Below are 288358 nucleotides of genomic sequence, written 5' to 3' on the forward strand. Positions count from 1 at the left end.
GCTGATCATAAATGTTTCATCTTCATCTGTGACACTGATTTGACAGAATTGCTTTCTAGTGGAAGCAGGTGACATCTTTTTAGTTCCTGGCTAAAAGCAGTATCTTGAGATGTGGCTTGTGCTTTATTTTGAAAGCTACATTTTCAACTTGAAATTCTAAATATAATGAGAAAGAATGTAAGCTATAGGCTACAGTGCCTATATCGGGGGGGTGGGAGTGTTGTATTTTGAAATGTGGTGATTTTGAAGAAATCTTTTAGCTGTAGCGGTATAAAGGTATAGCAAACCAAGAATCCTAAGGAGTGGGAGTTTTTCTCCCCCAATACTTTTCTTGCCCTCCAGCCCTCAACACTTGGGTAGGTCTAAAGAAAACAGTACTGTTTTTCCCATAAAATTTGCCTCAACTATCACCTTGAAAAGGCTTTGGAGATGATTCTGCATAAATAACTATCAGAAATTAATTATGTTTTACCAAAAAAGATCACTTCTGTCTGAGCTCACATAATGTGTAAGAAAAAAACAGCTTGGAAAAGTGGCTTGGTTTTTCTGGCCAAAATATTTTCAAATGGACCCTAAAAGGAGGAGGGAAAGCAGGATTCTAACAGATTAGTAGCAAACTCAAAACACAAGCTGGATTTTATCCCAGTAGGGAGAGATGAGAACATTATAATTGTGAATGTTAAATGTGCTCCCCCACCTGTGCATGAGCAAAGTATTTCAAGGATGTTTTTTGTGCAAAATAAAAGTACCTGATTTTTTTTTTTTTTTCCGTCAGCTTGACTTCTTTATGGCTTTCTTATTTTAATTGCAGAGGTATGAAAGGGTAAGAATCTTGGGATATTAGCATAGCTTTCAGTATATCCCCGGTTAGTTTCAGCCACGCATCATTCCTTATAACTTGTCTTAAACTATATCAGCTTTGGAGTTTGTGGTTTGTTTTTTTTTTTTTTTCTAACCCAGACTTTTGTTTGCAAAATACTCTGTTGAAGACTGCAGTCTTGCTGCTTGTTTTCAGAGCAGACTCTGTTACTCTTTTTTCAAACTATTTTTTTTCACCACTAACGGGATTGTGCCAAAACCACTCTCATCCTTTCAGATGTAATGACATCTTTAGTATAGTCAAATGAAGTGCAGTTGACCTACTTTTGACCTTCAGTGTGCATATATATAACATTCGGAAAATTGTTTTTATGGCAATTTTTTTCTTTAGCGTGAAGATTATTGCAATTATTTTTGTGTGAAATGCCTGTGCAATTACATCTATTTACATAGGATAAATGCATGTATGTTTGCGTGGTCTGAAAGAGGGTTATCTGAAATAGCGAGGTAATATGGAGAGAGAATAAATAATTGAAAATAGCGCTTTGAATTACAAATGATATTGATTTGCCCATTTGCTTCCATAGGTCAAAACCCCTTTCTGAATGTGGATATCGGTGAGCTGGTGTTTTAAAGTGCCTTTTAGTGATAACTATTTTAAGAAAATACATAGCTGGGTGTATTTGGTTTACACTTTCTAGTTTTTGTTTTCATTTTGAGTTCAGTTTTGTAAACAAAATGTTATTGGATTTGAAAACAGCAAGCGTTTAATTTGGCTAAGTCTATTTCAATAACAAATCCGAAACAAAGACTATCATTAAATCGCAAAAATTAAAAAAAAAAAAAAAAAGTAACACAAGAAATGTGTGTGGACGTGCGGCTCTGTCAAGGTAGAAACGCTTTTCCTTTGCTAGTGGTACCAAATGAGGCAGAACTGCGCGGCGGGCGAGCCCTCTGGCTGTCTGGCACAGAAGATACCGGTGAATCCCAAGAGAGCCGGGATGCTGCTTTACAAGTGCCGGAGCTGGCAGGATTTAATGCCAAGGTAAAGAAAAACCCTTCCTAGCTGGCGGCAGAGAAACGGTTTGGAGTAGCAAAAGAAGGCAGGCAGTCTTTTCCCCAAATGACCTGGCTTCCTGATTTTTCCAAAGACTCACTCCCCTTTCTCCTAGGAATCCTGCTGCAGGGTCCCCACGGACAGGGCTCATCTTGTGTCCTGTTGTACCAGTGTCTGAGGATTTGTACAGACCTTTCCCATCAGAGGAACAACAGCTGACTCCAGATGGGCTGTCTGGATTCAACAGGTAATATATTGCGGGAAACATGGTGTTCTGGGGAGTGCTGCATTCTTAAAAAGGATGTATCGCAGAATTCACCTTGTGGAAATTATGCTTGTAGATTTTGTTCTGTCTTTGGTTGCCTTTTTTTTCAGAAAACTCAAATTTTTGCAGGATGGAAGCTCTTCTGAGCTTACCTTGTTCGAGCTTTTAACAAAGACAAAGCATGAATGCTGGGAATAATATTTCTGACATACTGTTTTTTGTGGACTGAATTTGTCAGTCTGATTTTAATAAGGTTTGGTCTGAAAACATTAACGCGGCTTGTAAAAAAATTCCATGTAAGTGTAGGGAGCTGACAAATGGGTTGGTGTGATGATGCTACTGATGTTAGAAATTGGTTAGCTAAAGAAGAAATATATTCACATCACAGGCACTTCTGCACACATCACTTAAGCTGGTTTTAAGAGGGGGCAGAGGGAAAGTGGACCTCTTCCTAATTTTAGCAGATCAAGTTGCTGTTAATGTTTATTCAGAATATTTTTTGGCTTTCATTTTCTATCATAAATCATTAAACAGCTTTGTAATTTCTCTCTGAGGTTGCTGTGTATATGTTGCCATGTAGCTTAAATAACTTTAGATAATAGGTGGAAAATGTAAAGTACTTCATCAAATAGGGCATGGAGTTTCTTCTGTAGTAGAGAAAGGAGACATAACGACAATCTGGAAAGAGGAAACTGAGAGAGAACAGAGGATAAAGACAAAAGAAGTTAGCCAGCCTTGTAAAAAACAAAACTAAAACAAACCACCAAAATTCAAAGAGAGTGCAAATATACTTAGTTGTCCAGAGATAAGTGTATGTAAGAAATAAAAAAGACTTTTTTTTTTTTTCCCTGGACTTTTCATGGGAAGGTGCATCTTCCAGTGTGTCAGCCATGCCTTCTATTTGCCTTTTACCAAAATATACTTCTTGCTGGTTTATACTGAGATATCATTGCTGGATTTAGTTGGAATTCTGTAGCTGGCTAAAAAAGAAGTGATCTGTTGTTTCCACAGCTCCCTCTAGGCAGCAGTAGTAACCCATGTATGATTTAGGGAATTCTTTCGCTACAGTCAAACTGAAACCAGTATTGTGCATCCAGCACAAACACAACCTTCAGGCTGCTTGCTATTTCAGAGCCGTTGTGCACATGTCAGTCAGCCACGAGCCACGGGGGTGACAGACATTCAGACGGTGCCTCAGAATTTGCATTGTGAAGTTTTTTGTTAAAACTCATGTTGCTGCTTTGATTTGCTTTGTTGCAGCTTTGCCTTCACAAAAGACAAGGAGAGCTGTCATTTTTCTTCACTTTTCAAAGCAAAGTCGCTGTCATTTCAACTGAAGCTGTTCAGCTGTAAGACAGCCAGCAAGCGTTTCCCGGTCTGGCGAGTTACGTCAGTCTCAGCGTTCACAACCGGGAGGTTCTTCTTGGCAGCAAAGTAGGTCCTACAAAAAGTATCACCGTGTATATGCAAGTAACAATCCAGCCATCCCAGTCGCTTTGTAATGACTGTTCAGCAAGCCCTTAGATATGTGTTATGAATGGAGTTGATGTTCACAACAGATTTTGTTCCTTAAAAGGGACAAGAAAAATAGAGAACCCAGAGGACACTCCTCATCGCAGCTGCAGAGTGAATAACTCAGAACCAAAATGAGTGTGCTCCTCCTGCTCCATGAGCTTCAACTGAACTGCACAGATAGGTAAGGATTTGGCTTCAGATGGGTTGGCATTGCATGTCATCAGGACAGCACAATGTCGTGATTTACCCCCTGCTAGTGATCATAACTGTGATACCTGCTCGTTCACTCCCCACCCCCAAATAGGGGAGGGAATCAAAAGGAAGGAGATACACTTGTGAATTGAGATAAAACCAGTTTAATAAAATAACAAAATAATACTAATATACTACTAATATATATACAAAGTGGAAATAGAGTTTTAAATAAAAGATACTCAGTGCAATTCCTCACAAACTCCATCCATGCTGAGCAGCCAGTCGTGGGAAGAGAGAGCACCCTGGTTGCAAACAGCTGATCCAGGAGAGAAAGAAAGTCCCAGAGGCCACTGCAAACCAGCCGGATGGCAGAAGGCCGAACTAAAGGAGCTCCCGAACGGAACTCCACCCAAATGGAACAGAACTGGAACGAGTCTCCCAAGCCAGAAAACCCAACTCTCATCAGATACGAAGTGTGATGCTAATGGCATGGAATAGTCTCATTGATCAGCCTTGGATGTCATTCATGGTCTACCCCAGCTCTGCCCCTCTTCCCAGCTGCCGCAGACCTGCAGATGGAAAGCCCAGAAAGACCTTTGCTCCCAGACAACAACTAAGATAACAGCAAGTTCTTACATTCTCTTCATTCTGACTCAAAAGCACTGGAAGGTTACTTGAAGAAAAGCATTCATTATCTCCCAGAGTGTAATAATCTTGTTCTCAAACTAAATCCAAATGACTGTGCTAGCTGTGAAAAAAAGTTTCTAACCACATGAAGAAAGTTAACTTGCTTTTGGTCAAACCAGCGCACACAGAAATCATCTACCCAAAAAGTAGGAGTAAGGTTCAAGTCGATTCATATTAATCCTGCAGAAGTTAAGCTCTTGAAAGGAGTAAGTTCAGGATGGCCCCAATGAGGTCCAAGTCCTGTGTTACAGTTGATGAGGCTTTACCATGTTCTGGAATAGTTACTCAATGTTTTCAGGGTGGAAAATAAGGAGAGGCAGTTACCAAAATTAGGAATTTCCACAGCATTGGTGTCCTCCCTAATCTGAGAACCTGGTAATTTGAGGTACTGTGGCAATTCATACCAATGTGTGTGCATGGGACGGTAGGTATGGGATGGGGATAGAAAGTTAGGACTGACGGGTTCTGCTGATGAGACACTGCGTATTGACCTCATAGAGCCTCCATTTGTTCACTTTCATGTCACGATTTATAGTTGCAGAAAAATAAGTTGGGTCAGATGGAAGTGACTAAAGAGATTAAAAGTATTTCAGCTTTGTGCAGGTGTATCATTAAACCAGTGTGAATTCTAGGTTGACTATGCTGTCAGAATCTCTCGGTGTGCGTCACTAAGACCTCTTAACCATCTTCTGTTCCAGGGCATGATGATGGCCCTTCAACACCTTGTGCCTTAGCCCGCAAAGCCTACATCAAAGTGCAGTATAATGCCATATGTTTTCAGATTCCCTACCAAGCAGGAGTGGAGTGCATAATGGAAAGGCATGATATCCAACTAATTTTGAGCCTCACCCTGTCCAATTTTAACTGCAACCCAGAGACCATTTGATTGCCGAGTGGTTTTAGAGTGAGGATGCCTGGCATGTGTTAGAAAAACAATACAGATTATGCTGCTGTTACTCATCAGCCTGTCCAAACAGCCTGGAAGGGAGGGTTCGCTTCATTTTAACACATAATCATAGGAGGTCTGCTCAAATCAAACTTCCCTTTTTAAGGAGTTTTTTTAGTACAGATTTTCCAAAGATTGTGTTGTGAGCATTAATATTTAAATTATCCAGCAAGAAAGGAAACAAAAGTGCATTTTGTTTATCTTAAACCAAACTGCTATGGTAGTGATTTGAAATTTACCTTTTATTACTTGTGCTATTTTCAGATTCCAGGATCCCATAGCAGGATGTGCTTTACTTTGCCTGTAGCTGACCTGTTGCAGATGGTGTCATCTGGAACAGATGCCTACTCGATCAGGAAATGACATCTCTATAGGTGAAGAGAAAGGAGTCTAGCAGAGATCAGCGGTAGCCAGTTTCAATTGATTTGCTCAGACAAAGTTCCAAGTCCTCATAACTAAGGCTCCAGCTTAATTTCACAACTTTTTCCTGCAGTGTCTGAGAATGAAGAAACCATTCATAGTGTATGTATTACCACCAAATAGAATCATAGAAGCTTATGTAGAGATTCTATGCCACCCGGAAACAGGATTATCTGTTCTCCAATCTGAAATCTCAGAGCCAGCTGAAGTCCTGAAAAGTGGTAACATTGGCTTTTCTCATTTCTGTGCAGGGTTTGAGAGAAGGCAGGTAGCCTCGGCCCTTCCACTTGAGCCAAGAGGTCAAAGCCATTGAGGCAGTGCTGTGAACAGGGCATGTGCTCTTTTTCACTCTGCTGTTCTGTTTTGTTTTTAATCTACGTGGGCTCGGTGGTCAGGCATACTGCAGGAAGATGCAGTTAAAACTGCCTTTGCAGTCTGAAAAGGGGAACTGCTTGAAGACAGGAAAAGTGGCTGCTGTGGAACAGACCAAAAGTCCATCTGTGCCAGAATCCTGACTGTGATAGCTGCTAACGGTGTGCGGTGAGTGAAGCATAAAGACTAGGCAAGCACGCAGGATATACTCCCCAAGTACTCTCTCCCGTCTGCCAGGTATTTGCAGCTCAGAAGCATACTGCGACATATGGTATTTTGTCTTTTTAGTATCTTTTCACAGATTCCTCTTCCATGAATTTTCAGTCTCTGTGAACTCATGTAAACTTTATTACCCACAGCAACCTTTGGCAAGAAGTTCAGTAACTCAGCTACTCCTGCCTGCTCATCACTTCATCAAGCTTTGTCATCCCCCTTCTAGTCTGAGGGGTCCTACGTAGTGATTTCTTAGCTGCAACTCCAAGCCTTTCATTCTCCTTGCTTGCCTACTCTGAAACTTTTCTAGTTCTATTATATTGGTTTTCTGTTGCAGAGATAAGAGCTACATTATTAGAATTGTTTAGGTTGGAAAAGATCCTTACGATGCTTGAGTACAATTGTTAACCGAGCACTGCTAAGACCACCACTAAATCATGTACCAAAGCACCACATCTATATGTCTTTTAAACACCTCCAGGGATGGCGATTCAACTGCATCCCTGGGCAGCCTGTTCCAATGCTTGTTAACCCTTCAGTGAAGAAATTTTTCCGAATATCCAATCTGAACCTCCCCTGGCGCAACTTGAGGCCATTTCCTCTTGTCCTATCACTTGTTACTTGGGAGAAGAGACCAACACCCTTCTCACTACAACCTCCTTTCAGGTTGTTGTGGAGAGTGATAAGGTCTCCCCTCAGCCTCCTTTTCTCCAGGCTAAACAACCCCAGGAATCCAAGGTGCAGATTTATATAGTAATGTAATAATTACTGTTTTTATGTTCTGCTCTTTTCCCAATAATATAATTTGCTTTGCTCTTTTTGACATCTGGGAAGCGTAAGCTGGTATTTTTAAGGACTTATCTGCTATAGCCCTGCGATCTTGTTCCTGAATTGGGGTTGCCAGAGCACGTCATTAAAGATGTTGATTTGTCTGTTTTTAACACTTGTATTGCTTTCTATTTCTCAACACTGAATCCCTCTTTCCAGTCATTGAGTCTTAAGGAGTCTTCCTACAGTTCTTTGTAGCCATCTGTTTTTCTTATTGCTCTGGATATCGTAATATTACAGGAAACTTTGTCATCTTATTGTTCACTTGTTTTCCAGGTCCCTTATGCACTTACCGAACAGCACAGGCCTCCTAAAAAGAGCTATTTTTATCTTGTCACTTGTTGGCCCATTGGATTTTCTTCTTGCCAATAAGCTTAATTATCCTAGCTGATGCCAGTCAGCACCTACAACTGGGAAAAAGCTTTCCTTGCACCCGAAAGCTTTGTGTAGGAGGGAAGTACAATTACAGGCGGTGGCAACGTGCACAGATTCTGAAGTCAGCTGGGGTTTATTGGGACAAGGAGAGTATGTAAAGAGTTAAGTTTTATTTGAGCACTTTGACAGTTTTTCAGCAGCGTGAATCGTCCCTCATGTTTTTGTCCAGGTAATGCAAGGATCTATATAGCAAAAATAATCCTTTTTTTTTTTTCCCTCTCCTCACTGATGAGAATTACTGAACATAAAATTTGGCAGCATAAATTTTGTCAAATATGGGACAAGGGATATTTGCTGTGAGGGAAGACCTAGTGGGAGGGATCTTCTGTAATGTTGCATTTGGAGAGGTTCGTTTAGTTATTCTGAGAATTCCTGCAGTAGAGTCTCTCCACTACACAAAGTTCTTACTATGCAAGTGTTTCCTTATGAAGTATCCAATCCTTAGTCACTGTGGCTGTCACGTACACTTTAGGTTTAGAAAGAAGAATGGAAAAGATGAGATTCCAGATTTAGTCTTTTGAAGGCGACCTTGTGGCTGTTAGGTGGTTCTTCTGATGATCTTGGATGTATTTAATGATGGTGTTGGAACCCCAGAGCTCAGCAGTATTCCTACTGCTCCTTTCCATCCCTGCTGCACTGTCTGAGATGGCCATTTAGGACATCCCTTTCCCAGCTAGTGGTGGGGACAAACACAAACCCCCTGTCAAATAGTGTGTCACGTCGTCAGTCTTCTTGGCTGTAGGCCAGCCAAGGAGAACAATGAAGTTGAGGGCAAAAGAAACAGTATTAGCTTCTTTTATAGGAAAAAGATTTTTAAAACCTTCAGAAGAAACTTGCTGAGCCTCTTACAATTTCAAACAAAACATTTTATTCTAATGCTCGGCATTATTTCTAGAGTATCCCAGAGCAAATACGTACTGAATTCTAGAAATAATACATCTGACTAAGACAGATTTTAAATAGCAAGTATTAGGTAAGGTTACACGCAACACCAAAAATAGCTGAAGGGCCTATCAGAGCAGAAATGGAAGAGAATATCTATAGGATACAAACATTTACATTACATTACTGGCAAATAAATTATTTAAAGTCTATTTTCTGGATCTTTCCAATAGCTTTTAAAATAGTTTTTACCAAGTTAAACACAAGAAGGAATATGCAAGACATAAACCAGAAATATCAAACTTTGTTCAAAAAGGCAATATCACAGAATTATTTTAATAGACAAATATATGTGATGATGGGAGACAAAGTTCACTACTGTGTAAATATATCCGTCATCCACTAGTAACAGCAAACAGCTGTATTAATTAAAAAGCATACTGCAATCAGTCCAACATACTGCATCTTTCCAATGTCCTACTAGTTTCCATGGAACAAATATTCTGGTTTGCTTTAAGGTAAAAAGCGCTTTGAAATAAGTGATCCATGTTACTTTTAAAATAAATGTTGATGTAGTCTTTCCTCTCTTTCTGAAAAAGAATATGATTCATGCTTGGATTTTCTTTTCCATGGGTACACTGGTATCTAGGAAGTCTTGTAGCATAAATGTACAGTTTGTACAGTTTGTCCATTAGAACTTGATTTTCTTAGCGCTGCTGAGATACTAAATAAAGGGTCTCAGGAAAATCTTTCTCCCTTTAATGATTATCCCAGTATCAGAATGGTGACAGAACCCAGGGGCAGGGGTTGCATCTCAACATGACACATTTTGTGTGCGAGTCTCAGATGTGGCCAGGGTGTTCCAAAAGCAGCTGTTTCAAGAGCAGGAAATGTTGCTGATCTGCACACTTACGAAGCTGATCAACACTGGGTGAGTCCAGATCACAGAAGAGGAGGTCATAAATTATTATTTGCATTGTTTTCGGCAGTTTTGCTTTCAGAGTTTGCTGAGAATCAACCCAAAAGGGAAGCATGCCCCTACCCAAAATAAGCAGCTAAATTAATCTGTAATGCACAGAATGGTTGGGGTTGGAAGGGACCTCTGGAGACATCTAGGCCAAGCCACCTGCTAAAGCAGGTTCACCAGAGCAGATCACACAGGAACGTGTCCAAGTGAGTTTTGAATGTCTCCAGAGAAGGAGACTCCACAACCTCTGTGGGCAGCCTGTTCCAGTGCTCTGGCACCCTCAAAGTAAAGAAGTTTCTCCTCATGTTTAAATAGAACCTCTTATGCTTCAGTCTGTGCCCGTTGCCCCTCATCCTGCTGTTGGGCACCACTGAAAGGAGTCTGGTCACATCCTCTTGACACCCACCCTTGAGATATTTATAAACATTGATAAGATCCCCTCTCAGCCTTCTCTTCTCCAGGCTGAACAGACCCAGCTCTCTCAGTCTCTCCTCATAAGAAAGATGCTCCGGCCCCCTAATCATCTTTGTAACCCACTGCTGGACTCCCTCCAGTAATTCCTTGTCCTTCTTAAACTGGGGAGCCCAGAACTGGCCTCAGTACTCCAGATGTGGCCTCACCAGGGCAGAGTAGAGGGGGAGGAGAACCTCCCTCAGCCTGCTGGTCACACTTTTCCTAATGTACCCCAGGATACCATTGGCCTTCTTGGCCACAAGGGCACGTTGTTGGATCATGGTCAACCTGTTGTTGACCAGAACTCCCAAGTCCTTCTCTGCAATGCTGCTTTCTAGCAGGTCCACCCCTAACCAGTACTGGTGCCTGGGGTTATTCTTCCCCAGGTGCAGGACTCTATACTTGCCCTTGTTGAAATTCATTAGGTGGTTCTCTGCCCAGTCCTCCAGCCTGTCCAGGTCCCACTGAATGGCAGCACAGCCTTCGGGTGTGTCAGCCCTTCCTCCCAGTTCGGTATCATCAGCAAACTTGCTGAGGGTGCACTCAGTCTCTTCATCAAGGTCACTGATGAACATGTTAAACAAGATTGGACCCAGTACTGGCGCCCGGGTAACAGATCTCGCTGCAACATGGAGCGATGTTCCTAAAACATGTTGGAGGAGCTAGCAGTTAGTCTTCAATGCAGTGACTGAAGGGCACAAAGTAACCTGAAGGTATGATCCACTCTCTTTGTCCAAGCGTAGATTTGAGGCAGCTCAGCTTGGCAAGTGCTAGAAGGAAAGTCATTCTAGCCCTGTGAGAGAGGGGTTAGTGAGGATAGCACTAGTGGTGAGAAAGCAGCAGTTACAGGGTGTTCCAATAAACGTGCTCAGATTAAACAGTACTGGGGACAGATAGAGAATGGATAATTGGGAGAAAATTTAGCACCATCTTAAGTTCAGCCACCAGAAAATACAAACATCATTAACTTGACTGGGTAGATTAGTCTTCAAAACAAATTCAACTTAAACCATCTCCTAAGTAGGTTTATCAAAAAGTGAGAGAGTGATAATAAGGGAATTTCTGCAGCACACAAAGACAAATGCACTGGTTTTTACCTATTATGAACAGGCTCAAAATCAATGACATCTGGATTTCACCACTATAAAGGCAATATGAAGAGGCTTCTTTTCCCACCTCACCCAACTAAACCAAGAACTGCAAACAGAAGACTAGCTTCGTTTTATGTCATTGTGGCAAAGGTGGAAGGAATCTGTTCCATTTTAGGCCCTGGTGGAAGTTTTAGAAATTCGCTATTAGAAAACTAATTGAACCTTTTGACACATCAGCAGTTGGCATTTGAGAACTTCAACCTTTTTTCTTTTTTAATCTCATTTTAATTGTGAAAGTTTATGTCCTTTTTTCAGTCATACAAGTACCCCTAGGTTTTATACTTGGTTTCCTGCTTCCTTAAATTTTTAAGATGAGGGTATATGTCATATTTGCTGATTTTATATATATTACATTTCCTATTTAGACAGAGCATTCACATCTACTTCCAGTATTATCACCAGAATAGTATCTTTTGACCTGCGCTAATAAGAGTGTGACACAAGAGTGACTTGTCTAAAAGTAGACCACTCTGAAGGTACTTTGAGACATCACACAGGATAGGCTAGAGGAAAAGGATATGGAGAATATGCTCTGTTCTCACTGGGTTCACTGTATGCACAACAACCTCTTCACCAGACTGTGGCTGTGGTACTTTGTGGTGTTATAGCTCAGTTTGCTTGCATTCTTCCAAAAGAATTTTGTTCTGCCTTGTCACAGCAGGAAGGTAATCATTGACTGGGTCTTGAATGCTTGTAAGAATCTGACCTATCCCTCGGCTGATTCTCTGCCCGTAAGAGCCGCTGCTGTTTTTGGCTGAGATTGTCTGACCTCTGTAGATTTGAGCCTGATGCTCACATATACCAAACTTGCTTAGCAGGATAAACACATCTCTTCGGAAAGCCTTGGTGAAAATAGCATAAAGAAAGGGATTGGCACAAGAATTGAGTGGGTAGAAGAGAACCAGCAAAATCTTGGAATTGGAGACAGTTATCAGTGGTTTGTTCATAATGGCAGACAAAGCATGGAAAGAGATGGGAGCCATGCAAAGAAAGTCAGTGAAAATCAGCACAGCCATTCGCTTGGCGATTTTGGTGTCTTTGTCCCCTGACTTGTACTGAGGGTTTCGCACAGTTACATAGATTTTTACATAGCAGGCACAAATGATGACAAAAGCAGTAATGTTACATATTAAAATGAAGACAACATAGGCTTCTGCCACCGGTGTTTCGGTGTCCATAGGCAAGCAGATGCTGACTTTGCTGTAGCTGCTGATGCCAACCAGCGGCAAAAGGGCAAGAAGAAAGCAGGAGAGCCACCCGCCCAGCATGATCACCAGGGCATGTCGGAGGCGAATCTTCCGATCCGGGCGCATAGCAAAGGTGATGGCGTACCAGCGCTCCAGGGTGATCACAGTCAGGGTATATACAGAAAGTTCACTAGCAAAGACTGTGAAAAAGCCAGCTGTGTTGCAACCAGGCCCAGTCTGCCAGTCTATAGCGTGGTTATAGTACTCTGACCTGGTGTAGAGATCCACTGAAGCGATCAAGAGGAGATACAATCCCATGCAAAAATCGGCAAAGGCCAAGTTACACATCAGAAAGCGTGGTACAGTCAGTTTATAATGGCTGGTGAGAAGGATGAAAAGGACAAAAATGTTACCTAGGATGGCCAGCAGGTTCACAAACCACACCACAATCCTCAGAAATTGATATCCCATTATATCCTCACAGGGATTAAACTCATCAGGCTCTGGAGTGCATATTACGTCTTCATTGCCTTCGCAGACAGGGTAGTCATAATGACTGTCAAAGGTCTGGACGTCTTCCATTTGAGGGTTCTTGAGCTCTTGGCCAAACCCAAGATTTCCTTCTCCATGGTCTTCCAAAAAAAAGTAATAATGGGAATTTTCATGAAAATTTGTGAACTTGGTGTTTTCGTTATACACGCTATCGGTGTGGTCTATGTATTCTTCTGCAAAATCTTTGTAAAATGGACCTCTCAGAGCTTCGACTGATCTTCTCTTACGAAAGCTGTGACTGCTGCTCTGGTTACATATCAGGTACTCCAGGATTCTGAAAGAATAGAGGGGAAATCACTGCCAGCATTTACAGTCTGACTGGAGTACAGCGAGATAACAAAGGGAACACTTCAAAAGCAAATCACTGTGAATGAAAACATAGCTTTAAGGACATGATCAGATATATTTCTGTTAACAGAATATGTAGTGAACAATAAGCTGGAGTGTTTCTGGTTTTTTGTTGTTTGTTTTTGGTTTTTTGGGTTTGTTTGTTTGGTTGTTGTTGTTTTAAACTATATTTTTCCTTTGTCTGTGGCTATCAGCTATCCCCAGTAGTAATTTCACTTGTTCAGCATCCATAATCACTCTTCTTTCCTGGGATCTACATTCTTAGTAGGTAACAAGACTTTTATCTACTGTTTATAACTTCTTAGATAATACACACAGTATTACTTTTCATTTCTGCTCACAAATCAATTTCTCCCAGAACTTCCATCATTTTAATTTCTCTTCTGTGTATTTTCTGTAGGTGCTTTACAGCTAACTAGCAAAGAAGTGGCTGGGAATCCTGTACCTCATGGCGTAATGTGCTTGTATTTGTAGTTGAAAATTGTCCATGTTTTTTACTGTGGAAAAAAAAAAGCTATTTGGCCTCAATTTTTTGGTCACTGTGATCCACTGTCGCATAGCCTTTAGCATTTCTCATTTCCAGATTGCTTGCAATTTGAGATTAGATACAATTTAGTCTGAGAAATTTTCATCTCTACTAACGGACATGGAAATACTTGATTCTTTCAGTCATTAGATTGTGCTGGGTCCTTTCTGCACGTTCTTCATGTCCATGTTTTAAATCTCTCCAGTCCTCTGTTTTATTTCTGTCCTCACTTTCCCAGTCCATTGTAATTGTGAATGTTATTGTTTTCTAGTTTATTACTGAACAATTCATATACTTACCATAGCGCATTTTTAATATACTATGCATTCCAACCACAGATACTAAAATACTGAAGACTGGGGCTCCATTCCTAAATCAGGGGCTGACCTGGATAAGAATTCTCTAAACCTTATTAAACTTTAGGGGAAATTTACAATGGATTTGGATTCTGCAGTAAAATTCTGCTGCTAATCACAGTAAGTCATCCCCCCTCCCTCATTCCCCCAAGCAGATGTGTCACTGTATTGCATCAGGACATCAATAAATGTACGTTTTTCTTTCCAAAAGCTATCCACACCCATTCTGAGGAGAGGCTGGAAATCCTGCCAAAATGGAATTTGAAATTATCGGTCTATAAGGTTATTACAGGATCATTTATTCTGAGCTTTTCAGTTAGAAAACACATGAGACATGAAGCTATAACCTCTCCAAAACCATTTTTTCCAGGCCTTCCTACAGCACATTCTGTGTTATAGCACATTACCCTTTATTTTCCCTTTAATCTGGGCTCAACAAAAGGAAGAGTTGTTGCCAAAGGTCCTACAAATTGTGATATCAAAAATTCTTTCCTCTGTCAGTTTGAAACGGTAATCTCTGTTTCAAAGAATGTCCTCTATACCTAGAAAAATGGTCACAAAGTTACCAATAGATGTAATTTTATATTAATACTAAAAAACTTGTCTTCACTTACATACTTTAAAATTGAATTAAAGTTAGTGAAACTCACCCGCTGGTTTTTTTCCAGCTCTTGAAAGCACAGCAGTGACTTGGATATGATAGGTCAGCTCGCATTAGCTGAAGAAATATCTTTACAGCTGGTAATTTCTTTAAAGTCCATGTATTTTTGGCCATTAGTTCTTTAAGGCTTTCCAGTCCTTTGGCTGGAAGGTTAGCAACAGCTGTTCTGGAGACATCCCTAGGCAAAGGAAGAAGTCGAACATCAGAATATCCAGAGAATGGATCAGATTTTTTTCAGATTCTCACAGTAATGTAGGAGTTTCAAAGAATTCTACAGCAAAAATCAAATCCAGAGGAGGTGGGAATTTCATATCGCCTTGCTAGGTTCTGATACCATTCAAATACAAATAGGATATGAATTTCTCCTGTGACTTTCTCTGTGTTTTAAAGCTCTTGTCTTTAATGTCTCATAGGGCAGAATACAGACGATAAATATCAGGACTTTTAAAATTACACTTTTAAAGCCAAACATAGACAAATGCATATGCAAACCCAAAGTTTTAAAAATTCTTTAAAGATATCACATCTTCCATTGGAAAAGCTGTTTTCCTGTAGACCTTTTTAGACTCACTTTAACCTATTGGGATACTTCAATAGAAAGCATTGTCATTACTAGAACATTGTTCTTCATAAACTGAAATTAAAATGTTCTCTCTCAGTCCAGCCTGAAACTCTCAGAAAATTTAGCAGTATGTTTGCTGCTTTCTATTTCTGTGGTACTGAATCCCCCTCAGCAGATACCCCGTTTCCCTGAAAATAAGACCTACCCCACTACCACAATTTTTCAGGATTCTCAAGGATGCTTGAAATATAAGCTCTACTCCAAAACCAAGCCCTAATTACAGTTCATTAAAAAAGTAAATTTAAATAGTGTCCAGGCAGCTATACATGTAAAAAAGTAAGCATCTTTTGGAGCAAAAATCATAAAAGACCCTGTCTTATTTTCAGGGAAACAGGGTATGTTGCACAGTTCATGGGGGAGGTGGATTTTCTTTAGAACTCAAGTGAATGTCATCTGGTCCTGCTAATGTTTTCTGCTCATTTTTTGCCTTGTCCCCAAACCTCTTCTACTGATGCTTGAAGTCACAATGTTTTCTCAGAGTTATACTTTGTAAAGAAGTAAACCTGTAAAAAAGGTTCTAGCGTAGGAACATGGAGCACTTTCATCACAAACACACTAATAATAAATAATTCAGCTTTTTTGTATGCATCGTCTCCCAAGAGTGCTGTTCTTATCCCTCTAGAAGTCTCGCCCACTGGCTGGTTTCTTGCACCTAAAAGAAAATTATTACTAATTTTATGCTTTAAACAAATTGCTTCTAAAACACTTGGGTTTGATCTGCTTCAGTGTTTTCTTTTGATTTGCTTGTATTTGTTTTTAAATTGAGTTAGAAATTGCTTCCCTGTTCTGTAGGAGGGCTATTTTACTTCTAATAGTTTCTTTGCCATCATACATATTTGAGTATGTCACAACTAGTTGATTTCAACCACATAAACTTATTTTTTTTTCTTCTGGAGTCCTTTTCAGTAGCTAGTATATGTTTCTACTGGGCCTCTGAATTGGGTCTTAGAAGAGTCTGAATGCTACCTGCTATCATTTTATCTTTTAAAGAGTCACAGAATAGTTGGGCTTCTAGATCATCCAGTTTGACCTCCCTGCTCAAAGCAGGATCACCTAGATAGAGAGGCTGAGCAGAGATTTGTCCCGTCAACTTCTCAATATCTCCAGGATCAGAGACTCCACAGCCTCTCTAGACAACATGTTCCAGCATTTGACCGCCCTCACAGTAAAGAAGTTTTTTTCTTATGTTGAAATGGACCTAGCTGTATTTCAGTTGGTGTCTGTTGCCTCTTGTCATGTCACTGGACACCACTGAGGAGACCCTGGCTCCATCTTCCTAGTTCTCTGCCCACCCTACCGCTCCGGCCCCCCTTTCAAGTATTTATAGACATTGATAAGACTCCCTTGACTCTTCTCCAGACTAGCCAACTCCAGCTCTCTCAGCCTATCACTGTATGACAGATGTGCCAGCCCTTAATTGACTTAGTGGCTTGCTCCTTTTTTTTTTTTTTTTACTAGTTTCCTCATTTTATAGAACTATTCTTCTGGAATGAGAGTAGCTGCAACAAAGCTTGCTTCTGACATGAAGTAATACAAGGCAGTGAAAGCTGAAGCTGATTGTCTAAAGAGGCAGAAGGATCCTACAGTACTAAATGTCTGAGCAGTAAAATAATTGACATAATTCAATATTGAAGAATGTAAAGTGCATTTAGGAAAAAGCAATTTTAACTACGTGGATGACAATGGAGTTTAATTTACCTAGCACTCTGGAAAGATCTTGGAGTCCTCTCTGCAAGCATCAGGTCAGTGCTATTCAGTAATGTTGGAAGACAATAGAATTCTAAGAATTTTTAGGAAAGAAATAGAAAATAGCCCAGGAAAACTTGGCTTTGTAAATCTAATATGACTGCATCTTAAATACTATATGCAGTGCTATAAATACTATATGCAGTTTACAATAAGAGCACAGAAAGCCACAGCAATGATGATTAAATGTATCAAATTGTTTATAAATTAAGTAATAAGGGGCAGATAAGGACTTTTCCTTTGGGAAAAACTAAGACCGGAAGCAGTAGGAGACTAGAGATGCCATGCATTGTGTAAAGAAGGTGATGGGGAATGATTATTTGCTTTTGTGAGACAAATTTTGAGGCACCTAAGAATGTGAAGCAAGAGACTTAAAAATGAGAAAAGGTATAATCTTTTCACAAAATTGCAGCATTCAATTGTGAATGTCAGTGCCACGGTTCATTGTGCAGGCCAAATAGTGAGGCAACAAGGACAATATCCCTCTTTGTTCTGGTTCTGTTCAGGGTTGTGTCAGGTTCCCATCAGAAATGACTGGGTCAGGAGGAACATCCTGGGGCACAAGGGCTTGTGCCTTGGAAGCAGCCGCAGCGAGGAGCCTCTGTGGGGGCCGGGGTGCGCGGAGGAGGGAGCTGCAGCTCCCGAGAGCTGCGAGCAGAAGGGAGCGGACAGCCCAGGGCTCAGCTGGTGGGAACCATTTCCCAGGGAGCAGAGGGGAAAGTGCAAACTCTGTGGCAACTCAAGAGTCTTACCGAGTGACGTTAAAAAGTCTGAAAGAAAAATCTGTTCAGTGAGAAGAAAGGGCTTGGACAAATTAGTTATAAGACCACATCATTTCGGTTCTATCTTACCGAATGCTTTGAGGTCTCTTAAGTATCTGTTTATGGGTGTGTATTTAAGATGTTAGATATTGCAGTATTTGTTTTCAAAAACTCTGCTCGTTTTAAACTCGGGGGCTTGGGGAGAAGATGCAGGCACATCTGCCTTGACTCAGGTTTAATCACGTTGCAGGGCTAACAACAGATGGTTGGTCCCATCTACGGGCCATATTGAGCACAATGGCTCAGAAGTTTGGAAGTTTCAAAAATTCTCAGTTTGGAAAGTCCTTAACCTGATGGTATGGGGTCTGCCACCGAGAGGTCTTGTCACCTCTCTGTACCACTGCTATTGCAAATGGAAAAGCCTCCTGGGAGTCTGGTGATAATTTGTCTCCCAGCGAAAGATAACTTCTTGGTTACCCTACCTAGGCTCACACTTTGTCAGCAACAAAGTGTGTGTCAACTGGCCAGAGGAAAGTGTGGGATTGACAGATATTTTTTACCTTACAAATCCAGTCTTGACAACCATCTATTCAGATTCACAATCTACTGCAAGCAGCATAGCAGCTGTCTTCAAACTAGAAAGCATAGGATTGAAAAGATTTTAAATAATAATTACTAATCTTCAGAGCAATGTGAATCCAGGCAGTTGGAGTTTGCTAGACTATAGTATCTGTATCTGCATTCATACAGAAGACATTTTCCTAAATTTTTTTTTGTTCTGTGTCATTGTATGATCAGTCTGGATTTTGGGCTGCTCAGAAAAATGGGAACTGACTGCACTTACATCAGCCTCGTTAATATCTAACAATATTGGTAACACAGCAACGTTTACATTGCATGGAAGAGTGTCTTGCTACTATTAAGTTATAGCTGCGTCGCCTAAAGAAACACAAGAGAATGAGCAAGACGTCTGGTAGACTTGTCAAGAGGATCTGTCTCAAATAAAAACATCCAGAGAGGTGGTAGATGCCTCATCCCTGGAAACATTCAAGGCCAGGCTGGACGGGACTCTGAGCAACCTGATCTAGTTGAAGGTGTCCCTGCTTGTTGCAGGGGAGTTGGACTAGATGACCTTTGAAGGTCCCTTCCAACCCAAACTATTATATGATTCTATGAAGTGGCTGTAAAAGAGGTTGCTCGAAGATTTGCTTGTGCTCAGTGGCAGGAAGAGAACAGAACCGAACCCTATAAGATAGGACCTTTTCCTAGATTGGGAAATGATGCTTTAAAGAGTACTTCTGCTTTCTAAAGATAATTACACGTATCTTGTGCAACAGTTAGTAATGTTTTGAATTTGGATTGTGTGTTTTGCAAAAGCTAATTGAGCAATAAGCCTGATTATATTTCTCTTGTATCTGATGAACTTGTGCTCCACTGAGTCACCGAATTCTAGCCAAGATTTCATTTTCAGGTGAAGAGAAGTGTACTGTCATTACACTGTTAAAATAGTTTTCTAAAGGGAGCAATCTAGACAGTGTGAGGTTAATGGTTGGACTCGAAGATCCTAATGGTGTTTTCCAAAGAAAATGAGTCTGTAATTCTGTGATCTAGGTATACATCAATATACATGTGAATATACAGCCGTGACAAAGGAATCGGAGCATCTGCTCTCATCTATTTAGTGATCACACTCCCTGCTTCGTCTGCTATTGTAAATCACAAATTAAAAAAAAAAAATTGCCTAACCTTTTAATGCCTACTTAAATATACCATCTAACTAGGTGGTCTAAGAGCATGGCCAAAATCACACAACATAAATATGGCCAGGCACAATTCTTTGTAGTTAAATCTTTCTCATTGGTTTTCTTTAAAGCCAAAATGAAAGAAAATTACCCCATTAGGGTGGATCAGTGATTTCAACCCCATTAGGTATTTCAACCCTTAAGTTGCAGTTGTTGCTGAAATCCTAATCGGAAAAAAAACCCCAAACCAGTAAATGATAGATCTGTGGGGCAGACATTCCATCAACCATAAATTCTCACGTCACATCTAGAGTGCATAAAGAGAACTTCAGAGACCACGGGTTCTGCCGGCTTGGTGGGGAGGCAGCAAGACAGAGTCTGTTTTTTGAGATCCATAAATGTTCTTTTTTTTTTTTTTTTCTTTTTTTTTCTTTTTTTCATACCGCTCCCACCATAAGCAATGCAATTCATTGCCCCAGAAAAATGAATATTCATCTTCTGGCAATCAGTTTCCATAGAGTTAATTTTTAGTATTGTAAGTGGAACTTTCTTTTTGGGGAAGATCCAGTGCCCACAGATTCCCATGCCAGCTAACAACAGCTTGATGCCTGAACCAAAAATAACAACAAATACTTTATTAAAATAAGCCAAGTCATTTACACTGCCCAAGGGAGATATGGAAGGGCTATATTGGTCAAACTGCTTAGGCTATTATGCAAGTTAAGAAATTTCTGGTCTCTCTGTAATTAACTCCTTAATATTAGACTTGATGGTACAGAGCGGGGCTGTAATAAAGCACTAATTGCAAGCACATTTCTGCCTCCTGTGGGAGATACTGGCCATTGACATTATACAACAACAAATACTAGAGTTCCACTCAATTTTCATTAATTTTGACTTCAGCCTTCTTAAGGCAGTGGATATGTGGGAGTTTCAGAAACTATTTTGTTCTTGTCAAAATAGTTCTAGTTCCTGAAGATCAACTAAGAGATCTGTTCAGGTGGAAGGATTCTGCTCTAAGTTGTCACTGGAAGATATCTTGCTTTATAACAAACCCTTCCTACGTTACACACGCAGAATAATTCCTGGTTATCCATGGGTAACAGAAGACCCTGAAGCTGCTATTAAAATTACATTAACAACTAATAATATGTAGCACCCTTCTGTACTGATTTCAACTGGCATAGAGTTAAGTTTCTTCATAGTAGCTAGTATAGGCTTATGTTCTGGACTAGTGGATGGTGTTGACAGTACAGGGATATTTCAGTTACTGCTGAGCAGTGCTTACACAGAGCCAAGGCCTTTTCTCCTTCTCACCTTGCCCTGCCAACGAGCAGGCTGGGGTGTGCAAGAAGTTGGGAGGGGACATGGCTGGGACAGCTGACCCCAACTGAGCCAAAGGCATATTCCAGACAATACAATGTCATGCTCAGCAATAAAAACTGAGTGGAAGTTTGCCAGGGCTGCTGTCACTCAGGGACTGGCTAGGTATTGGTCAGTTGGTGGTGAGCAATTGTTTTTGTTGCATCACTTGTTTTTCTTGGATTTCCTTCCTTCCTTCCTTCCTTCCTTCCTTCCTTCCTTCCTTCCTTCCTTCCTTCCTTCCTTCCTCCCTTCCTCCCTTCCTCCCTCCCTCCCTCCCTCCCTCCCTCCCTCCCTCCCTCCCTCCCCTCCCTCCCTCCCTCCCCTCCCTCCCCTCCCTCCCTTCCCTCCCTTCCCTCCCCTCCCTCCCCTCCCTCCCCTCCCTCCCCTCCCTCCCCTCCCTCCCTTCCCTCCCTTCCCTCCCTCCTTCCTTCCCTTTTACTCTTCCAGTTCTCTCCTCCTTCCCACTGCGTGGGGGAGTGAACAAGCAGCTGTGTGGACCTGAGCCGCAGGTTAGAGTCAAACCATTGCACCTTCCTAAGATCTTTAGTTTAGGACTAGAAAATCAAAGGATCATGATGTGAAATAATCAGACTTTTTACATCACTGTTGATTTACTGTTGCTTACATGCCATCCTGAGATCGAGGAACATTGCCAGCTGGGCTAGCACAGTAACTTTAGAAGATTAGAAAAATTTCAAATCATTTGAGAAATCTAATTTGAAAACACAGAGTGAGAAGGAAGTTCTTTACAGTGACACATGCATGTCCTAGGAAGTCATCTCTAGTCCCTAAACCAAGAGGTTTTGCGTAGCTCACACAACTCAAAGCTAGCCCTTGCAGAGTGAGCTTAGCTGGCAATGTCATCATAGCATATGATTACCAAACAGCCCTTGGCAGCGTGTCATTACTCGTTCACCTGTCTAGCATAACAGCAACACCGGTGCTATAAATATCTACAATAACTCCAAGAGTCAAAATCAGTGCTGACACAAGCTCTCACCTCCCTTAGACTTAAGATTCCAAGTGTTTTGTCTTCTGCCATCCCTAGGAAGGGCCTTTTCATCCCATTGTGCCACCTGTAGCCCCAGAGGAAAGATGTGCAGTACAAGACTCCAAACATAACAGAAGAGTGTACCTTGCTTTGGGACTGTGTATTATTTCTGACAAAGTAGTATCAAAACGGAAAGATGGTGTCCAGGTAAAGTTACGTCAACTGAAAAATGTCTTTCTGGCCAGGTACAAAATGAAAAAGGCCTTCTCTGGTGCTGTGTCCAATATTAAGAAAAAAGCCTCATCAGCCAAATACTAATGGGAAAAAAAAAGGTTACTCAGCACCAACACAGCCTCCGTCACAGTACTGCTACCATGACCATCTCAGTCAGGGGTGGGTGGCCTGAGCTCTCCTGAAAGCAGGAGTAGTGGAAACGAAGGCAATCTACCCATCGGGGAGGAATGGCTCTTTCTGAGGGACAAACACCACAAAGGGTTCCTCAGCAGGAGGTTTAACAGCCCCTTCGTGAGATTTTTCAAGCTTCCCTCCTGATCTGTTACCTTCTGCTTCCAGAACATCTTCTTTTGCTCTGCCTAGATGGCCAGTTCTCCTCCTGATGGTGGACTGGGGCCTTCATTGTGCTTTTCTTAACCAGAATGTATAACTTTAAAGACATAGTCAGAAAACACTACCTTCTCACTGCTGTCTCAGGATCTGGCCACCTGTGGCATAACTGAAGTTTATTCCTCAGGTGATTCAGTGACAGGAAAAATAAAGAGTAGGCATATTAGTCCTTGACAGTGCCTTGAGGGACACAGTGCAGTGTGTTACTGCCTTTACATATTCCTCTCATACACAGCTGCATCCCAGTGACTTTGCAACTCCAACTGAAGAGACCTGGACTAGTTTCCTCTCTTTGAAAACCCCCTGGAGAAAAGAGAAACACTGGGTGGGATGGCCCACCAGCTGGCAGCCAGAGCTGCTAGGCTTGAGGTGAGAAGGTAGCATGACATTATCGTTACTGATCTATGTAGTCCTGCAGCAGCTTTTTGCAGAGGGAAAGGGAATGAAAGCAGTGAGTGAAGGGAAGAGGTCCCCTGCATGTCCTTGTGAGGATGACTGCATTGCTACTTCCCAATTCTGTCTTTTGGAGCTGCTCCAAAAGGGAGTAGCTGGTGATGCATTGGATGCCACTGAAAAATTGAGGATGACTTTAGGAAACAAAGAAAATGTCACCCCAGTGTGACAGGAGTGGTTTGGCACGATTTGCTCTTGGAATGACTGATTATTATGGACTGCCTCTCCAATTTCTGATTATTTCAGGTATCTACTTCCCAAGTATTACTCCATGAATGGTCTGTGCTTCTCTCTACTCTCAAGCTGGTGAAAAGAAAACCTGAAACTCCCCAGAACATGTCTCGAACCCTGTTGCCAAGGACTCTGCTAATAACTCCAGTGGACCTTGAGGTAGAAAGTGATGTGGAGGAATGATGGGGCCCTGAAGGGTGGGCCCTCAGCCGGATCTTTCTCTTCACCCCACAAGACAAAGTAATTTAGATGACTGCAGCAGAAGACAGGCTACCATTCACACACAGCCTTTGAGATGCAGGGGACAGAGAGAACCAGAGATTTGATGATGACCTCGCCATCACAGGTTTGTTGCAGCTTTGCACAGCAGGAATACACCTTCACCTATTCTTAGCATAAGTGGTTATGACCAATACGACTTCAATGGTAGGTTGCTATGTTGGAACTGGGGAGATTCTGGTAGAAAAAGAATGTCTTCTGTGCCTTTTTGTTATTTAGCTACCTACTAGAATTCCTTTTGTGAACAATACACCATTATTCTGATATAAATATGCTGGTTTTGAGAGGAGCAGAAAGTAAAACTGATTCTTATGATTCTTAAATGGACTGAGCACTGCCAGCAACATCTGGTTTTGCAGTAGAGGAGGGAATCCCACTTTCAGCACTTCAGTTCTCCCTGTCATTAGTCCTATGCACTACGTTACTTGCTAGATGATTTGAGTCAGGGAATATGATTCTTCAGGTTCTAAAACTTAAAGTTTTTTTGTTCCATCCTATATTGTGATTCCCAATTTTAGTGAAGAGTTCTTTGGAAGACCAAAATCAGACTGGAAGCCAAATTACATGAGAAAGATTAAAAGACAGCACTAGAAGTAACTTTATTGTCTAAAATCATTCTTTCATCTGTTTCAATTTCGTTTACATGGGTGCTACTAGAGTCCTTAGTTTGTATTACAATTGTAACACAATTGTACAGTCATAATACAGATTGTAGTACAGAATCTTTCAGAAAATAAATTGGTAGGAACAGTAGTTCTAATGTAAGATGCAAGAATTTCTTTGACCAGTTCCCTAAAGCACAACTTTTGTTGCTGAAATTCTTTTTGTAACCATGCCATTCCCATCTCTGCTGCTAACAATGGTTGCAAAGAAAGTGCAACCTAAAATAGTATTATTTTTAAAGCTTTTGCTACTTCATTTTCTCCTACTTACAGTAGAGTTGGTCCGCTGTAGACTCCCAGAAATGCATCATCATTGATAACTTCCAGGTATTTGTTCTTGTGCAGATAGCTGCAGAAACAAACAAAACACAGTGATTTGCAAATAGTTATCCATAGGTTAAAGAAGATGATCTTTCGTTTACTTGCCTAAACAGATTTATAAAAGCAATGTGTATAATGGCCATCCTATCCCAACAACATATTGAGGTATAATCAATTACTTCATTTTCTGTGTAACCAAGGAACGAAATACAGGTTTGCCATCTTGAAAATAAATTAAATTCCTCAACAAATAATAAATAAATTAGCAAAATAAATTATCTCTGCTCCAAATTATTTTTCTCTCTCTGTCATACACATAAAGACACAGGCATACACACTGTATCTTCACATAAATACATGTGACGATGAGGTGAAACAGATTGTTTTGCTTTCATCAGAATGAGGTATGGGGAGTTACATGATACTTACAGGAAACAAACAAACATGATTCGATAATAAAAGTTTTAAATGCTGTAAGATCTCCATAGCCAAGTGGAGGCTCCCATATGCAGGTCAACAGCTAAGAACAAAGTTTTGTTATAAGAAGAGCAAGAGAGGGAGTGAGGAGGAGGATAAATCTGAAGGAAAAAAATAATATAAAAGCTTACATAAAAAAAAAAAAAATCCAAAGTCTTGGGAAAACTGCTAACAATTTCCTGAGTAGCCAACACTTTCCTGAACTATGGAATGCTGCAAATTTCTCCTGTCATTACATGATTGATGTAATCAAGGACCAACAATAATTCTCATCACTTGGGAAACCGACCTATAGAAAAGTGTGGATTGAGGAAGTAGGGAATTTACGGAGTTGAGTTAAAGACGCATGATTAATGACAGGCAATGCAAGGCTATGGAACACTCAAAAAAATAACATAACCCAAGTGGAACAATCAATGCTACATTCAGTTTTGTGGTTTTAGATTTAAAAGTGACTGAGTTCCTCTTTACCATGGTCTGAAACTGTCATTTGAGAAACAAAGAGAAAGCATAAATTAAAAAAAGCTGCAGGAGCAGCAGAAGCACAGCCATCCTGCTTTTCTTCCAGAGTCACAGTGGACATATGGCCCTGAGCACGTTTTATGACATTCTGTGAAGTGCAGATATACACAGAAGGTGATTAAATGGAAACATGAGTGTTGGTTTTATGCATACTGTGCCAGCTTGTGTGTATTAATTGGGCAGATTTGACACAGAGATTAAAAATGTGATTTGGGAACTACTGTCCAGCTAAAAACTATGCTTCACAAAATGCAACAGGCAGGTTGATTTCCTTGCTGAGATGGTTCCTCCTGGTTAGCCAGGTGGGAGGAGAACTGCAGGCAGAAGCAGCTAGATCTCCTAAACACACAGACAGGAATATGCTGAATTAGCTGAGCAGTGAAAAGAGACTGAAGATTAGGCTGCAATATATACATATGTACATATATGTGTGTGTGTATATATACAAATGTACATGTGGATACTTCTGTGATAATTCTTTCCTTAAGCCAGCAATTAAACTCTAGGTGGTGTTTTTACTTAGTTCAATCGACTTCTGTTACCAGATTTACAAGAGAAACAGCTTGCAGACATCAAACATGGTCATGCTTTTTAACTTAATTTAGATGGAAATTGAAATCTTGTGATGGGATTAAGAATAATTTCCCAAATATAGTAGTCTGTAGAGGAGGCTGGAGGAACATCTAGCTCTCTTGGTTGAGGGTTACTACATAAGCAAGGAGAAAAAACAGTCCAAGTGTTTTGTTTCTGCACTATGATGTGAAAGGACCTCTGAGAGAAGTTTGAACCAAGGCAGCGAAGGGGATGGTACAGCTGCAGGACTGTGCTTTGGAGCAGAAATGCAATACAAGCCATTAAGTAGGAGAAGACAGAAAATTGCCAAGGAAAGTCGTGAAGGGGAATGTATGTTCCCCTTGATGAAATGATGGCAAAATGATAAATGCTGTAAAGGCCCTGAAGGACTACGGTGCCTAGGCAGAAAAGACTCAGCACTTGTGACTATCTCATTTATAAATTTTATCAATTTTCTGTATAGTGGAAAAGGCAACTTCTAATGGCTCCAGTACTAACCACATATTAAAGCATGAGGCTGCAGTCTAGGAGCAACAACAGGGTCCACAGACGGCAATATTATAGGTAGCTCAAGTCCAGCAGAAGCCCAAAGAGGAACTCATAGTGATGTAAGTACAACAACAGCGAGTGACCCTGGCCCAACAACTATAAGTGTCAAGATTGCTTGACATTTCACCAAAAAGGGCACAGGGCCGGTAAAGGCCTTGTAATGCAAGAATGCAGAAAAAGAAGATGACTGCAGATGATGACCATAAAGCATTGCTCAGGAGAAGATGATGTGGCTCTTGATCCACTTAAAGGACAGAAACTTTGCAAGAATTGCAGACAGACTGCCTTATGAAGGTCATGTTTCACAGGATAGATAAAAGCAGAGAAAATTCCCAATTATGAGATCAGCAGCAAAAGAGAGAAATAGGAGAAAACCAACAATATTGCCCAAGTGAAGCCAGGTGACGTTGCTCAGAATTTAAACATAATTATCTTAAAACCAGGAATTTCATAAAATTTCAGAGTACAGTTGGCACAGGAATGATAACATGCCCAGATCAGATCTATTAAAGAAATTAAATGAGATGGAAGGAGAAAGAAACTGATTCTACTGATGCAGGTAGTAATACCTCAAACAGAGGGATGTTTGGTACTGTAACTGTTACGAACACTTTAAAGTTAGCTTCTGATGTAGCTAGGAAGGCAAAAAATACAATAGAAAAGTTGTCACAAAAGATTTCAGAGGGTGTTCATGAAGTTGCTGTGAGCTGTGCCGATTGTGCCAGTCAGTGACAAAGATACAGAGGTGAAACCTTTTGTTATCTGTAACAAAAACACCATTTGAGATGGTGGCTGTAGAGATAATTGAATTGACTCAGGAAAGTGCAAAGGCCACTATTTCATCTTTGTGCAGGAAGAGTCTTTCAAATTCAGATAGTGGAACTGGGGTTTAACTGTAAAAATAATAAAGTCAGAACAATTGTTTCTTGCTGTGGAAAAAAGTCAAGTAAAGATACAAATCCTCTCCTGGTTGAAGTCAGTGGCAAATTTCCCATAACATTTGCTGAATATAAGCTTATATTGATCACCATAGTGAGAAATGAGAAGTATATGGACTATATGTCTGGGCTGCACAACACAAAGTCTCAGGGAGCCAAGCCAGAGTAGCACTTCTGGCATGTCATTCATTGGACATCACGCATGCCTAAAGCCTTGTTTCTTACAGAGGAAAACAGCTTCATTCATCTGCTCAGCTATTGTTGTTTGAAATAAGCTTTCACTCTTTAGAAATATGTGGCATTCTAGTACCACCTGGCATTTGTGTTTTCTGAGAACTGGCTTTCATATTCTGTATATGACAACCTAGTGACTTTTGTTGTGTGCTTTTGCTTCAGCTTGCAAATTTCCTCATCTGTCTGCAAATCTTATAAAAAAATTAAAACCAGAGCAAGAGCTAAGAATTAATCCAAGATTCCAACAGCTAGGTTGTAATTTTGAAGGACACAAAAACGTGCCTGACCTAATAAAACCTGTCTGCTTTAGTAAACAGGTAATTGTTTGTCTAATTTTGAAATATTTTCCCCTGATATTTGAGCACTATAGTGAGTGGTAAAGCTGAAATGTAATAGTTTACATGCATGATAAAAATCTCCAAATTTACAAATAGAAATGACCAGCTAGAGACTTTGGGGAAGATCATAACCAGGTGTTACCAAGGAGGGGCTGCAGTGTTAGCTGCCAGTTTTCACACAGATGAGTCAGGCTCATCAGAATGTACAATTTCCTGATGCTAATTGATTTCAGTTGTTTAAACTCTTTTATTTTGATATGTACCTCTTTAAATAGAGAGAGTAAGGCTTTGGTAAATATTAATTTGGCAGAGAAAGTTTATATATAGCAAATACAGCTCCTTCTGATAATGCCCTTAATCCTGTTGCTACTGATAAATAAGTGGTATAGGATGTCATTTAAATACACTGCAGAAAAGAAAATCAACAGTGTTACCCACATGTCTAGACAAAAGTTGGAAGTCTTAGAAATCGCATGGGGGAAGTGGAATATCTGTCCCCAGGGGGACACTAGAATAATAGTCTTTTTGGGAAGCTGGTGGAAGACAATCAGATAGACATGAATACCGCGGTGCAAAGTATGCAGGAAATCTGGAGTAGTAAATACTGAATCTGGAGTAGGATGTGCTGATGGTTTCATAGTGCTATAAGTTAAAGAAGGCTTTTTTTTTTTTTTTTTTTTTTTTTAAATAAAATCAGAGCAGTAAGCTAACTATGTCATTGACTAATACAGAGCCTCTAGAGACTCAAGATCCAGGGGTAAGTGGGTAAAATATTGCATTAAGTGTCAGCTCCACCAGAAAACAACATGACTGCAGTATGCTGAGCAGGATCTTCTGAGGCCATGAAATGGTAACAGGGCATTTCAGCTGCTATGTAAAACAGGACAATGTTGTGTCAGGGCATGAGAGACATACTGAGTATTCAGACATTAGCAACGCATGCTTCATAAAGCAGCAGGTTAGAGAGTTCACAGAAGAAAAAGCAGTTTTTTATTCCAGCTCGAGTGGCATGCATGTGCTGTTTCAAAACGTTACAGTCAAAAGTCTGTTTCATAAGAGCAACCACTGGTTACTGATATTCAGCAACTCTATAGGGTTGAAAAAGCTGAAGAGTACACTACAGCTATAGTCTTCAAAAAGGAGAAATACATTAGGATGAGAAAACTTGCTTAAAAATGAACAAAAGGATGAAAGTTAAATTATTGAGGGCATTCTGGGAGCTCTTTAGGGACACCATTTTGGAGACAGAGAGCAAATGTGAAAAGCATGAGGTGGCAAAAGAAAACCATAATCCTGAATATTCAAAATATTAAAAATCTTCAACTGATATGAAAAACAGAAAACTGTGGAAAGATCTGAAGATATTTTTACCAAAAGTGTATTTTGTCTTTGGGATAAAGGATATGAATGAAAAATGTTGACCAGCTACTTCAACTAGCATGTAGTTCCACTTACCTCTCTTTTTTCAGTGTAAAAGATTTCTATTTCCCTTCTTCCATAGTTCAAGGTCATTCATGCCATCCCCTATATTGTAGATGGACACACCTTTCTTCGTGTGTGTGGTTTTCATCTTTCTTTATTGTTGTTGTTGTTGTTGTTGTTTTTTAAGATGGATTATTTAACTGATAAGATATTACTGCAGTCCCACAACCAATTTTATCAGCCCAGGGAGTGATGGAATAAGAATGAACAGCCAGATTAAGCAAAAAGGGAGGTTTTGGAAAATTTTCTTCCAAAGGATCACTTAGATAAAACCAAGTAAAGTTACTGAAGTTTCTAGTTGGGGTACCTCACTGCCTTATGGAATTATGCATTATTTGATAGTATCTGCTTTCAGCTTCTGATTTTAAAATACAGCAGCAGAGCTTAACACACAAGGAGAAAAATAATACATTGGCCACACATTTAAGTATCACCACTAGAGTATTAAATGGGCTCTGGACATGTAACATGTTAGTGTATCTGTGCATCCTGTTGGGTTACAAAATGGAGGTTAAAAAAGGGAGAGCAGGCAAAAGAGATGCACTGCTAGATGAACAGTATTAAAAGATTCATCGTATGTTTTTTCTACACCACTGTTTATCTTGACTCTGAGCTGAGTCAAGTGTTGCAAGTGATACCTGAGAATATATATAGAAGTAAGTATATTCTTTTGGAGTTTATTTTTGTAATTAGACTTTGAGACTGCATGCTTTCCATCTCAGTAATTTAGACAGTTCTGTAAAAGCTCATCATAAATATATTCTGCCATTCACTGGAAATATGTGTTAAAAAATATTTCCTTACCAATTTATTTACAGAAATAAACATTGGTGCAGGAATACCACTTTGCAGAAATCTGCTAAAAAACATTCAAACCCCATTAAAATTTGTTTCTCTCACCCTTTTTCTCTTAATTTCTTTTAGCTCCTAGTTTCATCAAGTCCCAAGGACCTTAGATCAAACCCAAAGGAAACAGGTACTTTCTTCACTGTACAGTGGTAGATAAACAGGAGTTCAAATTAGAAATGTCAGAATACAGAAAATTAAATATTTGGCTTTTGCATTAACTTAATGCTGCTGCTAGAAACAACAAATCTCCAAGCTTGCACTTAACAAAATTATACTTTATGTTGGTATATGGTAATCAAACCACCTCGGAAAATTAATTTAGAAATTTCCATGTAGTTTATCAAAGGCTTTACCACTGATGTTCAGCTCCCCGGTTTGCCTTGTAAATCTGGAGTAGTGCTTTGCTCCAAGTAAATGTCATATGATTTAACTAAGGAGAAAACTGTTGTAATAAACCTTTTTTACTGCTGGTAGATAAAGTCCTGAAAGTAGCATTAGTTTTACTTTGTGTGTGGTTTTGTGTTTTCTTTTTTGTTGTTTTGTTTTGTGTATGTGTTTGTTTGTTTTTGTTTGGTGTTTGTTTATTTGTTTGTTTTAATTTGATTTACTAATGCATCATAGCCAGTCTCTGGAAAGATTCACTTAGAATAATCGTAACACACAATATCTGAGGTTGGAAGGGACCCATGAGGATCATTGTGTCCAACTCTGTGATCCTTGCAGGGCTACCTAAAACTGAACCATATGACTAAGAGCGTTGTCCAGACACTCCTTCAACTCTGCCAAGCTTGGTGCCGTGACTGCTTTGCTGGGGAGCCTGTTCCAGTGACCGACCACCCTCTCAGCAAAGAACCTTTTCTGATGCGTTGCGACCTTTCAGTACTTAAAGCGGGTCTATAAAAAAGATGGGGGTAGACTTTTTAGCAGGGCTTCTTGCAATAAGACAAGGGGTAATGGTTTTACACTAAAGGAGAGGAGGGGAGATTCAGGCTAGATGTGAGGAAGAAATTTTTTACCATGAGGGTGGTGAAACACTGGAGCAGGTTCCCCAGAGAGCTCGTGGGTTCCCCATTGTAAGATACTAAAAGGGTAATGTCTCAAACATTGTGGCAAAACCAGTTCTGCAACATCCAGCCACAGGAGCCTAACGGTGGGGCCTGCCTGCCTGCCTGCCTGCCTGCCTGCCTGCCTGCCTTCCTTCCTTCCTTCCTTCCTTCCTTCCTTCCTTCCTTCCTTCCTTCCTTCCCTCCCTCCCTCCCTCCTTCCTTCCCTCCTTCCCTCCTTAGTTCCTTTACCTTTTTGATGATTAATATTGTAACGTAAAGGTTTACAGCCCCCCATGTGCCACAAAATTCTTTTATGTAAATCCCTTTGCAGTTAAACTGTTCATCAATTGAGCTTAAGTGACATAAATCCTTCTGCTGCTGAATCATCACTAATTGGGCCAAGCTGCAAAATGAAAGTTTTTTGTTTGTGGACCTTAAGTATCATGTATACTCTTTTCCAATCAAGGGGACCAACGGATCTGAGTCACCTCTTTCCCCCATATCTCTGGGCAGGACATGACACCCATCCCTGGAAACATTCAAGGCCAGGCTGGACGAGGGTCTGAGCAACCTGATCTAGTTGAAGATGTCCCTGCTCATTGCAGGTGGGTTGGACTAGATGACCTTTGAAGGCCCCTTCCAACCCAAATTATTCTACGATTCTATGATGTCCAATCTGAACTTCCCCTGATGCAGCTTCATTCCATTTCCTCATCTTCTATCGCTGGTCACCAGAGAGAGGAGATCAGATCCTCCCCCTCCACTGCCCCCCTTGAGGACCCCCTTGAGGTCCCCACTCAGCCTTCTTTTCTCCAAGCTGAACAAACCAAGTGACCTCAGCCACTCTTCAAAAGTCTTCCCCTCAAGGCCTTTCACCATCTTGGTCACCCTTCTGTGGACACACTCTACTAGTTTGGCGTCCTTCTTATACTGAGGCACCCAAAACTGCACACAGTACTTGAGGTGGGGCCGCACGAGTGTAGTGCAGGGTGGGGCAATCACCTCCTTGACCAGCTGGCAATGCTGTGCTGGATGCACCTCAGAACATGTTTGGCTCTTTTGGCTGCCAGGGCACACATTTGACTCATATTCAGTTTAACATCAAGCCAACCCCTCTCTCTTTCTGCAGGGCAGCTCTCCAGTCTCTTGTCCCCCAGTTTGTATGTAAAACCAGGATTACCCTGTCCCAGGTGAAGAATCCAGCACTTGCTCCTGTTAAATTTCATAAGGTTGGTGGTTGCCCAGCTCTCAAGTCTATCCATATCTCTCTGTAAGGCTCTCTAAACTCAAGGCTTTAAAGAATACTGAAACACCCTTAAAGAATACTAATTATAAACTTTTTCTGAGAGTAAGCAAGCAGCATCTGCTGAACCTAGTATGTGTTTTCTGCTTCTCTACTTCTACCCAGTCCAATAAAGCAGATGTTTAGGACTTCAGATCATCTTAAAATACATTTTCACTTGATTCTTTAATAAGGGAAATTCCAAAGAGGCCAGAAGCCATAGCACTTGAACACTATCAGAGAAACAAAAAGTCCTACAAAATCATCTCCAACCTGTGTTTCATCAAAATGTAAGCAATGGAAGAGGAAACACAGTTCGTATGTTGGCTAAGGCTTAGAAAGCTTTCAAGTATTGCATATACAGCTTAGAGGGATTCAGTCAAGACATTGGGTTCATTTTACCATATTTTACATCTTGCGATTCTTGTGGGCACTAGTTCAAACACTAAGTATCATGAAAAACTTCGTTTCTTATACAGAAGTTTAAAGCAACTGAACTAATGTGAGTAAAACAAGACCTATCCCAGGTCTTTAGTTTAACTCAAACCTTTTCAAAATCTAAGAAGTCTAGCTAGCTGTTAAGGAAATAGGGCAACTGGGAAAGATTAAGGCCACGTGAAGGATGCTCTTATAGAATTCAAGCCCAATTTAAAATAAAGTATTGAATATAATCATATCTATCCTCATGTGTCTCTGATTAATGCGTCTCTTTACTCATGAGATTGCCAGCCAGGCTCTTCAGTCAAGCCTCTGTAAGATCAGAGTAAGCTTTGCCAAAGTGAATGGAGCCTCTGGAATTCAGGTTTGTCCTGTGGTAATGATTGAGGCAGATTATTTAGGGTATGGTGTAAAAAGGATATTCACTCAGTTTTCCATAAACTACAATGACAAGGTGAAGGAAAGCTGAAATGGTTGCTTCATGCTCTTGAGATGTCCATCTCTTAGTTCTCGTGCAAGTGACTGGTTCCTCTGAATTGCTTCCAACACCTTACACCACTCTCTCTTTTGCAGATACGAGATTTCTATGAAAGGGCTGCTACCATTCTTAGTGTTATACTTACTAAAATAAAATGTCTTGTAAGTAAAACAGCACCATTATCTTCCAAATTGTCTTAGGAATGTTACTTATCAAAAGAAATTTTAATGTAGCTTCAAACCATAACAAAATTCACACTGGAATTAGCTGCCATGATTTTATTTCTGAGATATAAATATACATACCAAATGAAAGCACACTGCAAAAGATATTAAGTGCCCATGATTTTACTGCTGACTGAAATACATATCCTCTCTTTGCTTCTTAAAAATAATTAGAATAAGATACGTATTTGAAAGCCTCCAAAGAGCGTATTGATTATATAAAATTTTTATGAAATAAGAGAATGATCTGGTACTTACATAGCATCCAGATTTGTCCCATTAAACGCATGGCCTTGGATGGTGGTAAAACCATTGTTGTAGAGTTTGCTGCAAGAAAAAAAAATGTGTATTTTGGGTTGCTTCAACACCTGAATACCTTACATTTACATATATTTTTTCTTGGTGGCAGCACATTTATGGATGTCTAATTTTAGTCTCTTGAAGAAGCATCAGCTATAGCGCAAGGTCAAACAAAGAGCCAGCAGCATTCTTGAGTGTAGCTGAATCAAGAATACCATGTAGCAGGCATGCCATCTTTTACTTCTTTTTATAGCAAGATAGAAGTAAACTAAATCACTTTGCTATAGCTTTGACACCTTCAAACTAAAATCAAGGAAACAATGTTCTGCTAGGACTGATTAAGGAAGGCTAAAGGAATGAAGTAATGCATAGCAAAATAGGTATGATTTTACTATCAGGCCTGCCTGAATTTTCAGAATTCATTCTTTTGCTCCCTTAGAGCTAAAGGAGTTTTGGGGTTTTTTTTAGAATTTCTTTAGAATTCATTCTTTTGCATTCTAGTGCTCTTCCACCTAGTTCAGGTCATAACTCATTACAGTAAGTTTCATTCCCCTCAGCCCTTTCTCGTGGCTCACATTGAGTATGATTTGCATTACTCAACTTTATTTAACAATTTGCCTCTTCTGCCATTTGCCACACATTAATTTTCACTGTATGTGCCACTTAGGTTGCAAAATGTTAGACACAGTTCTAACCATGCTTTAATTGTACAGGAAGAGAACTCTGCAAACCTTTCCCTTTGATGTTCTCTGATAAAACCATTCATTGGCATTAGGGTCATACAAAAGCAAAACCACTTTGGTAAAGCCAGTTTAAAGAATAGCAGCAGGCCTGATTCAAATCACTGTCAAAGTAAAGGATTTATGCAAACTGGATTAGGGATATTACCTGTCTATGGTGTTTCTCTGTTACAAACTGCTAAAGAGCAGGACAGAGATTTTTTTTTTTAACATTTTATCATATGTTTGAGAGATGTAATTGCCTCATGATTTAAACTGGAAGAACTTACAGAGTTAGAGATTCATTACAGATCCCATGGAAAGCATTCGCAGGCACTGAGGTCAGGAAAGTATTGTCTGCAATTTCGCTGAGAAGGAAGAGAAAACATCACAATCGAACAACTACTAAATAGAGCTTCTCCAGAACAGTTTTATTATTAATTTTTCTCTGCCTTAATAAAAAATAAAAGTGTAGAATAACTTGTTTAGTTGTATCTATGGCCAGAAGATACATGTGGGATGATTAAGAATCCAGCGTGTTCCAGCGTCCAGCAAGTGAGCTCCTGACATAGGTGGGTTCTATATTCCTGGTGAGGTGTGCCAGCCTGGGTGGTTATAGTGGTAAACAGCACAGACAGGACTTTTGTCTCATAAGGCAGAGAATTAGAAAAGCAGATAATGCCGCATTGTCAACTCTGCCAGCCCAAGTGACTTTAGAGCTGAGATCCTGCTCTTTAGCTAAGCAGAGCTCTAAGCTAAGCCCCCTAGCTAGATATCAGACAACACATTATTCAGGACAGAGGCATTCCACTTCAAGAACTGCCTCTAGCACAAATGAAATAACTTCTTATGTGACCTAACCTAAAGATTCTTCTCAACTCCTGTCCAAAGAGCATTTCACTGTCTGTCATTTCTTAAATACCTTTTTACTCCCACTCTGCAGTCTTAATAAATACCATGTATCTTCAGACCAAAACTCTGCTGTGACAAAAAGGACAAAGAAAAACTAAAGAGTTTTACTATGACTAAATTGGAGAAAAGAAAGAGGACAAAACTGGTAGAAACAAAAGACAAAGCAAGGCGTCTTATTGTCCTTTTTCTGCTTTTCCTGAATCATATTAGAGTCTGGAAACCAAAATATTCTACAAATTTTTCTTTTCTTTGGCTTATGGATTAGATGTGGTCTAATAAGGCCAGACCATAATGTCCATGGGCCAAGATGTCCTAACAGTTGCCAAGGTGAAAGTAACAATTTAATTCATTTTCTGTGTTATATATGTGCTAACACTGAACCATACTACATTGTAATTTCAAGTATTTTTCACTGTTAGGTGGTTTCCACCACAAGTTACTTTGGTTTGACATTTTTCAGATTGGGTCACTTTTATAAACAAATGTTTACTTGTATGTTGCTTGACCTCAGAGGCCAATGGTGATATAACCAATGCTTTTTCCCCAGCTATACCTTATTCCTAATTTAGAAACTTATTATTCTTTAAGAGCAGATTTTTTTTCTTGATGAAAGCAACAAAAAGGCTTTCTTTCATTGAATAGCAATGTTTAGAAATATCTCCGTTGAAAGTACAGGTCTACTCTTTCAAAAGTCCTTAGTATATAAGACCTATGTTTATTTTTTGTTAGTGATCTTTATGAAAAATTTTTGAGGTAGAAGTAAAATAATGTTTTGCTATCTGCCACTTAGAAACTGACTGAATTGGTTGGAAGCAAGGACACAGATGGTTGTATAAACTGATTCTGTTTCATCTAGTCTGTTTAATTCTTGGTTCTCTCTACTTAGTAATTGTAGTGTTTAATTTACAATCTACTAGAGCTTAATCTAAGCTAAAGCCATTTTGGTCTTTGAGGAACTCCCTAATACCTCTTAAGATGCAGGTGTATTCCACTCAGAGCTCTGGGTGACTCAGATTTCAATCTCAGAGGCCTACAGCACAAGATTTACCTCTAGTCTCAGAAGATCCTTGGAAGATCTCATTGCTCACTACAGGTCTAGACTCTTCAGCAAAACAACCAACGTTTCTACATTGCTCTGAGGTTTATCTTGCCAATGGTAGACCATGAATTCAGTGGTGACTGACCATACTTGACTAAGAATGCCACTTAGCAGTACTGAAACAACACCTGGGGTAGATCATTAATCATGGCTTTGTAAGTCACTTTCTAGCTTAATACTAATTTTTAATAGCCTTTTATGCAGCCTGTCCAGCAGTCAAGCCTCTTCCAACTGAACACTGCTACAAGATTGATAACTCCTCTTTAGGAATAATTAATGACCAACGTACTTTTGCCTGTGTCAGACTGCAAGTCTTCCCCTCTTGGCTTGATTACAATCCAGAGTTTGAACTTAAGCTGCAGGTTAGGGCATGAAGATGGATGTCATCTTTGCTTTCTGAATACCAAGAAACACTTTCTTTTTTTACAAGAGAAACCTTTGTTTCTGAAATACCTCTAATGATAATAATGGGAGATCTCCCACTCCCCATTTGTGTTCCCATTCTTTTTCTCCAAGAAATTGTTCTGCAATTGCTTCAAGCCACAGTAAAAAAAAAAAAAAAAGGAGGGGGGGATGTCTTTAAATCAGTTAAAGTAAATGGGTTTCAAGATGTGAGAAAGGAGGAAGGTTTTAGTGTTATGTAGGAGTGCCTCATGTGTACAAACCCAACTAAATTAGCAAAGCTTGCTAGGAGGAAAATTCTTTCCAGCTGAGGACCATAGTTAATGCGAGATGGCTCCACCTAGGAAGTCTAGCTTAAAAGTAGGCAATTGTCAGTCCTGGTCCTTTGGTCCTTCAGTGTGACTATGGACTTGTACTTGAAATGTGACTCTACAAGTAAGGTTGGACAAGGGTATTTAGCGAAAGTGTGTGTTCACAGAAGCTTATGCTGTCAATCTAAAAGAATATGCATCTAATTCAACTGCTATGAAAAAGGGTGAGTAACAGAAGGGAGAATGGTAGTCCTCTTTCTTAAAGACATGCTGTGCCAGTCTGAACTGACTTCACTGCTAAGGCGGTCATGAAACCAAGGTGCTGATCCAGTGACTTAAAAGCTCTACTTTATTTCTCAGCCTTAGGGTTTTGCTCTTTAAGCTCATTTTCTGTTTTCTTTATTAAAACATTAATTGTATGAAGCAACATATTTTGGATAAAATAAGTCTTCATCAAAATCTTCCTAAAAATGTGAGCTCAGCCAACACTGAGGTGTAATGATAAACAATTGCTCTCAAGCCTGTCCAGTTCTCCTTCTCTTGGGTCTCCTGTGCTCAGGGTGAAGTCAGAAGAAAGAAGGCAGATAGCTAGTGAAGGTTATGATTCAACAATGTAGGAGCTCAATGAAGAGCAGTATCAGAAGATGTGCAATATGAGCTCACCATGCCAACCCAAATTTGTTAGAAGAATGTTGACAGGGTGACTTCATGTTAGCAGGCTGTATGTCAGATCAGGTCCTGTGTGTCACACTATTCTGACCTCAGACTAATTTAGGTAGTGCACAGCCATTACAAATACAAAATAAAAGCAAAAGGCCTGGAGAAGTTGTGTATGGTGCTTTGGCTAATTCAAGAGAAATACACTTGTCTCTCCGTGTCACTCATCTAGGTCAAAAGTATAGTGCTAGGCAACCTGACATTTTCCAGATTTGGTACTAACTGTCAGTGAAATTTAGCTTGAGAGAAAGTGCTTTGTCAGACTTATTTGATATTTTTCTCCAAAACAGAAACCTTCCTTATAGTTTTTTTTGGTGTCTGAGGATGGCAGTATTCTAACCATCTGTGAGGACAGATACTTACAGTAAAAAGTTCACATCAGATGAGTAGATTTTTGTGAGGTCTGGAAAAGCTTTGAGTCCAGTATTAAAAATACCACTGAAAGAGAAACAGAAAGAATTACTTGTACTGAATCACTGAACAGCAACAAAAAATGTATTTAAAACATTCAACAGTACAGAACAGTTATTTTATCCTCTCTATTGTCAATCAATTGACTTATCAACTGTCCAAAATATAAGGATGCAAAAGCAATTGAAAAAGATGGGAAGACAGAATAATAAGACAACTAAGCAGACCTGCAGAGGGAAGTGGCCTGTGAGGTGGATAGGGAGAAAAAAACCTAGAATGCTGGATTGACTTGAGAGATTAGGGCTACTTCAGGCAATAGTCTGGACCCCCAAATCTTCTGTCTTTCATTGAAACTAAGAGCTGTTCAAATAGCTTTAAAAAGAGAAACTGTCTTCAAACATGAATACAGTTAATGCCCCTTATTTCTGAACTCCGGTAGAGTGGAAATAACTTAAGAATATATAGTTCTCAATTTTAAAAACTATTCTCCTGAAATGATTTTGACTATTTTTATTGCTTTCAGATCTATAGGAAAAATCTGAAAAAATCTTTCCTCCTTGCTGCTACTCCACCATGCACAAACACACAGCCTTTTCTAGAGTCTTCCAAACATTGCTCAAAATCACAGAAGTTATTATCTTTTTCATTTCTCTTTCCTGTGCCATAAGTTTGGAATTTCATTGTTTGGTTACTCTGTGTCACTCTTTAGAAACTTCATGGGGATATGGAGAATTCTTCAGGATTTCTTTCTGCCATAAAAGTCATGTGAAATCAGGTGCCTATAGGTGGACTTGTCATAATTAGCTGACAGGTATGCTTTAAAACCTTGTGTAAATATCTACTAAATATAAAAGATATGTATATTTCTGTTGTGTCCCTTCTTCCCACTATTCCCTACAGCACTTCATAAGAAGAAAGCTAGCTGTGGAATTTTGCCAAGAAAATATTAGTGTGTTCCAGACATTTAATGGATAAGAAGAATAGCAAAATCACTATTGGATTTGTGAACGTGTTTTCCTTTCTTGCAAAAGTAGTCAAAGTTCCAACCCCTACCCTGGCTGGCTTTCTGACATTAAAATAAAGCAACAGGGCAAAACATTACAATCAGTTCCAAAATGAAATACAAAGAAAAAAAACCTGCTATAGTATGAAGAGGCATTTGTGGGGCTTAAGTGCGGACTTGTTACAGGTGCTAAATACTTACAGGTATTTCAAAAGTGGGAGGTTCTTAAAGGCATTTGGATCTATGTAATCCAAGTTTCTAAGATTTCGAATTTCACTGTAAAAAAAAGGAGGACTGTTACCACATTGATCATTAATACTTAATTATCATAACAGCAATCAGCCATGTTAAAATGGCATTTCATGGACCTAATTCCTCTGATGAGCTTTTGTGCTGGCCAGCACCACAATGTGTTCTGAGCTATCATTCTTCTGGATGGGTGCAGTCCTGGAGACTGGCTTGTTAAGCAAGGGAGGAAGAAGCATCTGAGATTTGATTATGGTTCCTTTGTGTGGGCCTAAGATCAAAGTAACAGCCTGTGGTAATGGCTACTTCTTTGAACACGGTGGGAGTGTTGTGTCTGCAAAGGTGAGTAAAAAGAGAAGTTAAGCAAAAATTTCAGTGTTGATGTAGAGTAATCCTATGAATTACAGCCATCTATTTTGCTTATTTTATGCCCTTTCTCGTTACTTCCTTCATGTTTCTAACAGTATTCCACACCATTTTTCCTGTCTCTTCTACAGAACTCATCAGTGGATCCAAAAGATGGCTCAGGTGACTTAAATTAAGTTCATTCTGAGGCTTGAAATGGTCACACCATTCACTGTATAACCACGTATAAAGGATAGTGTATCTCTTTGCTTTATACTGTTGCAAAATATAACATACACTTAATTCCTTACATCTGGCCTTGAAACCCTGCTGGAACAACTCTCAGCCTTCCTTAATATGGAAACCATATAGAAGGAATGGTGTCATTCTTCCTCCTGACCCTAGCTGTGGAACAGTGGGCTGAGAGAAACACTTCTTGCAACTTATATAGAGAAATTTGATGAAGACAACAGGTATAGATGACATAGTGGTGGAGGTTGTGTGGGTGATGTTCTGGTTTTATGTCAGTCCAAGAAGTGATGCTACTGGGCAGAGACTCAACAGGCAGAAACCAGTAGCAGGTAATTTATTAACTAACATTGCCAAGTAACCTACATGATATAGGCATCAGGAAGTTGGGGTTTAAGGATACCTCTGCCACTGGGATGACTTACAGGATAAAATCAACCCAGCCAAGTTGTCTGAGAAATAAAAGTGTAAAAAGAGACCGAAGACAGTAGATAAATCAGGATGTAGATACAGGTACAAGGCTTCAGCCTCTCTAGATACTGTTTACTGACTAAACAGTTCTGCTTCACCTTTCAAGTCTTCAGTTTTTACTCCGTTTGCTCCAATAGTGCAGAGAGACGAGGATTTACCTTTTACTTGCATGTTAAACTAATGTAATTAATAGCTATACTACTGCTGTTACAGAGCTGTATTCAAATATTCATGTCTGTTAGCTACTTTGAACAGTACTGTTTCTGTATTTAAAATCTTCTCAGTGTCAGTCTCGTTTCTCCAAATTATTTTATTAGTTAGGTAGCTGTTGTACTCCCCACAGTGGAATTTGCTCCATAAACTTTAACCGACATGTTTTTTCCATCACTGACTACATTTAAAATGCCGGACTCATGAGCTTCCTGGCCAGATATTCCTTTGTTGTGAATGAAACATATTCCAGGGAAAGACAGTCTTCAGATCAACCTTCACTCTAGAAATGGATAATCCATTGGAGTACCATAGAGTCATCAGGTTTTGACTTGTTGCTATTCATAATGTTCTTTGTAAATGATTTGGATGAGGGTACTGAAAGTAAGAATCCAAAATCTACAGGTAGTACTAAAATTGGAAGCACAAAATAATGAGATTCTATCAGATTTTGGTTTATTAACTGGGCCACAAGAGGGCATGTGCTGTTTAACAAAGCCCAATGAAAAACTAATTAATCTGGGAAAAAGATTTAAAACTGCCAGATGAGACAGTTGGCACAATAATGAGGGAAAAGCTTAAATAATATGAGGAAATCAATATGATTCAACTGAATATTGATGAAATCTTTATGTCCCTGCTGTTCAATTTCCTTGAATTGGTAATGTTGGGATTAGGAAAGATAATCTGCTTTAAAATATTTACTGTATTTATATTTTCATTTCATCCTACACTTTGTATTACAGAGGTTTCTTAAAGCCCCAAAGGAACAAAAGGGCCCATTGTGGTAGGCTCTACAGAAATCAACAGCAGACAGACAGTTGCTCAGAAGTCTCTAGTCAACATAGATGAGAGAGGTATAAACAGGTAAAAGGGGATTTGACCAAAGTGAATGCTATGCGTAAGAGTAAAATTAGGAGAAAAATCCAATTTTCCCTTCTAGTCCAGTCAAATGTGCTTCTTGCACTTGACTGGCTGAAGATGTGGCTCCTAATTTCATATGCATCAAAAAGAGAAAGATCTTCAAATTCAGTTCCATTCATGAACTGTGCTGCTCTCCTTGTTTTGCACACTCAAACATCATTCATCTCAGGGTACTGGAAGGAATCCTCCCCCTAAAATCACAGATTTAAAGAATATTTATAGCTCCATCAATATTGGAGCCTATGAAGTTAAGCCCACAAGGCAAAAAGATATTTGAATATGTCTGATCTCACCAGTTAACAGGATAGTGATATGTGCACTGGATTTCACAATTTCTTTTACATTAGTCATATGTAATATACTCAAAGGTGCCTAAATGTTATGTGATAATAATTTTCAAATTGTAGTCAAAAAACTGCTGTGGAGTAAGGATTACTTCCAAAGGATCAAAAAAATTAAGAAAAGCAAATTGATTACTGGTAGATTCATTAGACAAAGTTTGCACTTTTATCAGTGGGCTTTTCTGAATTGGTGAATTGAAAAGGTTGAAACCTGCTGATTTAGAAAGTTAAGGTTCCTTTGAAAAGCAGCACTAGGAGAACTACTAGTAGTTTTAGCTGCCTAAAATGCCAAAGTGTATATTTAAAAATGTCTAGTAGGCTGGTTCCAAAGTATCTAATTGTCTATGAGAGATTATTTTAAGTGACTTTTGAAATGGAACTTTGACACACTCTATAAATTCAGCTTAGTCTTAGCACACAGTGCTTAAGTACAGCATCCAACAGCAATGTAATAGTTCTGAGTCCTTCTGGGAATGAAGTGCTTTAAAGATATAAAAAACTCCAAGATGGCTAATAGGTGTCTTTGACCATTGATGCAGAGAGGCAAAAGGTGCCCTGAACAAACGTTTCACTTTTGCAGTCTCAACTAAAATTACTCAGAAATGCTCACAAGAAACACGGAGGCTGTTACCTACCTGCAAGATAAAATTATTTGTGCAATATTTACAAAATTATTTAAAGTTACTCTACAAACTGAAAAGAATTGGCTTATTTGTGCTCTAAAGACAATCAATGTTTTAAGTTTTATTTCCGGCACTCAGACTAGTAATTAAAAATGTACTAGGTTCACAGGCAAACCACCACCTGACTGTCCATGAACAACAACTCAGTTTTGCTTTTTAAAGAAAATACTTAAAAAACTTCAACACATCAAGAATAGATGTGTAGAGAAAGTCACTTGATATAAAATCCTGTGTCAAGTCTTATAAATAACTGTGAATTTATGTTCAATTACAAAGATATAAATAATTAGTTCCAAATCCAAATGAATCTAAAAATGAAACTAATAATAAAAACTATTCAAATTTTAGCCTAATGAATTAATCAGTGAGACATAAATTCACCAGATAACTTCTAGAAAAGTTACTAAGCTACTTAACATCCAATATGAATTTGGTAACATTTAAAAAAAGCAAAAATATTTACAAATGTAAGTGGCTGCTACATTTCATTTACCAGACATGTATTTCATACCTCACTTGCAATATTGACGTATTCTTGAATTTGTTCAAGACTAGAATCCTGAAACTGCAAATCTGGCCATGGTGTCTCAATATAATCACATTATGCTGCGATACTTACAAAGATTAAAGATATCCAGGTCAGCAGTTCTGAAATGTTTTACATCAGCTTTTTTTTTTTTTTTTTTTGTAAAAACTTGGGATCCCTCTCTACTTTCTAGGACTGACTTTGTCCATAGTTTCCTTGGCTTCTCTCACTTGTATATGTACTCCCATGTTTTGATCTCCTACAGCCAAACTATCCATGTTATTTTGTCTGCATGCACCTGTCAAGCCTTTGCACCTCTAGCACTAGAAAACTGGCTCGGGCTCCCAACAGTCTATTCCCTACCTCCAGGGTGCAGCTTTTAACAACATTTTTCTGCCCTGCACTTGTTCCGGTGCCCTGAAATTCACTGCAGGTATACAGCAATCCCCAACAATCTCTTCAGTCTCACTCTCCAGTTGCGTCTCAGATATTTCCATAAAATCACCCCTCCTTTCTGCAGCACCGTACCCCCCGACCTGGCTCCGTGAGCTGTCCAAGAGGAGAAGTGCAGCCCTGGCCTGGAGGCTGGTGGAGCTGCCCCAGCCCTTGGCTCCAGCTCACCACAGCTCACTGCGGAGATGGAGAGCGGTGCCCCACCAGCTACCCAAATGACGTTGCATGTACGAGGGCAAGTCACTTGAACCATAACCTTTGGCCCCGTTCCCAAATGCTGAGAGGGTTTTTCATGTGGCTGCATAAGAGCAGAGAGCTTTTGGAGTGAGGAGGAGAAGGCAGTAGGGAGAGATCAGAGGAGAGACACAGAGAAGGGGAAAAGAAAGAGTGATTTTTTTCTGGGGTTCCTTCCACAGGAATGTTTTCCTGAGAAACAATGACCTAATTGTGAAAGCTTTCTATTTAGTGTAACGCTACCAAGCTGCAGCTCTATTAGTAAGACAACTACACAGAGACGTTGACTGCTAATCAGACTCAATTATAGCCAGAGAAAATAAATACTTATGCCATTATATGGGAGAGACAGTTCTGAATTTGTAAATATGTTAAGTTTGTCTCACAGACATACTTAGAAAAGGTAAGGACAGGAAGAAGGGACAAGAAACAATTGTGAAACTAATTTAACACAATTAGGGGAAAAAAAACCTCACAAAGCCTTGGCCCTGGTTTTCATCTTCATAGAGTGGGAACTTTGCCATTAATTACAACCAAAATTAGATCTGGTCCATTAAAATACAGTGGGTGATGAGTATCCTTAGTTTGTAGAAGTTGCTCAGCACTTGATAGGTTCATAAAAATATGACCTATGCTTAAAGAGAGCTGATGCAGCTGGATGCAGGTATCCTACCACTTTGGTAACTGCCCTAGTGCATCATTTGGTGAGGACCAGTCAGAACAAAAATGTATAAAAACACTTCCCAGAAGCCTTTGTCCGTAACATTCCCATTCCATTTAATAACCAGATAAACACTCTTCATTTTACTCGTGCATTTCCAGAATTATTACATGTTATTCTTCATGGCTACAGCAAGTGTCATTTTTCTCTGTGCTTTGGCCCTTCCGATTTTATTTCTGGTGCTTATACTACTGTTTTACACTTACCTTCAGTAATCTGACAGAAGTAATTCTTAGTTGCCAGCTCATTTCAACTTGCCTTTAAGCTCATAATGTAGTCCCACGTATTTTTCACTACACTTTCTTACACTTCTGTGGGAGGACACAGAAGAGCAAGGGAACCGAAAAGATGTAGGGAAAAAAACACAAGTCAAAAAAGAGACTGACTCCACATTATGAAGAAAGGAAATGAGAAAAGGAATATTTAGCTATAAAAGAGACAAGAATGACAACTCAAACATGGGCATGTACGTTATTTCCACACATCTCCAAATTTATTTTATCACAGTATTCATTGATTTAATTACAGTACTTACATATGAGTGACTTTACTTAAACTGTTGAAGGAATGGGCCTCCAGACTCTGAAGTGTTTCATCTATGGAGATGTAGCTAAACATCAGCAAACAGAAAAAGAAATGAGTCTCAGACCTTGTCAAGCCATGGCTAGGGCTCATCATGCCACTTTATTTTTTCTTTCATTCTTTTTCTCATCCAACTGCCACGACACTGCCAGACACATGGACAGTGTCTGAGGGAGGAACTTTTAACAGGATTTTGGTTTTGACTGATGCCTTAGATTCACTGTACAGCAGAATACAGACAAATAAAAAAACCCACAAGAGTGCTATTAATAATCAAAAGCAAATATCCATATTTCATATTTCAGAATCATATTTCTTCTCTTTTCCCCACTTAAGATCACCTTGGAGTTCTCTAGGGGGATCTAGCCTTTGGGCAAATTGGCATATTTTTCTATACTGAAGAATTAAAAAGGAAGGAAAGAATCAAAGATGGTCCTTGGGCCATCACTGCAACAACTGTTGCAATTTCTCTAGAGAGAAATAGATGATCAGAGCCATTGATGCTTTGATATTGCTGAGGAAAAAAATCACTGCAGTGATACAGTGAAAGGATGTAAGGAGTAATGTGGCTCAGAAGCAAAACCAGACAGCAAGCTTAAGCCGTATTTATTTGCACACCATTTAGAATGAGCAGAATTTCTACTGCTAGTGATCTACTGAACATGATGAGAAAATAGCTCTACGGAGTTTCTCCACTGTCATTAGGAGGACGGTCATGCTGGAACTACTGTTAAAGGCTTTGAAGTCTGAATAAAGTTGCAATACAACTAACTAGTGCTGATTTTCAGAGTAAATGACATTAATATTTGGGTTAAACTATCCGATTCTGTCTTTCAAAATATCCCTTAGTTTTAAGTAAATGTCAGTCTTAAAAGAAAATTAATTATTCTGTTTTAACAGAGCCTACATTTTAGCATACCAAAAGATAGGTTCTTTCAATGGCACATTTAAAAAAAAAAAAAAGTTATTCTGTGTAGCAAACAGTTATATATAAATCAGCTTGACAGAAAATGAAATTAAAAATGGATAAATAACAAACATTGCATCCTCATGTTTGGGCTAGGAATTACCGAGTAGTTTTCATGTGCTCCATGATCAAAAATGGGTCACCTTACATCAGACAGGCAAGTACTTTTCTCTCACATCTGAGAAGAGGCAGCAGAGCGGCAATGGGGATTCCTCCTCCCCTTCCTCGCCTCTCCAGCAACCACAGCCTTTCCCACCACACTGCATGTCACATTTTTACTATTCTGCCTGGCTTGGAGCTGGATGAGTTACAGGGAATTGCTAAGTTTCTTTGCGTGTTAATGTCCACTCTTCTGCTCCATAAGCAGACGTATTCATGTACATTAATTAAACCACATAATCATTGATGACAGGGAAATGAGACATTTTATTTTCTTTACTGTCATCTAGATAAACATCTAATAATCACACAAACACAATCAAAATCACCTCTGAGACAGAAAGGTCAAACAGAAACCTGTGTAAATGGTGTATAAATATTTAATTCCAAGTGTTCAGAATGTCTTCAAAAACCTTTGGGCCCTGACTAATGCACACATAACACAACATGTTAAATGTAAGAAATAAAAATCACAGCAATCAGAACTGGAAGCAGTTGCATCAGAAGAAGAGGGGAAGTGTGTTTAAATTCCCATTTTGAAGGCATGCTACAATTCAGCATCTCCTCTCCTTACCAGCTGTGTTTAATTCGCAGGATTTCAAAATGCATTCAACACCCGTTGCGAATACAGTCGTAGCTTAAACACCAAATGCACAGCTTCAGAGAAAGTCTGTTTGCAGATAACACTTTAATCACCATTGCCCATTCAGAAAGAGCCTGAGAACGTGGGATTTAAAGCAGATCAGCACGTGGCAGTAACCACAAGGCCCTCTCCATTTATTTTCTTCTCCCTCTCGCCATTTTTCTTCACTTTTTTCCAGCCTCAGCATCTTCCAAATTGCTGCCCACTGGCTGCCCCTGTGCTCCCCTGCTGCTGATGGAGGGTGGCTCGGTGACACGTGGGGTACGTCACCAGAGGACAACCAGGAGCAGGTAAGGCAATCGAAGCCCTGAGTTGGTGCTGTGCTGTAGGGGCTGGTACTGGGGAGCAGGGAAGTGTGGGACCACAGGCGTGCAGAAGCACACAGGGATGGGGAGCCGTGCGGTGACACTGGCTGTGGGACAGAGCAGGCACGGGGCGTGAAGAGGCATGGAGGAAAAAAGCGCACAGGGGAAATGTTGTGCTCTGCATGGAGCTGCTGGCAGAGCACTGTGCAAAGCGGGGAGGCTACTTTGCATGGAGAAAGTGTGGAAAAAACTGTTCAGGGAACTACAAGTCAGGTGTCTGTTAGGTACTCGTGGATGTGAACCCGAAGCATCATCCTGAGCCCAGGAAAAAGGTTCCTTATCCTTGACTTTAAAAATACCAAACGTTCAATCTCCCAAGTCAGTAAGAAATACCAGGTGAAGCCCTTCTACCAAGATTTAGTGTATCAGAAACTTTAAGGATGTAAACCAGAAATTCCTCTTGCATCTGAATACCTTAAAAACTTTTTTTTTTTTTTTTGGGTGCACTGATGTGTTTGTGACAGGAATTAGCTTTGCACTTGAGCACTCCATTGAAATGTGTTTTGTTTCATTCCTGTGGCAAAGTAGCACAGGGAAATAATCTCTGCTTCTGGCTATCGAGAGTACATAGACATGCATTGATTTCAGAGAAAGGGTAGCTCAAAAATTTGTATTTAAACAAGGTTCATAAAGAAGACATCTAAACTTTCTGTTGAGTACAGAGGAAAAAAAGGTTTATTTGTGGAAATGATATAATAGAAACCATATAGCAAAACAGAGTGCTATATTTGGAACAGTAAACACGGTATCTATCACCTTACTGAAACTTCGGAATATTTTCTAGATGAGTTTACAAAACAAGGATTGATCTGGTAATTTTCATTGCTGATGGAAATTATGGGTTGAGAGTGGCAAATGAGACATATGGTACATTAAAGGCCAAGTATACACACAAGAGCTACAGTTAAAGTAGAGGTACTGGTTCCTTAACGTAAAATTTTTATCAAGAAGTTGGGAGTTTGTAGTAGTAGAAATGCTATAAGAAAAATCTAGCAGGGCATTGACACTATTCAAATTTAAACCACTGTCTATTCTTCATAGGCTTTTTAAAATTAACAAGAGAAAGAGAAATGTGGTAATCCTGAAGGCATCTCTTACAGCAGGAGAGAATGTAATGCTACCACATCAGGTCATGATTTTAGGTAGGTTACTGCTATATTCAGCTGTATCTATGCTATTTTCCAACACATAAATGTGGAGTAGAAGGAAGGTAAAATTCCATATTCAGATACTCTCTGTAAAGAATAACTCAGGGAAAATATTGATTCTTTTATTTTTTCTTTTTTTCCAGGTAGCCTTGAAATCATGAACCAAATGAACCGACATGGATGCCAACATATCATCTTAAAATGTCTAAAAAGCACTAGTCATCTCATTTAAGGCCATAATGTCTTTGTAATTTTGACTTTCCTCTTCAACTGAAATGTGATCAAAGCATCAAAGCATGCGACAGAGTGGTTATCTGTTACCATATTATTACCAAACAGTACAGGCTGAGCGCCCTTAGCCTACAAGGTCGTTGAGTGAGGTAGGGACAGGCAGTGAATATTCCTTCCTCACCTCCCACACCATGAAGGTTGGGAAGATTTAGTGTAACAGCATTTTGGCCACTGGAAGTTTCTGGAGGCTAGGCATTGTTAGAGAAGAGTTCACTGAATTCGTCAGATGAACACCTGTGCTTTACAAATTCATAAATATTACAATTTGAGAATTTTAAAATCTGAAAAGCATCTAAGCAATGGACTATGTGTCACTGAAAGCTGAAGATTTTACATTCTTCTACATTTAATAAAATTCTGTTTTGAACAAGTTTTATCAGGTTTATATATACTATATATCATATGAGGGACTTCCCGCCCCCAAAAAAACTCCAAACAATACAACATCTATCTGTTTAAACAGAGATAGTAAATGAGGCTGCAGACATTAAAGAACAATTACTTATAAGGATTTTAGAAAGTCATTATTTCAATATACCTGGATGAAATTATAAAATGTAAGTAGGCAGACCTCCATGCACTCCAGTGTCCTGTTTCATTAATTCTTAAATAGTAGTCCATCTCAGCCATTCAGCCAAAGCTCAGCTGGAGTTGAGACTTGCAAAGGATGTCAAGGACAACAAGAAGAGCTCCTGTTGCTACATTTGTAATAAAAGGCTGAATGGGCCTCTTGCTGAATGAGGTGTTTTGTTTACTTAAGAGTGGACATGGATGAAGCTAAGTACCAGACTGGATAAAGCCCTGAACAATCTCATTGGATATTATAGTTGGCCCAACTTTGAGCAGGTGGTGGACTAGAGGCCTCCTGAGCTCCCTTCTAAATTACATGACACTCTGATTCCAGGGAGTAAATTGGGAGATGGCAGAGAAGTTCCCTGCATCAAATAGCCAAGCACAGGATGATAGATTATGGGCCAGTCACCAAGAAAGAAAAACAAAGGTAGGACAACTTTGTCTCAAGACTGCTGACATCAAGAAGCAGTGCAGTGCAAGGGTAGCCACTTTCAATGGGACAGGTGTTGACACAAGGCAAATAGGTAGAGGCTGCTGGTTGTACATTTACAGATTGTATCCATGCATATGTTTACATACAAAGAATGTGACACAATGGAAGTCCTTCTCATATCACTCAAATACTAATGTTTTGGTGAAAGTCCATCCTAGTCTAGAAAGGCCACAGGATCTCCAATGCAATGAGTTACAAATCATGCTGGGAGCTGGAAACAAATTTTTAGCTAGGACCAGCAACATAATACGTTCATTTGTTATGAATGAAACCATTTCTCATATTTTGTGAACTGTAAAAAAAAAAAAAAAAGTTTTATAGCCTTATTTATCACATCTACTTCCATAAAGGTATGCTCTTGTCCAAAAATGCCTAGTATGTCTTCCTGTAGCTGGTTTAGGTTACAAACAATGGGATTATTACCTGCAGTTCTAAAATAAAAGTGGTGAGGTAGCAAAGGTTTAATAGTATTTTCATTTCAGAAGATTTTATACACAAAGACAGAATTTTGGAGAAGGAGGGTGATTTTTAATAAAAGAGCTAAAAAAATAATATCAGAAGCAAAACTTACATCCTAGAGATGTTGGGGAGACTGGAAAAAGCGTCACTTGGAATTGTTCTTAGATGAGTCTCCATAAACCTCCTATAGAAATAAAAGTTTGGCAGTTAATATCCTTCAGTAAGTACAATTTAACATTAAAAAGTCCTACACAACTCCAGCCCTGGTCCAATATTTCTGTTCTTGTCTTCCCTTTTCCCAATGTTTCCATTGTTTCCCAATGTTTCCATTGTTTCCCAATGTTTTCCAATGCTTTGGAAAATCAGCCTAAAATGTCTGTTAAGCTTACAGTTACAACCTGTTGTTGCTGGATGAGGTAATCTTTGGTTTTCCAGTACATCTGGAAATAAATTTACATAATTTCTAGTAATTGAATTGTCTGAAGTATAATCAAGAAGAAATGATAAACTTTTCCCATATCTGCTGTTTAAGAACAGTTCAGTAGAAAACAAATAAACAAATTTGGCTGATTTCCTAATTCTGTTTTCTGTTTCATACTGTGAAGTATCTGATTATAATAATTATATTTCATTTATATAGACAAAAATATTATCGTCTAAAGATTTATCAGGCTTCTGGAAATTGCATACAAGAAATAAAAAAATCAGTAGAAATTCTTAGAGCTTCCATCTTGAGTAAAAATATAAATTTAAAGAATGTACAGTCCTACCACCCCAGAAGGCTTTGTCTACTTTTCAGGTATACCTCCCCTACTCCATATACTTGTAACAAGAATGAGCAAGGAGAACTTAAAGACTTTAAGTTTATCCAACAGCGGATTGATGTTTCCCCGACTTCAATCCACCCAGCTCCCACCAAGCCCCCGACCAAAGGAATTTCAGTTGGTCCCCTGCACCCATAGCACCTTGACACCCATACCAGTGCTCTCCCATCCTTTGCCTTTCTCCACTTCATACTACTGCTTCCTTCTATTATCACAGTCCTAGACAAAATATTTGTAAAACATAGCTGCTTAGTCCAGCATGGTCTGCTGACCTAGCTGTTGTGCTTCAACATCTGTCTGTATTTCCAGGACTTTGAGGAGGCTGACAGTGATGACTGAGGAAGTTCTGGTTTCAGACAGGTTTTAACAAGTCTTAAAGCAGGACAGAGTGAATGAGGGAGCTTGACAGGCTGGAGAAATGGGCCAACAGGACCCTTACAAAGTTCATTAAGGAGAAAGCGCAGAGTTCTGCACCTGGGGAGGAACAACCCCATGCACCAGTATGTGCTGGGGGCCAACTGTCTGGAAAGCAGCTTTGCAGGAAGGATCTATAGAGATCCTGGTGGAGACCAAGTTGAACATGAGCCAGCAATGTGCCCTTGCTGCAAAGGCGACTAATGATATCTTGGGCTGCATTAGGTGGAGAAAGCAGTCCTAAGGCTTCTCCCTGAGACTATTAGAACTCAAAAGCCAAGAAAAACACAATTTAAGCCACTTCTGACTATCCAAGCTTGCTTTCAACCCCTCTTATATCCCTCTGGTCTGTCTGTTCACCTACAAAATCCTGACTCACACAATAGTTAATTCCCTTCACCAGTCATTACAGAAACCAGTACTTAACCTATCACTTACACATAATCCCACGTGCCAGAAATGCAAGAATTTAAACACCATCCTAAGTCTCTTCTTGACCTACTGCTCTTATGTCAGACATTCATCCCTCTCTGTTTTTGTCAGGTAATGAATGAAGTCAAACCCATCATTCATGAGCTACCCATGGGCTAAGTGAGCTCACATTAGTCTTGTATTGACGTACTTGAAATTTACACATCGCATCAGAAAAGCCTGGAAATTCTCGATAATATTTATTAATCGGTTAGACCAAAGTTGCTGTATTATGAAATCACAGAATCACAGAATGTTAGGGATTGGAAGGGACCTCGAAAGATCATCTAGTCCAATCCCCCTGCCAGAGCAGGAACACCTAGGTGAGGTTACACAGGAAGGCGTCCAGGCAGGTTTTGAATGTCTCCAGAGAAGGAGACTCCACAGCCTCCCTGAGCAGCCTGTTTCAGTGTTCCGTCACCCTCACTGAGAAGAAGTTTCTTCTCAAATTTAAGTGGAACCTCTTGTGTTGCAGCTTGAACCCATTACCCCTTGTCTTACTGTTCGTTGTCACCGAGAAGAGCCTGGCTCCATCCTTGTGACACTCACCCTTCATATATTTATAAACATTAATGAGGTCACCCCTCAGTCTCCTCCAAGCTAAAGAGCCCCAGCTCCCTCAGCCTTTCCTCATAAGGGAGATGCTCCACTCCCTTAATCATCTTTGTGGCCCTGCGCTGGACTCTCTCCAGCAGTTCCCTGTCCTTCTCGAACTGAGGGGCCCAGAACTGGACACAACATTCCAGATGAGGTCTCACCAGGGCAGAGGGGAAGGAGAACCTCTCTCGACCTACTAACCACCCCCCTTCTAATCCACCCCAGGATGCCATTGGCCTTCCTGGCCGCAAGGGCACAGTGCTGGCTCATGGTCATCCTGCTGTCCACCAGGACCACCAGCTCCCTTTGCATTTATACATTTCTAGACAAGGTTCCTAATATGTGAAGAATAAACACAATGAAGAAATGTAGCCTTAAAGGCTATATTGTGACTGAATGCCTGGAAGTTGGAGTATCATATTTCTTCCTATCTATCTGCTGGAGTTTAAAGATTCACCAACATTCTGCAAATATGACAAAAAACTATATGGGGTGCAGGTTGTGTTTATAAACAGACTTATAAAGAAGAGAAATAGTGAAGTATAAATAGAGAGAAATCTTAGGCAAAGATGAGAAGAAATAACCCATTTCATGACAAAAACTTAGTTGTGAGGCAAAACAGTAGCAGCAATTGTCAGCAAAGCTAAAAGACTCCAAGTTCATGTAATGCAGATACTACATAAACAACACGCTAAATGATAGTGTTTAGCATATAGAAGTAATTGGTGTTTTCTAGCTGCCATTCTTCTACTAGTTGCTGTCTTAACAGATTGCTGACTGAGTTCAAAGAACCAGCGACTATGCAGACCATGAAATGGAGTCGATGCAACAGGACTGGGGCCAGGCCCAAACTTTGAAGCCAGCCTTTACGTACAACCACCTGCAAAGCTACGCATCCCTCTGAGTTTTAAAAACCTGTGGGCTGATACATTATAGCTGATTTTAAGCCACCTCCTAAAGCAATTCAAAACTTTGCAGGAATACAGTGGTGCTTCAGTCCCTGTTTCTCAAGTGTGAGTCTGTGGATAATTACTGGTTGGGGACCAAGAGCCACCAGTTGTGTGTGCAAAGCTGTGGGATGGACAGTAATTTTTGGGAGCAGGAAGAAGACGGGCTGAGAAAATTCTCAACCAGAAAAGTCTATGATGGATTAAAAATGAGAATAATTTAAATAGATTAGCTTTAGTTTAGCCCAGTCTAACTGCATCTAGAGATCACAAGTGTACCAACTGTGTTAACACACTCTTCAGGCTGGGAAAGCAGTAAGTTTTGGAAACAAGAAAGGCAAGACAGGTCAGAGCTTCGAGCCTGCCAGCTGCTGGCGCCAACCATAACTTACAGTGTGAACATATGATGAATAATTGAGAATTCATTACATTAATGGACTGATTCTTCCTGTCTTGCATGAATTAGAAATTTTGTTAAACCTACCTGCTTCAATCTGAAATTTAGCAAGTGATTCCAGTATCCAGCCAGCCACAGTATCTTCACAAAGAAAGTAAGCTTTTTCAGAATAAAGGAAAAACTTTACTGGGGAAATGTGCATTAGTTTTCCAAGTGAGAAAAACTGTAACTATAAGCACTTACAGACTTAATAAGCTCACTTAATAGCCTTTCTATATTAAGGCAAAACAACATGTATGACAATGTTCAATGCTACAGGGTGTTTCAAAAAGATGGACCAAATTTACCCAATATACTGCTTTGAAATTGGGTCAATCTTTTTGAAATGTCCTGTATTTAATGAAAAAAATTGTTTCTGTGCTAAACGGAGCACTACTGCTTATTTTTACCTTTATAGCCTCATTCAGACTGAAAGACCCAATAAATGCAGATAAAATCTTCGTTCTTTATTCCATAAAATCTTTCAAAAAGAAGAACCCAAAGTCTGAGGTCATTTTCATTACAAACATGCTACACCATTTGCAAAGATACAAAAGCATACAAATCACATTTTTGCTAAATTAGTTGTTTTAGAAGTAGCAACAAAATGTTTCAGAAAAACATTTAAAGTTTTATAGGATGACATTTAGTTTGCATTTCTTAGTTTCATAGGTCAGAAAGTCAGTTTGAAGTTTTTAGAATTTTCTTTCTGCTTTGATATTTACACTTAAAGTTTAGCTTGTATGTTTCTGAAACTCTATATTGTATACATCAAGAAACCGAAACATGAACAACTGATAAGAAACATATTAGACCACTTGTGCAGAACTTTGCATTTTTGCCTTCCTCTGCCCCAAACATCTGTCAACCTGGAATGTAAGAGTTTCTTGGTCAAAAATCAAGTACAAACAATCTTCAGCAAAGACTCTGTTTCTCAAAATTAGCTGTTATTTTCATTAACAAGAAAAAGCTTTTTTTAAAAAAAAAAAATAAATAAGACCACATAGACTTCAACATATTTTATATCTGCATAGAAGCAACTCTTTTTTCTTTTAGTAACTTAGAAATACAAGTATACATAAGTGAAGTATTCAAACTTAAATCTAGTTGCTGTGGGGTTTTTGAGGGTTTGTTTGCTTCCCAAGCATGAGATTCTGTTCATCAAGACAGGGCAGCAGAAGAAGGGTGTCCTTCCTATCCATCACCTGTGAGAGACTGGCAGGAGGGACCATTCCTTCTTCGAACAACACTGACCATGACTTCTTCCCACTATTCTTTGATACCATAAACCAAGCCCAGATCAGGCTGAACACCCATGTCTGTCACCTGAGGTCACAGAGCAGAAAAAACCATACCAAGCAGAGTGGTAAATAAAGAAGCTAAACACTTAGCTGCAGAGTAAGAGACAGGAGCAATTGCATGAGGACTCTGATGCACTTTAGCAGGTAGATTTAACTGAGATAGTCAAAACTTGTTCCTCTGCTAGATTTTGGCAGAAGTGGCTGGACAGTTTAGGTGTTCACTTCTCAGTTCTCCCTCCTCTGATTTCATCTATACTGTCTTTTCATTAAGATTCGTACCATATATAAATACGACCTTCATATTATATCTAAATATTTTATCTCAGCAAAACCTAATAAAACTTCAGCTGTGATTACACATAATAGATAATGTGATGACTATAGTAGTAGGAGGAAGGTAGGACAGTCTGCAGTGATCAGGAGCAGAGCTTGGTCAAATGTATTGACAAGCTCCATTTCACATATAACTGAGCCCTTTTATACCCCTTTCTGTCTATTCCTCCTTTGCTCCCCCTGATCCCCTTCCCTTGCACAGTGTCTTATCAGTTTGCATAGTTTCACCACTGTCCCCCCCAACTCCGCCATCACAATGTCCAGGACCCTAGATTTGTATCCTTATCACTCGCAAAGGCCAGGTTGGCCTGTCTTTGAAGTGATGCCTCCAGTTTCTTGATAGCCCACCATTTAGCATCACTCTTGTTATTGTTTCTCTGTGAGGTCAGTGTCTCTGTATGTTTTGTTTATTGATGCACTTTCCCCTAGCATTGCATTTGACAAGGTCCTTGATCAGGTAACCTTAGGGGAGCAGACACTCTCTCTTTCCAAGTACCCTTACAGATAACTTGCATGATTACTCTGCATAATATAATGACACAGAATGATTTTAATACTCTTAAATTTTGCATGTCTGAATCCCTCAAAACAAAACCAAACCCCTGGTTTTCAACCTCCTTCATTCAATCAAGTAATGAAAACTCATCAAATGCCCCCTAACCCCCCATGAGAAAATATGTGTTGTTATGCAAATGGCAGCATTTCCTTATATTTCCTTATATTAAACTGTTCACTTAAACTATTTATTTCAATGTCAGATTAATTCAACATTCACATCACATTAGATTTTCCAAATCTGCCCTGGGAAGAAAGCTGTACAAAGTACGTAGCACTTAGTTTGAAGTACCATTTATTATACACACTAGATTTTACCTGAGAGTCTCACTCTTTTTCTTCACATTTGATCGTTTCAGTGCACAACAGCCTACTAAAGTACTCAACCTAATATACAAATCTGGAAAACAAGTCTCTTCTCTTGGACGAGTACAAGGTTTGATGATTCTTTCTTCCCCTTTACTGTCTCTTGGACTTTGAACTTACTCGCTCAATCCTAATGGTTCTACCCTCCCTTCTCATGGACCACTGCTGCCCCCAGACTCACAGAAATCGCTGGTCACAAGGGACCTGACCTCATGCTCCCGTAAGTGGCAGGTAAGGAAACTCTTCTTGCTCACTCACAGCTCGCTTGCTCACTCTGCAGCAATCACTGCAGCTACTTCACAGCCCTAAATAAAGAAGCAAAAAGCATCTAGAAGGCCACGCAAATGCTGAGAGGACATTATCTTTTAGCAGGAGCTGGAGGCTAATAGTGAAAAATCCGAGTGAAACCAAAATTCTCCTCAAATATAAATTGTTTCACATTTTTCTATATTAAGAAATATATAAATATATGTCTAACCATATATACATGATTTAACAACATCCTCAGCAGTATTTATGATGTTACTTCAGTAAAATATATTAGGGAAGTAAACATATATTTTACATACTTAGCCTCTTCACTCTAAAACATTTTTTAAATGTCTGTCTACAAAACATAATAAAAAAAATGGGGATCACCCAAAGAATTTCAGATTAAAATGATGTGATTTATAATTTGAATCATGGCAACAATAGCTACAAGTATTTTAATGAACTGTTATCCACAAAGACAAGGAAAAAATGACCATATGTGAAACCAAGTAAGACATTTTACATATTAATTTCATCTTTCTAAGAAAATTATGATAAGCAATGACCTTCTAGCTTTTATGTAGGGAAAATAATCACAACAGCTAAGATACTGACTAGGTAAACAATTATTGACACATTAACTTCTAGGTTTTTATTTTGAACTAAACCTGACACAAACTAAACAAACATAAAAGTATTGCTTTTTTTTCTAATGCCGAAATAAATGCATCATAGTCTTTCAGTGGTGCAAAAATAGCTATAAAAAGGCATTTCACATCGCGAAATGCATGCTGTGCTTACCAGAAGACGATTACCAACTAGTGTCTAATGCTAGTATTATCAACGTGGCAGAAGTGACGGAAAGACTCACACAGCAAAGTAACTCTAAAAGTAGGAAATCACTTCTTAATATGCTAGAAGACTATATGGCTACTTTCCTACAATTAACTAGCAGTGCAAAACAATAACATAAAGTATACGTCAAAACTTGCCCAGCCCTAAGAAATTATAGAAATGCTAGATCCTTTCAAATTGAAAGTGTGCAGGTCAGTATTTGGGACAATTCTGTATTGAAAGCAAGGTCTTTCATATACTCTTCCTAAAAACTGAGGTGCATATGGACACTGACAGACTGACAGGCAAGAATTCAGGCTGGTTATTTGCTAATTTATAGCAAAGAGAAAACACCAATCCGCAATGCCGGAACTTATGCTTGCCCAATTTGTGATCACCCATTGCTTCTTGCTGGATTTAAGTAAAACATGAAGATGTTACAGGAAGTAGTAGCCCTACGGAATGTTACCTTCCATTTACAGTAAAACAGTAGGTTGCTAATGTCATTTAATAGATTTCCAAACTGTCAGAGCTGACGAAAGCATGCCATTTTAATACCTACAAGGCAGGAGTATCTAATCCTAAATAGCTGTGATGGCTTCCACCTCATGGCTTGGACAGGTGTACTCTTCACTGGCTTAAAAACTGGCTGCATGGCTAGGCCCAAAGAACTGTGGTGAGTGGAGTTAAATGCAGGTGGTGACCAGTCACAAGCGGTGTTCCCCAGGGCACAGTATTGAGACCAGTTCTGTTTAATACCTTCATCAATCGTCTGGACAAGGAGATCAAATGGACCCTCAGTAAGTTTCCAGATGACACCAAGTTGGGTGCGAGGGATCTAGACCAGCTGGATCGTTGGGCTGAGGCCAATTGTAAGAGATTTAACAACAATCCCAGGTATTGCTACAGGCTTGGGGAAGAGTGGCTGGAAGGCTGGCTGGCGGAAAAGGACCTGGGGGTGTTGGTTGACAGCAGCTGAACATGAGCCAGCAGTGAGCCCAGGTGGCCAAGACGGCCAACAGCATCCTGGCTTGTGTCAGACATAGTGTGACCAGCAGGATAAGGGAAGTGATGGTCCCCTTGTACTCAGCGCTGGTGAGGCCCCATCTTGAATCTTGTGTTCAGTTTTGGGCTCCTCACTACAGGAAAGATACTGAGGTGCTGGAGAGAGTTCAGAGAAGAGCAATGAAGCTGGTGAGTCTGGAGCACAAATCTTATGAAGATCAGCTGAGGGAGCTAAAGCACTTTATCAAAACCAGATCAATTCCTTCCTACTTCTTCCAGTCATCCAAAGAAGACAGATCTACCACCATTTAGTTCCTAAGGAATTCCTTAAAGCACTTCTTTTGAAGAATTATGCTACACTTGTGACCTTCCATGCCTCTGTCACCGTGGCTGATTTAAATGGTAAGTTTCATACTACAGTAGGTAATGAAGCAATTTCACATTTTAATATCTTTGGAACTCTTATACAAGCATTACTTGGCTCAGGGGGGTTAATTCTATTCAATTTTTCAATTTGTTTCAAACAAGCTTCATACTAACAGTTCAGTTTGACAGAAGTTTTTCAGACTCACCCTTTTTTGTGTTTTAAAGACTGTACTGAGTTTTTATGATACAACAAGCTTCCCTTAAAAATATTTTGTACTGTATTACTTGAAGTGTTGAAAGATTTCCTCATTTGGGCATGACTTCCATTTTCTGAAAGATGCCCTAATAGCCTTTTTCAGTTGTCTGTTGAACCATGTCAGTGTTTTTCCTGTTCTTTTAGACTCTTGGTACTTCGTCATTAAAATAGGGATAATAATTATGTGTTTATGTTGCAAGGCTATTATGAAGATGTACTTATGAGGCTACATACTTAATTCTGGAGTATTGAAGTCTATGGAAAGGCCACGACAGAGTTACCTGAAGTCAGAATATGTCTGAATTTTAGACAATTCCTAAGACTAGGATTTTGGGGAACATATTTTAAATCCATTTAATTTATTTTCAATATAAAGTAGAGACATCTCCTTCAGTTTCACTTGTAGCTTCGGTGAACTCAAAGTGCTGTAAACTACTCATTAAGCATATAAAAGACGTGGATGCCAGTGATGCAGTTATTACAGGTAAAACTTTTAAAGTTCCTATGTATTTTGTTCCCAGTTCAAAAAAACATTTTTATCAGTAAGTATTAATACTTTACATATTGTTGCTAGTTCTAAATATCACATTGTATATGTGTAAAATACATTACACAGTTTCCATATCTCTTTCATCAAAAGCTGACAACAGCATGGGGAACTAAACAGACCAGCTGACTCATTAAATCTCATTATCAAGTAAATATACATTCATCAGGCCACCTTGCCCCTGAAGGGTGAGCTACCTTGCATTTATCAAAAAGCGATATCCTACCTATAGCAAATATCCTGGAGCAGTTACAGAATTGTAGCGTGTACCTGATATAAACAATGTATTCTTAAAGATTGTACTGGTTTTGTGTCTATTTATTTGTCAGTTCCACTGTCCTCCCCTAACTCCCTTTAGTCCAATTTCAACCAAATATGATCATAGTGATGTGAAAATAGCATCTGGGTACAGGATAGAAATGTTATTAGCATCGCTTCGGAAAAAAAAAAAAAAAGGCAGGGAGGGCTGAGAGAACTGGGGCTGTTTAGCCTGGAGAACAGAAGGATGAGGAGAGACCTAATTGCTCTCTACAACTACCCGAAAGGAGGTTGTAGTGGAGTGGGTGTCTTGCTTCCATTATTTCTTCTAGTAAGTAAGAATGATACAACAAGAGGAAATTGCCTCAAGTTGTGCCAGGGGAGGTTTAGATTGGATATTAGGGAAAACTCCTTCACCAAAAGGCTTGTCAAGAACTGGAACAGGCTGCCCAGGGAAGTGGCAGGACTCACCATCCCTAGAGGTGTTTAAGAGATGGGTAGGTTTAGCACTTAGGGACCTGGTTTAGCGGCAGACTTGGCAGTGTTAGTTTTATGGTTGGACTTGATCTTAAAGGTCTTTTCCAATCTAAATGATTCTATGATTATAAGATTATATTAGATACTGAGAATTGCAAAAAACACAGGAAGGACGAATTCAGTCAGGAACTGCACTGACACAGAGAACTGTTGAATGAGGCTGGCCCAGCAGGGAAAAACATAATCAGGACCACTAAAATCTGAAAAAAACCCCAAACCAAACCCAAATAGGAGACTAGATAGTAGCTTAATGTTTTCCTCAGTATACATTTCAATGCTAAAGGAAGGTAGACATACAAAATGTAAACAATAGAGAAGTATTTCTTGGGTGTCACAGTAAGATAGTCACAGTGAAGATAGCACTTAGTTATGCATTTGAAAATTTCTGTGGAAGATTTAATTAAAATAATACGCTTGCAATGACACACTTGTATATCCTAAGAAATGGGAAGAGATAACTGCTAATTTTAAAGTAGCATTTTAAATATGTGACTCAGTAAAATCCTGAACTTAATATATCATGAAATCTCTTGTGCTCACTTTTCCAAATTTGTTTTTCAAATATAAAATATTTTCTCAGAAAAAGCAGCAAAGGCCAATAGATTTTAAAGGACTTAAAGGAAAATACTGGGGTTTCAAATGGTGACAAGTCATGTTTTGACTTATGCCCCATTAAAACTGGTCTTTCAGGTAAAGATTTAAATAATTTCATTTACATGCTGCAACTTAAAATGCTTACAAAGTACTGCATTTTACAAAAATCTGTACTTTTAAAATTCCCTTTCAAATTTTATGCATGTTCTTGAATGCACTTGCATATTTTGCTTGAAAAGGCAAGATATTGCTTCTGTAATCCTGCTGTTGACATACAATAGGTCCAAAAAATTAGTGTGTATAGAATATCAGTAGCATTTCTTGTACATTTGGAACATTTAAATTTCCTGTGTCATGGCACAGAAACCCAGCAAGTGCTGGGAACTGTATAAGCACAAACCAAAAAGCCATTCCCATTCCCAGTAGAAACAAGCACTACTTCAGCATGCTTAAACTATACACATAGCTTGCTCAACAGAAAAGCAGAGGGACTGCAAATAGTTCTTTTGTAGATGATAAGAAGAGGTTCACTTAAATGAAAATAACACACATAAAAGACACAAAAGTCACTGGTGATATGGCAGTAGAAACTCATTTTTATCTTTTCCTTGTCTGTGGAAATGACTAGTTTTGATCAACTTAATAGCAAAAAAAGTGGTTTACACCATAGTTAAAAAACTCTATTTTTGGAGAAGATTTCAACAGTGGTTTAACCTACTGATTCTGTAAGTGTTACACTCTACTGAATCTTGAATTGCTACTGCAGTCAGATTTCATTACGTTGTTTTCTTTTGACATTAAATTTCCAACCCGCTACACTTCAGAAGCACACAACAGCCTTCTCTTGAACTGAGAAACAGAGCTTATTGATCTAACTGTAAAAGGAAAGAAAAAGCTTGATTTTCACAAAATACTGTAACTACTTAGACATTGTTTATAGGGTATTTTGCAAAAAGCTAATAATAGTGTGTTTTCTGTTAGTGTCAGTTAAGAAGGCAACTTTTCACAAATCTAGTTCATACAGACTTTTTACATATTTGCAAAATCAATAAATGTTTTACATTTTCCATAACCTGTTTATAGAACCTCAAAACAGTCTACGGACTCAAGTAGAAGCACTGATAGTACCTACAGTAAATTCATTGCAATTTAAACCCGAACATAGATAATGAGCTGCTGACACACGTTAAAATAAGACTAATTGTCTCTTGCCATTGACAGTGACTGTGATCTGTCTGGATCTAAAGAAAGCGTCATAGAGTAATTTTATGGAAAACTTTTGAACTTGTTTTGAAATAAAAATGAAGCTACTAAAGTATGCAGCAATTACCTTTAGTATATATCCGTTTAATGAAAAACAACATTTTAAATTGAAATCTTTAAGAAGAAAGGTTGAGTCACACAACACAGAAAGTTTAAGCTATTTTTTCTCATGAATAGGGAGATACTTAAATATAAAGGCTGAAGAGCCAGTAAAGGTAATTGAAATCTAACATTATAACTTAGCATAGAATCATAGAATCCTAAAATCATAGAATAGTTTGAGCAGGAAGGTACCTTTAAAGGTCATCTAGTCCAGCCCCCCCGCAATGAGCAGGGACATCTACAAATAGATCAGGTTGCTCAGAGCCCCATCCAGCCTGGCCTTGAATGTTTCCAAGGATGGGACATCTACCACCTCTCTGGGCAACATGTTCCAGTGTTTCACCACCCTCACTGTAAAAAATTTCTTCCTTATATCTAGTCTAATTCTACCCTCTTTTAGTTTAAAAGCATTACCCCTTGTCCTATCACAACAGGCCCCTCTACAAATTTGACCCCCTCTTTCTTATAAGCCATCTTTAAGTACTGAAAGGCTGCAATAAGGTCTCCCCAGAGCTTTCTCTTCTCCAGGCTAGCAACCCCAACTCTCTCAGCCTTTCCTTGTAGGAGAGGTGTTCCAGACCTCTGATGATTTCTTCTAGGAGGATCAGTTCCATGATCTCCGCAGGCACAGAGGTGAGGCTGCCAGGTCAGTGGTTCCCAGGGTTCTCCTTTCTACCTTTTTAAAAATGAGTGCAATGTTTCCTTTTTATGATCACTGGGGACTTCACCTGACTGCCATGACTTTTCAAATATCATGGAGATTGGCTTGGCAACTACATCAGCCAATTCCCTCAGGACTCTGGGATGAATCTCGTCAGTTCCCAAATGGTCTCAAACCTGATCTTCATTTACAGTGGAAGGGACTTCGCCCCCCCCCAGCCCTTGTCTTGTAGTTCATCCACTTGAGAGGTGTGGGAAGAGTGGTTGCCAGTGAAGACTGAAGCAAAAAAGTTAGTGAGCACCTCAGCCTTCTCTTTGTCTGTTGTTATCAGTTTGCCAGTCATGTTCATTGGGCGATACACTTTCTCTGACCTCCCTTTTCTGGCTGACGCACCTGTAGAAGCCCTTCTTGTTATTCTTTGCATCCTTTGCCAAGTTCAGCTCCAGCTACTCCTTGGCCTTCTTGACCCCATCCCTACACAACTGGCCAGTCTCCCTGTACCTTCCTGTACTCAGGATACCTGTCCCTGCTTCCACTGCCTGTCTCCTCCTTGCTCTTTAGTTTGACCAGCAGGTCTTGACTCAGCGATGCTGATCTCTTGCTTTCCTTTCCAGATTTCTCAAACCTGGGGATTGAGAGCTCTCATGCTTTACAGAAAGTGTCCTTAAAGATCTGCCAGCTCTGTTCTGCTCCCTTGACCCTGACGGCAGTTTCCCAAAGGGTCCTATTGACTAACTCCTTGAACAGCTGATCATTTGCTTTCCTAAAATTTGGGGTCCTGACTTTACTCTTCACATGTAACGCAACAGCATTACCTTTTTTTCTGATGGTCAAGAAGAAAAATTGCTACCATAGATCCACAAGAGGAGAATCTTCACCCTTTCCACCAAAATGATGTCTTCATTTTCTACCTAGCCTTCCTTTCTTACCATTTGCATATGATTACAGCATTTTTTCAACTTTTTTTTTTGTTCATTTTCTTGATTTCTGTATGAGTCAGATATATGGATTAAAAAGTTGTTGCAGTACAGAGGCTATTCTCTTAGACTGTGAAAATGTTTCAGTAGGTCCTATTTGTACTGTAGACCACTCGAACCATGTCCCTTTAAAGAAATCTTTGTATGTTTATTTGGGAATAAGGAGGGAATTTGATTGGAATCTCATTATCTGAGCAGGGATTATAGAACAGCATGCTTTAGTTGATAATTTTCTTTACATTTCAAATGTAAATTAAGAAAACTGTTGCTATTCCATTTGAACAGAAAAGCAGCATCTGGTTTTATGAGACAAAGACAGTCTGAGATCATATGTGACAGAAAGGAAACAGGCTTTAAAAACATCAGAGGCCTTTATAAACAGTTACTTTAAGAAAGATCTCTGAAACCTAATTTTTTGTACATGTGATGAACATTAAAAGCACATAAGGAAATGTAAAGAAACATTAATCATAACACTCTTAAGATTCACCAAAGGACTTTTAGAAATAAAACTACCCAGGAAGTTACTTCAAAACTGCTTGAATTTCTACTGAAAGCACACACAAACAGTAATTTTGGTTTCATATTTGCTTATCTTAAATGTCTTTCATTTATAAATTACCGTAGTGGCAGATCTCAGGGAAAAAAAACACAACCCTATTCCAGAAACGGGCATATATTATATATGTAAATATACAGCTTTCTACTGCCATACAAATGCCCATATTTGTCTATATCTATCTGCAGTCCTACATTACTTTTTGAGGCAGGAACCATCTATGTCCTCTCTTTGTACAATGCCCACAGTTATAGGGTTTTGGTTCACAAACTACAGTAACACAGATAATGAATGAAATAATGAATGCAATTTGCTTCGTTTTTCTTATTTGAGGAATGTAAGGAATGAGCTGGAGTTGATTTGTGGTGACGATAATGCAAGTTAAATACAGGTAAGTATGAGAAGTGCAACTGGTATGCGAATGGACTTTCAAAGTGTAACCTCTTTTAAAAAGCAATCCAGAACAGTACTAAAAATCCAGCAGCAGCCTTTCAAAGACTTTTTTTCTGCCTGTCAGATTGTCTGAAATCCTCAGTTAAGGACAAGGGAAACTAATGAATGCTGGTACAGAAACCTGGTCAGCATTCATGACATTTTTATTAACAGTTAGAAGAGCAATGGTGTACCATCTATATTTCAGACTGTACAACAGATAAACTGCCAAAGACAGTGAACATGGCACTGCAGTACTGTGATAAGGCTGATAATATACAAGTAAATAGATCTGAATTTTGAGGTTGATCAAAGAGAGCACATTCAGCAGTTTCTAAGGTAATATATTTATTTGTATCTTTACTTAGATCTTGTGGCAGTTGCACATCCCCCTGAGATCTGGAGCCTTCAATGGGGCAGTTGATGGCTCTTTTAGCACCTTTTGTGCCCCACTGTGCCTGTCCCCACCTACACACCTAGGGTGGTACCAAGGTGTTGATAGTCACATCCTCCCCTACCACAGGCCAGGGTGACTTCACCTCCAGTAGCTGGTGGGGCAGGAGGGGTGGGACCCTCAGTCAATTGACCGGGTCCTCAACGGGACCCTGAGTCAATTGACAGGGTCATTAGCAGAGGAGGTGCCCAGAGTAGCTGCAAAGCTTCTGGACCATGTTGTAATGTCCACAGCCAGATCTGACCAGACTATAAAACGGGGTTCCCACCAAAGGCCCCCTTTGGAGTGGTCTTCTCGGAGCAGCGGGTCTGTGAACTGGAGCCCTCCCCTTAGACTGGGATGCCATCTAAGGAGACTTCCCAGGATTGAGAGTGCCTCACCTCCTCGTTTGGGTGAGTGGTTATTTACTGGATATATCCTTGAATGAGTCCTTGCCGCAACAGGCGAGTGTAAGTCCTTGCTTAACCCAGGTGAGTGATTATTTCTTGTGGGTACCCTGGAGTCAGAGGGCTCTGGTTTTGTTTCTTGTGAGTGTATGCGTGCACACTCTGTATCTTCATTATTCTTATTTTGCTGTACCCAAATAATGTCCTCAACTGATATCCGAACATGTATTTTATGTTGTTGGAGTGCTAACTAATTATATAAATTTTGTTTCTGGTCGGTTTATTGGCTGCACTTTTCTGGCCAGAATAATGTCTGTTTTGGAACTTGTTGTCCACCTAGAACTGACTTTGGGGTGCCTTCATGACAGATGTTCCTTAAGAAATAGTTTTCACTGTTATTTTCTAGCATATATAAAAGTTTAGGTAAGTATTTTACATATTTAAAAATAAGTTTATGCAATTATCACCTCCCGAGGGAGACACTGCAATATAAAAGGAAAATTTAGTTCTTCCTTAGGGAAAAAGTCTAGCTCATGTCCAAGATTGTGACAGTTTGGATAAATACACGCAAAATAAATTATTAGTTAAAAATAGGAAACAAGGGAGAAGAGTAAATGAAGTTCCACAGGGATCAGGGTAAGAACTTAAGCTGTTTAATATATATTCATAAATGACCTGGGAAAAGGGGTGAACAGTAAGGTAGTGATATTTATTCATGCTAAGAAGTTATTAAGGTAGTAATGTTAAGAGCTGACTGTGAAGAATTTCAGAAAGCTCTTGTAGGACTGAGTGGCTGGAAAAGAAAATGGTAAATGAAATTTTATGTCAATAGATATAAGTGATACACGGGGAAAACCATACATAGATACGTATACTAAAAATGACAGGTTCTAAGCTTATCTTTTTCACTCAGGAGCAGATCTAGGCATTGTGTTAGGTCTTGGCATTAGTTCCTTGAAAACATTAAATTAGTACTTAGGAACAGTAACAAAAAAACCCAGAACAAATATTAGAAAATACTGGGAGAGGAATAGATAACATATTTCTGCCACTGTACAAATTTAGGGTATATCTGTACCTTGAATACCTTGTAGAGCACTGGTATGGTCACTTGGAGTAGAATACTTAGAAATTGAAGAAATATAAAGAAAGCAAGAAGGATGATCAAAGGTATGGAATGGTTTCCACAGAAGATACTGGGTAGCCTGGGACCCTTCACTCTGGCTGAGGAATGGCTGAACTGAGACATAATAGAGGTCTACACATCAGGAAGGGCAGGGAGAAGATGGGTTTGACTGTTTATTCCTATAGAAACAAGAACAAAATGCAATATATGTGAAGCTAGAAGGAGACAGGTTGAGGAAGTTAAAAACCAACCAACCAAAAACCCCCCACAAAGCCACAAAAAACAAAAGGGAAGTGTTTCTTCATGCAATAGGAAGCAGGCCTGTGAAATTCCTTGTCAAAAGACATTGTGGATACAATAAGCTGATATAAGATCAAGGCAAAATTGGATGTGCAACTGAAAGAGAGATCCACTGAGAATTAAAAAATAGGCAAAACAATGCATTAATGACCAGGCTCAGGAAATTCCTTCAACTGAAAAAGGAGGGAAGCTGGGAAAGTATTAAGGGAGTATCACATTCTTAGCCTCTTCTTACCATTCCAGTCTGTCCATGGTCCCTCTCATATATAGACTACTTGGCAAAAAGGGTCCTTCATGTCAATCAGCACAGATATGTTCTTAATGTCACTTCTGTAGCCTAGTAAAATAATTGTTTCTTATTCAGATGAAAACTCACTTCACTCGTATACCTCAATTAAATGTACTGAATTAAGTGGCATAATTTTTGTTAATTCCATTCTTCAGCAACTAGAAATAGTTTGTTTTTTTCAGGGAAAAAAAATCTTCTCCTGACCTCCCCACATGTGCCATTTTACATTTAGGAACACCAATTCTACTTGTGGTACCTAGTCAGCACTGATATTGATGCATTTTGGAAGAGCACATCTCAGGAAAATTCTGGATTAGTTGGCAAGAATCCAAAGACAAGCATCACCAAGAGAGTGAAGCTGTGGAAAAGTCTGCTGAAGGGAGCTTGTGAACACTTCATCTCTGAAAGCTTTAAAACCAAAACATCTTTCAGAAGCAACATGAAAATAGTTGATTCTGCATAGGGACAAGAAGAACATCTAGCTCATTAACCCCCTCCTGGTTAAAGGTTAGGAGAATATTAGAGGAAAGTACAACATTCACTTCCCTTTTTCTTGCACTCTTCTCTCAGCACCTGCTCAGGGACTCTACCAGAAACACGATAGTGGCCTAGGAGGACCTTTGATCTGACCAAGTACAACTATTTCCCTGCTTTTAATAGGATTTCCTTTTGAGGTACTTTTTGATAATATTTTCCCATGTGTTAATGATGTCATAGGCTACTTTTAAAATAATTCAGTTATGAGAGGAAGGTGCACCAGGAAACAAGAAAATCCGGGGAAAAATATATGGGAAAATTGCTATACTGTGATCAACTGTTAAATGAAAATGCCTTTCAGTGACCATGTCATTATACTGATCTTCTGGTTTTGCAATGAGGGGAATAGTTACCTTTGCAAGATCAAAAATGTACTCCAAAGATAGGAAGATCTCAAAGTTCGAGCAAACTTGGTCCTTCATTGATTATTAGATCTTTATGTGAAAGATTCTATTTTAAAAAGAATGTTCAGATTTAGACTCTGATGTTTAAGTCCAGAAATGAATTATTAAATTGATGAAAGAAATCTTTCAGCTGAGTTGTTTGCACTGCAACAATCTGAGGGAAAAAGAAGAAATAAATTGCTTACAATCCTTATACAAACAAAAAACACTGACAGATTTTAAAAAAAAAAAAAGAAAAAAGAAAAAAGAAAAAAAAGAATAGACTTTCTGATGAGGAGACTGATAAAGGTGATGAATTACTGTCCTGGTTTTGGCTGGGATAAAGTTAATTATCTTCCTAGTAGCTGGTATAGTGCAGTGTTTTGAATTTAGGGTGAGAATAATGTTGATAACACACTGATGTTTTAGTTGTCAATAAGCAATGTTTACACCAACTCAAGGACTTTTCAGCTTCTCATACTGACCTGCAGTGAGGAAGCTGGTGGTGCACAAGAAGTTGGAAGGGGACACAGCAAGGACAGCTGACCCAAACTGGTCAAAGGGATAGTCCATGCCATATGACATAATGATCAATATATAAACTTGGGGGAAGCTGGCCAAGGAACGCTTCCTGGGGACTGGCTGGGCATTGGTCAGTGGGTAGTGAGCAATCACATTGTGCATCTCTTGTTTTGTATATTCTTTTATCATTATTACTATTATTGTTGTTATTTTATCTTCTTTTGCTGTCTTATTAAACTGTCTTTATCTCTACCCACAAATTTAACTTTTTTTCTGATTTTTCCTCGATCCCACTGGAGGAATGGGGGCAGTGAACAAGGGGCTGCCTGTGGTGTTCAGCTCCCTGTCAGGTTAAACCACGACAATTACGTGACTCAAGCAGAGAACATTGTGAGAACTGTAAATAGTGAAGAACACAAGTCACTGATAAACAGAGAGCTGGAACATTTGGTAAATTGAGTAAAGCAGACGATGTCCATTGAAATAGATGAGCAGAAAAAAAGTGTTTGTAAGAACAGTAAACTACAAATTTTTTTTACAGGTTGGGCAGACACTATTCTCAAAACCAAAGCCTTTCAAAATGACTTAAGGGTTATGCTAAGTGGATAACTGACTGGAGCTCTATGCCCAAAAATGTTTAATAAAGCATATGGGTAGTTCAGTACTAATGCTCATTGTTTAAGAAGGAGACAGTTCAGGAAGGAACCACAGATTTAAATAAGTATTGAAAAATATGCCTTACAGTGGAAGACAGCATGATCATAAGTTGTTTAGTTTGTCAAAACAAAAAGGAGCAATTTGATCATGTTAACCATGAGAGTGCAGGGCTCTTTCGTCCGATGGGTACAGTCTCCACAAAATCTAGTGCCATAAAGCTATAGTTGCCCAGATTTCATCTTGGGAGAGAAAGGATTTATCCCAGCCATTCACTCCAGTATAGTTCTGGCACTTTTCCTATGTGTGGTTCAGAGGATCAAAATTAGAAGCCTGAATTTCTTGGAGTCAATGCAGAGAGTGGCAATTCACGCCAGAGTGGCAATTCAAAATGTGTAAACTCAATGCCTAAATAAATTTCCCTACTTTGTATGGCACAGCAGTAGCCACAAACACAGACAAAAAGCAAGGAAGATTGAGCATTTGAACAAATTGTTACTAGTTATATGGCATTCTTTTTAATACGTTTATTTTTAATACTATGTTAAAACCAATAATACATTATTTTTCCATCTCCCCCCACCGCCCCCCCCAAAGAAAGGAGAAGGAGCTCTAATTAACCATACCTATTGCAAAGTTTTATGCTTTTTGTCATCCAGAAAGTCAGACTAGATGTTCCCATGAGCCCTCTTATCTTAAAGTCTATGCCTTTACAAGTCACTAAGAAGGGAAAACAAGTGAAGTTCACAAACAAGCACATAGCGTTTTCTTATATTTTACTGTATGACTCTTCTTGAATGGTGAGTTTTACTTCAACAGATGTTAGAAAGCAAACACGTTCTTGCTACAGTTAAATTGCAGTAGATCATAAGCCATTCACAACCCAAATATTTTTTTACAATGTAATTGAGATTACATCTTACTGAAATCTTATTAAGCCAGTTTTTAAAAGATGCAGGGGGGTACCTGCGTTATCAACCTTTATGAAACTAAACCAGTAAACAATAGGTTTTAATCTCCCTGCAGTGGATCTATGTAATACCTGCTCACCCGAAGCACAATTAGCCTCACTCAAAAGGAACAGTAAGATTTTTGTCTTTTCAGCCACCAATAATAGCTGGTGGCAGGCTATTGAAGAGAAAGAGCAGGGTATCAGAATGGCATGTATTGTTGGCAGCTACTCATCAAGATCACAGCATATCTATGTGCAGCTTCCTACAACACTCAAATTAAAAGAAACTAGGAACAGCCTAAACAAGGAGCAGACTACACCCAGACTATTTGATGTCATAGTTGCAGATAAAGGTCCTTTGATGAATTCCCTGTATTCTGGAAATTAAGAGTTTGTTATCAACTCTTTTTTCTCCTTACTTAAACCTGCTGTTAATCCCTAAAACAGCTTTCTTTCCTAAGTCTAATAGCTAATTTGTCCCAAGTTTTTCCTAAGGTCCTTGCTGATTTTTTTAAATGTGACTTCAAAAAAGCAACGTATTCACATTTCTGATTCCTTTGAAGAACTAGCATATATATAATAATTGTGAGGTGAGCTTTCCCTTTATCAAAACCAGATCAATTCCTTCCTACTTTTTCCAGTCATCCAAAGAAGACAGATCTACCAGCATTTACACAGAATCACAGAATGTTAGGGATCAGAAGGGACCTTGAAAGATCATCTAGTCCAATCCCCCCGCCGGAGCAGGAACACCTAGGTGAGGTTACACAGGAAGGCGTCCAGGCAGGTTTTGAATGTCTTCAGAGAAGGAGAATCCACAACACCCCTGGGCAGCCTGTTCCAGTGTTCCATCACCCTCACTGTGAAGAAGTTTCTTCTCAAATTTAAATGGGACCTCCTGTGTTCCAGTTTATACCCATTGCCCCTTGTCCTATCACTGGTTGTCACCGAGAAGAGCCTGACTCCATCCTCGTGACACTCACCCTTCATATATTTATAAACATCAATAAGGTCGCTCCTCAGTCTCCTCTTCTCTAAGCTAAAGAGACCCAGCTCCTTCAGCCTTTCCTCATAAGGGAGATGCTCCACTCCCTTAATCATCTTTGTTGCCCTGCGCTGGACTCTCTCCAGCAGTTCCCTGTCCTTCTTGAACTGAGGGGCCCAGAACTGGACACAATGTTCCAGATGAGGTCTCACCAGGGCAGAGTAGAGGGGAAGGAGAACCTCTCTCGACCTACTAACCACCCCCCTTCTAATCCACCCCAGGATGCCATTGGCCTTCCTGGTCACAAGGGCACAGTGCTGGCTCATGGTCATCCTGCTGTCCACCAGGACCTCCAGGTCCCTTTCCCCTACACTGCTCTCCAACAGATTGTTCCCCAACTTATACTGTTTTCTGGGGTTGTTCCTGCCCAGATGCAAGACTCTACACTTGCCCTTGTAATATTTCATTAAATTTTTCCCTGCCCAACTCTGCAGCCTGTCCAGGTCTCGCTGGATGGCAGCACAGCCTTCTGGTGTGTCAGCCACTCCTCCCAGCTTGGTGTCATCAGCAAACCTGCTGACAGTGCACTCTAGTCCCTCATCCAAGTCATTGATGAATATATTGAATAGTACTGGTCCCAGTACCGACCCTTGAGGGACTCCACTAGATACAGGCCTCCAACCAGACTCTGCCGCATTGACCACGACTCTCTGGCTTCTTTCCTTCAGCCAGTTCACAGTCCACCTCACTACCCAATCATCCAGTCCACACTTCCTCAGTTTAGCAGAGAGGATGCTGTGGGAGACGGTGTCAAATGCTTTACTGAAATCAAGATAGACCACATCCACTGCTTTGCCATCACCTAGCCACCTCGTTATGTCCTTATAAAAGTCTATGAGGTTGGTCTAGCATGACTTCCCCTCGGTGAAGCCATGCTGACTGCCCCTAATGACCCTCTTATCCTTGATATGCCTTGAGATGGCACCAAGGATAAGGTGTTTCACCATCTTCCCAGGGATGGGGGTGAGGCTAACGGGTCTATAGTTACCCAGGTCATCCTTCTTGCCCTTTTTGAAGACTAGAGTGACATTTGCTTTCCTCCAGTCCTCAGGCACCTCTCCCGTTTCCCAAGACTTGGCAAAGATGATGGAGAGCGGTCCAGCAATGACTTCAGCCAGCTCCCTCAGCACCCGCGGGTGCATCCCATCTGGACCCATGGATTTATGGAGGTCCTAAGGTATTCCTTAAAGCACTTCTTTTAAAGAATTAAGCTACACTTTTGACCTTCCATGCCTCTGTCACCGTGGCTGATTTAAATGGTAAGTTTCATACTACAGTAGGTAATGAAGCAATTTTGCATTTTAATATCTTTGGAACTCTTATACAAGCATTACTTGGCTCAGGGGGGTTAATTCTATTCAATTTTTCAATTTGTTTCAAACAAGCTTCATACTAACAGTTCAGTTTGACAGAAGTTTTTCAGACTCACCCTTTTTTGTGTTTTAAAGACTGTACTGAGTTTTTATGATACAACAAGCTTCCCTTAAAAATATTTTGTACTGTATTACTTGAAGTGTTGAAAGATTTCCTCATTTGGGCATGACTTCCATTTTCTGAAAGACACCCTAATAACCTCTTTCAGTTGTCTGTTCAACCATGTCAGTGTTTTTCCTGTTCTTTTAGACTCTCAGTATTTCATCATTAAAATAGGGGTAATTATTATGTGCTTATGTTGTTTATGAGGCTCCATACTTAATTCTGAAGTATTGAAGTCTATGAAAAGGTCATGATAGAGTTACCTGAAGTCAGAACATCTCTGAATTTTAGACAATTCCTAAGACTAGGATTTGGGGGAAAATATTTTAAATCCATTTAATTTATTTTCAATATAAAGTAGAGACATCTCCTTCAGTTTCACTTGTAGCTTCTGTGAACTCAAAGTGCTCTAAACTACTCATTAAGCATACAAAAATGTGGATGCCAGTGATGCAGTTATTAAAACTGCAGTTAGTAAAACTTTTAAGTCCCTATGTATCTTGTTCTCCAGTTCAAAAATCCATTTTTATCAATGAGTTTTTATGAACATTTGACATATCGTTGCTAGTCCTAAATATCACATTGTATATGTGTAAAATACATTACACAGTTCCCATATCTCTTTCATCAAAAGCTGACAACAGCATGGGGAACTAAACAGACCAGCTGACTCATTACATCTAATTATCAAGTAAGCATACATTTGGCAGGCCTCCTTGCTCCTGAAGGGTGAGCTACCTTGCATTTATCAAAAAGTGATATCCTACCTACAGCCAATATCCTGGAGCAGACGCAGAATGGTAGTTTGTACCTCATGTAAACAGTGTATTCTTAAAGACTGTATCGTTTTTGTGTTTATTTATCTGCCAGTTCCACTGTCCTCCCTTGACTCCGTCTCGTCCAATTCCAAACAAATTTGATTATAGTGATGTGAAAATAGCACCTGGCAACAGGATAGAAACCTTTTTAGCACCCCTTCATGGGATGCTGGAGAGGAGAGGAGAGGAGAGGAGAGGAGAGGAGAGGAGAGGAGAGGAGAGGAGAGGAGAGGAGAGGAGAGGAGAGGAGAGGAGAGGAGAGGAGAGGAAAGGAGAAAGGGAAAAGAAAGGGAAAAGAAAGGTAACTGGGAGGGCTCAACCCTTATCCATTCTGTAGGGAATAATCATTCAGCACTCACACAGTTCTGATGCTGCCTTCTGTGCAGTCATATATATAGATGTTTGGTTTAGGCAGCAGAAGAGACTCCTTTGAGCAGCATTTATGGGAGGAAACACAGGACACTACTGTTGACTTGCAATAGAAGGTATAGGGAGGAGATGAGAATATTGCCAGCAAGCTTAAGGGACATAACATTGATCTGAAAATGTTGTGTATTCAGCTGCTGATGGTAGGACAATGTGGTATTTTCAACAACAATGACAACAAAAATAGTTCTTGCAACTTCTATGAAACTTGTGGAACTCATTGTCGAAGGACATTATGGATGTTGAAATGGGCTCAAGAGACAACTGAATGAGGCACAGACACAAAACTCAAGAAACACAGAACAGCAATCCTTTGAAGGTTACTACAACAACAAAACCACACAGAGGTTAGAAAGTTCCTTCAGGTAAAAATAATTGAAAGCTGAGACACAATTCATGGAGAGTACCATATACGACTTCTATATGCAGATACCTAAGGAAAATTAAGAGAAGGGAAATCCTGGAGACAGGATGCTGCATTAGATGAGAGCCATTGGACTGATTTGCTACGGCTGTTCTTTAATGGTGGAAAACTTAGGCAAGGGTATTGAGGATATTTGGGATGGGAAAGGGAGCTGAAGTTATTTTAGTAAGCAAATGCAGGTGATGTAGATCACAAATAAATAGGAAGCAAAACTTTATTAGTTTTATTGCCAAATTAAAAAAAAAATAAAGCAACTAATAATAGATTCTTAAAATGAAAAGCATGATGTAATTGTATCTTTGGACAAATGTTCAGTGTAATTTTGGTGATTTGTAAGTAATTCTTTGCAGTCATTAACCCCCACTTCCTAGTGGATCTGCTGGCACTGAAAGGCCAGAATCTACCCCAGTACATTCCACCAAAGATGGAGAGGTTATAGTCCCAACCAGCACTGTGCTGTGGAAAGAGAAAAGCGCTGCCAGCCGAGGGGCTGGGACAGTGCCCTGCACATGGTGTCACTGCCACAGCATGAAGGAGGAGTGGAGCCAGGGACAGGCAGAGGCAGAAGCAAAGGAGGCCCAGGTAGGGGTAAAATGGCAGCAGATCAGGCCAAGGTGTCAGCTGTGCAGAGAGAGGCATGAAAAATATTATAGATATGACAAAATTATTGATACCTAATTTAGTATTTTTAGTACTGTATTTCAATACCATTTAGAACTGCTTTCCTACCATAGTATATGAGTATATAATTCTTAACTTCAGGCAACACAACAAGATTTGCCTGTAATACACAAAGCCTTTTTCTTTCTACTTATTTTATTTACTCCACAGAAAAAGAAAAAAAAGAGAAAAATCTCATACTGAAAAAAAAAGCACCTCCAAGAACAATATCTGTGCACTCAGGCATTCTGGATAAGCGTGTCCATTAACTATATTTGGACAAATACATTAAAAATGGTTTAAAACAAACACACTTTGCTGGCTGAAGTTTATGACACTTTTTCACTAAGAGAGTTCAGAAATAAAAATTTTCTGCAATTTCTTATAAGCATGGCTTGTTTAAAAAGGCTTACACCACTCAAAGGAGGGTAGAGATATGAGAACACTCCTGGCTGAATAATCGCAATGAAACTTTAATTGGAGTTTCAAGATCCTGTGCACTGAAAAGAGCTCATTATCTCCAAAAGCTGAAAATTTTTTCCTAGACTCACCAGCCTCTTAGCTGTACAAACCCTACAAAACCAAATAGCCACATAAGAAAGTTTTTAAATCGGCAAACTTGAAGTTCACATATAACCACCAAGAAGCAAAGTTACTTTACCTAAAGTAACAAAGTTGCTGGATTTGAGGATATATAATGTGCAGATGTGCACAGTTGCATACTTCACTTCTAAGAGGTGTTCACTTGTTCTTAAGGTTAACAGAAACTTCAATTATCGGAATCTTTTGTCTTTAATTCAGAACTGTTGCCAGTTGTAAGGCAGAAGGATGTAAAATATGATGGAAGTAGGGGCACACACCTTACAATCTCTCAGGAAAACTGTTTCTGTTATTTTATTCTTTGTGTGCAAGTAAGTCAGTCTAAACCATCTGAAAGCACTCTTAATGAAAACCAGATACAAGTAAGTGTTATGATTCCCATTTAACATATGGAGAGAAAGAAAGATCTAGTCATTTGCCAAGAACAAGGGAATATAGAATTAGATACAGTCCACCAGACTTCAGCAATCCATGTAACAACACAGAAGGAAAATATACACACCTTATCCATAAAGGAAACTACAAACTGAAGTAAAAAATACCTTTTTTTTTTTTTGTGAAAGAGCTCTGTTTTCCTTATTTCCTTAGAGAATTTTCCCATTTATTTTCTAATCAAACAGACTATATTGCGCATGTTCTAGCTTTTCTACCATATACTATAAAATAAAAATTGTCATTACCTGGAATTTTTTCTTGTCTTATAATGACTATGGTAGGGAGTACACTTCTTGAGAAGTTTGCAATGGTCACCCCAGATGATTAAAATACACGCAAAATAAACAGAAAAAATATTTTGCAATTGTTTTTGTTAATTACTTATTCCACGGAAATAAGATTTTCACTAGGTGTTTTTGTCTTTTAAAAACAGTAGAACAGGTGTTTAAAACACTAGAACTCCAGGAGCCAAAGTGCACTATTTGTGAAGCTGTATGTAGAGGTACTTCTCAGCCGTCATACCAGCATTTTTCAAGTAAAGTATCCAATTCCATTATGTGATCTCATTGTTTATATTAACTATTCTAAATGCCTATTTGAAGGCATATTTCTCCTATAAATTGAAACTGCTTTATTTTCTAGCTTGTCATGGTAGATTTCAAAGAACACACTACGTCGCATGCAATAACATTACGACAATTTCAAACTAAATAGAACGCATATACAAAAGTATAATAACCAAACCAAAACTCATATAATTTAAAAACCTTATCAACTCAAATACTGCAGTCTAATAATAAAAAATATTAAAGGTATGCATAAATAATGGAATAACATAAATAGTTTTTTCTCTGTCTTTTCAGGTAAGTGATCTCTTTGCTAAGCCTTTACTTTCAGGTGTTAAAAAATCTTGAGAAGTCCACTCAGATAAGTTCAAATAACTACATGGCTCAGATTTTCGAATAAAGTCCTGAGAATCATTATCAAGACATAAACAAATCAACCTGTTATCATTTTATCTTGCCACTACAACAGCTGAGGCTGAGTTTGTTTACTTTATCAGGATGTAATCTACTTACAAACGAACCTTCCCTTGGAGATTAGAAACATTTTGTGCTTTATGAGACAAAGTGAAAGCCAAGAGTGATTCAGCTGCTTAGTTATAGTTGACTGGTGCCATTTCGGTTTCCCCAGGGTATTTATCTGATGTATGTCTATAGGCTGACAAATACAACATAGGACACTCTTCTGGACTGCCAGCAGGAACTCAGATAAGATTTTCTATGTTGCCTGTAATAATACTAAACACTTAGGTTTAGGTACTTGAATAGCTCTGTCACTTTGGCAAGCTCCAAATTTGCTGCTTTATCCCATATCCACACTTTTGTTAATCTGAAGTACTTAGTCTCCCAGACAGTATATTGGCATTCTCAGTTCCCATCATTCTTTTTGTCAGGCTTTGGCAAAGAAGCTGAAAGTGCACAGAAGCTTTTGTGGAGCTGTTTGTGAGGTGGTACCTCTCATTGCTATTCTTTTTTTTTAAACACAAAACTGTGTTTGATCTATCCTTCCCCTCACCACCTAGGCACATGCCACGCAGAATCCAGCCTTCCACTCAGTTTTCCAACAAACGGCCAAGAAACTAATTTTCCCATATCCTTCCTAGAACTTTTAAGGCGCAATCATCTCTTCACATCTGTAAGGCCTGAGAGTCACTTATCCTATGCGTCCCTGACACACACACAGTCCGACCACTGTATGCTGTATTGCCCTGCTGTGCTGTATTGCCCACTCTTCCCCTCACCACTTCCCTCCCTCATCTCATAGGGCATTAGCTCAGAGCATGTCCTGCTTGCAGGATATGAATACTTAAAACGGCCTAGTGTCTGCCCTAAACCACCCCTATGTACTCACAGGGTCTGGGTGTCCTCCGGAAGGCTGGGAATGAAGTGGATGTCCCTGCAAGTGATTTTGTGGTCATCCCAGTCGGAACACTCGCAGAAGGCTGAAGGACACCTCTCTGTGCCCTGGCTGCACAGCACCAGCACCAGCAGTAACTGAAAGGCTACCGGGAGGCACAGCATCTTCTGCTCTGCCCCTCGCTTCTCCGGGGGAAAGAGAGGAGGCACCAGAGCTGCAGGGGCAGACGAGGCTGCCGCGCCGGGAGAAGCTGCTCGGGAAAGGCAGCACCTTTGCTGGACAACGCCACCTCCTCCCTCAGTGGGGACAAAAAAGGTCTCAGCAAACCCTGCGCGCCCTCTCCTCCGGGCAACGCTCCCTCTCCTCGCCCCGGCCCCCGCACCCACCTCTCCCGTTATCCCTCCCTGCCTCCCCCCGCCCCACAGGAACCTGCCCTCTTGCTCCTCCGCACCCCTCCCGCGGGGACCCCCGGGCCTGTCCCCGGCAGCGCCCGTGCCCCGGCGCTCACTGGGGCAGCGCCCAGCCCGGCCCCGCCGCCCGGGACCGCGCCACCGGGGCAGCGCCGCTCCCCGCGCTCCCGTCCGCAGCCGGCAGGTCCCAGCGCAGCCGAGGGCAGCCGGGGCTACCTGCCGAGGGCGGCCGGGGCTGCGCGGGGCGAGCGGTCCCCCAGCCCAGCCCAACCCAGCCGGGGCGGGCGGCCAGGCCAGAGCTGCCAGGTACGGGACGAGCCCGCCGAGCCGTTGTCAAACGCGGCGGCCCGACGTCTTACCGCCAAGGTTTCTTCTAGTTTCCTTGCAGAAGGGAGGAGAGAGGGGACTGTGCAAGCGCAATACTAACTCACCTGTAAAAGCAGTGAAGTTAAAGTAGATCTATACAGCGGGTAAAAATTCACTAACTGCAAAGGCAATACATGCTAAATGTAAAAGCAGTTTAAAATAGCACTGAAAATTCAAAACGGCGATTTTGAAAATCGCATGATAAAAGAGAGCAAAATGAATCGGAGAGAGTAACATTCTCCACATTAACATAAAAACCAAAATCCTTTCACCAAAGAAAAAATAGAGAAAAAAAAATAACCTTGAAAGAAATTAGGTGAAATAATTGTCACTTGAAGTAGCAACCTACTCTGGTCACTGTTAGGGACACAGGTTTAGAATGGATATAGGACAGAGGTTCCGGCACTGAAGCAATCCTATCTGTGCCTGACAGACATACTAAAAGCTGAAAAATTCTGGTTAATACTAATTTGATTCTGGGTTTCTACATAAACAAGAGATGCTTTCTCTAAAAACAAATGTTTAAAAGTAATGTGAGAAAGAAAAAGAGATATTATTGTTTAATTCAATGAGGCAGTAAAGAAAGGTCTTTAATGCTTTGCCTCAATTCCGTTAACTTTTTTTTTTCCCAACTAAATGCCAGTGTTTTCTCCTTCATGTAGTTTTTGTGCATGTGTAGGTACACAACAAGAAAAATATCAACAAAACGTCAACAAAAATAAAACACGATCTTCTTGGATAAACAGATCCCCTCCACATAATCAGAATTATCAAATAGTTAAGAGTACAACACATCAGATATTATTTTGATATAATGCTTTAAAAGTAATTTAAGTCAGTTCATTAGTATGTGTTTCCTTAATATAATTAATGCCCTCAACATATCTTTCTAAGGTGAGAAAATAGTACTGTGCCCATAAAGAAATACAGTATAAATCCTGATCTTGCTTATGTTAGTGTTTAGATCTTGTGTGAGGAATCCCATCAGACACATTTATCCAGTTTAGGATAGGGGTAACCTTAGGGGGGTCCCAGTGAGGGGACAAGCTGAAGCACCCACCACAGAGTGCCCTAGACAACTTCACACTGTATTGCATGGAATTCCCTTGGAAATGCTGGCTGTCCCATGTCCCACTCAGTCATGTCCTTGCACACTGCTCATACCTATAACTCACCCTGCAGCCCTAAGAGCCACCACCCACCACCACTTTTTGGTGTCCATACCAGTCTGACTCAATGAAAATGAAGCCACAGGCAGATCACTGAATTTCAAGGCCAGTGCCCAAGGGAGCAGCGCACTCACTGAGGCACAGGCAAGGGAAAAGGTGTGACTCTGTGTTGTCAAGTCAGACATGCAGCTCTGTAACTGTTTACATCTTTGGTCAGTGCTGATCGAGATGCCAGTACAGTTCCAACCAGCCCAAGCTGCTGGAGGGTGCTCCACTGCTCCCAGTGTGTTCAGGCTTGCTATCTCTCAGTGGTGGGATCATGCTCTCTCCCAGCCAAGGGCTAATGACACATTTCATGAAGAAGAAAGCCAGAAGCTAGTACAGGTTCGAAGGGTGGAAGCACATCTATTTCTGGGCTGCTATCCCTTCCCGGCCTGTCCAATCCCAACCTGTCCCCAGTGGAAGACAGCCATACTGCATCCTGTGTGGTACAGTAATTCAGGGTCAGCAAGTGCAACATTACCACAGTTGCTACAATCTGCAAAACAGCCTACTGAGTCTATCCCCTCATTGTTGTCCAAGACATCCAGGGTAACATTGCCTGGCATTCACAGGGCATGGCCTGTTTTAGGGACCATAGACAAGACACACATTCTCATCCGTCCATCATATTAGTTGTGGGATACAATTGTATCATTTTATAACTCTCCAAAGTCTTACTAATCTCTGAGGACAACTCATAAGAATGGGGGCTAAGGTTGTGGTGCAAGCTCAGGGTTCCTTACTGTGTGCTCCATATAATCCCTCTGATCCTTCCCAGATCTGGAAACAATACCTCAGTGCCCACCCATCCTGCAGGGAGGCACTTGCCAGGATCTTCAGGACTTGACTCCTTATTTTCTCTCACGCTGTTGTGGTTTCCATGATTTATACTGATGTAGCCACATGGCCATAATGTTAAAAATGAAATGCAGTTACATCAGAGACCAAACAAAACTAAAAGGTTACTGCAGTTAGGCGTACCATGGGTCCTCTATCCCAAGGGCGTAATCAGCCACTTAATGAACTTCATGCATGTCCTGGTTTTGTTTAAAATGAGATCAATTCTCTTTTAGTGATTTTTCCTTTCAGTTAAGTTCTTCTAAGTAACTGCATCTTTCTGAAGTTGGATGCGTGTTTTTCAGACAATGTTTGCTCCGGAGCTGATAATGGCTGATATTTACAGTTTTACTGAGCTAACGGTAGGAATGGCATGTAGAAAAGGCCCAGGTTTATCCTTATTGCTATGGCAGCCAAGGTCACTGATAAATTTTGTACGTACCATAACAGAGAGGGGCATACTCACAGGGAGGAGCAGACAGAACAGGTGACCAAAATTGACCAACTAGGTATTCCATGCCATCCACTCATACACTGTGTAAAACTGGGAGATCACAAGGGTCTCACTCTTTTCATCCATGGCCAGCATCTGAAGAGGATGCTGCCTGTTCTGCCTGCGATCCTGATCGTGGTTCCAGCCTGTGCATCTCTGAATCCAGTTCCTGTCTACTGCTTCCTATTGTCATTGACACTCCTTGCCACCCTTAAGGTCTGTGTCCTCAGGCTCCCTATACATTTATTTATATATATAGTAATGTAAAGGCTCATAATAATGTTTTCTTTTTTAAAAAGCAATTATCTTTCTTAAGTGTATGACTCAAGGGCATAATAGCAGTAATAAAGCAGCAGTAGCCTTAAATAGTAAGACCATGCTGGCCTCTCTAAATGAAAGCACTGTCAAGTGATTGTCCCAACACAGCACTTCAGATAACAGAATGCTGGGATATGTGTATTTCTTATTTCATATAATAACATGAAAGATAACTTACAGAAATATGAAGATACTTGTTAAAAATGCTAGAGGCAGACAAGGGAGTTACCTTGCTTGCCTCATGGTGCATCGTTAAGGACACCAAACTGCAAGTGCATACCTAGTAAATAAGGCTTCAGGAAGTGCATAAGAAAGGCAGCATTGTTAACACTAGGATAACGTCAGTTATTAAAAACAAGAAATTATCCTTCAAAACCTTAATGTCTTGTTTTAGGGTAGAACAAAAAGTTTTCTTTCAAATGCTAGCAAGCTAAGTGTAAAATACAGCAAAAGAATGTTAAAAGCAGTTGAGGAACAGCTTGTGACAAACAAAAAGTATTAATCCCTTTTGAAATACAACAAACCAAAGAATGCTGCCAGAGTCTATAGGACTGGTAGATGAATTAGCATGTAAAAGGTGCATATAGAGGAGATAAAGCCATAGCTCAAAACTGAATGATCTTTTGTTTCTATGCTTACTGCGGAAGAGCTCAGAGAGATTTTCAGACAAATATTTCTCTATGGACAGAGAAATCCAATGTGAGAAAAATAACCAGTGAAAATCGTATTTACTTGGTGATTGAAATAGCGGAACTAGTGACTGTAGTGTACTTCTCAATTAACTCCCTTTTTGTACCAGAACACTAATTAATATTATGCTAATATTTAATGGAGATTCTAGGGAAAATAAAGGAATTTCAGAGTCAGAGAATACTGATTACAGAATCCAGAACACAGAATGACAGAATCCAGAATCAAAAAATACAGTTTAAACTCTGATAACTGTAGTGGCTACATTAGCAGAAACTATGATAAAGAATAAAATTAGTGGATGCATGTATACATAAGATCTTTGGAGGAAGAATCAAAACAGCTTTTTTGAAAGACGGACATTCTTTATATATTTGGGAAATCTTCTGAAGCTGTCAACAGAACTTTAGATACAGTTTACTTAAATTTTCAAACAGCCTTTAGCACAGCCTTCAGCAAAGGCCCTTAAATTATGCAGCCATAGAGTAGAAAGAAAGCACTTTTCCACACACCCAGAAGCAAACTTCCAGATATCATTGCCAGGAAGCTGGAGAGGCAGATAGGATTATACAAATTTAAGGGCTACACGCCTGTAAACAGATACCAAAGGAAATAGTTCTCTTACAAATGTCCTCTGACATGAACAATGTGGATGCTGGAGGAAACTACAGAGAGGATTAGTTCACAGAAAGTAAGCAGATTCATGTGCTCTCTTTAAACAGCATCTCCTGCTGTCACTGTCAAATACAGTATTCTGGGCCAAATGGACCAGCAGGGCATTTTTCATGTTTCTGTCTGGACATGGTGTCAAATACATGCACATGAATCTTAGCTTTCTCCCTACTCTAAAGAAAGGTGCAAGAAAAAACCCCTGGTGCATCCATCTACTCTGGAAATCAACAGGCACAGGTACCAGGAACAGACTTGGTAAGCTGACATTTCATCACATAGATAAATTAGCAACCCTTGTCAACAATCCTATCACACTTACCTGTTCCCTCTCTCATTCCTTGAATTTTGAAAGGAACAGAGGACACCAGAAGTTTGCACTAAGTATGTTGTGCAAAAGCCACAGTGAGCTTCAAGCAGTTTGTTGCTTTAATCAGCTGAGACTGAAAACATTGCTGCTTTCTTTTCTGATGAGACTGGTGAGATTTCGATGGTTTGTATGTTTTTCAGCAAAGATATGCACAGTCTAGGATTCTTGGCATACATGCCTACTTACATGTTTTCTGTAACAGTCATTGGCATTTCGCTTTTTATACCAAGCCTCAACTTGATGAGGATGGGAAAACTACATGTTAGTCAGTGACATAAGCCTCATTTCATATGCATATATGAAAGAGTTACAATGTTTGTGGTAATCTTGCAGCTCACAATACAGGTGTGTCCAAAAATAGCTGAAGCACTGGAAGCATCTGCTCTCTTCTGTTACAACATTAGACCAATATATACATAGATAGCAAGTGCTGTTTGCTGACTGGCTACTTTCACAATTGATACGTGCATGGTTAGCACGGTCTTTAGGACCAGTGGTTATGCCTGGTTTGGCAGTCTCAGTCGTTGGCATCAGCTTCCACTGGAACATTGTGTTGATGAAAAGAATCTGCTCATGGATGAATTTTGAGAGTCTATGCCCACTGCCAGGTGCAAAACTGACAGGAGAGGAAATCCCTCAGAGAGCTCAGGAAGATTCATGGCCTGTCTTGCAGAGACCGCCATAAGCAGCCTTATGAGATGCAACTGAGCAGAAGCCCTGACTCTTACTCTGCATTTAGACCTGCCAGCACAACCTGACCATGCTGCAGTTTGCAGAGGGAAGGCCAGAGCAACGGTCATGCACTGGGAGCCAGGGAAGATTTATTTCTTCACTAATTATTCACTAATGCTTCAAGTCACAGTGACGTAAATTATATAATTACATCCCTGTTCTGTGCCTCACCTGCCTTCAGCTCGGATGAGGATAATGCCTCTTGAACATGATCACAAACCAAAGACACAGCAGCAGGGGCCAGCAGCCATTGCCTGGTCTTTTGGTGGGTGCTGCCAGTGTGGGGGGCCTGGCTCAATCCTGAGGTGTGTTGCATGAGAGACTATGGGTAAGTGAAACAGTCCTGTGGGACAGGCCAAAGGTGGGCAGTATGGCTTGTGAGCCGTGCTTTATTACTGTGCTCAAAGGCCAATGGTCACTCCCTGGAATGGATCCCAGAGGCAATACAGACATATCTGCCTTAAAATAAACCCAACAGTGCGTTTACCTCAAATGCTCATCTACAGGTGATTTGCAGCCAAATATTCCAGCAATTTTAAGACTCCTGCAAGTTCTGCCCAAGTTTCAGAGGCCCAGGTGCTGTTTCCCATGATCACTCCCAGCACCCTTCATCCCTTTGTCTCAAAGCCAGTGAGTGTTGGAGTCTGTTAACACTTGGTCGTTTTTACTGCACACAAGGGTAATAGATACAACATTTGTGAAAAGGGAGATGCCTGGCTTTATAGAAACAAGAAAAAGTCGAGGGATAGGAATGGAGATAGAAATAGCTGCTTTAAGCAGCTCACGGGCTCCTTTTTCCTGTCCCATGAGGTAGGTGCCCCGTCTCCCCACAGGCGGAACAGACACACCTACTTTGCCAGGGCAACAGCTGTTGTTTCCGCTCTTCAACCAATGTGTGGTTTGTAAAGGTGTACCGTTTCAAAAACTTCTACAAACACCAGCACACGAATGCGACCGCCCCGCCCCGCCCCGCTCCCCTCCCTCCTCAGGGCCAACGGCTTCCCCGGGGGCGGGGCCTGGCCTGACGTTACCGCTTCTGTGGGCGCGCGCGACTCGGCTACGCCGGCGTCTCCGTCGCAAGGCCTCTTGGGAGTTGAAGTCCATCGTGTCGTCTTTCCCGTGGCGGGCTTGCCGCTCATGGACTACCCGTCCCACAGTGCATTGCAGAGCTGAGGCGGGGCTGGCGCCCGGAAGGCGGCTCCGGCAGCTGGTGGCAGGGCGGCTAGTTCAAGTTGCCATAGCGGCGAGGCGAGTCGGCGTGTGGGGCTGCTGGGCGTGCCCGGGGAAGGGGTCGGCTTCGCCTCGGGAGGTGCGGCGTCCTCCGGCGGCTGCTGTGCGGTGAGTGCTGGGGCTCGGGAAGGGCGGAGTCGGGGGCTGCGGCCAGCGGGGCGTGTGGGAAGGGGCGCGCCGCCGCTCGGGGCCGGCTGGGTGCGGAGGGCCGCGGGAGGGCGGGCGCTCGGGTGAACGGCGCCGGGTGGCGCAGGGCGCGGCGGCCGCGGGGTTACTCAGGAGCTGCGGCGGCAGCCGGGGCAGCCCCCGGGCCTGGCGGGGGCCCGGCCGTCGGCGTTCCCGGAGCCGTTCTGGGGTTGTCCCGCAGCCGCCGGGGCTTTCGTGGTCCTGTCCGGGGCAAAATCCCGGACGCCCTCGGAGAAGAGATCAGGTGCTAGTGAAGTTGGGTACATGCACGGCGGGAGGAGGATTTGCAGAGGGCTGTAGTTGAGCTAGCTTACTCTGAATGGTACGGAGGGACTGCCTTATGTGTCGTGGTACCGCAGAGCGTGGGGAACGTGGTTTCATAAGCTGACAATAAAATGTACCGGTGCCTGAAGGCGTGATGTTCAAATGTCACCATGTTGGGTCACCTTCCTGGCTTTTCGAGAACTTCTCCTGGCTCATTTAAAAGCGCTGAAAGAAGGGGCCTTCCGGGTGTCCTGTTGTCCCTTTCTGGAATGGCGTTTTTTTTTTTTTTTTAATGCTCATTCTTAACTATAAGGCTTCAAACATGCTTTATGCGCCGTTAGTTACCTAGTGATAGATTAGTCTGTGTGTAGCTAAACAAATATAAACACTTGAGAAGTAATCAAGTTGTGTATTCAGAGTTTACTTGAGGTGAAGAACTTGCTGTTGAGACTGTCAGCTGTACTTCATGTTTGCTTTATCCTGCAGATGTCTTAACGAGAGAGTCCTCAGTGAAACCGAAGTGCCCTGTTTACTACAGGAAAGGAAAATACTGAGTATTGATGTTTTTCCTCAGTGCAAGAAACATTATAATCTGTTTGGGTAGACTGAAAACTGGTAAAAGACAAATGGTTCTCACTGTCAAGTAGGTTTTATGATCATGTGCTGAAATCAGTCTAGGTTTTTGGAAAAAGTGATAATAGGCTTTTTAAAAAAATCATAGGCAACTGTGCATGTAGAATATTTGTACAAATTTCTTCTTTATGATATTATTTTTAATCTAAAATGAAACTTCTTTAATTCCTTTAAAAATGAGGATGTTGCTTTGTATGCAACAGAACTTCAACTTAAAAGTACTTATGGTTCCTCTTAGGTTGCTCATGAGAACAAAGAGGAATACTACTTGACTATAAATAGACAGCTTTCTTCAGATAAAATGTCCTGCTGTGTCTAGCATTTTCTTTTATGTTTACCTTTTTTACTAGCCTTTCTTCACTGCTTTGGCCAGTAAGTATCTTAATGAGCCTATTCTTGGACAGCTGAAGACAAACTTATTAGTCTTTTCTACTGTAAATGTTTATTTCCCTTTTGTTTTCCCCAGTGTCAAAGCTTTTCAGTAGTTAGGGCTCTCATGGTTGAGAGGCTTCTCAGAAGGATGTTTTCAGCAGATAAGTGAATGGCTGTTTTTCATTAATTTCTATTAGTGCCTCTCTTCTGATATTAAAAGTTGCCATACTTGTCTAACCAGATGTATTTGTAGGGCCATGTTAGAGGCTCACTCTTAGAAGAGTTTCAGAAATTTTAAAAAATTTAGTTACCATCAGCTGAGATACAATAACTCACCTTTGGAATTCTGCTGCCTTATACCATTTCACTTGGAAATGAGATAAAACACTGTCTGTAATTTGGATGTTCTTACATGTCTTATTGTTCTTAACTTCTGTGTCTACTCGGGTATTCTTAAAAATCCCTCTTTCACTAATGTGAAACTGATAATGTCCTAAGTGATGTTATTTTTGTGCTCTCAGCTTCTAGAAAGCAATGTGACATGGTGGAATTAAGAGTTAAGCCTAATCTTTCACTTGAAACTGTTTGAGTTGCAGACAAGCTGTATGAATTGCATCATGTAAGGTTAGTTTTCTAACTCTTATGGAATAGTTCTGTGCAGTATTCTACACACAGAGTAAATCCAACCTATGTTTTTCTGCCCAGATCGGGGGGAAAAGAGAATTTGCTTCATGTGAAACTGTGAATGGAGTCCTGAAGAATCTAAGTTGCCAAAACAACATTTAATATGACTTTGTAGTTGAGATAATATATGACAGATACGGACCATCAACCATTTGCTATGATCATTAAAATTAAATGTGTTGTGACTGTAAGAATGAGAACTGTCAGGGAAAATACGCTCCTGCATAGGTCCATGAGTAGATGAAGACTAGACTCCTGTGGATTAATGTCTCAGGGTTGAGTTTCTGATGCCTAATAAGGCTGATCTTGTGCTTAATTCTTAATATGTCTCCTCATTACTTGGTATCTTAGATATTCTCACAAAATGCTTTGAAACTGAAAACCTTTGTTAAGCTTGGAGGAAATGGATCACTGAATCAGTTGCTTATTGTGTTTGGAGTGATCGTGCTGCTTGCCATGCTTGGTAAGATCGAAAAGAGATGGTTTAGCCCAAAGAACTGATACTGCAGTTACAGAAGGAATTCAAAATTACTCTAGGACAGGTGATGCAAAACGTGTTTGAGAGAAGTCTCATTTCATGCTCATCGGTGATACCTCTGGTCTTTGTGCTAGAATATGGATCTTGCTGATGTCTGTATGAGGTTCTAGTAAAGATAGAGGTGAAAAACTACAGCTTGATGTATTAATGTGCAGGACAGAATAAGGGGGGTGTGTGTGGTTGGTTGTGTGTGTTTTTTTTTTTTTTTTTCTCTCCCCTCAATTACAGTAAAAATGAATATTATTCCAAGTTGTTATTTCTACTGGTGTTTTATTTCTTTTTCTCTGTCTTTGAAAATATCCCATATTTCTTGTTTCCCACTGCTCAGTGTTTATGCTTTCCCAGCCCCATTTAGACTTCATTTCAGCTGACTAGAATGAGGGGCACTGGAACAGTGATTTCTGATACTGGCAATAAAAGTGTGCTCTAGTGAGATAAACGGAGGGAAGATGAAATAAATTAATCACTCCAGAAAACGTGAGGAATATTGGTGTACTTAAGCATGGACTGAGTAAATTTATTCACTCTCATTTCATGTTTTAGAGGTTTCTATCCAAGTCTGGGGGGCAAAAATTTACAACCTTTTAAAAATGAAATATAAGGCTCTGGAAAAACATCAGGCCGCCTCTCTATAAAATACAATTTAGGAATTGAATCTCATCCATGATTTGTTTGGTAAATTTCAGCTCTAATAGCCATAAGAATGGCACCTTTACTGTGGCATTTTATGTGTACTGCAGGACCAAAGGGAGTTTGAGGGTTGTCCAATCTATTTCTTCTTCCCCAAAGCTGGCTCAGACTGTTTCTCCCAACAGTGGCTGTTAACACAGATCTTAGGATAGTGATTCTGTGACCTTTAGGCAAACTGCTGCAGTGCATAATAGTTTAAGAAAAAAATTCTTTCATCTAACCTACCTTTTGATGGTTACAATTTTAATCAGTTACTATGTGACTTTACCAGTCATAGCTGTCTTTAGCGTTTAATAATTTATTATTCCCATGTCTGATGATTGCTGTTGTATTTTCCCCTCGTCTACATTGCCATTCTTAAGACTCAGCAATCCACATTCTTTCCTCTGTATCTCTTCTGCCTCAATTCTTGAATTCTAGTCAAGTGAATTGACCCAGCATCAACATAGTAATCTGGGTTATGTTGAATTAACGTTGGATAAAAAAAAAAAAAATTCACAATGTACAAAACTACCCTTATTTTTACATCTTGTGTGGTGTTGGCTTTTTCTTTCTAGAACATGACTTTGCTGATGTTCAACTTGAAAAACGAAAGCTCTTGAATAGCCTTTTTTTTTTCCACCTGTTTCTCCTATCAACTTCTGTTTTCACTACTGTATTTGTCCAGTTGGACAAATAGTGTCAGCTGCAAACTTATAAAACATACGCTATTATATTATCAGCTCATTTAGTGACAATATGTAGTGGATTCACTCAAGGTTCTCACTTGATACCTCTCTTCAATTGACACTTAATTTTTGTTAACTGTTCCATGAGTTCTCATATTCACCCACTTTAGTTTCCATTTTGGGAAAGCTTAATTTAGTTGATGTTTCTTTAGCTTTTGTGAACATGACGTGTCCAAGGTTTAAAAAAAAAATGACCTCTGTGGCTTCTTCCCTGCTTAACAAATGTAGTTACTCAACTGATTTGGTATCAATGGATGCATTGCATTTTTTCTTTCTTTTTTTTTTGAGAACAGATCTTTTGTTGGAAACTTAAAATAGTCTATTTTAATTTTTGAAACACGTTGATTAGTCTATAACTTCTTGGCCATAGGTTTCCTTTCCCTTCTTTTGAAGACACAGTATTTGCCTTCTTCCATAATATCTCCAATTTTCCTTGAGTCATTAAGGTGCTAGTTCTTAGATTTGCTTCAGGCAGTTACTTGGAGTTATTTGTCTTAGTTGGCCCTAGCCAGTCTGAATATAGCTTAGCAAGTAGTGTGAGGCGAAGGGGAATGGTTCTGCAGAGCAGAACAATTGATAAAGCCCTGATGTCTCCACTGTATATTTTGGGGGGGAGAATTTCCATTGGGCTTTGGTCTTATCCTGGGTACTGATTGGTTAGAAGTAGTGAGAGTGCATCATTTGATTTAGTTCTCTCCAAATGGGCTCTGCCTCTTGCATCTTGGCACTGCTTCATGGGTTGAACAAACGTAACTGAGGAGCAGCTGGAAGATCTGCTTCAAGAGTACATCCTGCTAACCTCAACCAGAAAGGCTGATGTTAAGTGTAGTCTGAGTTTATGGAGTTGCTTTGGGAATACTGTGCAGGTCAGAGACTGTTCAGTTACAATCAGGATTTAACATTCATTACTTTATCTGTTCTTCCTGCCTAGGTTTCAAGATACTAATGGCAGATTCATCCAGTGATTCAGATAACTTTCTTAGGGGTCGAATAGGAAGGCGGCCGCCTTTGCGAGCATCCCACAACAGAACTCGGAACTGTGGTGCTGAAGAAGTTACAGAGAAGATCCATACTTTAGCAAGCACTTTACAGGTTGTTTACAAAATACGTTTTTAAAGTATTTATAAAGTCTGCATTTCTGCAACATAGAGTTAAATTTTCATTTCTGAAGTTGTGGAAAATACTGTACTGATGGGAAATGGGGCTTTCTGTGCAAAGCAAAAAGGCTTTGGGAAATGGATCATATTGCTTTTGAGCTGAAAGTATGTGGTTTGTTAGACTTTTATACAGCTGTTACTTCAGACAGTAATAGAATGTTGTTAGAAATGATGTGTTTGGTAAACTGTTTGTAAAGTTAGCAAACTGAATAATGCCAAATAAACTTCATCAGATTCTCACAAGAGGCATTACATTTTGCAGCAGAAAGTTCCAGCCCCATCTTTGCTCTCTTGTACTGTGTAAAATTTCCTAATTCCTGATAAATATGTAGGCAGTTCAAATATTTTCTAGATGTGAAATAGCACAGTGAAAAGCAGTATTTGTAAACTTGTAAGAGATCCATCCCTGAGTAGGAAAAAGTGTTTGCCTAATTCCTGCTTCTTCAGTGGAGGAAATCTCTGAATCTGTTTTGCAATTGGAAAGAGACATTTAGCTATCTTGACACCATTTATTGCTTGAGAAGTCATTCCCATTTTTCTCTAGCTGACAGTTCTGAATACCTAGAGTGGGTGAGCTTACATATTATCACTCGTGTTGAAGTATTGTTTGGCTGGCAATATTTTTTTTAAAATTTCTTTTTAATGTGAGATGAGAGAAAAATCTATATAGAATGCTGAATTTAACTTTCAAAACTTCTTAGCTGGAAAATAATAATCGAGCTAGAAAAGAGATAGGTTATTAAGAATGTCATCTGACTGTTTTTTTTTTTTAAAAGAGACTCTTTGGTATTGTCCTTTTTCTATCTAACCTCTTTCTCACTGCTCTGCTGAAATTCTAAGTTAGTTGCTTTTTGTGGACTGCTTTTCAGCAAATCTGCTGTCTGATGCAGCTCTTAATCTGATCAGGGAGCGTTCATGTGGAGACCTTATGCAGGGACCTTACCTAATGTAGTCGATCTTCAAAAATTTTTGTCAGTTCTTTTTTATAGGCAGGTAATGTTAAGATCTTTGGATTAAAACAGTTTTTCTACAGAGTAGCTGAAATGTATAAAACTTTCATTTGAAACCAAGGCCTTACTGTTGTACCATAATTGATAGTGTTTGTGTTTTTTCTCTCTCTCCCTTCCCTTTAGCCATGCTATATGTCTTCAGATTCTGGTTACTTGAATAGAATTTTGAATGCTCAGACGCTTTAAAAAGCACTTGTGTTATCAGTTTCCTCTTATAAAACAAGAATGATAAAGACAACAGTAATGTTTGATTAGAGGAGGTTTCTGTTTTGACTTTTCTTCCTCAAACTTTTTTTTAGGATACCAACAGAAATCTAAAACATGTCGACCATTTGCTAGGACAATACAGAGAATACAACAAGGAACAAACCCAAGCAATAGCAACGGTGAGCAACTTCCAGTTTATCTTAACTTGTATCTTTTCTGCTAATAGCATTCATGGCTGAAAACTTGTGGTAATAGTAATGGACAGAATAGATCTAGAGTTGAGTAGATGTAAACAAACTTTTCATATTATATAATGTTATGTAATGAAACTCTGGCAGGTTTTATAGCTTCATTACTTCTCTGATTTAGAAGTACCAAATAGATTGTTATGCTATGATACTATGCCAAGTACAAGGTGTTTTTGATTATGGCTCAAGTGGAGGAGAAATCTAGAGACTCTGACCATCTCCTGCATGAGCTTTAAATAATAGAGTAAAACTAGTCTTATGAGTAAAGACAGCATGTTTTTCCGGAGTTCTTGTTTCCTTTCTGAAGCAGAAGTTTTCACCTTCATAGAATAGATGTTGTATGAATTTGGTATATGGGAAGAAACAGCTGGGATCAGGAGGCAGTGAATCTGTTTTACTTCTATAATAAATATTTAAGAAATACTTGAATAAATTTCTCATTCGGATTGTGACGTGGTGGGCTTTTTTTCACAATGATAGTTGGCCAAGTGTTTCTACCATGTTAGACAAGATTGTTTATCTAAGAATATTTTGCTCCAAATGGGATATGTCTTTAGGTTCTCTCAGTTATGCTGAATATTGTAATGTCTGACTCTTGAATTCTTTGTGATCTTTCCCTTAAAGACTTTCTGCAGACCATTGTATAGCATATTTGCATTTGTGAATTTGTGACTGTTGTGCTGCTGAGGAGCTATTTTCCATTCTAATTTATACGTTAGTCTCACTGTTCCACTTTGAGGTGCACAGTGTCTGCCAGTTAATCAGTGCAAAACTTGATATGTAACTCAATTTTTAAATAATTTTTGGCCATTGTTCTGTTCTAAAGAAACAGACTGAATCAGTAAGGTTATTAATTGTGGACAATGTCATGGTTCTTTGTTTAAAAAAATAAAAATAATCTAGCTGTCTGGTTTTATGTAGAAATGATGTAAATGAGTCCTGTTAAGTTAAAGCATGCAAACTGAGCATCTCTAGCTTAATTCAGAGTTTTTATTGCCCTATTAAAGATGCAAGATAAGTCTTTCACAGAGACAAGTTAGATTTGAAAATTGAGTTATTGCTGTTCTTTCTTTGATCCTCTGGCTTTTTCATTCCACGCCCCCCCCAACAAGTTTTAGCTTTTTGAATACAAACCCAATCTTTTGTTACATAAATGGATTGTTATATTTTTTTCCCTCAAGCAGCCTCTGTCTTTTTGAGAAAGCATTAGAAAATCCTTAAGGTTTTTGGTTTGGGATTTTCTTAGTTATAATGAAGTTGTTTTAATAATACCATATAACAAAAACATAATACTTGAAAAAGAACCTAAACAAGCATTGGAAGACTAGGAAAAGATTTAAAGTAGTGTTTTATGCTTTGGGAAGAAAGTGCCACCTAGAGAGAGATCCATCACAGTGCGTATAATTCTGCAAGAATAAAGCAGCAATTTAACCATTGTGTACAAATCTCTTTTAGGGAGAGGAAAGGTGAACCTTCAGAAATTGATGTTTTGTGGATTGTCAAATAAAGGTGTGACAAAAGCAAGTAGTTAAGAACCACAGTTATCAAATGTGATCTTAAAAAATAAGATGCAAGTTTGAAAAATGAGGAACTTAGCAATATAGTTAGTTCTGAACTCCTAAGTTGGGAATGGCTGCTGTTTTCTGGAAGTGTGACTACTAAAAGTAGGGCTTGATGTAAAACTGCATATTGAAATTTGATAGCCATATGTCAGACTGATTCCAGGTAGGGCTGGTAGAAAAATTCCAATTCAAAATATTAATTTGAATTTGTTTTCTGGATTTTGCAGGGCTGTTATTGAGCATTGCTGACAAATAGGTCTTATTTTGGTTGTGACATACCTTTCTTTTGAGTCTTCCAGGTGTGTTGCCCACTATTTTAAGAAACTTGATATTTGAAGCTGCTAATGTTGGAAATATGTTTTGCTATACTTATGGGAATATGACATGCAATATATTAAAGGAAAGCTTGGCTTTAAAAATAGTTTTGATTCCCTTACTGGCTTTTTTTGAAAAATAATATTTTACGTTCATTTTTTAAAAATCAACCTATGCTCATATTTCAGTAAATTGTAATTTCTCTGCAGTTAAAAGAAACACTGGAACAGTCTATAGGTCAATTAAGGAGCCAACGATTAACCCGAAACTCTGGAATGAGAAGTGCTTCTCTCTCAAGCTTATACCCTAGTGATATGGATGGAGAAGGAATGTCAGGTAACATATGTATGACATACAACATAAGGTGCTTGAGTATACTTAAATTATGTCATATAACTATTGTATGGAAAGAGGAAATTGAAAAGTCATCACTGATTACTTCAAATAAATTCAGTTTAGGAATTTGGGAGACCTGCCTTAAGTTATACAGTTGTTTATTTGGTAAATTCTGACAGCTTTCTATTACATAGTCTTTTCTGCTCGTATTCTGAGAGATCTAAATGAAACATTGGTTCTTTCAGCAGAGAAAATTTCTTGTCCACTGCATGAGTTGTAGGTATGTACAAGTTAAAGCTGAATCTAAAAGATATTGCAGCCTCTGAAGGTTACTTCACAGCAAAAAGGATAGTTAAATTTTAAATGCATAAGATTATGGATGTGTGGATGAAATTATGTAGGGCTCAGTGCAAAAGGAAAAACTGAACCAATGTGTAACCTGCAGAAAAGTATTTTTTTCTTTTCCGTCAATCTGAAAATTCATTATATTTCAGGGAAGAGTGTATTTGGGAGGAGTATTCCTTCTATAAGTAGCACTTAATATATTTTAGTAGAAACCTCTAAACCTTCAATTTTTTCTAATGTAAAAGCTGTCAATTACTGCAGTTTGAAGCTATAATAGATCTGAGTGGAGGAAAAGATGTTGCTTTGGCAAGTAAAATTTGAGGAAAAAGCTACCTATTCCTTGGAGGAAGAAAGAAAATATCTTTCTTACCAGTCACATACTTGTATTGCAGAAATATTTAAATTGAAGAAGAATCCTGGAAAGACCTAAACAAGAAGTATGAATGTGCATGTGATGTAACTTTAGTAGTTGTTTTGTCTGTAATGTAGCCTATAAGGATATTGGCAAGATGAAGCACAACATTTTTGGTCACCAAAGTGAAAAATTTCCTGTACGGAGTTTTGTTATCCTGCTTATTTTTTTTAATCTTTTATTTTATAAAGGAAACCGCCACTTCGTGCCTACTTCTCCTCTCAGGGATTATGGAGACTCACAGGGCAATAAACATCGAAGGTCTAGATCTGCAAATGTTCGATTTGTCAATGAGGCAGATAATTTGGACCAGGTACAGAGCACTAATGCAAGTTGCTTTCCCAAATAGGCAACATGTTGTCACCAGGCTCTTTGGTTTTACATTGAATTAGGTTATTCCGATGATGCAGCTGAGAATGTGTCAGCTATGAAGTGTGCTTTCAATATTACGTGCTATTCTTTGTTAGGCAGTCACCTGTATATGTCAGTGTCATGCAAATCTGTCATTCTATAGAAAAAGGTGCATATGCTAGTGATATCAAAAGGCATTTATGAAAATAATCTCTGTATTTTTTAGGTCATGTATGAGAAAAAATAATATCTGAATATGTGATTAACATTCACTTACATGCTGAAATACAGTGTGACTATAAAGGCGATTCTTCTGCTGTAGTTAATAGCACAGGATCTTAGTGCTTTTGCTGCTTACCTCAGTGTAGGCTGGAGTGTGGTGTTGTTGTTGTTTGTGGTGTTTTTTTTTTTTTTTTTGAGCTGGTTAGTTCTCCATCTTAATTCTAGGTCTGACCTGTGATTGCGATAATTTGACCCCATACTTCAGGTAGATGGTGCGAGGAGGAGAGGATATATATGGCACTGGTAATTTTCATACTCCTCGACTTGTGTTTACTTGTAGACTCTTCAGAAAAAAATAAATTAATGGATAAGATTATAGGCCTACAGATATATCCTACAGATAGAGAGGAGATTTCAGTAGTTGTTTTTGCTCTTTCAGACAGAGTGCTTTAGTGAATCCCTCTGTATGGACTAATTTGTCCAGGAGAAATGTATTATGACTAATATTAAAGGAGCTGACTGTAACACATTCATGTTGACTTTACTAAATCAGCCTCAACTTCCAAATAATTAGTTTTAATACATATTTTTAATACTTTCTCCTATTTGACTTTTTGGGAAGTCTGAGTGCCACAGAAATTTCTGGACTTCTGTTTAACCCTGTTTCATTGTCCTTTCATTCTACTCTCTCCCAATTCCTTCCACCCCCAAGGTTCGTGTGAAACCTAATCCTAGGAAGGAAATAATGTTTTATGGAAATCTTTCCTCCTAAGCTTCCAAAAAGCTCAGAACTATTTTAGGCTACTTCTAAATATTCTATAAATAACTTAGAATTTTTATTTAAGGTAGTTCCTGCAGTGCATACAAAATGTCTAGCTCATATTAAGTAACTGTGTAAGCAAGTAGCTTTTTTCTTATTTTGATGATAACTGCTGGTTTATTCCTTATTCTTGCTTTTCAGTGAGTGAATATGGATTTACTTCATCATTAACTATTTTGTAAGAGAAGTATTGTGCTTTGAGGAATGATGAACTAGAAGTAGTCATTGATCATGACCATAGTTAGAAACTGGGGCAGAGGTAAAGCAATTCTGCTTAACTAAAGCTGTGGCTTTTTCTTCTTTCTGTAACCACAGTCTCTTTATTCCCATTTTGGCTGCTTCTAGCTGAAGTGATTTTCTAGGTGGATGGGCTTTTAACACATTTGAGTCTCTCTCCTTCTTAGGCTGATACATTCTGAAAATATGCTGTGTTTTTCAAAGTCTGTTGGGTCAGGCTGAGATTTCTGGTTAGTCACACAGAGGAGATGGTCGTGCTTCCATCTGAATGTTGAGGGCAGTCAGCTGGGCTGTGGAAGTTCCAGGTTTTAAGTCTTGGACACAGAACAAGTGGATATTATAAACCAGGGTTTTTCATAATGATGGTCCTGGCTACTGAGCTGTTGACACCAGTAGGCTGGACTTGGATGGATTAACTGTCACTTTTTATCCCATGAAGGATGGAGTAATTTATTACTTTTTTAATTTGCTCCCTTAAAAACTCCGACTGTAAACTGGGGACCTGCTGAATGGGGCAAATGGGAGGTTTTACAGAGGAAAATAGATATGTGTGTGGTGGTGTGTGTGTGTTGTTTTGTTTGTGGGTGGTTTTTTTTTTTTTATTTACCACCCCAAACTCTGGAAAAAGGCATTCTAGTAGAGTATGTGAAGCCTTGGGCAAGATAAAATACCTTTCTTCAGTAATTCCTGAATACATCATAGTGTTCTTCTTTGTCACTTTGAATTTTGTATGCCATCTTTTTATAGTAATATATAGATATACATATAGCTGGGCAGAACTTTGTTTCACTTTACTAGCATTTATTAGCAGGAAGTGTCTCTCTTGACTTTATCTGTTCACATCTTTCAACTTGCTTTGCATTAAGTTAGGAAGGTGATCCAGTGTGAGGTAACTGAAATGATCCAGCTCTGAACCATAGGAAAAAAAAAGCTGGAATACTTGATTTAGCAAACAATGTATTGAAAATTAAACTTCAGTGAGCAAGGGTTGATTGAAAGAGGAGCATGCAAGCCTCATCCACTCATCCAGGCTCATCTGCAATTAATGGAATTTTGTAATTTTTGTAGGTTATTTTTATCTGTTTTATTTTACGAAGTATGTATATATGTATCTTGGAATATCACAGAAAAACAGGTTCCAAAGCCTTGGCTTAATTCGTGTACTTTAATTCACAGCTGCACTTTTTCCACCAGTCTCTTCGAGATCTCAGTAGTGAACAAGCTCGCCTAGGAGACGACATCAGTCGGGAGCTTTCAAGAAGAAACCGGTATAAACAGAATATAAGTCTATGTGAAGAACAGTGTGGAAAATAATTGCTATGCTTTTAAATAATTCTTAAACTTCTTTGTTCTTTTGTATTTAAAAAAATTTGGAGAGCATGGGTGATTGCACATCATGTAGATGAGAGCAGTATTATGAACTGCTTGTTTCATGTCATCTTGTGCAGTATTTATAAATGTAAATAACACCCATCAATTCTGATTTGTATAGTACATGTGACTTCCCCCCCTTTTAAATATATGGACAAAATGACAAGGAACTTGGGAATTTCTTTTATTACAACTTTTCTACTTATTTGTTCTTGGTACTGGAGTCTCTTGAGGACAAGCTCTCATGCAGGCCATAATGCTTTTTTAAAGTATGTACTGTCTTCATATATGATGCTTTGTCTAATAGCAATAACAGGAATTAGTCTGCTAATTCCTAGTAGGAACTAGTACAGTTCAAAAGGACTGCATAGATGTGTCCATAATTTTGTAATTGTTGACCTGATACATAGCCTTTCAAACTAGATGTTCCATTATCTTCACTTGAGGAATGGAAATGCTTTTTATCATGAATTTTCCACTTGAGGCTGGTCTCTAATTGTTCTAGGAATTTAGAGGATGTAGAACAAATTGAAGTAGCAAAAAAGTCTATGCTGCTTAAAATCATCACAGTTGATATTTAGTTTTTGCACAGTACAATATTGTCTTATTGGTATTTTTCTTTGAAGGACTGATGCTGAATTAAGAAGGACTCTAGGAGAATTGTCTGAAAAGCTCACTGAGTCCCAAAGGCAAGAAACGGTGAGTGTGACTGACATGAAAAGATGATTTATATTTAGTATTCTAAGGAGGATGTGGGTTTGTAGTTTAATGTGTATGTTGGTAATCAGTACCACATATTAGTAGGTATATCTGAACATGATCTTATCTAGGCTACTATAGGCTTTTAAAATGTTACCCTTCCATAATGAAATCAGCAAGACAAGTTTTGTGTTTCAAGTACTTGTTTAAAGTAAAAGTGAGTGTTTTACAAGTGTACGTAGTGAATTTTGGTTTCAAAATTCATGATCTTGGGGAAAGCTTCTTTTTAACTTTGAACATTGCTTAGAACACTATCACACCTGAACATACCTTTTGAAAGGTACAAGCTTTCCCATGTTATGATGATGATGAATATTGTTTCCTCTTCCCCCCACTCTGTCCTTTACAATTCTTATCATCTGTGCAGCATAATGGGAAGAATCTCTTTGGGCTGCACTCTTCTCTGAAGGCTTTGCGACAAACTTAACCAAGGAGGCAGGACAGCCATGACAGTCTCTTCTTTTTTGCCTCCTATATCTGCTGGAAGCAGACTAACTGAAGTCTATATCACCTAAATATGAAAGAGATCTGCTGCTGAGATGGAAGTCAGACAGTATATTGCTGTAGGAACAAGAGAAGTTGAGAATCTCCCCAGTACTTAGGTGGTGACGATACTGTAGGTAGTTCTTGATGCATAAGACTTGAGTGTATGCTTTAAGTATTAAGGTGGTATCAGGAGCAAGTGTTGTTTGTCCTTATTTTCCCATAGGTGATTCATCTTGCCCTAAAATTGCATGAATTGGTACTAAGTGCCCTATAAAGACCTTTAGGGATGTTTGTTGCTGATCGTAATATTATTGGTACAGGCCACTTGTTGGCACCAGGACTTAACAATTGTACTGGTGTAAGTTCCTGACTCTAGATGAAGTTGGACAGGGATTCAAGAGACTATAATCTACCAGTACCAGTTACATACTTCATATGAAAGAAACCATCATTGGAGGAAGACTTGCCTTGTCAGCCTTCTGAGAAAAATATAACAGGCTGTCTTTGTTAGAATGTTAACTCTGCTTTCTCCTAATAGCCTGGTAGGATAAAATAACTTTCTATGGTAAGGAATTCTTGATACTTCCAAAACTCTGGGTTTTTCTTGTTCTGGCCTACTTCTCAATATTTTTTTTTTCTCTTTCATGTACCAGGAAATTAGCAAACTCCGCAAGTTTTAACCAAGATGGTCCTCAAGAAAGTAGCTGCTACGGCTGGCTACATTACAGTTGTTCAGTATCTTTAAATGAGAGAAACAAGCCTTCCTCCTCAGTCCTCTGGAATGATGGCAGATATTTCTTTCATTATTGAAAAGAAAGTAACTAGCTCTTTGTGACCTCCTATAGTAGGATTTCAAGATTTGCAATTAAATGTTACAACTTTTGATCTGAGAGAAGCAAAAATGAGAGATGTGAAGTATAACAAGGAAGCCTTCTGTAGTTTGTTAATGGTAAGGAGAATACCAGAAGAGTAAGTCTCTTAGTTGGGAGGGAACATTATCATCCAAAAAGCTATGAAAGCTGAAGTGTTTAATGACATTCTTTTAGTGAAGACACAAATACTGCAGTAAGCTGCAGTGAGATGGCTTTCATGTGTAGGACTAGAAAGATTGAAGCTGGAATATTCTGCTCATTGCTGATTATTATCTTTAGGAAGAATGTTGACCAAATGGAGAGAAGACTGGAAAGAGAGGAGGAGAAAACGAAAAGGGGAAAACCCAAAAAAAGGCCACTCATTCAAAGACTTCCTTGAAAAGATGAAAAAATTGCTGGGGTTCAATTTGCAGGAGGAGTATGTAGTTAGGAAAGACCTAACCATGTACAATGAATGGTCAAAAAGTGAATGTTTAGTGAATGATGTTAAAATAGAAAGGCATCTAATGATAATTCTGCACAATACTAGTGTAATCACTTGTGACTTGGTAGCTTCGTTGTCTGGAATTGATTTCTGTACTTAATATTCCCTCTGTGGATTTTTTTTTTTCCTGGAACTTGTTCAGTGTTTGTTATAACTTGCATACCCTTATCTTACTTGTCCTATAGCAAGGAGCTCTTCAGATAGATTACATATTGAGAGAGGAGCTGCCACTTTTGTGGTGGCTTGTTTGTTTTTTTTGGTTGTTTTGTGTCTATGTTTGGGATGTTTTGGTTGGTATGTTTGGGGTTTTTTGTTGTTGTTGGCTGCTTTGTGGGGTTTTTTCATTTGTTCGTTTTGTTTTGGTGTTCTTTTTTGTTTGTTTTTTAATCTAGCTGCTTTTTCATCCCTAATTTTCATGTTTTTATCACTTTACGTTGGAGTGTTTATCACCTCCAACATTGCCATCCTTTTATTTGTATTCGACTGTGTGATTCTTGGTGTTAAATTGTCAACTTAATCTTGACAATTTGACAGGATGAGTTCATGGTAGCTCATGGTTTTCAGTTCAGTATCCTTAAGTCTTCATTTCTGTGGGCACACATATCTAAATTCTCACAGCTGTACTGGTTGGTATATTCAGTACTGTTTGAAAATTGCTTGTATATGGATGTGTGGTGATAAAGGTCTCCTCACTATAGTCGTTCTGAGTCACTAGTTCAGATTTTATTTTTATTAGAGGTTATGATCCTTAGAGTCTTTTTGATGCTGAATTGGAATACTTTTTTTAAGACCCACACAACACAATCAATGCACATTTTTACCCTTAAAGAGAGGCTTTTCCACCCTAGTATGAAAACCAGGGGGCATCTGAGGTGGTGACACAGGCATAGTTGGATGCCTGTTTAAAATCAAGTACTCTCCAAGGCCTTGTACTTGAGAATCCAGGTGCAGTTTTGTTATAAAGACTGCAGGTTCTACAGCTCTATATCAAAATCTCCTGTCTTGTCTAGACATATTGTGAGATTCATCTTTTCTTGAAAAGAGTTCAGATGTTTGCTAGAGTAATGTCCATACAGACCTATAAATAATTGGGACAATATTTACTTACTTTATGGTGTTATAAGATAGCCCTCTTGGATATTTGGTTGTAATCTCCTGGTATAGAAGCACATCCCAAATAGCACAGGAAACTGATCATTGTGCATAAAAAGCAACTGCATTGAAGCAGAGATTTGTTCAAATTAGGTAGATGCTTAATTGAGATGGTGCCATTAGAAGGCTAGTGTAGGCTGTGTCTGTTGAAAAAGACGGCAATGTCAAGTGAAATGGCTCTTGCATGGAGTTAATGTGGTTACGGTATCTCCAGGAGCCAGGATTATTGTCGGAGAAGGAACTGTCCCTCAGAAGATCTGATTCAGGGATTTTTGGCACTGCACAGGTGACTTGTAAAGTGGATATCACACATTATCATTTGCCGTGAGGGAAAAATTTAACAATATTTAAAGTGACATTGTGAAAGAAGTTTGCTGTTTTTATGATTTTAATACTTCTGTTTCAAGTCTGCATTGCTGATAAAATAGGCCATAACAAGAAAGGCAACAAGAATCTGTTGAAATAGATTTCAGTTAGCAGGACTTGTGCACTAGAAAAAACAGTGGAAAGCTGAAAAACAGGAGAGAAATTCAGGAAGCAGGATGCTGCTTTTTGTAGATTAAGCATCCAGCATCTTCCAAGAGATTATATTTAGCTGCATGACTACAATGTCACCTTGGTTTTTTAAACCAGACATTCTGTTCTTTGCGCTTAATTGGTGATGGGGGAACTTTTTGATAGCCTAATCTATTTTCATAGGTTTTGTGGCTACCTGAAAGCCTGATGCAGAGACACAGCTCTTAATGTCACGATTATCATTCAGGTAGTCTGTGTTGCTAAAAATGCATCTTTGAAATCACATTCTAATATGTTGTGAATGCAATAATTTAGTACTAGCATTTCATGTCATTATGTGGAACCTCCATGTTGTTCTTACTCTTCTTCAGTGAATCACTTGTCTACACTAAGGCTTTTGATAAGATCCAGAGGACAAGATACATACTCTTGTGGTAGAAATGTTGTCCTGAGTCAGGGTCATTTGGGACAAAGGAAGAGAAGTGAGTTTGAGTTTCTTCTGCATGTACTAATTAATGAGTTAACACTTAACTGCTTCTAATTTTTTTTTATCCCTATTGTTATGTGTCACAGGCTCTGTGACAAACTAAGGTAAGTCAGGCTACAAAAACAGGGAGCGTAATTCTTGTGGGATATGTCTACAGCACTGTAGACTGGGTAGATGTTATGTTGGGGGAACTACATTTTTAAGTGGTGCATTAACTGCTTTGTGGAGCAAATAAGCAGAAATATTCCAGAAGAAAAACAAAAAAACCCCAAACAGTTATTTGTTATAAAGAAGAGTCCTGTGCATGACTTTTAATCTGTGAAATATTCACCTTCTAACAATGACAAAAACAAACTTATATTTGGCACCCCTACTGGAGAAAAAAGTTAAATCCTCTTAGAATAATGTTTGGTTTCCAAAAGAGAGTTGCACAAAAATAAAGAAGCTTCTTAGAAAACTGTTGGAGAATGAAGAGGGTAGAATCATAGAATAGTTTGGGTTGGAAGGGACCTTCAAAGGTCATCTAGTCCAACCCCCTGCAATGAGCAGGGACATCTCCAACTAGATCAGGTTGCTCAAAGCCCCGTCCAGCCTGGCCTTGAATGTTTCCAAGAACAGGGCATCTACTACCTCTCTGGGCAACCTGGGCCAGTGTTTCACCACCCTCATTGTAAAAAATGTCTTCCTCATGGCCTGAATCTCCCCTCCTTTAGTTTAAAACTATTACTCCTTGTCCTGTCGTAACAGGCCCTGATAAAAGTCCGTCCCCTTCTTATAGGCCCCTTTTAAGGACTGAAAGGCTGCAATTAGTTCTCCCTGGAGCCTTCTCTGAACAACCCCAACTCTCTCAGCCTGTCCGCATAGGAGAGCTGTTCCATCCCTCTGATCATTTTTGTGGCCTCTTCTGGACCCTCTCCAACAGGTCCATGTCTTTCCTGTGCTGAGGACTCCAGAGCTGGACGCAGTACTCCAGGTGGGGTCTCACCAGAGCGGAGCAGAGGGGCAGAAACACCTCCCTCGACCTTCTGGCCACATTCCTTTTGATGTAGCCCAAGAATATTTTCAGACAATGTGGAAGCGATCTGAATACACTACAGTAGTGATTTCAAATAAATGCATTAAAAGATATGAAGGAGATCAAAAGATAGCTGATGTAACTGTAGAAGGTAAAAAGGAGTCCTTCCAAAAGTTATTGCCCGATGATAGAAATAGATAAACTTCAGCAGTTAAATATAAAAATGCAGTAAGGAAGGCTTAAAAAAAAAAAGTGACAAAAAGGTTGCAAAATTGTATACACCGTTAAACCCTGTTTTATGCTGTAAATGTCATAAATGGCAATTAATTTGTAAAATGTGGTGTTAAGTGACTCAGTTTATGATAGTGTGTGATACTAAATTTTCCAAAAAGGAGAAGGAACGTTTACTGCATTCCAGGAAGTCTTATTGCTAAACACTGCTAGGACATGAATGTGACATAGCAGCTTTTCCAGATAATGCAGTGGAAGCCACAAGTGATGGTATTTTGTTATTTTGCACTGGTGCAAGGTACAACATAATAAAGCCTATTTGCTATGGACTTGCATGCTCTTTGCCTTCTTTTCCCTGTCTCCTCCCTTACAACTTGAACACTTTTGTGTTTGTGTCACTCCATAAAAACTTATTTTGTATCTAAATCCTTGTACAAGAACTTTGCTCTTCACATATTATGCGTCCTCACCATGATACACTTCCAAAGTCCCATGATCCTTTCTTTGCATCATTCTGACTTCACTGCTAGCTTTATTTTCTTCCAACCTAGTATTTCTTTACAATGCTAAATAGGCTAATACTTAATTTTAGACAAAATGCATGTACTTTGCTGACAGCCAAAACAAAGGAATAAAGGCTGAGGTCTCCTTGGTCTCCTTGAGGTCTCACCTCTACCTAGGATCTTACTTTCCTGAAATGTATCACAAAGTCTAAATATATTTGAGAGCTCTGTACCACCGAATGTTTGAATCTATTGGCCAATTTTGGCTGAGTTTTGGGGAGACTAGGGAACGAAGAGCACAAATGAAAGACTGTAATCTCCTAAATTTTGTTCTTTATAAAGTAGGCTAAAAGTAGCGTTTATGAGGCTGCCTTTGTTTAATCCTCTTTTTTTCAGAACTAATGCTAATTTAATGCTTCATAGTAAGCATTTTGTCTACCAGAAAATACTTTTCCTTCTGAAGAAATCTTAACTAATGTGGTATATGTTCCTTTATCCTTAAACATCTTTCTTTAACTAGAGCTGTATGCCAAGCTCTATCTTACAAATAAAAAAATCAACAAAAATTTGATGGAAAAAGTTATTGCTTTAAGGAATCAATTTGCTCATAGTCTAAGGTTTGTTCTTTGTTTGCTATGTCTTTTGTTATTTCTTACATGTTTGGAATAGTTTGTGAGGTTGCAAATTTAAATTTACTAAATGACTGATTACATGCAGAAAAATCTTCAGTCTTTGGAGGAAATGAGAGTTGGGCAAATATTCAAGCATATTCTATGCAAATCCTCTTAAAATAGGAGGAGTTGACAACAAAGAAATACGGCTATGTATCTATTTGGCTGAATTAGAAGCTCTGCATTTACTTCAGACCCAAAGAGACAGAGCGCAGAAAGTGGAAACTAAATTAGATTAATGATAACAGTCATAAAAAATAGTGTGAATGTATGAGAGTGGAAAGGCCATGGTGGTAGATAATAGGATGCACCAACTGAGGGACATCAAGAGTGATGGTGATTCACTTTTGAATCCATCGCCATTTCTCAGGGAGACCAAAGCAATCGATTTGTTCCTTGCGGAAAAGGGGACACTATTGACACAGTGTACCAAGAAAGTTGATTCCTGTTTAACACCTTTTTAACGTTGATATTTGTCAGCAAGCTGTAAGATAGTGACAGCAATGGGGGTGTAAGACCTCAGCATAAATTACTGGAGGAGAAATGAAGGCATGTAAAATACTTTGTAATAACCTGGTGCAGATTTGCGAAGAAACTTAAATAACTGTCTGAAGTTATCTTAAAACCACTAATGGCTATTTTGGAGTATTGATAGACAGCTGCGGGAGTGAGTTGGAAAAATGTTTTTGGAATATTAAAAAAAGGGCAAATCTTGAAAAAGGAGAAAATAGCTTGATTGTTTTTCCAGAACTTGATTTGTAAACATTCAAGAGCAAACAGAAACTTAGGTACCAGACAACACAGATTTGTAAAAAAAATTGCACTTGTTTCATAGAAGGAATTAACAAGGATGAAGCAGTAGTTTACTTTATCTTAATGCAAATTTTTGAGCCTTTTTTTGGACAGAATTTCATATACTGTTCTAATAAGCTTTTCACGAAAATATGGTAAAACTGAATATAGTCTAGAATAAACACGGAATTGTCCAGTTACCTGTGTAGCTACTAAACTGTTCATGGTTAAAATTAGAGGAGTTAGTGAAGTGAGTGTTTTGTTATTCTTGATCTGTTTTTTCTCTGAAGTTTTTGTTAATAGTCTAGATGATGCAATATAGAGATGCTTGTTACATTGGCAGGTGTACTTCAGGTATGTTGGAAAACAGAACTGAAATCCACTATCCAATCTTGGATGTGCCTTAGGACGATGTTAATAGGCATAAAATCCAGCAAGGAAGCCTGAAATATCTTGATAGAGGTTTTTTTTCCAATGAGCTATAAATAGCTTCACTTTTTTTTTAAGAGGATTATTTCTAACTTTGAAATTTCTGTGTACCTGAAAAATATAATGAAGGCATCCTTTTTCAGTACCTTGTTAGAGATAACAGTTGTTTTCTGGAGAGAGTTGAAAGAAGTCAGAGGGAAGGCAAATTGCTGTATCTTGTGAGGAAAAAGTTACTTCCTTACTCATTCTGCATTAGTGATACTTTGCAGTGAAATCTGAAGTTTGCAGGAATCTGAAGCTTGCTTAGTGCTGCCTTATAGCATGTAATCTGCGGTGCATGCGGTAACCTAGACCTGTGTCATTACTTTTAGTAATTAATTACTCTGGATTATGATTGCAAAGTATTCATAACTTGCATGAAAGAGTGTGGTTTGATGTAATATGTTTTCTGAACAACTCCTGATGGTTTTAAGAGAAAATACAAAATTCCAAATTGTAAACCGACTATTCTGGCCGTGCACATAAGAAATGTTTTCAAACCGATGTATTAAGTTTTAAAGCAAAAGGCTGCTTCATTCTTTAGACCTGGTGTACTTGTGAAGCCCAGAATATAATAATGTAATCATAATTGTTTCTGTTACTACACAACTGTGTTGCTCCTGTTAAAATTTTCTATCCGTGCATATACCTAGTGGTAGTAGGAGCATGCTTAATGGTAAAAGTACATAGGGAAACTTGTTGCCCTCCACATACATCAGAAACTAGTAATTGAATGGTATTTTAAGTCTTTCTCTTTTTATCTAAATAGCATTCAGTAATAGATATATTGCTTTCTAGTAATTGTTTAAAATAATTAGTTTTAAGGCAGGGAGGAAATAATGCGTAATTATTTTCCTTGCTAATCTTCAACTTTAACAATATAAATTTAATTTGCTGCCCACGAGAGGGTGCTGTCTACTAGTGGCTTGAAAAGCAAAAATAAAGTAGTTCTGGTATCGTAGTTTAGGGTTAAATTATTGTGTTTATAATCCAGATTGCTTTTGCAAATAACTAGTGTTATTTATATTAGTTCATACATAGATTCACTAAATATTGAGAAAAAGTCTTAAAGTGATGTAATTATTTTGTGCTATTACATTAATTCTCATGTACTTAGCTCTCGTTTACTACTTTTCACTCACAGATTTCTGAGTATGAAAGAGGCAAACCTTGGTCTGTTTTACAAACTGGAGATGTGAAAGAGATGACTCTCCAGAGTTTAATCAGGCCTGTGGCAGAGAAGCTAAGATTTTTGTATTGCAGCTTCAGATTAAGCTGCACCAAGCTTGATATTGAGATATTTGGCACTTGAGTAGAGCCACCACAGTAGAGGAAAATATGCATAAACCTAAAGGAGGATATTGCTAGCAAGATAGCAGGTCAGTTCCCTGCTTAAGTACTTCCGTAGTACTCACTGCTGTAACACTAGTTATTTTCTATACCATTCTGAATCTTAATAAAAGTTGTGTTCTGCTTTCTGCCCCATACTGTATTTACATTTTTTGCCATTGTTATCTTAATATGTGGTAAAAGATGCACTAATTTCCCGCAGGGTGGTTTTTTTCCTTTCGAAGGTATCGGAACGTGTAGAGAGAAGACTTCAGGAGATAGAACAAGAAATGCGCACTGAAAGACAGCTTGTAGAGAAGCGCCAGGATCAGCTGGGACATATGTCTCTTCAGTTACAAGAGGTATGCAAATGAAAACTTCCTGTGTATTCTGGATTAAGTTAGGAACGTGCTGCATTTGTGAGCCTGTATCTGTCAAACTGTCAAAAGTGCTCGTATCTTAGGTAGATTGTTTTAACTGTATCAGTCCAGCTATGCTTGTTTTGACCAGATGATAACAACTATAGTCTCTGTTCTTCATGATACTCTCTTGTCTATGTTTAGACTTCTTTGGTAACTGGCACAAACATTCTATAGAAGAACCCACCCCCTGTGCCCTCCCTCAAACCCCAAACAAAAAATAGCAAGTCATTAGCTGGGTTGCCTCAATTAAAACACTTTGTTTTCTAAAATACAAAGTTTGCTTGCAGTGAGCAGTTTAATTTATTTCAAAAAGCAATCAAATGTACTGTAGCAGTCACACAGCTTTTCATTGCTTTTCAAACACTTTCATTCAACGGTATCTGAAGAAGTATAAAATATTCTTTAGGAGACAAATACAAATGTTTATATTATGAATTAAAATTGGAGACAGCTAGTAGCTTTTTTCTGCTTGTTTTAAGAAATGTAAGAAAAATACACCTCACTGTTCCTTATTTTACTGCTATTTGGAAAAATCTGTGTCTTAACGTAGTGTAACTTTTTTTTCACTCTCCTTAGGATATGATTTGCAATGTTATCTCTGTATGCAATAGAATAGAAGAAATGTGCAATTCCTTGTTTTTCACTTTAATATTAAACAACAGTATGCATGCTTTTTGGAAGGCAATTGTTTGATACTGTGCAGTGGTGTTGAGGAACCTTAATTTAGATTGATGCTTTATATTTCATGTAAGGCTAGAAACTCTTCAAAGAGGTCATATTTAAGAAGATAAGATGCTCTTTTGGTATAGATAAAAAGTAATGCTTATCAAAATGTTTGTAGTGCTTCTGCTAGTATTCAGAAAGAGTTACTATTTCATCTTTTCCCCCCTATTGAAGTCTTAGTGGCTGAAAAGAACTAGTGCACTTTATTACAGTTTTCATTGCTCTTTAATATGCCTACGTCCATTTCTAGGTTCTTTGGTTGTACCTTCAGTCCAGTAGAGGGATGCTTAATGAAATGAGTTGGTGTCATTTTATAGTGTTATCTGCAGATTGGAACAATCATTTTTATCCTTTTAGAGGGATAATGACTTGTATCTGTAAAGGTACATCGACACCGCCATCGTTTAGAAGGAAAACTTGAATTCAAGTTAATAAATTAAAATGTATTTCAGAGACTTTCATATGACTGGCTATGTGACAATGAGCCCTCAGACTAGACACCTTTTTTCCTAGTAGCTCATCTTTTGAATTTCATGCCAAATGAATATGAAATATTAAGTACATTCCCGACCTTCCATTCCCCTAAGCTCTCCCGCTGTAGATGACGACATTTTAATCCTTTCTCCTGCAAATCCTGTTTTGTTCCATGCATATTTTTGTAAATTATTTTTCGTGAGGAGCTCCTTTCTATTTAAAAGATTTTTTTAAATTTTTTTTTTTACACCACTGTTCAATACTTGGATGTATCATCCTCATTCTTAGTTTACAGGAAAGCTCAACACCCATTAGTCTGCTTGGTAAACTTTTAATATTAGGAATTTGCCCAGGCCGAGATTCAGACCCAATCCCAACTGGAACAGGCTTCTTCCGCATACTCTACATTCATAGCTGCCGCTACTTGGAGGAGAACCACACTCTTGGTGGTTATCTTCACTCTCTCAAGCAGGGGCTCATATCTCCAAATCATCCTTCTGGGTGTCTGACCTTAGTCATGATTCTGTGTTTCTTGGGCTGGACTCTTGTTACTGTGTTTGGGAATCCTAATAAAATAGATTATTCCTGTTGTAATGAATTACGGACTTTTCAGGAACTTATAACCTTTAACATGCAAAATAAAACATGGTGGTGTCAGTTGACAAGTGAGGGAAGGAACTTCTTCCAATAGATATTAGTCAGTCTTTCTTTGACAGATTACAGAGGAATATGGAGACAGTATCCATCGCTCTTGAAATGCAGACTTCCATTACACTCCCAGTAGCAGCAAAAAGTATGTTCTCTTCCTGCTATGTCTTCTAATAGCTGTCTTAGCAGCTTGGAGAAGATCTTTGTGACAGAGTTGCAACTTCCTACATCCCAACTGTCTTCAGACTCCAATATTACTAAGGCCCTTAAATTTCAGACCGTTACTATAGGCTTCCATCCAGCTGTCCCATCTTCCTTCCACAATGAACATTCATGTAAATGTGCCCTTCTCTAGGTAGAAAATGGTCTCACTTCTGGATGGTGTTTATATTTATCAGGAATTGTTCAACATGTCTTGAACAGTTGGCTGAGATCTTTAGCTCTCACATTGGCAAACTGGACTGCCTTGTGAAAAACACTTGTTTTTGAGAGCAAAATACTCTGGATCCTGTACATGCTGCTTCTCTCTGTACTATCGTACTGAGAGGCTGCTGTGTGGGAAAGCTTTGTAAAGAAAATTACTTTGTTATGGAATAGAAACTATAGAAGAAATAGGAATATGAGAATGACTAAGGGTGCAAAAAGTTTAGAACTGATTTAATTTCAAATTAAAAACAAACAGGAAAGAATTCCAACACCAAAACCGTCTGAGCATTGAGTGTAGCAGATTTGAGCTTTTGAGCTTCTGGTTTTTAATTTTTTGAATTTTTTTTCTTTGCATGTGATCTTACAGATAAATAGATTCAGTATGGCAAACCAAGTAGAATGACTAATGTAATTTATGACTATGAAATATCTAAAATTTTTAAATATGAGTCATTTAAAAAGATTGTTATTCAACAGTGTATTTTCAAGCTGAGTAGTGATTGGCTTCTTGTTGATTTGTTCATTACTTGTATCAGTGTAATTTTGTTTTGCTAAGGTATTTTTTATTTTTCTGTACAATAGGCAAAATTTGACTTTAAACATCTCTCAGCAAAGCTGTTAGAAAAACTCGATAGTTTCCACCATTTTTAATGATTTTTTAAAAAATAACCTATTTTTTAAGTAGGCAATTTCAGCAAAGCCTACAAGATAATTATTTAAAAAGAAAAAAATAAAATAATAAAACTCCTGATGAGAATAATTAGATTTTGTGTAAAATATCTGATATTATTTAACTTTTTTCTTACTAGTCACGCATCATTTGACGGTAGCATTTGCCACAAGAATTGCTTGATAGGTGAGAGGATTTTAAAGAATAAAGATTCTCAGACTCCAGTGTGGAAGCTTATTTATATCTTCACTGCCTTACAGTTGATGTGTGACTACATTGTACATTAAGAATAGCAGCTTCTTAACACAATATATGACATTACTGGTTTTTGTCCTTATTGTGAAATATGTTCTTTCACACTGCTTTGATACTCAGCTATTACAGATGCTATTCACAAGTCTGCAACAGTCTCATCAGTGCACTCCTTTGATCTCTCATGGGGTATACAGAATGATGCTGAGGACTGGCTACTGAAAAAGGTGGATCTCTGCATTCAGTACATCCATACAAGTGTGTATGCACCCAAAGGTTCTTAAGGGACTTCGTAGATGAAGCTACTCTTAATGAACACAATCAACATAGGGAGAGGCTAGTTGCCTTTTTCTGCAGCTTCACTTCTTAATCCCCTGTTCTTCTTGTGATGGCTTAAATTTGGTTTAAACTATCAGTTCTATCAGATGAAGCAGCCGAGCTGCTTTCCAGTGAATGAGATGTCCTCCACTGGTGAAACATGAATACATTTAGCCGTAAAACCTGAGCCAGTAAATTCTAATGAATATCTGTGCTTGGAGATGACAGTAGCAATTTAGGTTTCATTTTTCAAATTTTGTTTAGTGACACTTATCTGCAATAATAATACTAATCTGGATAGTGTTGGTCTTGGAATTTTTTGGTTCCTACTCCATTTGGAGTGGAGGGGTTGGATTCACCTGTATAAATATTTGTATGGGCACTCCCTTAAGAACAGTGTTGCTGATCGCTAACCTGAATTTTTTTGAGAAGTGATAGCCATTTGCCTGGTTGCCCCTTGTCTTCTGTTGCTCATCATCTTCTGTTGCACCCTTCTTTTAATATCTTTTGGACCAAGGACTATGAGGGCGCGGTCCTCCATTTATACAAATATACCATGTTGAAGGAGAGGGGAGGGTAGACATGCCTCCTGCAGATGAGGAACTGGCTGGGTGGTTGCACCCAGAGAGTAGTGGTCAATGGCACAATGTCTATATGGACATCAGTAACAAGTGCGTCCCCCAGGGGTCTGTACTGGGACCAGTACTGTTTCATGTCTTCATCAATGACATAGACAGTGGGATTGAGTGCACCTTCAGCAAGTTTGCAGATGACACCAAGCTGAGTGGCGCAGTTAGCGTGCCTGAGGGATGGGATGCCATCCAGAGGGACCTGGACAGGCTTGAGAAGTGGGCCCATGTAGACCTCATGACGTTCAACAAGGCCAACTGCAAGGTCCTGCACCTGGGTTGGGGCAACTCCTGGTATCAGTACAGGCTGGGGGATGAAGGGATTGAGAGCAGCCCTGCTGAGAAGGACTTGGGGTTACTGGTGAATGCAAGATTGGATATGAGCTGGCAATGTGCACTTGCATCCCAGAAGGCCAGTTGTATCATGGGCTGCATCAAAAGGAATGTGGCCAGCAGGTCGAGAGAGGTATTTCTGCCCCTCTGCTCTGGTGAGATCCCACCTGGAGTACCGCATCCAGCTCTGGAGTCCTCAGTACAGGAAAGACATGAACCTGTTGGAGAGGGTCCAGAGGACCACCAATATGATGGGAGGGCTGGAACACCTCTCTTATGAGGACAGGCTGAGAGAGGTGAGGTTGTTCAGCCTGGAGAAGGCTCCAGGGAGACCTTATTGTGACCTTTGAGTACTTAAAATGGGCCTATAAGAAAGATGGGGACAGACTTTTTGGCTGGATCTGTTGTGACAGGACAAGGGGTAATGGTTTTAAACTAGAAGAGGGGAGATTCAGTCCAGACATGAGGAAGAAATTTTTTACGATGAGAGTGGTGAAACGCTGGCCCACATTGCCCGGAGAGGTGGTAGATGCCCCATCCCTGGAGACATTCAGGCCAGGCTGGATGGAACTCCGAGCAACCTGATCTAGTTGTAGATGTCCCTGCTCATTGCAGGGGGGTTGGACTAGATGACCTTTGAAGGTCCCTTCCAACCCAAACTATCCTATGATTCTGATTCAGATACTGATTAGGAGAGCTTTCCATCTGAGAGCTTGAAGTGTGTGTGGACAGTACGTACCAAGGAATGTATCAGGAAATAGTCTTTATAACATATGAGTGTGTCTAAGGCATAACGTGTCTCTCTGTAGCCTGAGTTGCTGTATGTTAGAAAGAAGGTACTTGAATTGCTTTGTGTACTTTTGCGTACCCTAATGGGAATAAAGTAAATAACTGAATATTTTGCTGCAATTGGCATTTGGATGAAGTGTGTTTCTACACAATTTTTAAGAGGAGCTTTTTACTTCGTTATTCTGTTTCTTGTCCGTTGTAATTCGAATTATCACTTAGATGGGCTCTTAGCTCTGTCACTGGCCTCAGTCTTGTGGTGATCATTGTGTGGATGTAATGTTCTATTAAAGTATTTTTCTGTCCTATTTATTTCTCAAAAATGCTTCTCAAGTAACATTACTGGAAGGAGGATAGGGACTGACTTTTGAAATCCTGTTATTTAATATGGCCTGAATGATTTACAAAGAACTACTATTTAAAGCAGGGGCGTCAAACTCGTTTTCACTGCAGGCCACATCAGCTTTGCGGTTGACTTCAAAGGGCCGAATGTAACTACTCCTACATTTATCCAGTCCTAAAATTACATTCGGCCTTTTGAAGTCAACCGCAAAGCCGATGTGGCCCCTGGTGAAAACGAGTTTGACACCCCTGCTTTAAAGCATTTGCAGCTATTTAATTAAACTTTTTTTTGTCATTAGTTTGCCTGTTATACATTTCAAACCAAACAATATAATATTTGACTTTTGGATTTGATCAGTAGCTGCTTTAATTAGGAAATCTTGTGAGGTTTAGATGTTAATAGTTGTTATTTTTAAGGAAAGTGCAGTGCTCATAACTGACCACTGCTTGTCAGTATTTTACCGTCTTAATAGGATCATCTTCCTAAAGCTCAGTTCATAAATTATGTATTTTCAGGGTCTAGCTGAACATGATGATACGTTTGTTTCAGTCTTTTTCTTGTCTGTCCTGTCTTTGTTTTTTGTATGATGTATGAACTTTTTATGTGTATTGCACTATTATTATAATCATAGGCTGATTATTAACCAAGGTGATATCTAGTTGTATACTGGCCATAAAGAAAGCTTGACATACACAATTTTTCATCTTTAACTTCTACATTTGCATTATGATTTTGAATCTGTAGTCTGTACGTGCTATGTGCAGGTGGATAAAAATTTTCTCTACATTTTTATATATCTTTTAACTTAGTGTGTATTGCTGTGTTTAAACACTATCTGTTTAAACAGCAATTCCTGCAAATTAGAAAATTGCAATTAGCAAACAGAAATTAATGCAAATCATACATCTTCACTTTCTTCCGTCTTCCTGATGCAAACAAAATCATAGAATAGTTTGGGTTGAAAGTGATCTTCAAAGCTCATCTAGTCCAACCCCCCCTGTAATGAGCAGAAACATCTTCAACTAGATCAGGTTGCTCAGAGGCCTATCCAGCCTGGCCTTGAATGTCTTCAGGGGTGTTTCTGATTAGAAAGGAGAACAAATATGCTCATCTTGCCAGTGCTACTGACATATATATATATGGGTTGCTCTAACAAAATACATTTATCGTGTCGACTAAAACTATTTTGAGATTCTTCAGTGCTTTATTTTGAACACAAAGATACCATCAACTTGGACTGGTTGTTTGCATTTATGCATCCATTTTCTAAAACAAGATCAAGTATTGTTTTGAATAACAGGCTTTAAACAACTTTTATATGTATTAGTTGTCCTGGATGGCTCTCCTAATTCCTGTGTTTGACTTCTTGGATTTCGGTGAAGTAAGTCCATGTATTCATGCTTTGGACACTTTAGGTGAACAGAATCGTTGTTATACAACATTTTGAACTGTGGTAAGGCAATGGCTACAGTTATGTCTTAGGCTAATAACTTGGGTAGGCAAGGAAGCATTTTTTTTCTCATTTTCTTTGTGCAACTGGATACTTAGATTCTGTTTGCTTCCCACTGCACATATTGTGAAGTGCCAGAGGCTGGTGGACTTTCAAGACAAAGTAGGATAGACTGATGGTCATAAGTGTTATTGAAAATTCTCTGCATGCATGTCTTTATCTCTGATCTTTTTAGGCAAACAAACTTGGTCTGTTCTCTGAGCCATCTGGATGTTTCGATGTGTCATTGATACTTGCCCCGTGGCTAATGGTTTCTCTTTTGATTGTAGTTGGAATCTGACTGTTGCAACATAAGCAAGTCTCATACATATCTGTCACTGAAATATCCAGGCAGTCTGTCTTTAAGTGCCTGGCTGGTATGTCTATGTAACATACTTGGACCAATGCTAGCTGCTAATGTAGCAAGTTAGGGCAAGAGTTTTAATTCAGATTAGGATGTGGTACATTTTTGCCTGCCTTTAAAATATAGCATGAGGTTGGTCTGGTTGTGTATTTCTGCTCTTATGAATATAATTCACTGATCAGTCTCACTTTGAAAGAGAAAATTTCAGTTTGTGGTCTTTTGCATTACTTAAAAAATTACTTTCAAATAATCTGCTTTTATTTAAAAAAACAAACCCAAGCAAACCCCCAAACCCTAAGAAAAGTTAGTAGACTTAAATTCCAGTAAAAGTTCTGATTCTCTATTAGAAGATTTTCATAAGTTGGAAAGACTGAGAACTGTTCTTACAGAGGCCTCCACATAGTGTTCATCATATATATGAAAAAATATCTGTCTAGCAGAGAGTAAATTATTTTATCTGTTTGAAGTGTTCAGGTTTAAAATACTGTGTATGGATGAGGTAAGCTGAGTTGGGGTATGCCATGTATGTTAATATTCTAATACTGTCTATGATAGTGAAGTCTTTAAAAAGACCTGTAAGAATTGCTCTACTGGGTCAAATCAAAAGTTCATCTGTCCTGGCAGGGACAAAAGCCTGTTTCTGACCACCTAGGCAGGCAGTGTAAAATCCAGGTGGTCTCTCCTGAAACCATGCTGTGAAGACCTCTTTACATAAAGTTCTCTGTTTCCTTGTGGCCTCCTCTATGCCTGACCCCTCCAAGGCCTCCTCAACCTCCTTGTCAGTCTCCTCCTGCCTAACCTGGACACAAATGCTTTCAAGAGGAGCATCTTGGTGAGGGAATCCTAATGACTGCAGGCCTGTTCCCCTTCCTTGGTGCTTCAGCATTGCCAGGCAGAGCTCTCCTGGGCAGCATCTGCCTGTTGCTTGGGAGCAATCATGGAGGAACATGTGTAGGAACTGCTCAGCATCCCCTTCCTAGTTGCTCGGGGAGCAATCACAGAGGAACGTGTATTGGAACTGCTCAGCATCCCTTTCCTAGTTGCTATTTTTGACCATTTGGTTTCCCCAGCCCCTTCTTTGGAGACAACAAATGAAATCAAAGAATCAGTGGGGTCTTTACATGGTATTTTTTTTTTCCTTTTTTCTTCAGCCCTTTTCTTCCCCAAGAGAAGTCTCACACAGAGAAACCTCTAGGGGAGAAAAAACAAGAGTGGCACAAACCAGTGAGAGAAAATTATTTAAAAAGGAGTACAAGAAGGAGAGAAAACATAGAATTAGCTCTTACCTATGTAGTTTCTGAATTGTCAGTAACAACTGATGCTTGTCTGGCTGTGAATGACCAGATGTTTCAATTTCTTAATGACATTTTGATTGTTTAGTGATTGCTTGCATAGCACCTACTGGAAAAATGCAAGTTTCACAGTTGAAGCAGTGCACATGTGGTATGTTTAATTTATTGTAACATCTCATTCTTTTTGTAGTATTTTAACTGTCATATATATATATATATGTTATTTATTACAAATGAAATGGTTATGGGCTGTTTTTACAGTATACAGAAAATAAAACTGAGCATCCTATTTGTAGTATCAGTGATAGGAAAAGACTGACTTTGTATTTGAAATTATTGCTATTTAATAGCCTAAATACCATTCGGTGATCCTCTTAAGTTGAAACAGCATATGAATTTTTGTGCTAATTTAATTTAATTTAGTGGTTTCTTCTGGGAATTAGAATGTACTACTGATGCAGAGACATACTTTTTGCCTTCAGCAGGGAAATCTTTGGTAGTTTTCCTGGTATTTCTAATTTCATCCCACCTTTAGCATTTTTCTTGTGATGCTGACATCTCTAGCAAAACTTGAACTTGAAAACATGCATTTTTGGTATTATATTAATTATTAATTTAGTGCCAAAGATAAGGTTGGCATACAGTTGACTATATAATGAAGCTCATCTGCAGTTAGGACACATCATGTGTCCCTAGTAGACTGTTTTTTACTGCTACTTGTAGTCATTTAAAAAACAAAACCCAAAACCAACCAAACAAAAAACCCCCCAAACCAACCAGACAACCACAAAACAAAGAAACAAACAGAACTCATGCAATAATGGCATTAGCTGAAATTATGTCCGTCTTTGAATTTTGTTCGTGTAGCTTTTTTGGAGATCTCTCTAGATTTTTAAGTAAAATGGGAGTATGCGAGGTCTGTGCAGCGTTGGGTTTTATACTTGACTGGAATGATAGATCTGAATCTGTATTGAATGCTTGGAGAAAAATCTTAAATGTGTTACAGTCTTACAGTATCTGTGAATCAGTAAGATTAAAAGCATAATTCTTTATGTAGCATAATATTTTCAGTGGCATAGTTATGATAAATTTCTTCCACCATCTCTGGTTTTAGTATAAACTCTTCAAGCAGGAGAGTAGTCCAAACTAAAACTGAAACCCTTATTTTTCCTGAGGTGATGATATAAGACTGAGATAAGTGTATAAATCCATTTATTTTTTCCACAAAGCTGCTTTTAAAAGCAAAACTTCTAAAGCTGACTGCCTGGCTTCACCGAGGTTGATTAATATCTTGCCTTCTGTTTTCATACAGTGAAATTGTTCTCCAGTATACAGTGAAGAGAAAATGTTCAAAAACTTGAATGAAATCACACTAATTACAGGGGCAAATTTCAGGGATATTTGTTTAAGGAGATTTTCTTTTAAAATGTAAAATAAAAATGCTGCTCAGGAAGAACAGCCTGGAAAAGGGACTTTTTTTTTTTTTCTGGACAGGCTATGTAGTTCTGTTGTAGTTGTAGCAAGTAATGGTGGAAGGAATAGATGTACTTATGCTCTGTAATATTGGATGAAAGTAAAAGGTATGTGCTACAGTCTCTAACTGATTTGTGGGTAGTGTGAAAACCACTTGGCTATGTTTTGCAGCAAAGAAACAAGACTTATTAACACAGTTACTCAAATTCTCAGCAGATTCTCTCAGTATGGCAAATGATCTCTTTGAGCTGGTGTTCTTAAGTGATATTTAAAATGAGCCAATGACATTGTTATGCCTTGAAACTTACAAACTTCTGTTGTGTATGTTGCAAATTGTATGTGTCGTTAATGTCCGTGATGTCCAATGCATTCCTTTACCAGTGATTGGCCAGGTTCTGCAAATAGTGTTGGTTTGCAGAGGGAAATGATTTTGAAATTGATATTCATGGAAATTTTATTTTCGTAAGATGCTTTAGAAAATGTACTTAAGTCTCTTTAGATACTTCAGTTTGCGTGGGGCGTGGACATGATAGGAAAAGTCCCCAGGGATTTTATAATTATCATTATTTTCAAAGTCACACCAATGCCAGTAACTTTTGATCAGGAAGGTTTCAGTTGATTCTGTCTGATACTATGATTCTAAGTATCTGTGCAGATTCAGATAAAAATAACTTTTTCCTCTTTTTGGCTTGTAACAGAACCTTATGGTAGTGTTTTCCTTACTACAGTGCATTGTAGATCATGTCATGCCTATTTTATATTAGAGAATATATTATTTTCATATGATACGTTCACAACTTACCTGTAGGGGATCTCTTGAGCTTCTTAGACCTTCATCTCAAAGTGCTTGGAGTCAACCTTGAGCTTGCGGAGCTCTATATATCGGAAGGATGTTAGTGCTAGTTTTGACTTTGTATTTGGCCCAGTTCTGGCCATGAGGGTGTTTATGTATGCACGGATTTGTTTGTTTTTTCGTGACAATATAATTGGCTCCACATAGGAATATTAGAGAGTCAGAAAGCATTTGTCTAGATCCTCTATCTTAAATATGTCACCATTCTTTCATTTTGACAATGTTACAAAGAAGACTTCTGTAACTTTTATAAGGAAGTTCACAATATACTTTTCCCCTCTAAAGGTTTTAAGGAAGCAAGTTGCTAAAGCAGATGAAACAGAAGAACTTCTGAAAAATAAACTTGTGAAATATGAAAGTGAAAAGAACCAAGTAAGACTTAATTTTTGTTCTTTCTTGTTTGGTTTTAAATAAGTCTAGTGTCATATGTTACAGATTGTGCTTCCTTTTTCAGACAAAACAGCAGCATAAAACTTTCTTTACTCTTACTCTGTTATCTTAAACAAGAGGTGTTTTGCATCAGAGGCACTGTAAATGTAGCCGTGCTGAACTTCTGTTTTTCCTTCAAATCTCTTTAGTTATAGTGTGTTACTTGTAACAGCTCTTCCATCCTGCCAGGCAGATACGTTTATAACTTGGCGATTATCCTTGATTTTTCTCTGGTTTGTCTCTGAAATTGTGCATAGTCTGCTGTTGCTTATTTGCAGCAATTCAAAGATGCAGCTTTTCTTCATCCCTGCAACTAATGCATGCTAGTTATTTTGCACCATGATTATTATTAATTAATCTTACTGAACTATCTGTTGCCATATTGCTCTCTTCATAGAAAACAAGATTTCTTTTATTTCTGCTCTGACAGGGTTCTAGGGCCATATTACACTTTTTCTAGCTTTTTCCCCTCTTATATAGAGTTTAGCCTTTTTGTCAATGCTTTCAAAGTTATACCCCTTTATGCTAAAGTATCTTTGTAGTACTTTTATGTTACTCTCTCCATTCCATTAATGTTGCCCTGTTTACTTTGTCCATTTGCCAGCCTTTCAACATCCTTTGAGATTGCTATCTCTGCAATAACAATTTCCTCTGTTAAAAACTATATTTATTTCCATGTGGATCGTTGTGATCTTTGAACTATTTATGGTAGAAGTCAGAAAATATTTTGTAGCTTTTGTTTTCTGTTTTTTTCCTAAATGGTCATCAGTTTGCTGATTATATCTGATTAAACATTTTAAAATTCTCATAAGATTATATTTTTAGGAAAAATTTTAATTCTTGGCACTTCAGTTTTTCAACCATCTTGTTTCCAGAATAATTTAAATACATCTTGCACAACACAGAAAAAGCACAGAATTTACCACTTACCAGTTCTACTAATGCATGTAATCTTTAACATTTTTGTGAATGAACTATGTAACTTCAAATGTCAAGTCATTGTTAATTTTAGTTTGAAAATATGTCTCAAATCCAGGAACAATGTTCTTGAAACTTCTTTAAAAAGTTTCTCTTCATTTCTTTTACTTTGAACTGGATAAAAATTGGCTTTCATACTTAATTTTTTTAATTATATATTCCATTTTGTGTCTTCATGTGACACAGAATATTGTACACAAATTATAGACTGTCTGTTAAATTATCTGTGTAATTTAAATAAACATAGCATGAATTTAGTATAAATCAAAGTTGCTTTAAAATTTCGGACAAGTAAGAATACTGTGTATATTATACCGCATTTTAAATAGATGCTTATACCAATTAATTTCTGCCAGAATTAAATAGTTAAAATGCTCTTTTCTACTATGATGAAAACATTGCTTTTCTTTCGACATCTTCTGTAATGAAAGCTCGAGCAGGAATTGGAGCAGTCCCGGAAAAAGTTGAATGAATCAGAAGGCAGTAGAGAAGCTCTTTTGCATCAGGTAACTGCTTTGGTGTGGTGAAAATCCTAAAGTTTTCATATCTGAGTCTTTCTGCTTAATCTTCCTGTCTCATACTCTGATAACATTGTTTTGGGAGGGAAGAAGGAGACACAGAAAGACAGGTTTAAGAGTCTAAAATATGAGGACTGAGCTCTCATGCTTTTCTACTTTCCAAACTTTTATGTATATATGGTCATATATAATAATTACAGTAATGGTACTTTGCAAGTACATAAACATGTTATTTGTAACTGTCCTTCATAGTACGCTTTAGAACAACTTCTATATTGGTAATTCTTATGCAAAGTGCATGCTATAATTGCTGAATTCAGATAAACCAGTGACCTAGAAGTATTTGCTATATGGTATACTAACATGTAACAAAAATATGTAAAAAGCAAACACCTGAAAAACTATCTAAAGTGTGCTGTGAATGAGACTTATTGATGCACGTATGATTAAATCTAGAAGTTGCAAGAATCTGGATGATAGCTTTAGAAAAGCGTCCTTTCTTCTAAACATTTCTAATAATGCCTTCTTTCAAGGGAGATGAGGAAAAAGATTGAAATAAATAGGGAGGGGGCAACTGACACACTTATCCGTTAGGATTAGTTGTTTGCCTTTTGAATCTAGCAGAAGTTTGAGCTGGTCGTATTACTGTTTTTAATTAAACTCTCTGGTGCTTGGATTGTAGTGCTATGTGGGTAATATGATTTGGAGCTATTTTCCTTCAGTACGATTTTAGCATGTCATATTTTCTTTACTTTCACATACACAATGTCATGTCTGTAAGTATTAGACTGTATGTGATAGAAAGGAAAAGTATAAAAAGCCTGTTTCTGAAGAATAAATACATTGTATTTTTAATTAGTAGAATTTACATAAAATATATTCCTTATTAAATTTGTATCGATATTTTCACTAGCAATGTAAAAAGACAATTGCAACACATAGAATGTTAGCATTTTGTTCAGTCTAGAGAAATTAATGCTCACCTGTGGTCAAAATAACAAATTAAAACATTTCCTTTAATTTTGAAAAATCACTTTGTGGCCTATAATTAGGAAAGAACTTGTCTTTTTGTTTACCATCTGCAGAACTCTTGGGATTCATTTATAAATATTACTTGTACATAGTCTTTTTTTGTATTTTATAGTGTTTAATAAAAGTATGCTATTTAATCTTCATTCTGTTTTTCGCTAAACATTTAATACTCATACATGCATTTCAGATTGAGGATCTTCGTTCCCAACTTTTGAGAGCAGAAGGGGAGTGTGTAGAGTTGCAACATCAAATTTCACATGTTACTATGCACCGCCAAAGCTACCAGAATGTACAAGATGATGACAGGAGAATTAGAACAGGTACAACTCTCAGATTTTGCACTATAGGCCTGCAAATTAGTTAGTTAGCCTGGATATTAATTCTGTCTTTGAGTCTAATTCTTCTACTGTTTCAACAAAAGCAGTCATTTAACAGCTCAGCTTTAAGTTGATAAGTACTGGCACCTGATTATTAACAAATAAATAGCAATAAAAATTAAAATTTAGGATGAAATACCATAACTTGCATGGCTAAGACAAATGAAGATTATTAGAGACAATTTTGAAGAAGTGGATAGTGGTTTTTTGTGGAAGAAAAACATTTTAAATATTTTTCAATAATATTTTTCTGAAATTTTACATTTCAGTCCATTTGCAGTTTAAATTCTGCCGTCTTGAAAATTATAACAGAAGTCATTTACATAGCTGGCCTAAAAGATGAATTTGATGAATTTCTGGTAGAATTTGAGAGGTAACAACATGTTCCAGAGAGGTTAAGAAAATTTTCCAGTATGATGCAGTCAGGGCTTCTGTTTGCAGTATTTTAGAGAATACTAATCTAGAATACTAGATTAGAATCTAGAATTCTAATACTAGAATACCGATGTCAGAATTTTAGAGATGGAACCATGATGTTTTGAAGAAAAATATTTTTAAAACTGTCAAGATGTAATTGCATATTAAACTACCACTTTAGCAAGGTCTTCGCTACCTCTTAGTTATCTATCTGTATTTAAACTTTTCAAATATAATAAAAAAGGCATTAGAGAAAGTATTTGCCTATCTCCTTATTAACACAGAAATGTATTACTCAAGATAATAGAGAAATAGTGACTCCAAGTCCAGCATCTCTGAACGTTTAATTGGTTTGCTTAATGGCTTCTTTTCATATTTTCATACTTCAGCTGCTGAATTATCTTGGTTATTAAAATAGGACTCTGACTCTGTTTTACAAATCTCATACAGAGCATTGGAAAATGGGTAGATTTTGTACATGGCTTAGCTTCAGACATGTGACGCAATATAGTCATTTTAATAGTTTTTCTCCAGTCATGTTAATGTATCTGCTTAAAAGTGAATTTATTTGAAACGATATGCCTATCATGTTCGTGAAAGCGTATTTTATTTTTTCAATTTGTTTTATAATTATAAATCAAAACTGTTGTAAAAATATGAAGAATATAAAAAAAGTACTGGGGCTTTTAAGATATACACATTTATTTATAGAATTTATGCAGTTGTGTTTCTTCTTACCGCATTATTTCTGTTTCTTCAAAGATGTATGGGAAGCATATGGAGATTTTCTTTGCCTCTAGTAGTTGTTTATGACTAAAGACCTTTTAATTTCTGTTTGATGAAATTTACAGCTTACTCCCATCAAGAACTTCTGTTGTAGTTGTAGGATTTAGACATAAAAAGTCATAGACGGCGTGACTTCCCGATCAGGAGGTATTACTCTGGTGGGATAAAATCTCAGCCTTGAAGTTTGCAGCCAAGTTTTGTTTACACCAGAATTTCCCAATGTTTCTTGCATCCTATTTTATTTTATTGGGGGAAAACCCCCATAAAATGACTGGATAAAAAGAAAAATAGTGTCTCATTCTGTAAAAGGTTATGATATAGGTATAGCCATGTTTTGCAGATACTTTGATCAAAATCAATAGTTGCAGAATAGTCTCAAGTAGAGAAGAAAATTACCAAAAGGGAAATGAGGGGAAAAAAAAAAATTCCACAAGTTGATGTTTCTGCTGGGCTTATTGTTCTGTTCTCACTATTTTATAGTAGCTGAAAGACATGAGAGAGAGAAGCAAGAACTAGAGAAACACATTTTGGAGCTTAAAGCGAAGCTGAGTCATAATACTGTAATGTCAGAAGTAGAAGAACTAAAGAAATGCATAGAACGTAAGGACAAGGAGAAAGCCCAGCTTGTAATGCACATACAGGTGAGTGTGTGGGTTTTTTTGTTTTTGTTTTTTGTTTGTTTTTTTTTTTTTTTTTTTTAATAACTTCCTATGTGTTTAAGGTAGGTGATGTGCCAGATTAGGGAGTAACTCTTAAAACAAAGAGTAACTGTCATGCTCTTCCTATTCTTGTTAATAAACCGAAAAGGGTATTTGCTATTGCCCATGAATTTTGGTTTGGATTACTTGTCTTTCACATGTGCAAAGTAAAGGTGATCTGATTTTTATCAGCAGTGACCATTAATAGTGGTTTCTGGAATAACTTTTATAAGCTAGTATTTACGTCCTTATTCCCTATTCCATCATGCTTTAGAACTAAAGTTAAACTTTAAATAAACTGGGGTAACTTATTCTTTGAGATAGTGCAGTAGAGCAACAAAAATAGATCATAACTGCTCTTTTTTAACAATTAGATGAAATATAATAATAAATAAGAATGCTAATATTTATTCATATAATTATGGTAAACATATCCAATTTAAGTGATGCTCTGTGAAAAGCATAACAGCAATCTCTGACCCTGGAATTTTAGAGAACTTTTACCTCGAACACAAAAAGGGTTATAAGGAGGCAGTAGCCTTTTTTTTTTTTTTTTTTTTTTAAGACATGACATTTATGTATTTTTGGATCTTGTCTAGATTTGTTTTTGGTAGTAAGATCCATGAACAGCAACTGTTTTCTACTCTATTTCATGACTGTCAGGAGAAATTAGAATATTTTCAAAACCCTATGTGGGATTTCAGTAGTCAAGTATATAACATTTGTTGTACTTGTTTTGGGGCATTCAGTAAACTGAGCCTTTTTGTGTTATGTGTTTATTTTTCTAATGAAGGTACTTTTCTTTGAAAGAGTGTTGTATAACTTCGGAAATTCAAAAGTAGGAATTTTGTTTTTCTTTTTGTTCAGTTTACTTCTGCTGTTTTCCTATGTCAAGTTACATTTGGAAAAGATTGAAGTCTCAAAATAAGTTCCTACATGCTTCATAAAAATTGGTCACTGAACAGGTTTAAAAAGACCAAGAGTGCTCCTACAGAGGACAAGGCAAGCAGAACTCATTTTGTGATGCCCATGAGCACTTGTGTTCTAGCTGGCCAGTGCAACTCCAGACTAACCCAAAACATGATGGCTTATTGTTTTGGGCCTGAGAAATTCCAGTTACTTTGGTGGCAGGAGTTAATGGGATAAAAACCCATAGAAAACTTTTTTTTTAAACTTCCGCTTGTCGAACGTTCTCTCTCGAGGATCAGAATGATGTTCTAATACTGATTTCCTGCTCTGTGAAAATACTGCTGGAAGAGTGCTCAGCTGGGGTCGTTGCCATTGCTCTAAGTTAGACATCTTTGACTTCCCCAATTATTTCAACAGAACATACTTTGTACTTCTTATCTGCTTCCCACTGCCACTCTCCTACAGAGGCAGTAACAGGAAAATAACTGGTGTGTTTTTCTTTTAATGAGACATCAAGGAATGCAAGGATGTGAATTTCTAAACTTATATGCTAACAAAGCATTTTTGTCAAGCCTGTTCTAACAGCTGCTCCTATCAGATAGTCTGATTCCCAGTTGGAAGTGACCAGTCATGTTTGACTTGTGTTATTTATCTTTGGTTAGTGGGGAGGATGTAACTGCACTTCCCTCTGGTGTACATGTGATATTAGAAATTTCTTTTGATTTATTTAAATGTCATTATTTTTAACATTTGAGTTTTATGTGTTGTATGTTTAGTCCCTGACAGTTGCCATAAACTCACAATATGATGTAAAATGGAGAGGATAAAACAGATTATAATCACATTCTTAAACTCATTGTTAGAAGTGAGTTCAATCTCAAATTAATTTTTAAATTTAATAGAAAATTTTGATTTCAGTTGCTGTAGTTTACCTGAGGATGCTTCTGTAAGATCTTGCTGATGTATGCAACTATCTTAAATATATTTCTCTGCGTGGAACTATACAGATATGGGGCTGTTATAGCTAACTATTTTGATGTGGCTGTTATGGCTAAGAAATAAATGGATTAAGAAGATGCAACTCCCTAATTTCTCTGAAAGCATTTTTAGACTCTTATGCTGGTGGAATTGTTCGTTCTGCTATAATTACTTACCGTTCTAATTAGGTTAAAGTAGTCTTACAGTATCGTCCGGTACAGTAACAGCAGTCAGCTTGTTAAAATATTTCAATTTTTCTGAAAGTTATTGATTTGTTTATTTAAGATAAGAATTGTTCTAGTAAATAAGTCTTTCAGCCGTATGAAGATTGAAGGTCTTTTCCTCATTAAAATTAATTTTTCATCCTCTAAAGATGAAGCTGTTAGCCAATTATTTTCATTATATGAGCCAATTAAGATATCTGAAAATCAAAAAGTAACTATTTTCTAAAGTTAGAGAGATTCTTATAAAATAAGCTAAATCAACACCTTTGCAGACCAGCCTGTTTACCATGTCAGTGGAGTTCAAATGCTGAAATAGTGCTACAGATAGACTGCAAATGTACAGGTCCTATTCACTTTGATAAAGTTTCTATGTAGAATCCTATATCAACTTGGAAAAAAAAAAAGTGGTTTAGCTATATCTTATATTTAGATAAACCATTTCCTCTCACAACAAGTAGCAGTTCATGCTTTGGGAAAATATGGAGAAGGCAGATACAATATACCTTTTACTGAACAAATACCCTTCTTGACTGATTGAATGTGTGCATTTTTGATTATTCAATTCACAGAATTTATGCTTACATGAAAAATCTAAACCTTCTGAATTAAAAGTTCTTGATGGTTAGATAAAATATGATTAGGAAGAGATGCAGATTAGGTCAGATGAATAAACTGATAGATGAGCTCTGAATTCAGGAAAAGTTGGTAACAGAAATAATTAGGTGCATGATTTTGGATAGCATTGTTGAAAACAGTATCAATGACAAGCAGTATGATTACATAGCATTAGAATCTGGTGACTGCACTGCTGAGATACAGAGCAGAAAAAAGAGAGGATGGAGAAAAACATAGATCTACTTTAGGTGACTAATGTAATTAGCACGGTGGGGTGAAATGTGGCTGTCTTCTTATCAGTATAGAATGTTTGCACATAACTGTGATCTAAGGTATTAGTTCTGTAAATTGTAGCAAATTTGTGATCCTCACTTGCATTTTCAACTGTTCATAAAAGTTTTAAGGAATGTGGCACTAACTACACTATGTGTTCTGCTTTCTATACCTAGAATGAATTTTGTTTTGCAGTTTGTGGTGATTTGATTTTATAAATTAGGTATCGAAAATGCAAGTCAAAAGTATGATATGTGTATTCAAGCCAGTAACTAGACGTCCAAACTATGTTTGTTACCAGAATGGTAACATGTTTAGTGCCTATGGTGTTTAGTTTACACTTCAGATAAATAACTAGACTCCAAGTAGAAAATGTTGGCATCTTTCTGTGCCTCCAGTTTCTTATAAAAGTTGAAAGCTAGATTACATATTGAGATTTTGGATATGAAGAAAACTAGATGCACAGCTGTTTTACTAGGGGCAAATGTTGTATCTGGTTTTGAGTTTGTTAATCACCTCCGTTCTGTGTCACCTCAGTCAGTCCCTGAGGTCAGATGGTCAGAGCCAGCACAGCCGGAGCTGGGCGGCAGATCTTGAGGTACAGGGGGATTTTGGGACCCTGCAGCACCCGGCAGCTCTTGCGAGAGCGGCTGATGTGGCGTGGGCGTTGCCAGGGTAACCGTGATCACACCCCCGCCCCAGCCTTGACAAAGCCTCAGGGAGGGCAGCGTTCCAGGCGCTGGGAGGTGCGAGCAGCTGTGAAGCTGTGAGTGCCACCCACACTGTGCTGCGGCAGCGGGTGCGGCAGCTCCTGCAGCAGGGTGCAGAGGTTCTGTCCCTCCTTGCTCGGTAGACCATCTCACCTATTGGCAGTGTCCCAGACTGCAGCTTGCCAGGGTCTCCTCCAGACAGAGAGCTTGCCCCAAAAAGACTGTGGTGACCCAGACGGAGGGCCTGCCCCGATCTGTGGCTGTTCAGGTCTCTCACTTCAGGGAGTGCCAGAGGCTGCTGCCGGGGGGGAGGCAGCGTTCCACCTGCGTGAGGTGTGAGCAGGTGGAAGATCCGCTCAGCATGGTGGTGGAACTTGAGGAGGTCGAGAGACTGAGGACCATCAGGGAGTGTGAGGAGGAGATTGACTGGTGGAGTAGCTCCCTGGTGTTCCGGCCAGAAAGGCGCCAGGGAGATACCCCCCAAAAGGCGATGGACCCCCCGCCCTGTTGGGCAGAGTGGGGAGACCTGAGACAGCCCCTGCCCTGTCACTGTTGGGCAGAGGCAGGAGACCAAAAAGACGAGGAGGGTTGGAAGGAAGTCTCAGTTCAGCATCACAGGTGACCCCACTCCCTACCCGTTTTGCTTCTCCAGGTGCCCCTCCGTAAAAGGTTTGAGGCCCTGGATCTTGAAGGAGAGGTAGGTGAGGATGTGGTGGAAATCCTGCCTGAGGTCACAAAGGAAGAGTCAGTTGACACCACACCTCAAGACTGCCTCTGATAAGAAAGAAAGAAAGGTAATTGAAGTAGGTGATTCCCTTCTGAGAGGAACAGAGGGCCCAATGTGCAGAGTTGATCCTCATCATAGGGAAGTGTGCAGTCTGCCTGGAGCCCAGATCAGGGACATCACCAGGGCACTCCCCAGCCTGGTGCACTCGACAGGCTGCTACCCGCTACTGATCTTCCAGACAGGTGGGGAGGAAGCTGCATCCCGTAGTCTGAGGGGAATGAAGAAAGACTCCGGGACCTTGGGATGGTTGGTGAAAGAGTCTGGGGCACAAGTTATTTTATCTTCCCTCCTTCCATTTTTGGGTGATGACCTGGGACGGAATAGAAGGACCTAGTCCATAAATGCTTGGCTACGAGACTGGTGCTACAGGCAGGGCTTTGAGTTCTTTGATAATGGCTGGTTTTATAAGACTCCAGTCCGGACAGTAATACATGGGAAAGGTTTATCTCACAGGGGCAAAAGGATGCTGGGACAGGAATTAGCAGGGCTCATTTGGAGAGCTTTAAACTAGATTTGAAGGGGCGTGGGGTTGTAGCTGGGCTTGCACCAGTGGGGCAGCTCTCTTGTATTGATGAAGACTGGGAGGCCTCCCATCCCCCTAGGGTGAAATCGGTGTGCTCGGCTCGCTCCCTGAAATGCCCGTACACCAGTGCACGCAGCATGGGGAATAAGCAGGAGGAGTTAGAAACCTGTGTTTGGTCAGGAGATTATGATCTGGTGGCAATTGCAGAGACATGGTGGGACAGCTCACATGACTGGAATGTGGTCATGGATGGCTGTGTCCTTCTCAGGAAAGACAGGCCAGCAAGGTGAGGTGGTGGAGTTGCTCTTTACCTGAGAGAGCAACTACAATGTATTGAGTACTGTCCAGGGACGGATGAGGAGAGAGTTGAGAGTCTGTGGGTGAGAATTAAGGGGCAGGCTGGCAGGGGTGATACTGTTGTGGGTGTCTGTTACAGGCCACTAGATCAGGGGGAGGAAGTTGAGGCCTTGTACAGGCAGCTGAGAACAGCCTCACAGTTAACAGGTGCTGGTGGTTGTGGGGGATTTTAACTACCCTGATGTTTGCTGGAAGGACTACTCAGCAAGCCAGCCACAGTCCAGGAGGGTCCTTCAGTGCATTGATGACAACTTCCTGATGCAAATGGTGGAGGAGATGACTAGGAGAGGAGCACTGCTGGATCTCGTCCTCGCTAACAAGGAGGGTCTTGTTGAAGCGGTCAAGGTTGAGGGCTGCCTTGGTTGCAGCGACTGTGAGATGGTGGAGTTCAGGATCTCATGTGGCAGGAACAGAACACCAAGCAGAATTGCAACCCTGGACTTCAGTAGGACCAAATTTGGCCTTTTCAAGCAATTCCTAGGGGAAATCCCATGGGACAGGGTACTTGGAAGGTAAACAGGCCCAAGATAGTTGGCTAGCATTCAGGGACTGCTTCTACCAAGCTCAAGATCAGAGCATTCCAACAGGTAGGAAGTCAAGGAAGGGAGCCAGGAGGCCTGCATGTTTAAACAGGGAACTGCTGGACGAACTCAAGTGGAAGAAGGGAGTTTACAAATCATGGAAGGAGGGGCTGGCCACTTGGGAAGAATATGAGGCTGTTGTCAGAGGATGTAGGGAGGTAACTAGGAAAGCTAAGGCCTCCTTAGCATTAAACCTTGCGAGAGGGATCAAGAACAACAGAAAGAGATTTTTCAAATACGTTGCAGATAAAACTAACACCAGAGGCAATGTAGGCCCACTGATGAATGGGGTGGGTGCCCTGGTGACAGAAGATACAGAGAAGGCAGAATTACTGAATGCCTTCTTTGTCTCTGTCTACTCTGCCGGAGGCTGTCCTGAGGAGCCCCGTACCCCTGAGGCCCCAGAGGAAGGCAGGGCAATGGAGGAGTTTGCCTTGGTTGATGAGGACTGGGTTAGGGACCAGTTAAGCAATCTGGACATCCATAAATCCATGGGTCCAGATGGGATGCACCCACAGGTGCTGAGGGAGCTGGCTGAAGTCATTGCTAGACCACTCTCCCTCATCTTTGCTAAGTCGTGGGGAACAGGAGAGGTGCCTGAAGGCTGGAGGAAAGCAAATGTCACTTCAGTCTGCAAAAAGGGCAAGAAGGAGGACCCGGGTAACTGTAGACCGGTCAGCCTCACCTCCATCCCTGGGAAAGTGATGGAACAACATATTCTTGGTGCCATCTCAAGGCATATCAAGGAGAAGAGGGTCATCAGGGGCAGTCAACATGGCTTCACCAAGGGGAAGTCATGCTAGACCAATCTCAGACTTTTATGAGGGCATAACCAGGTGGCTAGATGATGGCAAAGCAGTGGATGTGGTCTGTCTTGATTTCAGTAAAGCATTTGACACCGTCTCCCACAGCATCCTCGCTGCTAAACTGAGGAAGTGTCGACTGAATGATTGGGTAGTGAGGTGGACTGTGAACTGGCTGAAAGAAAGAAGCCAGAGAGTCGTGGTCAATGGGGCAGAGTCTGGTTGGAGGCCTGTATCTAGTGGAGTCCCTCAAGGGTCGATACTGGGACCAGTACTATTCAACGTATTCATCAATGACTTGGATGAGGGACTAGAGTGCACTGTCAGCAGGTTTGCTGATGACACCAAGCTGGGAGGAGTGGCTGACACGCCAGAAGGCTGTGCTGCCATCCAGCGAGACCTGGACAGGCTGCAGAGTTGGGCAGGGAAAAATTTAATGAAATATTACAAGGGCAAGTGTAGAGTCTTGCATCTGGGCAGGAACAACCCCAGAAAACAGTATAAGTTGGGGAACAACCTGTTGGAAAGCAGTGTAGGGGAAAGGGACCTGGGGCTCCTGGTGGACAGCAGGATGACCATGAGCCAACACTGTGCCCTTGTGGCCAGGAAGGCCAATGGCATCCTGGGGTGTATTAGAAGGGGGGTGGTTAGTAGGTCGAGAGAGGTTCTCCTTCCCCTCTACTCTGCCCTGGTGAGACCTCATCTGGAACATTGTGTCCAGTTCTGGGCCCCTCAGTTCCAGAAGGACAGGGAACTGCTGGAGAGAGTCCAGCGCAGAGCCATAAAGATGATGAAGGGAGTGGAGCATCTCCCTTATGAGGAAAGGCTGAGGGAGCTGGGCCTCTTTAGTTTGGAGGAGACTGAGGGGTGACCTCATTAACCTTTATAAATATGTGAAGGATGAGCGTCACGAGGATGGAGCCAGGCTCTTCTCTGTGACAACCAGTGATAGGACAAGGGGTAATGGGTATAAACTGGAACACAGGAAGTCCCACTTAAATAGGAGGAGAAGCTTCTTCTCGGTGAGGGTAACAGCACTGGAACAGGCTGCCCGGGGAGGTCGTGAAGTCTCCTTCTCTGGAGACATTCAAAACCTGCCTAGACGCCTTCCTGTGTAACCTCATCTAGGTGTTCCTGTTCTGGCGGGAGGATTGGACTAGATGATCTTTCGAGGTCACTTCCAATCCCTAACATTGTGTGATTTTGTGTGATTTCAAGCCAGAGCCTGGGAACTGAAATATCTGTGTTGGTGTTGCAGTCTGAGGGCTGATACAAACTTCATTCAGTTTTGAAAATAATGCTTGCATTCAGATCTCTAGAGCATTAATATGCCAGGATACCCCTGAATTTAGTAACTAATCTTAATGATATTTTGAAGTGTTCCACGAACATAATTCCCTTTATAAAAATCTTCAAATACTGTCCTCCTGGCTTTAATATCTGTTGTTATGTTGGTGGCAAATGAGTTGACATGAGTATTCTAATACCTTCTCTTTGGTTCTGTTAGCAGTGGAACTATGAAAATGCAGCAATAAAATTAAGCAGGTTAGAAAAAATGGGGATCTGGACTCATCTTGTGTCAAGACTGATAAGAGACAACATGTCACAATCAGGATTTTCTGCAATGTGGAACATGCTAACAATTGCTGTACATATATTTATGCAATACATTTTAACAACAAACTGTTCTGAATATCCTGGGTTGCTTCTACCAGGAGAACCTTCATATTGTTGTGATGTATGTCACAGAATATCATCATGCTTCTTTTGCATCCAGAGCAGCTCACAAGAGTTCTCTTGGTAACTGACCTTCAGCCACCAAAGACACTAGATGCTCCTTGGAATCTGAGTCTTAATCTATAAAGGCAGCATTTCTCATCTGCATAGAAAGTTTTGTGGAATCACAGGTTTAGTAATTTTTTACTTGGAAGAGAAACTGAGATTTCAAGGAATATGATTTTTTTTTTTTTCTTGCTCTTCTAATAAGTGCAACCTCCTGACATAGCTTGTGCTTTCTCTTAGGTTATCTCGCTCTTGTTTACCACAGTCACAACTGAGAAGGAGAAAATTAGATAAATATTTTTTTTAAAGAAAACCCTCAACAATCTCCATATTCCTGTCTCATAGAAATTCTATAAATATTTACATTCTCCATTTCTTAGAAGGGTAAGATCTGAGATAGGAATGTGAAAATTAGTGTGTAATGTATGGGAACTGTAGTTGTATAAAAGAAATGTATTATCTGGGGAAATTATACTACTATTTTTTAATGATGGAGACTTGAATAGTACATCAATTTAAGATGACACCTTCTATGGTATCTCCAGAAGGACATGAAATGGGAAGTGATAATGGCATGTAAAATCACGTGAGACTGAAGAAATGATGGCCCACTTTAGAAAAACCGTAGAAGGGTAAATGTAATGTCCGATTGTATTTTTATCGTGCTATTTTTAACTTCTGCTACATTGAGGGTTTAAATCCTTACCTTTAAGAGGTATGGTAATATCTTTGTTTGCTTGAAATTTAACTCATTTTGATATAATTTTGCTAGTTGTAGCTTGTGAGGTTTCTTTAGTTCTTTTTGTTTTATGAATCAAGACTTTTTACAAAGTTAAGCATGGTCATTTTTGCCTTATGAGTGTGAAAATGCATGTTTAATAGTGAAACAGAATATTAGTGGTTTTTTCTAATGTATATAACTCTCAATCTAGAAAGACACTCCTGTTTTCATTTTGCCACCAGTGTAAGATTTACTCCCGATTATCCTGTAATGTGTTTACCTATTGTTTTATTATTTGTATCAGTTGTGTCTAGAGCAGGAATATTCATCCTACAGGTGAGCAGCTGATTGTCCAGTGGATTATCCTACTCCTTTTTCATGTCATGGGTACGGGTAACAAGCTGGACTGATTGTCCTTGTCTGGATCGTCAGTCCATTCCTGTCTGCTGTATTTTCTGGCAGTACCGGGGTCTGTCACATGCAAGAGTGTACCTGCAGTCTTCTTTCCAGGACAGCAAATGCTGTCGTGAAAAGATTGGTACAGTTTATTGCCTCCCAGGAGGTCATGGCCAGGTTTGGAGGGAGGGGGGAAAATAAAAAAAAAAAAGCACCCAACAACAAGAACAACCTCCTCCCTCCCACAAACCAGCGAAAACAAAGAAAGAACAACCATCAAGTCTTGCCATGTCCCACGCCCCCTTTTGGAAGGACCTTTGTCTAAATAGTTGTTCTTTGTGCATCTGTAAAGCTGCTTATTCTTTCCTAGGCAATGTATTTTACCTTGTCCCTTCTGAATTGCACCCTGTTTATTTCGGACTACATCTTCAATTTGTTTCAGTCATTTTGAAATCTAATTCTCTAACATATTACCATTCCTTGAAGCTTGATAGTATATTTGACTGACTACAGAGCAGACCTATGAAATGCATTTAAGTCATTAATGAAAATACTGACTAGTATGAAAACAGTTTAAATAGGCCTGAAATACAGAATACTAATGTCGTCATAATAAAATTCAGTTTTGGTAGCGAAGCTTCATTAACTGGTTTCTGAATATGACCTTGCAGAAGGTAGATGGAGAGCATTTTCCTGACTTGCTTATGAGGCTGTTCCGATAAATATCATCAGATTCGAGATAAACAGCGCTTTTTATTTTTGAAATGTGTGATTTTATTCTCTCCCATTCTGTGTCTGTCACATTTCATTCAGTATTGAAACGTCAACTAATGTTGGCTCTAGTATGCTTGCTACATTTTCAAACATTTTTTCACTTTGTTCTCAAAACATCTACCAAGGTGCTGTATTCTTTTGTATTCATCACTGCTTTCCAACATGCCCAGCGTAAAACTGGGTAACACCTAGCTTGTATACTATAGATTACTTTTGTGGTGAATGCTATTCTTTCCTTGTCAATTTCCTTTTTCCTCTCATCTGTTTACATTCATTTCCTTATATCTTTCTATTTGCTTTATTCCATATTTGTCTAGTGTTTAACATATGAGGATTTTGGTAAATGATTCTTTCTCGAACTGAAAATATAAATAAGATAGTCCAGGAGAGGAACAAATGCAGAAAGTGAAATACTGGATTGAGTAACCACGTATTTTATATCTTGTGTTGAAGTTTTTTACCATTGCAGAGGGGGAGATTCTGTGGGCTAATAGGGCTTTCCCTGGTAGTCAAGAAAATCTTTCATGTTATTCATATTTTAGATAGAAATGTAATTTAACATCACTGTATATTGTTTGATAAGGTTTCATATTGCATATCTTGTGATTTAGAATTTTCATGTTTTGCTATTATTATTCCAGATGTTAACATCTGACCTGGAAAATAGGGAGAAGCAGCAGGAAAAAATGCTGGACCAGCTAAAGGAGATAGAGAGTTGCTACAAGGCTTGTGAGAATGGACGTAGACAAACTGAGCTCCAGTCTGCTGAGTTAGCCCAACAGGTTGAAGAGAGTACCAAAGAAGCAGAACGGTACCTCACTGAATTCAAGCATTCAGAGGCACTCAGGCTGGAGAATGAGAAAAAAAGAGAAGATTTGAAGGTGAGAGCACAGGAAACCATCCGCCAATGGAAGCTGAAATGTAAGAAACTGGATCGTGAAGTGGAAAAACAAAATGAAACTATCAACCAACTGATGGACAAGAACAGTCAGGTAAGATTGACTGGTTTTGGTTTTGTGTTTTGTTTTGTTTGTTTTTTTTTTTAATTACCATTTCCGTTTATTTTACAAATGAAGGTGAGGAGTTCGTTTATGCAAACTGTGACTTAAACCACCTGCCTCCTTAAGTTCTGGACCAAATTTTCTGGTGAACTACAAAACATCTAATAGATGGCAATATTTTTTAGCTACTACAGACTTCTACATTATCTTTATCCCATATTTATTCCAGTCTCTTCACTTAAAGCTTTCTCCTTGTAGAGAAGAAAGTTGCTCCATGAATGTTGCTTTTACTTTATCTTTTCGGGTAACAGTTAACTTACCTTATTTTTAGTTATTTTTTTAAAGAAATAATGTGATGATATTTTTTGTAAAAATTTTAATCACATTAAGTAATAACCTAAGTTCAAGTTATGCATTGTCTTATGTAGTGGACAGTAGTCACATCTTTTGAAAGCAGGTGTTTATTTTCATCATGTATGTCAGATTGTTAGCAGACCGTAATGCTGTATGGACTTTAGCACAACTGGTGTATTTTTTTTTAATTCCATTCTGTGTTTAAGCTTTTCTCAGAATCTAGACTTAGTAATGACATCCTTTATTTCAAGTAAAGACAGCATGTTCTGAAATACCATAAGGACTGCAGCTCAGTTTGGATTTGATGTTTGGAGCAGAAAAGTAGATATTTTTTGTTTGAGAATGTACAGAGCTTTTAGCAAAATCTGGGTATTTGAGCAAAAAAGGCACTCTACCTGCATTTGGGATGAACATGCTGCCAATACCTACCATGAAATTCCTAGGTTTTTGTTCGTGTACATAGTCTGTGTTCCTTATATTTTTGTAGCTGCTTTTTAATGCTTTTCATGTATGCTTTCAGCATCTTCCTTGTATGTTTTTTCAGAACTATTTATTTGAAGAAATTAGTTTGAAATTTGATCACGTAACATTTCTGGGCTTTTCATTTGTTTTTGTTCAGTGTGGCAAACCACTTATTCTTTTCTTCTTCCTCCTAAATATTTTCTCAGGAAAATCTATTGGGTCTTTTGTTTTGTTTTCTGACTTAGCAGAATTCCTTGACTTTTCCTGCTCCTGATGCTGCTTTAAAGGCAAGCACTCGCATCAATGTTAATACTCATCATCCTGTCTTGGAATAGTAGTAGAAACCATCATTCTGTTGGTAATGAATCTGAGTCTGTATTTTCCAGTGGCTGGGTCAAAGGTGCCTGTTCCTATAGTGGCTGGTGTAGTGCTAAACATCATGCTGTGAGCATTTATCTTAAGTTACATGTTCTGCTGGTGCAGTCTATCATATTGTATGGCCTATGTTTGTTTTAATAGAGCTTCTTTCACCTCTTCTCACTCTTTTTCTAGTGATGCGCCTCCAATTTAGGTTACTAAATCTGATGGGATTGGGATGGCTCCATGCCGTCCTCTGTTTTGCCCCACTCAAATATTGTGGTTTCCAACAGGTACATGGTGTGAAGTGTGGGAAGTCTGCATTAATCCTGTGGTGTTCCTGATCGAGTAAACTATTCTGAGACGGGTACATGAATGTATGAGCATGGTCAAAGTGCAGAAGTCACAGTGGCGCTAATAACAAGTTGAAATTAATAAACTCTAGCATATCTAAGATGTGACTCCTGGGGTTGCTGTTTCTCTCCTGAGCTACCTAGCATATTCATTATTTTTGGTTATAATTTGCTCTATCCATACCCCAACAATTCATTCCACAGTAATCTTGTTGTATTGGTTAGCCCTAATAGTGGTCTGAGGAAATGAGGTTTGCAAACATTCACAAAGTTGCTCATCACAGAATGTTAGGGATTGGAAGTGACCTCGAAAGATCATCTAGTCCAATCCCCCTGCTGGAGCAGGAACACCTAGATGGGGTTACACAGGAAGGCGTCTAGGCAGGTTTTGAATGTCTCCAGAGAAGGAGACTCCACAACACCCCTGGGCAGCCTGTTCCAGTGCTCTGTTACCCTCACCATGAAGAAGTTTCTTCTCATATTTAAGTGGAACCTCCTGTGTTCCAGTTTGCACCCATTGCCCCATGTCCTATCATTGGTTGTCACAGAGAAGAGCCTGGCTCCATCCTTGTGATGCTCACCCTTTACATATTTATAAAGGTTAATGAGGTCACCCCTCAGTCTCCTCCAAACTAAAGAGGCCCAGCTCCCTCAGCCTTTCCTCATAAGGGAGATGCTCCACTCCCTTAATCATCTTTGTTGCCCTGCGCTGGACTCTCTCCAGCAGTTCCCTGTCCTTCTGGAACTGAGGGGCCCAGAACTGGACACAATGTTCCAGATGAGGTCTCACCAGGGCAGAGTAGAGAGGAAGGAGAACCTCTCTCAACCTGCTAACCACCCCCCTTCTAATACACCCCAGGATGCCATTGGCCTTCTTGGCCACAAGGACACAGTGCTGGCTCATGGTCATCCTGCTGTCCACCAGGAGCCCCAGGTCCCTTTCCCCTACACTGCTCTCCAACAGGTTGTTCCCCAACTTATACTGTTATCTGGGGTTGTTCCTGCCCAGATGCAAGACTGTACACTTGCCCTTGTAATATTTCATTAAATTTTTCCCCGCCCAACTCTGCAGCCTGTCCAGGTCTCGCTGGATGGCAGCACAGCCTTCTGGTGTGTCAGCCACTCCTCCCAGCTTGGTGTCCTCATTGGCTATCTCCTACTTAGGTAAATGGAGGTGTTAAGGAAAGGAAGAAAATCTGAATCATTTAGAAATCATACGTGTCTCTATGAGAGACAAATGAGAAGCAAAAAGTAGAGGAGAGTTGTGAATAACAAGCATGAGGAGCCCCAGAACGCTCTGAAATCACTGCTTATGTAGACATTTGATAGTGCTGTCCACATTGACGTTTTCTTTTTTACATAAGATTCCTTGACATGGGTTTAACCTCTTTTTTGACACAAATACATCAAAATGCTAGATGCAGTCACTTTGGTTTAAGCTGCATTTAAGAAATGTTGTCAGTATTTGTTCCTATTTCAAAAATCATCAGCATCTTACCAATGAGCTTGGGGTAAGTGTCACTCCTGAGGAAAATCTCTTTATTGGAAGATATGTAATACAAATAAACTGTGTCATTGTGTAAGCAAAAAAATACAAACATTACTTCATGTTCTCAATACAAAGTTGTAGACAGTTTCCAAATGAGAATATAATCAATCTAGATGCAGCATTTGTGATAAGCTTCAGGGAACTAGATGAACATAATTTAGCCAACTGTGAAATACACACACAATGAACATACGAGACAAAACTCTATAAAATAAATAACAAAGAAAAAGGAGAAATGGCAGTCTGTTTGCTTTGCTTCATGTTATAGAACTTCGAAGGATTGATTGCAAAGTTTCAGAATTGGATTACAATCATAGCTTGCAATTTTGTGAGATGCTAGAAATATTTTCAGACAATAGGTGGGCTTTAGAAAGATTGTTTAGACTTTCATTCTTTTGGAGTTATTTGGATAATTTGGTTAAAGTCTTGCCTATGTGGTTATCCTTGGTATTGGTTGACAATGGAATTTCTAACATCTTGAGTCTTTTGGAATGTATTTTCTTTGAAGTATGGAACGTAGAAAGCTTTTTAATTTTAATTTTAGTTGTGGGTGCCTTTTTTTTTAGACAAATCATGCAGCTAGAATTACAAGACAGTTTTAGTAAAGTTGAAATACTGAATATTTTTTTCAGAAAAAAAGCCTCATAGTCATTACCACATCTTTTATTATTTTTGTATTTTGTTTTGCTTTGCTTATTCTTCATGTAATTACAAATTGTTTTATGTTTTTAACCTGCACGCTGTTAATCTTGTTAGCCTTTTTGTTCTGGATTATTTCAAATAATTTTGCTATGTCTATAAGAATGTGTACTGCTTGTGGAATTAGTGGAAGTAGTCAGTAAAATTCAGTGTAAAATTTATTTAAACCAGTTTAAAGAATCCAGTAGTTTGTGATACGTCAGGAAAATCTCATGTTGTCCGTTTTATCATTCTTTTTTTTTTTCATGTAATGGAAGTTGTGTGTGTCTTATGATAGATGTACTGTAAATTACTTATTTTAAACACATTAAAAAACCTAAATTATAACTTGAGATAAGAATCAGGAATGATGTGTGTAACATGAGCTTAATGAAATACAGTATTTAGTAACACATGTGCTTGCAGTGCAAACTTTTCCTGTCATTTAGTGTATTTTCAAGGATTTTTTTAACCTGAAATATACCAATGATGAAACCCTAACCCTTAAGCACCTTAGAAAAACAGTGGATTTTTTAATTAAATGTGGCCAATTTTTATTTTGAAGAAGTAGTCTTCATTTCTTGGCTTTGATGCATGAGTGACCCAGGCTTTTAACTGCTAGTTGCTCATCAACTCTGTGTAGTTTCAAAAATCAAGTCGATACACTTCATATGTAATATTTTAGAAAATCAGCAAAACAAGTCAGCCTATGAAATGGACCTGTGGGTAAGGCATGTATGACCAGTAGTCCTCCATGTATTCTGCTGCTGCATTGCAGTATTGTCTCATTTCCTCCGTCTTGCTGTTTGGAAGAACCAACAAAGAAATCCATCTGGGTCTGCAAAGAGGATAAGAAAAGCAAGGGATTAACCAAAACTATCCCTGCTTAGGAAGCTACATGATTTAAGGACAGGTATACATTTGAGGTCACACATGTTCTGTGTCTAAATTTAAAGAAACACTGAATACATTTGAACTGAAGTAATAACAAGCAAAAATTTTGTGTTTTCGTGGAACAAAGTCTGCTAATTGTTCCTTAGACATTAGGAATGTATAAGGACATGCTTCCAACAATTTTCTTGAATTATTACTTTAGGTTGCACTGGATTTCTTTTTCTTCTTTCCTAGGCCCTCAAAGAAAAGGATGACCTCAGAAGTCAGCTCCTATCTGCTATACATCAAATAGAAAACCTTCGGAAAGAGCTGAATGATGTGCTTGCAAAGAGAGCCCAGCAGCAAGAAATCCTACACTGCAAAGAGGTAGAACTGAATGAAATGAAATCTCACCAGGTATCTCTTGAAGAAGAGATCAAAGAAGTTCAAGGTACTGTAAATAAATTGGAAAATGAATTGAAAAAGCAAGTTCTTCTACAAAATCAAATGCAAGCTGAAAAGGAAAACTTGGAGACAGAACTTGCAACTAGTAACTTGATCCATAAAAAAGACCAAGAAAGACTCTTAGAAATGCAAGCAGATGTAAAAAACTTAAGCGCTGTACGTGTGGAACTAACAAACAGAATAGCAGAAGAGGAGAAAGTAAAAAAGGAATTACATAAGAGCCTTTCGGATCTCCAGAAGCAGCAGGAATCTAAGCATGAAGAGATGACTTCAGCTAGCAGGCAGCTGAAGATGGAAAGAGAAGTTCACCAACAGGAGTTGGCAGATCTTAGATCAGAGCTACAAAATGTGAAAATCAAACATGAACAAAACATTCAAGAGCTCATGAAACTCCTTAAACAAGAAAAGGATGATGCAGAGGCTCAGATTAGAATGCTGAAGGTACTTATTTTGAAGAATTCCAATGTCAGACTTTTTTTTTCTCTCCCCCTCCTATTGAGTGATGAAGGTAATAAAGCATGGGCTTTAAAACATTTAACACACATTTTATTGTAGGTCATAATAAAAGTTTAAAGTTCAGAGTAAAAAAAATGTAACAGTAACAGTTTTAGATAAAAAGCTTTTTTTAGTTCAAAAGTAGTGAAACCAGTATGTCTGTGATTAGAACAGCTATGAACAGAGGGAGATACGTGAGGCTGTGATCTGATTCTTCCTTCAACAACTGTTATTTTTACAGTTATAGTTGTGACCCTATTAAAGAACTTGCAGTGTTTCAGGGGTGATGCGTTTTTGAAATGTTTAATTTGTGTAGTGCAAAAACACTGTATCTGGAAATGCTTTCAGAATGTGAGTAGTGATAATGTATAATGCTTGCTAAGGTTAATTTTGATCTTTCTATTTTAAAGAGGTTTTAAAATTTGTTTTCTGTACAATTTCTTGAAAAATGACTATGTTCCTATAGTAAATGATGAAATATAGAATTTTATTCAGGAAGAAACAAGTTACTGTCTTTAGTTTACATCATTTGTTCCTGACTGAAGGCTATTGCATTGGAAAGAAAATGAGCATTTTAGTGGCTTTAATGATCTGAATAAAACTGAAAAGTTGAAGTGGTCTAAGTTGCAGAATCAGCTGTTAACAGTTGTATAAACTATACTTTGCACTTTCATTGAAGCAGTTTTGGTTACATGGTTAAATGTATATGTAAGAGAGTATTTTTTATGTCCTAATAATAATAATTTGTATATTCATATTAATGGAGGGAGTAGTTTTGCAGGTAGGTTGTAAATTACCAATATGGTTTGAGTGCGCTTCTGAAGCACTATAAATGTGCTTTCTACCTTAGTCCCATCAAATTAAAAATTTATTCATGTCAAAATTCTATCAATTTAACCTTAAGCTATGAAATCCTTAATCAAAGCTTAAGTGATTAATTATGTATTTTGTCATAAGTAATATAAGCATGTTTATTTCCTTCTCACAAATATGCAACTAGGTAAAAATGCATGTTTTCCACATTTTTGCAGTTATGAATTGACATTCCTTAGAAAAGGATGTAAATTTAATGTATCATTCATGATATAATAATTGACAATAATTCTTAGGCAATTAGTAACACAGAAAACATTATGAATATAGTTCTTAATGGAAGGATCATTAAAATGAAAATATTTGGACAGCAGTGCTTCACATTGGGCACTTAATTTGTAATGTGTCTAGCATTATTTAAATGACCTATCTGAATATGTGTGGGTTTTTTTGTTGGACAATTGCTTTGAAACTAAGACTGTACATTTAATATCAATGGGAGAGAAGGAAAGTGTATTCTGGATGGTAGTAATCAAAAAATGAGTTGATCGTGACCATGTATTCCTCTTCTATGGAAAGTTCGATCTTGCAGAAAGTGCCTTGATACTGGTACTGATTGTTATACCTAAACAGAATATTTTAAAAAGCCACTTCCCTCTTTCATTTATGGTGCCATGACTTTCCCAGAATCCTTAATCTACATACATTTTTGGTTTGGTGTTGTTTTTGTGGTGGTGGTGTGTGGTTTCTATTGTGTGGTGTTTTGTGTTTGTTGTTGTTGTTGGTTTGTTTTTTTAAAACAGAGACAAGCAGAAGGCTTGAGGGAGATGAATTTTGTAAGATATTAGGTTAGGAAACTTTTTTTAGAAGTATATGAAATTATAAGGCACAACCTTCTCTTGATTTAAAGACTGTAAGAGAAAGTGAAACAAAATAGAAAATCAGGGAAGATCTGGTAAGAACATGTCATTGTGCTGCTGATTTGGTTACTTTTTGCCTGAACTCATCATTACATTGCAATTGGGTTTCACTTTTATGGATGTACTTTTCTTCCAAATTAAGGTAAACTTAGCATGCATTTTATCAAATTATATTTGAATATTGCAGTTTTAGAGTAGAGTTTAGGAAAATACAACAGAAGGGGAATTTTTTTATTTTTTTTTTCGGAATGGTAAGTTTTGGGTTTTTATTGTGCCCAATAATCACTTGTCTCCTACTGTTGCTGTAATATTCTTGACCTTATTTATGCCTCAGCCTCATCCAGCCTTTGTAACTGCTTTTGGGAAAGAATATACATAACCCTGTCCAGAGGTTATTAAAGTTAGTGTCTTAAAAATAAAGGTCAGTTGGGAGAGAACTGGGGAGTAAAGGGAAATTTAACACATTTATTTTATTAAGACTCAAAGCCTTAACCAGAGGAGGAATTTTGGTGAGTTACTTTCAGGAAACCAAGGCTGCAGAGCAGTGTTTCTAGGACTAACTGCTGCATAGATCATAAAAAGAAGTGACTTTTGATGCTCATTGTTCTTCCCTCTCTTGCTTCCTCTTCCACTGGATTGAAAAATTGTAAGGTAGATAGGAATTTTTTGGGGTAGCAGAGGAGGTACCATAGGAACATTGTATTTTGAAGTAGAATTGGAGATGAACATAGAATTTCGTACAAGATGTCAGTGTTGAGAGGGATCTTACTGTCTCAGTACTGAGATTCTGGTGCTTCAGCTTTTAATTCTGTTTCTGCTAGAACCTCCTAAAGGAGTCCCAAAGAATGTCTCTATAATGCCTTTTTAAAATTATTTAAAATTATAGATAAACTATGCATGGGAAATTAAGTGGTTTGCTTAGTGGTCCCCAGTCAGCTATATGTTCAGAAGGTCTGAATCTGACCCCTAATTTTACTACAGGTCCTCATCTGCTTTAAAAATATCCTTATTCTCTTAGAATAATGAAATACAAAATGTGCTCATGCCTGACAGCACTTTCAAGTATTAACCTTTAAGGTGAGGTTATGTAGAGATATGTATCTATACATATAAAGTTGTGTATATATGCATATTTCTTTTTGAATTGTTTCCTATACATATACCAAGTGGGTGTAGTTCTTTTTCTCCTGAAGATTATCAGATGTGGAAAATGGGTTCAATCCAGATCAATTAAATTATGCTCACATCTGCCATGCCCATACTGGAAATTAATAAAAAATTTCTCCATTATGTCTCAAAAGTAACATAAGTGAGGAATTTGATTCTTGGATTATCTCCATCTGTATAGACATTATAATGCAATTACCTTTAGTAGGAAGTGCAAAGTTGATTTTTATAAGCATATTCACAGAAAATGTTTTAGGCATTGCAGACTTTGTGTCTATAAGTCTTTGTGGACTTAAGACACCAAAATTCTTTCTCGGAATAGTTCTTCAGAGGAGCTTTTGTACTCTGTTAGCTCTGGTGTCTAAATTAACTTGTAAAATTCTTCCTCATAAAAGTTATATTTATAGTGTAATTGGGAGAACAGAATTTTTGTTTTTCCTCAGGAAGGAATTTACTCTGCAGGCTTATTTTTGTGTATAACTGCATCCCACAATTCATCTCTTATAATATGTAGCTGGTTTTGAGTAATATGTGTGGTGTTTGGTGGTTTTTTTTCATTTTTTAGATAATCTAGAGAATTTCTCAAATCTGTCAGTTCCAGTTAGTTATCTTTTACACTGGAAAGTCAGTATACTTTATTTACTCACCTATTTAGGGCTTTCAAATCCATTGAATTTTTTCTTACTATTTCTCTCTAATGTTTCATGAATAGCATTAAAACCACACATTTCTAGAAGTTAAAAATATCAAATCTTTTCAGGTATTTCCCTGCAGATATAAATTTAACATTATATCCTGAAATGAAATGATAGTTCTAGACTTTCTGATTCCAAATTATTTCAGTAATGGAAAAGCTGCAGAGAGCTTCTTAAGATGATGTAAACTGATGAGTGTAGCAGAGTTGAAATGCAGGCTCTGAGACTTCTATTTGTTGCTTTTAAAACACTGCACGGTTCTAGAACTCTGTGATACATGTTTTCCATGTTCAGATGATTCCTCTTAATATAACTTAAACGTAAAAAATTAAATAGAATTATCCTTCTGTAGTAGTGTTCCATGGATTTGAAACTCTGCAATCTGGGAATGTTTTAAAATAACCCATAAAGTGACCTTATATGTTTTCCCATTACCATCAGATGGAACTTGTAGAAGAGAAAAACATAATCAAGACTCAATGTCGACAACTGGAGAAGATAAAAATTGAGTGTGATAAATTGACAGAAGAATTATCCCAAAATGAAGAAGAAAATATAAAACTCAGACGGAAATGTGAGTTTGTAAAACAAGAACTGGAAAAAAAGGTAAACTTACCTGGTTTTAACCAGGACTTGTCAGTCTCTCTGCTGATAAATACCTAAAATAAATGAGGAGTTATAGAAATACATGGTAAACTTTAAATGGAAAAAACACATGTACCTATTAAAGAATACACGCAATCATACTGTACTGTACAGTTTCTATATAAATCAAAGAAGGCAAAAGTGCTTTGGCCAAGTTGTGAATTTTATCCCTCCAAAGATTTGCTAGTATCATTTAGGAGCAGAATTATAAGTCCTGTTGCCTGCCCTGGTTCTAATAGAGGTAACTAACAAATGTTTAACCAAACACTTGTGGTTTTCTTCACATTTCCTTAAAGTTGCAGTGCAGTTATGAATACTTTAGAGCTAATTTGAAGTAGATAAGCAATGTAAGCACAGTAAAAGAAATTCTAAATAACTTGATGAAAATTTTGTTCTGTTTAAATATTTAAAACCTGGCAAGTTTTTAAAGAAATTCACATCCCTCTCTTATACTGTCATTGTATTTCTAGAGATAGATACTGTCTGCCAGCCATTCTTGTTGCCTAGTGTTCTGGTTATTAATATTTACCATCAAATATTAATTCACAACCTGGAATTGTCAGCCTGTCTTTTCAAAAATCTAGTGATAAATACAGAGTTGCTGAAGAATTTTATTTTGTAACTCCTCTTTCTGCTTTCTTGAGTTCTACTTATTTTCCATTATTGGTTTCACAGCATTGCTTTTCAATAATTTCTCTTAACGTGAATGTATTTTACATTTACTGTTTTATATCTTAAATTCCTCTTTCTGCAACATTGTTATTTCAGATAAATATTTCTGTATATGGAGGAAGTTTTACCTTCTCTGATGTAAAGCCACATACCTGCCAGTATTTGATTAATTCATATTAAGACAACATTGAAAATAATTGTTTCTAATCTTTGACGAATTTGTTTTCCTAAATTAAAATCAAGAAAACAAACAAAGAATTGTGCATCCTGTGGGAAATGGCTTATAAATTTTTCATTATATCCTGATTTTTAAAAAGTAGATATTTTATCCTCTAGCTGGAAGGTTCTCGCTCTGTGTTGTGCAGATTTTGGCTGGGGTAGAGTGTTTTCTTCATAGTAGCTGGTATGGGGCTGTGTTTCGTATTTGTGCTGGAAACAGGGGCTTATACAGAGCCAAGGCCTTTTCAGCTTCTCAAACCACTCACCAGTGAGTAGTCTGGGGGTGCACAAGAAGCTGGGACACAGCTGGGACAGTTGACCCCAGCTGACCAAAGGGATATTCCATACCATATGATGTCATGGTTAGTGTGTAGAGCTTGTGAAGAAGGAGGAAGGGGAGGGATGTTTGGAGTGATAATTTGTCTTCCCAAGTAACTGTTACATGTGACGGAGCTGGGCTGTCCTGGAGATGGCTGAACACCTGCCTGCTGATGGGAAGTGGTGAATGAATCCCTTGTTTTGCTTTGCTTGTGTGCATGGCATTTGTTTTACTTACTAAACTGTCTTTATCTCAACCCATGAGTTTTCTCGCTTTTCTGATTCTTTCCCCCGTCTCATTGGAGAGGGTGAGCGCTGTGTGGTGCTGAGTTTCTGGCTTAGATTAAACCACGACATATGTCAATTTAGTAATTTCTCATCCTTGGGAAAATAAATTTGTTTGTATTGGCAGTTATATTAACATGGTACAAGAGATTTGTTCATTCATTTCAGATGGACCGCTGAATACTCAGGTAATTCATTAGCTAAATAGTTTCAAACTATTTAAATCAGATAAGAGGCCCATAGATATTGTAGATCCTTTGTGGCTTTTCCAGTTTTTCAATTTAATTTTTGATGTTTTAAGCGAAGTGCACAATATCACTTAGGTGTTGAGCTTAAAATCTAATGGGCTTATTTTGAATGTAGATAAAGTGATTGGAAATGCTATTAGCTCATTTTGTCATGCATACTTATATTTTCAGCATCTGCTGATTGTCTGTCAGCCAGTATGCTGTGACTACTAGCCCTGAGAGAAAAATGTTGTGGTGGGTGTTTGTGTGTGGTTTGTTTGGTTTGTGGTTTTTTTGTGTGTTTTGGTGTGTGTTGTGTGGGGTTTTTTTTAGTTTGGTTTTGTTTTGTTTTTTTTGAAAGTATGAGAAAATCTTAAACCTGGCATTTCTCTTACCTTGTTTAACTGACAGGAAGTGCTTTAAAATCTCAACTTGTCAGACTAATAAGAAGTTCCTCAAATGAAAATTCAAAATGGATTTTTCCTAGATTGGGCATTTAGTGTTATAATTAAGGAAATGTGTTTGTAGGACTGTACGTAGTCTTCCGCAGTCAGTTGTAAATTAGCTCCAACCTTACCTAATATTGGGAAGATAGACTTTTTGGACCGAGGTGATCTTTTATCTCTAAGCTGAAAAACAATGGAGAATCTTTTAAGTACACAATCATGTGGTCTCAACCTTTGAAGGTATTAATAAATGCAGATGGAGAATTCCACTTGATTGCATTAATTGGTTAACTTAGGAGCGTATTTACTATTGTGGTTTTATTGTCAGAAGGGATGTTAGGCTGGGAGAAGTGATAATATTACCTCTTGAGAAATCTCATCATAGCTGTCATATTGTGATAATCACAGAAGCCTACTGTGTTTCAAAAGAATTCTCTTTTTTCCAAACTTTTTATACTTAAAGTGTCATTCTGTCACAAGCACAAATAGTAATTCAAAGAAACATAGGTAATATAGCTTGGAATTTTTTTTTTTCAAGAAAGGTAAAGGGGCAGAGAATAATGTTAAAATTTTCTGTTTCCTTCTGTGCACTTCTGAGTTATTAGTGACTTCATTTATCCTGTAGGCTCTGAAAGTAGAACGTTGAGGAGTGCTAGCACACTCAGAAAATCAAGCAGACAAAAACTAAAGGAAAAAAGTGAGTTTAAATACTCTCTTTTAGTCGTGGTCTTTGAGAGTGAAATTTGGCATCTGATGGACAGCATTCAGTTAATAATAGCACGGAATACTGATACTGGAAGCAGATATAATACAATCTTATTACCTTCAGAATACTCATCTAGATCAGAACTGCTATTTCAGCTCCCATATGAGTGGTACATAAATACTGGAACCTGTGCATATTAAAAATTCCTGTTATTCCTTTAGTTTGACATAGCTACTGTCTAACTCAAGTATTCTTGTGTGAATTAAATGAAAAAAAATCACGCTGCTTATCAGGTATAGCTTTTCCATATGTGAAGGTCACCTATATGAAAAAAAATCTCTTTTTGCTAATAGATTTAACAGCTATACATACATATGTATACAACCTCCTGAAAGGAGGAGGAGGTTGTAGCCAGATGACAAGTGATAGGACAAGAGAAAATGGCCTCAAGTTGTGCCAGGGGAGATTTAGATTGGATATTAGGAAAGATTCACCGAAAGGGTTGTGAAGCATTGGAACAGGCTGCCCAAGGAAGTGGTTGAGTCACCATCCTTTGGAGATATTTAAAAGATGTGTAGATGTGGCACTTAAGGACATTGTGTAGTGGTGGACTTGGCAGTGTTAGGTTTACAGTTGGACTTGATAATTGCAAGGGTCTTTTCCAAGCTAAATTATTCTAAGATTCCATATGTGTCCCATTCACAGAACTTGTATGTTAGAGATTACCTTGTTCCACAGTGGTGTCTCGTGAGAGCAGTGTATGAAGATTTCTAACAAATACAATTTAAAGAATCACATCTTGTCATTGCAGAGGTCCATAATTAATAATTTTTCAGAATTATTATTCTCGCTTTTCTCAGCATCTTCAGTGTGCTTGCACATACTCAGATGTTCCATGTTGAAGTGTTTACCCTTTGCTGCATTACATCTTCCTGATCTCAGCAGTGGACAGATGTGAACCAATTTCCCTTCTTCTTACAAGATAGTTTTGTTATATTAATTACAATGCATAATTCAATATATTCTGTAACAAAAAAGCTGCCGGGTTCAGTTTAATGTGATGGCTCTATCACAGATATAAAGGAAGAGAATCTGAATTTTAAAAAGATATATAACGTATTTGATTGTCTTTCTGACATTGGATGGTAAGATAAAATGCTTTCCTTGTTGCCAGTCACTGTCCTATAAGAAGTTCTTTGAATACTCTTCCTTTGAGAACATATTGACTGCCAATGCAGGTTTCCTTCAGGGGCCTCTTTTTGTGATGACAGAGATTAGATGCCTGTAACTGGTTCAGGGCAAAAGAAGAATATTTGTTGTGGGCGCTCTCTCTACTCATGAAAAAGAGATTTATAATAGAATGTCTGGTTTTGACTCTGAAAATAGGCTCTGAGCTTGTTGGGTTTGGATGCGGTAGCAGTTTCTTCATAACTGATTTACAGAAGAATGAGGAGAATCAAGAGAGGAACTTATGAGTATTCTTAGAAAATATTATTTTCCATGGCAGGGAACTGAACTCTGTGCGTGAGTGAGTATAGTATGATTATAAGATTGAAAGATATATTGCTAATGATGCATGTTATATTAATAATGCAATAATTTCTTTGTTTTATTTTCCCTCTTTCACTCCAGGATAAACAGATCAGCAATGAAGAAGATCATTTGAGAAGGATGGAGGAGGCCAGACTGCAGTTTAAGGATCAGCTGCGTCACTTAGAAATGGAACAGGAATCCATTCTCACCATGATAGGAAGTGAAATTGATGCTGCTTGTGAAATTTTTTCTCGGGACTCTGTGGAGAAATTCAAAGTAATTCTAAGTTTTAAGTATGCTCCAGATTTTGTTATTTTCTTAATGAATGTTTGTGGCAGGACTTGCATGAACTGTTGTCGCCTATCACTTAATTGGTATAGATAATTTATGGACAGTCGGATTGTGGATATTTAGATTTAGATGGTAGAGATGCACGTTGCTAGGTATTAGAGTGGGATACTATCAAGATCTGCCCATGTGTTAATCCTCAATGCTTTCTTTTGACAGTATTTTTTTTGGTGAGAAATAGTTCTCCTTTTGTTTGCTTGTGTGAAAGGACTTTACATCAGCCAGAATTTTGAGTCAAGTTTTCTTAGGCCACCTCCTTAGAGATGAGAAATCTCCAAGACAGACCTAAAATGCTTTTAAAATTGTGAAAAAAGAAAGAAAGGTTTTATTAAAAACTCATTTAGATGCACCTGCCCCCGCGCCCGCCCCCCCCCCCCCCCCCCCCCCCCCCCGCTTTTTTTATTTTAAGCAGAGAAATAAATGCTGGAAGTGAAAAAAAATCACTTCCTTGTGTGCAGCAGGTCCTTGTATCCAGAAAACTCAGACTCAAAGTTTCAGAAACTTGTAGCTTGCTGTAACTTTCTTTTTTTCCTTCTTTTACTTCTCCTGCAGCCCCATTAGCTTTTTTCCTGAGCAGTCTCATTTGCTACCCAGGGACAGAACCCTCTCTTCCTTCCTCCAGATGATTCTACACGACTAATCCTATTAACTCGGTATTGTACACTGAGAAAAAAGAAACCAGACAGTCTGACAGCTTGTTGCCACGCTCGCTGGCATTGTGAGTATATCACAAGTGCTTGGCCTGGTGGCTTTTTAGCCTTAGCTGTAACCACAGAGTATGCTCAGATTATACCTTTTTGTCTTGCTATTTAAACAGAGCATGCTTCCTACTTTAAAAGTCCACGGCCACTTGACTGGACTGCGCTGCTTGTGAAAAAGAAATTTTCAGCATTGACTCAAAGACCATTATATTTTAAATATTTTTTCTTTTATTTTCTATTTTAAGCTTGTCTCCTCACCTGTTTTGTTTGAAGGTGTGGAGAGAAGTCACTTTGTTTCAGCCTTGTAGCATGGTAGTTCCTTTTTCTCGACTTAGCTGTGGAGTTGGGATGTTTCAGCCAACAAACAGATGAGAAATCTAAGAAAATGTATTTCACAAACAAGCTTTCTCCTCTGTATCCTTACAGATCAGTCTTTTTTTAAGTCTTTGTGATCTGCTGTAGTTGCCAGATTCTTGATCATTAACCATGACGTCTTGGACTTGCTTCCCAGCTCTTGCAGAGTTTTTGTCTTCTGAGTAAAGTTTTGCTGATTCCTGTTTTCACGATTCTCCTTATTTATCCCCTTTGTTTATCACTGGCAAACTTCAAACAGATTTGAATCTGAATTTTTGACTGGACAGCTAATGTGAAAACAAATGTTACACAGTTTTGTGGTGTCTGGTCTGAATTTTCTTTTTCAAAGGTAAGAAGTTTCCTTTGTTATATTGTTCCTCTGCCCAGTACTTTAGGTATTGCCAATGTTTCTAAAAGGTTTCTGACAAGTTCTTTACTTCAAAAAGTTACCATTGCAACTGAGGTGAACAATTAGGAATTCACTGGATAAGTACTTATATTCAGAGAACTTAAACACCAGGCTTAATCTTCTCCGGAAAATGTACTGGAGTTTTTATAATCATCACTTACTGGTGTTCTAAGCAAAGAATTCCACATATTTTGTTCAGATTTATTTTGCTAATCAGTCTTTTGTAGTGTGAAATCTTATGCTTGCAAATAACTACACCAGTTATTCTTAAACTATAAACTGAATACTGCCTTCTTTGAATATGGTTGCACAGAATGAGGTTTGCTGCCACGAAGTCACAACTTCTGGGTGTGCATCTCTTTGTGAAGTCGTGGTCAACTTGCCTACTAAAGCTTTTCTTTTCAGCTGTGTCCTTATGTGGTGATAATTGTCATGTAAAACATATGTATTTACATAATTAGATGGGGCTGTTTAGACGCCTTTGGTCTCAGTTTCGTTAATAAAGCCTAGATAAATATAATACCTCTTAATGAGATATTTACAAAAATTACTAGACCAGGACTAAAAATACATAATGACTTGCCAAATTGCAAAATATAGTAAATTAAAAACAAAACCCACGTAAAACCATTAAATTAGAGAAAGGCACAATGTAGTAATCATGGGATAGGACCACATGAGAGAAAAGATGAGCTGGACATAAGATAAGTTTACTTGAGTTTGAATGGATTTCAGTTGAGAGAGCTGTGTATGAGAGTTTTTTCTTCTTGTGTATCAACTCAAAGTGGGGAAAAAACCCCCTGCATTATCACTAACTTTTTAGTACATGCTATAGAAAACATATGTAGAAGTACCTTTAAAACAAGTTTAACATAGTTCAGTTTAAATGCAGAAAAAAAGACGTTTCACATTTTCTCATTGTACGAAGTATTAATGAAGCCTTCCAGCCCAGTTTATCTTCTTTTTATCCACTTAGGCAGAACAAGAAAACTGAAATATTTACTATCAGATATTCAAGCAAGTGATTTGTCATTTTTGTGAAAACACTAAGACCATCATATCAAAGCATAATTTAAGGATTTTGGGGGTTTGTCCTTTTTTACTTTTTGATAAGACATTTATGATGCTGCAAATGGTATTTCTGTAGACATACTGATAACAGTTCAGTGACTAATGATAATTGGTAATACTAGTTCTGGTTTATGTGCAGCCACTATTGTTCTGCAGAATGGAAGAAAAAAGAGTTGAATGACCTTGAAGCTGGTCTTTTCTTAAGAAATCGTCATTTTAAAGTAGAGGCTGATTGTATTCTTTGGAAATAATATTTTCAAAGAAGGACAAACAGTTTCAAACCAAGAATATATACCTTCATGCAGACCTATGTTTTGGTGATGTTTGAAACACATCATTGTAGTGATTCTTAGGAGAAAACTATACAGATTCATAATACAATAACTTATTTTTGTTGCAACTAAAGTTGCACCTTTTAAAAAAATTTGTATCAGTTTGCATAAGTGACAGGACAAGAGGAAATGGCCTCAAGTTGCACCAGGCAAGGCTTAGATTGGATATTAGGAAAAAATTCTTCACGGGAAGGGTTGTCAGGCATTGGAACAGGCTGCCCAGGGAAGTCGTGGAGTCTCTATCCCGGGAGGTGTTTAAAAGGCGTTTAGACGAGGTTCTTAGGGATATGGTTTAGTGCTAGTTAGGTCATGGTTGGACTCTGATCCTGGGGATGTCTTCTAACAGAAGTCATTCTATGATTCTGTACTTTAAAATGTGACAAATTTATGTAGAAATAGTTCTATTAAACCATTTACAGATATGATTTCCAAGCTGGATTTTTAGCAAACAATATTTGATGATTTTTCCAGTAAGCAGGAAAGACTGTTCTTTTTGTCTCTAATTCCTGTTTTTATGCCTATTTCTTTCTCCCATACTATTCCATAGGCAATATCACTTATGCCAACGGTGCTGAATGATCCTCATCGCTGGTTAGCAGAAACAAAGGTAGTAGTCAAACCTTCTGAAATTTTACTGAATAAGCTAATATCCAACATTTGTAATTATTCAGTTGAAAGTGTGTTTGAAAAGGCACTACAAAGTGAAAAGGAAAAACAATAGCATTCCATTGGCAAGAATTCTGATATTCCCAGACTGTTATTTCAACTGGTAGAATAATTTTCCGCATTTTGCTATCAACAAGAAATAGCCGTCTCTATAGCAAAATAAATAGTAATGCTGTTTTTACAAAAAAATGCATTGAAGTAACTGCAGTGATAGCCTTTATATCTGGTTCAATTATTTTCAGTCAAGAAAAACATGAGAATGTAGTAAACAGGTTAAGTTTCTCTTACAGGGTTATAACAAGGCAAGAACAATTTTAAATAAGGCTGTTATTTATTAAATCTAAAGGGTATTAGACTGAATTCTTGGACAATGAATTATTTTTCTTCCCTCTTTATCTGAAGCTTTTGAATGCTGTAATGTGGGTGCACACATGCTTGAAAACTTCTTCGAAGTGATGACTGGTAACTTAACAACCCTTGCCTGTCATTTTGCAGGTTTCCTCCTGCTCCCCCGACTCACACGCATAAACGTATTTCTTATCCAGTATCTTTTAAAAAAAGGAGTAAGTTTCTCCTGATCGAAGTGGTTCATGAGAAACTGTAGAAGACATGCTTTTTTTTTTTTCTTCATGTAAAAAAAACCTCAAAGCCACAGGAAAATTGACTTAAGGAAAATTGCAACTGTTTCCATGTAAGATAATTTAAGGTTATTGATGATATATGGTCTATGTAAGACCTGTAGATTAAGAAAGACTGCCACTATAGATAGCAGAGATAAGATTGGAATCAAATGAGAAATGTTATGCAGGGAGTATTTTCTTCATTTAAAAAAGTGACACTGACATATTATTAAAAAGACCTTTCAAAGAGCACCTGATAATCATTTGCATACATTTATCACCTAAGTTCCTTTGGCTGCTAGAGGGAAGTCTAGAATGAATGACTACCTAAAATCCACCGCCAACCTCTTTTTAAATTTTGTTTTAAGTAGGCAGTGAAAGTATTTTCTTTTACCACTTCTACATTTACTATATTGACTATGACCTGTCTTGTCTATGAGTTCCTTTCTTTTTCTTCTGCATAAATCTTTAATATTAACCTTTGCTGACCAAAAAAGATCAATGTCACTTTTTTTCAGAATGGATAAATGCTTTAAATTCCATCAACATAGAACAGAGAGAGAAAGGTGTTCCGAAAGGAAGAAGTATCTCTTGGTGTCCGTGTATACGCTAATTCAAAAAACCCAGAAACAGAATATGCTAAACCAAAAAACCCAGAAAACAAACAACAAACCAAAAGAAACAAAACCCAAACCAAACAAAAAAACAACAACAAAAAAACTCCATAAAAACCCAAATCTGCTTACTGCTTCTTCACAGCCAATTATCAGCCAAAATACATCTGTCGTTTGAGAAGGTCAACATATGTTCTCTTAATATATCTGAATGTCCCATTTTATTGTTGTTATTCAGTAATAAGTACAAATGAGTATCTGTGACTCAAAAATAATTTGATCAGTTAATATTTATGTATTCTTATTTGCATTAGAATTCTTTTTATTGTCCCTTTTTTTAACATAGACCAAGCTTCAGTGGCTGTGTGAGGAAGTAAAGGAGAGAGAAAGTAAGGAAAAAAAGCTGCGATGCTACTTACTGCAGAGCCGAGAACAGCTCAAGCACTTTACACAGATGAAGGAGGCTGAACATCAGTCTCTCTTTAAACAGATAAAAAAGCAAGAAAAACTTCTGGAAGAAGTTCACAGAGAAAAAAGAGGTATGTTGCTGGTTGCATTTTTGTTAATAAAAGGGAGGAAGAATTTTAAAATTCTACTAATTTTAATTCCTATGGCACATTCGCATGTATTTTATCAACTTTCCATCCCTAGGTATCATTGTCTAAATGCATAATGGTAGATTAAAAAGTGTAATATAGCTGATGTTGAGAAGTCCGTAACCAAAGGAACTGGAGCCAGAGGTTTTATATGAGAAGAGAGGAGGGAAGAAATGTCATATGAGGTTAATTCTTGGCATTAAGGCATAACATTATCTCAAGATCTGCACTGGATGTTTTGAGAATATTACCTCTCCAGTGCCTGCATATGTGTGTATGCCTGGTTGCACTGTCCCTCTAAGGTACTATCCCAGCAGAAGAGCAAGTTTCTGAATGCATCAGGAAAATGTGGATAGCTAGGAATCTTACAGGTAGAGCTAGAAGGAATTTGATCAAAGGAAAAAGAGATGAAGCCAGTGCGTGAAAATGATCACTGAGAAAACAGGCTAAATGACACAGGGTCCAGAGATCACAATTTCCATATTGAAATAGATCTTTGGTTCCACCTCTTTCACATAAAATTTTATTGGAGGGTCTAACTAAGCCTGAAAAAATGGAAGGCTTCAGGGTGAGGAGACTGTATTTTGACATCTGTAAGTGTCTGTTGCTAACCTGAACTGTGGAGGAGAATAAAGTACTTCTGTTTAAAATTTGCAGGTAGGTAAACCTTGAGAACTAATAACGTGCCGTATGGGTTGATGTAGTGTGTACATAGGGCTGACTTGTCGTTGGTTTGCATCTTTTTATGTAAAATGTTAGAACGCTATTTGCAAACCTCAAAGTGTCATGGTGCGATCTTTCATTGTATTCTATGGCTTCATTTTCCAAAAGAAGGCATCACCTCTCAGGTTTTTTCTTGTGTTTTCTTTAAAAACTTTGTTCTGGCTTTCATTCAGCACTCAATACTGATAATGGTGGGCTATTTTTTTTTGGTCAGACAGAATAAGTACTCTTTTTAATAATTTTAATAGTAGTCATTTTGTATTTAGATTGTAGACTCAGATTAGAGGAGAGTAAACTTTTAAGTGTAGCTATAGTTTTTCATAGCTGACTTGAATATTATTGAAAAAGTTTTGTGAAATATTGTAGCAAAAATAAAACAGTAGCAAAACCAAATAAAAACATTCTTTTAAATATTTTATAGAACAATGCAGGTTATTTGCTTTACTAGAATAGTAAGATCCTATCAAGATTTTCTTCTTCCACTTACAAAGAAGTTTGAAAGAGAACATGCTTTGATCTTTCAAGCTTGAATGTTTCTATTGTTATCCTTCATTTGTTTAATATGATATCTCCAAGACCCTGATATAATATTAATAGCTTTTTAGTGTTCTTTGATTTGCATAATTATCTGCTAAGATGATCTCCCTGAATCCTTATTTGCCATTTTAAGTGCATAGGAAATAAAGCAAACCTTATTTAGTTTTTAATTCTACTGTACCTAATTTGGCTTAGGCTTTGTGGAAAATTTCACAGGCTGTATTTAAATTTCAAGCTATAGGCGACATTATCATGGGAAATTCTTAAACTGAAGAGAGTGGTAAAAAGTAATGCTATTCACTGCGCATAATCTCATACCTTCTAGTAATAAGGGCCACTCCTTTATTCCCTATAGGTACACTCAGTTCCATTTGTTACTTCACATATTACAATTTCTGTAATTCTAAGTAAATTATGTTCTATTCTGTCTACTTCTAGAGGCAGATGCTGGTTAACAGTAGGTGAGAAAAAGGAAATAAGTCACGTAGTTTTTGAAGTTTGCTATGTAACACAAAACAGTAAACATACTTTTAAATTCCAAAGACAGGATGAGAAATAGGACTTATAAGCAGATAACAAACAGGCTGCTGACAATGCAGGTGGGGTTGGGTGTAAGGCCTGGGGTCAGGATATGTGCGCACGCTGAGCATCCAGAGCCACGTAGGTATGAAGACAGCAGCAGAGGAAGGTGGGTAACTTTGCTGTTGGTGGGTTTTCCCAAAACATCCTCCTTGCTGTCTTCACTTAAGAGTATTCATATAAGATGTTTTTTTTATATTTCTGACTAAACAATTAATGGTAATGAAGTTTACTGTTTTATAGGGAAATAGGGAGTCACGAGTGTTTGTAGGTAACTATCAAGCAACTTACTGGTTCTTCACACTCCACCCTTTTTAATAAGATAGTTTGAAACCTGGCCATGTAATGTGGTAGAGGGTTTTTTTGGTTGTGTTCTTTTTATTTTTTTGTTATTGAGTGCTGCCACAAAAACAGTATTGGAGGAGAGAAGCAGTTATTTCCATTTACAAATCAAATTAATTATGTACCCAGTTAAATTTGCACATGTGAAGACTATGTTTATGATTCACTTAATCATATTTTAATTTTAATAATAATTAATAATTTTAATTTTATTAGATCTAATAGTCAACAGGTTTTGTGGATACAGGTGAAGTTACGATTTGACCCAGAAGCGGTGTGTTTATTTAGCTTTAGCTGCTGTGGTGTCACAGGCTTTCCAGCAGTAGGTTCTCTACTCTTAATAGTATTTAAGACTCTAAAACAAACATTTACCAAATGAATAATTAGAGACAGAGAAATGAAATACAACTGAGATTTACCACCGGTATTCTGAGCCCAACTTCCTGGTATTTCATTCATTTGATAAGATGGCTGGCAATTACCAAATAACTGATAGATATTACAAAAGACATAGTATGGCCATCGTCTGTGTAGCATTCGATGTGGGACTATGCAGGAAATGACTAATGTAAATGTGATGATTAAATATAAGAACTGTAAATAAAATGGGTTTTCAGTCAAATTTGGTGTAGATGGATGAAAATATTTTCTGTTGCATTTGGAATGATGCAGATTTTAGGTGGAACTTTTATCAGACTGATTCTGTGAATATCCATGGATGTGATTGGCTGTGCTCAGCAACACAAACCATTTGTCTAAAAACACTGCGTTAATTTAAATTTGCATAAATCAAATTATAAAAACAAGACAGAGAAATTGTATTCCCAATAAAATATTTTTTTGTTTCTCTTCAATGGATCTGATACTATAGCTTACTTATGTTTTTTACGGGGAAAGAATAAAAATAGAGATTTCTGGTGGGCATACCAAAAGTAGGTAGGATTAATATTTAAACTGCTTTATTGACAAACATGTTTCAGGAAGTTTTGTAAGCTTAAATACATCTACTAAAACTCTTAACTACATAGGTTTTTTGCTTTTTTCCTTCACTGAAGCATTTGTAAATATCTAGGGAATTGTAGGCTTTCAGATACTCCTTGTGAATTTCTGTACAAGTGTTAACATTCTCACAGTCCTACCTGTGGTGGTAAACCATCTATGTGGTATAGTCCTGACAAACAGAAGTAAGATAACAAAGTTTTCCAATAACATTGATCCTTGAGGTCCCTTCCAACCTGGTATTCTATGATTCTATGACTATGATTCAAGGTTCATGAATGAGAGAACAGTGAATGAAGGAAAACACAGTAATGTATAGAGTTTCAGGATTGTTCACAGAGTAGCAGGAGTTTCATAGTTCTCTGATGATGCCTCAAGATTGGCTGCAGTTTTCTTCCCTTCTTGATAAGCGTACTGTCCTGGAGAGTTGAGAAGACTAGCAATATAATGAATACCTAAGAACTCAAGAGGTTGTGGGTTCTAATTTCAGGTTTGCAGGTTTGTACTTTGAGTACGGTTCACTACTTAACAAGTTTTTTCTTTAGCATGTAACCCAATGGAATAGTTCAGTAAGTAACAACTTAGATAAAAATTTCTTGGACTTCTTCTGAAGAGATTTTGATCTCATAATCAAATTGATTTTAATAGCACTGCACTAAGTGTTCAGTATTTTAACAAAGTGTACAAAATCTGAGGAAATAAAAGGTATAAATTCCAGTTTCTTAACTAAGTTTCCTTTGCATTCTGGAATCACTGAGCATGCACATCTTACAGATTTGTTTCAAAATCAGTTCAAATCACGAGGATCTTATTATTATTACAGAGAAATGTTTGAAGGCAGGAAAAATACCATCTTCCTGAATTGCATCCAAGACCAGCCCCAAATTTCTTTTGATTATCCAATTTTATATGGTTCAGCCAGATTGGGTAGTCTGAAAAATCTTATCGTACAAATCAATGAAAGTCTATATTTGATACTGGAAGCACCCATTGGTCTTACAGACTTAAATTTGCTTCAGTTGCTGGCTGGTTTAGTCAAAAGAAAGTATCTGCTCTGTCTCTTCAGCAAGAGTAGGACATCACCATTTTTGGAAAACATAGTCAAGATGCTTGCTACAATTTTATTTTTATTTTTTGCAAGGAAAAAATTTCCATTCATACCAAACCACTTAAATATTTTACCATGTCCACTCCCTCTAAATTTTGTAATCAAACTATCTCATCTGTAAATAATAGTAATTTATTTCCTCTTTGTATGTCTGAATTCTCAGTTACTGATCATGAATATTTTTAGCATTTATTTTTCCAGCCTTATCTCAGAGGATAGATTCAACTGCTTGGGAGTTATCTTGGAACGTATGTTTATTTCAAAAATATATATTAACTAGTTGAATAGCATTGACTGTTGAGCTCCGGCCCTGGCCTTATTTACCTATGTGTGTTCCTTTCTTGATCTTTCCATCTTTGTACTTGTGAGATTTCAGTAGCTTTGGCCATATTTGTTAGTGTGCCAGGGTATTTATAATCTTGAATTTAGTTCTGGAGACAGCTAATCCTGTGTATGTATAGTGAAGAGTAGCTGATTAGAAGAAAAAGCAGCATTAAGCTGTAGCTGTTTGTTTGTTATTGCTTAAAACTCTTTAAAATATTCTAGATATTGTAATTTTGTATTTGAAGGTAGGTAACATATATGCTTTTATAATATATATAATATAATATATAATATAATATAATATATATAATATATATAATATATATATAATATAATAATATATAATATAATATATATGCTTTTATAAATATTTACCTTTTGTACAAAAGTTTATGTTTTTCTGTTTTATTAAGGCTCACTTATACTCTGGGAATGAGTACAGAGAGAAAACTTAAGTTTGAATAGATCCTGGAACATAACTATTCCAATAAAAATCTTTATTCGAATATACTGAAATGTATAGAAGCTAGATGTGGTGTGGTATAGCAGTGAGACATGGAATCCGCACAGTTCTTTTGTTTCAGGATAATATCCTGCTGTTTCAGAGAAGACAAGGATAGTCAACAAAGAAACATTGTTTTGCAAAATAACATCTGATGTACTTGGCAAGGCTGAATGCATTCTCTTGTTATAAAGCTGTCTTAGGCTGTAGTGATGTAAGAAGAGCAGGTGCATTTCTCTGATTTACGTAAAGTCCCAGGTGACGCAAGCCATATTCTGTACCACTTCTCAGCATCTACAGTCTATAATCACACTTAAATTATTACATTTTTAGAATTACTCTGATGTAGATTATGCTGCTAAGTAAGGTGTAAGAAGGTAGTGATTCTAGTCCTGAGCTGGGGTAGTCTTATGTTAGATGACTTTTGTCACAAGCACAAACCTATGCTGGGCAAGTCTGTGGTGTTATGCTTTATGCATTAAGTTTATCATTCACTCTGTTCTCATTCTAGTTACATTCATAGTAATCAAGAGTCAGAGGCAAAAGTATTTTTTTATGCATTGTCTTAGATTTGAGAGTACAAAATTGAATTAAGTTTTTAGCTGTTCTAAGTTATGGTGTCATCTCTGTTAATCATACAGTTAGCTACCAGTTTTATCACTTGTGAAGATAAATTAAGTATATTTTACAAAGATTTTGGTAAGTGATCTCTGAAGCAAGACATTATTTTAATTTTGAGGGATTATTGTTTTTAGTTAGGTTCAGTGGGGATTATTTTTTTTATCTAGCTGCTGTGGAAAATGTAGGTTCAAAGAGGCTGTTGCATTAAAGTATATTTGAAATGTAGATAAAAGTTTACTTTGACAAAATCTTATGTTCCAAATTATATATATTTTTAAGTCAGTAAGTCAGATTTTTTGAGTCAGGAACACTAAAGCAGAAAGCGTAAAAGTTCAAACCAGAGAGACGATGCACTAAATTGAGTACAAATGCGCTGACACCGAGCAATCTCTGTTGCTTAAACTGAGAAAAAGAAAAGTAGAAAATTGGGAATCAGTGAAAATCAAAATATTACAAAATCTTTGTTATGAATTATTATGTTTAATAGTGGTCTACATGTACTGTTTTGAATATAACTGTAAGCACTGTTCTGCCCTTTCAGCTTTGTTTCTTTCTTTCTCATTTGTTTTCTTTTTTTCATATATTACCTCATATTGTCCTTGTATGACAACACAGTCCTTTCTGTGGCAGCAAGGAACATTGCAAGGTATTTTAAGGTCAACTCTTATTGAACAGTAAAATGGAAACATCAAGTAGAGAAAAATTATTCTAAGCCTACTTAAAGGAAAGAATCTGAAGGGTTTCAGAGGAACTCTCCGTAATACATATTTTTCATGGTGAGTTTCAAAATGATAAAGTCAAAATATAATTACTGTTAAAAGAATTAATTTCTTCGTAATAGTGTTCTTGCCCTTTAAATAATGGTTGGGTTTTTTTTAATGTGATGGGGGAAGGAGGAGGGAGGACTTCTAAGTGATTTTAAACTTTGCCAAAATGAACCTGCATTCAGAGTCTTAGAGGAATAGAAATAAGCCCAAATCATTTGGAAATCTTACCTTTTATTTTTTAATTGGAAAACTGGAAATATCAGTTTGGAGATGCATTGCTCTAATTATTTAGTATTTTATACAACTGTTTTTGTTTGCCATTATCTTTTTATGCACTCATAAAAACATGGCTACCGTTGTGAAAAAGTGAAGGTAAGAGATGGGATCAAACTGTAGTTGTTTTTAAGACTTTGATTTTTTTTTTCCTGTCTTTCTGAATCTCATACTTTAAATGCTTATCTGAAACTTATGTACAGATTTATAGTTTAGAAAGCATGATGCGTCCTTTAAACATTAAATTGCTGAGTTTGTAGTGCACACTAACAGTTAAGAGACTAAATTTATTAGTTTTACCTACACATACTGAAAACTAAATCAAAATTAACAGAAGTACCCTGGGGGATGGGAATATAGTGTATATTAAATAAGTAGAATTTATTATTTAATATTTGCTTCCTTTTGTGAATGATTACTTTTTTCCCTCTAACCAAGCTAAAAGGCTGATGTTCTAAGAACTATTGGGTCTGGGAGGTTTTTTTATGGCTGTTAAAATGGCGTAAGACTGTATATAATCACAGTTTCAACACTGCTTTAACACCACATAATAAAGAGAATCTTGTAAGCATCTCAACAACTTCATCAGAACTCCTTGACCTAGCATGGAAAACATTGTCATGCTTTCATGTTATATAGTGTTTCCATACCAAATCAGCATCGCTGATTTACAACTATTAAAAAACAACCAAAAAACCCCCACCCAGGCAACAAACACAGGCACAGCTTGTGCCTTGGATTTAGTATTTTCCTGAGAAGTACATGACAGAAACATGCCATCTGTCTCTCAGTATTTATTAGGTAGAAATAACATTCCCAGGAAACTCTTTAATAACTGATAGGATGCCTGTTTGTTTAAATAATATACTGTCTTACAGGAAATGAAACTGAACCTAGGGCTCTTTGGTCCTTCCACCTATTGCCATAGTCAAAGTCATTTTAGTGTAAAATACAGATGAATCATGTTGGGAAGTTGAGGAGAAATGAAAAGCAACTTACTGTCTAAGGTTTTTAGTATAATAAAGGTATTGAAATTAAAAAAGGTGTTCAAAACCTTCTATATTGCTGTATTATATGTTCAATATCTTTTAAAATTAGAGCTAATGTTCTGTTTTTGCCTAGGATTTATCAGGCTGTATTAGAATATGTATTTCAGTGTAGTTCATTGATATGCTAAAAGCTTTTATATCCTTTCAGCTGACATGATATTTAAAATCCTTTTTTTCTGAAGGGAGTGCTAATGATATTGTGTATTTGCAGAATTGAAATTTCAGTTCTGTTTCACTACCAAAAAGTTTCTCACTTTGAGAAGAGCTTCAGTCACTAATAAAAACAACTCTTAGTGTTGGCCGTATACAACAAAATAGTTTTAATTACAGAATAGACATTTTAAAGTGAATCTCTGAAAAAAGGAAAACAAGCTGGGGTTTTTTCCTATATAAAGATTAACTAAGTGGTTAATATTTGCATTGTTTTCCTTCTAGTGGTTTAAATATGACAAATTGCTAGGTTCTAACCAATTTAACATATTATTCTGATTAGCATCTTCAAGGTAATAACTGACTGAATCTGAAATTCAGCTTTTGTTTCCTGCACTTTTTGAATGAGTCTCCTTGGTTTTGGTTTTACAAAATGGGAACTGTGCTTGATACTTTTAAATTTTACATGCTTTATGTATTTCATAATTAAAAACATGTTTAAGGATTTTGTCTTTTGAGTCAAGCAAGGCAAGCGAATTAACTATATAGTTCGTACAGTATCAATGACTAGAACAAGCTACATTTTTTTTTTTTTCAAATAGTAAGTCTCTTTCTGTAATTTATTAAAAATCCACTTGTAATAATGGGCACTTAAATTTCAATCTTCTTTGTTGTGGGCAAAGAGAGTAAGTGTTTTTCTTGTCTATGCCTATTATGTTTTTAGCATAAGGTCATAACATAGTCTTGGTCATGATTTGCATACGTTTCCTAATTTTATAGAGGACTCCAGTTGCAGGTTACTAAGCACTGTTATTAAACATAGTTGCTGTAAAATATTGTTTTCCTGCTGGACAGACACAGTATCTCAGTCATAACATCCTTACTCCTGGTTATGTAAAAAAAAGAAAGGAGAACCAAGGATAAAGCTGGGTCTTCTATTTCTTGGTCTTTCTTAATTCTAGAGCACCTTTCTACTCTTGAGAATTTTTTAAAAATACATACATTCATATTGCAGTACTTATTTTCCAGTAGTTGACCAGCACTTTTGCAACATTATGTACTGCCAGTATGTAAATTTCTGTTTAACAGAAAATACTTAAATGTAAAATTTATTCACCATGTTAATTCTTGTTTCACAATTCTTACACTTAAGTTTGATTTTGTTCTGGGGTTTTTGTTTGTTTTTAGTGGTAAAACTGAGATGTTTAGTGGTAAACTGAGATACCACTATAGAAAGAAACAAAGTACAAAACCAAGAAAGTGCACTCATTGAAATATATGCATACATAGGTACTGCATCAATGCATGTTGTACATACTTCAGCTGCCTGGGCAAAAAAGTTTGTTTTTCTGGTTTTAATTGCAGTTCACAACTTGACCATAAATCATTACTTTCTTGATTACTTTGAAGCTCTAGCATTTTTCTGAAAGAATATTTGAATGTTGTCTGTATGGAAAAACATTTCCATTTGCAAAGTCAAATGACCAGACAGAATGCCATTTCTTGCAAGATGCTATATCAAATGGAAAATCCTAATGGGAGCATTTTATTCAAATGCAGTGTGCTTAGAATTCATGAAGCACATTTTTATCAAGGAAGAGTTCAAAGGACAGAATTAACTTAGCACAACCCTGAATGTGATGCAAAGACTGTAAAATTGCCCAAATATTGTTTCATAATTTCAGGATCAGAAACGGAAGAAGTTGATGTTTTAAAAAATATAATGGAAACTTTCTGCCCCTCAGCAGTAATGTATGCTATGAAGAGCATAACACTTTTTGTAGAGTTGTTGCAGTTATGCTTTTGAAACACATTTTTCAGCACAATGATTCAGCTCCCGTGACCTTGGTAAGAAATGCTGTGACTTTCAAGCAGGTTGAGTTTAGAATGTTCCTCTTGTTTCAGTCTCGAGGTGAATCAATGCCGAGGAGGCAATATCATGGGCGGTCAACCATATAGTTTGCAAATAACAGAAAAGCTGAATTTTGGTTCATTTCTTGGAGAAGGCACTGTGGCTTTTAGCTGAAGCAATGATGGTTTCCAGAGACCTTCTATAGAAGCACCTTCTCGCAAAGTACTCCTTACTCATAGAATGCTGCCAATAAAAGTATACCTTTTAATTTTTAGCTAATGATTACTGATGAGATGTCCAAAGTAGTATCAAATAAAGGTGAAACCTTAAGGTCCAAAGACTGTACTGCTTAGATTGAATATAACTCAATAGAATAGAATAATCGTTCTGGGTTTTGTCCATCTATCATCTTCTCTTAGGTTGATTTTTTTTTTTTTCTTTTGACATTTTCATGAAGATGTAGTCCATGCTGAAAAGTGAGATTATCAAATATAAAGAGTTTGTATCTGGCTTTACAATCTCATTCCATATTAATTTTTTCTTTTAAGAGTTTTTAAAGAACTGGAAACAATCTAAAAGGGTAATTTTAAAATTCAAACAATTTTGAAGGAAAAAAATCTGACTTTTTTGCTTACAGAGCAATGAATTAAGCTTAATGCTCAGTTTACAGTAAAAAAACTAGTTAATATTCTACTTCAGAATATAAAGACTCCATTATTGAATTGGTATATTAGTCTGATGCTGTCAATCAAGACAAGCATTTAACTGCATGAAGAACTATTACACTGAGTAGTTTCATTTAGATCTCTGTCCTCCTAGTTTGAGTTGTTGAACACAACTAAGGGTACATTAGCAAATGCATATGTAGCATCTGAGAAGAGGTATAGTGCTAATAGCAATAGTATTAGTTAATTAACAGTGGAAATTGGGAATATTTTGAGGTAAGTAGTAAACCGGAAAATTTCCTTCAAAAGATAATATCTTTGTTCTAAGGAAAGAAGCTCTTTGATAATTATCACCATTTTACAATTTATCTAGTGGGTAAATGGTAAAAAGTCTATATAACTCAAACTGTCAGAGGCGACAATCTTTTGTCTTTCAAGTCCTCAAACACTAGCTCAGATCGGACTAAGGAAGGAAGTGGGTTCAGTCGTGATCTTGGCAGATAAAACTAACACCAGAGGCAACGTAGGCCCACTGATGAATGGGGTGGGTGCCCTGGTGACAGAAGATACAGAGAAGGCAGAATTACTGAATGCCTTCTTTGTCTCTGTCTACTCTGCCGGAGGCTGTCCTGAGGAGCCCCGTACCCCTGAGGCCCCAGAGGAAGGCAGGGCAATGGAGGAGTCTGCCTCAGTTGATGAGGACTGGGTTAGGGAGCAATTAAGCAATCTGGACATCCATAAATCCATGGGTCCAGATGGGATGCACCCGCGGGTGCTGAGGGAGCTGGCTGAAGTCATTGCTGGACCGCTCTCCATCATCTTTGCCAAGTCTTGGGAAACGGGAGAGGTGCCTGAGGACTGGAGGAAAGCAAATGTCACTCCGGTCTTCAAAAAGGGCAAGAAGGAGGACCCGGGCAACTATAGACCGGTCAGCCTCACCTCCATCCCTGGGAAAGTGATGGAACACCTTATCCTTGGTGCCATCTTAAGACATATCAAGGATAAGAGGGTCATCAGGGACAGTCAACATGGCTTCACCAAGGGGAAGTCGTGTTTGACCAACCTCATAGCCTTTTATGAAGACGTAACAAGGTGGATTGACGATGGCAGAGCAGTGGATGTGGTCTACCTTGACTTCAGCAAAGCATTTGACACCGTCTCCCACAGTATCCTCACAGCAAAACTGAGGAAGTGTGGACTGGATGATCGGGTAGTGAGGTGGACTGCAAACTGGCTGAAGGAGAGAAGCCAGAGAGTTGTGATCAATGGGGCGGAGTCTGGTTGGAGGCCTGTATCTAGTGGAGTGCCTCAAGGGTCAGTTCTGGGACCAATACTGTTCAATATATTCATCAATGACTTGGATGAGGGAATTGAGTGTACTATCAGCAAGTTTGCTGATGACACCAAGCTGGGAGGAGTGGCTGACACGCCAGAAGGCTGTGCTGCCATCCAGCGAGATCTGGACAGGCTAGAGAGTTGGGCGGGGAAAAATTTAATGAAATATAACAAGGGGAAATGTAGAGTCTTGCATCTGGGCAGGAACAACCCCAGGTTCCAGTACAGGTTGGGGAATGACCTATTAGAGAGCAGTGTAGGGGAAAGAGACCTGGGGGTCCTGGTGGACAGCAGGATGACCATGAGCCAGCACTGTGCCCTTGTGGCCAAGAAGGCCAATGGCATCCTGGGGTGTATTAGAAGGGGGGTGGTTAGTAGGTCGAGAGAGGTTCTCCTTCCCCTCTACTCTGCCCTGGTGAGACCTCATCTGGAATATTGTGTCCAGTTCTGGGCCTCTCAGTTCAAGAAGGACAGGGAACTGCTGGAGAGAGTCCAGCGCAGGGCCACAAAGATGATTAAGGGAGTGGAGCATCTCCCTTATGAGGAAAGGCTGAGGGAGCTGGGTCTCTTTAGCTTGCAGAAGAGGAGACTGAGGGGTGACCTCATTAATGTTTATAAATATATAAAGGGTGGGTGTCACGAGGATGGAGCTAGGCTCTTCTCAGTGACAACCAACAGTAAGACAAGGGGTAATGGGTTCAAGCTGGAACACAAGAGGTTCCACTTAAATGTGAGAAGAAACTTCTTCTCAGTGAGGGTGACAGAGCACTGGAACAGGCTGCCCAGGGGGGTTGTGGATTCTCCTTCTCTGGAGACATTCAAAACCCGCCTGGACGCCTTCCTGTGTAACCTCACCTAAGTTTTCCTGCTCTGGCAGGGGGATTGGACTAGATGATCTTTTGAGGTCCCTTCCAATCCCTAACATTCTGTGATTCTGTGATTCTGTGATCTTACAGCTGTATGGTGATCCACAGTTTCCCTATCAAGTTCTTAATGAATATTACAAATTGCTTTTTACCAGGAGCATATTTAAATGACAGAGAACTTAGTTTTTTAGATGCCTTGCTTCTGTCAAGGCATGAAATGTGTGATGAAACTTGGAGGAAGTTTGCATTGCAGAGCTTGATGTCATCCTTGTTTTTGAGGAAGAAGGTAATTCCTTTTCCAAGGCTGCTGAGCTGATGCTTTTCAAATGTGTTAAAGGGATTATAAGCATGTTGGGCTATGTTTTATTATTAAAGTGGCTTCTTAAGTAAGAGTAGAGTGTAAGTATTCTGCTATATGCATGCTTATTCTTCTTAAAAGCTGGAAAATTAGGAATACTTCATTCTTGTACAATAAGTCTTACGTACACAACTGGTTTAATGACTGTGGACTTTTGATATATTACAGCGAAACACATGCTGCTAGGGAGCAAGCAACAAAGTAGTGTTAAGATCTCACTTTAAGTTGGAATATTTCTAACTTACTGCAAAAATATTTCAAATTTGAAAAGATCAAAATATTCTATCCTTCCCAATATATGTATTTTATATACAGTGTGTATATAGCATGACATCTCCAGGCTGACTTCTGAGGAAGATTTCATTGTGAGGGGAATAACAACTGGAAACCTCCTAACCTCTTGTTTGGCTGTTTTAAAAATGACTATATTTTAAAATCTAATGTGTTTACTGTACACTGCAACTAGAACTCTTGTTTTGATCTCCTATTTTGTTTCTTCAAACACTTCATATTCTGATTTCTAAAATAGCTTGATTAAATAAAAAGAGTTCTTTTGCAGTTTTGCTGTAATCAATGGATTATACTTATTATATGGAAGGAAACTTTGATTTCCAAAGACTTATTTAAAATAAAACCAATATTATTACTACTAAAATATGAAAATGTTTATCCTTACTGTGACTGAGAACCAGTGGTATGACAATACAGGTCATTCAGCTATACAATTATGCTTTTCATGTACTGACCTGTTATTATCATAATAATGGAAGTTAATGTGAAATATTTTTAGTTCACGAAGTTATAATTTCTTATTTCCTTAAATGGTACTCTACAGATTTAATTAGAGCATTTTATTTGCTGCTACTCATCTTGTGTAGCTCATGAAATTAACTTCTCTTTTTGTTCATGAGGAATGAAATACTGCAAGTTGATGATGATTTGCTAGCTTGTAATTATCTAACTTACATGAATAGGACTGTTACAGTATTGGACAGATCCAGGAACCACGCATGGTGCATCTGGGTTTGGAAGAAATGTTGGTGGTCATAGTGTCAGTTCACTGATAGTGGTACCAACTATAATCAGGGCATTTTTACAGAACTCTATAAGAAGTGTGTGGTCATCAGACGTTATTATTTTTCCTGAGCCTTGTTTTTGATCTGGGCCCTGTAAGAGACTATGCTGTTTTCTTAAATTAAGTTGTTTTAAAGACTTTGCACTGTCTCAGCAGAGTAAACAAGATCCAACAGAAACAGCTTTTATTCAAGAAGTTCTGATACTGTTGTTTATCAGCCTAAGTACACTGATTTGCTAGTACATAAAATATACATCAAGACAGCAGCAGGACAGACATTTACAAGATACAATAGAAGTTCTTATTCAGCGGGAAAAAATGGTAATGATAAAGTTAGACCTTTGGGAGAAATAAACTTTGAGGATCAAATGTGTATAGGAGAAGCACAGTTGTGTGTTCAACTCTGACAGTATCTTTTCCAGCCCTATACTTTACACATATTATGATGTCAAAGTTTGAAACAGTCAGAGAAACCTAGCATGGTTAATGTCAGAGATTATTTTGAAACTGAAAGTTGTCTACGATTTGTACTTTAGTTGTTAATTCTGTAGATTGCCATACAGAAAAAAAAAAAAAAATCTGGTCCTTATATTGAACAAAAGACCTTTTGAAATAAATATGTTGGCAGCAGAAATGCAATGCTACAGCAAAGTGAAATTATGCTAGTCAAAGGGGAAAAACTATAGAATTCACAGAGAAGGTTTAATCTTTTGGGTAAGAGGCATAAAACAGTTTCTGCAAAGCAAAACCAATTTTTCATTTTGGTTGTTTTCTTGTTTTCTGAAAAGTTTAGAGCCGTATTTTCACAGGGCAAAATATTATTTTAGAGCCAAAATTTTTAAACTCTTAGGCTCAAGAGCTTAATTTGTTGTCACTATGTTTTATGTTATGCAACATTAAAAAAAAAAAAAAACAACCCAAAGCCAAAAAACAAACACAAGGGAAGAGAAATGTAGGTATTTATTAAGGGTGCTAAAGGATATAAAAATCTTACTTAAATAGTACAAATTTTCAACACTGAGGATAATTTCTGAGAGACTAGTGTTTTGTAGGGAGTTTTCAAGACACGTGATGAGATCAATGAACATTTTAATTGATGTCTCATACCAGTTACACCCTTCAGGGGCATATCCAGAGAAACACACTTACTATTTGCCTGGTACCTCTCTCTCCATTCCTGACACTGTTGAAAATTCATTCCTAATGTAGGAGATGATGCCGCAGCTATTAAAAGCACTTTCTAGATTTGTTTGTCAATATACTTTATAAAGTGTGCTGCTTCAAGAGACATTTATCATTAAATCATATCAAACATTTTATCAGCTTTTCAAACTTCAGTTTGTTTATAGCATTTTGTCGAGACTAAACAGACACACAACTGTGATGTAAACAGGTACAAGAATTAAGTGTGTAGGATATACAATTTGTTCTCCCATTTACAGTGGCATTTTTGTGGGATTCTGACAGTCATTTTGCCACTTCTTTGCTAAATATTAATTCAGTGTCTCTGCCTGTAGTAATTAGGAAGTGTTGGGAGAATGGGATAAGCAATTCCATAATAAACATAACTCATTTGCAGCTCTTGTCAACCTCGTCATAAGATTTACAGTGTCTGCGTGTAACAAATAAAATTTTATAATACATTTATTATACTGCTCGTACTGCATATTTATTTCTCTGTGTAATTTCCATTCTGAGACTAATACCTTCTTACCTTTTTACTCAGTGAAAACAGCAGTGTAAATTTGGTTTTGTTGTGATCAGTCTCCAGGAATTAGATTGATCAGAAATAAAAAGTTAAGTGTCAGTTGAACATGGTATATACTCCACTGCACAAGAGAAAAACAATGCTCTGGTGTTGCTATTCAATGTATTAAATTGGGGAAAAAAAAAATCAATTTATGTTTATATCCCTTGTGCATGAGAAGCAATGGCTAACTTAAATGTTTTGTGCTACCCTCTTCCTAATATGTCTTAAAGGTTTTTTTCCTCTAATCTTTATATTAAATGTTATTCTCTGAAAAAATTACTAGAATTGTTGTACTGTAGATTTTTGCACATGGCTACATGGAGGGAATAATAAGTTATTGCATTTAGATATTAGAATTTTCAAAATAGGGTTTTAGCTATTAAGTGAAATGTTGCCAGTCACTGAAAGTTAAAATGTTTACCAGCTGAGTTGGTAAGTATCCTATGTATATCATCAGTTACCATGGGACAGTACAACAGGATTCCCTCAACAAGGAAGAGACTCACAGCCTAACTACAGCTGAGAAAATCAGGAGGAAGAGTCACTATGATGGCTTTCTTCATTATTGCCAGCTTATGGTTCTGTGCATCTTCCTCCAAAGCATGTGTGGGGAGCTTGGGCATTATATAACCACTAGTTGCATTATATAGTGGTTTCTAATCCCTGTCTAATTACAAAGAAGGAACTTCTGTAAATCTGGGGAAGTTCTTTGTTTGGCAACGAGACACAACTGACCTCTATGTATGTATGCTTGGTTGAAGTAAATGTTTTCTTGGAAGCTGTTTGGTTCTTAGTGATACATGAGGTGACCTAGTAGAATTAAAAGCTTTCTTACAGCATTTGTCAAGGACTGAATCCCACAGAGCTGTAACTTTTTTGTGTGCTTTACTCTGCTGACAGTTTATTAAAATGCCCAAGCTGCTAAAAAATCCCTTTTTGCTGAGATTGGTAGGGAAACTTAATTTCAGGACCAGTATCTTTCAGCTTTGTATATTATCTGCTGTCTTTTGCTGGAGATGTTGCAAATGGATTGTTTAGCTCTAGCTTCAAACAGCCCAATTAGGAAATACACATCTAAGCTCCAAATTACTCAAGTAACAAGTGTCCTTGGCTAGAAGAGCTTTTTGTTTTGCAGCTGGTGGCCTCCTTCAGTTTCCCCAGTTACTTCAGTTCAAATGAGTTGCTTTTAAAAACTTGCTACCCTTAATCTTTGACCTTTCCTTAGCTATTAGGTCCAAGATCAGGTCTGTATATTTTTGCATTAAGATGTGCAGCTGCCTTTCAGATGTAGTCAAAAGGAAATTTGCTGATATGCATAAATATGGCTGGGATGATAAACATCAAAAAAAGAAAAGCCTAGGATATTAAGACAGAGAACTCACTGAAGACAGTGGCATTCAATTTCCTGTTTTGTCATTTATATATGCCATACCATAATTTTTATGTAGCCGCTATGCCCATAAACATAGCAACATAATTTTCTAAAACAAGAAATGACAAATTATCTTCTCAAGCATGCACTTGGTGAATGAAAACAAATTAAGTTTCAATTTCTTTCTGTGTACTCCTGGCACATTTTATTCATCATCAAAATGAAATGTTTCTCCATTCAGGAGAGAATTGTAACAATTATATATTGTATGCAGTGACAGAATGTACAACTGTATTTTTCTGTTTAAAATGTCAACTCTTCTGTTCTCTTTGAGAACATTTCTTACTATATTTTGTGTAATGCTATTTTTTTTTTCTTTCCATGTTATTTAATAGGATTTCTAATCAAAACTATGAGAAAAAGCCACCGGTCAGGTAGCTTAAGGAGATATGTGGTACAGACATTGGTGTGATGACCGCTCACACAAATCCAAAATAATCACAAGTTAGTGGGTCAGACTGCAGATTCTCATTCAACAGAGCCATTTTATGTCACTGCAGACAAAAGGCTAAATTCTTGCTTCTATTTCTCTCACTCCTGTCTGTGCTATTTGCTACTTCTCTTGTTTCATGTCTGCTCCTTGTTGGACCCCCCTATAAACATATTTTACTCACGATTAGCCACATTGGACTATCTGTGGGTTTTGCTAGTGTCCTCTGTTCTCATTGTAATGAACTAAATTGACCTTTGTGGAGGTCCAGGTCCAGCATTTTTGCCAGGACAAAGTAAGCAAGAGCAGTGCACAGCCAGAGGCAGGGAGCAGAGACCTCCATGCCTTTTAGCAAATGCAATCTACAGATGCAATCTATGAGGTGATCTGGCCACATCTGGTGGAACTGGAGCACTTAGTGCAACCCCAGCTGAAATGGTGCTAGCAGTACCTTCTGTGGGACATGAAGTTACATAGTCCCTAAGTACGCAAACTAGCTTATTTAAAGCTAGCACTTCTAAGTAAAACATTCACTGTGGTATAAATGTTTGCTGATTTCTCCACCTCTTGAAAAATTTGAAGTACTTTATTCACTAGCATTGTAGGTTAGATTAAAAACAAAAAAGTTCATCTCTTCTCTAAAATTTTTTTTTTAATAATAGGAATATTTTTGCCCACATTCCAGAACTAGTTGTCAACATTACTGCTGCATGAGTAATCAACACCTACATACGTGGTAACAATTGTGTCTTGTTGTAGAATCAAGTTTTTAATGAAATAGTGGCATTTAAGGGCTTAGCATTGATAATCTTCACAAAATGCTTACTGGCAGTAATTCAGCAAGGACCTGGCACCTGCACCTACTTACAATTGAGTGATTCACAGGTCAACAGGTTGCTGAATGGAAAGGCAAAAACTTAACATACATTTATTCACATCCTCTAGTCTGGACCTTTATGTGGTATATGGAAGATCATATTTACCCTGTCACAGATGATAGAATTCTGTGCAACCTGTGATTAAATCTGTTTTTAAGAGTAGCTACACCTACCCAAAATGAAGCTTGAAATCACTGTGACTGATGTTTTTCAGGACAGCACCAACCCCAAGTATAAGTTATGGACTTTGAAGTACTGTTGTTTATCTTGGTTGATATTTTTCATCTAGAGGAGATTCTGCTTTTCACATGCTGTCAAATTCACATTCATGCAGACTTGTAGAAGAAAAAAAAGTTGCTTATACCTTATTAGATGAAGTCAATATGATTTCTAACAACTATGCTTACTAACTGGATTTACAGCATCCTTAGCTAGCACACTTTTGAAATAATGAAAATACCCTTCTTAAACCTTTACAGGGACAGGAATCATGAGTGAAAGAAATCATTATGTGAAGCAAATGTGCGCTGACTCCAAAACTGTCATCTTTGAAAAGGAGTTGAAAATGCTGCAGAACCCAAAATGACCAGTGACTGCTGGTTACTGTGGCAAGTTACTGTTCTTCTCTCCTATACAGTAAACCTGGTAGACCAGTGTGAAAGGGCTCTCTCTTAGCACAATAAGTTCTACTTGGCATTTGGTTCAATTACTCCAGCCAATGACTTACTGGTGTGTCTCAGTTGCTGACTGCAGCTAACAGTAGAGAGTTGCAAAAAGCTGAAGCAGGTTGTTTCCCATTCACATCAGCATTTTCATTGTGACTGACTTACTGTTATGACCTTTTGCATTCGTAAGAATATCTTTTGCGTGTATTTCAGTGCACTTTAAGCCTCACGTCAGTTCTGTGAAGACGGGGAAATATTTTCTTTAGCCTTTTTTTTTTTTCTGAAGTACAGAAAATTTCCCAGGGAGATACTAACACACGCGGCAGAGCCAGGAATAGAACTAAAAAGTCTTGTGTAAGCATTAAAAACCAACCAACCAAACAACAAAACAAAATCAAAACACATTCTTTTGATAAAGGCCTCTTAAAAATGCATAAGCAGCACATTGGAACCTCTAATTTTTTGTTTGATAATCTTGTAGTATAGTTTTCTTTATATATTTAATCTCCTATTCAGACAGACTATTCCAATGCAAACGTATTTGGACTGTAGAAGGGATTATAGCAACTCAGCGTAGTATCTTGTGTACTTAATTTGTGTATGTGAAGTATATATGTGTCCATTCTTGTACTTTTGAATTCAGCATAAGGCAGGCACTGAATAGTTCAGGTAATGGTAGGTACAGAGGGGTTATAGAACTGATGGGGAGAATTTAGGACAGCTCCTTGGGACAAATGAAAAGTTGGAAGAGGTTTTCTAAATGAAAGTTTTGTGTAAAGTATATTCTTTTGATATATAGACTATGTTACTTACTAAAGACTACAGTGGCTAATAAATTGATAGATTTTATAAAGGCAAAGAATATGGCAAAAGATAATGCCTTTTTAAAAATGGCATTCCATTGAGTTTGGATGTCTTTTTACATGGATGAGCAAACCATTGATTTAGATACAGATAAAGAGCTGTTCCATTCTTGGTGGTTGCAGTAGTGGTAACTGAATTACAATCTTTAAAGACAGTGGAATGTGCTGAATGTTCATATAACAGTTTGCAAATAGACTAGAAAGCTTTAATCTGTATTAAAAATAACTTGAGACTTTTTAGGTTTAGCAGAAGCTACAAATAAAATAAAATGCAGTGACCATTGAGTTTGTAATGAAAACTGTTAGCCATCTGAATAGAATTCCAAATAAAATAATAACTTTTGAGATTTCTCCCTGTTCTGTCTTCATTTACTAAACCTATGAATGCACTGGGGATGAAACTAGCAGGATAGAAATTTTCTTTAGTTTACAGATCATGTATGTTGTATTCAAGTAAAACAGTATCACCTCTGACTTCAGAGCTTTGTTTATTTTTTCAGATCTTGCCTGGAATTACATAAACACATCCTGAAATGCTCATGATACATGGGCATTGTTCTACACCAGCAAAACATAAGGTTCTAAGAAATACCTATTTCTCTAGAGTTTTTTTAGATTATAACACATTTATGTAGAAATTCCCTTTATGTCTTACATTCAGGGCAAATACTGTTTCAATTAAAGTAGTCTGAAGCGAATCACGGTACTGTTTTGTATCTCTGTTCTAGTGCCAGGGTGATTTGTGGTGTCTGTCCTGACTGTACAAAGGTTCAGCCTCACTGAAACATCTTTTATTATTGAGTGTTTCTGGACCTTTGTCAAGGTACTGTGAGGCCATTCACCGGGATCATGCTAACACAGATACAGGGCAAAATTGCATGTGTTCTGTTTCTGCTATCCATGAATATGTCTGTTCTGAAACATTTTCCTTAAACTGGTTCAATTAGAAACGAATTAATTCACCCACAGAAACAGGGCCTTCATGTCAGACTTGTGTGAAGGGAAAAACTTGTAATTGGTATAGTATGTGATTAAAAAATTTGCTCTGTAGACATGTGCAACATAAGTAATTTCTAGATGAGAGAAACCAGTTTATTCAGCTGCTTGGAAATTCCTCCAGACTTGATGGAAACCTGCTTGGCTGCCTTGTGATTCTACAGGAATGCTGCAGTTTCTGTTCAGCAGCTTTGTGGGAAACTTATCTGAATGATGAATGAAAGCCATGGGATGCATATTTGAAGGAAGAATGATAGGAAAGACTTGAAATAAATATACTGCAATTTTTGATCAAAACAAATTTAAAGATAAAAATGATCGGTCTGTCTAAGCGATTTCTCAAGAGTTTGCCATATGCTTGTGTGATATAAACCCTAAATTTCTAGGGTTGCAAACTTTAGGAAATCAAAAATAGTTTTACTGAAGTATAACGGAGAGCCCTGAATTGTGCTTTGGAGAAGAACTGTTCTTAGCTTGATGATTAAAAAAAAAATATGTTGATACCTTTCTCCAAACTGCTATTCTTTTCTGATAATAACCTAGATTTCTTGTTCTAATGCCTCCTAGTAGCAGTGTTTTGCATGCTATATGAGGTGCTATATAGCTTTCTGTATGATCTGCAGCTACTTTGGAAGGCGTGGAGTCTTGATTTGGATTTGCTGGCAGCTTGCAGATATCTTGGATAGTTTACAGCATGTTAGCTACGTATGCACAACTGAACAGAGGTGCAAGTGTCAACTTAAGTGTAATCGCAATCATATTGTAGGGTTTTTGACTATATGACCAGATACTCGTGAATATAAGAACCAGTTTTGTGTAGAGTTCTGTATTTGTGCGTTTCCCCTTTGCTTAGAACAAGTTGTGAATTAGCAGGTAGCAAATTTAAATTCTTAGTGGTGAACATACAAATTTAGTATCGATCCAATTTGTTGACTTTTCCCTGCACTTTAGTCTTCACAGAGAATGTGAAGCAGAATGTGGTCCATCGCTATCTTCAGTTCTTAAAACGAGAGGCCACGTAGTGTTTAAAATCCAGTTACTATTTAATTATGAAGGCTGTTCGGTGTTATTTTTGAAATAAGCCTGTGATTTTTTTAAATTCAAATTCTTGGGATGTTGCTTGCTCCAGATTATATGAAGCCAGTGTCTTGTTTCCCAGCTTTGTTACTCCCAGCATAGAAGTAAAGGAGTTTAATTGTTTTTTTAACATTCTAGACTTAGTTATTGGCACATTAATGGATCAGCTAGGATAAAAAAGATAGTATAGTTGTGTTTTACTCATTCAGATCAATAAATATCTGCTCCTACATCTATTTTCTGATACTTTTCATCAGCAGTGAAAATTACAACTGTGTGTGTGAAAAGTCTATCTGAGTTACTGCATATGTTTTTTTCCTCACCTGAGAATTATAATGAAATATAAAAATCTTCATCTCCACATTAACATTTGCAATATTTTGCAGCATACTATGTTGTTTGGGTGTCAGGAAAACTGCAAAATATAATGGTTCTTATGGAATGTTTTAAATCGTAACCTGCATACTTCTTGGAAGTTCAGTCAGATAGATCTAAGCCACTGTGGTACAACTGCAAGGACACTCAGCGCTCACTGACGCATAGCTGAATGAGATACAATCTTTAGAGGATTTGGAGTTTAACCACTGTAAATAACTTGTTTTTGTAAAACTACATGAAAGTATGATCCCTAATTTTGCTGGCAATATCCTGAAATTACTGTTGATTTTGAGCAGTATTAAACAGCTGAAACATATTTTTTTTAAATAGTTTTAGCTTATAGTTTGTTATAGGCTTCATATTGAGCTAAAATTAAAAAAAAAAAAGGGAATACGTTGATGAATATCTTTATTTCTAAGAGTAATTTCTCTTGTATTATTCATCTTTTGGGAAGAACCATCAATGCCTGAAGGTGCCTTTGTAATGCTTTTTCATTAATGCTGATTCCTCTAGACAATCCATAAATTGATGCGTTCTGTGCCCCATGAGAATAATGATATATTGCTTTGAAAAAAACCAAGAACCCTGTGGTTATACTAGGCCTTGAAAGATGATCATATCAGGATTGTTGACAAATGTAGAAAACTTATGCCACTGTGCAACTTCCTTTAGGAAAGAAAGTTATAGTTAGAGAAACTCAGAGGCTGTTCACAGGATGAATGAAAGGAGCTTCCACTAGGACTAGTGACCATCCTTGCTATGTTAAAGACACAGTGCGTTCTCTAACCTAAATTTATTGTAACATCATTTTCTCACACTGAATATATAAACCATGTTTGCACAAGAACTTAAATATGGAAAGTGTTTTAAAAATTATAAAACAAATTTACAAAACTTTTCAGATCAAGTAAGTGAAGATATTCTGTCATTATAAACAGCAACATTTAACATAATGATACGATATACTGTGGGTTTTTATGGGACTTTTTGTAAAGCTCTTTCATATCTATTGCCCTAACATTTATTTTTTTTGCTTTAGCTTTGGAGAAAACATGCTATTATTTTAGATGGAGTATTAAATTGAATCATCAGGTTAAATGCAGAACGTGGTTCTTAAATATATGGTCATAAAGGACGACTCTGTAAAGTAGGCATATATTGTCAGTTAAATAACACCACTTTAATATCTACCTGCCCTTCTGTGGGCAGAGTTTTGTGAAACTCTGCAGGACAGCCAATTTAGGCAGTGGTACAATAAATGGTTTCTAGATATCCCTAATTTCAGATGCAGAACTTTCAAATCCAGAGACTGTTAGTGGAAATCAGCTCAACTTACCTTACATTTGCAAAAGGCCTTTGAAAAGAACCTTGTAATAACATCCTTTTCACTTAGACCAATCATATGTATACAACAGAATCTCAAATATGCATTGGAATTAAAATACAGAGTGAAGTATAAGAATATTTTTTTAGGTCAGATGGATCATGGGAAAGAATCTCTTATTTCCCGTCCCTTTCTCATAGACTTATTCCTCCCTCTTCATTTTTTTGAAAGCTAGTATTACAATACTAATTTTTACCAACTCGGTTATAATACTGGAGTATACCCAAGGAAAACATACAGGGCAGCCACTTTCCAAACCTCAATTCTTGCACTAACTAATGTTGATGGCAGCACATTTAGCTACAGTAATTTATATGGCAGTTGAGTCACTGTACTGGAAAGCACACCAAAGAATAATCCAGAAAAATATGAATGTGCCAAAAGAAAGTGAAGAAACAGTCATTTTATTAATTTTAAGAAAGGATTTGAAAAAACTGCATAGAAGTTAGGAAGAAAGAACAGCAAATCAATCTCTCTGATTCTGAAAGAATTAACTAAAGTTTTCTTATCTACATCACTTTTAAAGGACTGTTGCCTGAAAATAAGTCTCAAATAATCTGCACACAGTCAGAAATGGATAATGAACTATGAGAAGAGGTAAGAGGTTAGAGTGCTCACAAGGAGGCTTCATAATGAGAGAAAGGAGAAAGAAAGTTAAAAGATCAGATAAAGGAAAGAAGGCAAATTCTTGTTGGTAGAATATTTAAAGTAGTTTCTATTGTAGATCGTTTAAGCTAATCTTTGATAACTGAACTATGCATTTATCAGTAATCTTAAGGAAGTATACACAGGTACTTTCAGTTAGCTGTTCTGTACTTGGCTGCTGAGGGAATTAGCAGTCAGGATTCAGTCCTATGAAGTTGTCAAGATAATTTCATAGTCTCAAAACTCTCCTAATTGCTGGCAAACTGAGGCATATCTTGATTCAAAGACAGTCTCTGGCTTAGTTAAAGCAGTGCTTTTCTTTTGCAAAACTCATGAGTGATCTTCTGATAGTTAAAATAGTAGTAAGTGACATATCCCACAGAACTCAAAGAGAAATTAATTTCTAACGTGAAATATTACATATGTGCATGGATGTGCCAGTGTATATAATTGTCACACATGTGAATACAAGATATTAGTATTTATGGTGTAAAGACTATAAAAGTTTTCTAATACGTTTTTTATGGTAAACTGGCTATTTTGGTTATCAAATTTGTTCCATTTTAGTGAGATAAGGTAATTATTGTGATAACAGTCAAAATTGTCTGCACTCCTTTCTCCAGCGGATGTTACTTGGTTGTTAAAAAAGTGACCTAGAGTAACTTTTCATATACAATTGTATAGCTTTGATCTACTTCTGTTTTAATCCGTTTTCAGCTTGAATCTCTTTGATTTTTTTTCATTCAATTCCAAAAAGACAACAAAAGATTGATTTAAACATAGTAAGTTTTTTCTGTTATTTTTTCCCCCCCACACCCCTAGTCAAACTGTCGTCTTGTGGCTGATTTTTAGTCACTTCTACAGGCCTTGCTTGGAAAGGATCATATTGCTGACACATTTCATCAATTAGTTTAATCAGCTGAAAAGGAATGTTGTGAAAGCTGTAGAACAAAAAACTCACTATTTTCCACAGGCCTTTTCCTGGCAGGCCACGAGACACGAAGTTGAATTTATAAGTTCCATTTTTCATTTTACAGAGCTACTAGAGAAGACTCTCAGAAGAGAGGAAGAAGTGGGAGCTCTCCAGGTATACTTTCTATTTAATTAACTAGCTACACTTTTTTTCGCCCTTCCAATTACTAAATTGTATTGCAACATTACTATTTTCTGAACTCCCTTGTATCTGAAATTCAGCTTTGGAAATATTAATATATGCAGCCAAATACAGACCAGATAGCTTGTCATACTTACTGCTGAGTTTCTGCCCACCAAATAAGTTGCACATTTGAGATTAAAATAGTCATCATTCTCCTATGAGTCAATAAATTTAGTCCATCAGTGAAAAGAATGCCGCTTTTAAGTCAAACTATATACTGAAGTTGTACTGTTATGTCATACTGCTGGCTTCACTGAAACTGTATGTGAATAGAGGCAGTGCAAATCTGCATTCAGAACTGCAAAAATGCTTTATATTCTACATTATTTGTTGGGTTAGCTTTTCTGGGCTGTGTTGTTTTCTCCTGTACATCTCAATAAAACTGAAAGTTTTACTGATTTTAAGTATTTTAAATCTCTGAAATATTAAATGTCTGTAATCACCTTCCAGAGGAAGAAGGGACCAGTCAATACATGGTAGGACTTGATACAATATGGTAAATCCTCATTTTGTGGCATCTATCAGTAAAGCTGCTTATGCTAAGCACTTTAAATTTGTGCTTAGAAAGTAAGATTTATCCTAGGCTCAGTTTTGGAATAGTATTTTAGCATTATGGTCGAAGAAAATGTACTACTTTAAAAAAAAAATTGGCTGGGAAAGCAAAATCAAGCTGGAATGTCTAAATTGTGAGGCTCAGGAGGTTATTAGGGAGGGTACTGTATGCTTCAGAATACAGAAGAAAAAAGACATTTTTAACAGCAAATTGCAACAAACAATACTGAACATAGATATAAAAAAGTTTAGATACAACACGAAGAGTGTATCAATGAAGCACCATTCTGTAAGTGTACTTGAATCAGGCCATTTATGAGGGAATTAATGAACATAAGGCTTTTAAGGAAAACGAAATTGTATTGACCTGAGTTTTCACCATAAGAGTTTCTTTGAAGATAAGCCTTCTGTTCTCATGTAATAAATACAAGGCATTTTGAGGGCTAGAGGTATCAAAGCACTAGTGTAGAAACAGCTTGATCCAGTAAGAGGAGACAAGTTGCAAGACCCAAAAGTTACACAACACACCAATCCAGCTGTTTCCTGTTGAAACAAAAATCTTGGCCCAGCTCTCTGGCAGCTCAAGTTCAACAAGGCTGAGAGCTTGTCTGCGCAAGCAGTTTACACAGGTGCGTATCTAGTTACATCAATGTAAAAAGATCTCCTTTCATGTGAAGCAATTCTGCATCTGCTTTCATGTGGAGCTCTGTAGTTGACAAATTGTCCTAATGATACTGCTGATTGAATGAGGAGTAATTTTATACTGCAGAGAGTGGCATCATAATAGTGACTTGTGTGCATATATGTGCTTGCCTGTATTTCTTATGGTCTGTCAAGTTCCTGATCAAATTGCTTTATGCCCGTCCCTAACTGGTGGTTTTGGTTAAGTGTGTGACTTGTACTGCTCTGACTGTTATTTTTATATTCAAATGCTTGATAGCAGTTTTTTGCTCCTTCAGATGCCTATGCTTGCATTGTCCAAGTACTCAGCAAAATCAGCTATTATTTTTCTAGATAGTATTATGTCTATCTTAGTCAATATGTTTCAAAATGGTCCCAGTCTGGGATCCTTTGTTCTTGTACTGTTGTATTCTAAACTGACAGTGGCTGAATATGTACAACTTTGCTAGCAAATAGTTGTAAAAAACAACTCGTGTCATCATGACTGAATCTCTGCAGGCTGTTGCATCTCAATATATAAAACCTAGGAAGTAAAAGGAAAGTAAGACTTTAAGTATGGCACTTCCCGGAGCTGAAAGTGGCAGTCCCATGCTTTTGGTAACCAGGTGACATGGAATATTTGTTTCTTCTGAGCCTGAGTTCAACAAAGCATGTGTATAGTTGGGGAACGTATGAATGCTTTCATTAAAGTAGATTGCTAGGAGGTAATTGTTTGTCAATTTAAGGACCACTAGCAAATAAAATAGTACTCTTTGCCCCCAAGGCCTACAGTCCTTGGGTAGGATTCCCCTGGTATTAGGTCCTACTCGATTAGTCCTTGGTTCAGTAGACAATAGATCATGTTGATTGTTGTTATTTTTTTGTCTATGGTTACTGGGGTCCTGTTTTGATAGCTATCTTACATATACAGAGAGTATGTAGTAAGTCAATCCTTGATGCATTTTGTTTACAGTCTAAACGTGTAAAGCATGTTCAGGAAACAAGTGGACAGAGATTGTGGACAGACAATTGAAAGCAATCAGATTATCGTGGCTGAAGGAGTTATTTTTTGTTACTTGAGCCATGAATGCTGACCATAGTCTTAGAAAAGCCAGAGACATGAGGAAATCTTCTGTTAGAAAGCAGTGTATTGCTGTGGGCAAATGATGACTGGGGGATACCTTGAGGTTCTTTGCAATGTCTCTGCATCAAGTAGCAAGAATGTTCCCCAGAGCTAAAGATGGGTGTTTTATTATGCTTTTAGTTTGCTCATTTTTTGAGGGGAGACAAAGAGCACCTTTTGTTAAAAATAATTTGAATTAAGTACAGTTAGTGCTTCTACAATGGCATCAGCTTAAAACCACGAAGGACAGAAAGAAAATAAGTTTTATGAGGATTGTCCTTAGAAATAGTGGGTTAGTAGTTTTCATGTGTTTCTTGAGTTAGGGAATATGCTGGACTGCAACTAGCATGGCAAAGACAAAATAATACCTCATTAAGTAGACAGTGGAAATCTTTATAGCTACATCTCTACATGAATCTGACTCTTGTCCCACATTATGTGGTCAAGATGGAAACTATATGTAGTATTTCATATGTGGTTCTTTGAAAACAGGGTGTTTTGGGAGCCAGGAGGCTGATGCTGTGAGTGACATCACTATATTTTTGTTTTTCATTTTGAACCCATTGCATATTTTTTACTAGAGTTTTTATGTTATACAAACATTTATGTTTATATATGAGCTTATATAGTTATATATGGGTTTATGTATATTCTAGTTTATATCTCTGTTCTCATTACATGTATGATTGCTTTGTGTTGTTAATGTGTGTACTCATACTCATCGTAATGATTTTTAGTTTGTGAGAAGTCTAGATCACTTTCTACATTCTTTCTCATAGCTGCTCCAAGAATATAACCTCACTTCTTTTCTTACTTCATTGGGAGAAAAAAGACTGATTATAAGGTTTACACCTTCATTTTTGTGAAAACTGTTCTGTGGTACAAAAGATTGCATTCATGGAAATAATATGCTATGCATGATAATCGCAATATTCAACTGTATGGATGTTGTCTGGGGAAACCATTGCAAGCAATTTTCATTTGCTTTGGAATTAATGACATGTTAATATAAATTAAATATATGTATAAAATACATAATCTTAATTTGAAAATATAAAATATTGATAATTTATAAATTATCCATGGAAAATTTACTAATACATTACATGTAAGTCTTCAGAAGATTATCTGCTAATATTTTAAGGGTTTATTCAGTTTTTCGAATTTGGCAGCTAGATCATGTGCCTTATTTAATACATGGAGTCATTTTGAAAACACTATTTATTCTACCCTTGGAATCATCCTACTAAGACACTCAGTCTAAGACTTTTTTTTTTTTCTTCAAAATAGTCCTTTTTAAATGAAGACATTTGTGTCTGAAGTGCACAAATTCATGAAATGTGTAAATACCATCTTTTTTATGGCAATGAGTTTGGGTATTGTTGTAGTCTTTAAATATGAGTGTTTGCCACAGCCACTGCAATTTTGTGGAGGAACAAACATCTCAAAATAAATATTTTTGAGTTTTTCACATAACAGTTTTTGTTATAAGTTTGTTCTGGTATACCAAAATAGTCTGTATCTCAGACCTGCTTCCAAGAACGAATAAAAACTTTAGTATTTAGCACACTACCTTTTCTGAGCAAAATTTTTAGTGCAATTGGGTAAACTTTTGCTTATGCAACATTGTAGTTGGAATCCACAACTACCATGCATAGGTGCTGAGCAAACATTTCTTAATAGACAAGTCAAAGTTAAGTATTCTAGAACCTCATATTATCTTAATTTTACTGATGAGAAGCTAAACCATAGGTGAAATAAATCTGTAGGAAATCCGATATGTGAATCTGGGATTTTTTGACTCCCGGCTCTTAGGAATAAGATCATTGTCCATTGTGTTAAAAACAAACAAACAAAACCCCCAAAAACCCAAAACAACACCCAAACAAAAAACAAACCAAAAACCCAAACATTTTTGTCTATTTTTTTTTTAAACCTGCTACTTTGAAAGATTCCTGTAACTGAAAATGGTAAGAGGATTGCATTTTTTTTTTCATCTTCATATGTTTGTTTTATTATTTTTCATCAGTTTATGCACAGGGAATTTTGAACCACTGTATCTGCAGTTATAGCATCAGCCAGTTTAGTGGCATCCACTACTGGCAAAATGTTAGCATTTTTTTTAAACAATTGTATTTTGATAGTGTACTAGATTTCCATCAAATTTGTTTATGTGTGCATTCCTGTTTTCCCTTTAGATATTTCCTTGTACATACTTTGCTGAACAGTCTTCTTCGTCGTTCAAAACCAATTAGTCTATTCCAGGGGCTATTTTTTTGTCAGCCTCACTTCATGCAGTTATTTTTCCTACAGTATATTGTCTCACTTTCTGCCCATGGTTTAGAAGTGTAATCAAAGGTGCAGCAATTCTAAGTGGCTGAGGAAAACTAAATTCATTTAACCATTATTCCAAAGTTTTTTATGACAGTAATAACTCTAGAAGAGTCTTTGTAACTCATTTCCACCTAGTCTTAGAAAAATACTTTTGCAATCTTAGAATCATAGAATGTCCTGAGTTGGAAGGGACCCACAAGGATCATCAAGTCCAACTCCTGTCCCTGCACAGGACAACCCCACAGTTCACACCATGTGTCTGAGGGCATTGTCCAGTCTCTTCTTGAACACTGTCAGGCTTGAGGCTGTGACACGTCACTGAGGAGCCTGTTCCAGTGCTCCACCACCCTCTGGGGGAAGAACCTTTTCCGAATGTCCAACCTAAACTGCCTTGGCACGTCTTCCTGCCATTCACTTGAGTTCTGTTACTGGTCGCTAGAGAGAAGAGTTCACCTCCTACCCCTCTTCCTCCCCTTGTGAGGAAGCTGTAGACTGTGATGAGGTCTCCCCTCAGTCTTCTCCAGGCTGAACAAACCAAGTGAAGGCTGAACAAACCAAGTGAAGTCTTGCAAATGGCAAGAACTGTTTCTGGCTCCCAAATTCTTCCATTGGTCTAAGAAATTTTTTATTGTACCTGTTTCTTCCAAAATAGTTAAATCAGTTCAGATTTGTCTGTCTTTTGTGCTGCAGAAATAAGTCCAGATTATTACAATCGTTTTTACCTGGTAGGGAGGGATAGAACAGGAAGAAGTACAGTGATTCTTAGTCTAATCCACCCAGAAAGGAAAATGAAAAAAATCTCTCATATTTTCACAAAGGTAATATTTGAGCAAGGTAAGAATTCCTGTAATGTCTTAATGGTCAGATAATGTAAATATGGGCTCACCTAGACACTTGAATTTGTGTTTTCTTAGATTAGTCAAAAATACCCTACCTATTCAAGACATAGTGCCAGACTACATGATATTGATTTTACTTGCTTAATATTTTTCTTGAAGGTACATTTAAATGGAAACTGAAAGTTAAAATACATACGGTAAATTTAAAATTCTTGGTTCTCTATGTATTGTGCTGGATTAAAACTGACACAAGCTTATTTTATTTGCATTTTATTTTTATCTGACATTAGACTCTGACTAGTGTCATCTTGTTATTAATAAAACATTCTTCAGAGCTATTTCTGGATAACAGAATAATGATACGGAATTTACTTTTTAGTTTTCTAAGGAAATGCCTAAAAGAAAACTAAACGAGACACTAACGTGACATGAACTCCAAAACACAGTAGATTTATGGTCACAGATTATCAAAAAAAGAAATCAAACTTTGTAATACATAAGAGTAAAATCAACAATATTGAAAGTCTAATCGTACTATTGGAAAAAAGTGTATCATCGAGTTAATATTTTCAAATTATTTCTTACGCTGTTTCTGGGGAGTTTCTTCTCTTTGGAGCAAATTGTGAGATAGTATGATAAATGGGCCAGAGCTCCAATTAAGTGCAACAGTTGCTATTCAGAGATTTTTACAAAATTTCATACATATGACCAGCAGAAAACCAAAATGAATCCTTTTCGTTGTTGTTCAACTTATGTTGCGTTTATATTCCTTTACCTTCTAATGGCATCTTGTACTTTATTTTTAGGAACGTATTATGGCCTTAGAAGTGGTAAGTCTCTTAAATTCATTTCCAAACATTTCCAAACCAATCACAGTGATGTTGCTGATATTTTTCTGAGTTATGAAAAATATTATTTTTATGTACTTAAAATAAGAGGTGGGGGTTCTGAGTTCTTAACCGTCTCTTCACTTTTAAGAGAAGATGTGATAATTTTATACTGCATCTTTCTGTGTAGGTTTTTACTACTGTATTTAAGCACCAGTTACATGAAATATAGTGTAATGTTGTAGTTTTTATGTACAGTTCAGTCCTCGTCCCCTCCCTGGGAAGGGAAATGTCATAGATTTGAGCTGTATAAATGGTGTTATTTTTCTACTGATAACACTTCCTATGGTGAAAGTCCATGTGAAAGATCTAATCGTTCCAGTGACTGTTGTGGGTGCGTTGTACATGTTTATGCTGGGAGATGCAGACGGAATCAGTTCATCTGCCCATATCATCATTGCAAATAAAAGCATGAAGGAATGCCATTTTAATTGATTAATTAATATCATTTCATGAGATATTAAGTTGGAAGGACAAATGTCTTCCTTCATGCATGTACATGCCATGAATGCAGCTGGATTATCCAGATGCACCAAGCTATTATAGTAAGCCTGTCAGGTGGAATAGCTTGGTTGAGTCTTGGCTTGCCCTAGTGTTTCTGAACCGTGCTTCTTTCCCCTTGCATAGGAATGTCCAATAAGATGTCACACAATAGTATGTATCAGGCTCATAGTTTCTTTTGACTGGAAATGCAGAAAATTCCATCTTAAAAAAACCAGCAATGAGACAATATCAAGGCTGCAAATATAAACTTTTAAAATGTGCTTGTGCAAATTATTATTTTATCCTTCCTGATTGTCTGTGCATCTCTGAAAACACCTTCAGATTTCAAAAATATATTTAAACTATATTTGATATTTTAATAAAAGGCCCTTTATAAATCAGAGTACAGTGTTGGAACTCCTGCCTCGTAGGAGTAGGGAGCTAAGGCTCAGGTTCTGTGTCCTGGCACTTCACATAGTGCTGTGTGAATGTAAAGTGTTGCCAGGACATTAGCTCTGTTCAGGAGCATCTCTTACTCATGGTTTGCTTACGTGGCAACCAGTCGGGCACATAACCACTTGCCATCCATTTCCAGTGAACCATGAGTTAAACTGCTTCCAAATGCCTTCTCCTTTTTGTGCCCAGAAGCCGTTCTGACACAGGCAGAGGGTAATTGCTTGCAAATAGCACAGCATCATGCAAATTCAGTCCATGTTTTGTGACAATATTTGTTTCTATTTTTTCTGAGGCCTTTCTACTTTTAATCTCTTCTACTTTAAGAAGGAAGATTTGTAAGTTATTGTTCAGATAGAAGAGGATTATTATCAGTAAAATATAATTTTCTTTCTCAATGCAAGTTGGGAGGTGACACCTGAATGCAAGTTTGTGATGCTGAATCCTAGAGCTTGAAATCAATCACTGCTTTCATGATTGCTGGTATTGGAAGATGTGTAATGTTAAGCCCTGAGACTGCAGGCAAGAGAAGTATGGTCATCACTAAGGCTGTCAAATGCTCCGAAGGCACTCGATTTAATTTTGCCATGAAGTTCCTCTATGATGTCAGGCAAATCACTTAAACCAAATTTTTCACAGACTGTTAATTACTTTGTGTTCCTCATTTTCTGGATATTTGACTTTGTGACTTTTCAGGCCTGATTTTTAGAAATCCAAAGTTTTACTAATAGGTAAATTCTGTGGGAGTTCCAGCTAAATATATCACTAGGTAGACTCAAAAGTCAGATGTTAGATAGCTGATTGTGTGAATACTTTAAAATAATAAGTGGGTTTGACCTTTGTATCTCTGTTTCAGTTCTGAGGATGATAGCATTCTCTCTCTCCCTCTCTCCTCCTCCCCTTCAGTGATCTTAAAAAGAAAATACACACAGAGGAATACTTATGTGGTCTGAATGTGTCAGGATGAGCTATGATAGAGAAGCCCTTACCCTTTGTCTACAATCTACTCATTTCTGCCTCCTGCACTTGCCAGTAAAATTGTTATAGTAACCATGTGATGAACTTGGCATCTTAAGCAAAAAAATAATTGTGAAAGAAATGTGACAGAAGCCAAGCAGCTTCTTTTCAGAGCTCTGGGTGAATAAACCTTCCAGGCCTACCTTAATCAAACTCAGTGAATTTGTGAATTGCAACTCCTTCTCCTCTCAGCAGTCTGCTTGAGCTGGAAGCTCCATCTCCTACCCATTACTCATCCTGTCCGCTTGACCCAACAGTTTCTTGAATCTTCTTTTTCCTTATCCAACTAATGTGATTCTCAAGGAAAGTGCTGTATTACCAGGGCATGACACCTGATCTGGTCACTCCCTTAAGGAACCTGAGAACAAACAGTACCCATCACAAGAAGCTTTTGGATTTTTTAGCTCTTTATCTTCAATCAGATCAGTCCTACAGTATGATTCAATAGATAGGTACACCACTTCTTGCTCCAGCAGGGTACAGAGGGCAGGAGCAGAAGCTGGAAGGTTAGAAGGAAGAACAGGGGTACTTTGACTCAGTAGTAGATAGAAAAGGAGCTGAAGAACCAGGATGTATTCCAGAATAATCCTTCAACTCATGAGAAGTGCCAGAGAAATAACAAGTACAGGCAAAACAGAGGTTTTGAGTACCTAGAGATTTTGTTTGATTTTTTTGTTTGTTTGTTTAGTACTGTTTAATAATGTGAATTCAATTACTACATAGCTGTTAACAAGTAATTTTCCTGAATACTTTAGTAATCAATTATGTAGTCCAATGTTTTACTAGAATGGATATGATTTATTTTTAAGGTGTTTTAGTTTATTCTTGAGTGTAGCTTGGTTCTTACATAGAGGATTTGTCTCTCTATTATTTATAGACAAAAGGTGTATGAGAGTCAGTATTGTATTCTCAGATATAGCTACAATGGGAAGTGTACCTAATTCTCATAAAGAGATCAGGGTGTATTTTGTAGGTACATGCTCCTACTATGCCATGTTTGTGACTTCAATGGGTTTCTGTAAACTACATCATGTTCTTTGGGAGCATAAGATGCAAGTCAGATTTCTCTGCCTTAGTACTACTAATCTGACTTAGAAGACTGGGAAATCTAATTTGAAATCAACCATGGCCTGAAGCGATTCCAGTGAACATATGCATTCTATATCCTTTGATCAATAAGACAGCTTGTTGCTTTCAGTAGGGAACCCAGCAGTGAGGTTACCACTTGCTTAGAATACTTGAATCAGACTTTTCTGGACGCGATTCAGCTTTTTGTTACAATGTCATAAATCTAGGTTAACTCCAGTAATGCTGTAAGTATTCTGTAAAATTCTTACTTAATATGAATTTCCTTTTTGGTATGAACACTTATGTATTTTGTTGTAACTCGTATTTTATGTTCATGACAGTAACGTTTTTGAATACCAGTAAAACAAATTTCTGTCCACACACACTCAGCAATATAAAAGCTATTAGATTCTTCTACTGTAGTAGCAGGCACAAATTTGCGTCAGTTTTTCTGATTTATCACCCATTTTAAAAGAAGAATTGGAAGGGTGACAATGCCCAATGCGTTTCAGAGAGAGATTGTGTAACTGTCTGACACTATCCATTTCAGGGTTCTGTTTCTCAATATGCCTTCCATCAATAAGCAAACTTTGCTGTTAGCTCTTGTAACCATTTCGTGATTGTTGTACTTTTTAAGTATGAATGTTTAGGAAGCCTTGAATCTGAGTGTTAATACTTCCTTCTCCCCTTAATTTGCTTCTGTAGTGTCTGGCAAAAACTACCATTACATCAAAGGCCTTCTGGTCCCCCCAGCTGTTCTTTGATCATATAAAAACAACTGGGAAAGGAGCAACAGTCCGAGATCCTCCGTCCTGCCTCGCCTTTTCCTTTCCTTTCATGGCTGAGCCAGTGTATCATGTCCCTTCGCTAGGGGTGGAGAACTTTCCCAAAGTTCCCTAAGTCTTTCCTCTGCTCACTCCCACCAAGTAACTTCTGTCATCCGGTCCAACCCCCTGCTCAAGCAGGGTCACCCAGAACCAGTTCCCCAGGACCGTGTCCATGTGGCGTTTGAATATTTACAAGGATGGAGACTCCACAGCCTCCCTGGGCAACCTGTGCCAGCCACCCTCACAGTGAAAAAGTGTTTCTTATGTTCAGACAGAAACTCCTGTGTTTCAGTTGGTGCCCATTGCCTCTTGTCCTGGCACTGGGCACCACTGAAAGGAGCCTGGTTCCCTCTTCTTTACCCTCTCCCTTCAGGTATTTGTACCCGTTGATGAGATCTTCCCAAGCTTTTTCTTCTCCAAGCTAAACAGTCCCAGCTCTCTCAGCCTTTTCTCATGGGAGAGATGCTCCAGTCCTGTAAAGAATGTTGGTTACCCTCTGCTGACCTGTATCCAGTATGTCTCTTTTGTACTGGGGAACCCAGAACTGCACCCAGCACTACAGGTGCGTCTCACCAGGGCTGACTAGAGGGGAATGGTCACTGCCCTTTACCTGCTGGCAACACTTCTTCTCGTGCAACCCTTACATTCTCTAACTAGAAAGCTCCTTTCAGTATTGTGAAGATGTCTTCCACATATTGAATGTTTTTGCCAGATTTTAATAAACCAAAATCTCTTTTCCATTCGAGCAAGTAAAAATCTCAGGATAAATCTATTTTTTTTTTAATCTTAAGTTCTTAGTTTAACTAGGAGTATTAAAATACAGTGGCCTTCCCTTTCATTTTTTGAACATATTATGTATGTATGTAAATATAATTTTAAAGAGAGATCTGATGTGCTTCATCCATAGGATTCACTTTAGAAATGTTGGCCTTTCATCTGTAGAATGTGTATCTATGAGTGCTTTCACAGAATATATGATGCTTATAAATGATAAGACATAAATAGGCATAGCATGCATTTTTGTTTGGTTTATATATCACAAAACAAGATAAATTTTGTTTGACCTTGGGCTATTAACTAAAATGTTTCTAATATGCTGCTAGATCCTTCATTTTAGATTAAAATGTTGTACATTTGATCAAGTTATAACCTTAGGAACACAGACATATTGATGCTGCCATAGATATTTTTTTTTCCTATTGTCGTGCATATTTTGATTAAAATGGGGAAACCGATACGCCAAATTCCTAATTCTTTTTCCTACTCTGACACTGATTTGCTGTGTGTCCTTGGTTAAATCACTTCTCTTTGTATTTAAACTTTTATCAGCTGTAAAACTGAAGGAAGGCTGTGTTACTTAAAGTTTTGTGATGTTTTCTGGAAGGCTTGGTGAAATACTGTTAGCATACAAAACATTATCATAAATTACATGTAAAGATTTTTAGCCTGCAAAGCTCCAGAAAGTTGAAGATAGCACTCATGAGTGTGTGCCCACTAACACTGCTTTACTTTACACACTCTGTCTCTTGTGTTACATTTCTTTTAATTTCCAGTATCTGGATGTCTTTGAAAATCTTAAATGATAAAGATTAGATTCTCAAAAATTAGTCCTGTGGATCCCCAGTAGTACTTGGAGCACTAGTTGATGATTCACAGAGAACTGGCTTGCCAAAGAACTGCACTGCCTCCTCCACATTTCCAGCTGTTCATATGCATCAAACGACTAAAAATTCACGAAATACTTTCCTAATATTTTTCCGTATAAAAAATTCCTGTAGTTACCACAGAGATGTTGTATGCTCATGGACGAGAAAAGAAATGGTCCGTGTCTTTGCAAACAGGAAAGGAAGCATCCATGAAGCCCTCTTAATTGAAATGTGGTCCACCCACTCCATGCAAAAACATCTGGAGTCTAAATGAAAAGTTCAGCTAGTTTGACATTTACAATGCTTTGTTAACAAAGGTCTCTTGTTTTTCATTAGTATAAGTATACTTTTTGTTGAAAAAAAAGTCTTACTAGTTAAATGTTGATGAAACAATGTAGTATAGAAAAAAAAACCCTGAACTTGCATGTTGTGTAACTTGATACATTTATGTGTTGCCTATCTTTGTAAAGGTAAATTGATTTCTTGATGTGCTGAAATCATCAAACAGTGGTATAATTGGAGTAATGGTATACATGGAATATGAAGATACAAAATACATTTTTTGTTTTCTCTTAAAGTTCCCTCTATACATATGATGGACTGCATCACAGGGTGTCACAGGTATCGTGGATTTTGCCTGGCATGTGAAAGTCAGAGAACCTCAGGCCTCTTCAGTATAGCCACACCCTGATTAAAAGAAGTGTATGATGGATCAGTCTAGTGCTGGAGATAGAAGCTGACAATGCATAGTTTTACAGATGTTAACAGAGAAAGCAAAGGATACCTTTGTATGTGCTGGGTGCATCATATTCTTGCTGTTTCAGTATTCAACATGCTAAGGCCATTTAAAAATAAGTCATTGTAGGTCACCTTTAACACTACATCGTTCATCTGAATTGTGAGTAACTGTCTGCTCACATCTATTGCAGTCATTTAAAATTACAGTCGCATTTAATTTTTTTATGAGTATTCTTTGGGGATTAGCTAACTGGTACTTAAGTCAACTCTAATTTTCAAAAATATCTGTGCATTACAGATAGCCATTTGTTTTTACCTACCTCAGAAAAGAAAGGATCACTGTACCTGAAAGTCAATGAAGTTTGGCTTCTGGTTTATGTTTCTGTTTTCAATATATCAACTATAAAGGCAAACTTTAGGAGGACTGTATACAAACCTGCTTTGATTTATTTGCATTTAGCATTGCAGCTTTGAGACTGAAAATAAAATGCGTATCTGATTTTGATTTAGATCTGTCCCTTGAGACAGCATGAAACTGTCTATCACCAAGAATACATCAATATAAGAAGATTAACTGTTCACATGCAGTTTAAACATCAAAGTGTTTGTATGAAGTCATGGAAAATGAGTAATTTGTTGTATCATTCTCTGTGAAAACATAGAACGCCCCTTTTCAAAGTAAATAATCTTTATTTTAAAAACAGCAAGATTAATAGCACTCTATTGAAGAGACTGTTTTTAAGTAAAATGCCATTAATACTGCTTCAATTAGTACAATTGGTGTTTCTTCCTCTTATCAGTACCATCAGTACACTGTATCAGAACCTTCTGTTCCCTTTTAAACAATGAGCAGACAGATGTGATTGCTCTCTTTAGGATTATTTGTATGCATTATGGCATACAGCTTTCCGATTTCTGGGAAAAAAGTTAACAGTACTTAATTGCCCTCTGTGTCAGGTGCTTCTAACATCCTTCATTGCATTTTATCTGTGCAGCTAAATCAATCTCTTTTAATAGAATAGAGTGTAGTCATTAATGATAAAAATATGGCATTTGATCCATGTTTAGGAGGTTGCTGTGCATTTCATTAAATTACCAGGCTAGTTCTGTGGGCCAACTAAAAGCTCTTCCATCACCCTCCCCTCCCATTCTTCAGCGTGTTCTTTTGTTGCCTCCTTCTTTATTGAATTTCCCCTAACAAACTTGGCTTTTTTCTTTTTCTGTTTTTATTTGCACACAACTGCCATTCTTTTCATTCTTTTTCAGGGACGGAAATGTGTGCTTTTTTCATAAAATGTTAGCATGAGAGTTATCCTATTCAAATCACTTCGCCAACTGCTCAGAAGACTGTGAGAATTTTAGACTATAAAAGAAACTGTTCTGCTTAAGACCAAAGGTCAGTCTAGCCTAGACATTGCAACAATGGCCAAAATAAAATGCTTAGGGAAGAGTGTATGAACAGAACTGACGTATATTTTGTTTCCCACTCATTCATTCTGATTCCAGCCATTCAAAGCTCAGAGACTTCCAGACCCAGATGTAGTTTCTCTGAATTTGGAACCCTTCCATGGTCTTTCTCGTTCATGAACTTGCCCAGTTTTCTGCCTAAACCCATGTAAACTTTTCTATCTTTGTGACTTCTGATTTTATGCAAATTAGTCATTTCTCCCCTCAGGCATCTGTCTTCCTGGCTGAAGAGTCCTAGTTTTTTGAGTCATTGTATTTAATCTTTTCGTATATGGAAACAGCGCTCCGTGGCTTTGGTCGTTCTTTTTGCTCTTCTCTGACCTTTCCCTATTTCGGTTCTGAAATAGAGGTCTGCAGCAGTGCTCAGTGAGCACTGAGTTAGCAAGTTCTTGGAAATATGTGTCATTACCTCATGGTCTACTTCCTGAGCAGTAACTGTTAGCTTGGAGCCCATAATTTTTTTTTTAGATTCCTAAAATTTAAACCCAACTTCACACACAAAATTTTCAGAAATCCAAGTAGCCTATATCATCCTTTATCAACATGGTTATTGATGAAACCAAAAAACCAAGGACTGAGTACGCACATAACTCAAAGGCTCGTCTTCTGCTTTCAAGATTACATTTCGTAATGTAACTAATGAGGACTAGCTGAGGCATTTGTTTGTTTGTTTGTTTCCACAAAAACAATGTGAAGTAAAGGGGATACATTTAGGACACAGTTTGGGAGAACAGATCATGAGCATCTTCCTTAACACCATTTACAGACAATGTTGAATGAGGTCTTGGCATTGCAATTTAGAGAAAGAATTGAAAAATGTGATGGCTTAAGGCATGGACTTACACTAAGGGCCTGAGTTCCTTTTATGCAGACCACAGGTCTTGTTTGTTAAAATAGGGGGGAAAAAAGCAAAAGTTTCTGTAGTTGGAAAAAAAAATGCTGTAAATTGCATATACTTTATAGCATACTGAGGAGCCACTACATGAAATGTGTCCTGTGACTCAGGTAACTTTATTTCAACTCTATGTGACATCTCAAAGATATATTTTTCTGCAGTTCATAACCAAAATATTTTAGCAAAATGTGTCAGGTAATATATACCATAAGCTTAAAATATTTATGATTTCGTTTGCTGCTGGACCAAGAAGAGAGATTGGGGGATATTCCAATTTTGGGGTTATTTCCTGTGAGGAAGGATTTTATTTCTCAAAGCATAGGGAAGTTTTTTGTGTTCAAAGTAAAAAGCGTTGTGGGCATGTGTCCATCAGATCTGTGTGACACTGCGATGACTGCTGAACGTTAGGATTCAGTATTTTGTTTCACATACAGTTAACTTTGGATTGCTTAGGGTCTGCTATCTCTTATGTATTTCCCAGACTTAGAAACACACATGCAGACCAGTAACAGGGGCTACTCTGGGAAGAAGCAGCAAACATCACATCTCATCATAAATTAATGGAGTGGAAAATTAATGCTTTGTTGAATATAAGGCTGCTGTAAATGAAGCATGAAATATGAATGACAGCTGCTTTACTGTAGTAAAAGTGAAATGCTTGATTCTTATAAGAGGGAAATATTAGAGATTGATAGATACCTCTTGGCAATTTTTACTTTCAAGGAGACATGTATAGTAGCATTTGAAAAAAAATGTATTTTATAGCTATAAAAACATTTCTACACTGTAATCTGTGAAAAACATTTTAAATGCATTATGTAGACCATCTGCCTGGTTGCATCCTGAAAATATGAAGAATCCATTTTACATATTAATTTTAATATATAAATGCAGGTTCTGTAATTCTTTTCTGGTAAAGAACCAGATATAATACAGGAGAAGTATTTTTTCTTTCTTCTTGTAAAATCTTCTTTGGTGAATTTTGCAAGTAATAAGAAAACCCTGATTGCAAATTAAGTTACACGTTACAATACAAGATGTCTTATGAAGGTAATATAATAAATCTTAGATTTGGTCCAAACATTACTAGCTAAGTGTGAAATCTACTTACCTTCCTTTCTCATGCAGCAGGTAAGAAAGAAGAAATTACTGTTTCCTCGTTAGAAGAAATAACCTTTATTAATTCTGCCTTTGAGTTTTGCAAAACTGATTTGCCCTATTTTATTCAGTGGAAGCCAGCACAAGTATTCATCTTTCTTCTTTCCAGGCTTTTTCCAGCATTTGCCATGGTCAGCTGTCAACATCGCAATTAAGGACTTTTTTGTACCCAGGTGTCCTCAGTGCTGCCCATTTCAGGAAGTAGTTTACCTGTATTTCAGGCATAACTTCATATATTTAGTCTTGTATAATTCCTGTACATTTTTGGAAATCTAACAAAATTAATGTGTTAGTATAAACGAAAAGCAAAGTACTCATTTTGAGTTCATACCTAAGTTATCCCTATTTTCCCTGTCTCATTTATATTTTCTTATTCTCACTAAATGACTGAAGAATCTTTGTTTTACTCTATTTCACTTTCAAGAGTTCTTCCTGTACATCTTGAAATCTGAAATATCATTCCGTGCTCGTCAATCCTTTTATCCCATTTTGTAGGCTTCCTATTCTTTCTGTGGTTCTTGAAACTGCAATTCATCCAACCTCTTGTAAAATTCTTTCCTCTTACCTATGATAATGGAGTTCTTATTGTTCTAGCACCTTTGACTGGAAGGTGTTCTTGTTCTCTTCTGTGCTGCGTGAAGAGTAGAAACTATCCTGAAAAAAGGGCCAGATTTGGGAATTACCAAATATTTTTCTCCTCCTTCATCTTGCATCCTCCTGCAGAATGCAATGGTGGGGTAAAAGAGACTGTTTTTAGTGAAGCATACAATCTAAGGGTAAAAGGTTATTCCTAGCAGGCGGGAGATATTGTTTGAACCTCATTAGTCTCAGAAGTAAAAAGAACCCAAATATCTGCAAAACCAAGTGGTGGTTTTATAGAAATAGACCCTAGTATCACCAGCATATTAACTGCCACTACATTTTTTTCCTAATTGCAGAAAATTGAAGAAATGCTCTTAAATACATAATATTTTTGCATACATACAATTACAGAAAAAAACAGTCTTGTGCCCACTACCTTATTTAGTTTATTTGGACTGAATATTGGTTACAAGTTCAGTCCTGTGAGATGCAAATGAATCCCCTTGTTTTATGAAACTTGACCTTCATTTGTTATGGAAAGCATATTTTTTACAGTATTAAAAACTGTATGTTTGGAACTCTTAGGAAAAAAGCAGACAATAGGACATTATTGCTTCTAAATTGATGGTGTGTTTGTACTGAGGTTACTCTGTTCGGTCCTGGTTCTCCACTCCTCAATCCCTGTCTCCATCTTAAACACAGAACTAGAGAGGCTACACAAGACATAATAACAATCAAAGACATGAAAATTCTTCCATATGAGGAAGAACCAAGTACACTCTTCAGCCTGAAAAATAAATGAATGGGAAAGATTGGAAGAGGTCTGTGAAATGAGAAGCTGCAGAGAGAAAATGAATAGAGGGTGGTTGTAGACTCTTTCCTATGGTGTAAGAGTGAGAGACCGTGTAGTTAAACTAGCAAGTGGTTGGTTCAAAGCAAAACATGATGGCTTCTCATGTATTACATTAATGTAATTTGCAATATTGCTTATAAATTATAGGAGCAATGGCTTGTTTAGTTCATTGTGCAGGTAACTTCTTGTCTATATAATTAATAGTAGCATGTAGGAAAAAAGATTTGTGGTCACTAGACAGTCATGGTAGCAGTATAAATAGTAATTTTAATAATACTGCTATTAATGTATGATATATAAATAGGTAAATATATAATATTTCTATGTTCCTTTATATATATACAATATATATTGCATATAATGCTATTTAATTTATTACTGAATTATTAATATGCCTATTACATTGATATACAATATATAATATCTGTTCTATTTGTAATGTGATTAAGATTATTAACAGAATATTAATAAAACAGTATTGTTACCTAAGCTGCCTGCTCCTCACATGAGTGTTCATATCATTGCTATTTCTCCTTTTTTCAGTTTTTAAGTAACTTTTTATGTGATTTATTTTTAACTAAAGAAGTATGCTTATGAGCTACATTCTTCCCTAGAGGATTAACTTACCTGGATGTACACTTTTTTTGTAACAATGAAGCCTGTAGACAGTTCCTTCAGAATTAATCATTGGTTGGATATTTTTGTTGTGTACTAATACTACTGATGATTTGTGGTTTATTTACCCAGCATAAAATGCTATTACAGTTTTGGCTCATTGGGTTGCTTTTGAAGGTTGTCAGGGAGCATTATGTGATATGAAACACAGCTTTTTGGAGTAGACTGCGCTTGTACTGAGAGGTTCCCACTGATTTTTCTTATCCTTGTGTGACTGAAGGTTTTAGTCTCTTCAGGTTTGAAGTCTGGGATCTAAATGGGATGTTTTTCATGTTGGTCAGATAGAGAATTTCCAAGACTAGTAACAGAGCTTTTGTAGTTAAGGGCATGTTAATTCACTTTGCACAGACTTTACAGCATAATGATATTTAACTTCAGGATTGATGAATTTTATTGGTTGCCAAGGCAGTAGTATGGTTAATGAAGCCCATTATTGGTAGGTTGCATACCACATTACTGGAAACTTATCCAAAGTGTGATTTATAGAATTGTGGAAGAAATACCAACTGTTGTTCAGAAAGTACAAACAGTACTGTTTCTACTTGCTCTTCAGCAAATTAACTTCACCTGTGCACAAAACCCAAAACATGATACTCATTTTCTTCAGTACTTTGCATCATGCTATGAACTGGATTTTTTTTTTCTCCCTGTCGTGGAGGTGAAATCTTGCTGTTGAGTCCAATTCCAACTCTCTCTAGAGTGGTAATTCATCTTTCAGCAATACATACTGTATGTCTAAACCAAAAATACAAAATTTGATCTATATTTAGCTAAGTGCTAATTGCATGTATCTGTACTTGGAGAAAAAAAAAATATTCCCTTTTTGTGTTTAACTGCAAAGATGTAAACATTGTGAGTATAGATTTATACTTTTGTTAAATGTACTTTACTCCCTGAAGAGCAGTGAAAGAAAATTTCATTCTGAAGGGTACATAAACTCCAAAATTGTAAATAAGTATTCTTCTGCTCAATAAACTGGCAACTATTCATGGAGATTCAAGTTAAGGAAACTGTGCTCTGCCTTTATTTTGTCCTTTTTCCTTAACAGCCTGTTTAGTGTTGACCTGTTTAATTTACAGACATATATATACCTATAAACATGTTTCCATATATGTAATAGATTTTTAATGTTTGAGATGGCTGAAAGAATTGATTAATTTTTATGTTTTATCTTCTGTTCTTTAGAGCACTCGAGTAGCTTTAGACCATCTGGAGTCTGTTCCTGAGAAACTGAGCCTGTCAGAAGATTTTAAGGATATTGGAGTGAGAAAGAATTCATTTGACTCTTTCAGTAATTCTAAAATATTTTGGTTAATTAATGTATGGATAAATTGGTTAATAAGATATTTAAAATCACATATATACATATTATGTAGAGAAAAACATACTGAGGTTTTTTTCATGTTATTACAGATTTTTTCAGGTTATTAATTTATCCCTAATAAGTAGCACTGCTGAGGTGCTCCATAATGTAAGCAAACATTGACAACTGGGCATAATAGATCAAGTCCTATTTACTGCTTCAGAATATTTGTATTGAGTGGCAAATTCTGATATTGCTTGTTAAAAATGAAAATTTTGTAATGAAATAAATTTGTGCAGTTATTTCAATATTTAAAGTAATGAGTGGAAATAGGTGACCTTTACAGATTGTTGTTGTTGTTTTGACATGATGCAAATAATTGCCACTTATTTTCCCAGTATCACTGTAAAATCAAGATGTGTTTGTTTGGACATAGTGGGACATATTGACAGTAGTGATGGAGTACTGTCAAGAGTGATAAGCCTCAAATTAGATCTTAAGTGGCTATGTGGCTGAACCATGTGGTAAATTGGTATTAAACCACAGATCAACAAATGCATAATGTTGTGCATTTTATTTGCTATGTAGAATTACTCATACTGAGATAGTGTACAATTTTTAACATATGACCTCGTGCAAGAACACTTAGAATAAACAATGTTCCAAACAAGCATTTTTTAATGACTATTTTATTGCTATCATCAACAGAGGTTGGAACACAAATGCTGATTGAAGTGTTTGGGGGTTTTTAAGGAAAACATTGTTGAGACGTATAGTCTTAATTTCACATTCCAGGTATCCCCAGAAGAGCTTTTTGCTTTCACAGAGGTTGACATTTGCCTTCTGTTTCCAATGGTTCCAGACTGCTAAAGAAAAAAAATCTGTTCTCAGCTAGGCAAAGCAGAAGCTCGAATGTGGGGATTCTACAGTCTCCTTCACACTTGCACTCTCTTGCTTAACGTTACTACAAAATGACACTGTAATTTTCTGGTTTGCTGTAATTATCACTTAGCCAGCATTCCTGAGATTGGAACCCAGATCGTTTGCTTTAATTTGAGCTCTGTCCATCCCCCTGATGAAGATAAGTTTTTTAAAGACTGTTTTCTTAAGATAAGTCTCTGCCAGCAACTGTGTATTGTTTAATATTAATTTATAATTTTTCCATTTATTATTCAAGAGAGCTAATCTTTATACCCTACCTGTGAGAATGATGCTGGTTTGGAGTTTCATTAAGTCTTCTATTTGAAAATAGTACACTGCTTTTTTTTTGTACAATAGCATATTTTACTCTGAAGTGGTACGCATGAATGAAGTATTTCAAGGCCATCCATTGCTTTCCACTGCTAGTCCTTCCCTCAATGTTTTCATAGGAAGAGAGAAGGAAAGAAAAAGTAAATCTTTGGTAACACCTCAAAAGTTGTGTGGTAGTTGTACAAGAAGTCATTCACCGATTAAGGATGAGGCTGTTCACATTTTAACCTATTCTCATCTTAATGTTACTTTTCTGTACAGAATGTTATGCTTTCATGTGGCCCCTGCACTTCAACTTCTGAAAGTTAGTAATTAATTCACTCTTACTGTATTGAAAATCCTTGGTGATACATGTGTTTATAGTATCCAGCCAACATTTATTAACAGCTTTTCACATTTCAGAATCATTTAGATCTTTCAATGCATTTCTAGGAGTCCCATTGCCGAAGGGAGATGATTGAGGAAAGGTATACAAAGTATAAAGAAATAGTGAGTTCTCTACAGCAACAACTGGAAGATTCAAAACAGAGAGTCCAAAAATTCAAGGTATGTGCATGTATTCCACTTCTGTTCACCTATTACTTTTGATCAGCAATGTAAGCTTATTTGATGTATATTAACTCCCGGTACAAACACAGACTAGAATCACACAGGAATGTTTCCGTTTTACGTAGCTGCCGTGGCAGATGTAAAATTTGATGACAGAAATGTTGTCTTCATTGTAAAATGCCGTGGATATTTTAAAAAAAAAAAATCTTTAAAATGTTGCAGGAAAGTGTCTTACTGTATCTTGCTACTCTCAAGTGTTTACCTGCTTTGTCAAATTGCTGTCTGCAGCAATTTTTTAACTGATTTGTTCAATTTTCCCTTGTCCTTTCATGGAAAAGATAAATATAGAAACCTGTTTCCTCCATTAAAGGATGATTAATTTGTAGATCATGTATAGTGATTTTTCAGTAGTTGATCTTTGTGCCTTTACAAAAGATGCTGTATGGCGGCCACTTCATACATAAACAAGATCCAGGCACACAGAGGGGAAGTAATTTGCTAAAGGTCTCTCAGGGCAAAGCGTGATTTCCTGACTCCCTGCAACACAAATCCAGGGCTCTTGTTTAGAAACATTTGCCTGTAATGAGTTTCCAGCTGTTAACACACTTTCTTTCTCTTCATATTGGCTTGTTCATTGTCATATCACTTCGCACTGCATGACAGAGTGGTAGCAGCTTCCTTTGGCAGAACCACAATTTCTTATGGATGCTGTTGAAATAAGTGATCAGAACTGAAGAGCCATGCTGGTATTTCTGGTGCTTAGCACAATCAAATCAAGATTCACTTGCAATGAATCTTACCAGTGTGTCTAAGCAGTCAAGCTCAAAATCTAGGATCACACACTATATATCAAAATACTTTAAGCTGTTTGTGTTCCCCACCTCCTCCATAGCAGTCTTCCTTCTGTAAAATGCGGACATACTTACCAGTAAGTCTTTTAAAAAATGGAAAAGGTAAAGTAAATACAGATTATTTTATCTTAGTAAGTTGCTGTTGTAAGAAGAAGGTATTAAGCTACTTGGAAAAGCCATATTGCTCTTCTGTAAGAAAGAATTGAAAGGAAGAAACAGTTCAGATTCACTTTCAGTCTGTTGATAATGATAACCCTCAGTTTCTTGAATTTGTTGCCTTCACACAAGAGTTACTAATTCAGTAGCCATCGAAGTTTGGAAAACATTGAAAAGCTAAGTGGAATGCAATCAGCTGAGAGTAGAATATAATATTGTACTCAGCTGACTGAGCTTACTGAGCTTGCATGATTTGAACTCTCTATTCAGAATCCAGTATAAAGCTGATTCTAGCTCTATTTTCCTCTTTCTTTAGACAACAGGGAACATTTAATGGCTTCCATTTAGTCAGGCCTAATTGGGTTTTTGCATGACATACCGTACTGTCTGCTGTCACGGCTGTTACGAATAGAACAGAATGTTCAAAACCAAGTAACAGGCAGTTGCTAATCTGATTTCAGCGATCAGGCTAGCTTAGTCTGAAAACAACCCTTTTTAATGCTTGCCTTTCTTACCCGGCCTTGGAACTAACTCAAATGCTCTGTTTTGTTTTTCTTTTATTTTACTATTTCTCAATTGGAAGTCTCTAAAATTGATTGGTTGGAAGAGCGAAGAGTGTAGGCTTGAGGATATCAAAGTTCATTCTTTCTAATAGTTTTGTCTTATGCTCTGAACACAATGTAATATTTCTGCTATACAAAGTAGACAGGTACTTGGTAGATGATAAGAAAATGCATGTTTTAAAAAAACAGAGTTCTTGTACAATTTTTACATTGACAATTTGAGATAAAACTACTTGTGTAATTAATCTTTCTCCTCCATTATGATCTGCTTTCTAGCCTTTCTTGTACTATACTTCTTTCAGCTTGCTTGCCAACATTAATCTCAGACAGGCATTATCTAATCCTGTGCCCTAGTCTCTTTTCATTTTAAGAAGCAAAAATGAAACCAAAGTCAAATGTTCCTCTAAAAGCAGTTATTTTTCTTCCTTTCTTACTATTTCATTTGTCCCTACTCAATCTTTTCACTACTCTGTAGTCTTGTCAGATGACTGTAAAATACGCGTTGCTTAGAAGCCCAGGAAAATCAAAATTGCTATTTGTATGTGCTAAAATGTAAGATTTCCAGAAATAAAGGAGGCCAGTGGCTGGCAGAATACCATGAAGTACAACAACAGTGATTTTTCTGTTAAGAAAGGGCTAAGTAATAGTAGATAAAGAAGAAATCAGGGAGAAAGAAGGTAAATATAATGTATAAAAATAAAATAAATAATAGAGAATACAAACTGAAGCAGAAACAAAGGAGAAATTTAGAAAACAAAAGGCAAATGTGATGGGTAAATGCAAATATTTTAGGACAGTTTCCCTGCCACAAACAACTGACCATCTAGTCAAGCACAGCATAAATGAGAAAAGGCATTTTATGTAAGTTAAAATTTCTATGAAGAGAAAGCCATTGTGTATTGTAGATGCTGGTAGAAGCACCTTGCTTGTTTGAAAGATCTCTTCTAAGATAAAATTTCTGGAAGCAGAATGAAAAGACAAAACCTTTTTTTATTCTTTAAAAGTTGTTATTGTGCTATGTACCCTTAAGGTGTTAAGCCTCTCATCAGCACATAAGGGGATTAATATGTATAATTCCCATTAGTCTTAATAGGAGTAAATCCTTCTTCAGTGACAGGACAAAAGCTCATTCTGTCTCTAAATTAATATTGAATTTTATTTTGTTTTCTTTTAGTTTTCAAATCTTAGTATCAGCATGAATTATAAATCACAAGATGTTTTAACAGAATTCCCTGAGGCTCTTTATGATAAGAGTTCAGTAGCAAAACTGAGTATTTTTATGAACTGATGCATTTGTGCATTAAATCTTCTCGTTTCAAGAAACTGAGTAATTTGGATACCAAGCCAAGCTGCTTATCTTATTTTGGAAGGTATTGCCACTGGGGACTACTTGCAGCAGTGCTAATACAGATTTACAGAGATTTTTGTTTAAATGACCTTTTTGAAAATAATTTTTTTTTTAAAGCTTATAGACCAAATGACTTTACTCACCAAAAAGCTATACTGTATGTGTCTCACCGTAAATAGTAGCATTGTACTTCAGACTTTATTTAATCATTTAACAGAAAAATGGAAAAGCAACTAAAAGTATTTTGATATGAGAAATCAAAGAAGTTTGAGTTTCCTCAGTGGCAGGGAAAATTGATTTAATTTTTATTACTACTTACTTGTGGAACTTCAGTGAATTAATGTGGACCATTCATTGACAAGGAATTAATCATCCACTGATGCTTGTCCTGCTGCTATGCTTCTCCCTGAACTGTGGATATGATATAAACAGGAAAATAGAGCATTTTTGAAACTTTTTGTAGTGACAAAATCTTGCAGTGCTCCCAGTGCTTTTCTCAAGGCAAGGCAGTTTTTTCCAAAGATTTTGTAGTGATGAAATGGGCATGAAATTCATAAGCAAATTAATTTGAACCTAACTGCAATACTGAGAATTCAAATCAGTATTTTCCAGCATGTGTAAAATCACAGCATATACCTGTATGTTTGCTAGTGTATGTTTTTTGTTAAAGTTTACAGCTTCTTGATATTAACAGAGAAAAATTATTTTTATGTGGCTGCCATAGGATGTGAAAATGGATGCTGAAATTTCTGATATAGAAGTGGCTGCTCCCTCTTCCACTTGGCGAGCTCAAAACAGCTTTTTGTCCAGCTCACTGCTTTCAGATTCAGGTTGTAAGTATTGTTTCACAGATAAAAAAAAATCCACAAGTAATGTATTCTCCTCTTATAAAGCTGTCTTGAGAGAGTGAGATATTCTACTTTTCAACAAAAAATGCTAGAGCCATCTTAAGAGTCCTCCTGTATTTTATAATAGCTTTAGATGCCTTTTTTTTTTCTTTCTTCCTTAACTGGGAAGTACAATATTCTCTTTGTCATCCAAACATATGCCAAAAAAAAAAGAAGGTTGCACTTGGATTCTGAATCTCTGCATGAAGAATCATACCTGTGTAAGCTGTGTATCTCTTCAGGGGCCAAAGAGAGAGACATCCTCAGCTTTCATTCGTACCAGTTAGTCTCATGCTTGTGTACCAGTGGAAGTTGAGTTCACTAATTCTGCTTCTGCTTCAATAGTTGTTTTTAACTATTCTTTCTGTCTTCTAGTGCATACACAGGTTGTGGTCATCAAAAGTTATGGGATCTCTGATACAGCTAGTAACTGCTCAGTAGGAGAGGACATATTAGATCTGTATCTGGTACAAGCACACCTTTGCATGCGTGTCAGAATACTTTTCTTCAGAATGGTATCACATTCCATTTCTTTTCAATACAGCCAGTTTGTGTACTGGGAACCTATTAGTAAGTTGCATTCTATATAATGCAAAGTCCTAGTTCAGGCTTCGTTGTACTTTCAGACCTTTGCATCTTAAAATGAGTACTGCAGTGTATTACTGCAGTAAGTCCTGACTTGATTTCATGAGGTTAAAGATGATTGGTTTCTTTTCCTTTCAGAATCTGCGATTTGTGATTAATATCTTTTTGCAGAGCATACTGAAAGACCAATAGTAGGAACAAAGCGTAAGAGTAAATGCCTCCATCTCATCTGTACTTTGGGAACAGTTTGCCCTGACTCAGATTTTTTTTTTTTTTTTTTCCATTTTCCCTGGCCTCATCTCTGTCAAAGCCTTGCAAGTCAAAGTACAGCTCAGCCTGGTTGGAGTACAGAAAAGAAATAACCCATACCTTGCAGGCATGTTGGACTAGTTGTATTCCGGCAATCTCTTCCAACCTCAGCAACTCTGTGATTCCACTGCAAAAACTCACCGAAATTTAAATGTGCAGCATAAATGTTCCTAAAATATTACAATATCTTTATATTGCTTAACCTGAATGGAACTTGCTAGGACTTTGTTACTTTAGTACTTTTAATCAATTTTAGACAGTTGTGAGAGAAATAGGATCCATTTGATCATACCATCTGTCTTTACTTTTTCCTATAATAACTTACGAACTATACAGCAAACTTCAGTTAAAACTGTCAGAATTGAGTTCTCAAAGACAAGTAAGTTATTACAGTTTTCATAAAAATCAGCAGTTGTTTTAGAAGAAAGACCCAATTAGTTACCACAACAGAAGAAAAGTTCCACTATGTGCTCAAATACCTCTTCTATTTGATCTGCTGGCTCTCTAGGCAGTACCTTGTGTATTGGCCAGCTCATATGTAGAACTTAAAAACAGCTGCAGCTTTCGCTATTCCACTTAAGGGAGGAAGATGTTGCAAAATGTATGGAGAAACTGCAGGTATTGCAAGCAGGGTGCACTTCGGTGGGGATGTCGTGGGGAGAGGTGGCACTGTTGGGTAAGTGCAATAGGTAAGAATAGAGATGCAGGACACAAGTTAATGATGAAGCAGGTTTGCTCAAGGAACACAGTATTGATTAAGTGGTAAAGTAAATAAATTTGATTCATTAGTCTTTTATTCTTCCTTAAATCTCTGGGCATAGCAAAGACATTTTGCAAAGAGTATGCCCCTGCAAACACTCTTTAAGCGTTATATGACAAAATAAAACAAAGTAAAAGGAATAGAGAAGAATACATCTGTGAACATTACATATATAACACAAGTAAAAACAAGCCAAGAAAACAAGTAGGCTGCAGTTTAATTTTGGAGTTTTACATGGTACAGATGCAATTTCGGTATCTGGTTTCAGTTTCTGTTTTTGAGGTCCTCACATATTAGAGGTGTAGATAATTGTAGCAGGAGGCTGAGCATTTTTATGTACATGATAGACAACAAATTTCAGTCACCTTCTTGCCATATTTTTCTAATATGTGGCTAAATGAGGCAATTAAGGAACAGTGATGTTAGAAAAGTAGATTTTTTTTTTTTTTAAAGGCCGATAAGTATAGGAAATAAAGGAAATAAGGGAAAGAGCAAAGAGCTTTGAATTTGATGGAATAAGTACCGGTGACTTAAAATACTTAAAGTGATCAACCTTGCAAATGAGTGACATAATGTTGGTGGTTTGCGGTTTTGAAACTGAAGCATGGTTGTATTGCTATTTGGATAAAACATGGATTATCTTTCACAGGGGTCTTCTTGACACAGGAAACTATTATTATTGGGAACAGGAAGGTTGCTTTGGGAAAAACACTGAAGTGTATGCAGTCATGTCATTATTATTATTTTGCCTAAATATTATTTTCTTTCAAGCTTTAAAAGTAATCACAATTACCCACATTGTTTTTTATAGCATTAGTGGGACTTAATGTTAGGGTAGGAGCCTAATAGTAGGATTAAAACTTCGTCATTTATATTAAAGTAGTTTACTCGGAATAGTGGTGGTAAATATGAATAATTCTCTCGTACTCCTTATGAAAAGATGCTCTTATCAAACTATATCCTCTTAATGTTGCAGTCCTTGGTAGGCATTCTTTGCAAAGACGTAAAATAAATGAGCCTTTGAAAGGGGTCTTTTCTAATATTTCTATTGTGAGAGAGGAAAGAGGAGAACAACAGGTCCAGTAGAGTTGCAGAGGATGACCTCAATACCAATCTGATGAACCAGTTCTGGATATTTATTCTCTGATTCAATGGGTTTTACCAGCACTAGGCTTTCTGGAGTTAAATAAGTGGTGAATGAAAGACAGTAGTGATTCAATGTTGATAAATATAAAATATTTCCAGTCTTCAGCACTTGAGGAAGGCTGCTTTTGAAACCATGTTGAGGCATGACTGAGGGACTATTTATTTTTTCTTGCTTAAAACTTTTAGGAAGGTATTTTCCACATTTCAAATTAAGCTGATCTTCATATTTCATATTTTCCAAATCCTAGAATGGTGCTGGGACTGTTGTTAGTTTTATTCTTTTGCCCAGATGGTGAAGAGCTATTTTTAAAAATATTTTTTTTAAAGGCAAAAAAGTAAGAAAACAGTGAATGCATTTCACCTTCTCGTATTTGTTTTTAAGTGAAAGGAACTGGATACAAAACTCTTCAGAGTTTTAGTTTCTTACTTGTATTCTATAAAATTCTGTTAATCAAATTTTCTGAGACTAAACCAGAGAAGTAGGCATAGAGCATTTTTCCTATCCCTGTGTTTCTTTCACTCTGATAGAATGAAGATGGTGTTCTTAATTTCTCACTTTGCTGATTCTTTTCTCCTAAGAGTTAATGCTATTATATGTTCTTTATGCTTAGTAAGTACAAGAGCAAGTCAGGTGCACGTTGAAGACACCTGATGTCATTTTCGATGTCCTAGAGTATGCTTCTAGCTGTCATTCTGGGAGGCAGAGGTTTCCCATAGGTCCCATCATCTTTTGCAGCCCATTGTGCATGTCTGTGATACCTTATGGCACTAAAGTATTTGAATTACTTCACAGACTTTGGCTAGTGCCTGAATGTTTTACCTTTACGCTGAATCTGATGTCCACCTGTCAAATGTGTCTTTTGAAGTTGTTGCTGTAGTTCTTGAGGACAGTGACAATTCTGCAGTGGTATTAACATTAAGCAGCTTTTCTTGTGATTGCCAGTGAGTGGCAAATGATAAAATCGGCTACTTCAGTCATGTTAGTCTCATAAACGCCATGAACTTTTAATTTCAGTAATGATATTAATTAATTATAATTTAAGGCTTTGACAGCAAAGCATAATTTGAGTTCTTTTGCTCCCAAACCTCCTGTAGCTTTTGATAAATCTACCTTACAATGTCATCACCTATTTTCTGTGACTAATTTATCTCCTTACTGCTTCAGAAACAGAAGAATGAACTTTTAATTTACCTTTTGGAACAGTTTCCAAGCCTTTGTGATTTCATGTTTCCCCACTCCATCTCTCTTAAATTCAGGAAACCTTACAAATTATAGAGTCAGTGAGTAGTACTAGAAGCTTCCTTCCCAATGTGGATCTCTTATGAATTGTAGAGAGCACCAGGGAGGAGAGCAGACATGTTTGATAGAATTTAATTTACCTACGTGGGGGATCCTGGGGTGTAAGTTTAAAATTGGATAAAGAAAGAGGGGTAAAAAGCATAAAAAAATAAATAGGGAAATAGCAATCTGCTTCCATATATATTTAGTAAAAAGTTGCCAATGCAGCAGGCAGTTAAAAGGAAAAGTAATTAACATGAACATTTGGTTTCATGTCTAGTCTTCATGTTTCTGGTATAATTTCTACAGTTATAACAGCTTTTCCATTACAAACTATTTTGAAGATCCTGTGGGAATGAGCTTTTATTTCTGTACCCATTTTCTTAGAAAGGAAGAGGTTTAACTGAGAAAATAATTTTTACAAGGAAACATTCATTAGACATGGTTTGCAGTTTGTATTATTATCAGACCAAAACGGTTGGTCTAAGAAGTCACCACTGGTTGTTATCTAAAGAATAATCTCCAGAAATTGTTTTCACGGCCATTTTATTTTTCTTGGATTTTATATTAGAAAGGTCCCTAGAGTTACACAAGTTTTGCATTAGCTTTGTGAATTAGGTCCTGCCTTTCCCTTTGTACAGTTCATCACTGCAAGGTTTTAATCTGGATGTTTTCCCAGAAGCCACATGGCTTTCAGGCTTTCTGTTGTTGAGAATTTATGTTCCAGGGCTTCATAAGCTGTGACTTGATGGAGAAGACAATAGCCACCATTTTTCCCAACTTCTGTAGCTGGGACCACAGTCTTCTGTGACCCTTTTGCTCTGGTGCTCCACAACACTCTTGTGTCAACATGATATATAGTAGGAATGATATAATGCTTAGATAAAACCAGATTGTCCTGAATGCTGATTTTATTGTCACAACAATTAACTCCTTCAGTGTATGCTGATGTCTGTCTTTATCCCTCTATGCATACTTTTTCATAAGTTCTTAAGACAATTTGTATTGACATTTATAAATAAGTTAATTAAAAGTAAGAAGACATTGTAACATCCTAATCCTGTGGGACACCATTCTATAACAAAACCTTCCAAGTCTGATCAAGGATAAGAACTTGTCAGGATTGGAAACTTGACATCATAACTTTGAAAAATGCAAATTTATTTAGTTTAGCAATGAAATTTCGTTTTGGTTTTTCACTTTACTTTGAATACTGGCCACAGGAGGTACTGATGAAAGAGCACGAAGTGGCATTGTTTTGGACCAATACTGAAAACTTTATGCTGAAAAATCATAACTCACCGTTTTACTAATATCCCAAACACAGTGATTCAATTCTCCTTCTGAAGGTGAAAACATCTCACTCCTCATAATCAAACTGTGAAGACTTGCTCCCTATTAAATAACCTTTGGTTACATACTGCTACAGTTTTACTGGACTATTAAAAATGGCACTGTGGGTATTTATTACAAACAGTCAGGAAGGATGACTATTCTTACATGCTTGTGATATAAAGAAGGCCATTAGAAGAAGGGTATGTTGTGTAAGTTGATTTCTACTTTCTTCCCCTTAATTTCTGCCTTTTGTTAAATATTTTGTAGACGTTTGGTTATTTGGATTTTTTTCCTCGAGCACTTTATCGTAAGATCTTCTGTCAATTCATATTGTCTAGATTTTGATGCAATACAATGTGTTTAGAAATAATAATTATATATTCACCCTGTGGCAAAGGTACATACACAGTATGGCATCCTATGATCCTATGTTGCGTATTGACTTTAGTCCATGCTATTGGTAAAGATATTCCTTCAGGAATTTTCTGAGTAGTTTGTTTTGTCTTAAACAAAAATACTGGGAAATTAAATGGAAATGTTAATGGAATTATCAATTTTTTTTAATGCAGTTTACACTTCCTCTGTATAAGAGAGATCTTAGCCATGCCTGTATTATACAGAATTAAAATCTGTTTCTCTAGAAAAATAAGTCAGTTTCTCTATCCATGACATTATGAATATTGGATATTTATTAATACCATATTACTTGCTGTGTAAATCATGTTGTATAATCAAATATATGTTTCATATAAACACTGACAGTAATTCAGCAAAATGTATGTGTTTCTCTGAAAGCGTTTAATTGCTTTTTTGTCTGACTTCTTTCTAGCACTTATGAAAAGAATGGTTCCTTTTGATACAAGTGCCACCAAGGAAGATTCCATTAATGTTGCTGGCAGTGACATGAAGCTGCAAACAGAAAGAGGGAAGCAGTAGCACATTTTACAAAAACACACCAGCTTTCTCTGTGGTAAATTCCATTCTGCTCTTCTTTGGTTTTGAACAATAGTGATTCCATCTGCTATAAGAGTGATGCACCCTTAGTGATTCAGCTCTTGCCAAACACTTAAATGAAAGAGCACCAAAAGCGAGTCTAATGAATGCTTGTGATAAGTTATGGAACTTGTACACCAAAGGTTTTCTGGGATTATGCTATTCTATTGCATTTGTTTCTGCAGTCCTCCTAATCTAAATTTATTGTATTCCTGAAATACTATGAAATGAAAGACCTGTGATATTAATCTTTGCTATGAACTTATTCACCTCTGCACAGAAATTGTTCTGACATTTTTTATAACATTTAATAACATTATTGACAATGAAAAAATATTCAGAAATTCCCTTTGTCCTAATATTTATTGTGAGATCCATTGTGTCTGCTGTGCAGACACATTTTAGGTTCTTCAGTTTGCAATCATCATTTAAGAAAGAGGTGATAAATATTAAAACCAAATTTCCTCAAAATTAGTGGAAATTTATATTGTGATTTCAGATTCAGCATATATCTGTTATCAGCTGTTTAGAATTATTCTTCTGACCAGAACAGTGTTATCAGATGGCCTCTGGTAAGGCACTAAACAGCACCTGAATCTCACCCATCTGCATTAAGCATGTTGAAGAGCACTGCTATGTGGCTGTGAAAAGTTCAATAGCAGGGTTTAATGATCATTTCTTCTGTTTTGTTCTCTTAGAAGAGATGTCATATAGATTTTTAAATGGTATGGAAATACAGTATTGCACAGTTGCATTTGTTTGGATATCTCTGTTCTAAACAAAGTGGATACAATTCTGTGTCACTGTGCTCTCAAACAGCATGTCACAGCAGAATTTTCTGATGTCAAAAGAAATGCAAGTGTTTCTGATAGTCTTTGTTTTACTCCCCTCTCTAGTGCTTCTGGTTTCATCACTATGAATGTACCTGAAAAATTATGCCAAATCTATCAGCGTACTGCAGCAACATTAACACCGTTGAAACAATTTTGTTTCATAGGCTTCTTACATGTTTAGGAAACCTGCTTCTTCTCTGAAACACTGTCTTGTCTTAGCACTGTAGGTGTCTGAGACATAATTTGCAGGTCACTATGTGCCACCTGAAAACAGGACCTTTCCTTTTTTTATTATTAATTTTCTGAAGATGTGTTCTGCAATCCTAGTGGGTTCTCTGGACAGTGCGCTTACTTGACAATCCTGTTGTATTCAGCCTGTTTCAAACAGAACTTCCTGCTGAGAACATAAAAATCAGGCAAGGAAATGAGAAAAAAAATGAATTAATTTTCCTTTCATTTTCTATACACTTAAATTACTTAATTTTTAAAAAATTCTAATTTGGTTAAAAAAGTTTTCTTTACCTGTTGTTTGTGTAGAATGCTGTGCATTGTAGCGCTGGCATTGGCTTTTTGCAGACTTCTGGCACATCCGCTCATTCAGAAGGTCAAGAAAGCAAAACACGCACATCCGTCTCTTCTGATCTCAAAAGCAATGACAGGGTCAAGACAAAACCAGAAACAAATAAACTTCTACTGTGGAAAAGGCAGGCCAAATAGAAGCCTGTTTGTGTCATAGTCTGCAAAAAGTGTGGATATCATGAAGCAGTGTTTAGCTCAAGCCACAGTTACCGTAAAGTAAACTTACTTAAAGTGTATTAAACATTTGTAATTTGTTTTTTGATTACATCAGAGCACAGCTGGAAGCACGGTGTTTAAAATATTTTAGCTGGCTTGGTGAAACATTAACAAATTGCAAAATAAAATGTCATCAGCTTGCAGGCTTTCTGGTACCTACAAGTTATGGCTAAAATATAGAAAGGTCATTTTTAACTATATTATAAAACAATAAATCGTGCTCTCAAAACACCTCATGTTGTAATGAGGTCTGATCCATGGATTGCTGATGGATAAATCTATGCCCAGCCCACTTTACTGAAGTTGAAACAATTTTTGATGTAGAGTGCCCATTGGGAATTGAATGGGACTTTAAGAGTCTCAGCTGAGAAGTGATGCACAGAAAAATAATGTCTTCTCTTTTTCCTAAGCAATTTGTAAAACTCTGGATATTGATTCGTCTTTATACATATTTTCCTCACTTGTAACTCAGAAATTTGAAGTATGTTTCCTTAAAATAGTATCACTGGTGCTTTATAGTGTTAGAAAACTAAGGATAAGCAGTTTGAACTCCCTCATTATTACATCAAGTATTGAATCGATTTTTGTACAATGAAGGACAGAAATGACTAATACGTGAATAATTTTCTCTGTAAGACTTTGTGTGCTCAGTATATTTGCCTTCGGCCATGTGGCTGGGTTTTCAGCAGAGTTTTATATCCTTTTTAAAAATTTTCTAAAAGGGCTGGGGGAACAGAAGGGAAGAAGTCAAACCACAATAAAAAAAAAAGAGGAATTTTCAATGAGTAGGCTTATGGACTCCAAAGTCAGGAAATTCTTTTTTAAATTTACCCTCTTGGCATGGCGGTTCAGATAACATGTAATATTTGTCTCTCTTCCACCTTTGATAGAGGTTCATATTACAAAGGCTAAAGTTCCGTTCATGACATTATGTGAAACTGTCCCTTTGTGGTTTAAGAAATAATATCTTTTCCATACTGGCCTGAAATAATATTCCTCTGACCAGTTTCAGTTTTTAAAGTAGAAAACCAGATAATTTTTTCATAAAACATTTTGTATATTTCAGATTTTAAAAATTGCTGTCCCTTCTCGTAATCAGGTTATTTTTATACTTCAACCTTTTAATGACCTGTTTGTCCATTCCTGCCCAAAGCAGTAGTTTTCAAAATCAAAAAATGTGGTATCACACTTAAAAATGGTGATTTGTTTCTTTGTTCTGTTCAGCATTTGGTAAATCAGGCAACTTTGTATGTATGTGCTAAGTACACACGGATTAAAAAAGCTAGTATCAGGCAGCCAATTTTTTTAATACTGTCCTGAAATATAATGGTTCAATATTGTGCTTTCGGAAATGCACTGGTCTTTTATTTCAGCATCAAATAATTGTCACTTGAATAACCTTTCTATTTCATGCCCGTTGGTTCCTTAATGTTTTATAGCAGTCTTAAGAGTACTTATTTTTAATTTCGAGGTGGTATTTACTAAATGTTCAAAATAATTTATTTTTATTATGTAATTATGCAATCCTAAGAAGAAACATCAAATTAAAAATAAAACTTAGTCCTGGATAAAAAAATAAAATTTCACAGTGTAAAATAAAGCAATATTCCTACATTTACTTTGTAAATTTTTGATGGAAGCCAGTCTTCATTGATGGTAAAAGTTCTCCTTGGATATTCAGTCCACAGCCACGTTTTTACTAGTTAACCCACCAAAGTAAATAAAGATATTTAAAATTCCTTAGAACAAAGAAAATACTATTCTAAAATCCACTTTTGAGCTGAGGAATCTGCATATCAGTTCATCTCTGGCTTACAAGGCATAGTCTCTGCACTGTGTAGTACTGAATGGATTTTTCATGAATGAAAATGCCACTGTTACTCTGAAAGTAAACAATTAGGAATTTTTGTAACACAGATACCATTTTTATGGCTAAAAATGAGTGGTATGAAACCTGAATACATTCCCATGTATACAACTGGCAGAAGAATTTATTCATAAACTTATCTGGAAGTTCTTGTTACAGGAGAATTTTACCATGGCTCTGTAAAACTCTTCATATTCAAAGTGTGTTAGTAATATATTTCTCTCTCTCCAAACCCTGTCTTCACCTCACAGAAGCAATTGATACTGAAGCTCATGTGAGCTGCAGGCCAATATCTGGGGATGCAGCCTTGTCAAAAATGGATGTGCAGGAGGACATCACACAAATTCCTGCGGTTTTGATCTAATTGTGGAATTTGGAAGCAGAGGTAGAGAAAAACTAGTAGTAGAAGGAATGGAAAGCAGCTCACGATTAAATTAAAATGTCAGGACACTTTTATTCTTGGTGCCTTAGTTTAAAGACTACTTTAGAGCTAGTATTTACGTCTAAATAAATGTGATCCTTAAATAAGATTCCACCTTGGATAAATTATTTTTTTTTACATACTAAAATAATTTCTACTCTAGCGCAGCTCATCTCAACCTTTTATTGTAAACATGTTTGGCTGTTGTATGAACTGTTTTGCTTTTCTGTGTAAAGAACTAAATTAGATTTTAAAGCTGAAGAACACATTAGTGCTGTACGTAGAAGTACAGCAGAGCAGAATCTGATAACATCAGTCTTTCAGAAATCTGTAAACTAATGGTTTTGGGAATGTTGACAACAAAAATGAAAGAGATTGCTGTGGTTAAAATACAGCAATGTCCAGCGTTTGTTGTGTGTGCTGACAACAATAGCTCTTATGTTTCTAAAGCTGAAGTTGCGTATCTGCCATTTCTCAGGCTGTATGAATGAGATCTTGTTTTGTTTGCCTGAAGAGTCGCAAAAATGTCATGAGCCTTGAGAGAATACATGTTTTTGTTTTTAATTTCTAGTCATTTAAGTACCTACTTGGTGCTGTTTGGAACTAAGTATCTTTTGAACTTGATTGCTAACATGTTTTCATTGAAGTAGTACATTTAAATACAGGAACTGCATAAAGACATCTCTTTTAGGGTAATCCTGCTATCTTTATTTAGGGACATGACTTCATAATAGATATTTTTCTTGAATAAGTACAGCATGAGTTGTCTGTTATTTTCATCTGTCTTCAGACCAGAATTGTTCTGATCTTAGACTGCTTTTTTTATCTGCTATCCACGGTGCACTAATATGTTAGAAGGCATACCATCATTTCTTCACTTTCCTCACATTAATGATTTTGGTAGTTGATATGCCCAAGGAATTATATTGATTATGAAGGCAGTTGTTTCTTTTTTTAATCTCTTTTCATATGAATTCTGCCATTCTTACTTGTTTACTGAGATAAAACCTACTTTGTAAACTGACTAACACCAGGTCACATGCTGCCTAATTTTAAAGATTATCCCACAGGCGTAAGTAAATGCATCTTACTACGTTTGTCTAGGTTTTCTAAATGCTACCATTCATTCTACTATCAGTTTGTAGTGCAAAATAGTAAAGGATAGACATTGCTGCAATAACCCAGAAATATTCTTGACTCCAGGCAGAAAAAGAGGCTACAACTAATTTCGATCTGCCTAACTGCTTAGTCTAGAACTTTAAAAAACTTGTATTGCAAAGTATATTTCTTCAGTGTATCAATATCAAATTTCCGTCAGTAGAAACACTTGCTGATGTCTGACATATTTCTGATAACAAAATTTGCTCAAAATGATCACACAGTATCATTCTGCAAATGTGGATTTCTGTGTCACTCACATTGTTAAACGAGCATTGAACTGGGGAGCCGGCTCCATTTATGTTCTGCCATTAGGCTTTTAGAATCATACAATCATTTCAGTTGGAAGAGACCCTCAAGATCATTAAGTCCAACCATAACCTAACTCCAGCACTAAACCATGTCCCTAAGAACCTCGTCTAAATGCCTTTTAAACACCTTCAGAGATGGTGACTCAACCACTTCCCAGGGCAGCCTGTTCCAATGCTTCACAACCCTCTCTGTGAAGAATTTTTTCTTAATGTCGAATCTGAACCTTCCCTGGTGCAACTTGAGGCCATCTCCTCTCGTCCTATTGCTTGCTACTTGGGAGACAAGACCAACACCCTCCATGCTACAACCTCCTTTCGGTAGTTGTAGACAGCAAGAAGTTCTCCCCTCAGCCTCCTTTTCTCCAGGCTAAACAGCCCCAGCTCCCTCAACAGCTCCTCGTAAGACTTGTGCTACAGACCCCTCACAGAAACCACCAGTCACCCAGTTTTGCACTTAGTGTGGAAAACAATGGAGATAAGCTGTGTTTTACTGATGGCTAAGAGAAAAGTTTGCATCTCTGGCATAAGCTATTTTGTGTATGGAGCTCAATGTGTGCACCATTTTTAATGGAGCTTCACTGCTGGTTGCAGCAGTGACAACACAGTTTCATCCAAACAGCTGCAACCATGAAGACATCATGTAGCTGTCAGACCTTTTCTAACATGTTTTGACTAACAGAATGCCAGTCCATCAGAAACCATGGAGTTGTTTTGTTTTCACTGGAGAGGCCTCCAGTGTAGTCATAAAGCTAGAAAATGCGCAAACCTTAGTGTGAACTACATCAGCAGTGAGGCTCACTAGCCATGGAGTGTCAGTCTGTTAGCATGTGTTCCATTGATTGATATGAGGCCTGTAAATTAACAAAAAACTAATCAAGTTTTTAAAAAGTGGGATATATTATTCTTATTTGGTAGACAAAAAATCTCTGAAAATAGAAAAGTCATGTATCAAAGTCAAGAAATGCTTTATTTTTCCAGAATGTAAGTAATTTCTTAAACTTCACTAAAGTTATAGCTTTTATCAATCTCACTTCATATCATCTCTTATTGTGAAAGTCTTGCTTGCCTTGATTTAGACTTAATCACGTTCCGTACTTTGGGAAATTGTGTTATGTGCACTGTGCTCTGAATATGAGACTCAAAATAATTCCATTTGCAATAGCTGATGTGCTAGGTATGGAGTGTTGACTGGTACAATGTTTCTTAACAAATATATCAGATATTCAAATTTCAGCCTTGGTATTACATTACCAGAAGGAAGTGACAAATAGATAAACATTTAGACTGTAGGTAAGAGTGTCCATTCAGTGTATTGCTGTGGTATTGAAGGTGAATCACTTGAGGCTGAAATTTCTATATTTGCTTATTAGCAAATGCTGATTTTTAATTTTTTTTTTTCCTTGGCAAGTGTGAGAAAAAAATGTTAGTCACTTCAGCTCTGGAACATGTTTTGTCATTTTATGCTGCCAGTTTCTCTTTAATATGAGGATATAGCACTCGTCCCTGAGGTCAGCTGGTTGGAGCGGCAGATCTTGAAGTACAGAGGCATTTCAGGAGGTTCCTCCTTTTGGGAGGTTGACGGGGAACCCTGTGAGAGCAGTGCGACTGGGCAGCTCTCGGGAGAGCGGCTGATGTGGCGTGGGCGTTGCCAGGGTAACCGTGATCACACCCCCGCCCCAGCCTTGACAAAGCCTCAGGGAGGGCAGCGTTCCAGGCGCTGGGAGGTGCGAGCAGCTGTGAAGCTGTGAGTGCCACCCACACTGTGCTGCGGCAGCGGGTGCGGCAGCTCCTGCAGCAGGGTGCAGAGGTTCTGTCCCTCCTTGCTCGGTAGACCATCTCACCTATTGGCAGTGTCCCAGACTGCAGCTTGCCAGGGTCTCCTCCAGACAGAGAGCTTGCCCCAAAAAGACTGTGGCGACCCAGACGGAGGGCCTGCCCCGATCTGTGGCTGTTCAGGTCTCTCACTTCAGGGAGTGCCAGAGGCTGCTGCCGGGGGGGAGGCAGCGTTCCACCTGCGTGAGGTGTGAGCAGGTGGAAGATCCGCTCAGCATGGTGGTGGAACTTGAGGAGGTCGAGAGACTGAGGACCATCAGGGAGTGTGAGGAGGAGATTGACTGGTGGAGTAGCTCCCTGGTGTTCCGGCCAGAAAGGCGCCAGGGAGATACCCCCCAAAAGGCGATGGACCCCCCGCCCTGTTGGGCAGAGTGGGGAGACCTGAGACAGCCCCTGCCCTGTCACTGTTGGGCAGAGGCAGGAGACCAAAAAGACGAGGAGGGTTGGAAGGAAGTCTCAGTTCAGCATCACAGGTGACCCCCCTCCCTACCCGTTTTGCTTCTCCAGGTGCCCCTCCGTAAAAGGTTTGAGGCCCTGGATCTTGAAGGAGAGGTAGGTGAGGAGGTGGTGGAAATCCTGCCTATGAGGTCACAAAGGAAGAGGCAGTTGACACCACACCTCAAGACTGCCTCTGATAAGAAAGAAAGAAAGGTAATTGAAGTAGGTCATTCCCTTCCGAGAGGAACAGAGGGCCCAATGTGCAGAGTTGATCCTCATCATAGGGAAGTGTGCAGTCTGCCTGGAGCCCAGATCAGGGACATCACCAGGGCACTCCCCAGCCTGGTGCACTCGACAGGCTGCTACCCGCTACTGATCTTCCAGACAGGTGGGGAGGAAGCTGCATCCCGTAGTCTGAGGGGAATGAAGAAAGACTCCGGGACCTTGGGATGGTTGGTGAAAGAGTCTGGGGCACAAGTTTTCTCTTCCCTCCTTCCATTTTTGGGTGATGACCTGGGACGGAATAGAAGAACCTAGTCCATAAATGCTTGGCTACGAGACTGGTGCTACAGGCAGGGCTTTGAGTTCTTTGATAATGGCTGGTTTTATAAGACTCCAGTCCGGACAGTAATACACGGGAAAGGTTTATCTCACAGGGGCAAAAGGATGCTGGGACAGGAATTAGCAGGGCTCATTTGAGAGCTTTAAACTAGATTTGAAGGGGCATGGGGTTGTAGCTGGGCTTGCACCAGTGGGGCAGCTCTCTTGTATTGATGAAGACCGGGAGGCCTCCCATCCCCCTAGGGTGAAATCGGTGTGCTCAGCTCGCTCCCTGAAATGTCCGTACACCAATGCATGCAGCATGGGGAATAAGCAGGAGGAGTTAGAAACCTGTGTTTGGTCAGGAGATTATGATCTGGTGGCAATTGCAGAGACATGGTGGGACAGCTCACATGACTGGAATGTGGTCATGGATGGCTGTGTCCTTCTCAGGAAAGACAGGCCAGCAAGGTGAGGTGGTGGAGTTGCTCTTTACCTGAGAGAGCAACTACAATGTATTGAGTACTGTCCAGGGGCGGATGAGGAGAGAGTTGAGAGTCTGTGGGTGAGAATTAAGGGGCAGGCTGGCAGGGGTGATACTGTTGTGGGTGTCTATTACAGGCCACCAGATCAGGGTGAGGAAGTTGATGAGGCCTTCTACAGAGAGAGAGCAGCCTCGCAGTTACAGGTGCTGGTTGTCCTGGGGGATTTTAACTACCCTGATGTTTGCTGGAAGGACTACTCAGCAAGCCAGCCACAGTCCAGGAGGTTCCTTCAGTGCATTGATAATAACTTCCTGATGCAAATGGTGGAGGAGCCGACTAGGAGAGGTGCGCTACTGGATCTCATTCTCACTAACAAGGAGGGTCTGGTTGAAGCAGTAAAGGTGGAGGGCTGCCTTGGTTGCAGCGACTGTGAGATGGTGGAGTTCAGAATCTCATGTGGCAGGAACAGAACACCAAGCAGAATTGCAACCCTGGACTTCAGCAGGACCAAATTTGGCCTTCTCAAGCAATTCCTAGGGGAAATCCCATGGGACAGGGTACTTGGAAGGTAAACGGGCCCGAGATAGTTGGCTAGCATTCAGGGACTGCTTCTACCAAGCTCAAGATCAGAGCATCCCAACAGGTAGGAAGTCAAGGAAGGGAGCCAGGAGACCTGCGTGGTTAAACAGGGAACTGCTGGGCGAACTCAAGTGGAAGAGGGGAGTTTGCAAATCATGGAAGGAGGGGCTGGCCACTTGGGAAGAATATGAGGCTGTTGTCAGAGGATGTAGGGAGGTAACTAGGAAAGCTAAGGCCTCCTTAGCATTAAACCTTGCGAGAGGGATCAAGAACAACAGAAAGAGATTTTTCAAATACGTTGCAGATAAAACTAACACCAGAGGCAATGTAGGCCCACTGATGAATGGGGTGGGTGCCCTGGTGACAGAAGATACAGAGAAGGCAGAATTACTGAATGCCTTCTTTGTCTACTCTGCCGGAGGCTGTCCTGAGGAGCCCCGTACCCCTGAGGCCCCAGAGGAAGGCAGGGCAATGGAGGAGTTTGCCTTGGTTGATGAGGACTGGGTTAGGGAGCAATTAAGCAATCTGGACATCCATAAATCCATGGGTCCAGATGGGATGCACCCACAGGTGCTGAGGGAGCTGGCTGAAGTCATTGCTGGACCACTCTCCCTCATCTTTGCTAAGTCGTGGGGAACAGGAGAGGTGCCTGAAGACTGGAGGAAAGCAAATGTCACTTCAGTCTTCAAAAAGAGCAAGAAGGAGGACCCGGGTAACTATAGACCGGTCAGCCTCACCTCCATCCCTGGGAAAGTGATGGAACAACTTATTCTTGGTGCCATCTCAAGGCATATCAAGGAGAAGAGGGTCATCAGGGGCAGTCAACATGGCTTCACCAAGGGGAAGTCATGCTTAACCAACCTCATAGACTTTTATGGGGTCATAACCAGGTGGCTAGATGATGGCAAAGCAGTGGATGTGGTCTATCTTGATTTCAGTAAAGCATTTAACTCAGTCTCCCACAGCATCCTCGCAGCTAAACTGAGGAAGTGTGGACTGGATGATTGGGTAGTGAGGTGGACTGTGAACTGGCTGAAGAAAAGAAGCCAGAGAGTCATGGTCAATGGGGCAGAGTCTGGTTGGAGGCCTGTATCTAGTGGAGTGCCTCAAGGGTCAGTTCTGGGACCAATACTATTCAATATATTCAACAACGACTTGGATGAGGGACTAGAGTGCACTGTCAGCAGGTTTGCTGATGACACCAAGCTGGGAGGAGTGGCTGACACGCCAGAAGGCTGTGCTGCCATCCAGCGAGACCTGGACAGGCTGGAGAGTTGGGCAGGGAAAAATTTAATGAAATATAACAAGGGCAAGTGTAGAGTCTTGCATCTGGGCAGGAACAACTCCAGGTACCAATATAAGTTGGGGAATGACCTGTTAGAGAGCAGTGTAGGGGAAAGGGACCTGGGGGTCCTGGTGGACAGCAAGATGACCATGAGCCAGCACTGTGCCCTTGTGGCCAAGAAGACCAATGGCATCCTGGGGTGTATTAGAAGGGGTGTGGTTAGTAGGTCGAGAGAGGTTCTCCTTCCCCCATTTCAAGAAAACTAAAATTTAGTTACATAATGAAAGCTACTGTACTTCTAAATGGCGTCAATGCAGACTTATGAAATTTGCAAAGTTCTGAAATATTACAGTTCTTTGTTGCGCTCTAATGTGTGCTACTTCAGCTTTTTCAAAATAATGAAACCTTCTCAAAGGAGAGAGAGTTCACTATTAAGGTGTATCAATTGTATTTCATGATCACCACTAAATGTTTTGTTTCACATCAGTTTTTCAACAAAATCTAGTAATTTGTTGAGTACCAATTTTATTCTCATGGTGCTGCATTGATTTTGGAATGCCTGTGCTTGATTTATACCAATATGAAGCCTGAGTCAAGTCTCATGTATAAAGCATAACTACCAATCAGAATACTAAGTGCTGAGATCGTGTCAAGTTATTACTGTATGAAGTATATGAAAGCTGTTGTGCTATGAGTATGTTGCTGCAAACTGATAGCTTGACAGAGTCTGCAAGTATGTTTATGTATGAATTTGGTTAAGGATCTACCTGGAAAGTTCATATGTTAATTTAGTGTCAACATTTGTACCTACTTTCTGCAATCAGAATATAAAATGTTAGCCAATGAGGCAGTAACAAAAGTATCAAACTTCATTACTTTTTACTGAGTTGGGACTTACTCCAAGCTATTCCTGAAAGCAAGGTCACAAGGGTTTACTGCACCTCAGGAGATAGTACCTTTGCAGGATCAAAGTTGCTAGCTGTACTTGTAATTTAAAGTGTAACATGAAATATTGTCATTTTTGTAAGCTAACAGAATAAATTATTTTTCCAAGCAGTGCCTAGCATCTGTATTCATTTGCTTAACACTGCCAACTTTTGTAAGGACCTGTGTTTTGTAATTGATCTCTTTTCTTTTGTGTGAAATATAAATGTGCAATGTGGATTTATGTTGTCCAGTTTTGCTTTTTAACTTGCCACTGAGAACAACAACATGGTCTCGGATTTTTTTGTTTTCTTCTGTGAAATTTGTTTAAAAACTAAGATGGTAATTTCAAGCCAATTTCTTCAAAAGTGTGTTTAAAATACTTACTTAGGTGAAAGATTTGTTTACTATTCTGGACCAAAAAATATATCTGGCAACATATTATAGTGTTAAAACAGGGATGGGTCAGTACATTGGCCATGAATCACTTGAGTGTTTCCAGAGTTACCCTTGAATGGGACAAGGCTGTTGTGCCCACAGCCTCACAGAGTGTGACCGAGATTGATCTGTACAGAACACATGCCTTCATCTAAATGAACCTGCCTTTGTAGTCAACAGGGTAGCTGCAATCTATGGCATCATTCATCTCACCCCATAATAAATAGCCAGGGTTTGATCAAATGAATTGTGGCCAGCTGCTCTAACTATATTGACTAGATCTCCCTTAGCAAAAAGGCAAGACAGACAGCTATTAGAGTGGTGCAAAAGTGATTGCGGTTTTGGACCATGAATTTTAAATCATTATAACTAGACTCAAACACCTCTTCATTAATCAAAATAGGAACCATTACAATCAACACATTTCTGCCAATGAAAAATAAGTGTGTTTATTCCTGTAGCATTAAAATCCATGCTTTGGAATTCGATGAACTCTTGGAAAGGATTTTCTGCATCCTGCTGGTTGTGGAAGCATTTTCCCTGCAACAAGTTATTGAGGTGCTTGAAGAAGTGGTAGTCAGTTGGCAAGAGGTTAGGCGAATATGGCAGATGAGGCAAAACTTCGTAGCCCAATTTGTTCATCTTTTGAAGCATTGGTTACATGATGTGCTGTCAGGTGTTGTTGTGGAGAAGAATTGGTCCCTTTCTTTTGGCCAATGCCGACTGCAGGTGTTGCAGTTTTCAGTGCATCTCCTCGATTTGCTGAGCATACTCAGGTGTAATGGTTTTGCTAGGGTTCAGAAAGCTGTAGTGGATCAGACCAGCAGCAGACCACCAGTGACAGTGACCTTTTTTGGTGCAAGTTTGGCTTTCAGAAGTGCTTTGGAGGTTCTTTTAGGTCCAACCACTGAGCTGGTTGTCGCCAGTTGTTGTATACAATCCACTTTTCGTCGCATGTCACAATCCGATCAAGAAGTGCTTTGTTGTCGTTGCATAGAAGATTACACTTTGAAACAAGGATTTTTTTGATTTTTCAGTCGGCACCCACTTACCGAGCTTTTTCACCATTCCAATTGTATGTTTGTTAGCTGTTCCTGGGCCAAATGCATTGTTGATGTTGTGAGTTGTCTCCACTGCTTTACAACCCATTTTGAACTTGAATAAGAAAATTGCTTGAATTTGCTTTTTGTCTAACATAGTTTCCATAATCTAAAATAAATATCAAATAAACAGCAAGTAATGAGTCAGTAGCAAAAAAAGTAAAGTGAGAAAAGAACATTAAAATGATGTATAACATAACCACATTTTTAGGAGTGTATTTCAATATCAAATGGCAAATTTAAACAATGCAAAAACTGCAATTCCTTTTGCACCAACATAATACCTCAGGTGCATATGTGTGTCAGTTGCACACACCCTGATAAGGTCCAAGGCTTTCAACATAGCAGCTGCTGGCTCTTTCACACCCTTTGTGCCCCACTGTGGCTGTCCTCATGTACACACCTTGGCTGGGTGTTGACCATTGCATCTGTCCCATCCTGGGGCACGGTGACTCCAGTCACATACACCTCCACAGTTGCGGAGTGGTAGGGCTGAGACCCTAAGTCAACAGACAGGGTCCTCAGCCAATGAGGCACCCCCAGTCCAAAAAAGCATCTGGAGTATGCCCATAAATAACCACAGCCCAGATGTGACCAGGCTGTAAAATGGGGCCCCTCCCGAAGATCACCTTTGAGTGGTCTTCTTGGAGCAGCGAGACTGTGATCAGAGCCCTCCTCTTAAACAGGGACATCGTTTAAGGAGACTTCCTGGGATTGAGTGCCCTCACCTTCTCTTTGGTGAGTGGTTATTTCTTTTAGACATATCCTGAAGTGAGCCATTTACGCTCTCTGGGTAGGGATTATTTCTTCTGGGTACCCTTGAGTGAGAGAGGTTTCTTTTGAGTGTGTGCATGCTTTGGATAATCTTCTTGTGTTGTCATGTAGTAATAATATCCCCCACTGGTATAGTGAACCTGTAGTTTATTAAATGTTGTCAGGGTGCTGACTTTTTTTTTTATTATTTTTTTTTTATTATTATTACACAACTCCTCCATGCCCCCACCACCCAACTTTGCATTGGTTTCTGTTGTTTATTTTCAGTCTCTCAATTTGGTTTTGGTTTGGTTTCCAAATTAAGGTTGGTTTAAGCCTATTATTTGCCTGGAGTCATTTTGTGGTGCCTCCATGACAATATGTCTACGTGATAGTCACTTAAGTCAGATAGGGTTCACCATGTTGACCCACAGGATAGGGTCTCTCTATGTGTACTTCGTCTGGATTCCAGGGTAAGTTTTTATGACCTTAAATAAAAGACGCCACTAGAGTCAGTGGAACGGGATGCAGTTAAACATGCAAAGAGATTGAGACATGGCAATATTTAATAGAACAAAAATCATTGTTGCTGGAAAGTTCCACAGAGCTAAATTTCTATGGAAGCATGTCATGAAAAAGCAAAGCTTTGTGTTTTATTTTAAAACGTAAAGTAAAACTAAAAATAAAATGTGTTGCATCTGTATAAAGAAGTTTTCTCATTCTGGTTTCTCATGGCCAAACTAAAGTTTCTTTATATCCTGAGAAATCACTCACTGAAAGCCTGTAATTATTTTACTAATTTAGTTCTCCTCAATTACATATTCCCTTGCATTTTGGAGCTGAGAGTTTTTGCATGTCTTTTATGTAGTTTTGTGATCTGCAGTTGTTTTATGCCAAACATCTTTTTCCCTTCTCAGGCCATTTTTTTCTCTCTCATCAGTGTGTTTGTTCTAATTTTACGTGTAAAACTTAAGGTCAGTAAGGTTAAAAAACAAGCTAATACTTGGCAGTGTCTTGTAGCTATGTCAATGGAAATCATGAATGTACAAGTTTTCATACGCAAAAGCAGTACGTCAATAGGAGTAGTTATTAATGCCACAGAAACAGTGTCAAGGACAAATTTTACCATGAATGTTTTATATTTTATTGGAGTACACAGATGCTATTTTATAGAAATACATTTTGAATACATTCTTGCATTAAAAAAAAAAAGTTTAAAAGGAATGTTTAGTAGCTGACATTATATAATCATTAACTAGTGGTATCTTTTCTTTGGATGTAAAGAAGTGATCTTTGGCTCCAGCTGCTGCTAGCCCAGGGCTAATCCCATTCTATGGGATTTTGGGGGTAGGTTGGCCTGAAATGTATTAAGTTGGAATAGCTGTCAGCTGAGACTATTTAAAAAAAAAAAGGATTTTGATCATCGCATCTCTTCATAGACTTCTCCACACTTTTTGCCAGCTTCCATGATTTAACCTGGAAGTTCTGGCCAAATTCCAGTTTAATTTGTTACATACACTTTTTCTATCCTTTGGCATTTCACTGGGTTTGGAATTCTTTCATCCTATCAATGTTGCATTTTTTGCACTGCTGTTTCCTGTGGGAGGAAGGATAGATTAGTCCAAAAGCGATCGTGGCAGGGAAATGCAAGAGACAATCTGAGTGGTATGAAAGAGCTGTCCTTCACTCTATATATGTAACATGGGTATGTAACTTTTCTCGTGTCTCACAGAAATAAATAAATAATTGCAATCTAACTATATAAAACACACAATCTATAATAAAATCTGTAATTGTATCTGTTGGTCCACGTTTTTAATTACATTGCTTATATATAAATTATATGGTCTTAAAGTAGTAACAATGTGGAGAAGGAGTTTGAGGGTATTCATGGATGCGTAGAATGGTTTGGGTTTGAAGGGACCTTTAAAATTCATCTAGTCCAACCCCCTGGCAATAAGCAGGGACATCTTCAACTAGATCAGGTTGCTCAGAGCCCTGTCCAACCTGGCCTTGAATGTTTCCAGGGATGGGTCATCCACAATTTCTCTGGGCAACCTGTTCCAGTGTTTCACGACCCTCATCTGGACATTGAGCCATTCATCAATATTCTCTGAGTGCGACCATCCAGCCAATTCCTTATCCACTGAACAGTCTATCCATCAAATCCGTATCACACCAAGTTAGAGAGAAAGATGTTGTGGGGGACTATGTCAAAGGCCTTATCAAAGTCCAGATAGATGACATCTGTAGCTCTTACACTGATATAATCACTCCATTACAGAAGGCAAGACTTGCCCTTGAGGAAGCCATGCTTGCCATTTCGAATCACCTCCCTGTCCTCTGTGTGCCTTAGCATAGCTTCTAGGAGGGCCTGTTCCATATTCTCCCCAGGCACAGAGGTGAGGCTGACAGGTCAGTAGTTCCCAGGGTCCCCCTTTCTACACATTTTAAACATGGGTGCGATGTTTCCCATTTTATGGTCATTGAGGACTTCACCTGACTGCCATGACTTCTCAAATATCATGGAGAGTGGTTTTGCAACTACATCAGCCAGGACTCTGGGATGCATCTTATCAGGTCAGGTCCCAGGTGATGTCAACCTGCGGCTAGTGGAGACTGCAGCTCGAGATGCATCCCCTGACAATACAACTGTCATGATGGCAGACAAATACCCTACAGGCTCCTCTAGAAGTGTAAACAAGAAGTTTATTCTAGTCTCCTCTTGGATACCTTAAGTATCTGTGATCCTTGGGTAGAATTGAAAAAACAGCAAATACTGTCTGGAAGTGGCTGCCTGAAAACCACTGCTAGAAGCACCAATGGTTCTGCAGAAGACAGAATGAGGATAAGTCAATCTACATCTCTGATGCACTTGGCTATGCAACCCTTTACAGCTCAAACAAGATTTTTCCATGAGCAATGGAGGTACGTTGATATAAAGAGTGAGCAAATTGGTTTCATGAGAATTTTAGTGGTAGTCTCAGGAAAATGCATTTGTTGTGTCCTCAGATAGATGCTCTGGCTGGCCCTCGGTCAGTACTGTGGACTGGGCAAGTGTAGAGTCTTGCATCTGAGCAAGAACAACTCCAGGTACCAGTATAAGTTGGGGAATGACCTGTTGGAGAGCAGTGTAGGGGAAAGGGACCTGGGGGTCCTTGTGAACAGCAGGATGACCATGAGCCAGCACTGTGCTCTTGTGGCCAGGAAGGCCAATGGCATCCTGGGGTGTATTAGAAGGGGGATGGTTAGTAGGTCGAGAGAGGTTCTCCTTCCCCTCTGCCCTGGTGAGACCTCATCTGGAACATTGTGTCCAGTTCTGGGGCCCTCAGTTCAAGAAGGACAGGGAACTGCTGGAGAGAGTCCAGCGCAGGGCAACAAAGATGATTAAGGGAGTGGAGCATCTCCGTTATGAGGAAAGGCTGAAGGAGCTGAGTCTCTTTAGCTTGGAGAAGAGGAGACTGAGGGGCGACCTTATTGATGTTTATAAATATATGAAGGGTGAGTGTCACGAGGATGGAGCCAGGCTCTTCTCGGTGACAACCAGTGATAGGACAAGGGGCAGTGGGTACAAACTGGAACACAGGAGGTTCCACTTAAATATGAGGAGAAACTTCTTCATGGTGAGGGTGACAGAGCACTGGAACAGGCTGCTCAGGGAGGCTGTGGAGTCTCCTTTTCTGGAGACATTCAAAACCCACCCGGACACATTCCTTTGTGACCTGATCTAGGTGTTCCTTCTCCGGCAGGGGGATTGGACTAGATGATCTTTTGAGGTCCCTTCCAATCCCTAACATTCTGTGATTCTGTGACCTCAGCTTATGCTTGTTCTATAATCCAGGACCCCACAGAACTATAAAGTGGTATTTCTTCCTGGCCTGGCCCTGTGCACCTCCCAATGCCTCAAATTCAGATAGGAACTAAACCAGAGGAGAAGTTTGGGTCTATGAAATATTCCTGAGAACTGTGGAATAAGAACAATAGGCAATGTTGAAAATTAAAATTTAGATTTTTTTTTTCAGAATCTGAAAATTCTGTAACAGTCTGTCTACAACAATGTGCAAGCCAGTTAATAATCAATTTTGTGATAAGTTCCAAAAAGGCAATGATATCTATAACACTGAATGCAGCATAGACTGCTGCAACCAAAAACAGTGATAGAGATGAGTGCTGCTTATGATTTCATTACAGTCCCTTGGAACAAACTATACTCTGACTTTACTAAGAGATGTTTACAAAAATTCTCCCCAGTCTACCCTGTCTAGAAAAGCAATGTTATTTTGCTTAGTTTATTGTAAGCTCAGTTTTGTGGTAGAAATGGAATAAACTCAACCTTTAGGACACCCACCAAATACAGACATAATGAAGTTTACGAGCGTAAATCAAGTTAAGAGAATAGGTTTTTGGATTTTATGGCCAGGTTTTTGGTCATTTTTTTCAGAGTTCCTGAGAGATGGTCTCTTGGCATCTCATCTGTTCATCTTACCCTCAGGGCACACACAGCTTTCCATTTCCCAAATCCTTTTGTCTTGTAATTCCCATGCAGTGGGTCACATTTGCTTTGTTTGAGTTTGTATGTCACATTCCTGACCCCATCAGCCTCTTTTTAAAGAAACCTTTGGAGAAAAGCAGGAAGATGGCTTCTCCCCAAGGAGTAACTGAATGTACTTCGGCAGAGAAGTTTTCAGTACGTGGGGTGGGGCACTTAGGGATGGAGAGCTCAGCAAGAGGTGAAACTAGGACACTGCAGAGAAGAGGGAACAGAGCACAGCCAAGCCTGAGAGGTGATGGACATAAGCATTCCTGGGGACTTAAGGAGGGACGGTGCATCATTTGCTACATCTCAGAAAAACACCATTTTGCTGGTCTGACACCAAGCCTGGAAGAAAGGACTCATTTGTGGGCAGGAGGAAATTTGTTTAGAGATGCTTTTAATCTTACTCTGTTTTACTTAAACATTTTGAGAGCTCTCTTTTTTTAAGAAAGGATAATTATTCTAACCTGCGTTCTGACAATGCTTCTTTTTTCCTTCTTAAAATCTTTGTAGTCTTGAAGGGGGAATTTGATCTAGGTTGAGTGTTTACAAAGCTCCACCTTCCATACCTCATTGACTCAAGGCCCCATGGTGCCATGTCTTCAAGTTCACTCTTTTTCGGAGTTCTGTCTCTTCAGAGAAGGCCAAATCCTGGAGCTATACTGCTCGTTACCCTTTACCTCAAGGTCTCGGTATACAAGCCTCCTCCTCAGCAGGATTATTTTACATGCACCTGCCAACTTCATTCATTTGCTTATTCCTGTTTGTTCTCTGCCAACCATTCTAATCTGTCTCCTAATTCTCCTTCCTGCCTCCATTTCACAGATCCAGCCTCTGTCCTTCGAGGAGCCAGCTACTCCTGTTCCACCAGAAGGCAATTAACTAGTCACAAGTTGATTAGAGGTTTTTCTTTTTTGATTCTTGATATCACATCATTACTTAACATACACATAATCCCTCTGGTAAGGAAGATGCTTGATAATCCAAGGAAAGTTATATATTTGTGTTCCTTTGGGGTCTTTCTGTTTAGATTCACAAAGGAAACTTTTCTTGCTCAGTTCCAGCTATTCCATACGTTCCATCACTGCCAGCTTGAACTGTCTTGATGCTATGGCTACAGTGGGCACTGGCTGGCAGTAACTCCTGATTTAGCCAACTTTAATCGTACATTTATTGGCAAGAACTGAGCTCAGAGCAAACTGCCTAAGGTTCAAATGCTCTTATAAAGTACCTAAATGCAAAGTAAGGTACTGTTTTGGAGACAAAAACCCCAAGAACAGTAGTACCACTTCAAATAAAAGTTTCATCTAATCTAGAATCCTCTCTCTTGATACCAAGGAACAGTACTGAGAACTTTGCAAATATATCCTGTGTTTAAGAGTATTTTCCTAGCATTCAACATTTTTTTGTTCAGTTCCTGAAGCTGTGAAGCTTGTATTTAATCATAGGAACATAGAATAGTTTTGGTTGGAAAAGATCATCAAGTCCAACCGTTAACCTAACACTGGCACTAAACTACTTCCCTAAGAACCTCATTTACACGTCTTTCAAGCACCTCCAGTGATGGCGATTCAACTGTTTCCCTGGGCAGCCTGTTGCACTGCCTGACAGCCCTTTCTGTGAAGAAATTTTTCCTGATATCCAATCTAAACCTCCCAACACAACTTGAGGCCATTTCCTCTCATCCTATCACTTGCTACTTGGGAGAAGAGACCAACACCCTCCATGCTACAACCTCCTTTCAGGTAGTTGTAGAGGGCAAAAAGGTCTCCCCTCAGCCTCCTTTTCTCCAGACTAAACAGTCCCAGTTCCCTCAGCTGCTCCTCATCAGACTTGTGCTCCAGGCCCCTCACCGGCTTTGTTGTCCTTCTCTGAACTTTCTCCAGCACCTCAATTTCTTTCCTATAGTGAGGGGCCCAAAACTGAATGCAGGATTCAAGGTGGGCCCCCACCAGTGCCAAGTACGGGGAGATGATCACTTCTCTAGTCCTGCTGGCCACACTGTCGCTGACACAAGCCAGGATGCTGTTGGCCTTTTTGGCCACCTGGGCACACTGCTGGCTCATATTCAGCCGGCTGTTGATCAACACCCCCAGGTCCTTTTCTGCCAGGCAGCTTTCCAGCCACTCTTCCCCCAGCCTGTAGCATTGCCTGGGGTTGTTGTGACCCAAGTTCAGGACCCAGCAGTTGGCCTTGTGAACCTCATACAATTGGCCTCAGCCCATTGATCCAACTGGTCCAGATCCCTCTGCAGAGCCTTCCTGCCCTCAAGCAGATCCACTCACACCCAACTTGCTGTTGTCTACAAACTTACTGAGGATGCACTCAATCCCCTTGTCCAGATCGCTGATAAAGAGATTAAACAGAATTGACCTCAATACTGAGCCCTGGGGAACACCACTCATGACCAGCCACCAAAATAATAATAACCTCAGGGTTTCTTTTTGCTTCCATGAATTTGTGCTGACACTTTTGAATTAGTATGAACTTCTAGCATCCATAAGATCCTTCAGCAAAGAGTTCTGGTACTCAACCATGTGGTATGGGTGTAGTCACCCTTTTGAATATGCCTCTCACAAGTTTCTAGTTCAAGTGACCTAATTTTTACTATAGTAAAAGAGAATGTCCCCTGAAGACCTTTCTTTTATCATAAAATGTGCTTTTCTGAAATTAATGTAGAAAATAAAAGACTCAAGTTGTTTCTTTGCTGCTAAGTCTCTGCTCGGGCTGCCTGATATTTTACAAGTGCTTCAGCAGCAAGGAACCCGTCTGGATGGGAATTTTTTGACAAGGAAGAAAGATTCGTTTGAGTTGTTAGTTATTGAAGGGAGGTTAGACCCTTCTGGCTTTATACTGCGTCACGTGGAAAACAATGTGTGAACCAGACATCTCATGACCTCTGATGGAGGATCTGTCCCTTAGATGCATTTTAGTCTCAATAAAACACATTGTTTTCAGAGGAACCAAGGCTTTTCTGCTAAAAAGATAAGATCAGTTAATAAAATAAATTAGACTAGCTCATTTCCATGATTGAATGGGATGAATGGACAGAAGACACGTGGGGCCTAGCAAAACTGCTTTTTCCAAAGTGAAGTTTCTGAATGAAGTTGAGGAGGAATGATGTTCCCCGTTTCCTCAAGTAGCCTAGACTAATCAGGTACATAACTGCAACTGTGTCTTTTTATCGAACAGTAGAAGATTGCTGTTTCATATTGGATTGTTTTATACTGGAACTCAAAGCATACGTAATCTTTACTGGATCTCAACACTCTGCTCAAATGTGGAAGGAATTACCCTTCATGAGACAATACAGCGGACAGGCAAACCTACCATACAGACACAAAATTTCATCTGCAGAACACCAGCCACTGCTGCACACAACTGGGCTTTTAAATCAGCTCTGATCTCTGCCTGTCTGGAAGTGTTTTCATCCTTGTCTGATCCTGAAGAACCCAAGTTTTTTCAAAGTTAGCAGTTCTGGGGGAAGTCCATTGTTTTGTGGAATATTGGAGTGTTTTTCCTTAACAATTCCTGTGACCACCAGAGTCTTGGCCTGCTGCTAGCGTTGTCTATGCTACAGGCAGTAGAGAGGAGGTTGCAGGGAAGGGCTATTCTTCACCGAAGTCAGTGCTGACAGCAGTATTCTCCATGGTGCCAGAAGGACTGATGTGGGTGACTCAAGAGGGGTTGATCTTCCATCTGTTTCAGTACTGAAACAATGTCCCAGCAGGATGCTGGAAGCTATACAGGGGATGAGATGTAAAAGTCTACTTTTCAATGCTCCATTACTCTGTTTAGTGTTTGCTTGTCTTCTCTATTGTGTATTTGATGAAATTTTAATTCTTATTTATTATATTTTTAATGCTTCATGCCAAATACTGTGGACACAATGAAGATGGTTGATAAATAAAATAATTAGCATTATGCGCGAGAATAATTTTGTAAAAATTGGGCCCTCGCATAGTGAGTAATCTCAGTGAGCTGGTACTTCTGCAAGACATTTTACTATTCTCACTGTTTCTGTAGTGTTTCCTGCTACCTGCCAAACCTGTCATTAAATCTGGTAGGTAAGGAATGATATCTACTTTCAACTTTCGCCTGAATTTCCAGGTATGTAAAGTGCCTTGGCCAAAGTAAAGCTGCAAGCTTGTGGTTAAACCAGGAAGACTCCTAGTCCCAAGTCTCCTTGCTCTAACTGTAGGACTCTGCAGTAATCTACGTAAGCTATTTGTGGGCAAAGTTATTTATCTGCACTAAAAATGACATAATACGGTCTAACAAGTTGCCTTTGTTAGCAGGCTAAGCAGAAGGAAAGAGTGCAGTGGTACTTTTTAATCAGAAATTGTAAGATATATTTCTAAAGTCCAATTTTGAATTTTTTTTAAGAGAGCTGGTAAGAGGCTTGAATAACCTCTGCAGATTTTGCACTACTAATTTTGAGTCTGTCTAAGTAAGTGATTGGGGGGCACAGTCATGCCAAGCACAAGGTATCAGTTAGGGGAACTGGGAGTAAATCAACACAGGAAGACCTTGAAAGAAAATGCACAAGTCACAGAAGGAAAAAAATACTTCAAAAGACCAGTCTGTGACTGGTTACAGCTGTCAGGAAACACCAGTCCTGGTCCCAATCTTCTTCACTATTTAAGGAAAAAAAAAACCCAAGAAATCTGAAGAATTTAATTTTAATTACATAAAATAACACACTGGGGAAGTTAAGCATGCCAGGGCCTACCCTGTATCTAATGTTTCACATAATTTGCCTGCTGCCTTGTCTGGGAGCTCCTATACATGCCTGTCATGGGAACTGTCATTTTCCAAGGCTTTGGGATTGTTCTAGTTTTGTGGCATAACACTGTTCCTGTTGCTTTAAACCTGATTAATAAGTTGGAAGTTAGGTTGATTTAGTACCTCAGGTACTAGCATGAAATTAATGGTTGTAGTAACTTTCTGAGATCCTATTGTCTCATCACTATCGTTGAAGAATGGCAGAAAAAACCCGGTAGGTTAAATTTAAATATAACTTTGTTTCATTAAGCTCTGGAAACTCAGGTGCAGATGAGGGGGATGGAAATTGGGTCCCAATAACCTCTCCAGGCAGTGTTAGGGCAGGCACATTAGCTGCAAAGACATGCAAAATCGTTTCAACATTTTGTTTGCCTGCTGGCTAGGAAAATGTTCTCTCCCCCTCCTAGGAACAGCAACAACAAAAAACCAACCAAACAGAAAAAAATAATGGGAATGACCAAAGTCTGCCCAAGTAAGAGCAAATACCTTTCTTACGCTCCTTGATGCTGGCTGGTGTGGCTGTAGTTGGGTGTCCTGCTGCCCTGGAGGGAGCTCAGAGCGTAATCCACTGTGCAGCCTGGGAAGTGGAAGGGGACCTGGGAAGGCAGCACGTCCCCTCTGCCATCCCAAAGCACCACAGAGCCCTCCTGTGTTTGCTGTGCCCCCAGCTCAAAGGGAAAGTTTTGTTTCATCTATTCTGGCAACTGAACAATTCCCCTCGTAAGCCCCTGAAACTGAGCCGTGGTTGTGACACACGAGCTGCACAGTGCAAGAAAAAACAGGTTGGAATCAATGGCACAAAAGTCCCAAAACACGAATGAAACTAGAGTCCTATGGAGCACTAAAATCCTATCCTTTGCATAGGAACAGCAGACAAAATCAACAATCAGGGAAAAAAACCTGCTCTGAGAGCATCAGAAATGTGCCATTTGGATAGATTACCATGAAACTCATCTGCTGCCTCTTGCGAGAGCTGTCCGTGCCTACATTTACCCTATGACAATGAATGCAAGGACAAGAAGGTACCAAGCTACCTCCTCTGGAAATCAAACAATGCTTTTCTAACCCTTTCCACTCTTGATGCTACCTGCTGATAGAAGGAAAAAGCAACAGATTGTAAAGTTCATTGCGGTTCAAACTGATGAACTGGCTACATATATATTAATGCGTCAGACTCTATTTTGAATTTTCAAGCTTTTAGAGTCTCAGGTTATGACAGCACAATATTAATATGTTCTAAACCCTGGGTTTGTCATACAGGTTTAGTACATCTACTGAATGGAAATCACACTAACTAAACAAACCCAAATAATCCCAGGGGTTTACGTGGGACACTGTCTCAGCTTCAGATGTTTCAAAATTTGGGTGTTGATTTCCTTTAATGCTAGTCTCCAAAGGTCTGCAGTTCAAAGGGGAAAAAAAAAAGCTTGGTTTGAGCTTAAATAACACTATGTACTGTTTATTCTATTAGTGATGGTGATCCAAGTGCTTGTATCATTCTTTGTATCAGACTTTGACACTTGGATGTCGCTGCATTGGCTGCTAGTTACAAAAGGCTGTTGCTTCAGTCATTGCTTGAAACACTGGAACAAAGCCTGGGCCTCTTGGACATTTTAAGTAGCTGGTTTATTTGTCTTTCCAAATCAATTTATCTAAATAGGCCAACACTATCAAATTACATGGGATTCTAAATACATTCCACTGTCCAGTCTAACATCTTAATTAGAACTTTTAAAAAATAATTATTACGTTTTGGCTCTCAAAATTTCACAAACCTTTCTTAAAAATTGGCCAGTGAATATCACTAACAGCCACACAAAGCTATTTGTATTTTAAATTTGATCAGACTTTCCATTGGCACATATCCTGCAAAAAAAGCTGCAAGGAAGAATACAATTTATGCTGCTTCAAAAACACAAAAGCAGAGAATCACTGTTTGTTCCAGTTATGATCTTTATCTTGCATAAAACTTTTCTTATCTACCTTTGTCTAAAATAGTACCTTATAAAAACATTTCTTTTCCAATATAGTGTAACCTAATATATTTACACAATATTGTGAGTAATTTAAAATACCATGATGATTGCATTGCCTTTTCCACACTGCTTCCAGCTGAACTTTGTTTCTGCAGGGGAGTGTAAGTGGAGCTCTTGCTGTTAAGCGTCACATCGACTTTTTCTGTATTCATATATAAATTGCCTCATGTACCTCAAAGTGGATCATCATCTGTGAATGAATGAGAATAAATATTCCACGCTACTCAAGAACAGAAAGCTTTGGAGTGTGTGAAAGAAACAGCATCGGAGCTAAGGGATGAGGATATAACAAGATGTTAACTAGTGTTACTACCTCCCTTGCTTTTCTGTGGGTCATTAAAGTGAAACCAAATAAGTTTTTGATACCTTAAAAACCTCTCAGATGCACAAGCAACTGATTTGCACCAATCTTTAAAGATAAAAACTCCAGAATTCCAGTGGACTTGCCAGAGTTGCAAATGTCTCTTTTAGTGTTTTGTTTCAGATGTGCTTGTTTGAGGGTCTAGATAGTCAGCTTGAAAGATGGATATTTTCTTTCAAGTTATTTGTATCTGACCACAACTGATATCAAAACTCTGTTGATGAAGGTGAAGTGAGTAAATATGCTGGAGATTAAAATTTGTTAAATATTAGGTCAGCTAGCATTTTTAGTGCATAAGAACAAGTCTTAATTCACTGGAAATTAAATTAGAAGTTTCTCTCCAGCAGCCCCTAAGAGACACCAGCACCAGGAACTGGGCCTTCAGACAGTTTAAACCACATTAATGACAGTTTTCATTCTAGGTGGCCAAATTGAACCTAGTCTGACATAAAATCCCCTTGAAAAGCAGACAGCTGGGATGTAGGAGTCTCAGAACCAACTGCTTTGATCTACAGATCCTCTTGTATCACTTGTGACTTTGGGAATTTTCAGCTCCTCGGTCTGTGAGCAGTTCTTCATTTGTAGTAGCTGGCAATATTTACCTTTTTCTTGAATATCACTTTCACCTTCACAGATACTTGGTGCTGTTTGATTAGAAACTACCTGAATGAAAACAATAAGCATTAGAAGTTTGGTGCTATATGTGTGGAAACCATAATACAAATCAGTTCCTATTCCTTATCTGCTTGTTGTGATTCTGTGGTCATACTTCTTTTATTGCCCCAAAGATTCATATTCAGCTTCTATTATCACACCTAGAGTTATGCCCAGTATTTTCCATCAAAGTTTCAGATTATTTCACACCATAAGATGTTATCATTTGGATTGTACAACAAGTTAAACAATATACAGAAGAAAAAAGTTCAGTGCAATATATTTCTGGGATATCTGCCTTGTAGTTTAGCTGTCCCTAAAAAAACTGTTAAGAGCTAGCTTCTTAAGGATAGCTGTCACTGGTTTTGACTGGAATGTGTTCTCTTCCTGCCTTATTCAATATAGTCTCATCTGCTTTTCTGTTTCTGTATGGTGAGAGTAGAGGGCTGCTGCCAAAACCAAGGGAATCTGCCATCCTCAAGCCATTGCTGGGAAAATATGAGCAAAAAATGACAGTGGGAAAGAGGGATGGATCGATGGATCCCTGGAAGTCCGGCCAACAGGATAAAATTATCAAACACTGAGGAATGCATATAGGAACATGTATAAAACAGAACAAAGAATGAGGAGAGTCAGAGACTTGTGAGCAACACAACTGTCGGAGAGATGGCAGCAAAAGAGTGGTTCAGGAGACTATGAAAGCAGAATTCATCAAATACAGAGTGAGAAAATGATACTAAATGAGAGAAGACAGAGAATGTAGGAGGATAGAGTTGCCACTGCAGAAATTTAGCTTGATCACCTAAGAACAATGGCTGCTCTGCACCATCTCATATTTGTGCGATAGATCTACTGTCTGTGCTGTTTGCTAAGGAAATAGTAGCCAGTTGGCAGCTCTAGGAGAGGAATTTAGAGATGGAAACAATAATATCAAAGTGAGAAGTCCTTGCTAATGCCAAGAACAAATATGTGAGACAACAGGTAGGAAAAATTTCACATTATCAGTGATGGAAGAAGTGACTAAGAGTATCAGAGCTAAGAAAAATGCGAGTTGAAGAAGGTGCAGAGAAAAGAGAAAGAAGAGATTTAAGATATAATATATGATCTAAGAAAACATTATCTCAGGGAAAGACCAAACAGAGCATGCTGAAAACACTGAGATGATTTTTATTAGGAAACTGAAAAAGAATAATTAGATTCTTATTTGCCTTCCTAAAAGGGTGAAGGACAAACAAGTTGAGGTATAAATAAACACTTCAAACATAATTTTGTTTATTAGTAAGCAGGTGAGAATGTAAATTTATTACTAATAGGTTAAAACAGTTTGCAAGCTGTTCATGGAAAGCTTTGAGAGAAACAACAAAAGTTGACCCTGGAAATGAAAACTTCACTGTTGTGCATATTCAAATGCCTTCTCCCATGCTCCTGAAACAAACCAGCCTTCTTCAGATACACTCAAAAAACAAAAAAAAAAGACAATGCTTCGCTAGCCTGCATGACACAACTTTCAATTTATCCAGGATATAGGACATACAGCCTGCCAAGATTTGTACTTCCACAGCAGGACTGCCTCCCAAGCCAGCTAACTTAAACCTTGTCTGAGTTTTCTTTGAGAATAGGATAGCTATTGAGTTGCTGGTAAAATAAGTGCAACTTTTATCAACTGAATTTATCATCTGAAATGCCACATATTAAAGAAAAAATGAGACTGGGTCAAAAACTTCACTGACGATGGAAGTGTACCAATTTCCACAGCTGAGAATCTTAAACAGAAGAAAACAAAATCATTCCAAGCATTAAAGATTTTTTTTTTTTACATTTTCCTCTGGAATGCCAAATGTCTTTGGAAGTTTCTCAGCTTAATCTAACCAATCAGTGGATGCTTGCACAGGTACTGAACAAACACTATACTGGAGAGATCTGTACATTATGTTCAGACACCAGTAAACACAAAAAGTTGCCAAGCTGAACAAATGTTAGTTTTCCAGTTGAGTGAACAAAACCTGATGCACTTAATTCAAACTGATTAAGCAGTGCTTGAGCTTGTACTTTTATGTAACTTCTCTATTAAGGTGTTTCTCTTGGCAAACATTTTAAATACCCACTAGTTTGTTTCTGACTTGCTGGAAGATAATTGACATCTGAAAAGAAGGGAGGGAAATCTAAGAAATCTAGGTAGGAAGCAGAACTTCCAGTCATCAGCAAAATTAGTTAGAAATGAGACATCACCTAAGTTAACTCTCTGCAATCAAAAGGAAGGCAAGACATCAAAGTATCAAAGTTCAGTTTCTGGATGCTGTATATAGACCACAGGTAAAATCTTGTCCCAGTCAAGTATATTGCAAAATTACCACCAATTTCAGGAAGGAAAATCAACTAGGATTCTCTTTCTTTATCTTCACTATATTCCCTTTTCTTGTGCCTTTGAGGAGCCTTTCAATCTCCAGTCTTTTGATTCCTCTAAGTCAGTAAGAATGGAACCCTGATAGTGCTCATGTGCAGAATCTAGTGCACAGGGTTCCATCTTTGATCACGCAGACAGGATTTTGGAAGTCCTGCAACAGTAACATGTAATTCAATATTTCATGCTCCAGCCTAGAAGCTATAGTCAAATTACAAGACTTTCAGCTCTTCTCAAATTTTGGCCATCTTAAAAATTCACAATACTTGAACTGGAAATCTTCAATTCTGACATACCGCAGTTCCAATTATTGCAAGTTGCTTTATAATATTAATATATGTGTTGAGTTTATGTTTTTATAAAATAAAGCCCTGTAAAAAAATTCACAGCTCTAAGGAGCTAATATCTATAGCGGAATGGATAATTCATTAGGATGCATGACTCAGTTTGTAGAATTGGTATAGATGACTTCAGATGCCTTCACGTAAAAGCAGCGAAACTTTAATTTGTGATTTATAACTTGAGGTGTTCTGAATATGGTTATCAATTCTGTTTTACATTTGTACTATAGTATCAATGACAGGTTTTGTTTGCATTAGGAAGTGGTTGGTTTTGAAGAGGAACCTGAATGTCATTGAAAAAATGGCTACATATGGTTTAAATCAGAAACAGCCATCTGAAGGGAGAAGTAATATGCAAATCAGCCAGCCAGCTAAACAACAGAATGCAATTCCTCCTAAGTCTTTGGCAAAGAAGTGCCCTCCCAGTGCCCTAAAGCATTTGGGAAATGAGTATGACATTCAAAGCTCGACAGATGGTGAGAGCATCCTGCCTGTACCCAGACCATGCCAGCTGAGGATACCTGGTCTTTAATAATCAGAATTGCACTGGAATGCAAAAAGCTTTTCAATCACCTTAAAGTTGAGACAATCTAGATGAGTACACCGTCTGGTAAATCTAGTTTTGCTGGTTTTTTATGAGAAACAGTGCAACGGTTTTGGTATTAGAGAGCACCGGAGGCTTCAGACTGGAAATTGAAAGCCTCTCTCTGTGAACCTGGATTCTTTTCAGACCCACACTGTTCTTTAAATGATCTTGGGTTAGAAACTGTGTGTTAGTGAGATTATTAACTCTTTCCCAGACAAATTTTTAATAGAGGATTCTGCCAGTCCTATTCCTTGCGGAGAGCAAACCAGAGCTCCCCCAATGCGGGCAACTTTTAAGTGGCATTACAAGAAGTTTGGCTCCACAGAACACAGTCAAATAGAGTAAACCAATACATGTCTGCACTGAGCAGCCAAGCAGCTTTTGCACAAGGTGGGTAGTTTAGGGGACATATATTAGCCCTAGGGCTTGATCTGTAACAGGCAGAGCACCCAAACACTGTCATTTCAGCTTAGCTCCACTTTTTCTTCGAAGTTGGAGGAAAAATTAAGTTAATATTTTTCTAAAATACGTCTGTCAAAGTGAGATTTTATTTTGTAGCAATGTTATCTGAATTATGCAGAGAACTCATATGGCCCTCCACTTACTCTATGAATAAAATACATTGTATCCACAAATACTTGCTAAGAGGGGAAAATATTAGAAAGTTGAGGAACTGAGGTGGATGGGATCATGACTACCAGCTGGGGGATGGGCAAAGTAGAATGAATTTGGCATAGTGAAAGCAAGGTAAGAGAACATGCCCATCTGACATTCTCTCTTTTGAAAGTAGCAAGAGCTGGGAAGTCCTGACCCTTTGAGAGGTATGTTTGATATACTCTTTTGTTATTCCATGTGTCATCTGACAGGGAGGAATCCTGGGACTTCTGAATGTGTCTGTCCCTTAACATGTGATTCAGGAATAGGAGTTTTTAATTGATTGCCTTTGGAGTATCTGAGGTATTCTCTTTGTCTTTGCGAGCTGAGATTTGGTGAAGAGAATGGAACTTAACTCCAAACTTAAGATCTATAAATTATAAAATATAGGGTTAAAGTATGGCAATTGGGAAACTGTACTTCTGTCATGGGATCCCCAGTCATCCACCCCATTAACCATTTTTTGGTCTTATGTAAAGATATAGGTCTAGTGTCAGAACTCAGTGTGATATCCATTCTACATACATGGAGAGTGGTGAAGTCTGCAGTTGGCCCTTGCAAACAATGTCAATTATTAATGTTGAGGCAGCAGCTGACACTTTGACTTCTTTCAAAGAGATGAACTGTCATTTACAGTTCGTAAGAATGATGCCACTTCATGTTTATAGAAAAAAATAAAAAGTTTTACTTTGTAGGTATAGATACAGAAAAGAGAGACCTTCTTTAACCGTGAACAATGTCTTCATTCACAAGAATTCAAAATCCATTCTAACTTCACTACTGATATCTAATCAAACATGATTTAGTTCGTAATGTTTGTGAATACTTGGCCCAATATGTAGTTAATGAAAACTGGGAAAGAACCACCTTTTTTTGACATCTTCAGTGAATTAGCTTTTTTTGCCAGGGAAAGAGAGAATTTCACAGAACTGTCATGAATTGGGATTTTTAACTGGAATTCAAGAAAGCTGTTCAACAACTTGTAGTTGAGAAAAAAAGATTAAAACTCTGTAGTGTTATATTTTCTATTCCCAAGCCACCTTTTCTATGGATTGCTGTTGAAATCAGGCCATCTTCTGAAGATTAGCAAGGTAATACTGAATATGAAAAGATTATAAGTTAAGAAGCAAGCATTCCTTTCCCATTATAATTTTTTTTTATTGGTTAATATATGCAAATAAGATATATTTCACTTCTGGTATATGTACTTTTTTTCTTATTTGCATTTTCTGTCTTTACCAGAAGTCCACCAAAAGTTCATGGAACTGTTACAGCTTCTAACTAGCTCTGGTTAAAGGCACATTTCCTCTGTTCCTATGTACTTTTCAGCACAAATTTGGAAACTAGATATGTCTTCATGGCCAATGGCCGTGTCACAGCAAGTTATACTCAAAGACCCGAAGTTTGTATCAACAGAACTAATAACAAATCTGAGATTTTGCTGACTCTCCCACAACTGAGACTATAGGCTGAATAGGACAATGAATGAAAAATGACAGGTGACACCTGTAAATTAAAATGGAGTGTTATTGGTAGGGTGCAAAGACATTTGTTGTTTCACATCTCATGCAGGACTTCTCTTAAGTACTCTAGGTAGTATTACAACACTACAATCTACTTTAAGATAGGAAAAAAAAAATACTTCAGTAACTGTAACACCGAAACTTCAGAGATTTAAGGAGACTAACATCTGTGTGACAGAATCTGGATACATTTGTTTGTGTTCTACAGAAGAAACTGGTATTGCAGCTTTTGGTCTCCAGCTATATTATTTTTAAGCTGCAAGAGTCTGGAAACCAGTCTTTCCTCTTAACTTGCTTTGTGTGGGAAGCTTTAAATCAAATTACAGTTTGGTTTCTGTAACTTGTAGGCCAACCTCCATTACCTTATATACTACCTAAGGCCACAGCTGAAAGAATAGTTGAAATGGAAGTCTGAAGCTATAAATAGCTTTTACTGTGTAGCTGCTAGAATACATCTTGCTTATGAGCATTGTGTTTAATTTGCATTGTTTTACACCCTGTAATGGATAGGAGTCCATAAGACCCTGGAATCTGGACCACAGTGTCTGCTTCCGTTGTTGCAGAATTCAGTCCTGCAGATGCAGATGCGGTTGTCATCTTTGCTTTACTATTAGCCAGTGCTCCATAACGACATTTAAGAGCTGCAGGGACAGTTTTGAGCTGTGACTGCAAATTGTTATTTGGCTGGTAAAAATCACTTGGGAGGTGTTAGGGCCATTGTCTGAAGTTTATATTTGAATGCCTTCCATCTAAAAAGCAAGATGCCAATTTCCTTTGGGTTCTTTTTTCTGGGTTTCCTTTGGCTCCCCTAACAGAGAGCTGTCTTCTGATGCTGACAAAAATCTTCAGCATGTCCCTGTTTTGAAGTTTTCACTCTCATTTAAAACATGATGTAGGGTCTCGAGTGACACATGAGTTTCATAAATACAATTATGTATTTTGGGGGGAGAGATCTGATTGTACTCACCGTTGAACTACTGTTGAGGGAAGAGCATATGCTAAATATCTCAGATCTAGCACATGCCTTTAATATCACTTACCTAAGGTGCTATTGATGTTTATCCAGACCTTGAGAAGACTGATCAGAGACCATTCTTGAATATCATTATTCATTTCTTCCTGAATATTCACAGGGAGCAATAGTGCACAGCTGCCCCGGTGGGAGAAATTGACTGTTTAAATATGAAGTTCACAAAAATATTTTGTCTGGCTGCTTCTCAGTCTTCTCATCTTCTGTACACTATGTGCCTTCCTAAGCTGTAACCTTTGCAGTGCAGTACTGTCTCCCTGTTGTGTTGCGAATACAGTGAGTCCTGGTACTGGCAGAGACCTCAGGAGGGTATTGTAGTCCAGATGCTAAATACTAATATGATAATATATTAATAGCTATTAATTTTTTTCTTAATATTTAGCCAAAGAAAAAAAATTTAGTGTGTTTTTAAACATTAGGAGAAAAAGTATAGATAATTTGTCCATATTTGGAACTTTCAGGTCTTTTAACAAGGAAACAGCTTTACTTGCTACTGCAGTCTCATTGGTTGCTGAAGTAATCTCAGTTTTCTTGCTTTCACCTTCACATTGCAGATATTACTAGGTTCAGTATGAATCTGTCAGCTTAACTACTCTGTGTTCTAGGAGTGCCCAGTCTAATAAAGCATTAATGGCTGGCATTTCTAATGGCATCCAACAATTTCAAACTGTGTTCTACCAAAGGTCACGTTACTAGCCAATCCATCTTTCATTGCTTTTCCCCACCGAGGACTTAAAGACATTAATCAATTACAGAAATGCTAGTGTAAGAACATGTGAACAGCTATTCATTGTCTGACCAGTGATCCATGTAGCTCACCAGCCTGCCTGTGGTACTGTCCAGCAGAAGATTCTTAGACAGGCATGTATCGAGTGAACTCTGTTCACCTCAAGCTGTGGCTTAGAAACTCCATCTAGGGCTCTTTTAGCCATGATAATAGACCTGCTTTCCACTAGTCTATTTCCTGAACCCTTTTTGTTTATTTAGTGCTCACATCATGTAGCAATAAATTTCTCATTTTAATAATGTGTTGAGTGAAAAATTCTTCCTTGTGTTTGCTTTAAACCTGCTCCCGGATCACTCATTTTGCTTTCCCAGCCTGGAATGCTATGAAGAGCAGCAGAACAGAATCTGAAGGATCCTACCCAGATCCAATTAGTAGGAGAGAAGGTCAAGGCTGAGAACGGCCATGACTACCAGACTTCATTTTTATTGCAACAATACTTGCAAGTGTCAAGGCCCCTTTGTACTACAGTGGTACAGACTTCTGAGAGTATGATGCAAAGAACTGATAGTCTGAACAGAAGAAGCAATCAAAGTGGAGTAAAGAAAGAATGGGAGTCTGATCCTTTCTGTCTCTCTGGAAAGAGATAGAAAGTCACAATTACTGCCACTGCTACCCAGACAGTAAGCTGGGAAATGTCCTTGTTCACTATGTCCTCCCACTTCTACTTGCAACATTTTTCAGCTACTTTTGGCCATTTTTGCTTACAGAGGCATAGGCAATTAGAGTGTGGTGAGTCCAGCAGCAAATCTAGGAGGCGGTGAGAAGTAGAGCACAGGGGAAAAAGGTGAGCAGGAGAATGGAGGCAGGGAAGCAGATAGTGATGAATGTAAGAAAAGTCATGTCAAGTCAGAACAAAAATTCATCTAAGCCACTGTTCTAACTCCAGCAGGACTTATATCAGGAAAAGAAGCAGAGTTATGTAGTGGAGTCATAGGTGAATGTTCAGTGGACCAGTGGTTCCCTCACATGGTCTGGTTGCGGCAGGGTCTTTGAGGCATGGATGTTCATGAAGCCGGTTTCTGCTCCCTACACAGGGCTACAATAGTGAAGAACACAGACACCAACTTGATTGCTACCCATGGGAACAAGCAGCTGCAATGGACAGGAGAAGGTGAAAAGATATTCCAGATCAAGTACTCTATTAAGATTTATAATTACAACTACCTGATACCCACAGCTGTTCTGTTGATATCCCTTTGTACAAAACTGCTGCCAACAAGGGTGCATTCAAGCATTGAGTACTAATATGCAAAACCAAGTATGAAGCTGAGGTAAAATTTGAGGATTCAGGACTGTAAGAATAAGCAGTTCTTCCAGAATCTGCAGTTCTAAACCTGTAGCATGGCTGCATCAACTAATGTCTCAAAACCAAACCAGAAATAGTGGCCTGTAGAAGGCAGCAAGGATAAGTACAGGCAAGTGCATACTGATATTTCCCCAGAATACTCTCCCAGCAGCCAGGAATCTACACATCCCTTGAAGACTTTGATGGCCTTTCCTGCTGTGAGTTTGTTCATTCCCTTTTTGAATCTGCAAGACCTTTAACATCCACCATTTTCTATGGCCAGGAGTTCCATCGCTTAAACAGCACAGTGGTCAAGAGGTATTTCCTTCTGTTATTTTGAATGTAGTCCTGATCATCTTGCTTGCTATTCTCTAGTTATTATATTGAAAGAAACACTGAAAAATCTTTTACATTCCACTGTTTACCTTTTAAACCACTAATATATTTCGGATTAAATGGTCTCTGTTCCAGATTGAAGAATTTTAGACAGTTAGTTTTTCTGGTTTGTGCTCCCTACCTCTGGCAATACTACTTGTCCTTTTTGATATCTTTTCCAATTCTACCTTATTTCTTTCGGGAAAGAAGGATCAGACCCACTTGCAATTTTCACGATACCAATGTGTCAGGGAGTTACACAGTGGAATTTTCCTGTCCTCATGATTCCTGATATTCAACAGTCTTTTTTGAACTGTTACAAAGTATTTGGATTATGTTTTCATCAAACTGTTTACTAAAACCTCAAGATTTTCATCTTTCCTGGTAACAGTCAGCCCAGAGTGACAGTTTATATGTAAAGTTCAGGTTGTATTTTCCCATGTGCATTCACCTGAGCTGAATTTCATCTGCCACTTCTGTGCCAAGTCACTCATTATCATGAGGCTTTTCTAAATTGTTTCTTTTCTTTATGGCCATGAATAGTCTAGTGTCATCACCATTATTTGTCAACTCAGTATTCTCTCCTCTTCAATTCATTTATGAATACACTGAGGACCTCAGGTCCCAGCACATAACCGTATGGGACTCTATTCCATTTTAACTCTTAGGCTCAGTTTCAGATCTTCTAAACCATTCTTAATCTGTCCAAGGACGTTGCCATGTTGTTTAGTTTATATAAGAGTCTTTGGGTGAGAAACATTACTGAATGCCTCTTGGAAAAAAATTTGATCATATCAAGGGAATACTCTTTGTCCACATTCTTAATTGCTTCTTCAGAGAAATTAATCAAATTTGTGAGGCATCATTTTTCTTTAAAAAAGAAATCAACAAGCAAATCATATTGACTCTTCCCTATTCATATTTATCCATATGTCCATTAATTTTATTATGTAGAATAACTTCCACTAACTTGCCCAGACCATTATGTGGCTCATTGGTTAGGTCTTTCTTGGGTCTCTCTGGAATTTCTGAAAAAAAATTGGCATCATTGGCCATCTTCTAGTACCAAGGCAACTTTAGGCAAGAAGCAGTGTACCGCAATTAGTGCTTCCCTATTTCATCTTGAGTTCCCTTAGAACTTTGGGATGAAGAGCAGCTGCTGATGGCTTATTATTAGTTTCTTATGTCTTTTGCAAGTTTCTTCCCATGCTTACTGCTTGCTTTTTTTTTTTTTCCTGTCTCCTGTTTGGCTTGCCTTACTGTGCCTTACTGTGATTTTTTTCACTTAACATGCCAGCACTTGAGTTTTCCGAAGGGTGCTTTCTCTCTTTAGAAGCTGACCGTATCCTACTTTTTAGTCATGCTGGCTTTCTTCTGATCCTTCTTAAGTCTTTCTTTATGTGTGGTACTGGTTTCTCTAAGAATCCGATAAGTGGCGGCCATTCCAAACTGTGGGAGGAAGCTGCTGATAGGGAGGATGGCAGTAGAACAGAACAAACTGAAAAGAAAGAAGAGGTGCAGAGGAAGGGGGTGTAGTTCTAGTGACCAAGTCACTTGATGTGGCTCTATTGGAGAGCAAGAAAATGTTACTTACACTTTACCAATGCAGTTTGGATGGACTGAGGGTCATGATATTTTGCTAAAAGGCACATAGGCTGTTTGCTGTAGAGCAGAAGATTGAACTCAGATCTTCGGAGTTCAGGACTGCCACACAGCCAAAGCACCAGATGCATCTCTTACTCATAAAATAAGTGCTATTGCTAGGGTGATCTTAGTCCCATTAGCAAGTCAGTATTTTCACTAGCACAGTGGCTTAAATAGTATTGCAAATGAACTACAAAGGAAGGAAAATAAAATCAGAGAGATTAGTGTCAACGGCTTTCAAGGAGCCTTCTCAAACAGTTGACTTGTTGCTTCAAGAGGCAGTTCAGGGAAAAGATGATTAAATATGGGAAATGTGAGAGATGCAACTGGGATGCATATGGCTTCTCTTGAGAAAGAAAATAGTAAAATGTGTGGAAGTATATGGGGAAGAAACAGTACTTTATTCTGCTAGCTTAATATTTTAAAGAAGAAAGACCTCTGTCAATATTTTTATTTTGAGTATTTCATTTTGCCAGATGCAAGTAGTAGACAAACATACATAGAATGAAGAAAAGAAAATATCAATATGCTCACCTAATGAATGACCTTTTTTTTTCTTTTAATAGAAGTGAAGAACATTACTTCTGTATGTTAAATTAGGGTGAATTATAAAAAGTCAGATGATTAAAAATGTTTATCTGGAGATGTATGTGTACAGACTTGGTTTTTAAATATGGTAATGGTCTCTACTGATTAAAAAGAGAGGCACAGAACTGCATAATTTGATTCTTCTCTTAGCTCAGACACTGATTTGTAACCTCTGGCATGTTACTTAACATGGTCTGGCTGTAGAAATAATTGGAAATGATAATACAACAGGAAATATTTCTACAGTAAGTGCTTATAAGAAGCTGACATTTAGATTATTGATGTCGTATATCCTCAGCATATTCAGCTTTCAGTGTATGTTTCTTTTTATTTTTAGTTTCTTCCTTTTCAGTAGTAAGTCTTTATACAATCAAAAGTTATCTGAACCCACTTTGACTTCCACGGTCTGTTTCTCTAGGAAGTGGAAACTACTAATTTATTTTTTTTTGATTCACAGTGATTTCTTATGAACATTTCTATTTATTCGGGCATAAATACTCTGTGACATATGTCTACTTTTTAAAATATTTCATTAAAAATAAATAAAGGGGTTTAGAGTTGTCTTCTATTGCAAGTGTTGTGAAGTTACAATTTTCGTTTTAATATAGAACATTTAAAAATGTCTTGGATCCGTTGTTCATTTGTGGATCTACAGATCTTTGCCTTGAGCCCACTGAAGACTAGTGAGCACAGAGTACAGTGTAGGAATGAACAGGAAGCTTTGATACAACTCTCTGATATACAGAATTATCTTTAAACTTGCTGATTGTGCTATCTGTGCCTCTGCACAGGACTCTGTAGTGAAGAAAGGAAGATGGAAGAGAAAAACTAAGGTACTTCAGGTAGAATGGAGCACACTGAAGATTTATTTATTATTTCCAATTTTAGAACTGAAATATATGGCATTTTTGAACTACATTTCTGAATATTGATTTTAATTGATACAGTAACTTTAAAATGATTGATCAGTTGTGAAATGCCATTTATTTTGTAATGAAGTTAGTTCTGGTTTTTTGTTTGCAATTTTGAATACAGATCTAAGAAGCTCTTTTTTGTCTTTTTATAGTTTATTCCTGGTTTTGTAAACTTATACCATTTTATGTGCTACCAACTTTATTGTTATGAATTTGTAGTTGTAATAGCCTTTAAAAGTTGCCCATCTTCAAACCAACAGTACAGAAAGTAATTTTACAGTACTCAGCAAAATAATATTACATATTCAGTTTAGATTCCGTGATTTCCTTGCCGTGAACCTCGCAAATATCTTTCTCTCCTTCTCACTTGATGATGATTTCATACCAGGCCCCACACTTGCTAAATATGGCCCTGGCCTCTTGAAAGTGATAAGCAACTACTGTGAAATGTTGGGATGTTCCAGCTTTTCCCAGATAAAATATAAGACCTTCACCTCTTTCAGTGTTCAGAATATGAGTCTCTTGAATCTATTCCAGTAATGCAAAAATAAATAAAAAATCAATACTTCCTGGAATCTAGGACAAAGTCTGGAAGTGCAGTGGAGATAAGATAAGCTTCCCATGTGTGAAATCTTTTCACCTTTGTAAAGGCAAACTGTGTCATAAATTTCCAGTGAAAAGGTTAGCAGGAACTGATGTAATGTTCTGAATGAAATGGAATAGATCTCTTTCCCTGTCTTCATTTCACATGCCACACTAAGGGATGCCGCCATTCTGCATACTGAAGACCATTGGTTGTATGGGGTTTTGGGGCAGGTGAAGGACACATGTGTGGGTTTAGAACTCTGGGAGACTACCTACTGGTTCTGACAGGCAGAGCACACAAGGATGTTAATTTTCTCCAAAACCTCTGACACAAGTCTCATGGATTAGATAGACAGTGCACCTATTATGATACAGTAACTCTTAAATGGAAGGAAAGGAATGTGGTTGAAACAAATGAAGACATAAAATAAAACCTCTAACACAATGACCATGAGTTGAAAAAGATTTTGCTGCTTGCCTTTTGGATGAACTCCCAACAGAAAAAACTAATATTTAGTCTTGTCTATGGTTACCTATCAGGAAAATGTGTTGCATCAGGAAAATGTGTTGCATCAGGAAAACGTGTTGCATCATTTGTCTGCTGCTTCCAGGTGCTTAAAAAAGCTCAGTGGTTGCTCCCACTGAAACTTGAGTGCTGTCCAAATGTTAAAACAAGTTTCTAAAAACCTCAGTTCATTCTAGAAGGCCATGCCCTATGGGACAAGAACGAAAGCACCCACTGCCCTACTTTGTTGTTATCATTGGCACTTTCCCTCTCAGTTTTGCTGGCACAAGTCTTTGTGGGACCATGTAGTAAACTGGATCCAGGGCTGAAAAACACCCTTCTTTTCTGCTGGGTTCCTTTGAAGCAGAATCGTTTCCCTCATTCAGTTTAAAATGTGATACCACAAATAGTTGCGCCAACAGTGGTGAAGGGATACTACACCACTGTCTAGAAATGAGTGGTGGAGATGGGAATATCTCAAGTTGTGTTATTTCTGAGTGGAAAACTTTTTCTGAGCTAGTCCACCTAATGCACTGGTTAGATAAAGCTGTTGTACTACCAAAAGACCCCAGGGGGCATATAGGCACCAATATCTCACATGCGTTGAAGTACATAGCCTAGAAAATTTCCACAGCAAAAGGACACACTAAGACGTCTTTAGTAAAGCTGTGCATGTTTGTGAATAGTTTGTGTTTGACTTTATTCCATTCCTTTCAGTTTTTATGCTTTTTCCCACACAAAAATTCTTGTTATTTCCTTCCTAATTTACTTAATCAGTAATTTTTTTTCATGTATTATACAAATAAGACAATTGGATTAAATGCTGGAAAAATAAAATTATAAAAATGTGTTCTAAATATGACAAACTGCAAATACTCTACAGACATGTTAAGAGTGGTCTCTTCTCTAAATACTTTACAATACAATTTAGAAGAAGGCAAAATGAATACCATAATCAGAAAGAAGAGTACAAAGAAATGATAGTTTTGCCATCAGATTCTGGTAAACTGTATCAGGTTGCCATACACATAATCCATCAGAGAAGTAATTCCAAATGAAAGAGTAACTTGGAGCTACATACCACGTAAGTGATTGTGAACTGGTTAAGAGTCATTCTCTCCTGTGTGGGTTATGAATGGCCTCAAATTAAACCATCACCTGACACTGTTGGGAAATGAACTGGTGACTACAGTGGATTCCTGGTCAGTCAAAATCCATCTTTCCAGATCACAGTACAGTTACCACTGGGTCAGCATACTGAAAAGACAGAAGGACCAGACTCAGGTTCCATCTAGCACAGTATCTTGCCTTAAAGCATGGAAACAATACCAGTGTCCTGAAAAGAAGGTGCAAACAACAGTCCAGGCCATACGATGATGATTCTTGCTCAGTTTCAAGAGTTAATGGTGAAGATATACTCTGGAAGTCTATATATCCCTTATACTTCTAATTGTGGTTGCTCTTACTTCCCAAGATATCCAGCATTCTTCCAGGGCAGAGAGCAAGCCTGCCAGCAAGAAGCTGTGGAGGAAGCTCTCAGTGCAGCTTCCCACACTGTACATGTTCTGTGAATAAGACTTTACTACTTTAGGTTGACAACTTTTGCTGAGTGAACTTATTGGAAACCACTCCTATTAGTTTTTTCTAAGATCTGTAGAGCAGATGATGTCAGAGGGAAGTGTCATGAAACAGAACCTGGACTCATCTTGTGAGGGCTGCTCTTTCCCACCTTATCCTCACTTCAATTAGCACAGCTGGGGTGTGGCACTAAGCAGATAATAGCCCTCTGGCAGTACAGCTGAATGCTGTTAATCTTTCAAGTTGTCTTTATTCTTTAGCTTTGTATATGCTTCATTAGACAATGGAGTATATTACTCATAGAAGGGAAGAGTGGGTCTCTTTTCTCAACTGAGAGAATTGATCCTGGAGAAAAACGTGAAGTTGTGATGACAGTGATTCATGTACCAGCTGAGGTATGAAATACAAGAAACTTGTTGGAATATTTTTTTCTTCCTTAGTAACCCTTTAAAAAAATTTAGGAGCTAACTCAAATTACTGCTATTTTAAGAGTACTTAAAGTGGTAAAATTATAATCTATCCAGGTCTCATTTACAGTTTGGCTGTTGCTATATGTGTAGCAGCAGCAGGAACCAGTCAGGTGTATCCATGTGTATTAGAAAAGTCCCTCTTGCATGCAGGCACACGTGCACCTGTAGTAGGGAAATAACTCTGAACAGTAAGTGTAGAGTAGGCGTAGTAAAGTACAAACTGTTTCATGGTATTTTTTCCTTCTCATTTTTTCTTTTGTCCTCTTTCTCCTTTTCATATGTTGTATAGTATTTGAGCCAAATCTAAAGGTCAGTAGATACTCTGATATATCTCAGTGTTGATTGTAGGTTAAAAATTATGCCTGTAAATTGTAAATATGTCCTGCTCATGCAACGTGTAAGCCAGTATTGTGCAGTTCTGACAGGTTTCTGGATGTACTATAAGGACTAGTTATTCTTGCAGAATAGTTCGTTACATTCTGATTTTCCTCAGGGTTTTTTGTTTGTTTTCTTTGTTGTACTCTAGTTCATCTATGCTGAAGTTGGTCCAAAGAGGCAGACTTGTCCAATGTTAAAAATGGACTTTTGAGATGAAAGACTTTTAGTCAGAAGCTTCCCAGATCTGAGGTCTTTACCGCAGCCATTCTGCAAAACTTGATTTCCTTGTACAAGAAAATGTTTCTGTATCCCTTTAGCTTTTTTTAGAGACTGTAAACATGAACTAACATAATTCTTTTCCATGGTCTCTTACTTGCTTGAGTGGCATAATTAGCCTTACACTCAAAGAAAGCTTAAACCATTTATTTATTTTGTAGTATAGGCTAGGAGACTAGGATTATATTAAAATTTTCACCAAAAATGGAAGCAAGAGCAGAAAATAATACAGATGCAAATGTAACTAACCTTCCCATTGGAATTTCCTGATTTTGAAAGTGGTTTACCACACTCGGATCAGATTTTGAAACGTTTAGACCTTTGTATAACTTTGCATATACATGGATAACATTAGTCACTAGCTAAATGTCTGCAGGAACCTAACAGTGCATTCACTTTATTTTTTCATTTAATTTTCTAGACTTTTTTTTTTTCTTAAGAAGAAAGAAGTACTTGAAACTTCTCATTAAAATACTCCAAGTAGTATTGCCAAGGGTGAGGGAGGTCAGTAGACAGGAGCTTCCCAGAGACCTGTTAATCATTAGGATCCCAAAAGATACCATGGACTGATGGCACCTGACTGTCCTGCTCTTCTCTTTCCCCTCACACAGGATTTCTTGTCAAACACTAAGCATTGGGATGTGGGAGACTAAGGTCCCACAAGAAGAATGCTATGAGGGGAGAGGAGGATTTGAGGCATTGAGAGTATTAAGTGAAAATGTGTTTTTCCACAGCTTGGTGGTTGTATAGTATGGGAAGACTTAAAGTACAGCATGGGAAGATGAAAAGTTCATTCTAATGTAACTGGGAGACCTGGATTGCTTGAGAAAAGGATACTCTTTGCTCCTCTTCTGAGGACTACAAAATTCAACTACCATTTTCTTAAATGGGCTTATCAATTTCATGTAAATTGAAAATAAAATAAACCCTTTCATGTTTTTTGGCTAAGAATAAGCTTCAGGAAAAAGTCCCTCTTCTGTCTCCACAAAGGAATCCCTCTCTCAAAGACAGGAGCATTTAAAGAAGCTAAAACTGAAAGGTTTTGCAATTGTTTTCATTATGTGCGGCAAAATATATAATAGATCTGACCTTTCCAGTACTGCAAATCATATTTTGTGACATTCTCTTGCCTCAAAGCTTCCTTTAACCAAGTTCTTCCATATATCGAAAGATCTTTCCCTGCTCACAGCAAGAGTAACATAGGAAAGTCTAGTCCCCCTTCCTTTACAACTGCTTTGTTTTGGAATCTTCAGATGTCAGAATGACCCTTTGGAACCATTAGTAGCAGGTGTTAATTGGAACAATCTTTTGGCTGCTCTGACGGACTCTAGGGGCAAGCCAGGGTTTCAAAGCCATATGTACACGTTCACTCCAGTAACCTGCTCTGAGCAGTACAAAATGCTGCTTGGCCACAGCCCAAGACCCAGCTCTGAATAATTAAAGCATAAAGCTTGACATTTCACATTTCAGGTTTTATTGTCCCTTCCCCTTGCACTAATTTTTTAAGTGTATGAATGGACTTCGTGTTAACAGTTAGGGATCTCGGCCAGGAGTCATGGTGTTTATTTGCTTCAGAGTATTGTCAATAAGGAACAAGGAATGGTTTATTTTTCTCTTTTAACTAAGTTTCTTTAATGCTATTCAAAAATTAAAACCATCCTGATACATTCATAAGCAATCTATATTTGTGTCTTTTCAGTATCATTTGGATATAACGTGATTCACTTGGGCACTTTTAAAAGATGTGGCTTATTCTTCACTCATTGTGGTTGCCTTGGTAGTTAGTATACAGCTATTTTAAAAATTTCGTCCTAATTTCAGTATATTTCATCATACTTTCAGTAGCTCCCTACCTTTTCCACTCTCTGACCTTAGCTAATCAGAATGTAGTACCTGTATTTGGCCATCCAGCATTTTTCGCTTTCTCACAGAGATACAAGGGGATGTGTCTTGTACTCCATCCTCTATTGACTGGCGTTTGACTTATTTTTGGACTCTGGGAATAGGTCTTTGTCAGAACGGACAATGTTTAAATATGAAAATCTGGGCTTGCCTCTTCTACCGCTAAGCTGAACCTTTTAGAAGCAATGTTGCCATGGAGCCCAACCTTTGAGGTGGGCCGTGAGATGACCAGTGCTGGAGACTCTTACTCCCCTGTAGGACTTCTAAATATCAGTCTAAGAATCTGTTACTGCACTAAGGAACAAATGCATACATAGAGTAGTAGTGGATGCATTCCCTTTGTGACCAAACCCTGAAAATACCCTAAAATAGTTGCTCACTGACAGTGGATTACATTTCTAATCTTAATAACTAAAGCCATGTATTAAACCCAATCAGAGAGTTTTCAAGTTCTGTGCATGTTTTTTTCAGGGTGTTAAGAAAAAGTCAAGTAGTAGTTTTTCAGCTACTGCCTCACATTTTATCCTGCATGTAATGGAACATAAAATGCTTCTGTGTGATTTGAAACCATCTGGTGGAGAGTCTGCAGACGTAATTCTAGGAATGCTCTTGCACCTTGTAGTCAAAGCACTGGGAATAAAATACCATTGGCAAGTATTTAGGTTGAGGTTATGTTAGTGATGCTGTATGGGAATGTAGCGGAAGATTTGGTGAGGAGGTTAGTTAAATGTAAATACGCTCAAAGTGACTTGCACCTGTCTGTAGAAAAAGCGCGTAATCACACTAATTGTTTTACTGGCCTTGTGTGCTTGATGAGTAGAACCTCTGTGTTAGATAACATAGGCCTGTGAGAAACTCTAGGCACCTTATCACTATGTCTGAGATTCTTGCTTTGTTGTGAGAATGAGCGGGAGGCTGCGCCTGCCTGAAGCCTTGAAATCCAGGCGAGCTCAGCAGGCCCAGTGACCTTCCAGCAGGGCCGAACTTACCAGCGCCTGCGTCCCCGCTTGTGTCACCTCTGCCTGGGAGCTCAGGTGCGACTTCGGAGACCCCCCAGTAGAGAGGTAACTAGAATAAAACTTGCTCTTTGCAATGCATTCGTGGCCTCTGGCTCTTCTTGCGATGTGCCTGCGTATGTGTACACAGATGCTCTAATAGCACAGCAAAATCCATCTTAATTCTATATATCAAAAACTCCAGAAATGTGGTAGTGTGAATGCTGCGGGATGCTGGGCAGCCAGATGGCTGCTGTGTGTGCCTGGTGCAGGATTCTGACCGAGGAATGGGCACAGGGAGGTTGTCGCACTGTTCCTCAGTGTTTGCCAGTGTCTTTCCAAACAACACTGAACACTCAGAGCCCATTGACATGTTCTTTGCATTGGACGACAGTAGAACAGTTTGTGAATATATTTTAAAATGGAAATTTTGGTTAAACGCCACTCCCATTGTAGAAGAAGGGTTAGAGAAGAAAAATTGAGCTAAAGAACCTGGACTGTAAGATATCTGTAAATACATGTAGTTAGAGTGCAGAACTGGCATTTAAGTACCAAATAGTTCCTTTCACATGCACCATCCCAAGTGAGAAGGGGTGTTGCGGGAAGCAATACTGGGCATAAGGGTTTCTGTCCTAACTCTGCTACAAATTTAACATGTGGCGATGTTGTAAGTTGTCAAATTTCCCTCTATTTCCATTTCTCACTCTGTAGTGGAAGGTGGGTATGGGACAGAGACTATTCGCACTTAAAGAGAGTTTATAAACTGAACAACCCCATAATAATAATATTTTTAAAAAATGTTACTTTTCCATTTTTTTATGAAAATGTTTTTTAACAACAAAGCTAAATAAATTTAAAATTTAAAAATTTAAAAAGTAAATTTTTAGGTTTGTGTGGTGGGATTTTTTAGCAAAATAGAAAAAGCTGTTGCAAAATACTACTTCTTGTGAAAATTTAATTTCAGTGGAAAAACAATTTTTTCATTAAGAATGTTGCTGTTTCTCTTTTAATCAGGGTTTACTGTAACCATACATTCTCTACTTCAGATGATTTTTTTTCCACAGATATAAACTATGAAATAAGAGCAATAATTGTTTTCTTCTAGCATATAGTGCTTGCATAGTTCAGTAAAAGGGTATCAGGCAGTACTGGAGACCAACAGCATATCCAGTATAGCAGCAGCAGCCAGCAAAAAAGCAGTAAATCTCCACAGTTGTTGAATGACCTCAGTCTTAACCCTTCCCTACTCTTTTTTTTGTTTTTTTTTTGTTAGTTTTTGCCCCACCTCATGCCCATCTACCATGAATGCCAACTATTCTCGTGGATTTTATATGGATGAGACTCTAAAGATGTCACAACAAAGCACAAGTTTTGTCTAAGCTTTTGTAATGTCCACAACTTCTGATCACTTCTTAGAAGAAATAGTTGTGACCATTTGATGATAAATCACTTACTGGCATGCAAGGGTCTACTGTGCTTTACTCCCCCTCATGGTGTCTTTCATCTTCAGGAACTTTCTGCACAGAACTATTTCTTTCTCTCTAAAAGGTCACTGCCCTTGGTGGCTTTTTTTCCTTTTTTTTTAAACAAGTATGCTGCTCAGTTGATGTTGTAGATTGCAGGGACAGTGAGATCTGAGTCCTGAATGTTCTGTGGATTTGCAGGCTCTGATCTGTAAGCAGGCAACAATGGTTTTACTGTCACTGGGCTTAGAAAATCTTGGCACTGGGCTACCAGAGAAAGGCTTTGCCTGTCCTTCCCTGTCTCCAACTTCCACGGTGATCTGCAGTTTACAGGGTTGGAGTGCCTCATAGCTGCAGTCCAAAACCAGCTTTGAAATACATTCAACCACTTACACTTGTTAAGCTAGCACACGGATTTTTAAAATTTTAAGTCAAACTGTGAACTCTTTGCTGTCACAAATCCTAAGGTGATGTCCTAAGGTTTATGATAAATTTTCATGGGACGTGTTCTCATTAACCTTGAGGGGACCATTTCTGTAGACTTCTGAGGAAGGGCACTGTGAGCTGGAGCCTTGGGTAACAGTAAACACATCTGATATCCTGGGAGACCAGGGACTGGTCTCCCTTTCATTCGCTTTTCATTGCTGCTGTGTTAAGAGAAGGCTGGGAAGGGGCTAGGTTTCCTGACAGAGTGATCCTTTCTGTGCACAGCTCCCTGTTACATGTCATCTTCCTACATCATGCGCTCTTTGCAGCCTTACATATGGAGATTATGGCAGAGGACAGAGAGGAGGGAACCTGGCTGGGTTGTGCTGCAGCAATTCCTGACGGACATCAGGGTTTGGCGAAGCAGCTGGTATAGATTAGGCCGGCGCTTGGGCTGCTTTCATCTATGGAAGGGCTGGGCTGGCAAAGAAGTGGCCTCAGGATAAGAGAAATGCATTGGCTTTTTATGGATCTCATCCTCAGCCTCCTCCCTAGTTACATCTAATGAACAATGGCACAGCTGAGGATGAGGCCACACACAGTTCAGAGAGTTTCTTTTTGTTACTAGATCTTGGGAAAGATTTCCCTCCAATACAGAATTTCATGGATTTCCTTTGTGAGAGTTGTGAAAATAAACAAATAAACCTAGTCCTGCAGCTGGAATGTTTCTGACACCGTGAAATGAATTTGATTTCCCTGTGTGGTGGTATCCCAGAGGCACTGCTCCTTTCAGATGGCCTTGCAACAGATACCCTTATGGTATCTGACCACATTTAGGTGTGGTTCTCTTCTAGTCAAATGTCAACTATCTGGCATGAAAGTATACACTAAAGATGATAATTTTTTTTTTATTTATTTTTTTGTTGGATTAATAGGAATTTGGCTGCCGGACCTAAGTTCAGACATTATGGAGTCTGTCTTTAGGAGATTACCAGCTGCGTACCGCACATTGTCCACAATAACTGCAACTGCTCAGACCTCAGCATGTTTCCCACAGCTTTCCCGAGCTAGCAGAGCCACTTGTGCAATACTGAAGTGACACTGACAAATGTTATTACCTTGTTCAGGCATAGCAGGTTTTCACATTTGTAGTTTTTTCAGTATTAGCAAGAATTTATTTATGATAGTTTCATCTGGTGTTCATCCCTTAATTTTCTCTATTTATAATTACTTTGCCAGCTGGTCTGGCAACACAAATGCAGTTTTTTCTTTAGTATGTATAGTATGGAACTGCATGCTCCCACTCTTATGAATGATAAAATAGTTATCTCCAGAGAAGATACCTAAAAGAACAAATACAGTGCTTTGAATATTTACTAAATGTGAATATTGCCAAATGTAACTCCATCTTTTGTAGTTGTGAAGGCAATTCTAGTCCAGTAAAATGTTATTAGTAAATAAGAGAGGAAAAAGAGGAAGACAGAGATTCGGGTGTAAAATGTGTAGGGATGTTAAGCATAAGAATCTGTGGGGTTGACTCTCAGATTTGCCCTGAGGCCCTTCAGCTTGACATGTTACAGTTTTCCCTTTGTCAAACTGGCATACAGGGGTTTTATGTAACCTGTCTATAACCAGCAGTAGGGTTGTGGAGCAGAGAGTGTTAAAGAAAATCACAGGATGGATGTCTTTGAAAAAAGGAAGGACACAAAAAGGGTAAGTCTTAATGAGAAAGATGCCAAGTGAAAGGGGGTAAAAGTGAACACACGCACATTCACATTTTTGAAGTCTACAGAATGGAACATCTCTGCAAAATATCAGACAAGCTCCAGAGAGGAGATAAGGGAGTGGGTGGCACCATGCAGGTGGCAGTAGGGAGTAAAAAGTAGGATTGCTTCTTTCAGCATCAGTGCTCCATTAGATCTGCTTAAATATCTAGTGAAATCTGAAGTAAGAGCGTGTGATCGCATCACAGATGACTGAATGCCAGTGCAAAGCTTTATTCCTTTTCCTGTCCATGTATACCCAGGTATGGTCACATCTCTTTCCAGAGTGAATAAAGAGCCAGAAACCACAACATTTGATCATGCAATGCCTTTGCAGGATGTCTGAAAGAATTTCCAGCTATGATAGCTGTGATTTGACCTTCATCTGTTTTCCATGGCTTGGTGAAAGCATGATTTTCCAATACTTTCTCATTTTTATTTGTGGTCAGGCCAGTAAAAAGATTGCACCTTCAACTTCCTGTTTTAAAATTTATTATTTTTAAATGTTTGGAAGGTGATGTAATGTGGAGAGCTGAAGTAGAGAACTTTTCTCAAGAACTCGAAAACCATACTGGATACCAAGAATAAAATGTGTAAATGAAATACTGGTTTCAAGAGCCACTAGGGAGTACCAGACAATAAAACAGGATTAAGTTGTCCGTTTGCGAACACGCACATATACACTAGCACAAAGCATGAACTTCAGTGAAGAAACTCATTTTAGATGCTAATTTACTTCTACTGAAGTTTGCTGTTATCTAATCTTAAAGCTGTTGTTGGGAAAATTCAATCATCACTGTGGTTTAAATTCTTCTACACATGGTAAAAATTAATCCTGTATCAATACATAGCCATAAATAAATGATATGTGCTGTAATTCATTCTATTGCTGATGTAGTAGCTGCCTGACTGGTTTGGGATGGCTGAGGGGCCCCTTTCTAATGTTTTTTGATGACATGATATGGATGGCAGCCTATCCCTGACAATTTCACCACTGCTTATGACTGTGTTAGAGCTGTTTTAAAGTTGCTGGTCACCAGAAAGATGTTCTGATGCTCATACTGAGGTGGCCTTTAATGAAGACTAAGTGTGACCACATTGCTATTTTAGCAGTTAATGTCACACCTAAGTGAAAAGCTGAAAGGGGAAGACCCTCATGAAACCTTGTTCTTCTTTTGCTGTTCTTATTACTCATCAGTGCCATTCCTTTGAGCCCCACAAAATGCATCATCAGTGGAAATGAATAAAGCCTTTCAACAGCTCGGTGGAGTACCCAGAACAGCTGTCTCCAGATTTTTGATGGAGACTGAAACACTAAGAAGCAAATGGCTTCCTAAATGATATCTGAGATGCAGATACTCCCCTGTTTTCTCTTCCCGTGATTTAACCTTGTAGTCTGTATCTACTTTTCCAATGTGATAGCTGTTGAAGGTTTGAGGCAAATCTCATTAAAATCAGTGTGAATCATTCTGCTGGTTCTTATCAGCCTCTCTGTTCTTTGGAGTTGTGGTAACGGTATGACCCATGGCTGACTTGGGATTATACACTTGAGGAGCAAAAAGAGTGATAGAACAAAGCTGATGTTTTATTCCAGTAATAAGCTGACTGAATAGGGCAGGATTTACTGCAGCTGGCCAGGACTAATGGCTGTGAGTATTGTGGTGACTGTGAGCTCGCGCTCTCTCATCTTAGTGGAAATTCTGAGGAAAAACTGACTCCACCAAGACTGAAACATACTTACTAGTGGGAATAAAAGGGACCACGTGATACAGGGATGTCTGTCTCCAGGCTGGGAATGCTTCCAGGCAAGAGACGAGGAGCCAGTTTATTGGATGTTTGGGTCAGGACACACAAGCTGCTGCTGAAAGGCTCTGTCTACAGTCTTCTTCTGCACATCCAAACAGGGAATCTCCTCTAATGGAGAGAGGGTTTTTTTCCCCACTCTGTTTTCCCATTGCTGGTCTTAGAATTCTTGATTAAGTGAAGAAAATGTGGATCTACTTAGATGCAATAGCAGCTCTAATCCTTTTTAGGTGGTGGGGATCCTTGCTGAAAGCTCCCTGCAGCGTGGGTGCTGTGTCCTTCCTCAGCACACTGAGATGCAGGGCTGGTGCTAGTGTGTGCCCTGTCTGCTCTTAGCACAGGGAGGAAACTAAATACGAAGATTTTCACTGAGAGTTATGCAGTCCTGATGTGGATGGATCCCTCTTTCTTAAACATAAAAGCTGCCCTTGCCTAAATGCTGGTTTAAGTTCCTTTGCATAGGCAGCTAGAGTAACTTAAAATAGAATAAAACATCATTAAATACATAAGCCTCTGGTCTTTGCCTTCATCCACTGTATGTCCTCTACAACCAAAAGTGATTGTACAGTAATGTCTAGATCTCTAGCAGTGTTTTTTCCCTACAGGTGAAAATGTTAGGTAAGCTAAGACCGTAAACTTTCCTTGCAGATTTTCAGGTAAATTGGTCTGTTTGACGTGTCTATCTACTTCTATTTATAGGACAGTATCGCCTAGTAGACCCAGATCTTGTTGACCGAGGTACTGTACCAACACAAAAGAGAAAGTCTGAGTGCTTACATGTTTAAAATCTCTATAATTATTTAGATGTTTATAGTAGTTTTGCTTGTATTATATCTCAGATCAAAAAGTAGCTTCATATTAAAATTTCTTTTGTTTCTGATTCTCATGGATGTAATTCAGAAAAAAATGCACTTGGTATATTATGAAGACTTTTGTCACTAGACCTATCAGATGTTAACTCATACATGCTGGTGTTGTTGTGAAATATTTTTTTTTAATTGTTACATGCAATATCAAAATTGACTTCAGAACCATGTAAAAAACAATCTTGATAGTCATATAACCTCAGATACTTTTTCATTTAGAAAGCTCAGTAAGAAATCTGGCTTTAATTTTTCACTTGTGGCTCTTGTTAGGTTTTGTTAACTTTATACATCTTTCTTCTTACCCATGCAGTACGTCCTCATTGCCAATAGCTCAATAACAAATAGCCACTGCAGTATGAGTATTGCAGTTAAGAGTACTCTTCTGTGTAGCAATCTATTTATTTTTAACCTGAAAGAAGGAAAACAAAAATATTGTAGGGGACTACCACACTTCTTTCTCAGATTCTAGCAAGGTAATTCCTTCCTTTTCAAAGAAAATCTTCTGGCTGATAGAGCTACCAAAGAAAAAACAAGTGCCTCTTTCAAAGTCATCCTTAGGATGCTCTGCCTTCCACAGTTCTTGCCATCTGTTGTGAGGAAAAGTCATTTAGGCAGATATGAATGGCACTCATTTTATCAGAGTAGAATTTGCTTTTTGATTTGGGACAAGGACCTTAGGTTGGAGAAACAATTACCGTAAACATTTTATCATCCCAGTGGACTGTCTTTCGCATTGTCTAATCTAATGACTTTACTTCATTTTTTCATAGAATACACTTGGAAATTACAAGGACTTATGTCATTTTGTTTCCTATTTTCAGCTAATGGTTGCAGAATTGACACCCACTGTACTTTCTCACAGAAACCATTTACTTTTCTTTTGTCATTGACCTGATCTAAAAAAATCAAAAAATCCCAAACAAAACAAACCAAAAAAAGCCCACCAAAAACCAACCAACCAAAACCACAAAAAACCCAATCAAAACCAAATGCACACACACACAAAATGTTTTTTACACTGAGAGAGAATGGAAAGTTTAACAGCTTGGAGAAAACAGCATCTTGTTTTCTGTTTGATAGTTCTTGCTTAGTCCATTTCTGTGGAATTTCCATTCCCCACATTCTCAGCAAATACACAGCACATCCTTCAACACTAGGGACACTTGGGACTTGTCTCGCACATATTTTTAACTTCCTTTTTATGTTTTGGAATACACACTCCCCATTGAGTGGATTCTCTTAATGCTACAGGAGTGCCATTAATTGCAGATCAGTAAGTGGATTGCACTTGGTACATTGATACAAGCTCACAAGGGTAGACAAGAGGTTGGTCTGTTGCTACTCCAGGGTGCACAGGGGCTGAATTCAACCTCCATGCAGGGCTTTGGTTTGATGTACACCTATTTAGGGGATGTATGTCTTTGTAACTGGATACACTGAGGGCAAGAAAAAGTGTATGTCAATTGACATCTTCCTAGAGTGGCTTGGAAATGCTTCTGGACCTGAGCTGTGGCACTAAATATGTGAAGGCAAATTCAGCTTTCAAGCATATACGTCATGTAACTACACTGAAGCCAATTGCGCTAGACCTACAAGAATGGACCTAAGGAGAAAGCTGGATTGTCACTTGAAAATGTTCTGAGAGTGGGTCTATAATGTCACTTATCTACCATGTTCCTCCAACAGTAGCAGTAAAGAGTAAAGAATTTTAATGGTGAAACACCATCTTTCTTTACATTATATCCTGTAGGCCTGGCTCATTGTGTTTGCACCTAGCATGTTTTAGTAGTGTAATGCAGAAAGTAAAACTTATTCCTAAGATGTTTACAGAAGACCAAAAGGTGAAAACAAGCAACAAAGAGGGTATTATTTTAGTTCTTTGTTTTTAGGTTTGCCTAAAACAATCAGTGAAAACCTCTGGAGTCAGTTAAAGCTGGAAAACTTCTCGCTTGTTAAGGAAACGTCTCACTTGTTAAGGCATCTGGTCTGCCCTGGTTTTGTGTCCACCTCCAGAGAGCCCTGTCCCATGGGTACATCTCCCCCTACTCCTGGATGAGACTGTGGTACCTCCTGCCTCTGACCTGTCCATCAGTTTAGCTTTTTTGGTCTTCCTGTGTGCACAGGGTCTACTCAGTTTCCTCAGTAGTGCTATGTGCCTGAAAAACTCTAGCCAGCACAGGGAAAGGCTTAGCATGAAAACAAAAAAAATCTCAAACATCCATTTGCTTAAGTATCCACAAAAAAGAAGACAAGAGTTTCAGTTCTCACCCTTAAACAAGATCCAGGCCTCACTAACAGAGCCAGGCCTCATTTTAAAGATGATTTGGCAAAAGAAACACAGACAGGAAAGTTTCTTGCATCTAGTTTGTTTGGGTGATGACCTTTATCTTTCTCCAGATGAAAATGAAAACTCTTCCTACGCTGCATGACCTCTGCTGAGGTTTAGTCAGTTGCATCATGATGAGACGATGTTATATATCAACATCTGTTTCTACTGTGTTCCTTTCCCATATGTGTCTTTCCAAGTTACAAACTTTTCGTCTCTTTATTTTTCTCTCTCCTGTTTTTCCTTCTAATTTTTATTTTTTTCAGTTACACCTCATCTGCCCTTCTCTCACTCATTAGTGTGACAGTGAGAAGGAAGCTGTATGCATGAGAGAGGAATGAAGACACTTTTGCTCTTTCCCCAGTTTCATGGTCTTTTGCAGTTTAACAAGTTACCTCTGCTGGAAAGGACCTCTGTGATGACTTTGCCACACTATGAGTGTTATAATGGACTCCAAATTAAATGAATTTCAATGTTGGTGCAGAAAACATAGCTTTACATGTGTTTCTGATAGGAATGGTCAGGGAAGGAGTTTTTAGATGTAGCTGGTAAGAATGTTGGCTGGAAACACATTAACTCTCCATTGAGAATGAATAAACTTTTAGTACAAAGTAGCATGCCCAATTCAAGTAAGAAATTAGATTTTTTTTCTGCATTCTCTCTCTTAATCTAGTTCTTTACTTAATTCTTCTTTCCAGTAGCTATTTATCTTTGAAAACATTGTCCTTGCAAGGGCTCTCTTTGTGTATAGAGCCCTGATTTCAGCTATTATTTCTCTGCTAGCTGACTATGATATAAAATCCTTAAACACATCATGCAGAGTACAAGCAGAGCATGTACAATTTGAAACCAAGTCTTAAAGATACAACTCATGGCAAACACTGAAACTGATGCTTAATGATAATATCATTGTCGTTTACACTTTTTGATGTTCTAAAAGCTACATCTTGAAGAGAGCTCTTAACAGTATGAGGACCTTTACTGCACTAGGGCTCCTCTTTATCTACAAAACTGTTTTCTGTGCAGGTGATGTTTTCTTAATTGTCATTCTGATACCTTTTTCTTGCAGATGATATATTTTTTTCCTTGTCACGTAGAGGCCCGTATAGCCTTTGCCTTTGCAACAACAGCTGCTATTCTAGAATCTGCCCTCTAGTAATGACAAATTTCTGGATTAGTTTCTGGGAAGGCGGGGGAGAGTGATATCTGAACCAGCAGTGCTTTTCACTGTTATTGACAGAAGAAAGCCAAGGACAGTACTTGAGTACACTGGTTGTTGCTCGTTATCCTTCCTGGACAAGGGCTGTCCATCTGCTTGTGTAGTGCACAGCACAGTAAAGCACCAGTTCTGAGAGAGACTTTTTGGCACTAATATAAGATGAGTGGTTAATAGTAAATCTGCCATGGAGCATGACTCAGCCTTGGTAGTCAGATAATCAGATGGAACAAAACAGGTCTCTTCAGTCTCAGGTTTATATATACCACAGATTCCAAGCTGAATTCAGCCCTGAAGTGTGACATCAAAGCAAGACCATTTCACCAGATCAAAAACCTCGTGAATCACAAACAAGTTATGTGAAACTGAAATTAGTATCTAGAAAAATGACTTCCCAAGGGTCAGAAAAAATCCTATGAAGCACTGAGGTATGTGGACAGATGTAACTTATCTATAAGCTAGCAGTAAAAAAAATGCTTTTATGATTCCTTGAGTTAAGAAATTTGGGTCTGATAAGGGTCCCTTGATATGTCTTGTGACAGCCAAGAGCACAGGAATACTATGTGTGATTATGAGATTTAAAGGAATCAAGCATATGGGAAATGGGATCCCACTACAAGTGCCAGCTAGAAAAAGCTAAAGAGCTCTGCAGAACTGCCACCACAAGTACATTTAAAATGTAAGGTGAACCCATTAACTAGTGGCTTCTGGTAGCCTTTAGAATAGCTCTTCGCAGTACTGTAAGAGTTGGTTATAAACAAACATCTTAGAAACAAAGGCAGCTTGGTCTGTGGAAATGTTTTCTCACTTCCAAGGCTATGCAGCAGATAACACAAATGAGTGTAAGAGGAAAGCCCCCCCTCTCTGCAATAGTATACTGACAGAAGAGGAGAAATATGACACAGACTGGTTTCATCCTCTTACATCTTTATTGTACCTCAGAAACACATTCACATGCAGTGAGAAGAGTTGAGCACAGAGCTCTAATGGGACACAATTGTTTCAAGATGTTTAATCATCAGGAAGCCCAAATGAATGAATCCGTTTTGCCCTTTTTCACACCCATTTCCAAGACTCTGTCTATCCAGATGAGCAGTCATGTTAATGTTTCTTAAGGTACTTTTTTTTTTTCCCTTTCCAGGAGTTGCTGCTCTTACCCACAGTGTGAGTACCTGTGGATGAGCAGCTGCAAAGAGGTAGCAGTCTCAGCACAATGCAGCTTTATTGTCACAATGGCAGAAATGCCTGAGTCTTGCTATTCAAAAGGCTGTAAAAGGAAAACTGCTTAATGTAGAAGTAGCAGTGCTAGCAACCTTAGCTGTGCTTTTATTAATATATGTGCACCTACTTTTGGCAGACACTACACTGCATTTAAAAACTGCTTGCAGATGCTTTTTGGAGGATCTAAACTTTTCCGTGTGGATGTGTGGTTTTGTTTGTTTTTTAAACAGCAGCAAGAGATTTTAATCATGCTGCAGATTTCACACTTGAAAGAAATCACAAAATGTCCCATCCTTAGTCTGCTGAACAGCTAGAAAAACTTAGGCTTAACTGGTCGAGTGTTGGGAAACATATAGAAGGATTTACATCTAGCAAGCAAACGAAGGTACACCAGAATGAAAAGAAAATTCACATCTAAGGAAGAACTGGGAAAAAAACCCCGTGGTTTTCATCTCATCTTTTTAAATTGGGTCTCGGGTGAGAACCTGAAAATTGAATTTCTAAAAGGATTAGGAAGTAAAGATCTTCACTTTTTAGTCTCCCTGTTACAAGATTATATCAGAATTCATGATGAGTTGTTAGGGTGGTGAAATACCCACAGTTCAAGGCATTGAACTTCTGCTGATGGCTATATTTGGCAGTTGTTAATCTAGCTTCTTATAGTGGACTTAAAAAAATGAACTGTTTTGACTGAATCCTTTCTCCTTGAAATGACCAGCGATACAGAGATTTGTATGGTAGATGTTTACCTCTCTCATTAGCTCAGTATCTTCTTTCCATCTTTTCTTCCCACATGTCCACTAGACTGTGACAAGGGCATGAATAAAGAATTAATGCTGTCTCTCTTCTCCCACACCACTCAGTACAGTTTTACATCTTACTCAATACCAATGATTGTGAAATTTCAAACAATGATCCATCAAGTTTGTTATGAATGCCTGAGGCTTCAGAGGAAGGCAGCACCCATGTCACATCTCCATGCCTTTGGTCCACAGTTCAGTATTGTGGCTTCTTTGGAACACAGAACTGGATTTCATTCCCGATCTTTGGTGACCTGCTGAAACAACAATGCATGAGATATTATTAACCCTCTCTAAATGTGTAGAAATATAGAAGCTGGTGACATGAGTCCTCACATTAATCCATCCTGAAACAACATATTGAACAATTGGGTATGTTACCTATTGGGAAAGTTTCTCCCTTACCCCTCCTCAGTTGGTATTTCATATATGCATTTCAGTAAGGAAGTTTATAAATGAACAGTTTCACAGAGAGAAAGGAGTAAGAAATGCTGAGGGCTGAGAGCCATTCTCATTTAGATTTCTGAATAGACAACTTGCAAAATTCATCTTCCTAGTGCAATAGTAATGCTCCTGTCCAATTAATCCCCATATGCCTCGGATTTGGGATAGAAGAAAAGATGGGCCATAACAAGGTTTTGCAAATATCAGTGGTTGCAGTGTCTGGGCAGAGGTGTGGGTGGGAGACAGGACATGGCAAAAAAACCTTCAGTTCTCTCAATCTGAACACTTGCTTTGGAGACATGGTTCTCTCATGGAACAATCTGAGGGCCAACCTTGTGACTTGCTTACACTGTGTAAGGAGGTCCAGTAGACCTCTTCACCCTTGTTTACACGAGGACTGTTCCAGTTTTATGCCCCTTCTCTAATATTTTTCGGTTTATTTTATGTAAATCACGATGTCCGCTTTAGCCATATGTACATTTTGCCCGGTTCTAAATCCTAGAAATCGCATGATATGTTATAGCCCTGAGCTCCATAGATGTTATTTCAGTTGGGACAGCTCACGACCAAATTCTTTGCCTACTCTTTGCGGGACATGAAATTGCATACTCCAGGGACATGCTGATGAGGGAAGTATCTTCTTCACTTTGTGTTAAATTTCTTGAATTCTGTTCCCTTAATGCAATTATTTTGATGCAAAGCAGTGCAGGAATGAGAATCGATACACTTTGCCTTTATCACTAGTGATCTTAAGGATACTAGAGTTATATGTTTGAAAGGTTTCCTGGAAATTTCTGTCCCTTGGATATTTTCTCTCTCTGCAAGTTTGTCAAACCCAGTCACAACAGAAAAAGAGTGACTGGAGACAATACCGTTTTCCTTTTGGCTTTTTATTTGGCCATATGACTCAGAAAGAGTTGTTAACTTGAATGGTGTTAACTTGAATGGTGTTAATACGTATTTAGAAATGTGCAGGTGTAGCCCAAACCTAATCAGTGTTTTGGGAGCTTTCTGTGACTCTCCTGATTTTCTGTTGATTGCAGGAAAGCACTTTGGGAGAAAGTAAAGCCAGTGAGAAGGTGGTAGTAAAAGAGCTGTGATACCTATTTCGTATGGAAGCAATGAGAATAGCATGTTTTATGAAACTGCCTCATCTTCCTCATCTTTTTTCTTTGTTACATTTGTACTTTTCTTCACATTTTCCTATCCCACAAGAACACGCTTTTTATTTTGCAGGAAAGTTTGCTTTGTTTCTCTCTTCCAGTCTTTCCCTTAAATGCATTTAGGCAAGCTGTTCATACTGGACATTCTCCGTTGGTATCTCCTTTACGTGTCTGACCAGATGTGGGATAGGATTAGCCTTCATGGATTGTAAAGCACTTTTAGAGCTAAAGTTGAGACTGGGAAGAGGTGTGGTATTTCTGCAATGTAAACAAGAAATAGAAGTCAGCTAGGCAGAAAATATAATCGGGAAGTTGGTCCTAGAAGTCTAAACTGGAAGCCTAGGAGAGCGTTTATCACCTTCTAAATCCAGTCACATTTAGGGCAAGAGTGAAGTATGCAACAGCTGCTCGTTATGGCAATGGAAACTTGGATGTATATAGCTTGTAGCTCCTGTGAGGGCTACATGTGAAAACCAGCCTAGATTTAGCCAGAGACAATAACCTAGGATAATATAAGTATAGTTATATTGTCATTACAATTTTATCATGAGGTCTATCCTCAGATGTGAGGTTAATTTCTATTAGGTCAAGCCACCTGATCTACCTATGCCCTAGGCTACTTTTCCATGAAGGAGTTGGTGGTTTACGTTTTTTTCACTGTGAAAATGCTTTGAAATTTACAGTGGTGGGTTAAAAATTGCTAGGGATGATTTCCATAGAGATTTGTTGTTCACTGTGGTGCAGAACAATGTATTTTCAAAGTATCTGAAGAAACAGAGCAGCGTGTTCTCGCATGGTGTGAACTAGAAAGGCTCCAGCTGATGTCAGTGGATCTGTCCTGTTTCGTGCATCAGCTGAGGCTCCTGAACACTCTTTATGAAGACATTTTCTTAAATTGGTGGAAAAGTAACATACAAGACCTCTGTCTCTGACTGTCCTCTTATTGTTGGCCATTGGCTCAGTCCTTTCAGCAAAAGCTCCCCCTGCTAGAGCCACTCAGTGCTCCGAGCGACAAATGGCATGTTGGAATCATGAAAAAATGGCGCAATCGGAAGTGTGGCATCTGAGAAGCTGTACTTTTGCAGAATTTTCGGCCAGTTTGTAATAGTGTTTCAGGACTGGTACACTAGCAGGTTTAAATGTACTTTAATCTGCTTATGTAATTTAAGCTCCTCTGGAAGTAGTAGGCATTCATTAAATTATTTGTTATGATGGGAGTTCTATCATATTGAGCCAGATGCTGCTTTCCATGAGATATGCTATTGTGCCTGGCCCAAACTAAGCTGAATAACTCCATCAAATTCAATTAGGCTGTAAAATAGGTCTTTGCTATGTATTAAAACGCATCAGAGCACATCCTTGGCTCTTCTAAGCACCTGAAAAGGTTTTCTGAATGTAACTTTATCAGCCATGCTACAGCTGACAGTTTTTCCCCTTCCTTTGATATTACTTTTGACTCTTTCTACATCATTACCCACCCTACAGACAAATGCTCATAACGGCTGATTTAGTTGAGAAGGAGAAAGACATTGGTGTCAAATGGCTCAGAGATCTCCTTTATTGCTGTGTACTGCAGAAAGGTGTCCAAATTAGAGCAAACTCAATTTTGAAGGGGACAAAATAAAATGATTCAAGTCCATGTTCTGCATTATTTACTCTCTCACCATTTGGTGAATTAGTACACTTGACAGCAAGATAGCCCTGCATATTTTGCAAGCATAGACCCAGTCCTGTGTTTCTCCCATGTCCAGATTGCCCTTGATCTCAACACAAGCTTGGAATTTGCTAAGAATGTGAGGCCAAACAGTCATATAAGGCATGTGCTCTCTTGACATAGGTTACAACTGAGATAAGACCGGACCAGAAACCTCACATGTGTAAGTAATGTACACAACTGTGGTATATTTTTTTTTCAATTCCTTTCTGAAACATTTTCTCTTAGAGCTCTACTTCATTTATTTATAGTTGAAAATGTCAACATTTGCTGGATAGGCCTGAACTATGCTTTCTGTCTTAATTTCTCTGTTGGCTCCCCAGGAAGGGTAGTTGTGTGTATTTGCAGAGCACCCAACACTGTTTCTTTGTGGCTTTCTGCTCTGTAATCGGTGCTTGAACGAGTTCAGTTTGATCCTCTTGAACTGATGGTTTAAATTGCACCCTGTTCCTAAATCCTTTATTATACCCCAGTCTCTGTCTCTCTTCTTTACCTTTTGCAGCTCAGTTTTCCAGGAGCAGCTTGACATTCTGCTTCCTGTCACATTGTCCAAGTGCTATATCACCTCTTACCGTTTCTGGGCAGGCAGGACAATGTCACACTCTGCTCACCCAGGCTGAGACACTGATATTTCTGTCCCCCAGTTCTTGAAGGTTCTGGGTCCTATTCTCACATCCCTAGTACTGCTTCCCATATTCCCTACATTTTAATTTATTTTAAAAAGTAAAATATGCAAAAGTCAGCATGCCAAGTCAGAAATCATAAAACACAATCACTGTCAAACAATGTGCCCTACAAGAGCTGTGTGTAGTTTTCTGTGGGTGTCAGCAGCTGCAAGAAGTGTTGGGTTCAAGTCCTATAAATCCTTTCTTAAGAGAAACATTTATGGTTTGAGCACAAGCCAGAGCTATATTCTTTTTTTTTTTTTTTTTTTCTGAGTCAAAGAAATAAAAGTATAAGTTCTTATGTCAAGTTTTGAAGATCACTCTTCACAACTTACTAACATTCAGGCATCTTTTGGATGGTGAAATGATAAAATATTTGTAAAGAGTGGGGAGGAAAAGAAAAACCCACAAGAAACACGATAACCATGTGTATCGTTTGTGCAATAAACTGAAAACTAACAAATTGTTTCAATGGAAATTTGGCCAGCTTCATACTTCTCAGCTGCAACTATCTGAAATCAAGCTGACAACAGTCACAGAAGAACCATGAGCCTGTTAAAATCCACCTGTAAGCCCAGATAAGTCTAGGAAAAGTGCAGGCCACTGGGATGTGGTTCTCTACACCACTCTTCCCAAGCCCTGCAGCCAGGCCTGGTTTGATGAGGAGCTCCAGGGTCCAGCTCTGGCACAGTCACTGGTGGGTCCACTGACCATGAAGTTTAGCTCTGTGCTGTCATCCTCTGGGCAGACATGGTGAAATCCGCTATGGCGACTGCAGTTCTTAGGTTCAATTTTGGATAAACTGGGTGCTGTCTGCTCACCAGCACTTTGCTAGGCTGTTCTGAACCACTTCTGAGCAACCTCCCAGCAGAGAACATGGCAGAGGAACCCACACTGCCTGGCGCAGTGTTCCAGGCCCTGAGACAGAGATAGCAAGAGCTTTGCTTTCCCTCTTAGACCTTTTTTCTAACCACAGACTGCTGCTTGTAAAAACAGGAGTGAATGCTTAGTTCAGCACCTAGCTTGTGCAGCCCCTGGGCCTCTTCCTCTACTGTAGGCACAACAGGACTTTCTTATTGTTTATATAGCTGCCATACAGACAAATATAAAACCAGCAGCATAGAACATAAGTATAAGGAACATATGGCTGACCTGGATTAGACTTCTATGGGTCCCTAAATGTAGTGGCTTCATCCATCAGACCATTCTTCTCCTGCAACCAAAAAAATTCACACTGCTAGTGAAGTGAGAGGGTCCAATGCCACCCCATGGCCTGTCAAATACGATTTAAGCAACGCTTATCTAAGGTAACTACTGTGTCGGATACATTCTCTTGGAGCCAAAGTTTTAAAACTCACAGAAGTTAAATAAATATGTTTATATACATGTGGAGTTTTATCACATACATCTGGAGCCAATCAAACACTTCCCTAATGAAATGTATAATGGCAGTCCAAGGATAAGTTTTAAAAATACACATACATTTTAGGAAATGTCTTTGACAGAAAGCCAGTTTTTCAGCCACTGGAAAACAACAAACATTACCTTGTTATCATCAAAGGTGGCACATGATTTAGTAAACAATTTTAAATTAGGTTTATCAGCTCTGAAGGAAATATTATCAACAGTGCTACCAGATTTAATGAGAGTGGGAGGGAGAGTTGTTACAGAAATGCCTAACTCATTTAGAACTAAGAACAGTTAATGAGCCCCTGACAGGGGAGATCTTGTTCCAAGTAATTTCTCAGAATTCCTGGAGTATATTAGCCCTAGTCCGTTCCCACTGGAGTCAAGGGAAATGCCACCACTTCTCGGTGTGGGAGCAAGGCTGACCTGTAATATACTACCTCATAGTAACCAAAGATGACACAGTATTTTGGGTGTCTTGTGCATATTTTGAGTTTGCAGATAGAAAGTTATGGGGTTTGTTTCTATTTTGTTGTTGTTCCTTATGTCTGTACCAAAATACACACACGGGCAAAATGCAATATCCAAGATGTTATTTCTTAAATCTAAGGGCAGATAACCCACTATGGATGCCTTTGGCCCACCTAAAAGGAGAAGAGATGTTGTTTTTTCTTTCCTTAGCTGCTTTGATGCTGAAAACTGTTATGATTTCTGCACAATGCTTTACTATTAATAGATTAATCAAATGGAAGATATTCCATTGCAATGTCAGAAACTGTAGTTACATATTACCAGCTGGAGTCTGTTTCTTTCCCATATATCAAGTTCCTTGGGTAACCTTGAAGAAATGTGGTTATATTGATACAAAGGGAAGCAACAACAGGGCTATGAAGAGAATATAATAAGCCTCAGGTTAAATTTTGTCTTCTTGAAAGGTGTTTTCTTCTGTTAGTTCTTTTCACAGCAAGTTTCATGGTACTTACCAGTCCCAATTTGATTTCTCCTGAACAGAAATTCTCTGCAGCTAAAAAACTATGGCATGGTAGTAGTAGAGGCAGATTTGTCTTTCTTTGCCAGAGCTTCTCTGTTCTCTGCCTTGTGTTCAGGATTTGAATGAAGCACCAGTCTCCACAATGCTATCACTATTTATTGTATCTGTGGAGTTTGTATCTTAGGACATCTTGAAAGAACACATTATTTGAGGGAAAACTGAGTGACACCCCCTGATAACCTAAGCCAATCTACATGTGTCTTTTGAAGAACATCCAAATACTGTCACTCATGTGCAGATCAGTTTATCTCCAGAGATTAGGCAACTCACACTGATAAAACAGGTAATCGACAAAAAATCAGAATAAATCAATTATAAAGACTCCCCTGCTACTCAGTAGAGAACAATCTTTCCCACCATAGTTTTAGGAGTTTAACTTGTGTTATCACAAAGTGTGCACACATTAAAAAATATTAAGTGATTGCATAAAACGATAGAGACTAGAATTACAGCATAAGAGCCCTAATGCGAATTCTGGTGTGTAGCTGAGTGCAGAACAGGTGAGTAGACACGGAGAAAGTGATGTATGTCATTACAGAGCCTGAAGAGAAAAATATTAATTCCTTGCTAAAGCACATACGTGGTAGGAAAATATTTTTATGAAGAAAATATCAAAACTATTTACTGAGTTTCTAACTCAAGAAAGTCAGAGTTATAATGACATAATGGAATTGTAAAAATTACCTAAGACAACACAGTCCTAGTGTAGAACACAAATGGGGCCATTTAGGAGTGATCCTAAATTCAAAACTACTCCCAGAATAGGAAGAAGAGCTCAAACGGACCAAACCAGTCATGGATGATGAGGTCTGAATGGCAGACACGCCTGCTGACATTTTTCTATCTGCCAATTTTTTATAACCTTATAAACAATCAGCAGGTGGGGCAAACACCACAATTGCTACTTTCAGCACTGACAGAAAAAGCTGTGCTGTAGGAAGCTCTGAGACCTGAGCACCTCTGAGATTCTGGGAGCTTGGAAGGAAATACAAAACTAGAGCCCTGACCACTTACGGTTACCGACATTTTCATGGCACTTCTCGTGTGAGTAAGAGTGTCGGCACCGGCAGGCTGGCTGGCGCCAGCGGGGCTCAGCTTGTTCTGCTGACCTGAAAAGGCTTAGTGCTGTTTCAGTTCTGGGCAATATGCTCACGGATCAGAAAGCCTTAGCTTGTGCTGTGTGCAACTAAACAGCTGCAAAGTTCCACCTTCATGATGAGTAAAGCAGGGACTGATGTGATTTCATTTCTTAGGTGCTTGCTTACCAAGGAGGTACACATCCGTGAGACGTATAGAAAAATGGCAATGTGGATGTGAAGAACATTAGAAATATATCATGCCCTCAACTTACACAGTCTGCATAGCTCTTTGGATCCCTTTCAACATGGAAAAGTCCAGCACACCTCTGGAAGGATATTCTGATACAGACACTTGCTTTAAGAGGATGGAAGAAGAAAAATGCAATGGAAAGTTGGTCTGGCATCCCAGCCCCATATGTGTTAAGGGCGAAGAGCATTATGATTTCAATAATTTAAGATATTGCCTTTAACTGGTTCTGGTTACACAAGCTTCTGTTAATGTCTTTCCTTCCACAGTTGCTCTGAAGAAATGTGCTCTAATGAGAAAATCTTCTGTCCATTTAATTAAGGATGGAGTGCTAGCTGTGAAGACAGTTCTCATAAAAATCACTATGCAGAGGTGGATTAAAATCAAACACCAGAACCAAGGAACCCAGCTGCTGAAGTCATGTGATTATCACAGAATTCAAGCTTCTGTCTATGGGGAGAAAAGACTTTAAAAACACAAATACTATGTAACTGAGGAAGCAGCGTTTGAAAACACGAACGGCCCTGAGAAGTACAAAGTGTATCTTAATAAAAAAAGACTTCCAGATTCATTGGCTAAGTCAATGCAACCAACTTCTTCATTTCAAAAAGTGCCTTAAAGTGTTTGGCATGCACACACCTCACCTCTCTCCCCTCCTTCCATTAAAAAAAAATCTCAGAAATTAACGGAGGTGCTTCAGCTCAGGCCATCTATAGATATTGGCTCAGAGGTCAGGAGTAAAGTCCTCAAACTCCATTCTGTTCTGTGGATACAAGAAGTTGTCAAAATTTTAGTCCTGACCAAATATGCCTCCTGATCATGCTCTGTACATCAGGAAGTCAGGCAGGCACACATCAGCTGTCACTGCTTGTCCCAGGCATTTAGGCTGTCTGCAGAATTCCCTTGCAGTGAGCTCTCCTCCCTCTGCACCCCAGTTTTAGAACCTTGGCTCAGCATAGGCTGTGAGTAAGAGTAATTGCAGCTGGCAGTTTTGCAGCAACTGGGACTTGTTACTTTACGAGGAAGTCTTCTCAGCAATTCACTGTAAAGAGAGATGAGAGAGTCAAACAGATGATTACACTAGGTTGTCACTGGTGGTCCATATGGGCTTAAGACACAATAAAATAGAAGGATTAACCAAAAAGTATGTGTTGCTTCATGTCAGAACCTTGTTACATCACTTAAGGGCTCATCTGTGGGAACAGCCTGACTCGAACTCTGGTAGGAAAGGTGAAATGACAGTAAGTGATTTTAGGATGAGGAGGTAGATTGGAACAGCCCCATTGTCACTCTAGGGAAGGTGAGGAACTGGAAAAGTGGCCTTTGCCATTACACCTCACTAAGAAAAGACCAGACTGGCCTGGGAGAGACAGTGACCCTCTGCCAATTTGACTGTAGAAGAAGAGAGCAGAGCCTTCTGTGGCTTCCCTAGGACACCAGGCTGCCCTCTTCCAGCTCTGCTGGGCACTCTTGATAGGCAGTTCTCTTTTCTTCCCCATAGCAAAAGGTTAAAGCATGAGCATGCTAATTTCCCCAACTGGAGGGTAAATCAGTGTACCTGGTTCTTGGATGGGAAGTTTGTTTGTGTGCTACATCTGTGTACGCATGTGTTTGTGTGTTTATATAGCATGGTTCACATTCTGCTGCAGAGATGAAAAAGTTAAATTTTAGAGTATCTATTTTTATCCAGGTACCTCTGCCTTTTCTGCAAACACTGCACATAGTGGATTATTTTTAGGTGATCTTTCAGCATGAATAATTGTTTCAGTAGCTTTCTTCAGCAAGCTGTAGCCACTGCATCCACTTAATAGATTATTTATTATAAGGCCCTCAAGACATCTCTTCAACCTCTCCTTTATGCATTTTGGGATATGTCCTCCATGGTCCTTCATGTCAGCCTATTGGCATATATACCCTTGGCAAGTTATATATGTAAACAGGTAAGCTTTTAAGTCACTCATCTGTATTTCCTTGTGTACATATAGCCCTACCAAGGGCTATAAAGGCACAGATGGCTTCGGGTTTTGTCACCTTCAGAGCAGCAGGTTTATTCTTTTGAACATTTCATCAAGTAAACATTGCTCTCTAATACTGTGTCTGGAAAACTGGATGTCAGATCAAACGTTTGCATGTGAAACTCAGAAATCTTAGCTGACACCTGAGTTCCTGAAAACAGACATTGCAATTTTATTTTGCACAGCTTAAAAATTTGAATCCACTTAGTTTCCAGTGAAGTGTGATTCTGATTTTTCTAATTTTCTGATGTATAGTTCAGGAGGGCTCTTACTTTTGAACACACTCTCATGAGAAGACAGAACAAATTCTGTTCCCCACCTGTGGTTGGAGATCGGTGTGTCAGGTCATGCAGCACTGCAGTGATTTTCACTTGAAATGTCTTTGTTTGAGGTGACCATATGAAATGAGTTGTGATACTGCACCAAAGATGTGCCATATAGGATCCTTTGCCAGGGATGTGCTGTTTTCCTCCTGCTTGGGCTTTCTGTGGTAGAATATTTGGTGTAAACATAGTGAAAGAATGAATGGTCAGTGGCACAGAATGTGACTTTGATATTGATTGGTGTCATTGTTGCATAACATTTATGGATCCTGTAAGAAGCAGGGTCAAATACTCAGAAAAGACAGTGGAACAATTTTGGGAAAAAACGGCCAGACCTTACCAAAACATGATATTTGTTAGGCGCTGAGCCAGACCAAACTCCCCTTGTCTTCAACAAAACCATGATTTTGCCAGATTTTTACTTCTAAAGCAATGACAACAGACAGAAGATGAATACTGAAATCAGTGGAAATTCAAGGCACTCTACATGTCAAAATATACTTTGCAGATTAAGATCTTCATTTACCAAAATGAATAATTGGGGCCACTAAAACTTCCTGTGCTCATGGCTTTTTAATGTAAAAATATGTGGAATCTCAGAAATTATATCAATGTGGAAGGCCTCCTATCCTTAAAAATAGAGAAATTGATATCATTATGTTTATTATATAAATGGGAATATGAGGCACAAAAAACATAAATATTTCGCCTACATCACCTAGAAAATTAATGAGAAAAGTGAGCTAGAATCAACCTGCCTTTATTCCCCACCGCAGGGAACTAGGAATAGCCCCCGTAGGCAGTAGGCAGATAGCAGGACGAGGCCCTCCTGCCTCAGCCTTGTATAAGACTTTTATTGATACGTAACTGTCCCTTCCACTTTGAAGGCTGCGGCCCCTTGATTATCACCTAAAAATTCTCTGTCTCACCCCAGGAAATAACTCCCTTATATATACTTTGGTTTTTGAAGCTGATTTTACATGTGAAAGTATAGATTCCCCCTGAGCCTATTCTGGAGTGACAGCAACTGAAGCTTATATATGTACTGGCAATATTTATGTTATGCACAGCTAGATCAATAAATTAACTGGGGTGAAGGCAGTTTTAAAGATTGTTTAGTTGAGATTCACACTGGAAATAAGACCACAACATAGGTTCTGGTTCTGTATCTAAATATCTTCATTATTGAACTAGATTCAGACATAACATTGTGGCCTCAGAGCTGTCTCCCCATTTTTTTCATGATTCTTGTATCTGTTCTTCATGACTTTTTTTTAATGAGGATGCTTTTTAATCATGCCTAGGGGCACATAAAACACTAAGTTTTCTGAGAGAATGTACTTCTTAAATAGCTGAAGTTATGTTGTTTTAAAATCAGCTTTGAGTCTGGAAAAAGCCATTTTGTGAGGTTTCCAGAGGTTCCTGCCAAAATGCCATGAGACCATTATTTCACATTTGTTTCCAGATTTATCTGGAACCCAGAACTTCAGACACAACACAGAAGAGCTGGAAGAAACAAGAATTCACCAACCATTTCTGAACTTTCAAAATGAATTATTTCTGGTTTGGTCTGAGAAAAACAGAGAACTTTGGGAAGGGAGGAAGTTGACTTTATTTCCCAACATTTTTCCATTCTAAAGCAAATCATCTTCAGATTAAGGATCAGTTTGTTTAATTAGATTATAATTATCCATTTGCTGACTAAACAATAGTTTCTTCTGTTGAAACTAAACAATAGTTTCTTCTGTTGAAGTCTATGCTAAAAACATGGTCCTATTCAGAGAAATGACAGAATAATTGCCATTGCCTATGTTCATTTCTCACCAGTATCAGAAAAATATGCTCCATTTCAGAGAAAACAAGAATAGGAGACAATACTCATAAAATAACTGGTATCCCAGTGAGCAGGACAAACAAGTGTGTATTTCAGGGTGAGGTTCAAGTGTTTGACTGCAGTCAGATGGAAAAGCAATGGAATCAGAATCTTATGCTGTCTAAAAACCCTGCCCATCAGCCTGGTACCTATTTTGGGCTTTTTCTCTCTCTGGTTTTGATCAAAGTTTCCATCCTGGAGGGAAGCTTTTGTTGAAGCTATTCTCCTTTTAGGAAGAGTTTAAGTTTCAAAACGTAGACATTTTTAAGACAAAGCACTGCTTAACTGGGAATTTCTTAACAGGTTTTACTTGCTTAAAGATTTTCTTTTAGACAGCAGGAATTTTTTGCCTTCCTTTGCATCATCCTTCATGAAAAATAAAAATTAAAAAGACCGGTGTTCGTTGGGCCAAAGCCTGCACAGAATTAAACCTATTCATTCTTCAACTGGTTGAATTTTAGCTTAGTCTAACATCCTGGGGTATGTAAGCCACATTATCCAATGAAGGCACACATATCTAAGTGAAGCACAGCACAAATCACAGGTCTGACTCAACTGCAAGGGATAATTTTGAAGATAAGTACAATGTTTTTGTACTGACTACGAAAATTTTTGAGGATCTGGTAAAGGGGCCCTGACAAAATGTTGCAATTCATCTGCTTAAATTCGTCACATGTGTATGTACATACAAGTACGTGATATATAAATAGGATTTTCTGCCAGTAACTCACTCATCATCTCTCACATATTGGCAGCAGATCTTATGTACATACTGAGAAAAAGGTTTGATCCCTGCGAGAGTGTGTGTATATGAAGGAAAAAAAAACACACTCGAGTGTTATTGGAGAAGGGTGATTATAATGCTGTGCACATTACTTCAGGTATGTGCAAGTCAAATACCTACTGACCTGAAAGAGTCATGGTTCAGGCAGCCCGGCATGGCTCCTGCCTGCTGTGACCTGGCACGGCCCAGGACAGCATGAGTTTCTCGGTGCGTGGCTGGCAGCCCGCTGCTTCCCTAGGAGTGGAAACCTAAAGACTGGTGGTAAAAGGAAAGAACATTGTGCATTCAGAGTTAGCTTTCCGAGATCATGAAATAGGTAGGTTCGTGTCTACAAATTAATGCTTTCAGGTAGTGGTCATTCTTCGCTCCCTCCGCAGGTGACTGGGGAGCACTTACTGAAATTGAGGTCCAGATCTCAGTGTTTCTCTAAATGCTGGGTAAAGACCACCCTTACTCTTATGCCAATGCAATGGAGATATCACGATGCCACAGAAGATATGTTTGCTTCTGCCCACCTCCTTTGGACCTTCTCTGAACTTTGTTCAGTGAGATTTATTGTAAGATAATTGATTTATGTAAGATAAAATACAATTCAATTTCTGGAAGGGAAGCCAGTTTAGATATACCTTCATTTTTTCCCTATGCAAATTAACTTTTTGTTCGTAGCACAGCAGTAGACAAACCTCAAGGAAATCCAAACTCATTTTTGGTGAAGCAGAACACACTAAGTCACCTGCTTTTTCAAAGATCTTGATGCTCCTAAAATTAAGGGTTTGGTGTATGCCCAAGTAGACTACAAAGAAAACATTTCCTGTGGTATTTTGGTGCTCTTGTTTGGCTCCAGCTGGAATCAAGAAATGTAGAAGCCATTACAGACGTGAAGAATAGTTGTAACAGTTTGCATTTGCAAAGTGCAGATACTAACAATAATGGGCTGTGGTTGCAGTGAGCATAGTAAAAATGGCTCTGTTACAAGCACAGTTCTTCAAATGAAGTGGTGAAAAGGAGAGAAAGACATTAATTATGTTAGGGCTAGTATATTTTGACCAGAGGTGTAGCTGCCTATGAAACTGAAAAGGCTGTTAATTCAATTTCTGACCTCATTTGGCACAAAATAATGAAAGTGTGACAATTTTTGAATAAAGCTAAGAGACTTTTATTGCCTAGAACTTAGACTTGCTTGGGACTGCAGAAAAGAAGGATGGGTGGTACATCATGTCTTATCCTGTCTCATATTTTACACACAGAGACAGAGACAAATAAAAGAGTTTAGACAGGTTCCTTTAACTTATGTAGTGAATTTCTCTTGACAGTGTAACAGTTCCTACTGTACTTACACACGTTTCACCCTCAACTAAAAAATTATCTAAATTTTCTTTAGGAAGTAAACAAGACTGCTTTTGTCACAAATAGAAAGGGAGCATGGGAGACCTGGAGATGACTGTCATGATTTGCTTTATTTGGAAAATGAATGTGGGCCTAAACATTCATGAAAGTAGCAGATGCTTTCACTTTCATTGAGGGTCCTTGACAGCACTTACTGAATTTGATAGTATCTCGGTCCATAAGTATTCTTCTATTGGTTGGATACATTGGTTTGCTGTGCCCAGCTCACAAACACATGGTAATCAGACAATTACTGTGGTGATTCCGTTGATAGTATAAAAAATAAATACAAATTTCTGATAAAAGCCAGTGGAAACTCTCTTTCCAGTCACTTCTATTGCATAAGCACCTAATTAAGACAACCAGATTTGGGTGCTAGTGTATCAGATGTTAAAGAATACCCAGAGATACAGTGTGTGCCCTAAAAACTCTTGCAGACTCAGATAGGAAAGTATAAGTTAGCATTGACTTTTTTAATGGTAATATTATCCTTGCATCCCAGGAAAGTCAAACAACAAATCACATTCATGCAGTACTCATAAATCAGTAAAACACAAAGCTAAGCTGAACAACATTTACATGACATGAATCACAAACTGTAAAACGCCCAATAAAATTTCACAACATACCTGTGGAACAAGTTTTGCAATGTGCAAATAACACAGATTCCCCATTACCAGGAAGAAAAAAAAAAGCCTTTCAACCCTCACAATACAAATTCTACAGTGTACATGAAAAACAAGTTCCACCATACGTATGAGGGTTTGAAGAATAAATAGAATATCTTAATATTCACTTAAACCTGAAGTGACCTATTGTCTCATGTTGAATCAGTATTTGTTTTTTGTGGTCTTTTGTTGCCTCAGGGTCTCATTTATGAAGGAGAATCAATGTGAGAACTGATCTTTTAAATGAATTGTCATATCTGTGACCTGAAATGCCATGAAAAGTCCAGATCTTACCTTTAATTGGCCCCATAAATTGGCCCCTGACAGATTCATGAAAGCTTCTGAAAAGCAGAAATGCAAACAGAAAGGAATATAACCACCCGAAGCATAGATACAAATACTCTGTGCTATGTATGCATGCAAGGTACATAGTGCAAACTCATGGCTGAACTCCATGGCAGCCAGAGGAATAAGCTTCTAACAAGAGGAAATTCAAAACATACCATAAATGTTTACAAAACAAATGATGCAGTGAATCCTACATATGAGCTTACCCCACATAATTTTAGGCACTTAAATGAGACAAGTCAGGGTCTTTTTAGCCTTCATTCCTTACATAGCAGGTGCTATGGTGACTCTAGATAGCAGTATGCCCACCTGATAGCTCCTGCAGTACCTCCAGTTTTCCCCTTCTTTTCCAACTTTCATCTACCAAGTGATCACATGCTCCCCTTCCTGCAGGCAGGGCAAGAGGCATCACTTGAGGTTGCTTTGGAGACAGGTAAGTATGGGTCAGCTAGCTGTGCTGGTTGGCTAGCCGTGCAGGATGGCCAGTTATGTGGAGTAGTGCACCATCCTGGCACATCAAACGCAACTGATAGCTATGGCGCACACAGGGTAGCATTTCCCTCAGGTAGCCTTTAACTTGTGTCTTCCATCTCTCTAGCTATTAGGATTTCACAAAATGCATGGAGATCTCCTGTTTCAGAGAGCTGTAATCTGTGGTTGGTTTTGTCTGTAGAAAGCAAACAGATTACAGAAATTACAGGGAGATATAATGCAGACAGAAAGACAGTAGCATGATATTGGGAGGTGGTTCTTCTTAGGAGACCAGATAAAACAACACTAAAGCAATGAATGCAAGATAAAGGTAGGGGTAATCATCCCTAAATGTAGCGACCTAGGCCAGAGTAAAAAAAAAAATCTTTAAGCACATCTATAGATAATAGAAATATCCACAATTTTATGATACCGTCTAAAAAACAGAGGGTATATAAAGGAACTGACACTGCTAATATCAGCATACAAGCTAACCACCCTTGAGTTAGAAGGATGCATCTCCTCTTTGTTAGACATTGTCTATCAAATTTCTTTGCAATAGTTGGCCTTGCAGCTGTGGAGGCGCATGAACATTTCTTTAGCCATAGTAACCTCTGGTCACAGAGAAGTGTAATGAGACAATCCTAATAACAGCAGAACTGTGTAAAATCTCAGCTTGAAGAAAGGAGATGTAGATTTCTTTGCTTTTAACTGAAGCAAAAAGGAATGACGAAAGAATAGAAAGAGGGAAAAAAAGGATGGACATGGAGAGAGAAGCTGAAAAGAAAATGATAGGAATAAAGATGTGGAGAAAGTAGAAACAAATAAGACTTATCACTCCCAGGCAATCCCTCAGGGAGGGTGTTACAACATGAAGAACTTGACTCTTGTTTAGGAACAAGTGTACAGTAGAGAAATATTCAGTTTCTATACAGCTGTCAGAAGGAGCAAATATATTTTTCCATCTCGGACAGTTTCTATGTGACAAATTACTTGGCCATATATTGTGTAATGGTGGAGTGCACAAGCCCATGTGGTGTCCAGATGAGCAGTACTGTACGTTAGGCTACAGCAGCTAAGTACTCTGGAAATATTACCACTGATGTGCTGCTGTCACTGTTGGTTACAATGATGACAACACTCTTGTGCCTGTTGGAAACACTCAATATCAGGGCAGATAAAATTAGATCCCTATTCTCTATACAAACTACAGCTTCTCCTTGGAAAAAAGGTGAGAATTCATTAAAGAATTATGGGCTTGCTTTGTCAGATTTCTATGAGGCCTAGTCCCTCTGCATCCAAGACCCAGCAGAAAATTATTATGTATACATTATCTTTT

General features: G+C 38.3%; 2 protein-coding genes across 4 annotated transcripts; one reads left to right on the top strand and one right to left on the bottom strand.

Annotated features, from left to right (window-relative positions):
• Positions 1–11807: 11807 nt before the first annotated feature.
• TSHR (thyroid stimulating hormone receptor) lies at positions 11808–79477 on the bottom strand. 3 transcript variants are annotated; one of them, XM_065636256.1, is made up of 10 exons: positions 79308–79477; positions 51132–51203; positions 45875–45949; positions 40138–40212; positions 38886–38960; positions 35372–35449; positions 34321–34389; positions 24583–24660; positions 14825–15013; positions 11808–13218 (listed from the first exon to the last, which is right to left on the bottom strand). In XM_065636256.1, the coding sequence occupies exons 1-10, from the start codon at positions 79475–79477 to the stop codon at positions 11808–11810; spliced, it is 2292 nt and encodes a 763-aa protein (XP_065492328.1). The 3 variants fall into 3 exon arrangements, with proteins under 3 accessions (XP_065492328.1, XP_065492329.1, XP_065492330.1); XM_065636257.1 differs by lacking the exon at positions 45875–45949; XM_065636258.1 differs by lacking the exons at positions 45875–45949; positions 51132–51203.
• A 7152-nt stretch (positions 79478–86629) lies between these two features.
• CEP128 (centrosomal protein 128) lies at positions 86630–214748 on the top strand. The gene is made up of 24 exons (XM_065636376.1): positions 86630–86747; positions 91666–91826; positions 93201–93287; positions 95443–95569; positions 96518–96639; positions 99133–99224; positions 99954–100026; positions 109338–109454; positions 120873–120959; positions 122426–122500; positions 123732–123864; positions 125605–125765; positions 136897–137247; positions 142138–142788; positions 146879–147043; positions 151588–151764; positions 155251–155310; positions 156950–157142; positions 182860–182909; positions 189293–189316; positions 202421–202498; positions 204222–204335; positions 207981–208089; positions 214387–214748. The coding sequence occupies exons 2-24, from the start codon at positions 91680–91682 to the stop codon at positions 214491–214493; spliced, it is 3300 nt and encodes a 1099-aa protein (XP_065492448.1). The 5' UTR covers positions 86630–86747; positions 91666–91679; the 3' UTR covers positions 214494–214748.
• The last annotated feature ends 73610 nt before the right edge of the window (positions 214749–288358 follow it).

This window comes from Caloenas nicobarica, chromosome 5 (assembly GCF_036013445.1).
Source record: "Caloenas nicobarica isolate bCalNic1 chromosome 5, bCalNic1.hap1, whole genome shotgun sequence".
Classification (NCBI taxonomy): domain Eukaryota; kingdom Metazoa; phylum Chordata; class Aves; order Columbiformes; family Columbidae; genus Caloenas; species Caloenas nicobarica.

What these genes read in the sequence shown, in the direction of transcription:
- TSHR (XM_065636256.1), bottom strand. Translation starts at nt 79,477, where the DNA reads ATGCTGTGCCTCCCGGTAGCCTTTCAGTTACTGCTGGTGCTGGTGCTG. An exon ending in CTCCCACTTTTGAAATACCT is followed by an intron (nt 38,961 to 40,137) that starts GTAAGTATTTAG and finishes TTTCTCTTTCAG; the next exon opens with TGGTATTTTTAATACTGGAC. An exon ending in TCTGATGTGAACTTTTTACT is followed by an intron (nt 35,450 to 38,885) that starts GTAAGTATCTGT and finishes CTTCCTTCTCAG; the next exon opens with CGAAATTGCAGACAATACTT.
- CEP128 (XM_065636376.1), top strand. Translation starts at nt 91,680, where the DNA reads ATGGCAGATTCATCCAGTGATTCAGATAACTTTCTTAGGGGTCGAATA. An exon ending in TGACAGGAGAATTAGAACAG is followed by an intron (nt 123,865 to 125,604) that starts GTACAACTCTCA and finishes ACTATTTTATAG; the next exon opens with TAGCTGAAAGACATGAGAGA. An exon ending in GTATTATGGCCTTAGAAGTG is followed by an intron (nt 189,317 to 202,420) that starts GTAAGTCTCTTA and finishes TCTGTTCTTTAG; the next exon opens with AGCACTCGAGTAGCTTTAGA.